The sequence below is a fragment of the Mus caroli genome, unplaced genomic scaffold, assembly GCF_978045245.1.
Source record: "Mus caroli unplaced genomic scaffold, Mus_caroli_1 scaffold_19, whole genome shotgun sequence".
Classification (NCBI taxonomy): Eukaryota; Metazoa; Chordata; class Mammalia; order Rodentia; family Muridae; genus Mus; species Mus caroli.
In genome coordinates this window covers 13,840,437-14,128,794 of record NW_028227274.1, presented here as the reverse complement: position 1 = coordinate 14,128,794, position 288,358 = coordinate 13,840,437, and the positions used below count along the sequence as shown (strand labels likewise).

Genomic DNA, 288,358 nt, shown 5'->3' with positions numbered 1-288,358 from the left:
CCCATAATCAGCCTCCAAACGCTAACACCATTGCATACATTAGCAAGATTTTGCTGAAAGGACCCAGATATAGCTGTCTCTTGTGAGGCTATGCCAGGGCTTAGCAAACACAGAAGTGGATGTTCACAGTCAGCTATTAGATGGATCACAGTGCCCCCAAAGGAGGAACTAGAGAAAGTAACAAATGAGCTAAAGGGGTCTGAAACCCTATAGGTGGAACAACAATATGAACTAACGAGTACCCTCCCAGAGCTTGTATCTCTAGCTGCATATGTATCAGAAGATGACCTAGTTGGCCATCATTGGAAAGAGAGGCCCATTGGACATGCAAACTTTATATGCCCCAGTACAGGTAAACGCCAGGGCCAAGAAGTGGGAGTGGGTGGATAGGGGAGTGGGGGGAAGGGTATCTGGGACTTTTGGGATAGTTTTGGGAATATAAATGAAGAAAATACCTAATTAAAAATTTTTTAAAAATAAAAAAATAAGATTTAGAATATAATAAGGAATTATGCTTGTCTAGCAAAGTAGCAGACATAGATTCTTTTCTAAGGTCCATAACCTCAGTAACCTAGATAAGCTGGCTATGTTTCCAGTACCAGGTGTGATTTCTTTCCTGTTGAATGGTCCTTAAATGCAATTAGTCAGTTGTTGATTAGCATGATATGTGAGTGCAACTGATAGCACCTTATGGATATCCTGCTGTGGTAGCCATTCTCATGGTTGATAAGTGTTGCAAATGCAGAGAACTCTTGCTTCTGAAGTCTGAATAATATTCTTATTTGCAGTGCACTGACTGCATTAGCCTCATTAACAGGAGAGCTTGCATGATGCCCAGATCTATAAGTAACCCAAGCAATAAGAGTCTCTTTTACACATTATCATTTACAGGTCAGGGTAGAAATTTGACAGTTATTCCCACCCTTAATTTTCATGATACCTATATTGACAACATTCATATTACAGTGATTTTTTTTGGAGGTAATATATGGAAACTCCTCATGAAAATTTAAGCAAAATATAGCAAGAGAGAGTAGATGTTGCAACAAGCATTTCAGGAAAATGGAAATGCCAAGGAAATGAAACCAAAAGGAAGAGCAGAAATCTTGAACCATCAGAATAACATATAGGAGAAGCTTTCATATCTTTTGGAAGTCCAAAACAATAATATGGCTTTATTAATAATGTAGCAGCAAATACTTTTGTTTGTTGGATTTTTTATTCATAACTGTTCCTATTATCTTAGGTCCTGTTAATTCTATTGCTATCTGGTTTATATGTCTACAAGATACTGCAGTGTTCTATTTGGTCAAATGGTTGATTTGGAGAATGGAGTGTTTCAATAAATAATCAATCACCACATACCATGAAATTTGATTATTTACTGAACATAAATTATCAAGGAAAACACAAGCATTTTGTGAATTCTGACTGGTGACATACAGATGGCTCATCTTTACTACAATGGAGATTAATGTAGCAACACAGAGGAAACCCTCAAATAAGAGGCTTTGTGTAAGTTCACAACAGAAACCATCTGTTAATAGCTTAAAAACACCTCCTGGAAGTCAAAGCCAGGGCATTCTGTAGAAAAATAAGACTAGTATGCTCACTGAAACTGCAATTTGACAGAGTAAATTTTATTTTCTCAGATGTTCCAATGACATGAAATTCTAGAAAAAAAAATAGATTGTGATATGAAATTGAGGACATCTGGAAACAGATGAATTGGAAAGCTAAATTTGAAATGAACCACTGAGCTAAATGCATAAAGGTATGCATATTACTGCCTTCCCTGGGCACCCCTTGTAAATTCTGTTTGTTTCCTCTAACTGCTCATACTGCCATGATGTTTTTAATACTAAAACTGGAGGTATGAAGAATGATAACTGTTAGTTTAATGGTTACAGTTGCTGAAGAACTGTGGTTTTTATTTAATTCAACGATGGAAAGATTTTTTGAAGTATTGATGAGTCTCTTGTTAGCTGAAACAATTCTTGTGAAATGGAGAAAAACTGATGACAAACGAACTGATAATCTAGGTGAATTTTCCTTCCCTGCCTTAATGTCTTTTAGAGAAAAGTGACTCTCAGACCTTTTCTGTAACTGTCACTTATAGCTTTATCATCAACAACAACCTTCAGTGCCATTGGGTCGTCAGTTCTTAGGTAACATGAAAGAAAACAAAATAGCACTGTGCCATGAATAGATTATGTAAAACCTATAATTTTTATAGTGCTATATTTTATATTATCCCCAAGAAGATATTTAGATAGAAACAAAATTATCAGGAAACTGAATCTCGGGATACTCTTACTTGAGATTAATCATAATGCTGTTTTTCTTCCCATCTGTATGGTTGACAGTTATAATATAGTCTATGTAAGCATTTCCATCAGAACCAATGATCCATAGTGTTTATATGGAAGCAAGAATGGTGATGTTAGTTCTACTGGAAAGTTTGCAAGATGAACACCTGGTTTAATCTCCATTTTTATGTCCTTTTCCTCAAAACTTTGAAAGAGGCAAAAATGTTTATTTAGAAAAAAAATTGAAAAATAACCTACTTTAGTTTGAATATTATCACAGCAAAAAATTAACAGAGCTTTTTAATATCTGTGCCACTTTCAATTATGACAAATGTGACAATTATATCTGCACAGAGTTTAACATTCATTCATATCATTTTTTCACATAAGCTCAGTGAAGCAGGAATCAATATAGTATTCTAATGCCCCAAAGGAAGAGAGCCCCCCTTTACAGAAGGACCCAGGTCCTTCTCAGATGATAAGGGAGAGCCAGTCTGAAGTTCTGAGTGGTCCATAATTTAATATCTCTTATCAGTATTTATATTTTTGAAGATTTTTTATGGTTGATTACTTGGTCACCTTCATGTCTGAGTGTGACTTTGTGCACTTGAGGCTTGGTGCCTGTTGAGCGCAGTGTTATTAGATGCCCCCAGAACTGCAGGTACAGTGGTTGGGAGTCACTCTCAGTGAGTTTATGAATTAGTGTTTCCTTATATAACACTGTGCCTCTTTGTCTTCTGCGAGTCCTATATTTTAGCATGTATAATGACAATAAGTGATCTGAAGCTCTGAATTACAATTATAGTACATTTACTTTCACACATAGAAAAATACAAAATGATGCTTTTAGGAACAATAATTCCAATACTCTGCATACAGAAAATAACCTATATGCACAGGTTTGTGAAAATGTCCAAAATATGAACTAATATATATCTTAACACATCTCAGAGGTTGAGAATATATAGCTCCTTTGTGTTAGCATTCATCTGTTTATATTGATATTAATGTTTTAATAATATCATATCTTGGGAATAGGAACTGGTTATACTGATATCATTCATCAATAATGAGTGCATACTGAGTATTCCACAATTTTCTTTTTCTTTTTTTCATTTTGGTTTTTCGAGACAAGGTTTCTCTGTGTAGCCCTGGCTGTCCTGGAACTCCCTTTGTAGACCAGGCTGGCCTCGAACTCAGAAATCCGCCTGCCTCTGCCTCCTGAGTGCTGGGATTAAAGGCGTGTGCCACCACGCCCGGCATCCACAATTTTCAATATGCTATGGGTGAATTAATCTCTAAAAACTATGGTGACAAATACATTTGAATACAATCATGTCTTCAGTAAAACTTAGTTTGGTAGAATCAACTTACTGAATTTTTTAAAATCCATTTGAGTGAAACATGTTCTCACTGCCAGAGTTATAGCAGGAAATAGAAACTCTGCTCTCAAGTCCCACTGAGGCATTTTCAAGGGAATTGTCTCTTGTAGTGCAACAGTGTTAAACGCTGACAACAAATGGTGATACTGGACTCAGATTTGCAATAGAAGAAAACTATTGCTCTTGAGACTTGAAGGTAAAACGGGTAAATTCCAGAATGTTGGGAAGAAAAAGAACATCTCAAGAGAAAATTTGGTCTGTGAAACAGGAATACAAGTTACTGGCGCAGGGAGAGAGGCAGAAAATAAATACTTACCTGATGGTACCCCACATTCCACATTCCAAGGTTTCTGTTATCTACTTCCCTTCCTTAAACTCTGCAAGAAGCCAGAAAGCTAGGGGACTATTGACTGCCCAAACAGGAAACAATTTCTGAAGGTTAGCCTCCTGAGCTCAGAGCAAGACTGGGGCCTGGAAAAATAACTCTACCTGAGCCAACAGTATATACGCAGCACTGCTGAAATAAAACTCACCTTCTACACAGGAGAGATGGCTAGGGACTCAAGGGCAAGTGTTAGATTCCAAGATCAGTCCCTGGAACCTACATAAAAATCTGGGTGTAACAGCAAGCATCTTTAATCCCAACAGTCCTTTTGGGAGATGGGAGTCAAAGACAAGAGAATCAGCCAGAATCTTGATGGCCAGCTAACATGTAATGCACTGCACTTCATAAGAGCAAGAGAGACCTTGCCTCAAATCAAATGTGCAAGGCAAGACCCAATGCCTCAAAGTTGTTATCTATATGACTTCTATAGGCTCACTGTGGCATCTGTGCCTGAACTCAACACACAAATTATTTTTTTGTTAAATCAATGAAGCCTTCTTTTAAAAAGTCTACCTCCCACTTCACATATATTTCTCAGATTTTTGTCAGCTAATTAACAGTTTTTGTAAAAATAAGGTGGACCAAGAATAATTACAAACACTTAAATCTGAGCCTGGGAATGCATATGCATTTTTCAGAATTTCGTCAACAGAAGCAAAAAGAAGGATTCAGAGTTCAAGGGAAGTCTCAGTCACACTGTACATAAGGCCATCTTAGGCTATATGAGACCCTGTCTCAAAATATGAAAGAAAGAAACAAATAAAAGAAGGAGGGCAGGAAGGACAAAAGTAAAAAGTAAGCCAAAGAGGAGAGAGAGAGAGAGACAGAGACAGAAAGACAGAGACAGAGAAAGACAGAGAGAGACAGAGACAGAGACTGAGAGAGACAGAGACAGAGACTGAGAGAGAGACACACACACAGAGAGACAGAGACAGAGAGAGACTGAGAGAGAGAGAGACACAGAGAGAGAGAGACAGACAGACAGACAGAGAAAGAGAGAGAGAAGTAATTGACTCATGATACACTTCTCTGTATCATGGATACAGAGAAGAAATAAATTGCTTTGAAAAGTCTACTCCGTAAAATAGTTAGCACAGACTTGAATCCCTTCCAAAATATCTGAACTTGTGATTTTAAAACATATATAAAAATATATGAAATAAATCAATAATATTCTATTTAAAACTGGTAGAATTTGCCAAAAGATACTTCAGTTTTAGTGACTTAGTAGAACCATAAGAAATACCAAAATTCTTTGACTTTTCCATCAGACGTCAGTGTGCTCCACACTGTTTGCCATTATTCACAAGCATGAACCCTTGGTTATATGAAGAACTCTGTCTTTTATTTTTCTCTCTGCCACCTCCATAGCACTACATACTCAGCAAGACACCTGACTAGAATAACATCTTTGGAATTTTCCTGATCTCCTCTAATTCTCCCACTTTCAAGCTCATCTGTCTGATCACTATGGCACCTTGCCCAAGTTCCTTTCTTCGTGTGCTCTGATCATGGCCCCTCTCCTTCTCCCTTGCTTATGTTCCCTTTGCTTTGTTTTCTAACTCATCTTTTTGTAACACGTTGTTAACTCTTCAGTCAGACCTCATGGTCCTTGAGTGAAGAGATCAGGTTCTACTTTTAACATTCTCTAACATCTCATCAGTGCTAAACCCAAATCTACCCCATTCCATTAAGGAGAAAGGCCATTTCCTTCACTCCTTTATAGTAATGTATATTTAGGCTGTGTTTTAATTGCCTAAAATGTGATCAAGGGGGTTAGAGAGGTATCTCAATCTGTAAAATGCTAACTACACAATCATAAGGACCTGAATTTGGATTCCCTGAACCAATGTAAAAGTCCAGGCATGGCATTACTCATGTATAGTTGGAACACTGTAGGGACAGAGACAGGAGGACCCATGGAGCTCCTGAGTTTCAGGTTTAGTGTGAGACCCTGTTTCAAAAAATAAAGGGAAAGAAAAGTTAAAGAAGACATCCAGCATGGACCTTTGGCCTCCAAAATCATGTATACATATGTTTATCTGTACAGAAGTGTGCATTCACATGAATATGTGCATACAATAGCCGGGCAGTGGTGGCACACACCTTTAATCCCAGAACTTGGGAGGCAGAGGCAGGCAGATTTCTGAGTTCTAGGCCGGCCTGGTCTACAAAGTGATTTCCAGGACAGCCAGGGTTATACAGAGAAACCCTGTCTCAAAACAACAACAAAAAACTGCATGCATGCGCACATGCACACACACACACACACACAAGTCATCTAAAAATGGATTACTAAAACATTTTGGATTCATTAAATTAGTAGTTTAAATAGAGACTCCCGAAAGAATTGTGAAGCAGTTTGTGCAGCTTACATGAATACTTTCATAATAGAATGCTGTATGGTTTTGTTTTGTTTGTCATTTGTTTGCTTGTTTTAATTTGCAGTTTACGTTGTTATTTATTAGTAACACTAGTAATTTTTTCCTGTTGTGGTGTTGGGAATTGAACGTAGGGACCTGTGCATGCTAGGCAAGCACTTTACTGCTGAAGTACAGCCTCAGCTCTTTAATTTACATTTCAGGAAAAGATAGTATTGCCAGGCAGTGGTGGCATACACCTTTAATCCCAGCATTTGAGAGGCAGAGGCAGATGGATCTCCAAATTCCAGGACAGCCAGGGCTATATAGAAAAGCCCTGTCTCCAAAAAAAAAAAAAAAAGAAAGAAAGAAACAATATATGTGTATATATTATTGATTTTATCTCAGTGTGTTTTAAGGCTTCTCAGGACAAATGATGTTAGGACTTTGAGTACTTTTCCTTTTTCATTTTCATTTTCTATCTTTCTTTCTTTCTTCCTTTCCTTCTCTTTCTTTCTTTTTGTTTTTGTTTTGGGGGAAATTTAGTTTTCTTTTGCTTTTTGTTTTTTGTTTTTCTGAGACAGGATTTCTTTGTGTAGACCTGGCTGGCCTTGACCTCAGAGATTCACCTGCCTCTGCCTCCAGAATTCTGGGATTAAAGGCCTGCACTATCACCTGGTTGGATCTTGATTTTTTTTTGTTTTATTTTTTATTAGATATTTTCTTTATATGCATTTCAAATGCTATCCCGAAAGTTCCCTATACCCTCCCTCCACCCTGCTCCTCTACCCACCCACTCCCACTTCTTGGCCCTGGTGTTCCCCTGTACTGGGGCATATAAAGTTTTCAATACCAAGGGGCCGCTCTTCCCAGTGATGGCTGACTAGGCCATCTTCTGCTACATATGCAGCTAGAGACATGAGCTCTGGGGTTACTGATTAGTTCATATTGTTGTTCCACCTATAGGGTTGCAGACCCCTTCAGCTCCTTGGGTACCTTCTCTAGCTTCTCTATTGGGGACCCTGTGTTCCATCTTATAGGTGACTGTGAGCATCCACTTCTGTATTTGCCAGGCACTGGCATAGCCTCATACGAGACAGCTATACTAGGGTTCCTTCAGCAAAATCTTGCTGGCATATGCAATAGTGTCTGGGTTTGGTGGCTGCTTATGTGATGTATCCCCAGGTGGGGTATTCTCTGGATAGTCCATCCTTTCGTCTTAGCTCCTAACTTTGTCTCTGTAACTCCTTTCATGGGTATGTTGTTCCCTCTTTTAAGGAGGAATGAAGTATCCACCCATTGGTCTTCCCTCTTCTTGATTTTCTTGTGTTTTGTATATTGTATCTTGAGTGTTCTATGTTTCTGGGCTAATATCTACTTATCATTGAGTGCATATCTAATGGATGTTGATTTTAATCTTAATAGATGACCATCTTTGTGCTTCCCCTCTGTCCCTCACACTGTTTCATAGATCACTAGAAGCATATAAACTTTTGATATTGAAGTAATGGATGCAACTTAGCTATAATAGAAATTTTATTATAGGTCTTATGTTTAAAGCATAAAAGTATTATGCCTTTTAAATTATTTTTAAATATCTATGGTGTTCATTATGAGAGTCATGGTCATGCTGAGATGGTCTTATCAAAGATCAAGTTCAGATGGACAGATTCCTGCCACTGTTGTCACTCCAGGCAAGACTCACATTCACTATGGACAAGGAAAACAGTGTCTGGAAGGAAAAATTCCACCACGTGCCTACCTCTACTTCAGACTATTAGTAGAAATTACACAGGCTTTCCTTTACACTATATTTTTAAGACAATTCTGTTTGGTTGCATGCAAATGCAAGATTAATTTTAAGGCTTCAAAATAAAAGGAAGAGAAAATCCACACCAACATAAGTTTAAAATATTTGGTATCCTCCCCCTCACTTCTCTCTCCCTCCCCTCTATCACATTAAAACAAACCAAAACAAACAAACAAAACTCTTAGAGTTTGTAGTGAAGAAATTCATTGTACTTAGAATAATTTAATGTTTTTCAAAACAAAATTGAAGTTTTTATTTATTTTTCTTTTCAAAACATCCATGACCTTGCTTAAGGGTTTCACATGAAATATTCAAGCAATATTTAAGGCACCAAAATATCTCAATAATTTTATTGTATTATAATTATGATACAGGTCCAGTGATGGTTATCATTTATTCCATCTTCAAATTAAATAAGTAACTTCTACGTTTACTGTCCTGGATTTTTAAAATAATGTTCATACTCAATTTGAAGGGTCTTTGTGTATGTGGATGCATATATGTGTGTGTGGATACCTGTGGAATCCAAAGAAAAACTTTAGATATTCCTCCTCACAATCTATTCACCTTTGTTTTAGTGGGAGGTAGGATGGGAGTCAGTCTGTCACCACTCTGGAGCTCATCAAGTAATCTTGGAGGGCTGACCACTGAGTCCCAGGAAACTTTCAAAGTTGATGGTTTTTTAGCCTTATGATCATTGGGATTAAAAGTGCATATCAGGCAAACCATTTTCTTACGGTTTCTAGGGATTGAACACAGGTCATCATCTTTGCAAGGTCAGGAATTTACCCACTGAGTCATCTTTCTAGCCAAGGAATTATTTTTCGTTTTTACTAAAAATAATTTGCAAAGGCAGAGTGATAGTTAATAAAAACATAATATAAACACAAGAAATCAAGATCTTATTTAACTCATTAATGAACAAAGGAGTCAGAGATAGCTTGCAACCAATTCAAGGGATTTGTAAGGTGGATATAGGGAAAATCAGAAATAATGACCTAATAACTCTTTTTTAGAATAATTCATTGCCATTTCAATAATCAAAAATCATTTATATCACTAATCTCTCTATACTTTACTCAACCAAAAGACTCTTAAAGATAGCAAAAAATAACAATAACCCAAAGAGTACATGGCACACTGTTTTTGCCATTCCAAAGTATTTCATAGTTTCCTCACATTTTCAATATATAAATTTAATTTTCCCATTTAAGTTTATGACAATGTATAAGTGATTTCTTTTGTATTCGTTGCCCTTCTTGAGACCTATACAATTAACAACTTAGATTGATGAGATCTTACATCATTAGAGGGGTGCTGTATATATAAGACTATTCCAGATGTTTGCATTGTATAATTTTATTTAAATTCCAGCTCAAAATGATTAAGTGTTCAAGGTCACATAAAAAAAAAAAGACATGAAATTAAGCAGCTGACTACACAGCTTATTTTTTTTCTGTTCTACAAACCTGGACATATGAGCTACTTTCTAAGGAGTAAACCATGCTCTCCAGAATTTCAGCATGGATATTGAGGTACCTCAGTAGGACCTTAATAACCTCCTTATTTCCAGATTCTTCCTCTCTCCTCCTCGAGGTAGACTCATTCAGCTTCTTTCTTAACATACTCATTGGGAAGTCCAATGACTATCCCATTACCCTCAGATCCTGTACAGGCTGGTTTTGGGTCAACTTGACACAGCTGGAGTTATCACAGAGAAATGAGTTTCAGTTGAGGAAATGCCTCCATGAGATCCAGTTGTAAGGCATTTTCTCAATTAGTGATCAAGGGGAGAGGGTTCATTGTGGGTGGAGCCATCCCTGGGCTGGTAGTCTTTGGTTCTATAAGAAAGCAAGATGAGCAAGGCAGAGGAAGCAAGCCAGTAGGTAACAACCCTCCATGGCCTCTGCATCACCTCCTGCTTCCTGACCTGCTTGAGTTCGAGTCCTGATTTCCTTTGGTGATGAACAACAGTGTGGAAATGTAAGCTGAATAAACCCTTTCCTCCCCAACTTGCTTCTTGGTCATAATGTTTGTGCAGAAATACAAACCTTGACTAAGACAGATCCATATCCAATTCATCATGAAATTTCAACTTCCAAAGTGCATGCCACCCTTCTGTAATGCTCTCTTTTCTTTACTGCCAGCCTGTCTACTCAAACATTATTTCACTTCAGCAGCCATCAAACTACATCTGGAAGTGGGAAAAGCATGGACCAAAATTTTACTCTTTCCAACCATCTTAGGCTGTCTGTTTACATTGCCAAAACAGCCAGTCAAGAGAGAAAGGACTAGTGAAGTAATTCTACCACTGTGTTTATACAAGTTTGGATAATGGATTTCCCCATTGATGAATATGATTGTTTTGGAAAACAGATCAAATCAACTAGTTATCTCAAGTGACAGCCCCTATACTTAGAAAGTGTCTTACCTTAAGTGCCTTGTTATTCCCACTGTCAAACTTCATGCAGAGTATGTAATGGGTATTCATTAAAGGACATTGATTAAATTAAATGTCATATTAGATGTAACTCCAATCAATGGCTTACACTACCACATGGTACATCCAATCACTCTAAAGTATAAATCAGACATGATAGCAATGGAAAAGAAAACCTAAAGGGTAATTTAGCTTTTATAGTCAGTCACAGATGTTAAAACCTAAATTGTGAGCAATTTTAGATCATTAAAAATAATAACTCACTCTATACAAGAATTGAAAGACCCAATTTCTAAACCTCTAGGTCGCCTATTTAACTATAGTGTTTTCTTAAATGATGGATGACCTTCAAGTGAATGAGAGTTAATATACGTAAGATGAGACTTTAAAAAAAGGACTCTGACCAACAAGTTCAATTTCTAGTTTTATAAAATAGTTTATTGTATTTTCAAAATTTAAGTGACTGTTTTGATTCTTTGACTAGTCTCACATGTTTTTTAAAACTCATCTTTTAGGGTATTTTGCTCTAATTTTAAATATCAAAAAACTGAGATGTTCTAAAAGTTTAGATATACTAATATTATAATTGATGAATAATAAATCAAAGACTGAGTGGAAATATTCTAGAAAATTATATCAAGATTCAAAGGGATTGAAGGGATTAATCTATTATCCAGAAACACGTTCATGATTTTAGAGCAAAGAAAACCAAGGAGCCAAGAATTATTAACACATTGATCTTATGTTTCAAACCAAAAATCAAAGCACACAAAACATCTAAGTGTCGTTTTTTGGATACAATGAGACAACACTTTTGGTTGTACTGGAACATTGAGATAAACACAAATAAAATTTAATCCACAAAATACTCAAATTCTCTGTATTAGAAGAGGTTTCCCCTAATACAAAGAGATTACTCTACTACAAGGCAGCCACAAATTCTAAATGATATCTTCCACAATTCAAGAAACCTAAAAAGGTCATTCATCCTTCATCTTACATTACTTAGTCTTAAAAGCTATAACTTGTGATTCAATCACTGAGAGTGTGTCATTGTTTCAAGTAACAAAAACAGCTAACTGTTGGAAAACAAGAGAAAAATGATCTAAGAGTAGTATATGACTTTGATGGCTAAGATTAAATTTGCATAAAAGATTTCATTATTATGTAAAATGCTGTTCATTATCCTAAATTATACCAACCTGACATAACAATACATGATACTTATAAGAACTATCCCTGCGTTTATTTGACCATTATTATGAACAATTGACAATGTTACATATATTGTTCTATTTCTTTCTCAAAGCAGCCCTTCACATATGAAGAAATTAGTAGTCAAAAAGTTAAGTAAACTATTTAGTGTTATGCAACTATTAAGTGATTACTTATAGACATAAATATTTTCAAACCATCAACAGTATTGTACTATATACTATATGATGAGCATTCTAGCACAAAAGCCTCTAAAAATCAAATTATAGCAATTGGACCTTTCGGTTTCTTACAAATGATAAAAATCTTAGGAAGACAACAAATAGCTAAAATGATCAGTATCTTAGGTTGTATATCGAGTCTCTCCATGGGTTCATGTATTTGAATGGTCAGTTTTAGTTTTATAGCATTCCTTTTAAAAGTTGTGGAAACTTCAAGGGTTGGAAGCTTACTAGAGTGAATGAGTAAGTTGGGGTGAGCCTGAATTTTTGTAAAAGAAATATGACCTCACCCTGCCTCAAGTTTTTCCCAGCTGTGATGAATGGAATCACCTAAAACTATAAGCTCATTAAGCCTTACTCCCCTTAAGTTGTTTCTTATCAGGACTTTGGTCTCAGGAAAGTGAAATAGAGCAAATAAATTTACTTTTTAAAGCAATAAAAATCATTCTGAGTAATCACTAAAATGAAACATTTACTCTGACTTGAAATTATAAACAACAGCTTTATGAAGAGATCATAAAACTTCCTATGGCTCTGATGCCATCTGAATTTAATTCTTTTCAAATAAACTTAGTACTTTCAAGTAAGCTATTTACCCTCCAGTATTCCCTAGTTTCCTGCATTATCTTTTCCCTGAGATACATATTTTTATGTTTTTTTAAATATCATAATACAAATATCAGAAAGAATGACATTCAAAACTCCTTATGCAATCATAACTAAGAATGATAAGGGACTAATCCTTAAAGACTCATAATAAAATGCAACAAAAATATGAAGAACAAAAAGAAAAAAGAGAAGGGAATGGGGGAAGAGAAGAGAAAGAAGGATACATGCATTATTAGCCCTAGTACTTGGGAATCTGAGGAAGAAAGATGCCAAAAGATTGAAGAAAACTTGGGCTACAAAACAAGAACCAGGGTAGCCAACACTATCAAGATGGTATCTCAAAAGGAAGGTAGAAAGGAAAGATATATATAAGGAAGGAAGAGAGGGAGAAATGGAGGGAAGACTACTTTCAGGAAAGTAAAACCAAACTTGGGAAATGAGAGGATAGAAGAATGAATACTTGTATCAAAATGTTTTGATGAAACCCATAACCTTATACAATGAATATATTTGAATCAAAATGAGTTTAGATAATGAATCTTTGTCTTTTAGCTAAATTGCATAAAAACCTGGAATAATAGACAATTTTTATAACAAAGATATAACAAATAACTTGTTAATTACAAAGAAATGAAATGTTTATAAATAAATATTCTCCTTAACTTACCTTCTTAGATTTCGGTGGACCAACATTTGTATGGATATATACTTCCATTATTCTGGACACTGACTTAAGAATGGAATCTTCTCTGGATCTGGAGCTGATCTTGTGCCACAACACCCGGAGATGATTCTGTGCTACAGCTCTCCATAAACAAATACCACCTGGAGAGACCTGGTCTCCCAGGTCTACCACCACTCCTGCTCAAATACCTGGCCCAAAAGGGACCCACCCAGAACCATCAGGAAACAGGAACTAAGGAACAGCCAGGGACAGGATCCTTCCAGTTTCTGTCTGTACCCTGAAGCTGACCTTTTGTCACAGCTCTCCATACCCAAATTCCTCATGGAAAGATCTGGTCTCCCAGGAGTACTGACACATAGGCTTGCAGGAGGGACAAGCCACAGTCAGAGGCAAGACTGGCTAATACCAGAGATAACCAGATGGCAAGAGGCAAGAGCAAGAATATAAGCAACAGAAAGCAAGGCTACTTGGCATCATCAGAACCCAGTTCTCTCACCACAAGACCTGGATACCTCAACACAAGAGAAAAACAAGAATCTGGTTTAAAAATCACATCTCAGGATGATGCTAGAGGTCTTTAAGAAAGACATAAATAACTTGCTTAAAGAAATACAGAAGAACACAGGTAAACAGGTAGAAGCACTTAAAGAGGAAACACAAAAATCCCTTAAAGAAGTAGGAAAACACGACCAAACAGGTGAAGGAATTAAACAAAACCATCCAGGATCTAAAAACGGAAGTATAGACAATAAAGAAATCACAAAGGGAGACAACCCTGGACATAGAAAAGCTAGGAAAGAGATCAGGAGTCAGAGACACAAGCATCACCAACACAATGCAAGGGATAGAAGAGAGAATCTCAGGTGCAGAAGATACCATAGAAAACATTGACAGGACAGTCAAAGAAAATGCAAAAGGTAAAAATCTCCTAACCTAAAACATCCAGAAAATGCAGGAAACAATAAGTTGACCAAACCTAAGGATAATAGGTATAAAAGAGAGCAAAGATTCCCAAATTAAAAGGCCAGTAATTATCTTCAAAAAATTATTGAAGAAAACTTCCCTAACCTAAAGAAAGAGATACATAATAAACATACAAGAAGCCTACAGAACTCCAAAAAGATTGCACCAGAAAAGGAATTCCTCCCTTCACATAATAGTCAAAACACCAAATCCACAAAACAAAGAATAGTAAAAACAGTAAGAGAAAAATGTCAAGTAACATATAAGGGCAGACCTATCAGAATTATACCAGACTTCTCACCAGAGACTATGAAAGCTAGAAGATACTGGGCAGATATCATGCAGACCCTAAGAGAACACAAATGCCAGCACAGGATACTATACCCAGCAAAACTCTCAATTAACATAAATGAAGAAATCAAGATATTCCATGACAAAACCAAATTTAAATGATATTTTTCTACAAAGGATAATAGATGGAAAACTCCAACACAGGGAGGGAAACTACACCCTAGAAAATCCAGATGCAGCATGTGGGGTGATTCTGATCTGACTATCACACTGTTTCATGAGCAAAGAAAATAACTTAGTATTGCAAAGATGCCAAACTTTTACAGTCTGTGGTTTAAGATCCACTTTATTAAAGATCACATTATAGCTATTCATTTCAAGCAACTCTAGATGGGCTGTGAAGGGCATTCCTAGAACTGGCTGTGTATTAAATAATTCAAAACCCAAGAGTTGTGATCAAACTGAACTTCAGGCATATGTAAGTACTACCGAGGTGAGAGTGACAACCAAGGCAATTAAGGGTGGAAATTAATGTCTGGAGATAATCAATAGCCAAGCAGGCTGTGGACTCTCACCTCTGCATCATCTCTATTTATTGCTGTAGTTGGGTACCACAAAATCAACTGATTTCTGAAAGGCATTTATAAATTAAACTAGAATCTATAGAATGTGATCCACTGCTCAGATTTTAAACTTAATTTTATTAATTTTGCTAGCCAGTAATGAAAATTAACAATAAGGAGTTCACTAAACTCTAGAAATCTGAGTACAAGTTTTGAAGTCAATAGTCTCTCTGCAAGGGTTTACAGGGAGTTGGGGGGTCACCTTTTCTACTTGTGATGTTTTTTGCCAGGACATTATCATCTCAGGCTTAGGAAAAGATACTTGACATTCTGCTCACTATCCAGTTGTGGCTTACAGGTACCCAATAAATGTTCTGTGGCAAGCCAACTTGAACATGTTCTTCTCTTTTTACAATGCATGTAATACTAGTGGATAAATTTTTAAATCTTAACAAGGTGTATGTTTGCACTTTTTGTGTACCATGAGGAAAAATCTGTTAACTTCTCATCGATAGAATACTGGTTATATGAAAAAAAATAGAAAAACTTAAGTTCAAACTAAGTAGAAAAACAAAACAAACAAACGAAACTTTGCAAAATGCATTAGTTCACTTTATAGCCCTGCCAAGCATAGTATGATAGAGCTGATTTAATATTATTTTATGATGGATGACTCTGCAGTGCCATGGGGTCACTATGGATTGTTGCTAAGGTAACAAGCCACAGTGTATTGAACTCTAAATCAGAACTGACCAGACACTGGTTTATCTCACTATGCTTTGCTCTCTTAGCTGTATCATCGTATGGGAAGATATCCCCTGGTGTTAGCATCCAGCCAAGCAGTTTCATGTACATGTATATCAATTTTCATAGACTTTTAGTAAAAGAAAAACATCAAAAGTTTCCAATAGCCATACTACATGATATTTCATGAATGCTTCCCCAACCCTGTTGCTGGTTATGGGAGACCGCTACCAGCCCCAGTCAATTAACAGGTACTTCGGTGATTTCACATCCTTGGAAATTGCCTTGATTCAAATCAGAAAAGAAATATGCACAAATGTAATTGGACTGTCAATGTTGCTAAGGACTTTGTGGTCAAATTGGCAAGCTTGAAAATTGCAGTCTGAATGCTGATCTTTTAATAAAGAGATAATAATAACAATTACTGTCAAATTGTGCCCTCAATAGAAAACCCCAGTTCCTGTAAGCAGCACTGTGCAAGTGCATCTTATTAGAGAGCTTCATAGAGGGAGCATCCAGGCCTTTACCCAGAGCTTCTCCTTCAGAAGGTCAGGGAGAGTGTCGGGATTCTGTCTCATGACCCCTTCACTTTGTACAAACAAAGCAATCACAGCTCAGAAAAATAGGGACCAAATATGGGAGTATACTAGGACAGGACTCTCCAAGGATAATATTTATAAGAGTCAAAAGGCCTGTTCTTAAAATTTGGAGACTGTAGATGCCCATGGGGACTTGGGGAATGGCACATGGTGACAGTGGTGGAAGATGAGTGAAGATTATTCACCACATTCCCATGACTTTCATAACCAAAGGTCTGTATGTCCTCAGGCCTTCATGTACTAAAAGTTTCCACAAGAGCACAGCACATGCAGGAAAATTTTAGAAAAGACCTCTGTTGAAAAAACAAGTGAGTTACTGGTGTGTGATATCAAGGAGTGAGATATATGGATGTGTGAGTGTGGTAGGAAATAAGATTCACATTTGCTGAGCATCTACATTGTGAAGACACTTGAATGGGAACTTTTGTAAATTGTATCACATTTTTTAAGTCTTTAATAAATAAAAATTACCTCCATTTATGGATGAAGAAATGGCTGTTAGTCATTTAACTAGTCTGTCCATTACATAACTATATTTAAGTAGCAATATTATAACAAGTGATAGTTTTTAAGCATGTGAAGTTATTATGCTTTGTGCTAGGTCCTTTACATACTTGATTTCATTTAATCTTTGCAAAATAGCATAGGGTAATCACTTTTGCTAAAACACGAATGACATTCACAGAGTTCTAAGTTCCCAACATCAAAACAAGTAGTACCTGGGAAAAAGAAAGGCTGAGTCTAAAACCTGAGTTTATTTCCACATGGCCAGCCTAAATCATGTCTCTGTGATGGCTTCTATGAACACTGTATATCTGTACGGATTCAATTGTCCTGGATGGTGAATGCAAATGTTGACCATCAATGTAAAAATGACATTCCCAGAATATATTAGGGGCAAATTCAGCATTCTAAGGAAAACCATGTATTTTAACAGGTAGCCTAGCAGTTAAGAACACATGTGCTTACTGCTCTTGCAGAGGACTCTAGTACAGGTCTCAGAACTCACATCAATTAGATTACAACCACCTGAAACTCCAGCTACAGGGAATCCAATGTCCTCTTCTGGCCTTGGTAGACATCCATATTCATGTGTCATACAGAGACACATGTATTAAAAATAAAAATAAAATTGTTCATAAAGATGAAAATCAAGATGTAAGCAATATAGACTTTCTTCTAGTAATTCATGAATTATAAAATTTTCCAGAAAAAAAGAAAGAGTAGATTGGGAGATTACAGTACCTATCAAGTGACTTTCAGTGATGGAAACTATTTGTATTAGAGCTTCATGTATATGAGCTACTCTGTCCTACAAGCAGGATCGAAAAATGATGTCCTTATTGCCTGTTTTGTGTAAGAAGAAAAATAATTCTTGATGATATAATCTGTAAAGATTTTCTAAGGATAAAAACACCTACTTGTAGACAAGTGGGAAAGTCTTTAAATGGTGTAAGAGAGAAGGCAGGGCTCTGGGGTGATTTGAAATATTATTGACAGAATAACACAGATTTGGTCAATTTGGGTATTTAATTAATTCATTTGGTATTCATAGAAAATTACATAATAAAGAATTTTCCTATCCTTTCATACAAATGAATAATAACAAGAAAGTGATGAACAGTTTATATTGAAACCACCTAAGTTATTTAATTATATAAATAAATATTTATGTAGGGATGCCAGTGAAAATGAATCAAAATCTAAACTACTATTTAGATTTGAAAGAGATTTTAAGTTTCATAGGGGGCTGGAGAGATGGCTCAGCTGTTAAAGGCTAGGCTCACAACCAAAAATATAAGAGTTTGGTTCCCAGCACCCACAGCTGTCTCTCCAGCCACCTTTTTTGCTGGGTGTGGTGGCACACGCCTTTAATCCTAGCACTTGGGAGGCAGAGGCAGGCGGATTTCTGAGTTCAAGGCCAGCCTGGTCTACAGAGTGAGTTCCAGGACAGCCAGGGCTACACAGAGAAACCCTGTCTCGAAACACCAAAAAAAAAAAAAAAAAGTTTCATAGGGAGAGAGCCTTTACAAACAGTCAACTCTTGATTAACATGACAGAAAAGGAGATAGGCAAGAAGAATATACACTGGGATTATATTATAGTTCATTTAGTTTTTAATTACCCAGAGACCCAAGTACCAGTTGGCAGTAGAGAAAAACCTCAGGCCATTGACTAGACTAGAATGACTTTATTCTCAAAGAAGTTTGGCACATCTCAGGAGTGAGGCTTAAAAAGATTGTAGATTAGTGTGTTTACCCCGATTTTATGAGTTTCACTGTAGACCGAAGTACCATATTTTGTTATTCTAAGAAGACAGAAACTGAAAATTCATCATTAGTTTAAAAGTCATCAAGAAAAATGTAAGCTACGATCAAACTATTGTGAATACTTGTGTATAATTTATTGTAAGACAGTCCTGATTCCATATGTATTAAAACATACACACAAAGGAGTCGATTGTGGTGTGGATGCTCCTGGTCCCCAGCACTGGGAATGACCCCTGCAAGTCTCAGCAGGTCTGCTGTGAATGCAAGATCACCCTAGACTATTCCAAGACCATGCCCAACTAATTAATTGTTTTAAAAAATACAAACCTGAACACATGAACAAATGAATATATAAGAGTTAATGGAAAATTGCACAATCCAATTCTTAACAAATCTTGTAGATTTGTGAGACTATGATTCTATGACTAGGAGTATTAAAGTAAGGCCAAAAAATTAAAGTCAATAATATTCTTTAAAAATAATATAATTAAGGGACTGGAAAATGGCTCAGTGGTAAGAGTACTGGCTGTGCTTTCATAGGACCAGGGTTTGATTCTCAGCAGCACACAGCAGCTCTCAAATATCTATAAATTTAGCCCCAGGGAATCTGATGTTCTCTTCTAGCCTTTATTGACAACAAGCATGTGTGTTTGTGTGTGTGTGTGTTCAATACACATACATACAGGCAAAACACTAATGTACATAAAATTAAATAATTAAAAAGTTAAATATATAACTAGAAAAATATTTCAAAGGGTCTTAGAAAGAGTATAGCTTTTATAAATAAAGACAATTGAATTTTAACTATAGCCTTAAGCTGTATAGTATGGACAAACAACACAATAATTTCATGTTCTATTTCTCACCTAAAATGAGGGTAGTACCTGCTGGCTTACCAGAGCTCTTAGGAGGGCTACACAATATTATGTATGAGTAACTCTGCATTGTGGCATAGGGGCCTACTCAGGACAGAGTCCTTCACTAGATCAAGCTGGATTTGTAGACTGTCCCGTGAGCTATCAATATTAATATAAAAGACATTGGGTTTTCTCTAGTCCCGTCAGAAAATAAAAGTATCTCCTCTTTCTTCATTGATAAGCATTATGTGTTTCTCAATGAAATTGAGCAAAGGTAAGACACACTTTTAAAAAAAATGAAGTTAATTTGTTTATCAACTTGTAAAACTGTGCTGGTTCTACCATAAATGAGAGCATAAGTGACAGGTGAAAGGAACCCACATTTCACAGACAATTCTTGATGTCACATTCAAGGGGAAGGAGGGCTACTGATGCTCACAAAATGCTACTATGTTGGCCTTCCTGAGGAACAGACTATTCTAAAACAGGTTGTTTGCTTGGTTTAATTTGTTCATCGTGTCTCTTTTAGTTATAATGATGTTTAGAGGTATATTTTGTTTCCCCTTAAGGATCCAACTTTTTATACAGTGGATGATTATATACTCTGCCTGCATTAACGTTTCCATGATTTCCCTTGTACTTGCTTGTAGCATTGAAATGCTTCAGTGGATTTAATCTTTTCCTTTTTCATTCAATAATATATGCTCTACTAAAACTATGATCAAAACAAATAGAAACGTCTAAGGGCTGGAGGGATGGCTCAGTTGATAATCTGCTTGCTGAGCAAGTATGAGAAAAAGGATTCACATTCTAAAGATCCATATCAAGATGGTGGAAGGCCAACATCGCAAACCGTCCACTGACTTCCACACACATGCTGTGGCATCAAGCATGGGTACTCACACATAAATATACATGCACACAAACACAAACATACACACACACACACACATGCAAAGAATTTTGAAGGAAATCTTATGACAGTGTTCTATCCCTGCTTTGCTGGGTAGTATTCATGATGCTTTTTGTATGTGTTAGTCCTCTTCACCAATAAGAATATCCGTATTACTTAAAACCATACAGATGTGTGGACATATGATATATTTTTTCTGTGTCTATGTACACTCCTTGATGCAAACAGTGCTGTATGCTATTTTCCCTGATGTCTACATCAGGAAAAAGCCAATCCATGGCAGAAAACAGATAAGAAACTCTAGTGTGTGTGTGTGTGTGTGTGTGTGTGTGTGTGTGTGTGTGTACCATCTACATATGTGTGTGTGCATACACACATATCTTTATGAAACTATCCTATTTCTCCCTCTATTGGTCTCACGCCTCTCCTTCTCTCTTCTAACTCCTTCATCCCCTTCTTTTGCCTTCAGTCTGATAACTCACTACTTAAATCACTGTATCTTATACCCAAAGTCACTCTATGTGAATGGAAGAGTACATTTGCCTACAGTTTCATCTCAGCCTGGCTTTAGTAAGAAGGCAAGTTTATTAGTTCTTCAGATAAGACATAAAAATTATGTCTCCCCACAAAGGAAACTACAGAGAAGAATTTTGATTTTTTTTCCGTAAAAGAAAGCTCTTTGAAGTGATAAATATGTTTAGCTCAATGTGAATATTATATAAGGAATGCATGTATGAACATTATACAAAGAATGCATGTATTATACAACTCTATAAATATGTTCAATTTTATGAATGAGTTAAAAATAAGAAGAAATAGTAACAGAGCATACTCTGTATATTCTGATGGTGATAGACCTTTTGGCTTGTCAGATCTGTAGAAAATCTTGGCAATAACTACTGAGCTGGGTTGCTCCAACCTCAGTCACTGAGGCCAAAAATCTGCTGTAATGACTGTTATAAAACCGCAAAATGTCTGTTCATATCTAAGAAGATATAGATGAACGTGTATAATTAAGATTACTGATTGGAAGATGGCCTTCCCAGCATTCCTCACAAAACCGCCTTTGACAAAATAATAGCTTTAGGTAAGGAAAGAGTCTTAAAACAACTAAGGCACAGCCCAACTCTATTTCAGAACAAATGGGATTTCAGTCACTCCTTCCCTATGATTCAGAGATAACTGGGCTTAACCCAGTTTCTGAATAAGAAAAAGATAAAGCAATAAATTTAAAAGTGGGGAATGGAGAGAAGAAATGATAAAAAAAAGGGAGAAAAGAGAAATTAGGAAGGAAGGAAGAAAGGAAGGGATGGGTGAAGGGCAAGAGATAAGGAGGGAGGGAGGGTCTGCTAGGTGGCTGATGAAGTCACTGGCACAGGCATTGGAAACCAATGAAAACAGAAGAGTAAGGGACACCTGAAGAAATTTCCAAGTAGAGTTACTGGTTCCAAAATGATAACCAACAACAAAAGAAACATGGCCTATTTACTTAGAGAGGCGTATATAAGGATGCATAAACCTGCTCTTTAAGCATCCAAAATTTACCTTAATCATTCATACATCATAAATGTGTAAAGGAGATGTTCTTTTTGTGCTGTAAGGAAACCTAACAGCATTTTAAGCTAAAGGTGCCTTGTGGTATCAAACTGAAAAACCTTCCAGAGGAAGAAAAACCTTTTCAAATTGAACTTGTTTCAAGCTGAGCCTCAACTGCAGTTACAGCATGAAACATGAGATGGGGCTCAGAACACAGACAGTGTTATGAGCCCCATTTATCTCCAAGGAGCAATCAGGAAGCCCACGCCTCTTGGATCCATCTTAGTTAAAAGAGGGCTTCAAAGGTCTTGATACAGGACCCTGACATTTGGAGGTAGGCTGTGCCTGTCCTTTTCCACAAGCTACTAGTCTAGAGCAACAAAGCAGCTGCTGCTGCACAGGGAAAGATGGATGGCTGCTCAAGTAAGTTGCACATAAGAGCTAGAGATAGGATTATACTAGGTTCTAAGAGCCAAAGACTAAAGGTGGTTAATCAACCCAACAGTACAGAGACATTGAATCAGAGTCCTGTCAACCTCAGAAGGAATGTGGCCAAAGAAAAGATGAAATTATTACCCAGCAATTCTTGATATAACCTCAGACTAGTAAAAATCCAAGTTTACTTCTCTCCTCTGGCACACCACAGATGGTCCTATTGTCATCGTGGGCCGCTGCCCAGCTCGGTGTTACTAGTATTGTAAGAGCAAGCCATACCCAAAGTCTCATTTCTGCCGTGGCATCTCTGATGCTAAGATCTGCATCTTTGACTTGGGACAGAAGAAAGCAAAAGTTGATGATTTCCCTCTTTGTGGTCACATGGTGTCAGATGAATATGAACATCTCTCTTCTGAAGCACTGGAGGCTGCCCATATTTGTGCCAACAAATACATGGTAAAGAGTTGTGGCAAGGATGGCTTTCAGATCCGAGTGAGGCTCTACCTTTTCCATGTCATCCGTATCAACAAGATGTTGTCCTGTGCTTGGGCTGACAGGCTCCATATAGTATGCCTGGTGCATTTGGGAAGCCCCAGGGCACAGTGGCCAGGGTTCACATTGGCCAGGTCATGGAGTCCATCTGCACCAAGTTGCAGAATAAAGAACGTGTGATTGAGGCTCTGCTCAGAGCCCAGTTCAAGTCCCCTGGCAGCCAGAAGATCCACATCTCTAAAAAGTGGGGCTTCACCAAGTTTAATGCAAATGAATTTGAAGACATGGTTGCTGAGAAGCAGCTCATTCCTGATGACTGTGGTGTCAGATATATCCCCAATCGTAGTCCTCTGGACAAGTGGAGAGCCCTGCATTCCTAAAAGCTTCCACCGTGCTTTCCTATAGCCTACTAAATCATGTTCAATAATAAATCTCACATGATGTCTGCTTAAAAAATAAATTCAAGTTTACAGCTTAAGAAGGGTCTTAGATATAACCAAACCTTTGACCATGCCTTCACCAACAATATTTTTCCAGTTGTATTTGACTCAGCTGGAGGACAGCAAAATAATCAGAACACTGGAGTTTTGCGTTTTCAGTAACATGACATTTTTGGATTTATAGCTAAAGAGGACTACAGGACCTTACTTTAACTCAGAGGAACTAGAACAGTTGTGGAAATAACTGATCTGGGATGGCTAAGACAATTAAGAACAAAAACCCACTGCACACAAGTGTTAAAATATGAGGAAAAAAGACTGTAAAGTTATGAAATGATTTTTGAAGAGTTTAAATTATATTTATGTGATAAGAGACTAGCCAAGAACCCCTGAAACTATTAATGATACTCTGCTGTGCTTGTAGACAGGAATCTAGCTTAACTGTCTCCTGAGAGGCTTCATCCAGCAGCAGATGGAGGCAGATGCAGAGACCCACACCCAAACATCAGGTTGAGTCTGGGGAGTCTTGTGGAAGAGTTGGGGATAGAAGTGTGCAAGTCAGAGAGATCAAGGACACTGCTGAAAGACACAGTCAACTAACCTAGGGACATGGGGGCACAGAGCCTGGACCACCAACCAGGGAACATGCAGGAGCTGGACCTAGAACCCATACATCTTTGTAGAAAATGTGCAGCTTGGTCTTCATATGGGACCCCTAAAAGTAGATCCAGGCTTGTCTCAGTCTCTGTTACCCGTCATTGTATCCATTTCCCCCAACCTGTACTGCCTGGTTGGATCTCAATAGGTTAGAATGTGCCTATACCTGCTGGGACTTGATGTCACAGGGTGGGACAGTATCCAAGAGGGGATCCCCTTCTTTAAGGAGAAGGGAAAGGTCAGTGAGAAGGGGGAGATATAAGGTTGGGATTGGGAATAGATCAGGGAGGGGCTGTACCAGAGATGTAAAGTGAATTAAAAAGAAAAAAGAAAAATTAAAAAGGAAAATAAAAAATAAAAGAAATTAAAAAAAAAAGAAATTCAGAGGAAAAACGGGAAGGAAACTTTGCAAGAAAGAAAGACGTGTATTGATGGCATCTTAGCATTACCAAAAGACTGAGAATGGGGAGAGGCAGCTAGGAGGAAAGGGTTGGCCTTTATCTATGGAGTGGACAACTATCTCAAAATGGGATGGACACAGAGACATCATGGAGGCCTCTATGAGTATGTGTACAGTCTTCCATATCTAATGCCCAAGGACTGGAAATCAGTTAGACTCTAAACTTACACTAACATAAATGAATGAATGTAGTTAAAAATGAAATATCACTAATACACCACCATGCTTGTTTGTTACTCTGCTATCTAGCACTGTTATCAAGAGATAACTATTCTGTCCTTCATGTTTTCTTCCTAGAGTTCTACCCAAAGACATTATCAAAGGTGTCTCTAAGATAGGTAAGAGAGTTTGCTATCATGAAAACAAAGGGAACAGATTTGATGAGTTCTCCTCAAATATCCACAATGAAATGTATGTGCAATTAAAATTAGCTACCTCTATTTTGATTTCTAGCCTGATGTTAATAACACAGGCTAGCCTGTGTGGCAACTTCTTACATATTTTAAATAAACAGTCCACATTATTACTCATTAGTTCAAGAAATATTTGGTACATACATTTCGAAGCACTATGTTAGAATGTGCCATATGAACTAAAAGATTTTATGAATGGTCAAATTAACTATACATATATTAGGAACACTAGTAATTATGTAGTCAGTCATTAAGAGATATAATTTTAGTATTAACACACACTTTTCAATGTTCCTTGTTCTTTCTTTGAGTGTTTCAATGATGCTTAAGAGGCAGGAAAGAAATATGAAGCCTGAAGACATTTGGTCCACTTTTTAAATTATTTCCAATGAACAATGACTTCTTTTCAGTAATTACAAATCTCAGAGGGTTGGTCTTCTTATTCTATTTACATGCCAACATTTCTTTCTTTATTCTGTGTTGTTGCTATGAAAGGTGACAGTTTCTGAGAGAGGAGAATCACTCCTTTTGAGGATGAGTCTATTGACAGGATACTCATACTCTAGTGTGTGACCAAACACCCATGCACATATGGGCAGCACTAACTAGTCCTGGTGGGATATGAAACTGATTTTGAAAACAAGGCATGAAGTTGCATGGCAACATGCTGTAAGGAGAGCTGAAGCAGTAATAGGGAGGGTTAGATACAATTATATTTCATTATATACATGTACAAGGTTGAAAGGCTTAAGATTAAAATACTTGTATAATAAAATAGGTATAATTTCTAAAACTCCTGCTTCATTGAATTTATCTTGGATGTTGTTATTATGCACAAAATTCTACTTTTTAAAATCACTCTTCTCAGTCAAGACATAGATTTTCATTCTGTGTTTCTATGGCAAAATTATAGAAGCAAAAAGCAACCTTGTCGTGAATGTTTTAAGCTATGGTGGTTCTTGTTCGGTGTTAATTTGAAACCGAACATTTTGTCAGCATCTACTGTGGCTCAAGAAAAGGTAAAATACATAAACACCTATAAAGATGTGAGCCTGGGTACCAGAGGGTTTCCACGGAAATCTGTGGCCAGGCCTGGTGGGCAGGTTCCAGCGAAGGGAAGCGAATGCAGGCAGGGAGGGGAAATTGCTTCCCCCACTTCTGTTGCGCTGGTTGGCTCCACCTCTGTCTCTGCCATGCAGTAATTTCATGAAGCCTTGCACTGAGTCAGGCTGGGCTGGGTCAAGGAGAAGCCGACTAGTCAGTGAGGTGAGCAGCAGGGCCTTTGGCGGAGCTTCAGGAGAGCAGATCTCCTCCCAAATGTTACAGCTCTTAGAACGAAAGTCTCAGACGATGGAGTAGTTCTCGCACACCTTTTATTCCCTGAGTAGGAGTTATATACAGTTTGGGGGATGTTTCAGGGTTTGGAAGCCGGTGCTTCTCATTGGCTTGGACTGAGAGTTTGGGGAAACCTTATTTGCATGTGGGAGGGCTTGGTGCAGCTACTACCTGCGTGATGCATACCTCTCTTCAGCAGGGCTGTGGGCACCTAGCTGTAGCTATGTGAGAGGAGCCAGGTACCCAGGAGGCAAGGCCGGAGGCTCTGGCCTTCCAGACCTTTGCTCGACCAGGCTGTCTGTGCACAGCCCACCACACCACATAACACCATTTTTTGTATCAAGTTATAATAATATCTCTGACTGTGCAAGAACGTCATTGGGCTGTCAGTGCCTAACAGCTTTCTGTCGTTCCTGCAACCCAGCACGACTTCCTCACGCTGAACTTCCCTAATCCAAGTGGATGAATCCTTTGCCAGCTGAACTTCAGGTTAAACTTTTCCAATGACAAGTAGTCATAAGGCATTTGAAAGCTAGAAAGGAGAAAGCAGAATTCATATCACTGCATTTATGTCCATGCACAGATGTTTTTCTTTTAAAATATTGGCTCTGTAGATAGTGAGGTTAGTAGTGATAGTTTTCTGAACCTATGAGGATTCTCTAGCTCTCTGTAAGCTGTTTCTGACTCTATATTCCCTGGCTTTAGCTTAGGTAGGACATATTAGCATCTAGGAAAATACCAAACATGTATTAAATTCCTTCATGTCTAAAATAAATTAAATTATGACTTTCTTCTATTAAGGTCTTCTGAAACAGTAGTTGACACTGAAAATGATCTCAAGAAACAGATTTTGAAATCAAGGATTTAGAATAAGTTATTTACCCTGTTAAATTTAGAGAGTAAAATTAATAATATTAATGTCGGTAAAGAATGAATCACTTGTGATCTGTACTGTTGAAAATATAAGCTTAAGTATTATATTTGCAATTTAGTGCTTAAATGAAGTGTCTTCTAAGAGACCAGGGTTTGGAAGACAACAAGGATGATATGATTAAATACTCAGCTGTAGATGATGCTCACAAAGATAGAGTGGTGGTTGTCTGCACGGAACCACTGCATACATAGATATCAAAGAGTTAACATCTTAGATTTTAAACTCAAGGCATGACCTAAAAACAGAACTATTGGAGTTTGTCATATTCTTGAAGCTAAATACAGGGACAAAGTATTTGAACATTCAACTCCATTTTAATGAGGTATATTGGAGAATTACAAAGCACATTGAAATCACAATTTTGTTTACTATCTTAGGTGAAAGTTAAGGTCCTATCTGTGGACAATGTGAACTTTTGAGTGGATCCCAATGGTTTTGAACCTCCAAATTTTACTGCACTTTAATGGAGACAGAGGAGTGGAAAAAAGTACACTTGAAGCATTTGCCTTACAAGGGGTTCCTAGCTTTCCACAGGATGTACCTGTGGGACCCCGACTTAGAGCATTTCTCCCTGGAAGGTAAAGCCCCTGGACATTCCCCAAGTTTGTTTTCCCTGATCTCTAAAAATACAGCCAGAAAGAAGCTCTTTGTTCTCTATAGCCAGCAAAAAGCCTTTTTGTTTTGTTTCTATGCCTGCCTTCCTGTGCCGAGGACACAGAGATAAAAATTCAGAAAGAACTCACTCCCCACTCCTGCCTTGTAAATTTCACCAAGGACACCCGGAAGAGAAGAACTCTCCTCCCAACTCCTCCCAACTCTTCCCAACTCCTCCCAATTCCTCAGCTAGCTGTTAAAAGCCCCCTACTCTCACCACTCAGGGTCAAACTCCCCTGCCTTGCACAGCGGAGGGACTTCATCCTCAGCTAACTGATAATAAAACTTCTTGCAGTTTGCATCAGGTGTGGTTTTCTCTCAGGACATTGGGGTGTTGGCCAGCTCATCCCAGGACTTGAGCTGAGGCCCAGCTTCGAGGGTCTTACATACCCATCATCTTATTCCTTCCAAATTCAGTACTAGAGTAAAATACAGAAGGATAAAGTCTGAATTGGGGAAGATAAATCACACAGAAAGAATTAGAAAGTTCTGCTAACTTGTGTTGTCAGAAACCTGGGGAAGAATTCTATAAATGGATTTTCAGAGTTCTAGATGAAGGAGAAGATACTAAATTAAGTAACTTTCATTCATATCATTATACTTCCTGTTGTGGATGGCTCTGTGCTGCTTGTATTTTATGATAATTCTGCTCTCTGGAGAGAGGTTGTCTGGAATGAGGAATGAGTCATGTGTTCAAGTGGCTTCTTGTGAACCAATCCTCTAATGAATAAAGGAGTCAATTACCAGGCGAATAGGCCATACTTCTGGGTTGAATGGAGGAAGAATTGAAGCAAGGGAAAGTTAGGTCCTTTTGTAACAGGGACAGCATAAGGGTAAGATGTAGCTGCTAGAGTTTCCTAGTATCATGGAGAATCCTCAAGGATTTGCCACTGGAGAAATCAGATTTTAATAAGGCTTAGAAGATTAGGTTTTAGTTGTTGGACCCAGTTACTATTGTTTCTGAACTAAGTTTGTGTTGCATTTTCCTTCACTCAGCAGCTCCTCTGGATTTAAGAGAGAAAGGTACAGCAAAGGGTGGGTTTGCCAGATGTACACCACAAAGACCGTAGGAGATTTGATGCACAGGGTTGTTGTGTTAATGACCAGCCAGGGGGAACCTAGAAAGCTTGGTGGAGAGATTGTGGAGTTGTGAGTCAGAATCTCTATGAGATAAAAACAGGTCAGCCATTGCCCACCAGTGCATGGCCAGCCAGGTCACTGGGGCAGAGGCACAAGCATTGGGATGTGCGGCTTCTTTTGTCTTTTTAATATTTCCTGCAACAACTTCCTATACATTCCATATTTAAGATATTTGATGTTCAAGAATATAATCAGAGACTGGGAATTGCAACCTCTCACCTTTAATCCCAGCACTCTATAGGCAGAGGCAGTTGGATCTCTGAGATGGAGACCAGCTTGGTCTACACAGAGGATTCAAGGACAGCCAGGCTACACAGAGAAATTCAGTCACAACCCCCACCCACAAAAGGATACAATAATGACTTACCAGGTTAGTGGGTCATTAAACTCAAATCTGAACTCAATAGTGGTCAAGGGTAAATCTAACAGAAATGCCAGACCATCTGTGGTACAATGTCAATGGAGATATTGAAAGAAAGATTTAATGTTGAAGTGCTAAGTGTACCTCATCCTTTATGCCACCACCATGATTACTGGAAAAGACTCAAAAGTCATCCTTTCACCAAAGTGCTAAAAAATGAGTTACTGAGGACCACAGTGATTGCAGGCAGTATCTCCACTGAAATGTGTTTCTCAAATACACTGGGGGTAATGTGATCATGGAGAATGACAGAAGCCACATGCCTGGGCTAAGCTTGAAGGTCTAAGGGAAAACATACATAATTCCAAGACCAGAAGCAACTGAGGCAAAGCTCAAAGTGACTAGGGTATAGAGACACTGGATGGGCTAACACATCACAATGTGCATTGGACTAGCTGCAAACCAACTACTTGATATTCATAACTTCATATATTAATGAAACAATTAAAAATGATAGCCTCTCATCCAATCCTCAGATTCAAAAAAAAAAAAAAAAAAAAAAGAGGATACCAGATCCCCTTTGTCTTTGACAAAGTAGTAAACTGTAAATATCTGCTAAAGGTTCTATAGCCAACAACACTACTGGAAATTTTATAAAGTAAGGCAATTTCCTCTATTTCTAAAGGCATAGAGGACAAAAGACCCTGGTGATGCCAGAAACACCAAGATTGATGTTTTGACCCTTGGCATATTAGGAAAGCCTGACTCTTTTTTAGCCTTTGGAACTAATTCCACTCGCCAAATAGTAAATTAAATTGGGTATGGCACAGATTCCTTTCACCAAGTAAAACTAAATAATAGATATATTCAGATAGAAGATTCCAATCATGTCCACATTTTACTATGTGACCATGGCCAAAAATAAATGGCCCTGGAGAAAGACAGGGAATTACTGCAACATGATCAGGAAATAATTCCAATTGCAGCTGCTGCTCCAGATGTGCTCGCTCCCTTTTCGAAGTAAATTAACATACCACTGAGAACTGTTACACAGCTATTGATCAAGAAATTATCTTTCCTGTATGTTATGAGACAAACAAACACAGCCAAGGGACTTGGTTTCCCCTAACATGGGCAGAAGCACATCTTTTCTTCACCCAAGGGCTAAGTCAACAACGTGCCTTTCTGCTGTCATTTGCACATGGTTGGTCACTCAAGCCTTCATGAGACACAGTTTTCAGGTCTCCTTCCTAAGTGATGAAATGGCTGCATTGTTCAAGATGTTAGATAATTTACATGGGTATGTCTTAGCCTTTGAGGGTTCATACCCAAAACATTTGACTCATTGGTTTCAAAAATAAATAAAGTACAGAAATGGGATTTTTGAAATATAAGGTTCTGGGCTAATAAGAAAAGACAAAGTAAGCTAAATTCCTCTGTTTTTTTTTTAAATTAATTTCCCATTTTTCTTTTGTAAAGTTGAATAGAGAAAAATTCCAAGGCGATCCCTGTACTTGGGGGAAAGTTATGTCCAACAGAAAAATTATCTGTAGAAACGGCAGGAATTAGCTATGGGGTGGAGGACAGGGCACTCGGGACAAATAATCCCTGTGAAGAGAACCACTCTGGGTTAAAAGTTGTGATATCTGATACAGACAGGAAGGGTGAGTTTTATATTACTTCCTGCTAACAACCTTTATCCATTGTCTTATTTTATTTGGAAAACTTACCATAATCATACAAATCATAATAATAAAGTTAATCCTTTTTTTAAAATTTGGTGTCCCTTACAAGAGCTAAAACATTGTGCAGAACATACCAAAAGCACTCAGTGGGTTGGGGGTGAAAAATCAAATGGATGACAGCTTTTTTGCAAATGTTTATGGAGTGTTTGGTCTGCACTTAAGATGCATTGAGAGCAGTAAGAAACACTGAGAATGTAGAGATAACAATTTGAGGTCAGGAAGCAAAAATTCATGCTTCTGAATTTAAAAGAAGAAGAAGAAGAAGAAGAAGAAGAAGAAGAAGAAGAAGAAGAAGAAGAAGAAGAAGAAGAAGAAGAAGAAGAAGAAGAAGAAGAAGAAGAAGAAGAAGAAGAAGAAGTGTAGACCACATCGAATCCTTAGAAATATGTGCCCAGAGAAAGCCATTGACTCTCCCTTGGCTACTTGCAGTGGGGACTTATTCCAGAGAATGGCTGGCTTTGAGAAACTGAAGAGTCCATGAAGAGTAGGGAAGACATATGACATTCATTTCAGCTAAATCTTATAAATGTGTGCTCAGCTTTGTGAGAGTTATACATTATTGACATAGGTCTTGTCAGAAGAGGGAAAGTGCAAAAAGCCAAGAGTCACAATCTAATTTAGGACCAAACCAGTACAGAATTTAAAGACAAACTCTGTAAGATGCCTAAATGCAAGTGTCACCATATTTAAGGTGAGGGTCTTAAATTTTATCCTGAGTCCTTGGAAGAGAGAATCCTACCTGTGAATGTTATTGTGAATGCTATGAACATGAAGCTCCCGGGAGAGCTGGTAATGGGAAGGAGTCTGCTCATACAAAGCCCATATGTAGAACTCGGAACCTGGGAGCAGAGTTCTGCTGCACACAGATGTTCTGCATTCTTGTGGCTCTCAGAAGGGCTGTCTACTCAGGCACACTCCTATTTTCTGTTATTTGGGGAAAGCCAGGGGGTAAGTCACAGACAGACTCCTAGGCTCCAGACACCTCTTTCTTTCACATATTTTAAAGGCAAAATGTTGCAGAGTGAAGCTTCACTATGAAAATAGAAACACACTTTCTGGCTGTTCCCTTGCCAAGAGTCCTAAACTTATATTTAAATTAAAGTATGGCATTTGAATTAAGTACTGAAGGCTGGGTACCAACTTTCACAGTAATGAAATTTGGTTCTGCAAATGGCAACCCCTTCTCATTTCTCACAAGCTTTGCTTTCTGATGATGATGAATTTTTCTTGGAAATCAAAGTTTTCCACACTCAGAAAATTAGGGATCCCTTGATACTTCATTGTGCAAAGTCAGGTCTGTCTTTTTCAGTAACTCCTCAGATTCACAGAGCATATCCCACATATACCTTTTGAGATAGTCCCTACTCCAGCTGTTCAGGACCCCATATCTGCTACATATGTTTGGGGAGGCCTAGGTCCAGACCATGTATGTTCTTTGGTTGGTAGTTCAGTCTCTGAGAGCCCCTAGGTTAGTTGACTCTATTGTTCTTCATGAGGAGTTCCTATCCCCTTTGGAGCCTGAAACTCTTCCTATTCTTCCATAAAAGTCCCCAAGCTCCATCTACTGTTTGGCTGTGGTTGCTCTACCTTCATTTATCTCCAGCATGGTTGCTCTGAGTAGATAGATAAAGTTGGGATAGAAAGTAAGTTCCAAACACCATCTTTCATGGTTCACCCTAGAATGAAGCTTTTAAAATGAAGTCCAAAAACAACAACAGTAGCATGTAGGAACCTTCCAAAGATTAACTTCCATGTCCCAGTCTAGATCTACTGACTTAAAAACTGTTACCAGGAATCTATTTTAATAAAGTCACTTTGCTGTTGTGATTGCATTGAAAAGGGCTGGTCTAAAGCCATCAGTATCTTCCCACTTTGGTCTGTGACAAGGACATGATCATTACTCAGTTTCCACACAGTTCACATGTAGAATTAAAATGTCTTCTGCTCACTGGCAACCTGGCCACCATGCTTCCTTTATCTGATCACTGTCTGAGTTTCTCTTCTCTCTGTCTGGTTCAGAACTGACAGTTTTGAATATGGTCCTCTGTCTTGAAACCAAAGGTTCCATCCTACACACAGACTTTGTCTATAGCATGAGAAGGGTGAGGAGTGTCTCCCTACCATAATCCACAACCAGAGAAATGCATCTGTTCTCCTAAGTTCATTTGAATGAGTGATGTTTCTATCATCTTCACTTATCAGGAATTGACACTAGATGAGGGCAGATGGATGGTCCAGCTCTCCCTTGAATATTGCTCATTCTTCTCTCCTCTCTGTTTTATTTCTCTTCTTCTAGGCCATAAAGATGATGTTTTAATTCTCCTGCAGAGATCAGAAGGAAACTCTCAGGAGTCTCTCCTTCCTTCTAGCTTGATGATGCAGCTTCACTGTTAATGCATCTTCTATGCTAGATACTCCAGTATAACTGGCCAACAAGCTTTGGAGCCATTCTCCTGTCTCTGCCTCCCATTTTCTTTATGACTTTTGGGATTATGAATGTGCATACCACTTTATCTCATATATCTGACTCAGACAGATGCAGACAACCACAGCCAAACAGTAGATGGAGCTTGGGGACTTTTATGGAAGAATAGGAAGAGTTTCAGGCTCCAAAGGGGATAGGAACTCCTCATGAAGAACAATAGAGTCAACTAACCTAGGGGCTCTCAGAGACTGAACTACCAACCAAAGAACATACATGGTCTGGACCTAGGCCTCCCCAAACATATGTAGCAGATATGCAGCTTAGTCTTCATGTGGGTCCTGAACAGCTGGAGTAGGGACTATCTCAAAAGGTGTATGTGGGATATGCTCTTGTAGATGGGCTGCCTTGGCTCACCACAATGAGAGAGGAAGCACCTAACCTCACAGAGATGAAGAGACTTGAAGTGCCAGGGTAGAGAGATTCCCAAGGGGGTGGGGCCTACCTACTCAGAGGAAATGGGGAGGGGAGGATGGGATAAGGAGTGTGGGAGGGGATGACAGGAGGGGAGAAGATTATGTACATATGTATGTATGTATGTATGTATTATGTATGTACTTAATGTGGGCATCATGTCATTGTGTACCCATAGAAGTCACAGAACATCTTTTGGGAGTCAATTATTTGTTCACTATGTGGGTACCAGGCATCTGTCTTCCAGCTTGACAGATGTGCGAGACCATCTTCCCCTGAACCAAAGGGCGACTCTTCTGTATCCCAATCATTGTCTTTTCTATCATCTGCTCTCATCTTGAAAGTCTTAACTTACATGAAAATTGGCTCTTACTAGGTTTCAATATCAGTTTTATATCTCAGAAGCCTGTCACTGGTAGATTCTTTGTATTTTTCCCTTAGCTTTCCTCGGGAATTCAGATGGACTAGAGTAGTCATTTTCTACTTGTGGGTTGTGATGCCTTTGGGGAACAAATGACCCTTTCTTAGGGGTCATATATCACATATACTGCTCACCAGATATTTACATTTCGATTTATATCTCTAAACAAGTTACAAATATGAATCAGCAACGAAATAATTTTATGGTTGGGGGTTATGCAGTTGTGAAACTGTATTCAAAGGTCCCAGCATTAGGAAGGCTGAGGACCACTGAGCTACAGGAAGAAGCATAAGGAACCTATTAGTTAAAACACTGAGATAGAGGAGAGATGCTAGAGAGATGACTCAGCTGGGAAGTGTACTGGTTGTTCCTCCAGAGGCAGGAGATCTGTTCCCAGCACATCCATGGCAGCTTACAACCTTCTGTAACTGCAGTTTCAGGGAACCCAATGCCTTCTTCTGCTGTTTATGGACACCCACAAACATGTTGCATACATACATACACATAAGGGCACACAGAGATAAAATAAAAATAAAAATAAACCTTAAAATATAAAAACTCTGGGCATTTTTCACCAGCCCACTGGAGCCTAGAAACACGGGCCCAGTTTCCTGGTAGTACACTTGCTCTCTGTCTCCTCCCACTCCTAAACGAGCTCTTGGAAGATACATTCTAGCTTGAACTATCTCTTCTTTCAATTTTATTATGATTCTTTTATATTGGTGGGTTTTTTGCCCAAAGGAGCACAGGCAGTGCCTGTTGAAGCCATAGATGTGCATTTAATCTCCTAGAACTGTAGTTTGCATATGGTTGTGAAATACCATGTCAGTATTGAGAGTTGAACCCTCATCCTCTGGGATAGCAAGAAGTGCTTTCAACCACCAAAGCATTTCTCCAGCCCTGATAATTATCTTTGTTTGGTTATTTGAATACTTTTTCTTTTTAACCTCATCTACAGACCATTCTTTACCATAAAATTTGCATATTGAAGCACATATAATATACTTGAAAATGAATAAAAACGTGTCCTGCTTTTGCAATATGGATGATTATCATCTTCTAGCTTATCACCTACTATCATTCTATGCAGACTAACATCCATTAAGAAGTTTGTTTAAAATGTAAAGATTCTACAATAGAATTCCAACTCTTAGGAATGTTTCTCAATATCTCTCTTTGTGGCTCAAGTTGCCTCTCTTCTTGCTGAAGTTCTGCATTGCACAAGGGATATAAACTTAAGCAACATGAAACCAAACATCTAGGCTGAGAAATAAGGGACCCTGTTGGCCATAGGATGCTGTTAAACAGGGTTCCGCATTTTCCCCAGAACTATTCCCTACTATGTTCATTTGTCCAGCTTTAATCCTTTTTTACTAAAAATCAATAATCACATTAAATGACACACTTTATTAATTGAGATTTTTATTCCCTTTGACTTGTCACAATGAAAACATTTTTCAATGATATTTATAGAATCAACATTTCCTCTTTTTTGCAGTGTAACTATTGTGATGTGACCAAGGGTGTCTTTCTAGTTGTCAGGGTTTCATGGGGCTAGAAGATTGAGCCCCTTTTAAGAATTTATTACAGGACCTTGGATTCAATTAAATAGTCATATCTAAATTCTGAGTAACTATTCATTTAGACACTCATATAATATAATGTTTGTCTAAAAGAATTTTCATTAAATGTGATCTATGGGGCTGTGATGACAGTTCCTATTTTCATTTCTAATCTTGTGGATTTCAGATTTCATCAGAACATGAAATTCTGTAATGGGGTGGAAAAGCAAAAATAATGTTTAAAAATCTCTTCCAGCAGACTTAGTCTGACTTCCACAGGGCCGGGTGCTCTTTCTGATGATAAAACTCATTTCCACCTGTTGCAAAAGGTGTTCCACTTTTCTGTAAGTATACCCTTGCTGCGCTGTATCATCATTTCTCAATGCATTTCTGTGAGAAGGGGGTACAGGATAGTGGTGCTTCATGCTTTCTTTGTAGTTCTCTGGACTCTGTCTGAAACTCTCTTTTTCTCACTCTTTCTCAATCCTGGCAGCCTTTCAGTTTGGAGAAAGATCCACTTGTTCAAAATTACCCATATAGCCATGCGTTGAATGAGTAATAGAGAAAGGATCTCTGTTAAATGCGAAGGACTCCATGATAGCCATGTACTGGCCTCTCAGAGGGCCTCATGGAAAGGCAAGACAAACATTAGCTAACACTCTCCTATAATATAAGTGATGAAATGAAATTCTACCATGCTCATGTTAATTCTGACAAGAGTGGTTTTAAAAGCCTGAATTAAAAACATTTGGTTGTCTAAACTTTATACTCATTTTACCACTCAAATTTAATGTCACAGTGTAACCATTTTAGAGTGTGCATGTAGTTTTTGTAGTCTATACTCAGTAAGTCTGAAAAAGAATCAAGTTATATTTAAGGTATGTAAAGACATTCCCTACGGAAAAGTTAATATGAGTCCGTGTTCAATCTACAGTGGTTTTTATATCCAAATAATAGGCTTTTGAGTAACAAGAACTTTTACAATTAATTCAGTTGTCAAAGATGGTAATTGTTCTTGGGCGTGTGTTCATATTTTGAAATATTTCTAAGTGTCCAAGATTTTTATCATTGTTGTAGCTCTATAGAAAAGAATAGCTGCCTATACCTGAATCCTCTATTTAATCCTCTATTTAGGAAACTATTGATAATAATTTCTTTGATATATATTAAGGCTATAACAGCATATAATTAATATTGTGACAAGAACTTTGGAAGAAATTTGTTCTTTTTGTTTGCAAAACCAAAAGCATAATTACAATTCTTTTATGTCACTAGAAACCATTTCATTAGCTAAAATTGCTGTCTGCAGTGAGCATGGCCTTCTGAACCCAGAGCTTTTGTATTTATTTAGTATTTCAGCTTCAAGGATAAGGAAAAGACACTAATGCAGAACTTTCTTCAATTGAAAAGTAGCAACCAACACAGTCAGTAGATTCATCCGTTCCAGAAAAATAATTTTTAATGATGTTAATTATAATTTCATTTTATATATAAGTTTATTTACTAGATCCTAGACTAATGGCTGACTTTTAAATGTTTTTCTCTATAATGTAAATGTATTCCATATCCCTTAAGTATAAAGTTATTACATTTAAGTTATTCATAGGTTTTTAAAATACAGGCAATATATTAATAGCAGTAAATGGAAATATAAAAACACAAAAGTAGACTTTTAAGAGACTATGGCATTTTATATTAAAACTACATAAACCTTTCAGATGTCAACAAAAGCAAACAAACAAAAGGCACAGCCTACGTGGAGCCTTCCTCATTTTCTGCCAGCTAGAACAAGCTGGGGTGTTGTTCCCCCCTGATTTGCTTGGGAATGGAGTTAGCATAAGATGGGTTGGGAATGGAAATTGAAGTAGGGGAGTGTGTAAAGGATATAGTAAGGGCTCTAACACAGACCTTGTATCACTGACATCAAACTCCCCTCTACACCACTGTTATAGCAATGGCCACTGGCCACAGCTTCTGGGAGAAAAAGATTGGCTGAGTCTTAACCCAGGCATGTCCTATGGAAGAAGAACATACCAGCAGCAAGAACAGGAAAACAGAAGTGCAGGAAAGCCAGCCTTCCAGAAAAGGAAGAGAAGGGGGTGTTAATGTGGTAATTCCACGAGCTTTTAATTGGGAAATTAGCATGCAATTCAGGCTACAAAAATAAATCTTTGCAGGCCCTCTAAAAGAGCAACTCTGTTAAGTGCATGCAAGAACATCTCGTTTCACTGGAATGTTTACCATCCTGTGAAAAGCTTTTGCTCAAAGGTCTAACATAATTTTTAAATAAGAAAAGAGCAAAACATCTGAGTTTAGTATGTTACTGAGAGAAAATGTGGTCAAAAATCCATAATACCCGCAGTTCCATCTTTCCACTTTCCAATGTTGAACACATATAGCAGACAAAACAATGGTGAAAATAATTAGCCTGGTGATCATTTCTCTATTTCTATACCCTTAAAAGGCATGCCAAATCTTTTTTTTTATTATATTAGAATCTACAATTATATTATTATTTTCCAGCTAAATTCAAGGGTCACACTTCTCTGTTAAATCTATTAAAGTCATGCTTATCACCACGAGGCCTCCTTTACTGCAAAGAGATATTATGAGCAAAGACTGCATGGGGAGACTAATATTATTCCCTAAGGACCACCAGCAGCTCTGCTATACCAATCTCTGCTTCTTTATGAAGCATTTGTCCTCTGGGCAACATAGCTACACAGCACAATGTCCCAGATGTCAGACTGAAGAGTAAAATCTTTTGTGGCAAATTTCTATTCATTTACAAACTGTTTATTTCTGGAAGGGACTTGGGCTGATATCAACTGATACAGATTTGTGGCTTTGACCACCAGGGACAAAAAGTCTGGTGGTCAAGGAGTTTTATGCAGAGATAGAGATGGCTCCTGGCTATCTCAAAATGTCCAGGTCCCTCATCCCACATGGCTTATTTGATTACTTTGCATTAAGTTCATCCAACATTATTCATAGGTTCATTTTGAGCTAGATACTGCCCAAGGCTGTAAACTAGGGTTTACAGTAGGGCTGGGGGTTGAAGCACTTACACTGATCAGAGGCTAGACAAACCCAAACAGAACAGATAGCAGAATGACACTGGTCAGATGAGTCCATGGGCAATAAATCTTATATGGGTCACTAATCTGATATGACTGGTAACTTTAATAAGAAGAGGGGGAGACAGAAGAAGTGGTGGGTGTTTGATTTTGTACAGTGGGACAAGGGACTGAGGTGCATACTTTACATATCAAAGCAGACCTTGCCTCCAGGTTCTCTCAGCATCCCATTATTCCTACCTTGCCTACCCTGCCAACAACCCTGAACTTTCCAGCCCAGGGGCTGGACTGCCCTTCCCCCAGAGGTTCTTCTCTATATAACTCAGACAATTATTTGTTCTCTCTATCTATCTATCTTCTCTTCTCTTCTCTTCTCTTCTCTTCTCTTCTCTTCTCTTCTCTTCTCTTCTCTTCTCTTCTCTTCTCTTCTCTTCTCTCCTCTCCTCTCCTCTCCTCTCCTCTCCTCTCCTCTCCTCTCCTCTCCTCTCCTCTCCTCTCCTCTCCTCTCCTCTCCTCTCCTCTCCTCTCCTCTCCTCTCCTCTCCTCTCCTCTCCTCTCCTCTCCTCTCCTCTCTCTCTCCCTCTCTCTCTCTCTCTTCCCCCTGGTGACTCCTTGGGCCTCAATCTTTGGGGCCAGTGAACTAGCCCCAGCTTCCCAATAAACCTGTAAACCTGTCTTTAATATAACCTTATCTGGCTTTGATTAGTTCATTTTACCCTTGAAGAAATAATTCATCAGTGGGAAGACAAAGCCCACTTGTGCCTATACAGGTAGAAAGGCTAGTAAACACACAGCACAGGTGGCATCCAGTCTTTCTGGATATGAGCCCTAGTTCATACCTGTGAGTGCTACCACCTGAATGCCAGAACTCAAGATTCAGAGCTGTGAAAAGAAGTAGTGTTGGAGCCTCATACAGTGGCACAGGCCTGTGATCACATCTGGGCAGAAGATTGAGAAAGGAGGCTTGAGAGCTAACTTGACTAGGCAATGCAACATGACATTCTCTCAAAAATAAAAGATAAAGAGGGGTTTGAAGTCTGGTCAGTGGCAGGGTGCTTATCTAGAATGTGCGAAGCCTTGGACTGGAAAGTTCCCAGCACTGAACCCAAATGTAGAAAAAATTAATCTAGAAATGAAAACAAAATCATGTTCTAGAAGCCACTAAGCTACCATGCTTTGTTCAGGCTATCATAGTAGACAGAGTGAGACTACTGCTTTTTATGTTTGGGTTATTTAAAAATTGCATGTACTGGATTACATAGGTTTTAGCCTAGAGTGAGAAACTGGTATCAGAGGTCTGAGCAAGGAATAAAGGGTACAGAAGAGAGTAGGGAATATAAACAGACCCCATTGCAGTAGGCACTTACAGTAGGGGTGAAGACAAACTTAACCCCAGTGCTTCTGGAATCATGTCATAAATGTCAGCATCAACAGAGGAGACCACCACCCTTCACCCATCTTCTGTCTCCCATCTTCCAGGAGCAGAAGGGTCAGTGGCATATTCCTGAGCTAAGTGCTTAGATCCCCACAAGTCTGGTTCACTTCCATTTTAATGTCAAGATATAAGCAAATGGGACAATTTGGGAGTGTTTTTCTACTCTTAGCATAATAATTGTGATAGAAACATTCCAATATCCTTTTAAAGATATGATTAAAAATTTGCTAAAAAATACTAAATATGGAGATAAACTGGTCTTAAATGTATATAAATTGTTAAATTGTGGGAAGGGGAAAGATAGCGGAAGAGAGGAAAAATTAATACACACGCCATTATTGCATTTTTATTAAAGAAATGATTGTGAATGCATTTTTAAATTTGCAAGCCCACTATTAACATATGTTAAACAAAATCACACTTTCCAGAGCCATAAAATACAAATGTAAACAAAACAACTCAAAGAAGTTGAACAAAGTTGAGTTGAACAACTCAAAGAAGAGGCCAAGGAAAAGGAAAAAAAAAAACCATAAAAATACACACACACAAACAACAACAACAATAACAAAAGATAAGGCTGAGGAAAATACTTAAATTGAAACTCCTCTGGATTGAATGAAATATAATCCCATGATCTATTTGTGTGTGGTGCATGTGCATGTGGTGTGTGCATGCTTATGAATATGTGTGTTTGTATGTATGTGGTGTATGTATGTGGATAGGTTCAGTGTGTGTGTGAGTGTGTGTGTGTGTGTGTGTGTGTGTGTAAGGATGTCTGTGGGCTGTACAAATGTCTTTGCATGCATGTTAAGCCCAGTGTCTTCTGGGCCACTCTTCACCTAATTTACCCACACAAGGACTGTACGTTGAAAACAGAGCTCACTATGTGTCTAGCCTGGCTTGCCCCCCTACTTGCTCTGAAGTTCCCTCCTCTCCAGTTCTCCAATGATGGAACTGAAAGCACAGTGCTCAGCCTCAGCCTCAGCCTCAGCCTCAGCCTCAGCCTCAGCCTCAGCCAACACTTCCATCAGATCTGGGGCACTGAGCTCAGGTCTTCCTCCTTGTGGAGCAAATGCTTAATCTGCTGAGCTGCATTGCTAGCTCATAATCTCGTACTTTTAAGAGAACTCTAAATAACGATAAGAACAGATGTGGCAACTTATACAAATGAACTGAAAAGAGTTATTACGTACTGACATAAATCACAAGTGGTGAGAGCAGTAATGATACCAAGTATCTAAAGCAAAATAATTTTTAAAAATGAACAAAGTTTTTAAATCATAAGGAATAACATTTAAAACACTTTTTAATTTACAAATCTACTCTGTTTATCATCTACTTATTTTTAATGTGCTAAAAATGTCTAATAAAATGTCAACTATGAAATGGAATTTCAAATGATAAACAAATATAATAATGCTTTTAACCATAAGCCAAGTAGAAATTTTTATCAAGGTGATCTGTTAAAGGAAAATTAGCCAATAATCTTCAACCTAATATGCATTTTTAACATACGGTAAATTTTTAGATATATAATTTAACACTACATAGAGAAGCACTTAATGGGTGTTATTTTAAGAATCCAAAATAGAGAGAACTATATAATTTATTAATACATAAAAATCACAAAGTCAATACAGAAAAATGTGATCATTGTAATTTTTAAAAATACATAGAAGAAAATTCACATCATAATTGCTGAATCATCAATGAACACTGACTATGCTATCACTGTGATTAAAGAGACTAAAGGAAAGGGAGAGGGGAAAAGGGAGAGATAGAAATAACAGAAAGAACAGAAGAGATGGGAGAGACAAAAAAAGAAATAAAGATAGGGAGGGGGACGCATATGTTTATGTAAAGTTGGTGGGGAGGGAGGAGAGGGAGGACCCAGGAAGAGATGGGGAAAGGAGATGATTAAGAAATGCATAACATTCTCAAAATTAACAATTTTAACAAAATTTTTAAATTGTCATAGTTATATATTTCAAGTGGTAAAGTCCAGTGGTAGCTTCCATTAAAACTGAAAAATGTAATAATTACATCAAACATGATTATGCCTTCCTTACTCAATGTTCTTACAACTAAGACAGAAAGACAAAGAGCTGAGGGACAGTGACAATCTAATTCAATACCAAATAGCATCTAAAATTGAAAAATGTTACTCTATGGAAATGTATGACAATTATTCTATTACAATTGAAAAACAGTGGTTTACCTATGTACAGGCAATTTCAAGTGTGGAAATACAATCATATAAAGAATTATTTTGTTTTTGTTGTATCAAAGTTGTAACATCCCAAGTAACAATTTCCATATAAACATACTCGATATACCTTGATTTATCATTGAAATTCCAAATATGTTGTGATATAGAAAGCACTTATAGATCAAATGATACTTTACACATCTCAATTTTTAGCAAATTAAATTATTTTAATAGTGATTCAAACAAAAGCCCAAAGTGATTTTAGGAGCCTTAACAAAGTAATACTTTGTTAAGTATTAACAAAGAGGGAAAAGAATATGGTGAGAATAACGGAGAACGGAGAATGATAATCATAGCAATAGATGTGCTTGCATCTAACAAGTCAATTGCAAAGCTATAACAAACAAAGAGTAAATGCAAAACTCCCTTACAGCAGACAGGAAAAGACATCATCCTGAAATGGGCTCTAAGATATGACAGCACTCCAAATCACTAGGTAGGTAAGCAGCCTTTTTACACTATGATACTAATTAATGATGGTGTCATATAATTGACTTAATTTTCACTGTCTCATCTGCAACCAGTAGAGGCCTGAAAGAGTAAAACCTCTGTTCATTTAAGCCACTGACAGGAATAGCTTTTAAAAAGATAACATACATAAGCTGTTCTGAATTGTGGGCATGCCCCAAACCAACTTTGTCAGTATGATTTAATGTTGACCTATTGACATGGATTTGAAATGCAAAGGGAGCCCCGGTGTCTTACGGATCTAGGATGTGATATCCTGGGTTAACAGTAGGTGTCACCATCTACACTACTCAGTACAGGCTTAATGCCTCATTTGCCCAAGCACATGACATCAGGTTTACTGTGAGTTGGGTGCAAAAGCATCAAAATGAGGTAGGTGAATGTTCCCATTTTCTAGGAATGTACAATAAGCAACCACAATTAAAAAAAAAAAGTTAGTCTCCTGTTTTATCAGTTGTACAATTTAAAAATGTTATACATATGTTTCTTTGAATATGGAATAAAAGGGTGTGGTTTTGTTTTGTTTTGTTTTAGTCTATGTCAGTCTTTGTCACTTTGAATTTGACAGTAGACACAATGTTTTTCAGAGGATTATTACATTAGTTAACTAATAAGCATACACGATTTCATAATTGTATAATCCATATGTAATCTGTAACCCCTAATTTCTCATATAAATAAGCAACCTGAAATCCTTTATTTACCCCAAAAGCTGCTTTAGGAGCCAAAGGAAAGGCAATGGAGCCTTGTCTTTCCTCCTTATGTGTCCACATCGAGCCAAACTGTCTAGATTGAGTCTCGCAGCAAACAAAATATGCTGGGAATAGAACAAATAATTACCAGTCTCAATGTGTCTACAACACATAGTTGTGAACCTGCCTGGTGAAAGATGACTGTGCCCTGTGGGCATAATCAAAACATAAATAGCCTTCCTATGTGACAAGCTTAGGTACAACCCTTGGGATACTCTCTAAAGACCCCTGCTCCATATCCATTAATATCAGTTCTCTCTATCTTGCTCTGGCAGAGAATAACCAAGAAACTTTTCTTTCCTAAATACATGTTTTTCTCTTAACCTGATATGTTTTCCAGAGAGCCTTTTGGTATTCTGTGATGATAGATGCCGCAGAAACATTTAGGTGTTTTTGGACTAATTGGATAGCTTCAGTTTCCAGAGCTGTCAGCTTCTCAATTTTTTTATAAGTGGAAAACTCAAGCGAAATGAAATTTCTAAAATTAAAAATAAACCCTTACAGGACATAAAAACTAGACCACAAGGAGCTGGGAGACCTTGGAGAGTTTGTCCTAAACTATGAGCACCTCCTTATGGCTGCTTCAAAGAGCAGCTCTCTACCCCTCCCCACTGGGGGGGGTGGGGGGGCTTAGAAGCAAAGCTTTCTCAGAAAAGCCACCAGTGCATAGAATTATCTCTGTGTTCCTTCCTCCCATGCACTCCCATAGTACATTTTCCTGGCTTGGTTTTAAGATACTGTACTATGACTCAGCATAAATACAAAATTTCATTATTGCGTCCATCACAGAGCATGAATATTCTCTCAGCTCTGGTTAAAAGAGACAGGGAAATATGTATCAGTGCAGAATGATGCCAAATCCTGGTACTTCAAAATGAAAATAAGAGATGAAAAATAGTAACTAGATATAACCTGTCATTTTCATGCTCAAAATTCTGAAAGCACAAATAAGAATTTGGCAGGGCCTGGTGGTATTTGTGTGCAGTCTCAGTGATGGAACCAGGAGGATTATAATTTCAAAATCAGCCTATTCTGTGGTGGGAGTTCTAGGCCAGCCTGGGCAACTCAGTGCAACCTGGTACCAGTACAAAAGGCTGAACTAGCTCTGGATGTGAGCCACTGGTAGAGCAGTTGTCAAGCATGTGCAGGACCTTAGGCTGGGTCTCTGGCACCATAGAGAGTTAGGAATTTAAAATATGAGAAACTAATAAAATGTTATTTAAACATTTAGGGTAACCTTGTTTCTCAATTTACAATGAAGATTATTAATGTCTGAATTTTTTATTAAATATTCACTTTGAAAAGTTATGAAGCAGGAAATATACTACTTTTTCTGTGTTGATAACCTGGTTCTGGTGTATTGATGTCAGCAGATGCTGTCCAGAGTCTAAGTCGCAAACCTCAGGGTGCTGAGGGAACGTCTGCAGGTTTGCAATGTGCAGATGACTGGACTGATTGTGAAAGAAACATAGCCTGTTCCCTGGGGGGCTACCTTTAAGATTTTAGCTGGAGCTTTAGGCTAGATTTCTTAGGTTCCTCTGACCAACCTAAAAGGTTGCTTCTTTGCTCAGTCTGAGGATGCTTTTTCTTCTAAGTAGAAACCATCAGAACCCACAGTTTCTTCAGTACTATCAGGCACATCACATGTATAACTCCTACTGAAGCCATCGGGTGTCTCTTCTCTTATTCTGTAGGAGGTACTGTGCTTCCTTCCCTATAATCCCAACAGCTGCTCCCAGGCATGCCTGTTCTCCAGCTAAGAGTAAAAGAAACAAAATGTGATATTGGTCTCACAGTTGGCTCTCAATCTCTGCTAAGGATTTTAGTTTGGGAACTCACTTTAAAAAACAAACTCCCAAACAAACAGACAGAACAGCCCAGAAGAATCTCTTCTTTAAAACATGTATCTTAGTCGGCTGTGGTGGCACATGCACTTGTGAGGCAGAGGCAGGCAGATCTATGTAAGTTTGAGATCAGCCTGGTCTCCAGAACAAGTTCCTGGACAGCCAGAACTACACAGAGAAACTTTGTTTAGAAAAACCAAACAAACAAAGAAAAAAAAAAAACAAAAGAAGAAAGAAAGCAGAAAACAATTTTTATAGAAGTTAAAATTGCCTTTTCTCTCCTGTAAACTACTTGTGGATAGCCAGATTATCACTGTAGATAAAATAAGATGTCCATGAAACATGCCTTAAAACTGCCTGGAATCTAATGTCTAGAAATGCTAACGAATTCATATATGTCTACAAATTTGATCTGAATAGCAGAGTCCCAACATCTTAACCTTATTAGGTCAAGAGATACCATGCATGAGGCTAGCAAGATGAAAAAACTCAACTTCACGAGGCTTTGAATGAGTAATAGAAGGTCTATAGTAAGTTAAAATGAAGAACAATTAATTATTTATAATTCTTAATAACAAGAGTGTTAGCAAGGATATGGGATATTTCAGATATTCAACAGTAAAAACACCTACTGATCCACATGTTTTCATATAAACTCCCACTGGGTTGTAGTTTCTTCTCAATTGAAACACTCCCTGGGGAGGAGAGATACAACTGGCCTTGGGTTCTCCTAAGTCTTATGAGACCCTTTCTTGCTCTCCTATGAACAGTCAAAAGACAACTCTTCAGGACCAGGTAAATTCTCAGGAGGAGAGCTCCCTGCAAGTTATACAAGCGATTCAGTGATGCTGCTTTGCGGGGCAAGGGGGCGGGGGGCGTCATCTCACAGGTAACCTGGGACTGGATGTTTTTTTTAATTTTTTAAAATTTATTTACATTTCAAGTGTTATCCCCTTACCCAGTTCCCCCCCCCTAGAAACCCCCATCCCCTTGCTTCTATGAGGATGTTCTTCCACTCACCCACCCACTCCTGCCTTCCTGCCCTCGATTCCCCTACACTGGGGCCTTCATAGGACCAAGGACCTCTCCTCCCATTGATGCCTGACAAGGCCATCCTCTGCTACATATGCAGCTGGAGCCATGTGTACTCCTTGGTTGGTGGCTTAGTCCCTGGGGGCGTCTGAGGGTATATGAGCTCTTCCTATGGGGCTGTTTTTCCTATGGGGTTGCAAACCCCTTCAGCTCCTTCAGTCCTTTCTCTAACTCCTCCATTAGGGACCCCGTGCTCAGTCCAATGGTTGGCTGTGAGCATCCAGCTCTGTATTTGTAAGGCTCTGACAGGGACTCTCAGAAGACAGGTATATCAGGCTCCTTTCAGCAAGCATTTCTTAGCATCCACAATCGTGTTGGAGTTTGGTGACTGTATCTGGGACAAATCCCCAGGTGGGACAGTCTCTAGATGGACTTTCCTTTAGTCTCCGCTCTACACTTTGTCTCCCTATTTGCTCCCTGTTCCCCTTTCTAAGAAGGACTGAAGCACCCACACTTTGGTCTTCCTTCTTCTTGAGCTTCATGTGCTCCAAGCACACATTGTCCTCGGGGTTGTTTTTGAGATGCAGTATCCCAAATCATCTGCTTCTTACAAACTAGCTCTTGCTCAAGTTCCTCCTGTCAGGAATCCCAATACACTCATTGGACAGATAGCTTCTCTTCTAGGTCTGCCATTGTCTTCTCTGGGGTAAACACAAATAGGATCCCCTGAATAAGACACCCAATAGCTCCCACCAAAAAATGACTTCTAAGGCATACAATCAAACACAGTATAAAGTAACAACAGAGATCTGAAAATCATCACAACCAATACTTTAGTTATTACATATTTCTTTCCCTTATACTATCAACTTCAGGTGTAGACTACTAATATTCTAAGCTTTCATTTCTTACTGTCTTCTGGAAACATAAATCTCTTCATGTTATAGAGACAAGTATTTTATTCAGGGCTGATTTAGTTAGAAGACACTCATGTGGAACACATTAAGGGGAATGTGCCTCTTTAGATTGCTTCAACATAGCTACTATTTAAAAAAAAATGGGTTTTATATCTATTATGTTATGTTTAAGAAAAGGCATTTAGAAATCCTTTTTAAAGGATAAAACTTGTAGAGACTGAAATAATGATTTGGGGGGAAAGAGAATCTGTGGCAGTGACACTGTTTTATTAGTGAAAACTAGGGTTGCCTTTCGTTAGCATTTTTGGTGAAGGGCTGCATTCCAATGAGACACCCGCACTATAAAACTATCATGATTCTGCTTCCAAGAAGGGCCTCTGGTAAGGCTGATGTGTGTCTCATCTGTGGATACCGGTATGTGACAATCCTCACACAGGAAAAATTGTCAGTGATCGTGCAGCCTGCAGCACAGGGAGCTTCTCTCTGTGGTTGTGGGAGAGTTCATCTTGACAGTGGTAACCAAAGCCAAGCCATTAACAGAGGTTAGTATGACTGGAGCTAAGCTGAGAACCTCTTCCTGTACTAGCAGAGCTAGCCCCAGGTACAGAGAGCCAGGGAGCATGAAGTACAGACTTATAGCTTCATCATGAGAATGTGAGATGCCGCGAAAAGGTTGGGAGCAGGTAACTTGAGAAAGCTTGAGTTGTAGGCTCTGGACTTGTGATCTCAATAAACCAAGGCAGATGGTAGCTTCAAAAAGTGGGGCACTGAATGGAATCCTGCCTACCCCTCACCAATAATGTCTTTAATTTTAAAGATTTATTTGCTTTTACTTTATGTGTATGAGTGCTTACCTGTATGTATGTCTGTTCATCATGTGCATGTTTGGTAGCCATGTAGGTCAGAAGAAGGCATCACATACCATGGAACTGAAGTTACTGATAGATATGAATTGCCTTATGGGTGTTAGGAATTGAGCATGGGTCCTCTGGAGAACATTCAGTGCTGTAAATTGCTGAGCCATCTCCCCAGCCCCAAGAAGGCCTTGAACATAAAATACTATAGACAGTGTGAGGGAAGAATCACAGATGACACTAAGGTAGAGCAGGAAGCAGAGAAACAAAATAAACCACACCTCTTTTCAGTGCGATAAAGACTCCGGAAGCTCCTACATTAATATTGCACAAGCAATGTCTATTAAGGAAAGCATGAGTAAGCCACCAAACATTTTTAGGAATAAAGAACCATTCACATATCTCCAATAAAAAAACCTGGAAGACTGAGTGGAAGTAATCTCCAGAAAAGTATTTTAAAAGAGAAGGCAAGAGGTGGGGTTGAGAGCTAATAAAACTGAGCATCAATAACTTAGAAATTTCTAAAGTGAATAAAAAAGAACCAAAGCAAAAAAAAAAAAAGAAATATTGAGAATCCAACTTTTACCTGCTTCCACCAATGCATATACCTGTGTCCACTCAAGTGACAAAACAACCTTAGGACAGATACAGTTGGGAGAGGTCAGGGGTGACTGCTGGGAGCCGGAGTGGGGATCTACAATGTGCTGAAGTCATAGTTCTGGATCAGAGAATAGTGTGCTACATGCGTAGGTGCAGGCATCTGGTGAGCAACTTCCTTTCTGTTCAGGCTTGCTCTTATCAAGCCATGTGCAAATTCTGGGAAAGGACAGACTGAAATACCCCAGATTGCATAGCAGTGGCCCTGTACTATAGCTCTTTTATCAGCTATAAGAGACAGCCCCATGCTGTCGTCCAAATCCCCTGTTCTATTTTCCTTTGTGACTCACTCTGAAAACGGGGCAAATATTTTCTGAGCACTCGCAAGATAAGAAGTTTGCCAGCATCCTGAGGTTTGGCCGTGGGTGTCATGAGCCGCTTCTGCTTTGGAGAGCACACTCAAAGACCTTTTTGTCCTTACTGGGCAGTTGTACCCCTGTGTCCTTGACTCTGCCCTTCCTTTCTGTTCATTGATGAATGACATGAATGACTCGACTCTCCAAAAGTCCCTTCTATAAGCTGATCCTTGCCCGTTCTCAAGCTTATCTAAGAAGATTTATATTTCATCTGCTTTTAATGAATTTACTTTTAATGCAAATGTTTATTATTGGCTGTCAAAACAAGTTTTAAAATGAGAATATTCCCATTTCTTGCAAACATCTATGGGGTAAAAAAAAAAAAAAGAAAGAAAGAAAGAAAGAACTCCCAGAAAGATGATCTTCTCTGTGATAATGACTCAACACTTGGAGCTTCTATATAAAGAACAGATCGCATGTAAACATTCTACAGTCTGTGATGTGGTGGGGTGGGTACTGTTGAGAGAGGTAGAGCCAGAGAGTGGCAAAGCCAGAGTGAGGCGGAGACCCGGCCAGGCCACGTAGATGGAGAACTGGGGTGTCTTCTTTAGCTACTTCTTCACCTTTCTTTTTAAAGCCAGCACACAACATGTTAAATATCATTATGACTTTTTACTAAGTGTATTTTCTGGTTTTCTTGTCCTCTTTATCTACCTTGACCCCTGTCACATCTGCACTCTTCCCCCACTTTGGTCTCTTTCCTGTCCCACATGTCCTTTCCCACTATCTCCAGTGACCTTATTTTTTGGGACAGGGCACCTTACTTAACCTGAATCTCCCTGACTGGGACTAGACTGGCTGGCCAGCTATTTACCCTTCTGCTAAGATCTGCCTCTTTCTTGTTCCTGGTGCTGGGGTTACAGGTGTGAGTCACCATGCCTGGCTTCTACCTGGAGGCTGGAGACTCAATCTCAGGTCCTCTTGCTTATATAGCAAGCACTTTACCTAGTGAACCATTTCACTAGCTCCATTTTTTCTACTACAGCTATAATAATAATAATAGTAATAATAATAATAATAAACAACAATAACAATTCACCATCCCTACCCAGGTTGAACTGCAATATAAGGAAGAAGAAACATAATATGTGGATTATTACAGTACAATTAAGGATGGATTTTCTCAACTATCACTGAACTCTGCTTTTATATTTGGAAAGGCAAATATATTATTTTAAACATTTGTGGATAAGAGAATGATTTAACAAGCACTCCTTGGTTCGATGATAACCTATCATTAATGTGTGACTTAAATTTAGATGTGAGAGAATTACTCCTCTTAGAGTTAAATCCTCAACCTCAAAAAATACCACAGCCTTATCTAGCTCTTCACTCTAAAGAACTAAATGGGGTTTCACTGACATTTTCTTAATGCGCTCAGTATTCCCTGAGGGAAGGTAGCATTGTTTCCATTGGGTAGATAAGAAAATGCATAGAAATTAAATGGAATGCTTAGTGATTCGATTCTTCCATCCACAGCTTTGAGAAGACAGTGTTGGTCTCTAGAGCCCACACCAATACTTTACCCAACCATGTCAATCTTCACAAGAAGAAAGGGTGAGTGCCCAGACACTAAATATGTTTTACTACCCTCCTCTACACAATAACAGTTGTATTTCAGAACTTTCCTGAAGGCAGACTTTTGCCTTTAAAAGGACACAAGGGCACAAGTTTGGCGCAACCAACCCTTACCAAGAGTTCAGAATGATTTCTTTTATTTCCTCCTGTTCTATCTATCATGAGAAATGGGCCTTCTGGCAGTTAAGTAATCCAAGTGCTTGAGTGAGCCCATAAATAAATACCCATGCTTGAGGTACAGAGCTGGAATCTTTTGGGTATCGCAGGAATCCAATTTTATTAAATAGAATCTATGGATTATGTTTGCAATTTGTCCTTGAGGGTACATAGGCAAGAACTGGTATTTTAATTAATTAATTAATTAATTAATTAATTAATGGTTCAGAGAAGAAATAGCCTAAGCAAATCAAGTGTTAGTTCTGACCCTGTTACCAATTCATGCAATAATTTTAAAATGAATTAATTTTTCAAACCACAAATCAACAAATACATAGAGAGTGAATATGTTGTTTCAAAAGAATATTTTGATATGGCCAAACTTGTGTTTCTGCATATTTACATAGTCACCAAAGTTTCAAATTTCTCTTGGTCTATATGTACTCAGCCTTGCTTCTTATATCACAGATTTTGTTGTTCAGTAAAGCTAGAACAAACTAAATAAAGTTACTGTGTATGGGTAGAATTATGTGGGGGTGTACATATGGTGGGTGAAGTATTGTAAGGCACCTCTAGAGGTCAGAGGTCAATCTTGCCTTTCTACTTTTTGTTTAAGAAAAGGTGTTGCTAAAATTCCTTCCTCGGTAGGAGACATCAACAATGCTTACCCTTCCTCCTAAGGTACCGAAGGCAGAGTTCTTTCTGGAGGACTGTGAGTGCATTAGGCCTACTGACAGTGGGCATGGGGCTATGGTCAAGAGCTTTAAAGCAGCCACACTGGAAAGTCAACACCTTTGTGTGGATGAGGAGTTCCCCATGGCTGCACAGATGGACACATAGATGGTCATGTAAATGGGGTCCTCTGCCCTGTCCTTCTCACCTTAGACACGTCTAGCCCTTCCCTGGGACCACATGCACATAGGAAAGTGCTGTTGAGGGATGTAACGAGATATCTGAGTGAGGATTCTCTGATTTCATCCTGCTCCTTCTTTGATGGAGGAAAGTTAATAGTAAGTCCAACTGTGGTGTTCTTTTGCAGGTGGGCACAGATGAACTGAAGAAGACAGGGCAGTTCTGACAAACAGACTAACACTTGGCCAGCACATTCCTGTTTCAGTCTCCTATCTCTCCACAGCTGACATGATATTCCTGTACGTGCAGGTTTCTAGCAGCTGATATGGGATCTAGGGATTTTACTTTAGTCCCTATGATTTTGAGGCCCATGCTTTCTTTACCAACTGAGCCATCTCTCCAGTCTTAGCTTTCCTTTTAAATCTTTAAAAGAAACACAAACTAGAAAAGCAGTGTAGACAGAACTGGGGAAAAGGGAAAAGTATCCCCCGAGATCTCCTAGTAACTGTCCTCAAGATCCTCTTTAGAAGTCATCATATTTAATATATGTATATTAAATGCTGAAGCCCAACTGTGATCTTCTGTTGTCATTTATTTCTGAAGCAATACTGGAATTCTTCTCATGTTAGAAACATGAAATAAAAGAGCCATTGGGCTCTTAGGAAACATACTCAGCTTTAGTGTACTTGAACTAAAATCCTGTCTATGTGTGCGCTATGCCTTTTACTTTCCAGAATGAGATTCCCTTTTGGTCAAGTTCACTATAATCCACGGGTTGCTTGTAAGTTACTGTGCTCTGTTCAACTGCTCATCAGATTTTCATAACTCACTTGAGCATGTGTACTTCATTATATTTTCCATGTGGATAACTGAGTTTCACTTTCAAATACTGAAAGGGGTAAGTAATATACTTTAACAAGAACGCTTGATATTTTTTAAAGTCATGGTTCTTCTCTGTTGTCGGGACAGATCACTACTCCTCTGAGCCACTGGTACGTGCTTGGCAGCCAGGCTGTATTGAGGAGAGGGATCTTCAAATTCAAGAACCACTTTAAAGAAGGCAAGATGATCATACCAGAGAGCTAAGATGGGAGCAACGGATGAGATGCAGAGTTCAATTTCAAAGTTCACACACATTTTGAAAAACAGAACTTTCTACAGGGGCTCCCCAGAAAAAGGCAGAACAGAGGTTAAAATTTGTAGTAAGAGAATATGACTGCCATTCTGAACTCCACACTTGCACTAGGCAGGCTCCTGCACTGTTGATGCACCCATCTACAAAATGGGGGCAGCACAAACCAGGTCTAAAGTTTCGGTGACTCCATGAATGGAATACCACCCAAGTAATGCTAGCTTCAATGCAGACTGAAGTTAACTGCAGAGAATGTATAATCTCCCTTACTTGGTAAGGGAGAAGGGTTAACCTAGTTTTCCATGGAAGAGAGGAAAGGATGCTATACAATATTTGGGAAGAACTCTGTTGGGCTGCAATGAGTTCTGCCCTAAAGGCATGTCTCAGAGGATGTAAGGAGGACAGGAAGCTACTGACTAGACTACTACTGTTTGACATTTGTTTTCAAAGTGAGAAGCTTTAACAAAAACATGATGCATCTGTACATTTAGTGTCTCCTGTCTGAGAAAACACAAAGCAAGATTTGTTGTGATTGTGCTTTGAATGTGTTTGAAATGAATCATGCAGATATCTACATCCTCTGAAGACTGGTTGTACGTGTTCAGTCTGTCAACAATGCTAGGCACACATACATTTTTGACATCCTCTTGTACTAAATAAGCTATAGGCCATTAGTTAGAAGTTAAGAGTTACATGGATTTGCTGTACAAACTCAGTCTTCATTCATACAGACTTTGTAAACTTCCTCCATTTCAACAAAACTAATGTTGCCTGGTTGTTTCTCTGGCTCACTGGCAAGGCCCTTGTATTCTTCGAGTTCAATAAGCCACGGGAGGGAAAGCCAGCTTTTAGACAAGTAATATCCTAAGCAGGGAATAGCTGTCTGAGAATGGGGCCATCACTGGCTCATAAGAAGAAATGCACCTGTCGGATGATTGTAAGTACAGTATTATGGAGAAAGGGGTGTGTGCATATAACAGTCAATACTAGAATGGCTTTGTTAGCATTATAAAGATGCATGCAATCCTCAACAACATGATATTAGACTAGGCTATTCCTTCTTGTAATCAGAGACCAACTAAAACGGTTTAGCTGATCAGGTGATCAAATTAAAGTCAGGCAAGAATCCAATCCAATTCGCAACTACTAAAAAGTGACAAGGATGCAAATTAGATTTTAAAGTGCTTACTTCAGTGATTAAAAAAAAAAGAAAGAAAGAAATAAAACAAAACTGTTAGGCCCAGAGAAAGAGACCTACATAGTAGCTACTGAAAAGCAGATCGGGAGTCTTATAAAAGCTTAATTTATGGGAGCTGTGATGTTTAAAGCTTTATTCAAATGGTACTAACAAGAACATATTATTCAAGTTAAAGTCTTTTATACCTTTAATAAGAATGATAATAAACATCAACCATTACTACTACTGAGGGGAGGGTGCAGGGAGACCCCATGGCCAGGATGAAGCTGAATCACTAGGTGTGGACATGGGAGTTACTTCCCTGACTGATGTCTTCTGCTATGAGATACTCCCTGAAAATAAAATTTATAAACATGCTACTGTGAAGATAACTTTACTGCTGTTAGCATTCCTATGGCAATAACATTTAGAAGAAGGGGAAAAGAACAAAGTGCCCTGATTACTATATTAGCCCAAGCCCTTCATCACATCTTTGAAATTTAATTAACATAACCTTTCTTAGTTTTTGAGAAGAAAAACCACGAAAAAATTTAGTGCCATAAAACTGATTTGCAATATTATGTTTTAATTAAAGTTGAATAAGCCTTCCAATTGATATTAAAAATTTAAAAGCCCAGCTAGCAAACGTACATTATTAAAAGCTGCATCACTTATGTCAAAGAAATTAGCATTTGATTTTTTTCAGGTTCATTGTCAAATTCTTAAATGATCAGTGTCTTGAAACTCGGATTCAAATGTTAATATTTCAGTTGCCCAAAGCTGACTGTGAAGTGACAAAATATGTTCATTTACTGCAACTAAGTTAATTAACCTCAAACGTGTTGAGATACTTATATAAAACAGATTGTTTTATTTACCACTAAAGCAAACAAAACAGCCCCCCAATACCTCTACAAAACCAACGTTGCAGGAAGAAAAATAAGCTGTATTATTTATTATCTTGAAAAAAAATCAAGAGCTCCCCAAATCTAACATTCTACAAAATGCTTGTCACCCAAACTTGTAAAGTTTTACACTTCCAAGTTCCTGTTTCAAAGGAAGCAAAAATCCTTAATCTGGTGTGAATTTGCAGCAGTCATTTTATCTTTCTGATCTAATTTTCACTATGCTTCTCTGTTTATTTTATTTTTAATTGCTGCGGAGTGCGGCAGGAGGGAGTATCAAAGTCCCTGCAAATGTTTGTCTAGAACTACCATCATGAACCGGTAAAAATACAAATGCAGAGATTTCAAATAAAATCGCACGCTCTCTCAAATTCCCATCGGAAGGGGTTGGGGGGGGGGGCGACAAAGAAAACAAAACAAGAACACAGAAACTTGAGTCATTCCAGTACATCCGCAATGACGGGGGCTGGAGAGGTGAGAACACCAAAGAGAAGCCTGGCCTGAGCTCCCCTGCCGGCAGGATGCTCAGACAACAATGGCTAGGATGGGCTCTGCTTGTGTCGCTACTTTGCTGTGTCTGGCAGTGCCAGGAAAAATAACCTATCTGTAAAGAATGACAAAACAGAAAAGCATGCTTTAGGCTAACAAGGAGATATCCTTCCCTTCCTCCCTCCGATTCTCAGTCGCCACCGACTCCCCGCGGCGGACCTAACATAAGGGCCGGGGCCGCCAACTAGCAAGTTCCTGCGCAAGTAGTTTTATTTCCCGCAGCCCTCCACCTGCTGGGCGGCGCTCGGAGGAGCCCAGCCGCCCCTCCGGCGACCCCCGTGGGCTGCAGCAGAAGGAAAACCGAGAGCTGGGCAGGGCGGGGGCGGGTGGCTGCCGCGGATCCGGCCCGCTACCTCCGCAGCTCGGTGGCCTCCCATTGGCCGCGACGCGGGCGGGAGGCTCGGGAGGAGGGAGGCGGGAGCGAGGGCGGCGGCGGCGGCGGGAGGGGACCGGGAGGCCCGGGCGGCGCGTGCGGCCAGGCGGGAGAGCGGCTGCAGCTCGCCCGGGTCGCGCCAGTGGAGAACCTTCGCGGTGCGCGTGAGCGGGAGCGGCGAGGAGCAGGCGGCCGGGGCCGACGCGCGCGGGCGGCGAGGGGCACGGCCACCGCAGCTCTTCCCCCTCCCCATCACATCGCTCCCCCCGCTTCGTGACACCCCTCACGCGGCCGCAGCCGGAGAACAGTCTCCAAGTGGCCAGAAAACGGGGAAGGGAAAGCCGCGGAGGCCTGGCCAGCGGGACCGTCGCCCTTTGTGGGCGCAACGCACACGGCCGCGAGCACCCTTCCCCCGAGGCGCTCTACGCCCGGAAGCTTTGTCGCACCGCTCGGCCCCGGCGAGGACGCCCAGGGAAGGGAAAAGCGGGGGCTCGAAAGCTCGCGTGTGGGGGTGGTGGTGGTGGTGCTGAGAGCGCCACCCGCCCAGCCGCCACCTCCGTATCCTCCATCCGCCGCATCTCTGGGGCTGCCTCCGCACTCCCGGCCGGAGCTCAGCCTCCTGTGCTGCGGCCCGCACACACGCACACGCGTGCACACACACACACACACACACACACACACACACACACACACACTTCTCGGCGCGCACGCACGCCCGCCTGCCCGCCCTTCTCCCCGCCCCCTCCCCAGCTCCTTGATCTCCCGTCTGTTTTATTACTCCTGGTGCGAGTCCGGCGGACTCCGAGGCCCGCTATTTGTTACCAGCTCGCTCTCATTGGCGGGGAGCGCAGAGCAGCGGAGAAGGGGGTGGGGAGGGGAGGGGAAGGGAAGGGGTGGCCACTGCCCGGAGCCGTCTCCGCGCTGCTGTTGGTGCCGCTGCCGCTTCTGCTGCCTCTGCTGCCGCCGCCGCCTCCGGCTCCTCGCTCGGCCCCTCTCCGCCTCCATGTGCCGGATAGCGGGAGCGCCGCGGACCCTGCTGCCGCTTCTGGCGGCCTTGCTTCAGGTAAACGGAGGTCCCGGGTGGGTCGGGCTGCGAGCGGGGTGGGGCGTGCGGCGCCGGGTCCCTTTGTTCCCCGCGCCGCTGCGGGGCCCGGCTGAGCACCCAGGAAGGGAGGTGCCATACCGCGCGGCCGAGAAACTGCACCGGCATGAAGCTCGGGCCGGACTCCCGGGCCAGCTGCTCTACCGCGCCTTCTTCGGCGAGCCTCGGTCACAGGGTCTCCTTGGTTTAGCCTTTGGGTCAAGGCGAGCTCGAGGGATGTCCCCAAGCAGCAGAAGGATGAGGCAGGAGAACTCCTAGGTTTTGTAGTTTTCTGTGCTTCTCGCTCCCTCATATTGTACTTTGATCCGATTTTTTTTGTTTGTTTGTTTTGTTTTTTTCTTCAGGGAGGGGTCGCGAGTTTGTACTAGGAATTCTCACTCTGGTGTCTTAGTTACAGGACTTGCCTCCACCCCACCCCGCTCCAGTACCCGCGCGCCTCCTGGTGCGCAGGGGCGCCGGTGTCCTATTGTCTTCATCCCAGCTCAGAGTTGCCTTCTGGCCTTTGGATTCTCTTGCCCTGGCAATATTCTATGTCGATCCCACTCGGAAAGCGAGTCTGGTCCCCTGCCACAAAAAGCGTCGGCCGGGAGGCGCTTCAGCACGCTTGTGGCCCCGGATCTTTGGTACCAAACCTGGCGATTAGTCCCCATTACTTGGTCATACACACATGTATATATATATATTCCTTTCTCTGTACGGTTGTCTCTGCCCTGCGTGGGTCCTGGGTAGACAGCTGCCGGGAGCCACCCTCACTTTTCCTACTCTCCGGAGAGCGCCAGCGAGCCTTTTCATTGACTGTACTTAGGGGCTTGGCTGTGACTTGGAAGCACCTGCTCCATGCAGGTCCCGAGTTCTTTTGCCACTCCGTGACGCGGGACCCCAGCCCAACTTTCTTGAGTCTTCCCGACCAGGAATGTTCCTACCCTAGTCCCAGTCTTCTGCAGGTCCCATTGGGCACACCACACAGCTTTGGATGCGACCCTTGTCTGGGCGGGGTCTAAGCGGGGGTCCCAAGTCTGTCCCCACGTGCAGTGGGGTCCGGTGGAGGCTGCGAGAGAGGGGTGTGTCCGTCCTTGCTGCGTGGCAAGGAAGCCCGCCTCGGAGTCCTGTGCACACCCCCCTCAGGAGGAGAGGGTGGCCAGCAGGGTGGCAGCCCCAAGTGCGGGCGAGGCTCGGAAGTGCCACCCCGAGGGCAGTGGGAGAGAGAAATGGGCACAGATGGTGCTGTTCATTCCCCTCTCAAGTCTGGGCCTGGGCACCCGGGCCGCTGGATTGGAGAGTGCTGCGGTCACCGAGGCGGGACGGGGCCGGCTTGAGTCTCCTCCCGCCGCTCTCTAGAGGGGTGTGGGCCGTGCCCGCGTCGAGCCCTGTCCATGGTGCGCGGTGCTGCATAGTGTGGTCCTGCCCTGCTTGCCTCTCTGCTCCTAGGGTCTTGCTCTCCCCAAAGCCCACTTCTGGGCCTCCCACTCCTAGGCCTCCCGGGTCCTCTGGTTCCCTTCCCCTTTCTTGGATTTCTCCTTTTGTTCTTCTGCTGGTCTTTCTCTCCCCCTTCCCCCACTCACCAGTTCTCCACCCTCCCCCAAGGCTTTCCTGACTCTGGGATTTCAGAACTATTAGACTAGACATTTTTGGCCTCTGCATTTTGGAGAGTGGATGGAATTCTTTCTAACTTGGAGGAGACCTGCCAGTCACTTGCTAACAAAAGTAGCTCCTGTTATAAAACCGCCCTTTATCCTTCCAGCACACACTCCTCATTCCTTCACCTCCTGTCACTTCATTTATTGTCTCTTCTTTTTAAAATGCGCTTTTTGAAAGAGGTTAGACCGCAGGGGAAGCAGGAATAATTCTGCTTCCAGTGTTTGAAGTTAAGGGGAAGAAAGGACAAACTTAAGACACCCTGTGTGTATTGTATTTTCTTTCTCCTTATTTTTAACAAAAGAGACGTCATAAATCAAAAGAGCTCACTTTTACAAAGCAGGGTTTTTAATACATCACTGAATGTTTTTGCTTCAATTTCAGCTTTAGATGATTATTTTGTTAATAACTCTTAATATAAATGTAATTTCTAATCGAATATTGATCAGTGAAGTTGGGGCATATGTTGGTCATTAATGCATGGAGACTCTTCTCTGTCTTGTCTGGTGTGAATTTTGGTTGCCCTTTGTTGTTAGGCATTAAAATACAGTATATAAACATTAGATATTAGCTTAATATTTCCAATACATGTTCTTTCACATTGCCTTTGTGCTGATGCCGACATTAATAAACCATTGTAAAAGGGGAGGTTACAACTTTACCGATGGAGTATGCAACAGCCTTACACTCCGCTAGTGCAGTCACACTGAGGGATTTTGAAAGGTCATTAGAGGCAGGCATTCCATTTTTGCCTCATGGGTTTTAGGGTTAAGTGTACCGTGCGGATTGTACAACTGAGATTAGCAGTGACTTTGAGCTAAAGGTCTGCTTTGCACTCCAGAACAACAAAGATCTATCTGCAAGGTGAACGTGGCTCCTCTGCAGTCGTCTGCTATTAAAAGTCTCTAGTTGCTTTTTTCTCCCTTTCCAGTGCAGACTAAGCAGCAAGGGTTTTAGAACAGAGAATGGACAGGCTATTAGTGTAAATACAGAGGACTCTTATCTTTTCAGACCAGTTACATAGCAATGACTGTTGAGAGGACTCTATACCTTTGGCTCCTTACAGAGCAGTCTACATCCAATGCTCCTCCTGCCTAGGGTTTATTTAGTTATGCTTCTATCTAGATTTATGTAATTCTGTTTAATTTTACATAACAAGATAGTCACCTTCCAAGATTTCCTTTTCTCCTTCAGTACAATTGAAGGTGTCAGCATTGTCTTTTTACATGAAATGAAAAAGAATTTGAACATGAAACTTCAGTGGCTGAGGGGCAAAGCATTATACCACAAAGTTATGATTAGCACCCTTTGTAAAGTATGGAAGTAGCTTTCAAACCATTACATGGACTTATTGTTTGGGGGGGGGAGGATAAAATTTACTGTTATTACCAACCCAGTAATTAATAGATTAGGAACCTGTTTTGTTTTTCTAGTTCACAATTTAATTGCACAGCCTGTTGTTCTAATTTAAATACACTTGATTAAGTTATGTAGAATCAAGGCCAGTACCTTATTGTTAAGGAACAGAAATCTAGAATCTTAGTTTAATCCGGTGTGGTTTCAACCCTGGATGAAGATTTTGGGAGACCTGCATGCAGGATGAATATTTCTCATCTACCTATTAGGTACTGATTTTGCAAAAGTTAATATTCAGCATTTCAAACACATAAAAGCTAAGCTTTGTTTCAGGAAGTGGGAGATCCAGGATTCAATGATGACTTTATGTATATAAAGGATTTCTTCTCAGTGTTTGGTTTTTATGTGTCCTGGTAGGCTATGTTCTTGTGAAAGTAAAACTCAGCCTAGTTTGTATTCAGGCTAGACTTTGCTCACTGAGCATAACTGTGCCTTTCTTTGCCTTTTCCTGGGGCACATCAGGTTCTAGCAAGAAATGGTCCATTCCAAATGTACTGGGTGTGATTTGAAGAAAGACTATTTCTCTCTCCTAAAATAATTTTTGGCCATGGTTTTAAAAAGACACATGACACACATTTAGGCCTTAGTTTCAAGCTCAGATTACGCATAGAGAGTATGGTGTTTGCCTTGAATACCTTTGTGAAAGTCTACTCTGACCTCCCACAAGTTCAAGAGGAAATGATTTTTCATAAGTTTTTATTTTTTTTCAAAATCTTCCTGGAACGCATTATATTGGTAACAGTATATTATACTAAACTGTCCTTGATATTTTTATTAAAAATTTGCAATCCATAAATCTGTTGTGCCTCATTAAGGTTTGGGGTTATTAATCTCGGAATGTGGAGACTTGAAGCAACATTGAATCTCATTTTAAAGTGGCTGCTGCTGCTTTTCCTAACCCTAAGGGACTCAGACCCCATCCTGTTTGCAGTAGGAAGCTCCTCAAGTTAGAAGAGTGAGCTTAAGGGAAAATCAGGGCTGTTATTTAAGAAGTGGAGTGTTTATGTATACACTTCACAATTTTACCCAAGTTAACATTATTCAAATTTGTTCTTTTGGCTCAAATACAAAAAGTAATCAAGTTTAAGAACTGCTCAGATTTGGCAGGGAATTTTATCAACCATTTAAAAATATGATAGATTTGGAATTTGGATTTGTTTGAATGAGTATTTTATATCTGCCCTCAGAACATCTAGAACCTAAGTATTTTCTAAGTAAAGAACTATGAGTTGAAAGGCTGTTTGCATCGAGTTATCACCTGTACTGTGTTTTCCTACTAGAGCTTCCCAGGCTTACTGGGGAAGAGGTGTGCATAGATTAATACTCTGATATGAGTTATATCCTGTAATACAAAATTGATGGCTTTAAGTAAGTGGAATAGGTGAATTCAGACTCTAAATGAGACCTTTGGAAGGGTATGGGGTTTTAAATGATAATTTCTATTTCAACAGTTTTTAAAAGGAAAATTGAAATTAGACATAAATCCTATTTGGTTTCTTTTTTTTTTTTCTTTTTAAAAGTTGAGGAGTTTCATTAATCTTTTAGGGATTTTTTAAACATACATTAATTTATCTTTTGTTTGTTTGTTTATTTTTCTATTTGCATTTGTGTTTTGCCTGCATGTGTGTCTGTGTGAGGGTGTGAAATCCCCTGAAACTGTAGCTACAGAAAGTTGTGAGCTTTTATATGAGTGCTGGGAATTGAACCCTGGTTCCCTGGAAGGACCATCAGTGCTCTTCACCACAGAGCCATCTCTTCTGTCCTCCCTGCTCAGTTTATTTCTTGTCAGTTATTCTTTACTATTCAGGATACTTTCTCATGTGGTCTTTCAAATTCATGTATAAAAAATTCTAAGTCCTAAGTCCTTGGGCTGCGTATGTGCATATACACACATACAGAGATACTAATATATAACATGTATGTATATATCCATACCATATATTATATACCACATGAGGAGGTCTAATATATAGACCTCTGTGTTCAGAGCAGTTGGACATCAAGTGACAGTGAGTAATTGATACTTTGTATAGATACTGATTTATTTAGCATCATGAGAATGATTGTGCTAGGTACACACGAGCTACTCTAGTGTAGTGCCAGAGGCAGGAGCTTGTGTGGAGATCAGGTAGCCTGGGGATCTAATCTGCTACATGCAACCTATTCACTGTTAGCCATTGTGATCCCATTTACCTCAATCCTACCATCCTGGTGCTTGTTGGGCTGATTGGTTGCTAAGGACTTTTTTTTTTTTTTTTTAACCTCAATACTACTGTCCTGGGCCTGGTTGGGTTAATTGGTTGCTAAGAACTTTTCCACTTCTGTGATTCTCGGAATTGCTTAAAAAAATACTTCAACCATGCTTCATTTTTAATTGTTTTGAAATAACTTTAATTTTGAACCTAAAATGTAAAAATGTGAGCTACTCAGAGGGGCAGAAGGGGTGTTTGAGGATTCACTACTAACAGTGGCTTATCCTACAGCATCACTGAGCAGGCGTTCCTGTTGCATACTCTTGCCTTTTAAACTTGAATACCTTATACTGACTATGCTACTTTAAAGATAGAAGTGAACTATTTATGAGAAGGAAATAGAGTTAAAAATAAGACTAATATTACTTTTATGTCCCCATTTGCTTTGCGAGAAGAGTTTGCATGAAAACCATTTAATTGAGTGGTAGCTTCGGCATTAGAAACGCCCTTTGATGAGAAAGCCCTCAAAGTTTTTTTTTTTTCAGTTATTTATGTATTCAAAACATACACACAATGTATATGATGCTTGAAGGTAGCTATTGAAGCACTGTTTATTAGAAATGACTAGATTACAACTTAGTCGCTCAATATTCCTCAGTAAGTAATAGTTTAATAATTTGTGGTATAATATGCAGACAGACTTGAGATTTCCTACTGGGTGGAACAAAACATTTTAGTTTTACATCTTTGGAATTGTTAAAGTAGTCCAAAGACCTAGAATAGCCACAGAAGATACTGTGAAAATAACCAGTGGGGTCACTCTCTTCTGAGGATCAAGTGGCTAATAAGACGTCATAGAAGAGAAAACTAAGTAGGGTATGAGTAAATTGAAGTTGGCCTAAACTAGTTGTAAAGAATTCAGGCAGCATGTAACAACACACAGTGGCTCCAAAGGATGCCTGTCAGGGTGATTGAGAACTTGTGCAGGCTAGTTTTTCTCAGTTTGTCACAAATGAGTCTCCTGGGAACACAGCACCCCAGTCATGCACCTGCCTGCATTTGACTGGCCTACGATCACCTGTGTGAGGGGGTTTCTTGATTAATGATTGATGAGGGAGAGATAACCCAGTTTACTGTGTACAGTGCTATCCCTGAGCCTGTGGTCCTGGATTGTTATTACAAAGAGAACTGAGCGAGCCAGGAGGAGCAAGCCAGTCAGCAGCATTCTCCATGGCCTCTGCTTCAGTTCCTGCTTCCAGGTTCCTGCCTTGAGATCCTGCCCTTACTTCCCTTATGAGATAGAAGTATAAGCCAATTAAGCCCTTTCCTTCCCAGACTGGCTTTGTTCAGTGCTTCATTGGAACAACAGGGAGAAACTGGTACAAGGCTAAATTGCCACAAAACATCCTTGTTGACCTCATGGTAGGACCATATTGTGCCGAGTTACTTGTGCCTGGGAGGTTACGCTAGCAGGAACCATTGGGATATTTCTTACATTCTCCTGACTGCTTGAATATTAAGCAATCATCTTTCTGTTGGAGAAGGTGGATGCTAAAGTGAGGTGGGAATAGGAAGGCATCGGATTCCCTACAAATGGAATTACTGATAGCTGTGAGCCACCCCGTGGGTGCTGGCTATCAAACCGAGGTCCTCTATCCAGCTCTCTGTCTCCCCTACCCCCTCAACAGAATATGCCTGTGTGTGCTTGAAAAGCAGAAAGGAAGAACAGAAGGTTGGAGGGATAGATAGAAAAGAAAGAGAGGCCACTTGTTAGTGTTCTTACCTGCTACTGCGTACTGAAACTCATTTTAACAATGTGCTGTGTGAAGCTTTAAGATGATTATTAGACTGTTGAAACCACACACCCCTCATGCTCCCCATGCCTCTCAGTCCCCTCTTCTCCTCACACGTTCTGTAGTGTTCTGAAGAATTAAGAAATCATTTCTAAGAGAAAGCAAGTTGAAAGATTTATATTTTGAAATATTTATAGTTACAGAAATTTGGAAACAAGCATTGTCGACCACTGACTTCATTATTAAGCTAAATTTTGATGTTTTTCCATCCTCCTTCTGTTGCCCGGAGTTTTATGCATGCTTCCTTTTCTGGTTGCAATGGGAGTTGTTGCAGTTGCCTTTACTTTTCTCCCACATTTCCAGCTTCCAGGTGTTTCATAGTGAACTTGAGACTTTACAATGGACAGTGAGTTGCTCTAACTTGCCAGAGGTGCTCACAGACCATAGGAAATCAGTGACACTTACATTTCTGTAGTCAATTTGAAAAGTCTCTTAAAAATAATTTACATAATACCAAATAATGTATTTAAAATTGTTAAAATTTAGAAATGTTTATTTCAGAGGTCTGGGACAACTTTGTGAAATATTTATGTAACCCTGCAGGATAGGTGATATTATTCTCCTTTTAGAGGTAAACTCAGGCAAGAATGAGTATTTTTTCAGAACCTGAATTAAAACTATGTCTATTGAAGAAGGCTGAACTTGATTCAGGCTGGACCTCTTTTTACTTAATACTGAGAATGAATATCATATTAGAGCATTTCAGTTCTAATCTATGGTACTGATTTTTTTTCTATATTTAATTCGTACAACTGTACATGAGTGCATGTACGAGTGCATTAGTGCGTGTATGTGGGGGACAGGCAGGGACTACATGAAAACAACTTGTGCACATGTGTACCAAAGCATACAGATATGCATGGAGGCTGGAGGACCATATCAGCTGTCTTCTTCAGGGATTCTCCACTGTATTATTAATTTTTTTTGAAATAGGGACTGCCATTAATTCTAGAGCTTGCTGATTTAGCTAGTCTGCCTGTCCTCCAAGCCCCAAGGCCACCGTGACTCCGTCTACAACAGTAGGATTGTATGGGAACAGCGCATGATCTTCTTGGGGTCCTGGGGAATCCAACACAGCTCTTCATACTTGAATGGCAAGCACTTTATTGACTGAGTCATCTTCCCATATTATACTCTCTATTTAATCTTAGCCTTAAATATTTTGATCTTCTTTGGCATTTGAAGCCAAAATGTGATGCTTAATTAAGATTTTCATTCTTTTTATATATCGTTTTCTGTAGTAAGAAGAAATCTTAGCCAAGTGTCTTTTCAGTTATAAAAAGTTTTTCAGATTGTTGCTATTCAACAAATAAGATGTTAACAAATACATAAAACATGTTTTTGAGCCAACCTTGGAATTTAACATAATTTTGCAAAGCCCAGAGATAGACTTTTTTTGGAACTGTCCTCACATATTTTTTCACTGTGACCTTAAATCCAAGATATACCATCACCTAAATTTTGAGAATGTTTTCATTCTAATGAATCACTTTCCATGTATGAATATTTTTAATTACTTTTGTCTCTCACAAATGAAGTTGTTTGGAAACTTTATATATATATATATATATATATATATATATATATATATATACACGCACACACACACATACACATACACACACTCACACAGCTTGACTTAGACAAGTTTTTGTGAGCATTTTATGGGGAACATACTGTGTTGAGAACTCCTATAAATATTTTACCTGTAACATGGCCCCTCGTGGGTAAATGGATACACCTGACTTGTCTGTGATCTTCATTTTTATTTGTTAGTGGGAAGCTATTAAAGGGTACCTGAGATAAATGACTGAAAAGCCATTAATTTATGTACAAAATTAATTTTAAGTACAAAAGGAAAGTTGTCCACTACTACTTAATATACATCTTTAATTGACTATGACCACTTTAATTTTTTTTTTTTGCTTCATTTTGGCTTAACTGATTGACATAAAAATCTTATGATCATTTTTGATTGTTTTCTGGGCCAGAAAATAAAGAAAAGTGTACTTTGTGCAGCAAAATCCTGTCCTGTGCTAGTCCCTGTGGCTCTGCTCTAGAAGGTACATGATGCCAAGGTTAACTGATTGCCTTTCGATAGCTTGCTTTCTTATATGGTATGGAACTTGGAATTCAGATTGCTTTCTTACACACACACACACACACACACACACAGAGAGAGAGAGAGAGAGAGAGAGAGAGAGAGAGAGAGAGAGAGAGAGAGAGAGAGAGAGAGAGAGACTTATATACATGCACACTCTGCTAAATCAGTGGTCCTCCCCCCTTCCTAATGCTGAGACTCTTTACTACAGTTCCTCATGTTGAGGCGACCCCCAACTATGAAATTGTTTGTTGCTACTTCATAACTGTAAGTTTGCTACTGTTATGAACCATAATATAGATAGCTGATAGGCAGGATATCGGTTATGTGACCCTGTGGGGGGTCTTGATCTGCGGTTGAGAAACACTGTGGGTATGACAGTACCCTAGTAGCAGCAGTTGTCCTAGTGGTACGACTGTAGCAGCCCCTCCAATTCTAACAGTCCCCCAGTGGCATCTGTCTGCTAGATGAGAAACAACATAGATACTTTTTACTTTTCCTTGTACCTTTTTAGAGCATGCGGTTCTGCTCCTTTTTATGTCTAGTATCTTGGACTCAGTCATGGCCCAAGCCATCCATGTATTTTTATTATTTACATTTATAGCAGCCACAGAAGTACAAAAGACTCACAGAAATAGCTATAGAAATAGGTTAAGGATGGTAAAAATGGATCACGGACAGCAGATTGCAGCGAAGGAGCATTTAACCGTTGTGACGTCCATCCGCTGGACACCTTTTGTAGATCTACCATTGGATCACTGTGTCTGTCGTCCTGGTAATCAGGCACGGGGTCGCTGTAGTGGAATACTGTGACTTAGCGCCTCTGCTTTCCTCTTCTTTAAAGGAATATAGAACCAAAGAGCCACCCTTCTGAGCACGACATTCCCTGCAAAAGCAGATCCTAATCTTTTTAGTGATGGTTCTTAATATCTTCTCCAAGCTTACCAGTGACCCACTTTCAACAAGGCCCTCTGCCCAGTTTTCATGTTCATTTTTAATGTGAAAAGAGCTTACACAGAGTGCTTTGTTGTGCCCTACACTGTTCCATTTCATCTGTCCAGAGTGTACTTGGGTGGACTTTACCCTCTGCTGTTTATGTAACTCTGTTTAAAGAGCTGAGTTGACTATGAAAACTGCACCACCCCCAACCCCCACCACTTCCCACCTGTCCTCCCCCCTAGCCTGGCTATTCCCTGAGACCTCACGTTCTATAGGTGACTACACAATTATGTCTTTTTTGTTTGGCTAGTTTTATTCAGGAGGGAAACTAATTTAATTTTCTTCTTACAGGTGCTGACTTGAATTTGAATGTGTAAGTGTGACAGTGTGCAGGCATGCCTGTGTATGGTGCCCAGAGGGCAACCTTGGCTGCCATTACTCAGGCATTGTGTATCTTGTTTTTTGAGATGGTCTCTCACTGGCCTTCAACTGAAGAAGTGTTCATAAGCGGGCCAGAGAATCCCAGGGACCTGTCTGACTTCTCATCCCCACCCCCACCCTCCCATCCCCTGCATTTCATGTACCTAGCTTCTGTAAATAAGCTCTGGATATCAGATGTAGGCCCCTATACTAACTCAGCAAACACCTTACTCACTGAACTATCTTCCCAGCCCTGTAATCTATTTTATTGCACTAAAAAGATTGTGCTCAGCTCGCCGTTAATGGTATATGCCTTTAATCCCAGGGCTTGGAAGGCAGAAGGCAGGCAGATCTCTGAGTTCCACGGGAGTCGGGGATACTCAGAGAAGTCTGTCTCAAAACACAAAAATAAACAACAACAAACCAGCCCCCCCGAAAAGTGCTCTTTTACCCATAAAAGTAATTATTCACATACAGTATTTGTATTTTCCTGTCTTCTCTGGTAGGGAAATAAGAACTTTGCAGAAAGATTGTTGTAACCATTGGTTTGATTTACAATTAATCTCCATGTAGATGAAGCTATGATTGGGTTTATAAAGTTTTTGTTTAGAGGCCTTCTTGATGGATCTGCATTTTTAATGGGGGGCAGTGGCATATTTAAATATAAGTACAATGGATCACTCAACAGATTGCTTATAAAATTTTAGGTGGAAAACAATGGCACTTTGGAAAATGGTGAGTTTGTCATTTGTGATTTATTTGCATCGATAATGAATATTTTCAAGAGTTTGAGTCCTTATCTTCCTAAACCTTGGCACTTCATAATTAAAATATATACACATATAAATATGTATATCTTTGGCTGGTGTGTCAAGATATGCAGGGACAACTCTGTCAATATCACAATATCATACTACACCAGAGCTTGCATTCAAGTGCAATGTAAAGTAATGTGGCTTGTGCTATTTTTCCAAGATTTACATATCCATTCACATATACATATATATCATTCATAGAGCATACATATGCATGATAATGTATTTCTCTTCATTTGTTGAACCCTCTGGATAGAAATGCTTCCTTTATTAAATATAACCTTACACTGAGTTAGTAGCTTGAGTGGTGTTGTGGTTTAGTGGTTAAGAATGATCACTCTACACAAGCAACTAGAGCAGGCACAGTTTATCTGTGGCTCCATCATTTTGGGGAGAGGCACCTTGTTTCACCCCCAGGACCTAGGGTGGGACCTGATGAGCCCTTCACACTTCCTTGAAGAAATGTTGAAAAGGCAAATGGTGTGTGGGTAACCATAGTGACAGACAGTAAGTGAGCACAGAGCACTCTCACATCCAGAAGACACTTTCTCAGCATTCTTCCTTAGTCTCTGGCTTTCATATTCTTCCCCCAGCCTTGCTCCTTTCGTACTGTCCCCTGTGCCTTGGTGAGGAGAGACATGTGGCACAGATGTCCCCTTTAAAGTCTAGCACTCCAAGTCACTTGTTTTTTGCAGTTTGACTAGTTTTGAGTCTGGCATTATCCATGGCAAAAGAAAATTTTCTGAGGAAGGCTGAAGACTTCTGTGGGTACAGATAAGTATTTAAGGAATTTTGACATCATGCCCATTTAGCAAAACAATAATAGTAGGTTCTATCAGAGGGAGGTCTTTCTAGCCCGGGGTTATTGGCCAGGTTTACAGAACTAGGCATGAGTTCTCTTTTACAAATCAAGCCTTAAATCCAGCCAGAAAGCTGTTGGTTTCTCCCACTGCTACAGTACAAGTGGTCATCACAGCGTGCCAAGATGGTCATCATTTTTAGCTGGAAGGTTTCACAGTTGGACAAAGCTACCGGTGACATTTCTTCTTCCCCCAGCAGCCTGCACAGTACCTTGTGGTACAATGTAAAGCTGGCCCGAAAAGAGAGCGCTTTGGGTCATTTCTAGCTCGATTTCTCCATCTGTAATCACAAGATACTCTGTGTCTTCAGCAATGGGATTAAACTTAACCATCAAATTCAAGTTAACAGCAAAGACCAGTTACAATGGACTGCATTGTTTGGGAATCTCTGAGATTTCCCTGACCAACAGCTCATAGAGATACATCCATGTCTGATATGGGGGTTGCTATTTAATAACCTTTATCTTCTAGGACAAAGCTCTTTTTTTGTTTTTTTTGTTTGTTTGTTTGTTTTTTTGAATTTTCATATAAGGGCATAGATCTTCATGCAGCTTTTCATATCCTTGGTGTCCCCTTCACTCCTTTTTCTGCTCTTTTTTCCATTCCTTTTCCTAGCTATACTCTCTCCTCTTCACTGTTATTCTCCCTTCTGCCTTCATGCCTGCAGTCTACTATCCTGCCTCCCATAAATCCCTTGTCCCTCCTCCTCCTTGGCCCCTGTATAGTTTTCTAGCATCTTTAGACATTTCAGATTAAACACACGAGTATAAAGACTTGAATCTATATCTTACATTTGAAAGAAAACAAATAACCTTAATTAAACTAACACACACACACACACACACACACTGGGAGGGGGAGAACATGGAAGTAAGAAGGAGACCTTTGAAAAGAAGAAAAGTTACAGTAGGAAAAGAAGGGTGATACAAAGTAATTATGTATATGGATAAAACTGACAAGAATAGCCAGCAATAAGGAAAGAGAATATTTGTCTGTGTGAAGTTGCTGGGCAGTCTGCGTTGGTGCCCTGGCTCTGGCACCTTGTCAAGAGTGGAAATGTGGTTTTTCACTATGTCCATGTGTAAAGTTGGGGTGATGAATCCTATTTATCATGAGGTTGCTATGAAGAGCAAATTGTGTATAAAGAATGTGCCCTCATGTAGTGAGCACAATTTTAGATCCTTGGCTGAAGATTCTGTGACCTAGTCGCAAAATTATAACATTTTATATAATTATGTTATATAATTAAAACAACATCATTATGTTATGCAAACAAAATTAGTTAAGAGGAAATGTAATGATTTGAGTAGGTTTGAACATTTACTCTGTACATGGCTTTGTTCAGTGCTCAGTACTGTAGCTGGTTTGTGACAGTGTGTGGGTAGCCCCCCATCAGCACTTCTAAGACCACACTTGGAAACCAAAATTGAAAGCTATATCTCTTAGTCATCTTTCCATTCTAACGTGTAGCCTGATAAGACTTCTGCCATCATTATAATTAGAGGAGGAATGAGCATAGAGTATGATTCTCTCAGGATCCACTTGGATACCACACGTGATCAGACGGGCCATTCTGTGGTCTTTGACGGTTTCTTCCTTCTCTCGCTTACTGTTTTAATGTCCTATAATGGACACATGCACATAGCTGAAGATGCAGGTTTGTACTGAGACCTACTCAGCTCCTGGATACTTTTAACATGAGAACCTAGCAGGGGAGACTGGTGAATGTCATATGATGGTGTAACTTGATGGTGGCACTGTTCCTGCAAAGAGAAGGATTTATTGACAAATAGCTATAGAGTACCTTGCTTTAAATTTAAGTGTTATCATGTCATAATTGTACCTTATTATTTTTCAGTAATCCCTATTTATCACCCAGGTACTACTCTAAGCAAATGTATTAAAATACTATATTAATTCATTGAATTCTCAAAGACATACACCTACTGAACATTACACCACCAGTACATGATGGTGCCAGTGCTTCTTTTACTATGTGAAGGGGTTTGAATCCTATGCAAGCAGCCCAATGTGTGGTTTGAATTCCTGAGCTTGATATATATGGAACTCAAGAAAAAAAATTAAAGGTCATAGACACCTAATTTTTAATTCATTTGAAGATCATCTTTTCTAAAAGTGTCTTTTTTTTTCTAGAAAGTATGGTGTGGTGAAGGAGACCTATATAAGTACTACATATATACTTTATATCTTATTTATTTGTGTGGGGGTGTGTGGGTGCCATCTTGCAGGACACTCATGTGAGAAGTCAGAGAACTGCTTGGGAGAGTAGGTTCTCTTTCATCAGGTGGCTTCAGGTGAGCCAACAGAAGAACTTAACCTTGGTAGCAAGTGTCTTTTTCTGCTGAGCTATTTTGCCAGCCTTACTTTTAAAAATAAAGTATATAAATATGTCAGTATAACTACTAGGCAAGCTTAGGAAGAATAGCTTCATTATTCCTCAGAATTCTGGACCCATCCCTTCCTTTCTCCCTAATATAAAACTTACCTTTATGTTTCTAATGTTTATTCCTTATTTCCATTATAACTACATCCTCTATAATTCATTCCTTAAATGTGGAGATGTAGCTTTTATATATTATATACATTGTTCATTATATATCTATATATACCCCCCACATATATATATGTGTGTGTGTGTGTGTACTATGCATATGTCTATGTGCTGTACTTTCATTTGTGATTTAGTTTTCTGCTTATTATGTTAGCTAGATTCATTCCGTTGAGTTTTGTGGCTATAATTTGTTCATTTGCACTAATGTAGATCATTGCATGCTATGAATATGGTACAATTTACTTATTTGGTTTGTGGTTGATGGACCGGAGTGTGATGCTTCTGATTTTTTTTTTTTTTTTTTTTTACCTCTGCTAACACTTTTCCATGGGACCTGGGTATGAATGCCAAAGATACCCCAGAACTGTGTTTTCAAATTTTAGCTTACGTAAGAATCACTGGAAAGCTTGCTAAAAACAAACCCCATTGCAAGCTTTTGATTCAGTAAGTCCTCAGCAGACCCTGAAAATTTGTGTGCCTAGGAATTTTACCAGTTAATGCAAGAGTTTCCAGCTGCGTCCACCAAGCAGTATACACACATTTCCACCATTTTTTTTTAAAGCCCAACTTTAACATTTGGAAAAATGATAGTTTAGGTATTAGTAACTCCTTTTGGTGTAAACTTGAGCTTGAGCTTGAGAGTGTTTACAATGAAGGATGAAGTTCAAAATCTCCCTGTCATTTGGCCTGGTTGCTCATCACCTAGGGCTCATAAGAAAATGTGCTTGGGTCTCTTTTAAAATAGAATCACTGGTTAAATATAATATTTGCAATTTGTGTCAGGTGAAGGCCTTTACCTGCATTGTTTCATGAAGTCCTTGCATCAATTCCCTGAAAACAGTATTATTATCCATATCTATCTTACAAGCCTCAAACAGAGCCTGGCTTAACTGATGCTCCTGAAGTCTCAGGAGCTTGAATGGAGTTGTGGCTCCTATGTAACCACTTAAGGAGTTCACAGGACAAAAGGCAACATGCCTGACTCAGGGGGATCAAGGTAAGTCTCTTGTGGACTTTGGAGATTTACCTCCTGGAGGGGGATTTGAACTTTTGAATGAGGACTTAAGGGATTTCATTTTCAAGGAGTAGATTTTGTTTTTCTGTTTCTGTTTGTTTGTTTGTTTTTCTTTTAAATGGAAAGACCTAAAAGGCTGAGAAAGACATGTGATAGGTGACTTTTAAGAAGATATTTGTCACTAGTCAAGTCAGTCGCTCTTGATGATTTTATTAAATGTTAGTTTTGGATGAGGGAGCTGGCTGCTATTTTCTATAATTTATTGGTTTGTTGTTGTTGTTTTATTTGTTTTTCTTGATATACTAGCTTGGGTTCAAACTGAATTCCCACAGTAGCCTAGGGAGAGGGGATGCTTTCTGTCTCTAGTAGTTGATCCCCCCAAGAAATTGTGTAGTCCTGACTGTCTGGTCTCAACTCTTCTGCCTCACACCATCATGTGACTGACCACGTGAATGACCTGGATGGTGGATTCAACCCACTCCTATCTGACAGTGCTGGGACTGAACTCTGCTCTCTCTACACTGCATTATATCCTTAGCTAAAACATTGGCCTGTAGCTGTTTACTCTTGATCTTTGAGCATTTGGCAAGATTGCAAGTGTATATGTAGCTGATTCTGTTGTCCTTGAGAGGATCAGTCTAGAGCCAAATAAGACAAGGGAATCATCAGTTGAAGAAACAAGTTACAATTTTTATTACTGATAAAAATTAGGTTGGGGAAAGTGGCTTAAATGTTTCAAATTAGTTATTTATCTGCTTCTATCTTTGACAAGATGACCTGCATACTAGGTGATTTAGCCCTATAAGTTCAGCAGGATAATGGTATTGGCTCTGACTTCTCCTCACAGCATAGAGCTGACTGGAAGCTGGAATCTGTGTGCCCAGTTAATCAGTCCAAACTTGCCAGAGAAGTACAGAGAGCCCACAATGGTATTGGTGGCCAAACTCCACTCCACAAAAGTAGAAAATACAGATTCTATGCCAATGGTCTCAGATTATGTATTAGCCATTGAGCACAGGTTCTTAACCATCTTGTCTGTGTTCAGCCAGAAATACCGTGAAGCCCTGGGGGAAATAGGCATCAGTCAGTAGGCTCTTCCCTCCAGCTCCATTATGTCTCCGCAGGTCTATAGTTTCACATCTTAGAGTCCCAAATGGGGTATGTGAGATGATTAATGCAATCATCTTAGCAGGCTACAGAAAGCAGACGAAGCCCTGATCTTGGAAGACTTATGCCAGGCAGAACTGTTCCCTAGAGTCAGTCTTTGTATTTCAAAGGCCACAACAGTAAATTCGTGATGTGTGGGGAGGCCTGTGAGTGGGCTGAGAAGAAGGTTCAGTTTTGGTTTTTCTTTATGGATGTGAGGCTCTCTGAACTTCTGATCTGTACTCCACATCCCTTGAACTAGAGAGTTCATAGGTTGAAATACAGACTCTATGCCATAGAACATACTATATAAGAAAGAAAGACCAGTGTAAAGTGGGCCACTGGATAATTCAGAACCTTAGGTGAAGGTACTTGAATATCAGATGTCAGTGTTCTGAAGAAAAACCCCAGTATGTGTGGGTGACCCCCTTCCCTTCCTCCTAGGGTGGCACAGTTGCTGAACTTAACCTTCCAATGTACACCTTTCCCAATGGAGTTTCACTTCGTAGCTAGTACAGCCAAGGAGTTTCATTTCATAGCCAGTACAGGCAAAAGTCCATTCACTTTGGGTTTCTGGATTGTGGCAGCTAGTGCTGGCACCAGTCTGGGCTCAGCCTGGTGGTGAACAGGCTGCCCAGGGATCAGGTATTCTCTGCTTCCTGCCACAAAAGTCCCCTCCCCTAACTATGGCATTAATGGTATTTCCTTGGCCAAAGCAGGCCACCTGCAAGGGTAGATTTCTCTTTTGTTTGTAAAGGTCATCCTGATCACATGGTTAGCGCTGACCCTTGGCTTTTGGCCAAGTCTTTAGAATCCAGGTTGTGCCCTCTATGCCCCTGAGTGTGGAGAGGAATTTGAGGCTAAGATGGCCAATTCTTTGCAGCTTTCATTGGGATGTCATGAATAATTTAAAGTGAGATCCTTGCTAGGACTCTTGAGGTCACTGTCGTTTAAAAATAGCAAATATTGTACTCCTTGCTAGTCTTTAGGCTGAAGATATTAAAATAATCTCCTCCCTCCCTCTCCCTCTCCCCTCTCCCCTCTCTCCCTCTCCCTCTCCCTCTCCCTCTCCCTCTCCCTCTCTTCCTCCCCCTCCCCCTCTCCCTCTCTTCCTCCCCCTTTCCCTCTTCCCCCCTTTCCACCTCCCCCTCCCCCTCTCCCATCCCCCCTCCCCCTTCCTCTCCCTCTCCCTCTCCCCCTCCTTCCTCTCTTGGTTCCTCTGTGATTCCTTGCTCAGACGAAGGCTCATGGAAACCTCTGGGAATCTCACACTATCTCAGATCATTGCCAAGACCAAACTGTAGCAGCACTTGCCCAAAGTGTGCATCATTGGCTAAGTTACTGCATCCTGGTCCCTTTGTGAGCCTCTTGGCCTGGGGCCATCTGCGAGGCCTGCTGTGTTTGCTGTAGGCCCTCCATCTCTTTCAACCACTTTGATGGACCAGGTAGTGGTCACATACCAAGATCAAAATGCCATGTGGTTTATGAATTAAATTTTCTTCATCTTGAAAGCCACCTCCCCGCCTACGAAAACCAGCCACTGCATAACCTAACCTGCATACCACCAAGTTTAAATGTTCAGGAGTTGAAAAATGAACTTTTTACTTAGCCAGAAGACCAAGTCTCTCATGAGTATTTTATTCCCTAATAGTTGACTTTTTTTCCTTCCTGCCTGCCTGCCTGCCTGCCTTCCTGTCTGTCTGTCTGTCTTTTTTTTTGGTAGTCAGTATCCCAGTGTCATTCACCAAATGTTCAACTCTTTGAAGTTGCCCAATAAATAGGACCTCTACTATCTCTTAGTCTCTGAACCAAGTGAAATATAAGCCTGAAGCCTGAGGAATCAATTGGCAAGACTGGGAAAACATCAGCCAGCAAGGGTTCCTCCATAAGTGCAGGGTCAGAGGGCATGACCCTGATCCCTGGATGTGTCTTTAGTGCTAGAACCAAGTCCTGAAATCCCACATGCTCCACCCCTGAATCCTGCAGGGCATCTGTGATCTCCCAGCATGGAAAATGAGCTCACCCTTCTTGTTTTCTGAGGGCCAGTGACTCCCAGTGGGAGCAGTGGGAGACAGGTTGGGCACCAGCTGCTCTGATGGTTCTTACATGTGCAGCCTTCAGGCAATGCCAGTTGGTCCCCCTTTTCCCTGGAGCATCAGTACTCATAGTGTTTAGTTCCAGCACTCTGTGATAGTTAAAGATCCCTGTGTACTCCAGTGAGCATTTATAATGTGGTTAATATATTCCAGTGTTTACTTTTGCAAAACTACCCTGAGAAAATTGTGTGGTATTTATTAATCCATTAAAATATTCAATTTATTGTCTATGAAACCCAAGTAATAGTTTGAATGAAAAAATGCCTTTATTCTCCAAATTAGAATTTAAAAAGAGGAAATAGTGGGAAGAGTAAAAGCGAGCTTCTCGGTGGTGTTCATCACTTTAATGTCTGGCTGAGACAGCTCTGGTGTTGTTCTGTTTGTGGGAGCTGTGCATTGGTGGTGTCAGGCTCAAACTCACCTGGCTCACCTGAAAACTCACCTGGCTCTGATGACAGGTTGAGAGTGAAAGTGGCAGGTGAGGTTGGGACAAGATGAAAGTGCTTTGGCTTGTGCAGATCCCTGGAAAGGATTTCAGGAAGTCCACCTGTCTCTTCCAGGACTCACTTTCATATTGTCACTCAGGGCCAACTGATTGGTGGTTCAGGCAAAGCCAAGAGATAGAGACTTTAGAGTTTCCTCCCACTCTGCAGTCCTCACACTGTAACTGCCCAAATGCCGGCTGAAGTCCTTTCTGACACCCTGGGGGAAGCTTGCTCTTTGGCTACTGAGTTGAAACTGGAACTGAGAATCTTAGCTGGGCAGGATTTCTGCATGCGAACCTGGTACCCACCCCTTTCTAGCTCGATAGCTTAGACTCTGGGCAGGACGTCACTTCTGGACCAAGCAAGAGAGGGCTGCGCGTTCTGCACTTACTGGAGGTTTTCTCCTAAAGCTGCTGCCTGCTTCTGGAAGTTGTGCCTTCCTTCGATGTTATTTTCACTCAGGAAGAATGTTACAGCTGAGTTGTGTTTGTTTATCTTTTCAAGAACTTAGAATTAGATAAATCACCCCCCCCCAAATTAAATTAAAGTTGCTGGTATTGTAAATATCTGCAACCTTTTTAAAAGTGCAATTGCTGTGCGGGTTTCTTGGATTTTACAGAAAGAGAAGGGGCTCTGGAAGGCCCAGAGTGCAGCGATGATTAAAGAATGTCATCTTGTCATTTTCTTCTCATCAGTATCATCACTGGGTCACAGATGTCATAGTAGGACTAGAGTAATTTCTATGTGTACTGCCTCCCCCCTAGAAATATTTGGAAGTAAGTAGGGTTTTGATTTTGAAAGATAATTTTTAAAACTTTAGGATAGTCTTTTTCTCTGTATTTTTCACAGTAAATAGAAAGATAGAAGCAATTTTACCATTGTATATCTTATATGTCCCATGTGCGCATTGCACCTTATTGCACATATCCTCTGTTAGCAACCTACCATATGGGAATGTCAGACTTTGTTAGCATGTGCCCTGTATTGTACCACACATCAGAGCTGAGCATCATATTTTAGGAAATGTTAATTATGGGAGTAGGCATGTTTCTCAGTTGATAAGGGTCTTAAGTGTTTTTTTCTTAAGATTTATTTATTTAATTTTATGAGTAGGAATGTTTTATTTTATGTGTATGAATGGTGCATGCCTATCCATGCACCACATGCCTGCTTTGGTACCGGCAGAGGTTATACGGTGGTGTAGGATCCCATGTAACTAGTTACACATGCTTGTGAGGTGCCATGTGTGCTCTAGAAATCAAATTCAGGTCTTTTGGGAGAGTAGAAATGCTCTTAACTGCTGAGCTGTTTCTAGCCCCAGCTTGTTAGGTTTTATCTTTCAGTATTTGTCACAGAGTAGCTACTGGATACTTTGGAGGGTGGGAAGTGGTGAAAAGTGATCCCCCAAAACCATTTGGTGTTGCTGTGATTAACATCCCTAAGCTAATGAGATCAACTTTAGAGGAAGCATCCTCTTAGCCTTGTTTGAAAAATACCCTACTAGCATCATCTACCCTACAGCATTGTTTTGTGGTAGTAGTTAAGGTCTCAGGCTTGTAAGACATATTAGCCCACTTCCTGGCCCATGGTAAGCACTGAGCTAGATATCAGCCTTCATTGATATTCAGTGTATTTAGTTGAATGAATTCCCAAGTTGATTATAAATTCAGTCTAATGCCAAGCACTATCCTGTTTGACATTTTAAATATTATATATAAGCATGTTGCTGTCTCTGGCGAGTGTAATGAGTTGATAGGGCAAAATCAATCTAAGCTGGGATTGACCATCTCTTCTGGAATTGCCTTAGGCACTTCTGAAACTTAATGGCAATGTAATTATATAGCAGCCTGTGCCATCATCTGCTGATTGCGTAAAACTTTTGGAGAAGCCAGCTAAGTCTATAGGTAAATTGTTACCCATTCTATTAACCCTGCAGTACACTTATTGTTAAACTCCAGACTAGCAATCTGTCGTGTTTTTTTTCCCACATGGACAGAGTCAGTCTGGGGTTGCACAGATCTACCTGAACAGTGCCTGGAGGTGAGGTCTATGTCTCCTGGGCTGGTGATACTCTAAAGCACATTCTGGCACAGGAGATAGGGACTTCTCTCTAAGCTAGTATATGGTTGCTAGTTCATTTTCTATAGGGTCTGTAGCTTCTTGTGACAATAAAGTTGCTATTTGATTCTATTTTGTCCTTTTGTGATCAAATGAAAGACATTAGAAGAGTAAAAGGAACAATACTAGAGCTTTTCAAAGACATGTCTTAATAAGACAATGATTGCAATGGAGGAGGTTATGAGATGGGCAAAGAGGGCCAATGACTCTGACCTGCTCAAGAACATGATAAAGGGAAGGAAAGAATAAAGAACCATATGGTGAGATATTTCAGGAAGATAATGCAGCCTGTAAGGTAACTGATGTGCAAGCATGAGGACCCAAGTTTCATCCCTGGACCTGCATAAGAGCCTTCGTGTAGTGGTACATACTTATGTTCCCAGTGCTGAGAGGTAGAGACAGGCGGATCCCTGAACCTGCTGAACAGCCAGCCTTGCCTTATATTTAAGTCTAGGTACAACAAAAGAGACAATTTCAAAAAGCAAGTTAGGCCCTGTGCTGTAGAGCAGTACTTGAGTTGACTTCTAGCCTACATGTGCATGTATACTCTTATACACACAAGTGCATCAACACATATGTTAACATGCACAGACACACACACACACAGAAGGAGCCTGTGTAAAATAGTGGCTGCTTCCTTAAGAACAGTTCAACGTCATTGCTGACACAGGAAATATAAAAAGTGGCAGTTGTCTTTCCTTGAGAATAAACCTAGCATAGCTCCCCATACTATGGATGAAAGCACATAAAATATAAGAAATTTGGCAAATGTATTTGTATTCTGATAAATTGGATTAACAAATGACAAAAATTCAGTCACCCAGAAATCATCTTTAAACAGTTCCATTATTCTATTATGCTCCTATCAAAGCCACCTTAATACTGACTTCATTAATTGCTTATATTTACTTACATAATTTGGAAGGTATGTAATGAAAATATTACCATGGTTGTATCCCTCTTTCTTATACTCCCTGTATTTTATAACCCACAAAGCACATACTGCAAAGAAATGTCACTCTTGTTTCCTTCTTCCTACTTTGTGAATTAATTCTTGGTTTTAGTACCCTTTATTTCTTTACAGTCTTTCTACTTTCTAAATTTTGTTTTTTGTTGCTGCCGGTGGTGGTGGTGGAGCACACTGCATCGTGTAGAGTAAAGCTATTTTGTACCTACTGAACCTACCCCAGAGCCTCTACTGTTTGCTTTTAAAGTATGTCTTAAAGTTTTGACTGACCATCTCTTGTAGTCAGGTAAGACTTTCAAGTGGCGGGATGGGGGGATTGCATTCAATTGAATTGTTGGTCAAGAGTGCCCCATCAAAATCCCCCCAAAAGCCTAGGCAGTTGCTAAGACAAGGGGCTGCTCTCTGCAAACTGACAATGGGCTCCATTGCTGATGGCAATACCCACACAACTTATTGAACATGGAGAAGTAAAGCTGGTGCCCACGTTGGGCCTTCAGCCCTACTCTTTTAGTGCAGGAAGCTACTCTGCAGGCTACCATAAGAAAACATAGACACCAACCCAGCCACAAAACCTTTGACTACAATCTGTCTTGTCTGCAAACTGTGCTAGGGTAATGGTAGCACAAAACTTGTGGCAGTAAAAAAAACCAATGCCCAGTTTGATTCAATTCCCACTCTATGAGAAGTAACCCCAACCCAGCTTGCATAACCAAGAGCCAGAAACTAGATAGCCCAGAGATGTAGGGTAAAATCAAATAATTCTGGTAAAAAGATCAATAAGATGATTCCTAATGATATTCTTCTGTATTTGTGAACTAGTGCCTTATCCAGTCATCATGAAAGAGGCTTCTTCTGGCAAAAGATGGGAACAGGTGCACAGAACCCATAGAACCCACAGTCAGGCATTATAGAGAGAGTCTAAATGGGAAGTCTCCATCATATCCATTGCCTCAGAGCTCAGGAAATCCAAGGAAGAGGAGGCAGAAATATTGTAAGAGCCAAAGGGGAGGGAGACTGCCAGGAGAACAAGGCCCCCTGAATCAGCTAAGCAAGGCACACATGAGCTCCCAGAGCCTGAAGCTGCAAACACAGGGCCTGCATGGGTCTATATCAGGTCCTGTGTGTGTGTGTGTGTGTGTGTGTGTGTGTGTATAAAATAGCTATTACTTTAGTATTTTATGGGACTCCTGACTGTGAGGATGAGTGAATCTCTGACTCTTGTACCTACTGTGGGGATTCTTTTCCTCCTATTGGATTGCCCATGTTCAAATTTGATATGATAGTTTTGCTTTATCTTAATATAATTCATTCTGTTCTTTTCTAATGAGACAGAAAGGGAGTGGTTCCAGAGGGTCAGGGAGATGGGGAGGAAATGAGAGAAGTACAAGGAGTGTAAACTGTAATCCAGATATATTGTATGAGAAAATAATCTATTTTTAATAAAAGAAAACCTATGTATCAAGTAAGAGAAATATTATACAGTGTGGAGCAAGTGGAGCCATGCCACTAGACAGAAAAGAAACCATGGCATTTCTCATAATTGAGAATGGTAGGCATTTGAATCTGCTCCCTACCAGATTCCTGTCCTGAAGCACGTGACCAAGACATCCCACTAAGAGGACCATGACAGTTGGTCACACAGCATAGAATTTTCCATGCTAGTGAGGTATCTAGATAGGGTGTCCTGGAGGATTTACTTGATAAGCTTTCGAGCCTGGATGTTCCTTCCTGTCAAAGGATCCTGATCCACCTTGAATATGGTGTATGCATCCATTTCACCATAAAGAAGCAGTTTGGATAAGCAGGGACTGTCTTTTTCCTCAAGGACCACCGTGGGTGGAAGCCTTCATACAGAGCAAAGCCTGAGTCTTCCCCAGAAGGTCCCTCCCTACTCTAGGTGCTCTCCCCAAGCTAAGACGGATCCCTTCTGGCCTGGGCTCATCGCAGGTCCACGACCTCCCATCTTATTCTCAAGTGCTGTGGTTCCCAGAGGCCCAGTCTGCACAGTTTCTCACCAGGAGAAAAATGTGTTGGGATCCCTATCTTAGGCTCCATTTCATTTCCCCTGAGTGGTGTGTCACTATGGTAGCCTAGCGCCTCTGTGTTTCACCTCCCTGAAATGATCCCAGCACCCTAGCGGCAAGGTGAAATGCAGACCCACAATATAGAACATATTTCATAGAACAAAGAGACCAAATCTTCACAATACAATAAAATAGTAACATAGTATTAGTGAACCTTGGCTTTGTAGTGAATATATGATTATCTTTAAGCTCTTTGTTACTTTTTATTACAATCTTATGAAGTCCAAAAGTTTTATCATCGTCATCATCACCATCACTCTTGCAAAGGAGGTAGCTGAATTGTACATGAGCCTGTATAATTGAACATTGGGATATCAGAGAGTAGGGGCTGTGTTGAGCCTTTGTAGGTTTGAAAAAGCCCTCATTCTTAGCACTCTACATATGACTGTTGTTCATTGTGTACAGAGTAGGGGAAGATGTGTTTTAAGGAAGAGTCAGTGCATCTGCATATGGTAATCTCCATCGTCTTCTGAGTGGATTATTATCACAGGAATCTGCAGGGTAAAAAGAAAAAATGGGGAGAAAGCTCTTGTTGTTTAAGGGCTTATGATAACACAGGCTAGTCTTCTAGTTAGAAAACACAATTAGTCTTCAAGGTACAGGCTTGCTTTCAGATGTGAAACTTTTAGGAATCATCATAAATAATCGAGAATAAGAAAGACAGATGAGGTGGCTGGGGAATCAGTTCACTGTGTCTCTGCTCAGAATATTTAAAAGTTTAGATTCAAGAGTGGAGAAAATTAGAAAGCAGGTCCACCCCCCAAGAGGAGAGTAAAACCTGATCCTAAGAAGACAAACTTAAAGAAATAGATTCAGGCTTTAAAGCACATGGGATAGAGACGGTGGAAAAATTTAACAAGGTCAGAAAAGCCTCGGTGCTATGAGTTCAGAATCAGAAGAGAGAGACAGTAACAGGCAAGCCGAACTCCTCAACTCCTCTTCCACTTCTGCTGCTAGAGACAAGGAGGCCGATCTCCAGCCAGGAAGAGGAGAGCAAAGACTTGTAAGAGGAAATTGAAACTCAAGATAGGTGATCTGATTGTGTGAGAGTGCAGAGCGGCAGTAAATGAGTTCAGATCATCTGACCAGCGTGAATTTTGTCCTAGTTGTCTGAGGACTGGCCAACGGCTTGTCATTTTTGAGCAGTGGTGCAGAAGAGAGTGATAGCAGGGCGGGGAATGAGGTGATGTCTCTATCAATAGCAAAACAACAGAACGAAGAAGGTGTCAATTTTATACCAAATAATAGAGATGCTGGTGTTTTTGCCCCCCTCAGAGAACACATGAGGAGAGTCAGGTGAGGCCGTCATATTCTGTAAAACTTATGGACACTGCTCTAGGAAGGATTATTCACTATTTGCTCCTGCAGATGATCAAGGCTGTTTTTACCCTAAGTGAGGAGTTCTTACTCTGTTCTGTTCTTGAAGAAGGTTTTCCAGGCCAGGCATGGTGGTCTGTCTCTTTAATACCAGCAATAAGGAGGCAGAGACAGGCAGATTTCTGACTTCGATATCAGCCTTTTCTACATAGTGAGTTTGAGGCCAGCTGTGGCTACGTAGTGAGACACTGTCACAAAAACAAAACAAAGAATGCTTTTCACATTTATGTTCTAAAGAATAGAGATAGGAGTTGTGATGGTTTAAATGATATTAAATGTAAAGTTTTTAATTATATTAGCCCTCATATGCTAATATATTTCAATATTTGGTCCCCAGAGAGTAGAACTATATGAAAGGATCACAAGGATGAGGAGGTGTGGCCTTGTTGGAGAAAGTCTGTCACAAAGGTTGGGCTTTTGTAGTTTCAAGAGCCCATGCCAAGCCTGTGTCTCTCTCTTTTTGTCCTGGCAACCTTTTAACAGCAGTAGGACAGTGCTGTGCGAAGACTAGGGTCTAGAGGGATAGTTCAGTGGATAAAATTATTTGCTTCAAAAACATGAGGACCTGAGTTCAGATTCCCATGTTTTCATAACACAGTATGCTTGTATGGAAACTTGGTATGCTTGTATTCCTGACTAGAACCCTGAAACTGTTGGGGCCAGAGAAGAAGGATGAATGAGGTTTGCTGATTGCCAGCCACATTCTTGAGAGACCATGTTTCAGAAATAAGGAGAATGACAGACCAAGCTACTTCTCATGTTTCTGTCATGTTCAGAAGCATTCATATACTGCAGGCATGTGAGAGTGCATGCACACATACACACAATTTCAAAAGCAATATAAATAAGAACATAAAAGCAATCATTTCTTTATTCCCTTTTCTTGTTGCTAACTTGTTAATCTTGAAGACCAGAACCAAAAGATAACTAAGTTAAGAGATGATTGTGAAAACAGCTGCTTGTTAAATACCTACTCACATTCTTTGAGATTCTGTGGCAGCGAGTCTTGGGTTACAAGAATCTGTATTTAAACAAAGGTGCCAGATGGTGTGCCTAGCTGAACCAGCTTGGGACCCGCTGGGCTGGAGGGCAGATAACCCATGAGTCAGAGGCATGATGTCTTAGCAGTGCTAATTCCACTCTAACGGCTCATCCTCACACCTGTCCTGAGAGTGGGTGCTATCTTTAGTATTCTCATTTTTTATATGAGGAGTTAGGATGTTTTGGGGGGGGGTCTCAGAGCAGTAGCAACTGGTGGGGACACATAGCCAGGCAGTCTGGTATATTGAATTTACATACGGTAAACATTCAGCATTCAAAATTCAGATGTGGGTACCATTCTCAGGAATGCTGCTCATAAGCCTGTGCCGCTCAGCTAGGAAGAGCTATACCTGGACATCTGGTCATGGTCTGTCTCTAGCATCTAAGTAGAAACTTTATAAAGACATGGGAAAGTCTCCTGATAATTTCTTGATGTATAAATCTGAGGTGTGCAAAAGCCAGCTGGAATAATAATTCCTTGAGATCAAATTTTGGAGGCCTAAATGTAAAAACAGACTGCTCCTGGAGGCCCGGATCAACCTCCCAGGAAAACTACTAGTAGGGCAGGAAGCTGTGATGCATCAGTGCTGCGGTGGTGAGCCACAAGCTGGGCACAAACCACTGAGGACTTTGTTCTTCTGGGATCTTTTGCCTGGACTGTTCTTTTTTTTTTTTTTTTTTTCTTCCTCCTGGAAAATTTGTAATCATCTTTACAGGCCAGACCTAAATGTCACTTTAGCTATGGAATCCTCATTGACTTCTATGGCTAGATTAATCACCCCATTCTTTCTGCTTCTTTAGCACTTTCTCCCTGGCATTATAATTTTAAGATGATCTTTCCAGTTTGTGGCACCCATGTTCAAAGTCACTTGCCTGGGACAGAAGAATGTCACTTCACCCTTCCGTCTGTGAGCCCCTGTTCTCACTAAGGGCTGTTGATTTTAATTGACTGCATGTTGATAACATTTATCCATTCTTCATTCCCAGACCTGATTTAAGTCTGCATGCTAACAGGGTCTCTCCAGCTGTCACTCCTCACCCAACCCCATTTCCCACGAAGCAGTCTGGAGAATGCCCTATCAAATACAGTTTGCTGGTGTGTTCCTGGTCACAAAACATCCCCCTTGCTCTAATTGGTAGGATAACCCCAGGCTCCCAGACATCTATGATTTGACCATGTGTTACTCCCCAGCTTCAACTTTTGATTTCCTGCTGCATCTTGGGTCACACGACAGGGAGCTCATTGTCCTTCGGCAGGCATGTGCTGTTTCTTGCTGTCTCATTTTAGCTCAGACAGTGAGCTCCTGCCACAGTTCCTCAACAGGCCCCTCTGCTTTGCTACTACAAGCCTCTTTTTGGGAGACCTCAGGACCCCTTCCTCGGAGTTTCATATCGATACCCTGGGGCCAAACACATCTACACTTAGGAGCTTTGAGCTCTTGAGCCTCATTCATTTTCCGGTGACAAATGAACACTCAGAACCAGCTTTTCCAACGGATGGTTAATTGGTTTTTTTGTAATTGGAAATGCAGTGGCATTAGAACTCTGGTGGAAGTGTGGTCTTGGGTATTTCCCTTCCTGTGAGAACCAATTTGCTCTTCTGTAAATTCCTGGTATTCTTCCCACCCGAGTCTTAAGGATAATCAACTGAGTAACCAATGTTGTCTAAAACTTAAGTTATCCCAAGGATCTGCAACAGATAGTTCTGTGCTTTTGTGTGGTCAGAAACAATTCCTACATCGTTCAGGGTGCTTATGTTGAAAATCAAGGTTCACTGGGATTAGTGTAGTGTTGTTTATTTGTTTGCCAAGGGTTTGGCTGCTTCTGAGTTTCAGCAGCGGAGTTGAGAACTTGCAAGAAAGAGATCAGCAGACCTCAAAAGCTTACTGGTTGACCTATATAGAAAAAAAGCTTGCTTACCCATGAAGCATGTACATACAGAATATGGGACGTTCACAGCTCCTTTCAGGTACATGGCGAACTTCCTTTCTCTGCATCTAATTTCCAGAGTTTCATCCAGGTATGGAATGAGGGAGGTGTCACAACAAAACTTTAAGGGGCTAATTGAGACCATGGGCTTCATCTTTGGGCGTATGAAGGGAAGGAGTACATTACCCCTCTGTTGTGGTTGTCATATAACATACAACTCTGGCTTTGGGAGCATTTGCGTTAAATACATCATGGTGAATCCCGTCTTGGGTGTGACACTGTTTGTTAGCATCTCTGATGCCTCTATCTCTAGAGGCTAGCATTGCCCCTCCAAACTGTGACAAGCGAAGTATGAGGCATCGTTGTGTGTTCAAGGGATAGAAACACTTGTGGTTGAGAAGCATTAATGTAGAACAGCCAACACCGAGTGTGGGCTGCACTAGAGAACCTTCCATATCCAAGAGCTGTTTTTGTTAGTGCAAGAGTCTTCAGAAGTACATTTACCTTGCCTGGGTAGGTCCCCTTGCCAACAAACTAGTCTCTGCAAATCTCAGACCTGATACCAGCCCAGCACGAGTCTGGGAGAATGTAGTTAAACAGGGAATTTACTACCCTAGGACTTGAAATAAAGTAAAGACAAAATCTCTCTAGAAGATTATATTTACTTGAGTGCTCAGTGTTTATTTAACATATTGACTTTGTTAGTTTGAAAAGGAAAAAAAGATGTCACAGATACATATATATATATATATATATATATATATACATTCATGTATACATACATACAAGTATTTATAAGTATATATTATATAGCCCAGGCTAGCCTCAAATTTGCTATGTAGTTGAGAGTGACCTTTAACTCCTGACCTTTCTATATCTACTTCCCAAGTCCAGAGATTATGGTCATACACTACCATGTCCAATTTGACATAGATACAGTGATAGAAATATTTACGTGGTTTAGTAGCAGCATGCCTTTTGCGGATCCTTTTTGTCTTAGGGAAGAATAATTAAGTAGTTGTTGGAAGTGGACATAAAATCCTTCCGTTAACACAGGGCTCCCCTGGTGTCTGTCATGAGCAGTAAGGGCTGTGAGGGATGCTCTTTATTACTGCTGTGCTGTCATTCTCATGGGCAGATGAGGCAAGCAGACATCCCGGCATAGCAGAAGACCAGGAAAATGGCAGCAGAGTGAAATGCTTTTCTTTGATGTAAAGGAGACTAAACAATTAGAAGATAACATCCCCCTTATTCCTGATGACCTTGAAGGAGCCTGTGAGATTGGACGAGAGTATTATTGGTGCCAGTTCTTCTCATAGGTAAACACGTGAATTTTAGAGTTGAAGCAAAGCACTCATTTGTCCACAGTCTTTAGACTTCACCAGTCATGAAGAGCTTCTCTCTTCAACTGCACACACACACACACACACACACACACACACACACACACACACACCAGTATAAAGGCTCAAATGGGAATGTTCTTGCCTTGTCTTTCACAGGTTGCTCTTGTCTGGTCACCCCTCCAGTTCTGCCATGTCCCTTGACAAGAACCTGCCACAGCTCCCACATGGTTTTAAGTTTGTGCTGGGGGAGAAGAGGCTAATTCCTAACATTGCAATGGGATACAGGCTTATGGCACATCTCTCCCCTTAATATTTCAGACTGGAGAGATCTGTTCACTTGTTTTGGTGAGCTAAGCTTTCCTTTTACCAAATATCTTCTCTGTCTCAGGATATATGTAACTGCTTTCTGCAGGAGTATAGTACTATAACACCTTCTTGCTTCACAAACTCAAGTGTGGGAGACCTCCCTTCTTACTTCTCACTTGGCACTGAGTTGTGTCTCTTGTCTTATGAAATTGATAGCATGGGGGCATATTGGAAACAATGCAGGCTGTACCCACCCACATGCCCATACGAGCCTTTCCATCTTACCTTGCTGCTTCTCCTGCTTTACAGAAGACATGAGTTACTATGGATAAATTTGAAGCCATCTGTATGCCTTTTTTCCTGTTGCATGTCCTAGCCTTCTCTTTCTGGGGATGGCTGCTATTATTTCCTTGTCTCTCTTAAAATTCTCCTTCCATTTGTATGGGTCCATAGTATTGACTATCTTTGTGATGAAATTTTGTATAAGTGGAATCACCATTCTCATTTTTATTAATTATTTATTTCTAAGAGAGACTCCTACTGCCATGTGCTTAGCCTTCAGGTTTAACCCTGAATGCCACACAAATGTGTTTTTTACTTACTCGAAATAATGCTAGTGCTGAGCTTGATGTCTAATTAAGTTTCTCTCCCCACATTGTGTATGACTTTAAGGTACTGATTCTTGTTGCATGTTATGTTGTTGTCCTTTCCACAAGTTTCCTATGTGGATACATGTTGTCCAGTTCTTCTCTTTTAACATTGTTGGATATTTCTCTTTTTGAGTGTGAGAAAAGGTCCATTTCCTGTTGATGGATGTTCTATAAGTGCAGAAACAGCCATGCCTTAGTGAACTTCTATATATATATCTACTAGGGCACCCAGGTGAGGGCTTCTCTGGGAACATAGTACAGTAGAGGGGGCAGCCATAGTCATCCTCTACAGACTTTGCCAAATTGTACCTCCAGTTTCTACACCCACTCTTAGATAAAGTGCTAGGGTTCTCTATCCCTGATTTTATACGTTCTCTTTTCACATATACTTCACTTGAACCTGCCATGAATGTGATGCATTTTGTACTGCTTCTCCTTTGTCTGTTTGACTAAAGTACCTGACAGAAGCGACTGGGTGGAGGAACCATTATGTAGGCTCCTGGTTTTCTAAGTGTCTCTCCATGGCAATTGATCACCTTATACTTGGACAGAGTGGCACACAGGTATTATCTGTGACTGAGGCTGGTCTTCACAGTAGAAAGGAAGCAAAGAGAAAGGAGGGGTATACTTAACTATCTGTTTCCTTTAGCTCATGGAGTGGGGCCACCAACATTCAGCCTGCTTCTTCCCCCTCAGTTGATCCTCTTTGTGAATGTCCTTACAGATTTATTCAAAAGTGTACCATAATGGTTCTCTAGTTGACTCTATATTTTGTCTGGATGACAATCAAAATCTACCGCCAAAAAGCTAAACTGCAATCTCTCTAGTTGCTTCGAATAATATTTGCAGATTAAATACTGTGCATTATTGAATATATGGTAAATTTGTTTACTTTTTTATTTCCTTAGACATGAAAAAAGCCGATTAGCTATTAGATGAGTGGCTTTTTGCAACATCACTATTTTCAAACTTCATATGTGTAATTCATGGATTCTTTTAATTAAGAAAATAGATTGTATTGCTTCATCCATCACCTGTTTGGAGTTATGTCTCTTTGGGTTTGGGACTGGGAAGCAATGATGGTTTCTTTTTGATTTGTTGTGTTATTACCCTTCAGGACTGTTCTTTTTTTTTTTTTTTTTTACATTTCAAATTTTTTTATTAGGTATTTATTTCATTTACATTTCCAATGCTATCCCAAAAGTCCCCCACACGCTCCCCCACCCACTCCCACTTCTTGGCCCTGGCATTTTAAGGACTATTCTTAACACTCTGTCTACTGGATAGTTGATGAGCTTTGAGTATTCTTCCTACTTCTGTGCTTGACCATTCATCCTGTAGTTAATAAGAATAGGAAAAGTCTAAACATCCTGAGATTGGACCGATGAAGCCAGGGGTAGTCGTGGGGATGGTGATGATAAGTTCAGCACCCCTTTGAGTAACTGAGTTTTAAGCACCCCATGAGTAACTGTACATTGATACAGACAAAGATGAAAAAATACTTATAACTACTTTCTTAAGTATAAAAAAAGAATCTTAACTGAATTGATTTTTATAGTTTTAATATAGCCCTATCCTTTGAAATAAGGATTATATATTTGACATTGTTTGGTTTGACTTAGCATGTATTATTTATCCTGCAATGAATTTACTATAAAGTTTTTCCATTAACAAAGAGTGTTGAAGCAGACATCATGAAGACTGGATGGAATGTATATGCTTGAATGTATGTTTTTCCCCCCCCATGAGCCTTCTAGTTACTATGGGTGATGTGTGGGCCCCATGGACTATTTGGCTGACTCCTAGCTCCACACCCTCTTGGCCCTCTTCATTCACAATGGCCATTTTAATGGAAATGGTCAGTCCTTAGAAAAACCTGGAATGTATATTATGTCGATTTTATAGGAATAGACAAGTGGGATTTGTCCCTTCAACTCCAATTATCAAAAAGATTAACCCTTTGCCCTCTACATTCTAATTGTAACCCTTCAGAAACAGAGGTTATTTGTACAAGATAGCTGAAAAAAATGGGGCTGGATGCCAAGAGGACTGTTTCTTAGTAGAAGGAGGCAGCAATCATTGCCCACATTTTTCTCTTGTGTTGCAGGCGTCTGTGGAGGCTTCTGGTGAAATTGCATTATGCAAGACTGGATTTCCTGAAGATGTTTACAGCGCAGTCTTACCGAAGGATGTGCACGAAGGACAGCCCCTTCTCAATGGTACTATCTTAAAAGAAATGCTTGCCTTTACAGTGTGTTTAGAGTTCTTCAGAATGTCTCTGAATCATCTCTGTGGCAGAGGGAGTGTGAGATTTTCACAGTCTCCCTAATGAGACCCCAGGGAGTTTATCACAGGGCTAAAGAGAAGCTTATATATTTCCTATGTATATTGTTGGAAGGCTCCTGACCTTGTGGAGATTTTCATGTTTCTTCCTTGTTCAGTTTATACTAAGAAACTTTAGACAGATGCTCTCTCTGCTTTTTCTGCAGACATTTCATGTAGTCTGAAGAACGATATTTATTAGAAATCTGATTCTAAGGGTCAAAAATGATTTCTTTGAATTTCAGAAAGGGTCTTACAAATACTAACTTGGATTAAAACATGCTCAATTCTAATATTTCAGCTACATTATAGTAAACAAATTCAACAAGTAGAGTCTCAGATGGAATCTGTGTTTTTATTACGGCATTGTTTATAGAAAGTACTAGAAAGCTCATCTATATAGAGCGTATGTGAATCTCAGATACAGACTCATTTTTCACGTAAATATGGTCAAGTTCATGATGGTTACTGTGTGAGAACTCTTGCCAACAAGACTAGATCAAAATCAGAAATAAAACCTACCAAAAACAAACTTTAAAGCCCCTTCCTTTAGTTTCAGTGGGAAAGAAATAAAAGTGGGGAGAGCATTGCAGTATTGCCATGAGCACATTTATCATTGCATAAGTGCTATTGAAATATGAAAGCAAGAATTGATCAGTGAGTCCCGTTTAAATTTTCCTTCCCTTCAAATCTTGCCCATATCTAAAGGTGTCTGATAGAACTGCATTTAGAAAATTTGTTAACCTCAGCTAATTAATTTGCACAGAGCTCTACCACATAGCCTTAATTGAAGTGTCTCCATGGCAGTGACAAACCTGGTGCTCTAATACCTAAGAATCCTGGAGGCAGAGGACTTTGAAATGTAAATGGCCCCTTAGCTAAGGAAGTTCTTTCATGCAACTTACATTTTATTTTAGTTTCTATTTAAATTATGATTTGCTCCCACCTATGTGGTCTTTCTGAAGTTGATTTTTAATTTTCTCAAAAGCATCCTCCTGTCCCTGCCTCATTACATGTTCTTTTAATGAGCGAGTGTAAAACTGTCACAACACTGGATCGCTCTTATCTAGTGGGCAATGAGTGACTTGACGGTGGCTTAATACAAATCATAGTGTGTCAACATTATCTCAACGAGAATCTTGAAGTCCTGCATACTTTCCATGTTCTTTGAATCTGCAAATTACTAAGTAGTATCCTAGAATCTGTTTAGTGAAAAGATAATCCATAAGTGCACAAACTATATTGACATGATTGAGAAATAGTTCTGCTAGGCAAAAAAGAAATTTTAGGGAATTAGGTTGCAATTTTTCATTGTATCCTTGTGATTTTTAGTGAGTAATGCCTTTTTCAATGAGCCTTTAATTTGTTTATTACAAATAGGCACATAGTCTGTCATGTGAAACCATAGACTTAAAATTAATTACTTGGGCATTTTGAATAGTTTTTAAAATGAGAGCTCATTTTCTGGTTATTCAATAATGCTAGTAACAGAAGAAATAGGACTTATCTTTTTGCTCATGTCTCTTTACTATAACCTTGACACTTGTGATTTCTGCTGACATTGCAATTATGAAAGATTCAAACTAGTTTTGGCTTTTAATGCCAGCCATCCGTCATGAGAAAAGAATATATGATAGTGTGTTGTTTTCCTCAGGCTATACCATTACTGGTTTCTTTATCCTTCTTAGAAGATGTTAAAGTACATACCACCATCCGAAAGCTCAAGGAATTCTGTTTTAAAACGCCCACTTGTGAAGAGAGTAACTCTGGGAAAGGAAGGGACTCACTCACACTTCTGAGGAGCAGTAGACTTGTCTTTCCAAGACTCGCCAGTTATTGTCCTGTCAGAGAGCTGACCATAGATGCTTGCAAGGCTTTATCTTCTATATATTTTTGCAGTCTTTAGTAGGCTGATAATCCAAAGCTGTGCCATTCACGGAAGCCAAATGCCATGCCATAATTAAATGCATTAGTTTGGATACTGCAGTAATTCAATTTACTTTATACACATGACATTGCTAAGCCAGTGAGGGTGATTGCTTCTGCTGTGTGCTAGTGATCTGTAAGGTTTAAAGAAACAACTGTCCGTGAAAGTCCTTGACCCTTTCCCAAGCCGTTGGCAGATTGGGGTGTTCCACCATATGAAAATTAATGAATTACCACCATTGAACTTCATCTTATTTTCATTGTGCTGTCTTGCCTTAGTTGCAGAACATTCCTTTCTAAATCCTGTAGCATATATGTGTCCTTTAAAGCTAGAATCAGTTTTGTTATTCTAGCCAGTCATTTTAATTCTGTATTTTCAACATTCGATAACATCATTCTTGGTATTTCCTTTGGTTTCTTACTGATGACATTTTTCAAGAGGACAGTGGTTCACCCATTGCATGCTGTGATGTCACAGGACACGAATGACATATAAAGGTTCAGGAAAGACTTAAGAGTCTTGGTGTTTAGTATAGGGCTGCTGATCATTTTTCCACAGTTGAGTAGTAATCTTCACAAAGGTGCTTGGAAAGGATTAAGCTCTCCTTACAGACTTGAGATGACGTTAGGGAAGCCACAGAGGATGTGGCATGGACAGTCACTAAAGGACAACTTGTCCCCATCATCCCGTTCATTCATCAGACAACACATTGCAAGAACCAGTTAGGCACTCCAGTGTCTCTTCCAGATTTCGTAAGTTTGTAGTTTTGTAAAACCATGAAGAGAATGATGTGACTTATGCTCATCCTTCGCCTTCCCTTTCATAGTATTTGAATACTTTAGCTCATTAAAGAGAGTCCACAATTCTTTTAAATAGCTATGTAGCCATTTTATTTAGGCTTCAGTTCAGTGTTGTTAGCAAAACCAGACTTTTCTTAAGCTGTGTGTCTATTTTTAAACATATAGGTTGTTTCCAATTTTCTTCTCTGATGCATAGTGCTGCTGTGAAGATCTCAGAGAAAGTTAATGTTTCTTTAGGGACATCGTCTTCTGGAACTTGATCAAAGTAGAATTTCCAGGTCAAAGGAAAAGTAGAATTTGGGCGATGGAGATTAATGTTCTTTCTAAGTGTGTGTGTGCATGTGTGCATGTGCCCGCCTTGCCGTGTTATAGCTTCATGTGTTGCTCCTTGCCTTCCATCTTGCTGGAGACTGTATTTCCTGCTCCTGCTGGTTGTCTCAGGGTAGCTGTACTGCGAGTGTCCAAGGCTTCTGCTTCTCCTTCGCCGTCTCCCTGTACTGGGATTCCAGGTGCTCACTACTTTGTTTCATTTCTGGGGATCCAAACTCCGGTCCTCAGTGAAAGTCTCTGCCCATTGACCTCTGCTCTCCAGCCCTGGGAAAATGTTCTTTGTAGGATAATTTTTTTTAAGATTAAAAGTATGTTATTTCATTTTAAGATCTTCATCACCATGTAATTTTGTAATGTTTTCTAGATTTATTTTATCTTTTCTGGTGCAAAGCAGTTTTCAATCCTATGAGGTATATGTTTGCCTTCATGAATTAGGATCAGATCTATCGTGTTTAGGGAGTCATTTTTACTTTACATTTTCCTATTCCAGTTTCAAAGCACTTATTACCAACGCTCTCATTTTCCAGACAAGCAAATTAGAGCTCTGAGAGATTATAGGCTTGCCCATGATTACATAGCTCCTTAGTCTGATAGCTGCAGACCTGGAATTAAAACTCAGGTTTTTTCCCCTAACCTAGTTCTGATGATGATGATAATTAAAAAAAAAAAAGGCCCACCACAGAGATGGGGGAGGTTCTAGGGAACTAGTCCACGTATCCAGGTGTCTTGTGCCAAGCTTATAGGAGATCTACTTCCTCTCCTGACATAATGATTTACATGTTGCTGGGTAGATTTGAAGACAATCACATAAACAATACCTGCCTCTTTCTCCTTCTGTCTCTCTCTTTATTGTCTGTCTGTCTGTCTAGATATATGTCTCTTAATAATTTTTCTCTGTCATTTATACATGCCTACTTATCAGGAAAATTATTGAGCTCTGGAAGATACTATTTAATTTAAACTCCACTAAACTAGAAAGAAAGCTTTGTGTGAGTGCATTGCTTGAAAAGAAAGGAATTACTATCTTCCTTATGTCCACAGTGTCTGACACAGCAACAACAACCAGCTTGACATTGCAGAGGATGATAGGGTTTTCAGTGTGCCAGGCAAGAGGGGTCTCCTTGTATGTCTTGCATGGGTTTCACCAAGTCAGCTCCTCCAGAGCTGGTTAACAGAGACAGCAACTGGAAGTTACCATGAATATGTTCAGTAATCTATACTGTTGCACAGCCTTTGGGAAGCTCGTGATGACTCTGTTCAACTCAATAGGATTTCATTCCGATTAGTTGGCTTGCTGATCAGGCCTGTTCTGCATTAACATGGGGCTGAAGGATGTTAGCTACAGACAACATGACAGAAATAGTTTTAGTTTGTGTAGTAGGAGGATAGGGCTAGAACACTGTGTGTGTGTGTATGTGTGTGTGTGTGTGTGTGTACACGCGCGCGCACATGTTATTGTGTAAAGGGGCTGTGTGTGTGGGGGGGGGAATGTATGTGTGTGTAAAGGACAAAGGTCATCCTTGGGTATTTGCCTCACTTGCTTTCCACCTTGCTCACCATGCCATGATGAACCAAGGCTCTCAGGTTAGCTAATGCGGAATAGGGATCTGCCTGTCTCTACCTGCCATCGGTACAATTGCTTGCTCTTTAGTCAAGCTTTTAACCATGCCTGAGGATTGAAGCTTGGGTCCTCTTAGGTGGTGAGTCCTATTACTGACTAAACCACCCTCCCCCAGCACTTGCTGTACTATATTTAAAAATAATATTAGTGCCTTGGAATGGCATGTCTCACCAGATTTTAACAGAAACTTGTTCATGACACACTGTTATGATTATTTTGGTAAATTCTGTTCTTATTTAATATGTAAAATATTTGAAAATATTTGAACTCTATAGCTTTATAAAGCTCTTGTTGATAAAGCCACGCAGGCCTTTACAGTCCTCTGGCGTGTGATGGATTGTGGGAAATGGCACAAAGCATGGGAATTGTTCTCTCTGTTCTTGATAAGCAACTGGGTGCATCCTTGGTGATCATTTCTCATGACAGTAGCATTTTTGTTTTTGAAACTCAGGGCCTTTTTTTTTTTTTTCTTTCGAGACAGGGTTTCTCTGTATAGTCCTGGCTGACCTGGAACTCACTTTGTAGACCAGGCTGGCCTCGAACTCAGAAATCTGCCTGTCTCTGCCTCCCTAGTGCTGGGATTAAAGGCGTATGCCACCCCCAGCTCAGGGCCTTTTTAACAACATAGTTTTAAAATGATTCATTTATTTTTTTATATGTTTACATCCTGCCCCCATTCTCCCCAGTACTCTGTGTGCGCGAGCGAGCGCGCGCGTGTGTGTGTGTGTGTATGTGTGTGTGTGTGTGTGTGTGTGTGTGTGTGTGTGTGAGAGAGAGAGGGAGAGAGAGAGAGAGACAGACAGACAGACAGACAGACAGACAGAGAGGGCATGGATTATGCTTGGAGCTCAGAGGATAACTTGCTGGAGTTGTCTCTGTCTACCTTGTTAAGGCAGGGCCTGTCTTGTCTCTGTCATACTGTATTCTCCAGGTTAGCTAGGCCTTGAGCCTCTGGCTGATTCTTCTGTCTCTGGGTCCTCAGCCTAGCATCCCTGGAGCTTTCACCTGCCATGCCAGCTTACAAGCCCTGGTAAGTTTCTTTTCTTAGAACAATATAATTAATTATATAACAAATAAAAGAAATTGGAGACCTTTGTCCTTTTTATGGCCATTTAGACATTATTTCCCGTTTGGAAATTTTTCTAATATTTTTAGTGTATTTTAGACCCCGTTTTATCAATAAAAATGGTAACAAGCCTGTCCAGGAGTATGCTTCCTATTTTAGCTACTTTTTCAGGTATTCCCAGCCTTGAGCAATTTGGAAGAGCTATTTAAATCAGGAGAGACTAACAAGCAGGCTCCTAAATATTTTACAGAGTTATCCTCATAATGTCAGAGAAAACCTTTCTGTCTGTTCCTCATAGCCAGCATCTCTCAGTATCTATGCTATCTGTCCTCATAGCCAGCATTTATCAGTATCTATGCTATCTGTCTGTCCTCGTAGCCAGCATCTCTCAGTATCTGTGTATGCTTGGCAGAAATCAGTGCCATGAGACAGATGTAGCAGGACCAGGACATGGAGAATGTGTGCTTTGGCAGTTTAAGTAGCAGGGTCAGGGTATAAGAAAACTAAGTTAGAATTTTGCTATTGTATTGTCCAACAGCTATAGATCCTGGTGAGGAAGACCGTTAAAAACAGCAAACAGTTCTTATTAGGGCCTGAAGGAGAGTTCCTGGCTGTCCAGATGAAGACAGGAAGGGGCTGAGGTGAAATGAGGTCGCTGTAGTAACAGCCCCTTTGTGTGAGGCTTTGTGGACCGTCGTCATAAGGATTTTGGCTTTGACTAAGAAGAGGTAAAGAGGTTTGGAGGGCTTTCAGCAGAGGGAGGACATGATCTGACTTCAGAACAGGATCAGACTGGCTATGACACTGAGAAAAGACAGGAGGAGGAGAGGCCTGAGGGTGGCTACTGTGAGGGTAACAGAGACAAGGAGGTGGGAACAGGGCTTGGATTTCGATTTTATAAGAATTATATGCGAAGTAAAAGTCACATAATATGAAATCCACCATTTTCAAGTGACTGGATGGTATGGATGGTACTGCCTAGTATATTCATGGAGTAGTATAAGCACTAGATCCTCGAACTTCCAGACCGATCTACTACAGCAAAACAAAAGAGATTTTCTCCAAAAAGCACTGTCCCTCTCCTTTTGTCTGACTTCCATCACGCAAACTTTCCTGGTTGCTTATTTCACACAACATAAAACTCAGGTAATTCTTGAAAGCTCTGGATATGCCATCTGAAGCTCACTCCTTCTTCTGGTGAATGGTATGCATGCTATGAACCAATTCACACATATGGTGGAATATGTGGTTATATATGCACACACACTGTAGTGTGTGTATTCATCCATTCTGTTATGATCTATCTGTTGATAGACACTTGAAGCATTCTCACTGATGGCTCACTGAAAATCCTGCTGGTGTGTATATTATACAGTCAAGTAGAGGAGAGACATTGCAAAAAGTTTAAATTTTCCATGGGGGGGAGGGAGCACTGAGTAGACGTTAGAGGGGAAAGTGGCTACACATGGGGGATCATTTTTAAATAGATACTAAATGTTTTTATGGTAAGGAAATGAGTCCAGTGGAAGGAAAATGCCACAGTCTAGTAGACAGGAGTCAGTGGCTTGAGAAATGAGATGAGGTGGAGCTCTGGAACCCGGACTGCTCGCCATGCTGCCTGTGCTTTACACACCTGCATTTGGACCCCCTCCAAGGCCGTTGGTTATGGCTCCTCAGGTGGCTACAGGTCCTCATTCCAGCCTTCTGGTTTATTTCAGCAGACTTCCTCTAAAGAAATGGCAAAGAGCATAAAAATGAAACCTTTGTGGTATTCCATGATGCAAACAGTAATTTCATAGGTAAGGTATCTTTAACAGATGGTTACCCAGTTTCTGGATATATTGCTACCGCTCTCTCCTCATTCCAGCATAGTATCCGTTCCATTTTTAGAGCATTTTGTTAAAAAACTGACTTCTCAAAAACTGTAACAGAATCATGTTTCTAAAATTTTTACCTTGTATACCATTGATAGCACAGTTTACTAGTATAGTCCCTTATCCTCTGTGGTCATTGCTTTTGATCATTTTTATTACTATTATTCTGAAAAGTGTCTTGAACATTTAACACACAGTAGGCCCTTTTCAATAAGCCAGGGGATGGTGATTAACAGAGATGAAAAATCCTCGTGAGAGTGACTTGAATTCCATTATTCTTAACACACATGGGCATGATTGCCTGGGCTCCTTCATTCCTCCAGGGCCCTTGGCTGAACATCAAACAGTTTTTTTTTTTTCCATGGTGCTTGAGCTCTTTAGGTCACTCTTGTCTTTAAAAGAGAGAAAACTGAGGTTTTTTTCCCAGTAGAACTTAATACTTTGTGCCCTGATGTGTGTGACCATGGCACTCCTCCTGGCTTTGATGCAGGTTCGGCTCTTCTAGGTAGGACTGGCATTATTTATGGCAACGTTATTTTAGCTCTGGATAGAGTTGAAATTAACTCAGGCCCCTCCCTGACTCTCAAACAAACTTATTTCCATCTTGACTGGTAAGATTTATTTTTTATGCAAATGCTAGACATATAACTTGAGTCTTCTCTAATAAAGAGCCTAGCTCCACAATATATAGAGACCCGGTGACATGACAGATACTCAGTAGCCCTAGGAAAATATTCCCGAATTTATTTTATAAGGAGCCAATTGAATAGAGGAGCAAACAAAAGAAATAAACAACTTTCAGATAACAATCAAATTGAAAAAGGAACCCTTGCCGTTCTCTCTTCACCTTCTCTCTCCCTCTCTAAATTATGAAGTGATTGAGAAGAAATGATGGATTTCAGCTTACAGCAACTTCACACATTTGCTAAGACTACACTCCAATCCTTGGCCCATGCTTTCCACGGAGTAGAATTTCTTAATGCCAGGCATTGGAGACAGTGTGTGCCTACAGCTGAAGCACAAAGGCAGAAACAAGAGTCAGAGCATCTCAGTTCCTGCCACTTCAGATCTCTTTCTGAAAAGTCTTTCTTTTAACACATAGAAAATAACCTGCTTTTAAGAATCACATGTGCTATCAAAAAATGTGGCTTTTACATTTTTATGGAGATACATAAATTGTATATGTACATATGGCATGGAATTAGAATCAAAGCCAAACTGTAGGGCCCAGGGGACCAACAGGGTCATGAGATGAGAAATGGGAAAGGAGGGAAGAGAATATGCTCAGCGCAGTATGAACTTTACCCAAGAATATTCACAGTGCAGCTCTTTGTCAAAAGCATATGCTTAGTGTGCATTCATACCAATGGGCGACTGTCCCTAGAATAGCAGGATATAAAACAAAGATTCATGCCTAACTGTATTTATTGATATAGACACATTGCTTTGTAACCACGAGGACCCTCCTATTTACAGAAGTCTGCACTTTCATTTGTCTTCTCCTCTCCTGCCCCCTGAACCCAGGGCCTTTTGGGCTTTGTCTTATAGAGACAGCCAGTGGTTTGGGTTTTTGAAGGTTTGTAGCATTTTTATTATTTATGTGTATTTGTATGAGGTTGTAGGAGCTTATGTGCCCTATATGCATGCAGGATCCTGTGTAGCAGAAGAGGGCATCAAATACCCTGTGTCTGGAATTCAGATATTATTGCTCCGTATGGGTTCTGGGAATTGAATCCTGGATTTATTGAAGAGTGCCCAGTGCATTTAATCCCATAGCTATCTCTCCAGCCTCTAACATTTTTATAATCTATGCCTTCCCCAACTCCTTCCAGGTTCTCCTCCAATTTAATGTATTTTATGTATCTCTGTCTTTTTTTGCCTAGGGTTTCCATGATAAGCCGTCTCTCCAGCCCTGAGGCTTTATTTTAAATTTCTGGTTGTTGAGCCTTTGCAGATAACTCTGGTCACACTTCCTCTTGTGGAAGGGAAGTCATTCATAGCATCCTCTGGAATGCTTCCTTCTTTGGGTCATACGATTCCTTTTGTGGATGTTTGTGGATGCTGAACTGCATTATTTTTGTGAGAAGGTGGTCTTTTTAGGTGCCCTACCAAATGGGATTAACATTAATGCGGTGTCCATTCTTTGTGATGAATTTAGAGTGAAGTTGAAAGTTGAATCACTTTTTAAAACTTGTGTTAATAGTCCTTGGATGGCCCCACCTCATGCCCTTTCTAGGAGGAGTTCCCTGTGCCAAGATGTATTCCACATGGGTGGAAGGTTTCCATTAAAGCAAGTAAGACCCCTTTAACTAATGCACTTGGTTGTGATATCTTTCCTTTGCTTGCTCTATAACTTCGCTTGACTCATGCTCATTTTCCCTAGTTCAATTTTTGTTTCTAAGTTTTGTATTAAAAAAAAAAAACAACAAAATAAAACACAGCAAGAAACTGTCCCAAAGTTCCGTTATTTTATCTTCTTAAACTCCAGGACCATTAATGTTCAAATTTTAGAATGTGTTAGTTACCTCAGGAACATATGATGGGCCAGCAGCCATGGTTTTATGATAGACTTTTGGGTACTCACATGATGTCTACTAGCATCATTCTAATGGTCAGGATGGTAAAGGTAGCAGCACCGACAGCAACGACACTAACACAGTTGGCTTTGGTATGCATTTCAGCAACAGGAATCGGGTGCTTCCACCCATCTGTGTTCCATGTTTAGAGGTCAAACCACACTAGTCCACGCGTGGAAATAGTGGACGTTGTAGATTTACCTCCTCCCTGCCTTTTAGGTAGAATCTACTCTCATCCTTAGATAAGTGGGTTCTCCTAACATCTGGTTCAAATGATATCTTGTATACACTCTTAATTAGTTTTATTTTAAGCATCTGAGCATCTATTTCTTTCAAATAAGAAGACTAGTGAAATGAAATGTTCTAATGAAAGTGTTAAGTTAATGAAGACTGGTTCTTTTCTTGCTCTATGACCATTAGGATAAAAGAAGGAAACTAATGAAAATAGCCCATAAGTTTTATTTCTCTGTCTCTTTAAAAAGAATATTTTCTTTTTATTTATGTGTCTGTGTCTGAATGGATGTATAGTACAAGGGTGTGAGTGCCCACAGAGGCCAGGGAGGGTGTATGGGGATCACCTGGAGCTAGAGTTACTCTCCTAATGTAGGTGCTGGGAACCAACTTAGGTCCTCTGAAAGGGCAAGTGCTCTTACCACTGAGCCATCTCTCTATCCCTGATCTCAGCCAATTCTTGGTGCTGAACCTCCCTCAAACCTGGCTGTTTTGCTTACCTGCAGAAGGTGTAGTCTAAGCAAAGGCACTGTTGGTGGGGTGGGGAAGCCGCACTTAGCTGACCTTTCTGCCTGTGATATGTAACTGGGAATCAGCTGGCCTTCCAGAAGTTCTCTTCTCCTCTATACTTGGCCTCAGTTAGCAAGCACTCTGTCATATTATATTCTCAGAACTTACACAACAGGGCCCACTAATTATCATGTAATTTTTGAATTTCAAAAGGAACCTCAAAACAAAGTCTTATCAAATTTAGCATGAACTGTATATTTAAGAAAGGTATGGAAATAGGGGGAATTCTTGGGACCTAGGAAATATTCGTGTTATGTAGATTCATTCAGCAAGTTTCTCTGCATGAAGAAAATTGCTTGGAAAATGTTATTGCCAATTGTGAGGGTATGGAAAACACTAATAATTTGTGATGTCCATTTACATTAAGTGCTTTCCTATGCAATTTTAAAGGGCAAAAAAAATAATGAGGTACCTTAATGAACTATCAGAGAAGAGTCTCCACAGAATTTAATATTTGTCATCTTAATTCTTTTGTAAAATCAAATCCTCCAGATTTTCAAATTATGCATGTATGTAATTATTCCATCAGTTCAGTCACTTGGGTCTGCCCTGGCATCCTTTGCCGACTTGTCATTCATTCAGTGTAACATAAAGTCATGGAAGCAGCTTCATGCATTTATACTGTATGGAAATGGTCCTTTGTGAGCTAAGTGCCACTTTACTGTAAAAGGCCCAGCGTGGGGTTCTGGGCAGTGACTAATTATAGACTCGGCCTATGCTTTCTCGGCCCATGATTTCTCGGCCCATTGTGCTCTCCTGTTCTCTCAGTCTTCGTAGTTTTACATTTAAACATCCTAAATACCTATCTCATCCTGAATGATTTTATAGCAGTGTTTTCCAAGCAATCATTTAAGGAAACAACGTAAAAGGGGGCACTTTTGTAAATAGTTGGTAATGCCTTCTGTGGTCTCCTGGCATGTCAGCAATCCTGTGTAAAAGTTTGTAAGGAACACCTTGCCTTTGACATTCAGAACTATTCATGTGTGTTTCACTCTCATAGCACCGCATACATCTTGAACAATTTCATTTATGCTATATTAGTTTCTGAGCTCTGCAAGTCAGGCTGTTCGGGATGCAGGTGTTTCCACACAGTGCTAAGTCCTCAGAGGGAAAACGACTCTGCAACAGTGAATAAGCGGCTGATTGGGATCAGGAATTGTGTTCCAACTTCTTCCTTCATACACAGTCCAGTGACATCAGGGCTTCTCCAGGAGCTGCTTTTGATAGAACATTTTGGGCACCTAGACCTTGCTTGTGACTTGCACCCAATACACACATGTTCAGGTTTTTAATCTTCATGCCAGGCAGGGTACAAAGTCACTTTTCCATGCCTTTGCCTGGTGACCACAGAAACTTTCTCGATTTCCTGGAGGAACTGCTGAGGGTCCTCAAGGTTATGTGGGGTTCTCATTGCTGTATGTCTGCCTTTTAGACCTGTGAGGGCTTTAGTTTTATTATATGTTTTAATGTTCTGCTTCTTAGGGAAAGGGTCATGGAAAGGGCCAAGTAGCTTGCATGGCAAGCCTTTTGGTTTTTATTTAAGAAGCATAAATTTGTTTCTGTGAAGCATAAGAGAAGACACACACAACCCCCGTGGACCAATGCCTTGCTGTGTGGTTCACTGGGGGCAGCAAGCAGCTGGTTACAGCTAGCTACAGAAAAAAAATTCATTTGTTTGCTATAAAATACTGAAGTTATAGTCTATGCAAGCAGTATAAAACAACAAAAAATGCATGCTTTTCAAGCAAGAGATTTTCTAGATTACTAATGATAATATCTTTTTCATCAGGGTTTTATATCTTCCAAATCAAGGTGTCAGGATTTGAACTCATGTCTCTGGTGTCTTTGTGCATGCACTGATTTACAGTGACGTAACCACAAGACATGCCTGAAGACTCCTTGCATAAGTGGGGATCCCATGAGATAAGATGAATGTTTCAGATAAGAGTTTAGAAGTACCTTCTGAAGAAGAGAAATTTCCAAATATCAGAAGTGTATCTATGAGTTCAGACTGTATATTTTGTATTATTACTTTTGAAATTTATGTTTATGCATGTGCATGCCATCTGTAAGAAGGTGTCCACAACTGTCAGAAAATCGTGACAGGCCCTATAGGGCTGCAGTTATAGTTGGTTATGAATTACCCTATGTCAGTGCTGGGAACTGAACTTGGGTTATTTTCTAGAACAGCAAGACAGACCCATCACTACCTGCTCTCCCCCACAAGTTTCATTTAGTTGTTCTTGTTAAAGAAGACTTATCAGAAATATAGACCAAGTTACCTGAACAACTAAGTGGGGAATGAGTTACCTTGGATGGGCACTAGAGTACTCTGTGAATTTGTGGAGAGGGAAGTTTGAGTGATGTTCTTATCTATAGCTGCAAACAAAATGGCTGCCATTCTGGAAATCACATGTGTTGTGGACATCATGATAGTCTCCGTGGAGAGCTGTTCCCTCAGCAGGTATTTGAGAAGCTATGTTCTGCTAGTTACTTGGTTCAGCTTCGGGAGAAAATGAGTCCATCTCTGCTTCCAGCACTTTGCCTTTCCTTCTCTTCTTTGGTTGAAAAAAAGGAAGCACTCTCACGAGTCCTTGTCAGCTGTACACTTCCTAGTAGAGTGGAGAGAAATCTGTCCCTAAGTGAAATTACTGAACTGCTTAAATAATATGATCCAGGAGCTCTTTCTACCCCTGGGTCTCTAGTCGTGTTAGCTGATAAGCTCCATCGATTGTGTAAGGCAGCGTGAGATGAGTTTTCTGTTACATGCAGTGAGTTGCATCCTAACCGATACTAGGTCCCACGGAAGATCTCAATGAGGTTGTGAGCACAGGCTTTGAGCCTTCTGGGGAATTAGAGGCCAGTTCATGGGATGTGGTTGGAAAGGGAAGAGAGGGAGAAGTATTAAGGTAGGAATACAGACTGTTGCTGTGCGTCAGGAGACTGGATTGTTATGCTGCTCTGCTCAGGGTCGGCTGTCTAAGGCAGGGACTATGGCAGGCTCTGTCCAGTACTGCCACTACATATTGTAAGAGCAAAACCCCTTGTCTTCTTGGTATTATTGCACACAAGAAATAAACAAGTATGAAAGTGTGTCGGGGAGATTCACTGTGAAGCAAAAAAATTATATTGAAGAGTATTAGTTTTTCCAGACACTAATATTGATTGCTTTTTAATGTGAAGAACTTAGAAATTTAGAAAGATGAAAGACAGAAACATGATGCTAGTTTGGAAGTGGTAGAAGGTTTTCGGGTCAAAGGAGATTTTAATGGAGCCCTAGAGACTCTTTCTCGGGTCATAAAAGGCCTTGGGAATGGCTTCTTTCCTGCCATGGCCTGTGTATCTTCATCCTCTCTAAATGGACTTTTCCCCCAAATGTCCTCCAAAATATTTTGGTTTTGTTGTAAAATATAACACTGAGTGTAAATGGTAAAGATCCAGAGTTTTTTTTTTAGGTCACATCTTAATATAAACTCTGCATGTCAGAGAGGGAAGTGCCATGTTGAAGATGCTATCAAGGGTCCTTATAGCCTTTGCTTAGGTGGACTGGAGGCACTGTCTTTCAGCAGTAGCTGTGTGCTGATAAGGGACTTCACTCCCAGGCCCAGGTTTTCACAAGTCACTGTGAAGTCTTCATGGTGCCAGAGACTGAAAACCTGACAGAAAACACACAGAAATGCAAGAAAAATATCTCTTTTCCTGGCAGAATATATCGTTCCAGTATTTTCTACTTGCTACTGTTATGGGCTTTAACGTAGGATACTCCTTTGAGCTTTTAGATATAGGTTATCTGGTCAACAAATTAGAAGGCATTTTTGGTCTTAAATAGCATCTGCTTTCTCAGAGCATTCTGTAGATGTCTGGCTAGCTGAGGAAATAGTGTGAACAGCAATTTCTAAAAATGAAGATTCAGGTGAGTGGAGGAGCTTGTGTGACCATCTCTGTGACTGATGTACATAGTTAATGAAATCTTTCTAAGGTAGTTAGCGCATCGGAACATGGGATTGCTGTGACTCATGGCTTAGGTGTTTCTCTTCCAGACCCTGTTACAAGAAGGATCCCCCAGTCCCTCTCTCCTTTTAAAGGCTTGACAGAGTTGTAGATTTTTGCATCCCTGAGCAGGTCGCATGATCTCCACCTGGATACTGGTATGCTTTGTGTGGATTGGCTCTTGTCTGCCTTATAATCACCTGAGAGGTGTACACACCGTGACTGTCTGGGAAGTGGTGGCACTCAGTATCCTGCTATTAGACAAACTCTGCCTTGTTGTTTAGCACACCATTTTGGGTAACTCTGGGTCCCCTGTAATGACTCATTTCTAATGACTAAGATGCATGGCACTTAGGTTTATAACATTAATTTCTATTTTTCAACTCGCGGAATAGAATATAACTTAAGCTAGACTCTCCTTAAGTAAAACACAAGCTTAATATGTTAGTTTTGTTCTGTATACTAACTGTACACAAGACTTACTTAAAATGTTTTTTTGACAGTTATCACAATTAAAATATATTTCTTTAAGCTGTAGGCAGACTTTTATATATAGTGGTTGTGTTTTATTTGCAGTCTTGAAAATCTTGCATCTGTGACTTAAGAATGTAAAACTGGTGGTGTTAAACTGCTATAGAGAAAAGTATTACTCAGCTTTAGCAGAACTTCAGCTTGGTTTTGATGTTATTTGAAATGCAAATAATAATTTTTCATCTAGGTGGCTATTAACCAGAATTGACACAGAGGCCATTCTAGGATCTGTTTGCATATTACAAGGACAGAGGTTGCCTAATGAAAGGTGATTGCTTCTTCGTGAGTAGACCAGGATACACACAAAACTGTATGTGAAGGTCTGTTGTAATTAGATATTGTGGTGGGGGAGCCTGCTATTGCATCTCAAATTATCTTCCAAATTGAATTTTGAATCTAAGCAAAACAGAAATTCAAATTGGCTTCTGGATTATGCCATGGTCAGAGTGGAATACATCACATGCTTGTTGAAGGTACAGCTAAGTTCATCAGATTGTGCTGTTTCCTGGCCTTCTGTGGGACTGATTTTGTGGCTGAGTCTTAATAGGGCCTTCGTTGAGCTTTGTAATTCTTTACATTAGAGTAAAACTTTGACTATTGTAGCCAAACAGCAAAACTTCTTTGGAGGGTAGGCATAAAATACACACTTAGAAATAAACACTGGGGGCTTTAGGTTATATTTGACACATTCTATAACCCACATAGTTCTTGATGCATATTGATACTTTATATAAGAGATAAGATTACAAGACTTGGTGATGAGTTTACAGACCCTAATGACATATCTTGGTGCAGTCTGTATTTGCTTCATTTTCTTCCACATTTAACTGTGGAAAGTCAAATGAATAACTGTAGATCTACAACATCAAACTAGTGGTTAAAAGTTTAAAGATTATCAGAATATGACAATTTAAAAATATATGGAACTGTCACAATAAGACTTTTATAGAATAGCATAAAATCCTTTAAAGAACTAAACAATATATCAAGTGAATTTAAAAATAAATCAGGTGAACTGCCATCAATGACATATAAAAGTATCTTTAAAGTGTCTTGGTGTGCTGACCTTGTATAGTGGTCACTTTGCTTATTCTTCTGGGCCTCTGGCCTAAGCAAATTGGTGATATCCCAGGATGGCAGCCAATCTGTCGAGTATTCTTTTATCCCTTTTTCTGTTACCTCAAACCTTTGTCCCTCAGTGTTCTTTGATGATTGTAAGTTGATATTTGATAGCTTAGTTTGACAAAGTCTTTGTGAAGCATTGTCCTTGGCTTCTAACAGCTAATCACTTGATCCCTGTGGAAATGGCCTCATGATGGGCTAATCATGCAATCTGTAGACTGTAGTTGTCGATGACCAATGGAAAGAGAAATGTCACACATTTCTGTTCTTTGATAAAGGAACTTTTAAATCCCAATATTCTGAAGTTCTCTTGAAGGACTTCTGTACATGTGAAGGTGTGTCTACTTTTTAGCACAGTGAATCTGTTTCCAGATCTAGCTCATATCATATTTAGTTGCTTTTCTGTGTGTGAGTTTTAGTGTTTTGGCATGGCTTAATTAGATGTCAGCTTTTTTTGTTTTGTTATTAGAGAATCATCTCTTTGTTATTTTAATACTGTTAAACAAACTCTTCTGGCTAGCTTTGAGTAGGTAAGTGGATTTGACCATTGTTTACTATGAAGAAAGTTTTTTCCCTTTGCCTCAGGGCATCAAAAACATCCTGTTAATATGGCTACCAGAGATGGAGCCCACTGTTATTAGTGGGAATCATCTTGATTTGGAGTTAGCTATTATTAAGGGAAGGGTTATAAAGGCTTATAAATTTCTAAGTCATTTCAAGTGAAGTTCCTTTGGCCAAACCCACACCACTCCTTTTGGAAGCTCAGGAGCCTCCTTAGATCTTATGGTTTGTTTCTTTTTTTTTTTTCTTTATTTACATCAAATTAGCCAGTATGTTATCACAATTGTTATTTTTCTTCTAAAAAGGATGATTTCATTACTGCTACAATGCTTATCTTTTTTGTTTTTTAAAGTTCTTTAAGCTACCCTACATTCTGATGCTTAAATTCTTCACACAAAGCTGATTCAATGTCTTCTCTCTTGCTTAAGGAACCCAGCCATGAGGCCACAGTGAAAGTGCAGCCACCAGGGCCAGACCACACACACTTGGGCATTGCTGTAGGAGCAGCCTGTGCTTACGCTCTGTCATCCATGGCTGGTGTAGACTCTGTAACTTGGGATCCTCACTGATGGGTCCTGTGTGACCACATTGCCTGGAAGGACTCATACACACATTAGGCTTGACATCCCACTAAATCTCTTATGCTGTCTCTCTAGAACCCATTTTCTAGCTCTTCCCCGTCAGGTCTCAGAAGTCACTTTCTCTTCATTCTAGAAGTCTTGCTAAGGTGGCCTGAGTTTCATGTCTGACTTCTGTGCCAAACATGGCTCTCTCAACACATATTTGTAATAAATCATGTGTAATACCCATTCCTTTTTCATGTTTACGACACTAGAAAATGGGATTGATATATCCAAGTTATGAAATTTAGAAAAGTTGTTAATAAGGGATTAGAGGTCTGTTGACTGTATAGGTGAGTCAAGTACCTAGACACATACCAGTTTAGGATCTTTACATGAGTCAGGTTACTTATAACAAACACCCATTATATATGAATACAATTAGTCTATAATAGCAGGTAAATGTTTGTGTATATTTTAAAGGAATTCACTTTGCAGAGCAGGAAAGCCCAAGTCATGTGCAGATGCCCAGCTAGTAAATGGGAGTGTTCATGCTCTCTATAGTTTTGGTGCCATCTTCTTTAATCTAAGGTATAATGTGCTATCGTTAAAACAAACCTTTTTTTCAGATATATTAACACTCCCTATTAATCTACTTAAATATCATTTCATATTCACATTTTTCTCAGGGGGCAGTAGTCTTCAAGGAAAATATATTTGAAAAGTTTTAAAGCACATATATGTAGCACATGCTATGGACTAAACAGTATGTGACCTTTTAAGAGGTGACATTTTTATTAAATATTTATCTATTTTTATTTAAATGTGAACCACTGTCCTGTCAAACTGAGTTCAAAATACTGGATAATGTCCTTTACCATTGACTTCCTTTCTTTCTTTCTTTCTTTCTTTCTTTCTTTCTTTCTTTCTTTCTTTCTTTCTTTCTTTCTTTCTTTCTTTCTCCTTTTTTTCTTTCTTTCTTTTTCCTGTAAATAGTATCCTTCAGGAAAGGTTTTTTTTTTAACTATCTTCAGTACAAAAATTTTTTAAAATGAAAATTTTTTCATATTTTCTAGTCCCCAAGTTATTCTTTAAAGGTAAAAGTTAACATAGCATACTTTTTTATTATTATTATTATTAAGTCAGGAGCTGTGATGTCATGAATACTAATTGAGAGCTAATCCTTTTCTCTGGTTTGAATACTTGTGATAGATCTTATGTGTCCGAGTTGGCACTTGAATTAACATGTATGAAGCACGAAGAAAAAATTTAGGACATACTAAATGCTAAATAAATGTCTTATGATGACTTCCATGTTAATCCTTCCATAATTGTTGGGCATGTGACAGTTTAAAATTTATATAGATTTCTTGCATATTTACATGGAAGACAAGGTAGATGAACCCATGCTTGTAAAATGAAATTTCAGATTTAGTTTGTCTCTGCTCCTCTTAATATATTTCATTTTAATCCTGATCCCTATTTTAAGAAGAAAGTCAAATTTTAAAGATCTCTTTTGGGGAGTTTCCTCACTTCCTTCTCTCATCTCCCTTGCCATCACAGTAGACAGACACTAGTTATTACAGTCAGTGCCCCATTGAGTAGCACTGTTTATCCTGGTCACACTGTAAATATCACCTAACTGAATCAATGATGATGCACTGACAACATAGGGGGCTTCCAACTCTGGGATCTGTAGGAAAGACACTCCACGAGTTCTCCCAGATCTCATAGGCTGCAAGAAAAACTGGGAACCGGGAAGGGTGGTCTTCTCTCTCCCAGATTAGCTGAAAAGTCCTTAGCATACGAATACGTTCATGTGATAAAACAGATGTAAAAATATTAAACCCGAGAAAATTTTATTAATGGTTCATTTGGGAGTGCGTGCGTGTGCGTGTGTGTGTGTGTGTGTGTGTGTGTACATGTGTGGGCAAACACTTGTATATGGTTGTTAGAGGTTGTTTGTTCCCGGATTACCCTTTCCTTTGTTAAAGGAGGCAGAGGCGGGGTCTTTTGATCTTCAGCCCTCCCTTCAGCCCTTCTTACTGGCCAGTTTGTTCTGGAGAACGCCCCTGTAGAGACTGGGATTAGAAGAGAACCTCCATGCCCCCTAACCCTTGGGTTTTCTTTGAGTATAGAAGATCCCAACTAGTTACCATCTCCTTATACCCCATATTTTTCCTCGATGCGCACTTTAAGTCACACTGGCATTGCTCAAATGGACTGACCCAGCCGGAGGATCGTACCCCTGTAGTTCTGTAGCTGAAACACACCACTGCTTGCTGAGGATGCTGGATAGTGGCCCAGGCAGTTTGTGGATTATATTCAAATTTGAGGACAATTCCCTAGGCTTTAGATTTTGTCCTCTGAATTGGAAACAAAGCCTTTATTTATTTATTTTTTAGATTGAAAGGAATTAAGAAATATTAGAAAGATTAAAGTGGTGATTTATTATGAAATAATTGCCTTCACCTTTAAATGCCCAAATATTGCAAAGGCAGAGCAGTAGTAGACCAAAGCACTTAACCCTTGAGTGTAGAGAGGACAAAGGTGGCTTTTGGAAAATGTCCCCTTGGCTGGTGTTTAAAGAGACATGGAGTCTTTCTAGTTTGTTTTAGATTAACAACTCGATAAGTTTTGGCAGCAGTGTGTGTGCACGTGTAAGTGTGTGTGTGCTAATCCATTCACAGCATCATCAGGTTTCTTTTGAATGAGAATTGAGTTTGACTGAAGTAAATCATGTCATTTCCAATGGAAATGAAAATGAGCAGATGTAGAAAATGAACCTTCAAGTTAATCTGTTCACCTTCCTGCCCGCATCAGGTGACTCGAGAGTGGGAAGAAGCTACTGAAGGGAGTGTTTTTAAATGTCTCTGCAGATATATTTTGGGGCTCAAAGGAGCAACTTCAAGGAGATAAATTATCATTTTGTTTTGAAATATGCACAGAAAATATTCTTCTTTTAAAAGTCACTTTACCTTGAACTTATTACTGTATCATTTTTTAAAGTGGGAGAGCTTTGAGTCTTGCACAGGCTTTGTCTCCCTCCCTGCACTCTGACTGAATGCTGTCTACTATTTTAATCATGGTAATGTACTGCTTGCTGTATCTGTGGCTGCCTGAGAACAAGAGCTTTCTGTTCTTCCTCAGGGATCTGAGCTGCACACCAAGCACGGGCTTGCAAACAGTTCGGGGTTTACTCTAAGCTGATCAATACATGCAAAACCTTTGATTTAGTGAGATCAATAAAGTATAATGAGGTCTGTGCTCCAGTCCCCCTTCAAGCGTCACTGTCAGGGTAGGAAGTTGTCTTTTTTTTCTGTTGTATGACCAAATCAAAATTATGCCTGTGGCTGGTTTGCTTTTTTCTTTCCCTCTGATTTCTTAAAACAGAGCAACACTTTTGAGCTCCCTCCAAACAAGCTCAACAAACGTCACTCCCAGGACATCCAAAGACAAGTCCTCTGTAATGAAGAGAAGCAAACAGATATATACCTCAAGAAAGGAAATGGAAATGTTAGCAAAAACTGTGGCCATGACATCCATGTATTTATTCTGTGAGATGGTTGGTGCTAAGTGGTTTTTAGTAAACACGCCCAGGTTCGCAGAACACTTAGGGAAAGACTTGCATGGCTGTGATGTCAGTGTGTTGATCTGTCAAATATAATTTTAATATAGATACAGTCATATGCAGAATGAATAAAACAAATTACAGTATGTTAGTTACCCTTTGCTTCTGGTTTCTATGTTCTGATCAGGATTTGCTCTCAAGTGACTTTTAAAAAGTTTTAATATACTTTAAAATATTTATGTATTTGAATGGTAAGAGAATATTTGGAATATAAATTTTCCAATTCTTACATCTAGGGAGGCTGAAAGGGGTCCAGAGATTGATCCTTTATATAAAAAGTATTAAAAATAGGATGTTATCTTACTAGTCTCTAATGTAATACATTCTTTTACAAATTTTCATTTTTCCCTAAAAGAAGTCTCAAATTTTTCCCTGGGAAAAACTTTATTTTGATAATGGTTCTGGTTATTAAAAATTGTTTTACATATGAAATTATTGAATAGTTCATTGGAAGGCCCCTTGAAGAATTTTAGTTTCCCTACATCTTGTTTCTGTTGAGGGAAGATGTTTATATTTCTATGAATTAAATGTTTAACTTTTTCTTTAACTAATGTGTTTGATGGCACTGAAAGCTAGTGGAATTCTATATTTAGAAGGAATTTTTTCAGATTACATATCTCTACTGCCATGGAATGCAGTAGTTAATAAAAAATTAATAAGTTAATGTTACATGACAGGACCTCTGCTCTTATGAACTCATGGGAGCTGTGGGTGTCTGCACAAGACACAAGCACACACATGCAAGATCAAGCAGCTCAGCATTCTAGAATGGAGTAGGGAGAGACACATAGCCCCCATCCCTAACTGGGGAGCTATGGACAACTGACGCCATCTGGGGAGAGCCAGTCTGTGTGATCAGTTAGATGGACTGTTCCAGTGGAGCTCAACTGGAGTGAATGGGTTATCTGGAAAAAGAAGGATAAGAAGTTGGTGGATAGAGAGACAAGGGATGTGGCAAAGTGGATATGGGAGCTACTGGAGGAGGAGCTGGATGAAGAGGCTCATCGTACAGTCTAAACTTAGCAACAAAAATTGGCTAACTTAGGTTGAGTTTGCTAATTATGTAAAAATGAGGTTGTTTAAACCTCATCCTTAATGATAGCCAGAGATAGAAGGTGAGAAAGAGTGAGATAAGGAGAGAGGTCTGTGCTGAGCCCTTAAGAACTTCAGATCCTTCCTTCTGGAGCTGGAGGGGAAGCTTGAGCACCCAAGCCTTGTTTGGCGCTTCCTGGTTACACCTGGCAGTGCAGTCCTTTTCTCACCAACTGTTCTTAAAACTCTGACGTTCTTAGGCTTCTGTCTTTTGCTGGTATCAGACCCAGGAAGCACCATGAAGAAAATTCCGGTGGGTTTTTATCTAATTTATAACTGGATTTGAGGACTTTGCTCAAAAACTACTGCCTCTGAACATCTTCTCCCCCCTACCACTCCACTTCAGTAGTCACAATGAGGACCTCCTAGTAAGTCAGACTTTCTGCATTTGTATCAGATAGCTCTGTTACTTGACAGCACTCTCAAGTTAAGAAAACTTATTTCTATTCATATTTGTGCTGTAGTGTTTATACACGGTAGCTATTGGCATATTCTGCCTCTTCACAATAGATACTTCTTTTGTTTAAAAGCATGTTTACTATGAGTTTGATTTTATTTTAGAAAACCAGTGTGGCTTGATCTTCTTGGTAACTCTCTCTCTTTCTCTCTGGTACTCAGTCAATACTCAGAGTTTTGTTGAATGAATGAGGATAGAGATTAGCATCTGTTGGAGAGCCAAATAGGGTAGGGGCATCCAATAACTGGAGTTTGCATGTAGAATTGGGGGAGGAACTTGGGAATTAAACACACTGAAGTCAGTTTTGTGCAGGCAGACTATCGGGAATAGAGAAGAATGCTGAGGACTAGAGTGTGGGACCAGAGCAGGGCAGAAGGAAGCAAATGGAAAAGTCAGTAATCATAAATTGGGTACAAAGAAATTTTCAAACATTAAGCAATTGCCAAGGACTTGGGAAACTGGGAGGAGGCCAAGAAAAATGAGGCATAATAACAAGCTTCCCAGTGGTGGGTGGGAGGATTTTGAGGCCCCACGAGGATAGTTTAAGGAGAGTGGTTACGATGAAGATCGGTGTTTCTTTATGAAAACATTCACATGTTTTCACATGTCATTTGTAATGATATGTTTGACATTGCGGTTTATTTAGGTGTTCTCCACTGACCCTTCACCCCCGGGTAACGGGAAGACTGAGGGTTTCTTGTGGTCACGTTAGTTGATTGAAAGCTAGTTAAGTAAAAACATATTCTAAGTGTTGGGTAATTATATGAAACTGCACAGAGTAAACATTAGTGTTTCCCTGTGGTTCCCATGAATTTTCCTGGCTGTCCTTGACCTGGGATAAGCCTGTGAGCCACAAACTATCAACAGTTCCTGTGAGTAAAATTAGGTTCCATATGGAAAGTATGACACCTGCAACCCAAGGGGCTGCAGCAGCAGGAGGAGTAAAACTGTCAGTAAGCTCAGTTTACAATTGAGAAACCAAGCTCTTGATAGTATACATATAGCTGTGTCAGAGAGAGAGACAGAGACAGAGACAGAGAGAGACAGAGAGACAGAGAGACAGAGACAGAGAGAGACAGAGAGAGAGACAGAGAGAGGCAGAGAGACAGAGACAGACAGAAAGAGAAATTACTTATATCTTTAATAGCATTCTTTCACTCTTAGATTGACAATTTATTATTGGATAAAGAGATCAATAGAGTTATATATTTCTTGTCTGTCAGGCATAAATTGTTTTGCTTTGTTTTTTTATTTATACCCAGATCTTCTATATTGTGGTTATGTTATTGCTTCTAATTACACAATGGTTTTCTACACATGTACTGTTGGGTAAAATATCTGTTTGTACTATAGATAGGCATTTATTTTTTAGGCATTATTATAATCTAGGAACAATAGTTAAGATTGATCAGTCTGTCTGTCTGTCTGTCTGAATTTGTTGTCTATCCATTCATTCATCTCTTCTTAGAATAGCATCATTCTCATTTGCACAGTCTAAGAAGGCCAACAGACAGACAGAAACTGTCCCTTCTTTTCAAAACCAGTATCTGGGAATTAGTAACTTACATTTGCATCCCATTGGCCAAAGGTTTATACAAGAATCGATAACCTAACCTTATAGAGTCAGGGAAATATACTTTCCACCTTTGACTGTGGAATAAGATGAGCATGGATATTGGATTATTGCTGGTCTAGTTACAAAAGATTTGGTGCCAACGAAGAGCAAGCGTCTCATTACCCACATGATTATTGGTCAGCTAGGCAATGGCCTTAATATGACTAAATATCAAGACACTGTTTACAAAGCATTCCCAAGATATCTTTATTTTGAAAATCTACTTTCAAGTTCTAGAACTTAATATCCAAGGGATCTCTGTAGTAGATGACACTTAATTACTGTCGTCGATTCATTTGTGCCCTAGCAGATTGGGATTGTTCTCAGCTGAGTAATAAGATGTTGTAGCCACTCATTGATTTCAACCCTCCTGAGCTCACCATAGGATGGAGCATAAAGGAGAAACAGAGTCTAGCATCAAGGCTCATAGGGCAGGCCTCCCAAGAAGCATAGCTCAGTCCCTCGCCCACCCTCCTTTGGACAGATCCTCCTAGGATCTGGTTCCCATTACCTGGATATAAGTGGTCCTCATGGCTATTTTGTAGAATGTTTTTGGAAATTCATGTTTTTTTTTATGTTCTCTGAATTGCTTTCTAGTTTTTAATTTTCTAATAGAAGAGAAAATAACTTCATTTAGGTGATTTTCTTGATTTCCAAGGACTTGTAGCATAATAAATAAAATAGTTGGTTATTATATATATTTCCTCCTTCCTTAAGCAGTTCAAAGTGGCTCTCCCATTGAATCAGACTACAACATCTGGTCTTCATAGAATGGGCAATCTTAAGAACTAAAAGACTTTTTTTTATATATATATATAAAACTTAATATAGTACATCTATAATCATTAAGGTATGCTGACTCAGCCTTCCTTGGTACGTTGCTGGGTTTTTATTCTTAACATCCCAAACACAATAAAACCTGGTATGACCAAGAGAGGGTTCCTCATGTAAGTGCATGCTTGTGGGGTCACTCAGTTCCCATGTGTTACCCCTCTCTCTGCTAAAAACAAACAAACAAAACACCACAAACTAATGAACCCTTAGGTATAAATGGGTACATTATACAAGAACACTAGCCAGGAACTCTTGGCTCCCTCAGCTTGACTTTCAAGTGTGTTCTCTTATGAATCTTGGAATTAAACAGGTTCCTGAACAGTTGATTATTTTTTTGATTTCCCTGTTTATTAGAACAATGAGGATCAATGTTGATGCCAATAAGTTTTATACACACCTTTCCTAGCTCTATATAGGGTAAATTTGCAGCAAAAACAACCTTTTTTCTTAATTCAGTATTTCCTATTGCCTGCCTCTTCATTTCTTCCTCTCAATCTTTGGCTTGAAAAGTGCTTTCTCTCCTTGATTGAATGTGGAAATTAATTACCATATACTACTTCTAAAGATGCTTTCTTACAGTGTAGATAAACTTAGGTCACTGGGGGAGACAGTGAGTAGGGGAGCTTGGAGTAGGGTGGACACTATTTAAATACAGTCAGCCATCTTATTACTCCTTGGAACTGTTTTCTTGTCAATAAATAAATTTTGATGAGATTCTGTGTGTTGATAAATAGAAATCTGTTTTGTTTCTCTCGTGATTGTGAATATTATATTTAGAGGATAGGTTACCTAATGTACTAATAAGTAATAGTCTATAGATCCGAAGCTTCTGTTTCTTTGTTTGTTGTTTCGTTTTATGCAGAGTCCAGGCCCTTAAGCTGTCACTAAGCATGACCTTGAACTTCTGAGCCTCCTATATCTGTCTTAGAGTTGTAGAATCCCAGGTGTGCACCGCCATTACTGGTTTATATGCACTAGGGAACAAATCAGGCTTTGAGCGTGTTCCACAGACACTCTAGAGACTGAGCTAAGGCTCCAACCCCTTCCTTGGGTTTTAGGTTGGGCTCAGCTTCTAACTTCAGTGTAACTTTAGCATGGTGTGTAGCATCTCTGGATGCCCTTTCCCCCACTGTAAAGTGCAGACTTTGCACTATATGGTTTCCAAGATTCATTTCAGGTCTGCTGTGGTCATTTTCTGGCCACTTTCATCTTAAAAGCAATGTAAGATCAAACAAAAAAGATCAGCGCTTCTTAAACCCATGTTCTCCACTTTCTCCACGGGAGGATTTGTATACACATCTGTGTAATCCATGTTACCTGAAGGCTACATACTTTCCTGGGTAGTTAAAACTCTGAGAATCAATTCTGTAACCTAGCTGTGTTTGGCTTGGGACCTTAATTACAGCCTGGAGCCTTTTTCTTTTGGATACCAGGGACACCTAAATAAAATCTCGGAAGCAGTGTGCACACAGAGCTGTGGATGAGCAGCTCTCCTGACTGAGGAGTGCCTCTGAGGGGTGCAGGGCCAGGTGGCCAACCTCACACAGCGGCTTGCTGCATGTACAGGAGCACTTGTCTCAGCCCTATGATTTGTTTTTCCCCTTGGATTCTAGGTCAATCCCTGTGGATCATTGTGTTCAGTTTGAGGCTGGTGACTCCAGTCTCAATGAATATTATTTAGAAGATTGTGATGTTTGCAAACAGGCAAAAGGATCTTGCCTCGCATGCCATTCAATGGTTTCTTGGTAGTTCCCATCATTTTTCCCTCGAAGGGCATAGTGAGTATCAGCACAAAAATTGAGTATGATAAACCAGCGACTTCTTAACCTTCAAAAGTTCAAAGAGCTCTTTCAAATGCATTTCAATTTGTGAGAGAGGGAGAGGACCATACCAGATTGCAGACACATTTGTGAGAAATGAGGCTCCCTAATGAACCCTAGCCTGCCTACGAGGTTTGAGTACTCTAGGCTTTGAAACGAAGAAATAGTATTTACTGTTCATTTCCAGACAAGAACTTATTACAGCAAACAAACAGCTTTGGCCTTAGAATAGTTAGTGGGTTAACTGTTTCAGGTGATTCATTACTGTTAGTAGACTTGGTCCTGTTGATTTATTTCTTATTTAGAGGTACTAGGGCACTCGGTGTCCAAACACTGACTCCATGTGTGCAGGATCAAAAGCAAGCCAGGAAATGGCAGGTATTGATTGGGTTCATGTAAAAACCTTGAATGCCAATGACCTTTGGTGTTGTCTGGTTTGGTCTTGCCATTTGGGATTTGTTTCAAAAATAGAAACATAGCTAGCTATTCTTTCTGCATTTAAAAATCTCACAGTGAAAAACAATGGACTCTCTATAGAGTTGTTTCATTGAGAAAGGTTGCTTTGCGCTAAGCTAAATTGCACATAGCTCAACCCAGCATGGCTTGTCAAAAGTCCTTCAAATTAACACAGACTGAGAAGATGAACTAAGTTGTTTTTTTTTGTTTGTTTGTTTTTTTAGAAAAGTTCAAAAAATGATTCAGATGTTACTTTTTTATGATTATAGATGCTTAGCATTGTTACCTCTTTCAAAACTTCTTAATAATTAAACTTAACACCTGTGATTGCTTTCCCCTATAAACTATCCTTTTAGCTTCACAATCAACTCTAAGCACAGCCCCTACCCCCTGCAAACAGGCACAGGCACACACACACACACACACACACACACACACACACACACAGCTAATTAAATCATTTGCCCCGAGTTTCTCAGCTTTGGCACTATTGACATTTTTAACCAGGCAATTAATTACTTACCTCATGGAGCTGTACCTTATATGGTAGGGTATTTAAACACTTCCCTGACCTAGGTCCTTCAGATGGTATAGTTGTCACAAGCACAGCTAACAGCAGAGCCTACCCACTGTTGCCTGGAGTTCAGAGTCATCCCTGATTGAGAACCCTGAAGTATATACAGAAACATTTTTGATCAGTATTTAAAACGAGTGTGATAGGTGGCATAATGATGCAAACTTAGACTGACCTAATAAAATGCATTATTAAAATTTTATGAGATTTATTGACTCTACTTGTTTCCTTGATTCCTGTTGACAGATCTATATCAGGTAATGAAGGTGAAGTTCAACTCGGTAGTCTCACTTGTTCTGTCCCTTTAAAGACTTATAAAATTTCTCATTTACATGACTATGTTTAAGTGGGGATAGTCATTTTAATAGCAGTTCATGGGCATAAGAATGTTCTGGACACATCTGAAAGCAGGACTATGATTAATTGTCTGTGTTGATTCTCCTGTGGGTCCCACACAGGCCGCAGGCATTCCTGGTTAGCCTCAGTTCTGGGCTGGTATCAGGAATTTCTCTGACTAAGATGCCAGGGATCAATGAAGATTCTGTCATCAGCCAGGAGAAAACAGCTGCCTTGCCTGTATCTGAAAACCATTCTGGGTTGACAAGATGGATTTATTTCTTCTTCTAAGGTACTGGTGGGTGTTGAAACAGTAAGCCCCTAAAGAGCTTGTTGCTCCGTGCTGGGAACATTCCTATTTCTCTATTTGGTGGGTCTCAAGAGCATGTCAGAGATTAAAAGGAAATGACTCAGGTCTCCACCCACATGGCCTTTCATTTTGCAAGTCCTTGCTAGGCCATCCTGTGGGCAAGAGTCTTTATGCGTAATCTGTTTCACAGCATTCCTTAGCCATCATAGGTCCACTCCAGGAGACGGGTTCTTAGTAAGGCTTGGTCTTCACAGAGTGGCACTTTGGTCCCTGGACTCAAATGAAGCACCTTCATTGCTGCTCAGTCTTTCTCTCTCGTTAGAAATGGAACTGAGTTTTATTTGTGCACTGTATAGATTCTCTTATCGAGCTATCCAGACCTTCTCCAAGGTTCCTTTCTCTATGAATTTCAGTACACCAAGCTATGCCCTTATCCCCCATAGAGGACACTGAAACTCATATTTACATCCTCATTATTCTTCCGAATTTGTTTTTCTTCCTTGGTAGATTTGCCAGGGAAAGGTTTGATTAACATTACTCAATGCCCACACATTTTTGAAAGATGGGAAATAATCTATACCACTGTTTCTGATAATTTTCTCATACAAGTTTTTCCATTCTGTGGGCAACCAACCATTAACATGAAGAGTGATACTTTTTGTTTTATTTTACTTTCGTCATTATGAGAAATAGTGACACATCGTTCTTCGTTTTAATTCTTTGTATATGGGTATTTTACCTGCATATATGTGTGTGCATCACCACACTGAATGCCTAGTCCCTGCAGAGTCCAGAACAAGGACATCAGATCCCTGAGGACTGGAGGTACAGACATTTGCTGGGAATTGAGTCCTCTTGAAGAGCAGCCTGTGTGCTCCTTATTGCTAAGCCATCCAACCAGCCCTTATTTTTGTTACTATTACTTTTGAGATGATGGGCAGGTTGAACCCAGGGTTTCAGTATGTATGTTTGCTGGGGCTGGCTCCAGCGGTTCTTCTTTCTTGGTTCTCTCTTGAGGTAAGCTGAGGGTGAAGTGTTGACAGAGGCAAGACTTGGCCTTGTGAGATACTTAGGGTTGCCTTTTCTATAATGAAACATTTACCTGTCTTAAGTCTAAGTTACTGTGCAGTGGTAGCTGACCTGCCTGAGTTCCTCTGAAGCCAGAAACTTCAAGTCTCCAGGAGGTTAGCACCTCAAAGAAAAACAGCAGGGGATTAAGTGAAAGGATTTATTGCTGGTGCTCCTTTCTCTGGTGAGTTGGGAGAAGCCTTTCTGGCTAGCTGGTTAACTCTTTGTGAACCAGAGATCCTCTGGTTCACAAAGACTCAGGTCTCTGGCAAGTATGCACAGACACATACACATTCAGACATTCACATACCCACACTCTGGCCGGGCCCAAATATCTGTTACATTCAATTCACAAGTACTCGTGCATGCTTACACAAATATACATATGGCTATACACAAACATACAGACAATCAGAATACACATTTGGATGGTTGGATGGATGGATGGATGGTTGGATGGATGGATGGATGGGGCAGCACTCCCCAAGACAAACAATTCAACCAATAACTATTTCTTTTCTTTAGTATTTTAATACCTTCTTAGACAAAAAGTTCTTTAGTAAACTACCTCAGAGATAAAATGTTACATAGAATAGGAGTTACGGAAGGATGTTGCTATTAAGTTCAGAGCAGAGTTTTATTATAATATAGTCATTATAAGTTCAGGGCAACAGTTTTCACATGGTCTTGCTTTTTCATACTGCTCATCTATGACTATATGCTTGGTCCTAAATGTTTTTCCTTGAACAAGAAATTATCCCAAGTCTATTTCTCTTTTTAGTGTGATTATGAAAGCTCATTGTATTTCTCATTGTGTAGACTTTACTTACTCTTTTGGTTTTTTGAGACAGGGTTTCTCTGTGTAACCCTGGCTGTCCTGGAACTCACTTTGTAGACCAGGCCAGCCTTGAAGTCAGAAATCCAAATCCGACTGCCTCTGCCTCCCAAGTGCTGGGATTAAAGCCAGCGCCACTGCTGACTTTCCTTACTCTTATGATGAGTGGGCACATACTATCTTGGTTCTAACCTTAGTATATCACTCTACCGACCAAGATCATCTCTATAAACTTTCTTCCTAAATGTATTTGAATCAAATAAGGAACTGTATAGAATCATTATCTATTTGTCTATATAGCATCAGTACAAGATAGTACCCCTCCAAAAGTCTCCAGAAATCTGCTCAAAAGGATGGGTCATTGTTAAATATTTAATAATAACAGAGAAAGCATATTAATAGCATGAACCTTTCCTCAGATATTCTCTCCTCGGCCTTGCCTAGAAAGGCAAATACTTGATAGATTTTAGCTCATGATGGAGCCATCTCAGGAAGATCACCTACTAGTTTGAGCTTGTCCTAGATGGCTCTTCAAGATCTGTAATCATGACAACTGAAATCTCTCAGAACGTAGTAACCTTAGTATTTTATGGACAGCAGATCTACAGGATACCAGCATGGTGCTATTTCTCGATAGGTGAGGCATTATTAAAACAAAACAAGATTAAAAAAAAATCTCTGTCTTTGGAAGCCATGTGGCATATACTTTAAGGGATAAGTCCATAATTTTATTATTGTTCATCAAATAAAAAGTCAATTTAGGGATAGATTCAAATCACAGCCAAAGTACCCATGCGTAGAATATATTTAATTACACATTTTTAAATATTGCATATTTGTTTCTTTCTCAGTGGTATAAAGACTGATTGACAACTAACTTGTACTGTGCATATGAGCCTGAAATAAAGCAGAACACATCAGAATGCTATTTTCCTGCCTCAATACATTTCACTTGTAAGATACTAGTGCTATGATACTGGTTTCTTTCCAAATTACTGTTTCTCTTGGATTATTTTTTCGTTTTCCTTTCATAATTCCCAACTGAATTTTAAGTGTAAAGTGTCTCTCTTCATTATGATTATGTAAAAAGTCCCTTAGTCTCCTTTGTAGGCTAGCATTGTGTACACTGGGGGTTGTCATTAAAATTTTATGAGAGCATCTAACAGTCATTTTGTATTTTCTTTGTCCTTTTTTTTTTTTTGATGTGTGATTCTGTGTAATTTTGTAAGATTGTGTGTATATAGTATTCCTGAGGATTCTGTATTTGTAGAAAAGTTTTGGTCTTATCTATTATAAGAGTCTCCCTAAATTTCTCCTTCCTTCCTCAAGGCTAATGGCTCTCACCTAACCTTTTCAAGCTGCAGAGAATACTCATATCAAATCTTTCTGGATGTTTGTTTGTTTGCTTACTTTCTTGAATATTTAAAGTTTAGCAAAAAAGATTTCTGTTTTTTTAATATTGTCATTATTATTATGTTCAGTTCACAAATTTGATCTCTTGGAGTCCCCACTTGTCTCTGGGTGATTTTTCTGCTGTGCGAGAATAGGCATAAGCTCTTGCCAAGGTCTGGAGCTTCCTGTGTTCCCCAGCCTATGGAGTAAGGGGCCTTTGAGCTTGTGCTTTGATTTATGGACATGTGTATGCCAGTCTTTGTGGGCCCATATCCTAGTGTTTGTTTTCATTTAAAATAAGATTTGCCAATTCTGAGTTATCTATAAAAGTCTCTGTACTTTACTTGAAGAGTAGAGATGATTAGTATAAAATAATCAGTAGGCGCATCAAGGTGATTTAAAGATCTTCCTTCCTTCCTCCCTCTCTCTCTCTCTCCTTCTTTCTTTCTTTCTTTCTTTCTTCCTTTATTTTTTGTTGTTGTTGTTTGAACTCTTAAGTGAAATTTCTCTTAGGTTTCACAGTCTTCTGCTGAACTCATCACCTCATTGCCTCCTTCAAAGGAATTTGAGTCTGGCCTCCTGACCAGCCATTTGGTGTGCTCTCTGCTGGAACTGCCTGGGATCCCTTCCTGCTTATTAAGATTACTGTGTGGAATTCCTCAGGCTGAGACATCAGCAAACTATTCCCGGGATAGTGAATGTGGAAAGTCAGGAGGTTTTATTTTGGTTCAGTTAAATTGTCTGTGACCATAGAGCTGAAACATGAAACAAGCCAGAGCTGGAGTCAGAGAGTCCTCACATTTATACTGGGAGTGATTAGATAAGTGCCCTGCTGGTGACGGCGCTGTGATTCATTCTCTATCTGCTGGTGCCTAAACTTTCCAAATACTTCAGTGTACTGATAGTGAAACCTATCTAGCCTTTCACAGCTAATTGTCTGTTAGGCTCATTGTCTGCTGCCCTTACAGGCTAAGGTCAAATTGCCCTTCTGGTGTTGAAGGTAGGAAAACAACAGATGGAAGCGAGGGAGAAGCCTATTGGAACCTAAGCATGTGCTTCTGGAGGCAGGGAAACACTAACCGCTCCTGTGCGCGTGTACAGTGTTCTTCTGCTCAGTCTGAAACAGAGTCTGACAAGCGAGAAGAGAAAGAATCGTTAGAAAGGATCACAAGTCCTGCATCCTCCAGGCTTTGTTCCTTAAAGATCCTGAGCTAGCTACCTGAAATCATGGGTTATCCCGGTGATTAACTCTCTAACTTAACTTAGTGCTATTTCTGTCAGCATTTAACATTCAAAATGTTTCAAGATTCCTGAAACGTCTGTTTGTAATTTTGGAAAAGCAAACATCACCTGCCTCACTGACCGTGTATTTCATTTATGAGACGAGTCTTCATTGAAATCTCATACTCTTTTTCTGCTCACACAAACTGCAACACACATAGCATACAACGTGTACCTTTGAATTTTAAATGTGAACAGTATTATTACTTAATATACACATGTTTTCAATTGTTTCTAAAAACCTATTTCTAGGTTAGGTTATGCTTAGAATCCAGATAAAATCCTGCCCTTGAGTTGGGGCATTGGGGTAGGCACACTCACCCCTGTGTGCTACTGCCCACAGGCTCTGCATTGTATCCATGGAGGCCAGCAGGAGGGCCCCAGGAGAGAGGTGAGGCTGGGTCCTAGTTGCCAAGGTTCTGGATTTGATAATGAAAGTCCTGCTCTGTCCTTGTCCTGTCTGTAAGTAGGCCAGGGAGCCTCTGCAGGCAGCCTTGGGAGTTGGTAAGAGCCCTTGTCCCCTCGTGGCACAGGCGGAGAGGGCCACATTCTGGGACTCTGCATGCTCCAGTTTCTGGATGGATCTGTGCTTGCTTTTTCATCTTCATTCATTTCTCTTGTTTATTAACCTCAATCGGTTTGACTTACCCTACCTTGTGCTGGGTCTGTGAAGTATACCGCAGAGGGAATCTGGCTTGAGACTGACCTATAATGTACAGACTCTGGGTGACCGTGAACTGCCCTGTGCTCTAGAGCCAGCTTTGCTGTGACCAGGCTGATACTGTTGGACAAGACTGGCCTCCTCGTCTGGCCTCAACTGTAGCACGTAGGCATGAGCCCTGCTGCTCTTGCAGTTATTTTTGTGGTGGATAATAAAGCCACTTCAGCATTTGCATTACACCTCTGTTTTGTGCTTACTAACCTGCCTTCTCTGGATGCCAGAAGTATGTCCACATTCACAATCCATGTCACAACTGTTTGAAGGTGAACAGCCCCTCTAACTTCCAGTACAAATTGGTTATTTCGGGCTCCGGGGACAAAGGGCAAGGTTTTTGGATTGTAAGCATACCCTGAGACCTTCTTGGCTGTGAGCCTTTGGCTGAGGTCAGCGGCCTCCTCTTCTTGCTTCTGTTCTCATTGCTCCTCCTTTCCCTACATTTGCTTCTGATTGGCTTCCCCCTGAGGTGGCTGCACAGGCCTCTAGCTCTTCTGGACCTGAGTCTACATTTCACACTGGGTCCAGGTTCATTGTCAAAAAGTAATTTGCAGTGAAAGAATGTGGATAACAGAAGATCTTACATAGGAAAACAGTGCTTTGTTGTGTTGTCTCTCTGGTTACAAATAAAACAGACCAGAATTAAGGACAGGACAATGCCTAGCATCAGAGATAACAACAAAGCCCCTCCTGTGTAATTAGGACACTAAAAGCATGTTTCCATTTCCTGTGTTAACATGGATAACACCAAGTTCTTAATTCAGAAAGGGAATAGATTTTTGAGTGTGTCAGGCTATTGACTGCTTTCTCACAAAAGAACACCATATGGTGCTGTGTTTGTATGCTCTTGCCATGACAATTCCTCCTGTCATGAGTGATTTTCCCAGAAGGAGGCTATGTAAATTTTTGGTCATTCATTCCAAAAATGAAGGGGCTAGCATTTATTGACCAATATTATTTTTAAAAACACAATGTGGTCATAGGAAACAGGAGGTAACGACCCCTGTGTGTGTTGATGTGCCTTTCATTTTAATAAGGAGACATAGTTGTAAAAGATTTCTTCTTGATCTTCAGATTATCTCAACATAAAAGCTATGTATTTTTAGCCTTTCATATTCTTAAGTATAAGGGAGAAACATCAAAGAGATTTTTGACATCCATTATTTGTGAAATCATCTTGAAGCTTTCTTGGTTGATACTGACACTTGCAATAAGAATAATTTCCCACTTCTTGATAATAACAGTCCCAACTGTCTTATGTAGATTGCTTTTCCATATCTGGTTCCTTATATTGTCGGCTTAGACTTATTATCACTGGTAAAAGGAAATGCAGGACCAGAAGATGACTCAGCAGGCACCAGGCCTGAGGACCCATGTGATAGAGAGAATTGACTTCCACAAATCGCGTTGTGATTACCATAAGTGCATGTATGCACATAGGTCTACCCCCCCCCACACACACACACATGCACACACACACCTACACGTATGTGAGACAGTGGAGGAAGGGTGAAATACAGAAACAAAGTGTGGCCAAATAATTCAGCTTTATGTTTTCAGTTTTCATTATGTTGGTTCAAGAGGAAACCAATATTTAGTGACCCATCAACCTACAATTGGATGGCATTCATTTTTGTTAAGGTTTTTTAAAATTTATAATCAGTAAAAAATTTCTGCCACCACAGTGCTAAGTTTATTACACAGAAAAAAAAAAAAAGGTATTTAGGAGCATCGGCTTGTTTACCGAAACCTGTGCTTTTTTGAAAGGGCAGCACTAAGGTATTGTGTTAGTGATTTGTATTAGACATCTAAGGAATGAGTTTTCTATTTTGTTCCTTATTGGCCCCTGGCAGAGGACTCTGTAGAAACAGTAGTTGTGTTATTAGAAGTCTGAATGGGCTCCCATGGCATAGTGGCCATGCCTCACATTCTGCCTTAATGAGAATAATCATACTTCATTTAGTGCTGCAGAAAGTACTGTTATCAAAGAGATATTAAATCTTCAACATAAACTGTGCTCATTGAGGTAAAACTAGAGATGGTTTCATTCTTCTGCCATTGTTGACTGGCCAGTTAAATAGAAGTCTAAAGCATAGAGAGAAAAGAAAACACTTTTGTTTGTTTAGACATTACTTCTGCTCTTTCTAGGTCAGGTTAAGAAGATTTAGAAAGTACAATTGTGTTCTAATATAAGAACCTCTCTTTTAAAAGAAGTTCTCTCTCTCTCTCTCTCTCTCTCTCTCTCTAAGGCAGGTTTCACATGAATAGAATTTGTCTAGTTAAAATGACAGTTGTTCATCTGTATTTTAGATGTGTCTATATGGGACATGCACACATATATGTTGAAGACTTGAATAATCTTTGCTTTCTGAAGTTTCTTGTTGAGCGGGTATGGTGATGCTGCACTGGTAGGGTGCTATTTGACCTGTCTATCAGTATGGGTGCTGTGTTTGATCCCTTACTGGATGGGTGCTTGTTTGACTATCAGAGAGACCATGTTGAGCCCTAGTCTGCTAGGGTGAGTTCCACTTGGCCTACTTGCTATTTTAAGAGATAGATCTGTTTCTCTGAGGGTTTGTATTCTGTCCTACAGCAATGATGACATCTGCCAATGACTGTTGAATCCATTGAACGATGCTTTTCTGTAGAATTTTATATCTCTTGTCATAGATTTTAAATTTATGGGTCAAATAAGCAACCCAGTGTTTTCTGCACTTTTTCAGATCTTTGGAAGTTGTCTCCAAAGCCCTATCCAAAGAAAATGAGGCCATTTATCTTTCCAGGGGTCTTTCTGACCTCTCAACATCTATCTGTTAATGGGATAAATACGAGTGGTTTTCACTTCTTGAAACCTGCAGGCTATCAAATGGGAGTGGGGACAGAAAGGTAACTGCTTCCTCTTGACACCAGGTTTTATTATGGAAGCTGTTTGGCCAGATAATTGGGTTTAATTTGTAACAGAGGGAAAGGTTTACACTGTAAATAAGAAAGTCCTTTGAAGATAAATCTTGTCAATAGCTGTTGGAAAGATGGTGGAGGAAGTCTTAAACTATTATTTATTTGTTTCTAATGTCCTGAAGTTGGTGGGTGTCTGTCTTTCTTCCTTACCTTTTTAATTATTTCATCATCTTTTGCTCTAATGCAAATTATTAGTGGGGGCTAGAAGGTGATAATTAGTCCTCTTCACTGGCTTCACCTGTTTCTTTTCCTCCCTGTTGGCTAATTAAGATGCCAAAAACCTTCTGCTTTTTTCCTACTTAAATGGAAATGGGCTTTTTTTGACATATGACTTATTAGAACCTTACATCCTTCCCAGATAGCTTTTTTTTAAAAATTATTAACAGCTTCTTTATATAGCTGAGTGAAACGTATTTGTGACTCTTCAAACATTACAGAAACAAGCTTTAGTTGCAAAGGCAAGACACACAGGAAGATTGAGCACTCTTGTAACATGCACATTTGACACCTAGCAAGTTCAGCTCTTGTGCCTTCATTATTGGTCTGCCTATTTTAGGCTTGTGTCATTGCTAGGTTACCTTCTTTAGGTAAGGGTGCCTCTTGAGTCTTGTATAATGTGTCTCACGTTGGGCAGTTTCCATCTTAATGCGCAGACCCTCTTTTGCCCCATATTGTATTATTGTGGAAGAATCCACTCTATGATATGCTGTCCCAGACACTGTTGGTAGGCATTGTGTAGGAATTACTGTTAATCCAAACCTGTGTCTTAATTCAAGACTTATGTAAAGGAAGGTACAGGAAATAATGGACTTTGATTTGTTGTTTTAAATGAGTGCTAGATCTTTTAAACATTACTCCACAGGATACTGTTGTTACACAATCAGCCGGTTGTGAACTGAGTTGTCTATCTCGTGGGGGTTTTAGGTTTATTCTTTTCAAGTTCTTTATTCTCTCATGAAGCATCCCTTATGGAGTTGGTGATAAGTACCTGGCTGTGCTCCTTGTGTTTAACCAATTCCAGATTCAGTTGAGATTCTTACATAATTTTCATTTCTGTTTGCATCCCAAGTAATTGTTTTGCCTATACATGTACACATATTATATATAGTACACCATATATATACCTGGTGCCTGAGGAGTCCAGAAGAAGACATTGGATTTCCTAGAATTGAAGTTATGAGGCAGTTATGAGCTGCTATATTAGTGCAGGAATCAAGCCCAGGTCCTCTGGAAAGCAGTGAGTGTTCATAACCACTGAGCCATTTCTCCAGTTCTACAGCCTGGGTAATGATAACTAAATATTTATATAGCCAAATCAACTGTAAATATATTGTCTGTGTGTGTGTGTATGTGTGTATATATATATATATATATATATATATATATATATAATTAAAGTTAATAAACCAAGCTTATAAGTTATCTTAAAGACAATTTTTAAGGTTTTAAAATGTTGGCGTGTTTCTGCCATTATGTGGTAAGAGATTTCAAGCATAGTTTTTAAGCAAGAAACAAAGGTCTATTAAAGGAGACAGATGATCTTACATTCAGAAGCAAAAAAGTCAACTTATCGTGTGGGTTCCCTCGTGTTGTGCAGTTACCTGCTGTGTGAGATATTTAAGTCACATCTAGGATTTCAGAACTGCCATTGGTAGTCTGGTAATTGTTTTTATTCTCTGATGAAGTAAACTCACACCATTCATCTGAGAGGAAGAGGAAAACACCTGGTAAGTTGATGCCCATGGATGTAACACTTTCCGGTCCTATACTTGCTAATGGGGACTGACTGCTGGCAGGAAATTAAAAATTTCCAAGAATCTCACATTCACAGTCGCAGAGCAGAGCAGAGGGACTGTGAATCATCTGCGTTGAGGGTGTTATGGAAAGGAAGGCACTCTGCTCATTTCCTATCAGTTACTTTACAGTGAATCCTCAACTAACCAGTCCTCAAGGTGGGGCGGTTTCTGTTGGGCTGCTTGAGTCACGTTAGGGTTAACCAGAAACAACGTTTTAGCTCCAGGCTTTTTTCAAAGTGTCTTATACCACATATTGGAACAGCATATCTATTATGGCACTCAGTGAATGGAACTGGCTTTTAATTAAGGACCATTCATGGACATTGGTGAATATTTTTCTGAATTTAAAGTTTTATTTTGCAGTTTTATGATACAGGACATGACCTAGAAGTTAGAAGATAGTGAACAGAGTTTATTGAGTGAGTGTAAAAATCTGTTCTGTCACCATGTTGAACTTGTCTTTGAAGACTGGAGCAAAAAAAAAAAGAATGACGAATGCATATACTAGTAGTAGATTCTATTTAATTGAAATTTTATTTCCCACTGTAATATTATTTTGAAATGACAGCAGGAATTTGGAAATGTTCCAGAACTTGCTAACATTCGTTTTTAGTAATTTGCTTCATTCAGACTTATTTTGATTGGCATGCCATCCCTATGTTGTGTTCTGAAATCCCTGAAATCACAACATCTTGATAGAGTCGGCTCTATTTTTGAATTGTTTTAAATAGTAACTTTAAAATTTGCATTAATTGAAAGGTACCTTGTCATAACATTTGCTTTGTGTCATGAAAGGTTATCTATATTTGGAAGTAACATTTTGGTAAAAGGGGGATTATGGAATATTTATGAACTTTTTCTCAGACTCATAGGTTATTAGAACAGGATGGAACTTTAGAGCTTTGCAACCACAGACTTCTCAATTTGCAGTTGAAGGAAATGAGTTCCAGAAAGATCAAATGACACATCCAAAGACACAAGCTCAATTCAGGGGGAACTGTCACCAGGCAGGTAAAACTGCCACAGGTGGCTTTTTCCTGGGCAGTGCGCTCCAATGGACACAGCACTTTTAGGAAGTCATACTGTGAAGGCTAGAAGGGAGTGCACACACATGTAGTTATTAATTGTGATATATGTGTATGCATGTGTGTGTGCACCTGCATGAACACATGTATGCATACACACCTTTTCATACCTGTGTCTCAATAATCAAACGCTTTTATATACTTGCCTGTTTTAGTGTGTTTGATCCTGTTTGTGAATTAATGAAGGGGCTGAAGACATTATAGTTTCCGTAGGAATGATTTTTCTTGTTTTTACGATCCAGCTTTAGAAATGTTGCTTTTTAGTAACACTTCTGCCGGATAATGAACAGGAATCAGAAACCTGTGTAAGATTATAAATTTACATTATTTATTTCATGTATTATAGAGAATTATTATTACTAGATTTATTGATTTGTTGTATGTATGTATGGTGTGTGTGTGTGTGTGTGTCTGTGTGGTGTGTATGTGTGTGTGTATGTGTGTGTGTGTGTGTGTGTATGTGTATGTGTGTGTATGTGTGTGTGTCTGTAAACATGATCATAAACCACATCACACATGTGGAAGTTGGAGCACAGCTTTCAAAAGGCTGTTCTTTCCTACCATGTGGGTTTGAGGGATTGCATGCAAGTTATTGAGATTGGAGCCAAGTGCCTTTTCTTAACAAGCTGACTTACCAGCCACTATTCCATAAAACGCTTTAACAAAGGTGAAAATTAAATACGGTATGTTTATAACCTTTAGTTTCAAGAATGCAGAATATATCTCAATTTGGGGGTGTTTATATTTTCCAATAGAGGGCAAACTCCTGTGCATTTTAACCCCAATTCTAACCCTAACTAGCCTATTTTGATTTAAGTTTTCAGCAAAAGCATCAGTAACCTTTTCATGAATAGAGATGGTCATTGTTCCCATGATTATCCTATTTTGTAGAAACAACAGTTTCTTTGGACATATGTTGTTTGTACTATTTTAGGAACCAAAACCAGTAATGATACCACCTGGAATTAATGCTGACTATTGTCTTAGAGAGGCAAACAGGAGACAGACAGGGCTAGTGGGTATGAAGCAGGGGTGTGTGGGTTGGTGCCACTGGCCACAGCCTTAGAGTTTTCCAGAAGTGCATCCAACTTCTCCTGTGTCACTAGTGATTGCAGTGTTAGCCTCTTTGCACATGATCTACCCTCAGATTTCTAAGCAGCATTTTAATACCCTATTGACTTTGTTTCGCACATAGAAATGCAAGATAAATAAGAATTGATTGTTTGGGCTTAAGAGTCTTAACTTCATTTTATTTCTCCCGTGGCTTTCATCTGGGTACCTGCCTACTATGAGTAACTTCTATTAAGTAACTAGTGTAAACACAGCGCTTTCATCAGGAAAGCCTATGCTTTGATGAGTATAATCAGCTCTGATGTATATGTGCATGTAAAATGTATTTTACCTTATTTTCAAGCATATATCCTAAATTTATAAAAATGTGAAAGCAGGTGGCAATTGCAATGTTAAGGATTCCCAGGAATGAAGCATTGCTCACTCTATAATATCACCTATTTGGAGTCTTAGAAACTATATTATTGTGTGCTCATGAAGGTGTGTATGGGTAGGCTGCATGCATGTGTAGAGGCTGGGGACGTTTGTGGAGTTCTTTTAATACCTTCTTACAGGGTTTGAGGTTCAAACTTAAGTTAAGTTACCTGGCTCAAGCTGCAAATACTTTTTGCTCATGGAGCCATCTCCCTGGCCCATAGCCTATCTTTTATATTTTAGAAGTTTTTAAATTACCATTTCATTTTGTTCTGCTGAGTAATTTTAATCTGCCTCCCAACACTCTTTGATCTTAGCTCACAAATAAGACAGATAAATAAGATCTATTGATGACACTAGCTCTCTAAAGTGGAAGAAAATCTTTTTTGGGTTCTCTATTTAATTCTCAATAAATGACAAATCACTTGACTTCAAAAGGCAAGGGAATCATTTGCATATTCATCACAAAATAAATAACCTGCATTGCAGTCATAGGTGTTGACTGCTGTCACTCAATTGGGACCTCATTGTAAAGTCTGGTTCTCAGCTCCCACAAGCCCCATTCACACAGCGCTGGCTGCAGGGCTGTGTCTATACAGCCAGTTCTTCAGTTAAAAAGGAAACATATCAAGAAATAATTCTGCCAAGATAGGTCAGTGTACCACAACTCCATTTAAATTTTCATTTTTTTTTTATTTTTTAAACATATGTCCATCAGACAGTTCTGAGCACTTGGCCTTTCATTTCTTCTTTTAAGAATAATTATGAAGATTTCTTTTTCCTATTGAAATTAACCTCTGACTTCATGGTTCACTGGAAACAGGAGATTGCACCAATGATATAGGAATAAAGTAGCCATGCTCTCCCAGTTGGAAGACACAGCCAGGACTCAAGCTTGCTTTACAGTGTACCCGTTTTCCCACTCCACAGTGAAGAATAGTAGCAGCAAAGAAGAATGTGGCCATTTCATTATAGGCAGACACTGGACCAGGAGGAGCACTCTTAGTTCTTTCATGAGCGATGCGAAATGGAAGACTGAGGAGGCGATGGAGGGGCAGAAGAAACTGGAGCAGGTGCATGGGAGCTGGCCAGTGATTTTCCTTCCTTACGTTTAAATCTGTAAGTAGTCTTCTAAGTGAGAACCCCTTCCTTAGCCAGGACGCACCTCTGTCAGCCACTGTTCTCCAAGCTTTAGTTACTGGACTATGTGGCAAAGTTTATTTTTGTATTTCAACCAAGTTGTCCCTTATAAAAAAAATCTCAGGATTCCTAAGAACTGTTATTTCAGGCAAACAGTATTTTGCTCAGAATAAATTGCAAATGGGTATTAAATAAGCTTGGTGAGATTAAATTCCCAAGTGTGTTAGGGTGTATTTGTTTATAAATCACAGGTGTGGTTAGAGTCAAGTCCCCAGGTGGTTTTTAAAGAAAATAGGGTGCTGTTAAAGAAATGCATACAGGTGCGGATGGCTTTGAAAGACAGGGAGATTTACCACTGACTTCATTATGGCTCATGAAAACTGAGCTGTGTTCAGTCAGGAGAGTCACATAAATAGCTACAGGGGTTGTTTGGTGCAAAAAAGAGAGATAGGCTTCTATGTGTAGTTCAAAATTGGGGAGTCTGGTGAGAGTGCTCAGACCTGCAATCTGGAGGATCAGAAGTTATTATATGAGCCTAAGACCTTACACATGCCTCCAAAAAAGTAACATGGAAGCATTTAAATATCCTTGAACAATAGATTGGAGATGTAAAACAGTAAGTGGAAGGAAATAGTATGCACATTTTAAATGCAAAGCATCCACACAGTCATTTATACCATTAACATTAATTTTGGCAATTCACAGTTAGCTGTGTTAGAGGTTGAATTTTATGCCCAAATTTTATGTCCCTACCCTTGATGGTTCATTCCCTACTGGAAGATTCTAGAATGTATGAGAGCAACTGTGAATTGTCCCAATGATGTGTTATTGCTGTTTGGTTTTCAAAACTTGATTATAAAGAAGGATGTTTGAGTGGATTATTGTTAATCTTGGTTCACAGCCTTTGTCACCCCTGCAGTCCAGTCAGGTCTTCCTACTCCGTGGGAATGAAAAGCTTTAGGGTTCAGTCACCAAGTTGGAAGTGTTTGTGTGTGGTTTGAGTGCATCCCCCAAGGACACATGTGCCAGAGACACGGTCCTTGGTGTGGCAATCTGATAGGCGACAGGCTATTTAAGAAGTGAATCCTGGTGTAATCCTGGTAAGGTAATTGCTGGCAATGACTCTGGAAGGGATTAATGCTGCTCTCACAGAATGACGTGGCTCTCTCAAGAGCAGATTTCTATGAAATGATACCACCCATGTGTTTGGCTTCTTCTGCATGCAGATGGCTCTCTTTGCTGCTGGTCTGTTATGTGACCCTGCAAAAGAAACTCTTACCAGAGACTGGTAAGATGCAACTGCCCAACCTTGAACTTCCAGCTCTTAAAGGTATAAGATAAATAACTCCTTTTAAAAAAAAAAACTTAGATCCTTGTGAGTTTGATTAGAGCAAGAGAAAATGACTACTGCACATGTAGACTCCATATTGCCATCCACAATGCTGTGTTCTAGATCTCCGTCCCTGTAGCAGGATCTGTGAGGGGTCTGAGAACTATCATTTAATTTGTATTCATTACTGGGAGTGTTTGATGTGTCAGTATGAGCGAGGGTGTAAGAGGACAAAGTTTGGAAGGCATTCTTTCCTTCCATGGTCATCAGTTTGAGTGCCATTACCCACTGAGCCATGTCACTAACCTCCTCCAGTAATAGTAATAATAATAATAATGTTTTATTTTAAGTTTCTCAAAACTTTTGGAGTGATGAACTAATGAGCCGACTCTTGTTTTAAGAACTCAGCAGGCTGGATTGAAGATGCAGGCGGGGTTGCATATATCAGCTGTGAGACATTCAGGGACCTCTGAGTTCTTCATGCTTGTGCTAATACATCTAGCATGGCAATAAGTCCAGTATCTACAGAAAAACAAAATTATCAGTTCATCTGTGTGTTAGTATGTCAGTCTGTCTGCCCACAATGAAGAGATATTTTGAGAGGAAATGGCTCATGGAATCTGACAGGTTTCAAGACTCACAAGATGGGTCAGCAAGCTAGACTTGATAAAGTTGATGTACTGTAAGTAATTCTGGGCTCAGGACTTGCAATCAAACCCTAAGAAGATAAGTCTGAAGGCATGAAAAAGCAGAGAGCATTCTCTCTTACTCTTGTTAAAGAATGCTTTAGCTAAATATAGGGCATTCACCCACATCAGAGAAGGCTTCAACACTCCCCAGTCTCCAAGACTGAATGTAAATGATGCCTTGTAGTCACACTTAGTGTTTGTACAATTCCGGTCTCTCCTCAGACCATAAAAATCTTTCACCTTTACTAATATATGGACAAGGAAGGCATGGTTCTGCTAAGTTGGCATATTATATACTACATGTGCTGTCTGACTGTTACCCAGAACAATGCTTTACACATATCAATGTAGAATAAATATTCAAATTGACAGGATGGCCGTGAACTTAAGGAAGGATGGGTGGATGAATATGCAGGGTGGGATGCAGGAAAGGAGAGAGGGATGAATAAATGAAGGAATTGATGGATGGATAGACAGATGAATAAATGAATATATGTTTACCACAGAAGTTAAGGAATCAGGAGTTTCCATGTTGTATATCCAGAAATAATTCTGACTTAGCTATTTAAACACTATCACTTTCACAGATGTCGGTTTACCATATGGTGTCATTTGATGCTTTTATACATGTGGACCACGCTAAAGGTTGCATCTAATTTTGAATGTACTCAAAGATATTAAGAGAGATGTAAACATTTTTTTCTGAAATTATACATTTTTTACATTCTATTTTTTTCAATTGGCATCACATGACTCATTGTCTTAAACGTCCATGCCATTTTTTCATATTGAGATATAATTATATATTAATTTTCATGTCTATTTTATTTCACATTTAGTATTTCTCTTTTCACTAATACTTATGCTTTCGTTGGTTTTACGTTTATTAAGCTTACTTTGCATTATTTTCTTGCTAATTATCCTTATTTTAAATGTGGAGAGAATAACTTTCTAGACTCTCATAGATATGAAAGTCTTTAATGATGTACTATAATGGGCAAAACTGTATTAAGGAAGCTGACTATATTTTAAAACTGAAGAATATCTTTTATGATTTGAAAATGAATTATGAATTATATAATGTGAGCCTATTTTCCTTTATCATCATCATAAATTCTTGACCTGTGTACATCTCTTCTTGTAAAAAATAGATACTATAAATATTTAGTAGACAAAGTTAATTCAAATAGCATAAAAACATTGCAAGATAATTCTAAAGACATGGGTATTCTATACTTTATGATTTACAATAAATTTACTATAAATCATAATATAGTGTTTTATTATTGCTGTTACTATTATTTTAGCCCTTTTTATAGATTTTCATCATGAAAAATGAGGTTGTCAGTTTTGCATAGCAAGCACTTTACCTGATAGCCATCTCATTGTCTCTATTTTTAAAGATTTTTTTATAGGTAACAGTTTTCTTTCTCAATTAAGAAGTTACCAGACACTTTCTGTAGACAATTACAATAATTGTATACTTTTTAAAAAACAGAAGATGAGTGAAGAGATGAGTAGATGATGTTTGTGACAGGCGTTTGTTATCCCTGGAGTTCCTAGGTGGACTATGTCCGTGCCGTTCTTCCATTGTGAACATTTCATATCTGTGTAGACTGGTTTTGTGAATGCATTTACTCTGTAGGATTTGTAACCCTAGAGTAACACTCATGACATTTGGGTGGTAGATGCTGGTTACTTATGGGCACAGTTGTGTTGTTTGACATGCTTTCCCAGCTGTGGCCAATATGTGCCAGTCTCCTATACGTGCCAGTCTCCTATCTTGCTTTATTTCTTGGGTTGTAAATAATTATCCTTGTTTAGAAAGATATCATATCACACTTAGCCTTTTTGTTGGAGGTTTTTTGTTTTTTGTTAGTTTTGTTTTAACTTTGCTGTTTAAAATCCCCCCAGATGTACTACTAAGTAGTATTTCTAAGTGCAGGAAGACAGCAATATACTTTATAGAGAAAAGATACATTGTAGGTAAATTTTGTGTCTCCAGGAATTGTGGAGCTGGTTTGGCATGTGTTCAACGTTATGAGTCAACAATAAACATTAAACTCTGTGTTTTAAATAGAAATACATGGGAAACACTTATTAAAAACTGACAACAGATACAGTGACTGGAGGGTCACAGCAACTTTACTCTCTAGTGTTTGTAAATCGAGTCCTTGAATCTTTAAATGATGGCAAGCCAGAATATCAAAAAACCACTTCAGTTTTGATTTCCTTCCAAAGCTAAGTTCCACTGTGTAGTTTTTACACTCTTTCCTTAATGGTATATTTTTAATATTTCCTGTGTTGTTAAATCTTTAATCTCATTTTAATGGCTAATGTAACAATACAGCCTACAGATGTGCTATCAGTTTATCTAATAAAAGTATAAAAGTCTTTTTATAGATCATTTACTAATCCTTCTTTCCAGCTCTTCTCTAGCATTGGCAGTTCTGGAATAAACATCCTGTGGCTTAATCTTTATCACATTCATGATTATTTATTTCTTTGGGACACAAATCTTGCCAGTGAAATTTCTTTGGCGCATAGTGTTTCCAAGATCAATCTTTGGCTGTTTCTAAATTTTTCTGACTTTTCTGTTAAGGACAAAGAAATTATCAAATGACTCCATTTTAGCAACTTTTTATAGGAATATGAAATACTATAAAAAGTTATTTTAACTCCTATTTCACTGGTCTCCATGATGAATTTGTTCTAATGTATTTAAGTCTTGTAAATGTGGAGAAAATTGGAGATGAGATATGGGACCTGGACACTGCTGGGATGTTTGTCCAGCTCCCTCGTTTTGAAAACTAAGGTTTTGGACTGCTTTGACTGTTTAGTTGCATGATCAGGTGACCAGTGTCACCTTGGTTACATAGAAAGTCCATGTCCTGTCTTAGCTACATCACACCCTGCCCCACTCCTCACAAAAGAAAAAAGCCTATGTAATCTAATCTGCTTGGAGCATGTCAGCCATCAATGTATAGAAGTCAGACTGCTCATGGTCACTCCATCCATTCACTGTGATCTTTTTTTTTTTAATTGGATATTTTCTTTATTTACACTTAAAATGTTATCCCCTTTCCCAGTCCCACTCCCCAGGAATCCCCTATCCCATCATCCCTCCCCCTGCTTCTATGAGAGTGTTCCTCCACCCTCCCACCCCCCCCACTCTCGATTACCCTACATTGGGGCATCTATTGAGCCTTCATAGGACCAAGGACCTTTCCTCCCATTGATGACAAGGCCATCCTCTGCTACATATGAGGCTGGAGCTATGTGTACTTCTTGGTTAATGGCTTAGTCCCTGGGAGCTCTGGGGAGGGGGGAGGGTCTGGTTGGTTGATACTGTTGTTCTTCCTATGGGGATGCAAATCCCTTTAATTCCTTCTGTCCTTTCAAGTTCTGCTTAAGATGACTAAACTCAAGAAATAAAAATAAGCATGAATCTTTATAGGCACAGCAGCAGAACTGAAGAACTTACTGTATCGTTCTTTCCATCCAATAGTCAGTCCAGGCAGACCTGGACCCATTGATGTGGAGTCTCCTGCAAATGTCCCAGGGGCACTCTAAGCAGAATGCCCTGGAAGTGCAGAGGATGGAGAAGATAGTAGTCACCACTGACATGAAGTGACTGAATAATGTGTTCAGCATCAGACATTGAAAGATGACTTGAAAATTATCACTGGGAAAGTTATCTAATGATTGCAGATTTGCATACTTCTACGTTGGCAGGTTTGTCATTTATCATGAGTTTTCTTTCTCAAGAAGGGAGCATTTCTAGCATGCCATTATTTTAAGACTGCTGGAAAAAGTAAATGTTGATCTTTGCTATGTCATTCTTATTTATGAAGTGTGTGTGATAGTTCATAGCTTTTACATATTCTCATAACAGTGTTTCAATTTGCTTTGCAGTTCCTTTGTGTTCATCAAACATGGAGTATATAATGTTTGATCATGCTGATACATCCTGATTAGTCATTTTTCTGTAATGTGATCATTTTTACATTTGCTCAAAATTTTTTGGCTGGGTGTGAGATGTATTTGTGTATCAGAGTGTCTGTGTGTAATGTTGGGTGTCTTCTTTTGCTCTCCATCTGCACTCGGAGCTTACTAATTGTCCTAGGTGACCAGCCAGTGAGTTCTGGGATTCTGCTGGGTCTGCTACTGTCCCCCAACCCCCACCCTGCCACTTTACTGGGCTACAGAAGGTACCCTCATACCCAGCTTTCACATTCATACTGGAGATTTGAACTCAGGGTTTGTGCTTGTGCAGTATACCAACCAAGCCATCTCCCCAGCTTCTATGTGTCTTAATTATTAACACCAAATGAATAATTTAGTGCTCATATCATTTTTATTTCCTGTGGCTCCTTTTTATTATTTCTGTTTCATTTGGGGAGAACATTCCTCAAGAGCAAAATCACATAAAACTTCTTCATAGCTTTTGTTCCATATTTGGATATTCCTTTTCAAATAAGTTTTGCTAATTAACAGTATTACAATATCATCTTATGTTATACATAGTATTAAAGCCCTACATTTGAGCAGACATAAAATTTCACCTTAATATTTTTAAACTTTTTGTTTGTTAACAAGAATCATTTTTCTGCTAATATTTATTACAAAAATTTTATAAAATTTTTTCTGTACATTTTTACCAAAATTCTTGCCCTTGGGCATCTTTTTTCCTGACTTTAGGACATTCCACTCTTTATGGAGTCACTCCAATTTAAATATTTTTGTGCAAGTACAAATTAAAGTCGGTGATATGCACCTTTATATGTCCAGTGCTGGGGAGGGAATTCAGTTCATGTTACTCGGGTCTCAATTGGCACTACACATTTCATGGAAGAAAAAAAATATAGGAACCACCCTCACAATAACCTAGAAAAGAAGTGGGGTAGCATAAAATATACAATTCCCACATAGTTCATTTTGTGATTCTGGAACACAGCCAGGGTCTCTCCCAGTAACGACCCTATGCCTATGTGGATTCCTTCTTCGGTCTTGGTGTTGGTATTACACACTCCCCCACATACTGTCCATTGTGAAACTCTGTCCCAGTACTTTGTCACTGATTCTCTTGTATGCATTATCCCTCTTCTAAACTCCTCCTGATGAGCAGACACTTAGAGTCAAAGCCTTTGTTTCTTCATTCATCATACTTAATGTACAGAGATATACTGTGGCCTTCCTTGTCTACACAGGTAATAAAGAGGACATTTAACAGATGTCTGACTTTCCTATAGCCTCCTTGGCAGGGAGTATTTTAAAGTTGAAAAGGTCCTGGTTTCTAAGGTCTGGCCAGGGAGGAAAAACTTGAGTCACTATATACTTGACAAAGTGTGAAATCTTATTTCAGAGTGTAGAATGGACTTTAAGCACCAGAGATTATGAGGTGAGACTCTGTACTAAGGCAGAAATGATAAGGAGTTACTGGAAAGTACAACATAACATGTTATAAAACTCTCTAAGGTTTATTTTCCCAAACTTTATACATTTGTAACTAAAACAACCTGGGCAGCTCTCATCCCCTCCCCTCAATTACTTCAAATGTTAAGTCATGGAAATTTATTATCTAGAGTGGGCAGAAACTTTAGTAAGCAGCTTGTTCAAACCTACTCTTAAAAGTATTTTTCTTTCTTTCTTTCTTTCTTTATTTTACATGTATATGTATCTACTAGTATTTATGAATGAGAACATGTGTGCTTGTGCCCGAAGATGCCTGAAGAGGGCATCAATTACCCATAGCAGGAGTTCCAGTTGGTTTTAAGATGCCTAAAGTGGGTGCTGGGAACTGAACCTTGGTCCTGTAGAAAAAAACTGAGGGCTTTCCCTTTTACAGTTAAGGAAATGAGCTCTAAAAGAGTTATAGCTTCCCTAACCCCATAGGAGATTGTTCAGTTTCAGAATCATGGAAGCTATACTGCCTTATAAGCATAGAGAATATTCTGTGTGCTACATCACCCTTTAGTCAATGAGTTTTTAATCAGATCCAGGAGCCATTCAGACTCCTGAATATGGGGGCCATCTCTAGTTGACTCTGCTGCTAACTGCATCTCACTTCTCCTTCTTTCTGTAAAACTTCTAAAATGCCCCCCACCCCAGGAACTCAGTGATGAGACTTTTTAGATGTCTATATTTTGCTTTTTTTTAGAATGTGAAATTAAAGCTGACTTTTGGGATTTGTTGTGCTTGCATTTGTGAAAGCAGCATCCACATATTTGTATTAAGCTCTGTGTTTTAGTCTGTGCTTTAGCATGGACATAGGAAGGAAGAGCATGAGGCCCAGGGAGCTGAGAGCCCGAGGGGAACCTGGCAGGCAGCAACACACATTTTCAGTTGCATCTGAATCTTATATCCAAGTTATTTTTATTATTGTTCTTGGAAACAATTCAAGTGTTTAGTTTCTTTTTACTTTGCTTATACTTGAAAAGATAAAGACATATTTGTCTCAGTCTCCTCAGACAGAGCTGGCCCTGTAGCCACGATATGGAATTAGAATGGTAGAAAGCATAGAAGGGACTTTTGAACTCTCTATCCCAAGATCACTGAATTTGAAAATCATGGGTCAGGACTATGGCCCAACTTTTTATTAGATGAGAACACTCTTTGTTAAGGAAGGCTGGGAAGCCAAAGACCACTTAGCATCTTCTGACTAACTTACAAGGAAAAAAATGAATCAGAAGTTTTAATTTTGCAGTACCTCGGAGGGCCTTTTCCCAACTTCCTGAAATGCCAACCTTCTGGATGTTTGTGTATATGAACAAACACTCACACATTCAAATACAGGGAAGATGTATGGTATCATTACTGGTATTTCCAAACATAGTTGGACAAAAACACTAAAAGAAACACTGCTTAGACTTGGTGAATAACTTTGGGAAGGTGCAATTATTTTTTTGTCTGCAAAAACGTAGGACTGTAATAATAATAATTATATATATATATATATATACATATACATAAAACAATGGTGTTAGAATACTAATATATTAGGCGTCAGTAACTTGAAGAAAGATAATTCTTTTGGGTCACAATCCCTTTTAACAGGTCTTTCAGAGTTACAGAAATAATAGTTCAGTGTTACCCTTTCCTGTGATTTCTCAAGGAGTGTGAAAACACATTCCAGTTCATTGGTTGTCTTTCGGGAATAATCTTTACCATCGATGGCTTAGGGTTGAACAGTGGCTCATTCTGTCTGATTTGGTAAGAACATAATTTCTTCTTAGTGAACCTTGCTCATCCATATTGCAAGTCAAGGTTGGAAAGCAGAGATTTCTGTTATTCCATTTTAACTTCATTTCTTCCCTGAACCATAACAAAAATATATCGCCCCTTAATTGCATATTTCCTTTCTTGCTATGATTTCTTTGAGATTTTTGTGTTTTATAGAATAATACTGTGGTTTTAGTTTTGTTTTGTTTTTACTATCTACACTTTTGTGAGTCTTTTAAATTTTGGATACTTCTCATGAATTTTTTAGTTTTTCTGTTTCTTTTCTGATCGATATTTCTACTTTCTGATTTGTGGAGAAAAGTTTGTTGAGGGAATTTTAAAGATTGAATACACTTTAATATTTTCTCTGGGGTGATGACTTAAGTTTATGGGATATTCTGTTTCTCTGACTTGTTTCATTTTGTAAGAAAGAAATTTAGAGGTTTTGGTGAAAGCAATCACTCTTTCAGTGACCATAGCTCAGGTTAGACTAGTACTGGCAGAGGCTTGTTAGTTTAGTGCCCAGGTCAGTGTTTTCTCTGACCTAATGTAGTCTTTCTTCCTTGGCCTCAAAGATGAAAAAACAGGCTAAAGTTTAATGTTAGTGCAGAAATTGAACCCACAGCTGTTCAGTGGTGAGGGGCTAAGGGTGCTGAGATACCAACCTGCACAAGCACAGAAGTAGACTGGATTTGGAGATAGGGTCTTCACTGGGCTTTAGGGGCATTATCAGTTTGGGCCCTAAGCCACTGACTGAAACTTCATAGAAAAACAGGAGGAAACAGAATCCCTTAAAGTAAAGCCATATAAAAACACAGGTAGAGGGTGAACATCTTCAAACTAAGGAAAGCAGTATCAAAAGAGACCACCAACCCTCCTGATTAATACACTCACCTCAGACTTCTGGCCTCTGTGGATGTCAGAGAATCCATTTCTGTTGCTAAGCTCCCCAGCCCATTGGAACTTTGTTATGGCAACATGGACAGGCTAGCATAGACAGGAGGTGAAACACAGGAGCTTGTTAGAGTCATTGAATGGATAAATTAAATAGAAACCTGTCAATTTATGTTTGGACACTGACATTTTATAAATATGAAGGTATCCTAAAGCCATTTGTATTTCCATGTTTTTTCTAGATCAGTGGGTTGTCTTTCCTTTCTTTACCCCATGAAGCATTCATGGAAATTGGTATGTTGAAATATGGCTTTAGCTAATCATTAAGCCAAACCGGGTCATCCTTTCAAAGTTGTCTTTATCATAAATGGCAAGTGAGAGGCATGCAGGCTGTTTCTTTTGCCATTGTATGTATATATATACATTGTATGTATATATATATATATATGTGTGTGTGTGTGTGTGTGTGTGTGTGTATGTGTATAATCATATGGAAAGAATTGAGAAGTGTGTGTATGTGTGTGTGTGTGTGTGTGTGTGTGTATAATCATATGGAAAGAATTGAGAAATGTTTTCCAGACAGAACAAAGGACCAAGTCTGATAGGAGCTGAACTAAAAGGAATCAAGCTGAACTTGTGAGAAGTACTTATGTTCCAGAGAGGAGGCGTGGAGGGGGAGTGGATTAGGGAAGGGGCTGTTCCCTTTTTTTCCTTTGAGGATGGGTTGGGGGCTAGGGATAACTTAGAGAGTTAGAGGAAACCACTGCTCTCAGGTTGCTTTCCTCTTTCTAGTGTTGATGTCTGCTAGAAAGACAAAACAAAACAGAAAATAAAAACAATTTGCAGCCATGTAGGTATGGAAACCAGAGCTCTGAAACATACTGCTGTTGGCTTTGTATCAGAGTATATCTAGACTTTTTTTTTCCCATCTTGGCAGGTTTTTCCTAGAAGCTATGTGATCTTTACCCTATGCAATTAAATGTAAACTCGACACAAACTATCCAGAAGGCTAGCATACTGGGTATTGGGTTGTAAATATATTTTCAGTCCTCTTGTGATACACTGAAAATTGGACAAAGTAATTAAAGGTTTCATCTCTATTACTAGACTGAGAGGGGAAAAAAAAACATTCCCAAACCAAAAAGATACATGTTATAGCTTTGCTATATTATGGAGGCTTATATTCAGTGCTGTACTGTACAATAACAAAGAGAAAATTTGTCTCTTGTTCTGAAGTTATGTCTTAGCTTCTACTGAATTCTTATTATGGAATTGGCAGGGAATGTGCATACACAGCCTGGAATGCAGCATAAGGCAACCTGGGAGAAGAACATGGATATTGTCTGTGATTTTGAAGCCGAGGAGTCATGCTCTGTGGGAACAAGGTTATGGGAGGCACCAGTGCAGGTGTATGTGGACACCACCCCAGGGAAACTCTGGTCCTTTATTGTCCCCCTAGACCAGTGGTTCTCAATCTGTGGGTCGTAACCCCTTTGGGGGATCAACCCACACTTTTACATGGGTCACCTCAGACCATCAGAAGACTCAGATATTTATATGACAGCAGCAGAAATATCGTTATGAAGTAGCAAGGGAAATAATTTTATGGTTGGAGGTCGCCAGAACATGAAGAACTGTATTAAAGGGTCACAGTATTAGGAGGGTTCAGAGCCACTGACTCAGAGAATACTACTTGGCTGTATTCAGCCTTTGTATATATGTCATGGATGGCATCCTGGAGATGGATGGAAGGTTGTTTTCCTTTAAGAGGTCTTAGGATCACCACTCAGTGCACAGATCTGCCTGCTTATCACTGCCCCCATGTGTTTTGCTGTTTTTATTTTTAATTAATGTAGTTGTTATTGAGGCTGATGTAATCTACATGCATCCAAAAGCATATTAAATTCTAAGCAGTTATTTCTATTTGTACTGTCCTAGTACATAGTACTAGTAAGTACATAATAAATATTAACAAATGTGGGGGACTTTTATACTTCTGTGAATTTTTGTTTTCTTTATACAAAATCAGTGCTTGAATTCAGTGGAAGGTCCAGCCTGACTCGTTGATCTACAAGAGCCTAACAAACTGGGTGCTCAACAGTGTGCTGAGCTGTCCTCACTATGCCATGACTTCTCACATTGTTACCTCAAAGTTTGGTTAAGAGGACAGAAACAAAGCTTTAATAAAAGTCCAGTGTGTGACAGATGCTGAAGGTTATCTGGCAGCTGTCTTGGATCTGAAATGTAGAGTTGCAGTTTCATCAGGAATCTGGTCGCATCTTACCCAGTCCTGACTGCCTCTGGACTGACTGTGATTGTTAAAGCTGCTGAATGCCTACTATACATACTCAGTATATGCCTTGGAAGAAGCAATGGCAAGGGCATTAACTACGAATTTAGGAAAAGTTAATTTTTTGGTTGTTGAGAAGCTCCAAGAAAACAGGTTAAATATGACCAACTAGGTAAGTAACAGTGTGATATTAACCAAAAGTTGTTTGGGGAGTGGTCACTGAGAGCACAGTGTCCTTAGAAGATTGTTTTTTGCTCTAGTCCCTTGTTTTCCTCTCTGAAAGATATACTGATTGGCCAGGCCTTGCCAGTCATGATGGACTGAAACCATGCATTTAAATTCTCTTGTGTTCAAGTCATGTGCCTACAGCTCTTCCAAGTTGTCTATGTGTCTCCTTCTGTGAGCTCTTGGTTCTTGGGAGTTCTCTATATTGACAGCGGTAGTAGGCACCTTCTTAGTTCAGGTTCTCAGTGGCTCTGCTTCTGTGACACACCCTTACCTGGGCTCCTGGAATGCGTACAACATCCCAGGAAATCTAGGTAGAGGGAGAAACTGAGTCTGCACAGCCCTTGAATTCTGCATATCTGTAGAAATAGCAGCATGGGCATATGGCCAGTGATGGGCAGCTTCTGCTTCTGAGTGGGTCAAGCTGCACTTGGATTGATGCCAGGACAGGGCTCTGAGGGACAGTGCCCAGAATTTGGAAGCAGAGAAGCAGAGCAGAGGCTCTCTGGAGTGACTCTTCACCATCCTCCAGCTGTTAACACTCCTTCTCTCTCCTGTGCTATGCTTCCTGAGCCTTGGAGGATGTAGATTACACAATTATACATGCATGCACCCACTTATCTTTTTTTTTTTAAGTGCTGACAATATTACCGTGTTCTCCATGGATATTATCTGGAAAGACCTTTGTGTCTCTGCCTCCTTTATTTAGGCATCTTAAAGTTTTAACAATGTCAACTGATGGTACCCTAACCTGCCTCGTCTCAGAGCAGATCAGGTGAGCTTTATGATCAAGCTCCCTTTTGAAACATGGGGAGTTTGAAGTGCCAGGAAAAGGGGCTGCTTCACTTCTACTGTGATCTCTGCCTTTCTCTTTTCTTATTTGTGAGGGTTGGGTTCAGTTGTGACAGGGTCTTCTTCTGTAGCCCTGACTGGCCTGGCACTCAATATTCAGCCCAGGATATTCTAGGACTTGTGATGGTCCTCTTGGCTTAGTTCATTGAGTATTGGGATAACCCAATCCCTATCTCTAACTCTAATCCTATCCCACGGTCTTTTCTATTCTTAATATTCAGTTATGAGGAGAAACAGAGGAGTGAAACTAGCTGTCCCCTCTTTACTGTGATTTATTTTCGTAGCTATTTTACAGGGATTATTTTGTAATTATCCTTGAGTATGAACCTAGATGTTAATCTTTTCTGACCTCTGACTGCATCTGAATGGCAGTGTAGTTTCCACTTGACAGGATCTGCTTCCCCTCACTTTACACTTGTGCTCTTTCCTCTCATGGCTATCTTCTGCTATGTGCAGACTGGCCCCAGTTAGAAACACTTGACATGCTCTGAATATAGCTGCCACAGAAAGTGTCCCAGGCCTGTAGGAGTCTTTTCACACCCCGTAGGAGCTGTGGAAGTTAAACAGCCGTGTTCCCTATCCACTTCTTGGTAAGCTATAGGTTTTCTTATCCCCAGGTCAGCTTCCCCCATTCTGCAGAGAATCTGCCTGGCTTCAGGTGCTTGAGGATGAAAGGCTGCACTGTGAGGACCAGGAGCTGTGCATCCTCTGTGCTCCAGATTTGAAAAGCTATTAGTATCCTGTACAAGTCCACAGGACTTCCAGGGCAGCTTGCATGTAAACAATTGCATTTGAATAAAATGAATTTGCCTGCTCAGGGATTTTTATGTCTATTTTCTTTCTTACATCTATTTTTCTTTCATAAAGATTTTCAGTCTCTAAGAGCGAAAACAGTAGTTTCAAATTGCTCATAATAGCTTTAGTTAATGTACTCACAATACTGTTGGTTGATTATGCATATTAATATATTCTTCCTCCCCTTCCTTCCAGCCAAAGAGGAAGCTACACTTCACTGTGATGTGAAACACGCAGTAATCACCTGTTACTTTAACCTGTTTTTGTCGATTAAATGTAATAAATGAGTTGCTTCTCATCCATTTAGTCTAATTAATCAAGATAATATTTAATTTTCCCTGGCCTACTGTCTGGGTTAATATGTCCATCAAGTAGCCTAGTTAGTAACGGGTCATCTTTCCATTTGAAAAATAAAGTGTATCTGTGGAGGAAGCTGTACTCTTCAGTTTTTAGAGGAAGCTATACTCTCCAGTTTTTATGCTCTTGAAAGAGGAAGTTCGAAACACAGACTACAAGACAAATTCAGTCCCTGAGTGTGTCTGCTCATATCTGTTCATACTTCAAAGCATAGCAATCATTTTCCTGTTCTGGGTCTAACCTGGTAAAAGTTTGGTCAGCGCTGGATTTTCTTTTTCTTTTTCTTTTTCTTTTTCTTTTTCTTTTTCTTTTTCTTTTTCCTTTTCTTTTTCTTTCCCTTTCTCTTTTTCCTTTTCTTTTTTCTTTTTTTTCTTTTTCTCCTCCTCCTCCTCTTCCTCCTCCTCCTCCTCTTCCTCTTCTTCTTCTTCTTCTTCTTCTTCTTCTTCTTCTTCTTCTTCTTCTTCTTCTTCTTTTGGTATTATGTTTTGTTTGTTTTTGTTTTGAGTAACCAAGCCTGTAGAAATTAGATTGTGGTGACTGTATCATTTTGTAAAACATGATAATAACTGCATGGTCATATCACACTTTTTTCTTTATGATTATTATTATTTTAAATAGAAGTGCCTTATCAAAAGAACACATTTGGTTTTCAGGGGCATTTGGCATGTAAAGATGATTTGTTTTTCTTCTTCTAACCTAATGTAATGAAAAGCTTGGATTAAAATCATCCCAAGAGGAAACCTGGTGTGGCTCGCCAGTGTTTGCAGGAGGGCACAATTCCAGGGAGCCCAGACACAGTGGACTGTTAGTGTTGGCATGTGGCATGTATAGAGGTCATTTTAAAAGACTGTGGCATGTGAGAGAGCCAGAAGATGCCTTTAGTCCCCCAGTAAATGTGAACATGTGCCTTAGCTTTTGTTCTATCAACATGCGGATGTGAAGTTCTTATAGCTCCATGGTCCCGAGATGGGGAAATCTGTGATCTCATCTTTACCTTTTTCTTCACAGACACACAGCCCTCTGTGTGATCAAACTCTTTTTTTCCTTTTCTGTCTTTTATAAGAAAATCGATCTCAGAAAAAATGTGATCCAATTCATCAACACTTCAAGTCTGTGGCAGTGGCATCGAAAAGATGCACTGGCCAGCGGGACTGTTCAGGACTTGTTCTGAGCTGAAAATATTAAACTGTCTGCTTGCTGTTAAATCGCTCCTCAGCATAACTGGCTAAAGAATTTCACAATGTGGATAACCTCCAGCCCTCTGACTGTATGCAAAGCAGGGGGCCTGAATGAGAGCATTGTGTTCTAAAACCTTAGGCTGGAGCAAGACTCAAAAGCCCAATCTCTCTGGTTATTTTGGACATTCAAATGCTGTCTAAGAGAAAAGAACTCATTATGACTCAGTTCCGTTAATTAGAAGTAAATTACCATCTTTTGTCCAATACAAAAGAAGGTGCAGGGAACTCTGTGAGACCAGAGGATCCAGAAATTCTAATGAGATGAGAACATAGGCTGGGAACGGGGTGAACACAAGAAGCCATTCAAGGAGGGAGGCCTCCCTGGTCTGGCCTGGCCATGAGCAAAAGGCAAAACCATACATTTGGAGTTGTCTAGCTTTGTCTGCTATTTAGAGCCATGGCCAGTATCTCCCAGATATCAGAGGGACCGGATTTTGACAGGGTGTGAGGCTATCTGAGGCAAACATCTCATTTGTTACTGATTATGTTGTTGTATATACAATCTTTCTCAGTGACATTGGCAAAGCCTCTGACATGACTGAAGGATGAGCAAGTGAACTTTTTTTTCCCACATGTTTACAATGAAAGGAATTCAGGCAAGTTTATAATGTAAGAACTAAACAGAGGGTTGCATAGAATTCCAATACTGGGGCCGGGAGAGTGTGCAGTGTCTTTGGAACTGAGACTGCCTCACAAGGACAAGAAAATGTTAACCCTGTTAATGTCTCCTCTGGAATTATATAAACACATTTTCCTAATGGTGTCAACTTCTCAGTCACAAACTAAGTTCTTTCATAAGTACACATGCAACGCCCTTTGTTCCTGCTAAAACTGGAGTTCTCCTTTATATAGGCAAATGTTAATGTGGTCTCACAGCTGCTATATTCTGGTCATAAAATGTCATTGGTTTTTAAAGCATGCTTACAATTCATTGGTTAGTATGAGTCCTAAGAGGTGATATTTTCATTCTTTTTTTTAAGAAGCTGGGTGTGTGTTAAATCTGAACATATTAAACATTATACCATGTCTCTATAGGATCTAAGAGCTTATTTCCTGAGATGTTACAGTTATTGCATAACAGGTAATAAATCAGCGCATTCATTCATCATGTGAGGTACTTATAAACTCTTAAACATAGGAATGCAAAGATCCTATGACTTCTGTGGTAGGAAAAGGATTGATGTTAGTTTTAGATACAAGGTCGCATGCATCCCAGGCTAGCCTCAAACACGCTAGGTAGCTGAGGATGACCTTGCACTTCTGATCGTCCTGCATCTACCACCCAAGAATAATGAGATTTCCAAAGAGTGCCACCATGTCCATGGTATATGGTGCTCGTAATTGCATCCAAGGATGCATGCATGCTAGTTGTGTTCTCTTCCAGTTTTGTGTAGATTAGATAGTATAAGAAGAGTGGACTGGATAGTATGGGACAAGACCGAGAAGAACTTTGAAGGTTTCCATCAGAAGTTTAACTGTGAGATGTCCACAAGTCAGAGAGCATCAGTCAGCAACCTGACTTGTTCATTTATCAGTAGATATATGAACATAATTTTCTAGGCCTAGAAGCCATCAAGAAACTATTTGAGCATACTGTGTAGTTCTGAATGAGATCATACAAAGTAAGTAGCAAGAATCCTGATGTAGGAATAATGTCCAAAATTTAAGAATTGAGGAACAACAGATAAGTTGTCCTCATCGTGATCGAGCAGACTTCCATTAGAAACAAAGAATCACAACCAAATGTAGTTTATCAAAACCAAAGTTCTGGAGCCCAGTCATAATGGATGGATACATTTACAAAACATTTCCCCACCTAAGGCTTAGTGAGCACTCCTGAAGAGGGAACAGAAAGATTGTAAGAGCCAGAGAATCAGGGAGTTTTGTGTGAGAATGTGTCTCTTAGTGATGTCAGAAGATACACCCATAAAATTTTACCATCATTCCTGCCTAAATATACGCTGGACAAGGATAACAGCAATAGACATGCTAAAGTGGACAGAGGAAAGCCCACAAGGTCTCAGCCCTACACAGTGAACTACAAGCAACTTAGGAATGCTAAATAATAATAATAATAATAATAATAATAAATAGTCTCCCCAGGAACAAGCACACGAGTTGGTTATCCAATCCAAATGGTTAGCCCTGAAACATATATACTAGTAACATTATACTAGTAACAACAATTGACTCAAAATAGAGTCCATGCACTTATGAAACAGAGAAACGGTGAGTATGTGGGAAGGTTTGGAAGGAGAAAAGGGAAACGGGAAAAAGTGTACTTGTAATCATTAAAAAACATAAAAAAGCAGGTAGACAGTTTGGAACGCCAGATTTCAAGAAGAGGAGAAAAGGGATGCCAGTAGAGATAAAGAGGAAAGTATAAACAGAAACCCAGATAAGAGAGGCCAACTACCAAATTGTCCAGAGGAGTTGACTGTAAGGGTATCCAGCCCAAGAAATGCCTCAAAACTCACAGCACAAGCAGACCTTAAAGGGGAGATTTACTGTATGGCAGGGTGTGTGAAAGACTGCCTGGGGCGGGGGCAGGCACAGGCTGTGGAGGTGCAGGCTTTGTAGGGGAGTATGGAGCTCGTACACAAGGGGAGGGGGAAACATGCCACACTGGCCTCTAGTGATGAAGATGATTGAAGAAAAGGTGGGAAGTGCCTGATTCTGGAATGTGGGGTTTCTTGGTTGATTAACCCTGAGTTCTATGGTGGGGAGCTATGAAGAATAAGAGGAGGAAGAAGCAGGGGGCAGACTTTGTTTCTAAATGCAGCTGGAGCGAAGGGCATCCTGGGGAGACTGTTTCCCATGACAGTAAGAAAAGCTTTCTCCAGCACAGTGCTAGAGTTGGAGGTTACAGGATATGGATAACCCTACAAGAGATGAGAAGGACTGAATTTTGACCTTGACTGCTAGCCTTTGTCCTACCAGGAGAATAAGAAATGAAGTCACTTGTGTATTAGGCCAGAGTCAGTAGTTCCATTGAGGAAAGTGGCGAAAGTGACAAGGACTAACAATTTCTTGGGTTCTGCTTGCTCAGCTAGAGCTGAAGGCTCTCAGGAGAAAGTGCAGAGCACCAAGGTTTCCCCAAAAGCATCAGCTTTCTGCATCTCAGTGACAAGTGGTTCCTAGCTATGCTGATCTTAGCTTGGGAGTTCATCTGAGTGAACAGGGTTAAAGCACAGGACAGAATGAAAACAGTGCTTTAGCTGGTCAGTGTACCAATAAAAGTGGACTGGTTAATAGATAAATAGCATGGGCTTTCTCCAGTGTGGTGTAAGTGTGTGTGTGTGTGTGTGTGTGTGTGTGTGTGTGTGTGTGTGTTTGTGCGTGTGCGCATGCACGTGCACACGCACGTGTGTATACGTGTGTAGCTTTCAGGGACTTCGTCCTGATAGGGCCTGAAGAATGTGTTAAGATGCATTCCATTTTTGCATCTCAGATGCTGACAAAGCATGCAGCTCTTGAAATGTTGACAGTGCTGCCTACTTCTATCATCTTCCAACCCAGTGTTCTCGTAGAAACCAAATAGCAAAAGAGCCAAACGCATTGCATCCCACCCTTCCTGTGTTGCCCCCTCATTGTGTTAGACCTCGACTTCTATAGGCTCAGCCATTCTCATTTTTATCTCCAGTGTTGCCTGCTCATCTTACACAACATAAATTTGGTAGGTACTACTTGGAGTGATGTTTGCACAAGTTCAGAAGCTAACAGGCACACAGAGAGTTAATTACATAGGATTTGTGGATTTTAGCTACTGATCCTGAGTCCTGTTTTATTGGTATTTGGTTATTCAGATTTGTCAGACAAAAGTCATCATGGCTGATTTAGTCCCTGGTGACCCAGGCAGGCGGCAGAGTGTGAGTGAAGCTGAGCGTGGCTTTCTGTCCTCAGCAAAACTGCTCTCTGCTGAGCTCAGCAAGGCAGAGGCAGAACTCATGCCAACAGTCCCTGGGAACCATGTCAGTGTAAGGGGCTGCTCCGAGTCTCAGGATTGAAAATGGTCTCCCAGTACTGAACTTAGTGCTGCTGCTAACCCTGACTGCAGGATACTACCAGTTTCCAAACTCTTCATCAAGCCTGCTTTAGTTCATTGGATTGCAGTGTGTGTCTTTATATTTTAGACAACTTTAATAGTTATCATTCTTTCTGGAGTGACACATCATATTCAAATCAGATCAGCAAAGGGTGTGGACTTGGTATTACCTTCCCATGGGGAATATCTGAGTGCTTGTCTTTGTTCAACATTTGTGACTTTGCGCAAATGTCTTTTAAGTTCTGAGTCTCCCCAAGCTGTAAAATGATCATGGCACCCCTTTCTAGCAATTACTAAGCTGTGCATTTTCAGCTTGTGTGTGGAGTAACCCTAGTCTTTCTTGCTGTTCTTGATCCAGCTGAGCAGCCTCCATCTCTTCCCATTAGCAGCTGTAGATCTCTGTGCTCCTTTATATCAAAGGGCTTCTTTGCTGCCTGGTCTTTTATTTACCCAGTGACTTTGTCTTTTCATTAGTACCTCCAGCATGGGGTAGGCTGGGACAATAAAACCTGAAGTTGAGGCATGACACTATGGCCACCTAGGCCCTGATGCTGGAAATGAGTTTCTTGGGGGGTGTTATCTTTAGTTACTTAATTATACTAGCCAAGTCTCCAGTAGCTAATTGAGGTACGGGCTCTGCAAACAGATCAACAGCAACAACACACGTGTTTCACTGGGTCTTCTCCCCTAGGAAGTACACAGGCAGAAAATTTAATATCAGCATTCTTTTTCTGCTATATCGGCACACATTCCGTTTTTGCTTCTAGACTGCACACTGCTATTTTTAGATGCTATTAGATTAGTTTACTGTGAGGCTCAACTAATCCTAACCCTGTGGTCATAAACTGGAGAGGGGGCGAAACCCTTTTAGTTGGTGCAGTGCAGACTTACAATATTTCTGAAGTACATCCCATAAGAGGTGAGATGAATTCGTAGAACTAGATATTAATCATAATTTACTGCCTTTCTATTTTGTAGCTTAAGTAATCCTTTGTTTAGTACTGGGGATTGGGCCCTGGGTTTTGCCTAAGCACTTACTCTACACTGAGCTATAGAAACTTCTGTTCCCTAAATAAAATATATTTTTGTAAAAAAAATAACATGCTGTTTTTCAGTATATTCAAGAGACTGAGGTTTTGAGTACACTTACAGCAACGACCATTTACAGAACAGCTGTGTGGTCATAAAGCAGCATGCAAGATGCACCATTTTACCAGCTGTTATAAAAGAGGATTAATGGAGCCGGGCGTGGTGGCGCACGCCTTTAATCCCAGCACTCGGGAGGCAGAGGCAGGCGGATTTCTGAGTTCGAGGCCAGCCTGGTCTACAAAGTGAGTGCCAGGACAGCCAGGGCTACACAGAGAAACCCTGTCTCGAAAAAACCAAAAAAAAAAAAAAGAGGATTAATGGGATGATGAGAAAGGCTCTGTGAATCTTTTGCACCAAAAAAAAAAAAAAAAAATAAGTTAATTTTTAGTGGAGGTGCTTATTTAAATCTCTTATACTTAACAACTTGACATACCCTCTCAGTCTATGCCATAATTGCTTAAGGTGTCTCAAACAAAAAAAAATAGCAGAGTCTCTAATATTATAGGGATTATCATTGCCATCTTAGGTCCTACAAACCCCTCTTTGGCTTTGATCCTCTCGCTAAGTAGAGAATGTTTGCATTGGCCTGGTATTAACTGCAGAAAGTGACTATGAACCACATGACTTGATGAGCTGACTCTGATAAATGATAGTGTTGAGGAGAAGACAGGGAGGGAAGGACAGACTAGTTTCCTTATCTGCGTGTGCTATGTGAGGCAGAGTGAGGGGTATGTGATGTGTGTGTGTGTGTGTGTGTGTGTGGTATGTAGGGTGGGGAGTATGTGGTGTGTGTCCGTGTGATATTACACATGGGGTGGGGTGTATGTGGTGTGTGTATGTTGTGGGTAGGCTATGTTTTGTTTGTGGGGGGGGGTGTGCACGCGCGCGGGCACACTTGTGTGCATGATGTATGGTGTATACAGACAGATAAGTGAGTGTGTACACCTATGCAATGTGGAGGCCAGGACAGTCCATCAGGTATCTCTCCTCTTTTGGTCTCTATTTTATTGCTTTACGCATGCTCACTTGCTCACTTGCTGAACAGTCAGCTTGCCTTGTCAGTTAGGTTCACTGACCAGCAAGCTCTTCTGATTCTCCCCCCCCCCCCCCGCCCCCTCCACACAGAGAGTCCATGTGCAATCAGCCATGCCCAGCTTTTGTCTTTATGTACTGTTCACATGAGTCTTGGTGATTTTAATTCATGTGATCATACTTTAAAACCAAGTGTTTTTTCTGCACTGAATCATCTCCCCAGCCCTTATGTGTTTTAATCCAAGTACCCTCTAGAAAATATTTCACTTTTGGGCAAGCATTATTTAGTCTTAGTTCATTACCTTTATTCCAAGTTATATATATAGTTTAGAAGCCACATGGCCCTTATCAACCAATGATAATCTTTGTAGCATAGCAAAAGATAAATGTTATGAATGTGCTGGAATCCTTGCTCAGCAGTCTTAAGAGCTCTGTAGGGCCAAGACATTTTTCTCCATGAAGCATTAGTATGCATCATAGGAAATATAATGCACTTAATATGGTGCTTTATTTATGAAATGGATGACAACTACTTCTGTAGGGTGATCTACAGACTCACAGCCTTAATACAGCTAAGCAAGAACTTGTCTGTGAAAACAGTCAAAATGACCTGTTGGTAGAGGAATCCTTATCATTATAAAACATCTTTTTGAAAGTTGTTCTTGATACTTAGATTATTTTTTTCCTTTTTTTTTAATTAGGTATTTTCTTCATTTACATTTCCAATGCTATCCCAAAAGTCCCCCATGCCATCCCCCTCACTCTCCTCCCCCCCACCCTACTCCTACTTCTTGGCCCTGGCATTCTCCTGTACTTAGGCATATAAAGTTTGCAAGACCAATGGGCCTCTCTTTCCACTGATGGCCGACTAGAACAACTTCTGATACATATGCAGCTAGAGACACGAGCTCTGGGGGTACTGGTTAGTTCATATTGTTGTTCCACCTATAGGGTTGCAGACCCCTTTAGCTCCTTGGGTACTTTCTCTAGTTCCTCCATTGGGGGCCCTGTGATCCATCCAATAGCTGACTGTGAGCATCCACGTCTATGTTTGCTAGGCCCAAGAATAGCCTCACACGAGACAGCTATATCAGGGTCCTTTCAGCAAAATCTTGCTAGTGTATACAATGGTGTCAGCATTTGGAGGCTGATTATGGGATGAATTCCCAGGTATGGCAGTCTCTAGATGGTCCATCCTTTCATCTCAGTTCCAAACTTTGTCTCTGTAACTCCTTCCATGGGTGTTTTGTTCCCAATTCTAAGAAGGGGCAAAGTGTCCACACTTAGCTCTTCGTTCTTCAGTTTCATGTGTTTTACAAATTGTATATTATATCTTGGGTATTCTAAGTTTCTGGGCTAGTATCCACGTATCAGTGAGTACTTATCATGTGAGTTCTTTTGTGATTGGGTTACCTCACTCAGGATGATGGCAAAAACTCTTCTCAAGGATAAAAGAACCTCTGGGGGAATCACCATGCCTGACCTAAAGCTGTAGTACAGAGCAATTGTGATTAAAAAAAAACTGCATGGTACTGGTATAGTGACAGACAAGTAGACCAATGGAATAGAATTGAGACCCAGAAATGAACCCACACACCTATGGTCACTTGATATTTGACAAGGGAGCTAAAACCATCCAGTGGAAAAAAGACAGCATTTTCACCAAATGGTGCTGGCACAACTGGCAAATATCATGTAGAAGAATGTGAATTGATCCATTCCTATCTCCTTGTACCAAGGTCAAATCTAAGTGCATCAAGGAACTCCACATAAAACCAGAGAGAGTGAAACTTATAGAGGAGAAAGTGGGGAAAGCCTTGAAGATATGGGCACAGGGGGAAATTTTCTGAATAGAATAGCAATGGCTTGTGCTGTAAGATCAAGAATCGACAAATGGGATCTAATAAAATTGCAAAGCTTCTGCAAGGCAAAAGACACCATCACTAAGACAAAAAGGCCACCAACAGATTGGGAGAGGATCTTTACCTATCCTAAATCAGATAGGGGACTAATATCCAATATATATAAAGAACTCAGGAAGGTGAACTCCAGAAAATCAAATAACCCCATTAAACAATGGGGCACAGAGCTAAACAAAGAATTCTCACCTGAGGAATACTGAATGGCTGAGAAGCACCTGAAAAAATGTTCAGCATCTTTAATCATCAGGGAAATGCAAATCAATACTTAGATTATTTAAAAGCTCCTGGGCTTGGTGGGAGGGCTCAGGGAATTAACTGCTTGCCCTACAAGTATGAGATTTGAAGTTAGGATCTCCATTCTTCAAATGAAACCAAGGCAAGTGTGGTCCCACCTGTAAGCCCAGCAACCAGAAGGCAGCCCTGAAGCTAGCTGCCTATGAGGACTGACAGAATTATCAAACTCCTGTTTCATCATGAGAACATTTTTAAAAGAATCAATTAAGTTCCTATGGCCTCGTGATACAGTTTTTTGTTTTGTTTTCTTTGTTTTTTAGTTAAAAAAAGAATTCAATATCATAAAAGTCTTCCCACTCTATATGTGTTAGTCTTAAAGAGAAAGTCCCCCCCACCCCCATAGCTCCATTTCGCTTGCTTAGTCTCCAGATGGTAGTAGTACTTTGGGTCTTGGTAGATCCTAGGGATTAGGCATCAGTTGGAGGAAGTAGCTCACTTGACATGTGCCTTTCAGTGTGCCTTTCCCCTGGTTCTCACCTTTCTCTTCTCTCTTCCTCTAAGTAGTACTGAGGTGAGTAGATATGCTTCACTGAGCCCTGTTCATCGTGATGTTCATCCTACTCTCAGGCATACAGTACTGAAGCAGCCAACTGTGGACTGAAACCCTAAACATGAGCCACACTGAAACATTTTTCACATTAAGTTGGACTCTCCAGTGTTTGCCATGGCAGCGAGAGGTTGGCTGACTAATATACTGTACTACAATAAAGTGCTTTTCTCCTTATGGGCCACTCTAAGACAGGGACAGTGCAGTTCTATGGTTTCAGAACAATTTTGCTTCCCATGCCTGCTCCTTCCCAAGGATGTGCCCCCTTCCTTTCAATTTGACAGTAGCTGTTGTATTTCAGAACCCAGAACAGTAACATGGGGGTTGGGTATCTTTACCATCTTTGACTCTTGACCACATAATGCCCTTTGTCCCCCCACCCTTTTTGTTTTATTTTAAAGGAAAAATTTAATGGAAAAATTATTCAATGGGATTTAGCTAAAATCTCTTTAAAGACTGAATAATTTTTATTCATCAAGAAAAAAAATAGACAACTGCAGAAAAATATAATTGGAGACACGTGTATTCTTATGTGCATTGTCACTGAAGACAGACATGATCCAAGATGAAGTATAAGATGTCCTCTCCAGGGTTTGTCATGAGCTTATTTTATTCATGACTCTTTGTCCAGAAGCTGCCATTCTTAAAGGTTTAGTGAAGAGATTAAAGTAAAGGAGTAGAAGAAATGACCAAGCAGTAGAGGTTTGGGTAACCTGGAGGAAGGTGAAAGTTCTGGTCATCCAGCCTATTGATGGAGACGTGTAGCTCCATTCTGAAAAGCTAAGGGAGGCATAAGAGGAATTTTAGACGATTTAGACAGTCAAGTATCATACTATGTTACTGGTTTATTTTGGAAATATCTGTTGAACAGTTACTAATTTGCTAGCTGCAGAGATAAATTTAAAAAAAAAATTCCTGAAGGCTTACTATGTAACGAGGTAATCTTGGAGCCACAGTTCATGGTAGGATATCCTGATTAGAATGATGTCATTAACACCCAGAGAAAAAGCCCTTTCTCATTGATCAGGAATGCAATGGTTAACTCTTTATGAAAGAAGTCGCTCACAGTGGAGGGTGACTGGCACGACTTGAATGCAGAATAGCCTGGGACTGAAATGCTTTGAGAGAAGGGTACAGAAAGTTTTCCATCTGTGCACATGTTTTTCTAGGGTCTTGACAGCTAAAGTAAGTCTTTTTCAACTCGAAAAGGGCTTTTCAGATACAAGAATTGAATGGGTCAGTGCCCAGATGCTTGAAAGAACCATGCATTTGTTGGAAAAATTTAGGGTGGACAGCCTATCCATCAAAGAGCCCAGGGAGGAGTCAGGCAGGCAGGTGGGAGGAGGAAGGGACTCCCTGCTGTTCTACTGAGCTGACTCTTTCCTGAAAACAGATAGAGTCTTTTATTCCTCACCTCAGACCCCTACCTAGTCAGTACAGCTCTACTTAAGCATCTCTACCTCTAACCCCATTTTAGGCTCTTCCCCAGCATGCTACCTCCTTCATGCTGAAGTTTAGTTCTCCTTTTCCGTTCACAGCATGGAGACTGAAAGGATTCCATTCCTGCACTTATGACTTTCCACACTGAATTTAATGTTTGTATAGTGCTTAAGATGGGCTGCTTAAACAGCTGATCTGGAAAGTTCTCTTGACTTTAAAGAATCTTTTCAGTTCTTCTAGAAAATTCTGGAGCATAGAATAGTCTTAAACAAGTACACTGTATTATTTTATCTTTGAACTCTTTTTGTGTTCTGGAAAAGCAAAAGGAATGTTGGGGGAGAGAATTTGCATGGAGTCAGAACTTACAGTAGTGGATGCTGGTCTCCTGCTACAACATTGGTTCCCAACCTGTGGGTCTTTACCCCTTTGGAGATCGAGTATCAGTTACATTATGATTCATAACTAGCAAAATTACAGATATGAGGTAGCAATGAAGTAATTTGTGGTTTAGGTCAGCATAGCATGAAGAACTGTATTCAAGGGTGGTGAAGGCTGAGAACCTCTTAAGTCCTGAATATGTTTGAACACCACCTTTCTTGCAGTAGCCACAGCTTTGTTTTGGTGTCTAGAATTTTGTGACATTCCCACATTTTAGGCAGAAAATAAATGTTATTGGTACACACTATTCTCTTTCATTCAAATGTGTATAAATTTTCCTGTTGAGTTTTGGAGTATGTCTAGAGTTTAAAAGTAATGATATTTCCAGATCTTTCATCCAGCCTTGGTACATCTGATGCAAGCAAGAATGCTGGGTTGTTCTGCTGGTGGTGGTTTCTACTATTAAAGGGCTTCTTTATGTATCGTTTTAGTTTCTGATATGGTAGTCTTCCCATGTTAATTTTCAGCATTTTCTTTACAGGAGTGTCTATAAATCTCTGATGTGATGCACTTGTTGGTTACTCCAAAGACTGTAACTAGTGTGCTCTGTCAGTCACTGCTTAATTCTCACCAGCATATTAGGCTTAAAGAACAGCTGGCATACAAAGCAAGCCAGAAAGATGAAGTAAACCTTTATTACTACTGTTGTATTTCCTGCAGTTTATGGCCCCTGTGCATCTTATTCTTTCCTAATGTCAATGGTGACTGCTGAGAGGAAGGCTAATAGTGAAGGGACATGACAGACAATACATGCTTTGTTTTTAAATTTTCTCCGAAGCCAGAGAGAGATTGAGGAAGTCATTTGGGTGTAGTTTCATGAAAGAGTTCTGATCAGTACATCAGCACATTTCCTAAAAGAAATGTTTCTTAAGGTTGAGGTGTGAAAGAACCTTTTTCAGTTAGGATGTAAATTATAGCATATTAACATGACAATATATCAATACAAGAAAAATAAAAAGCTAGTAAACCCTTGATTTTAATATTTTCCTTATATAATTGTAAAAGCAAAGTAATATTAATCACACATATAAAAACAAAGCAGACAGGATATCTGGAACTAGAGAGTTAATGCAAGGCAACGAGTGGTTTGCTGAGACTCCTGCTGAAAGGTAAGCCAGTGCTAGAACATTCCCACATGTGTCTACTTTGTCCCCGTGAATATTAGTGCCCATTAGAGACTCTTACTGAGTTGAAAAATCATCATGTGAATAAACTGCCAAAAGCAATTTTACAAATTCCAGTAGAGAATTTAAAGTCTCCCAGACCCTCCTGCACATCCCTTCCTGCCTCCTGTGCACAGCCTTACATGCTAATGAAGTTGACCCAGTGGAAACCAGCAGATAATGAGTGACTAGCCAAGGTGCCAAGCTCACTTTGCATTATCCTACTGAATCTAGCAGCAACTCTAGGAGCCGAGCAACCCTGTTTGTTAGCCTTCTAGTGCAGATAAGGGCACTGAGCCTTGGACATATTAAATAAATGGCTCTCCAGGACACCTGGCTGGTGGAAAGCCAAGCTGATTTTGATCCTCAGTTCTCTTGCTCCAGAACTGTGGTAGCCCCTGATTCCCCAAATAGTTCTCATTTCCTTGCATACTATGCCCTCCTATGAGCCACGTGTATCAGACACAGTGCTTCTTGCATCTAATGATTTTTACAAAAATCCCAGCAAGAGATGCTTTCACTGTCCCTTAGACAAGACACAAAGATCAAGGTCACCCTTACAGGAACATTCTCCTCCATATGTTAAGAAAGAAGTGTAAAAAATTCAATGTTAGGAACAGCTTTAAAAGTGGAAATTAAAATAGTATCTTCGTTTTCCTATAGCTTGATTTCCAATGTTCAAAGAAAAGCATACTACTAAGAGATCTTGTATTTACATTGATGCCTTTTATAAATAGAAACTTTAAAGCATGTCATGAGAAAAAAGGGCCTCTTTAAAGACCTCCATGTTCTGTGAACCTTGACAAAGACTCTGGAGTTAATGCCCGCAAAATGAGCATTTCTACATTAAAACATTTTTGGTCAGCAAATTCTGTGGCAATTTTATTGATGTAGTAAATATTTCATTTACTAATAGGGCTATTTGGGGGAAGACTTGTTTACACTAGAGAGCTGAAGGAAATGTAATCCAAATTAGAGGCATAATGAAGCTCGTTGATATTCTTACAGTGCCCTTGACTCATGTGCCTCTCTAAAATGATCGTTTTTTTTTTTTTTGAAAAAAAATTACTCTATGTCACCATCTAAATAATTTATGTGACAGTATTGACAGGTTATTCAGAGAACCAGAACATCAGCAAGGAAGAGCTACTTCCTGGGAAGAAACAACCAATGAGGAAGAGTTTATCTGCGTGTATTTGTGTGTGCTATAGGTTTATAGTTGAGCGTCCTATATGCAGATTGCATGGGAACAGAAGTAGTTCACAGTATGGAGTTTTTCTGGTGATTACATGTGCCTGGCTGGTTGAGCAGCAGCTCTAATTTGGAGATTATTGTCTAAAATATTCCAAAATAGAAGAAAATCCACTAAAGATCTATTATATCAGTGTTCAAAAGTTTTGTATTGTATCACACCAGAGTTTGGATTTTTGTATTAGGAGTATTCAACCTCTACATACATACAAGGCCACAACTGTCATTGCAATGCCAACTCGGGTTCTTGTACTTTTGGATAGACATTGATAGGTATTGTTTTGTATGCATGGTTGTACCACTTATCTTTAAATATTACATGACAGGAAGCAGAAATCATTTTCTTTTATATAGGCAACTATTTGAATTGTTTTATTAATTATTTTTCTTGGAACTATAGATTTTACTTGTAAATAGGTCATGGAACTTGGACAATCTTCCTGTTTGACCGTTGTGACAATTTCATGGGATATAGGTATTGCTTTGTTTTTAGTTTCTATAATTTAGGTGTAATGCTCTAGGCTGTTTTGTTATTTGGACTCATTATTGTTTGCTCGATAAGTTCTAGTGTAAAACAGGAATAAACAAAGAGGACAGAGTCTCTGACTTGATGGAACTCTGAGACAGTGAACCACTAACACAAATAAGTCAAGGAGAGGTTAGAGAGGAAGATGTCATTTGCAATTTCAAGATTAAGAAATTCCACCAGACTCCGGAACACAGGAAGGCCTGTGGTACCGTGCTTATATGGGGCTGATTCAGGACAGATGCATGGCTTCCCCGGATGGGAAACAGCTCCTTGCATTAAATGGACAAGACTCAGCCTTGGAACACACGTGTACCCCACAAAGAGTAGAGCTGCTGCGCTGAGGGGAATTGCAAAGACAGATGAGGAATGTGTCCTCTCTACCTCCATGTTCATAGTATCATCCCCTGGTGTGAAGGGAAGAGCAAAGGAGCACAACATGTTGCTCAAGAAATGTCAAGGAAGTGGGACAGTGGACATGAGGCAGTCCACAAAATCTAAGTGAAAAGGTTTGTCTTCAGTGGCTTGAAAAACAAAATCATCTGGGCTGCCAGTTAAGAATGCGCACCGGCTTGTCAGAATGCCAGTGGTTTGTTGATTATTCACAATAAAATTGGTGTCGATCTTTCCTTGCATTCTGGCTAATGGGAAAACAAGACATGGTCAAGGGAGACCAGAGTCATGCAGCCCCGGGAAGAAGGATGTCTGCTTCCTGTCCTTAGCTGTTAGGATGGTGACAGGGACAGACAGATTGTCCCTCCCACCTGCCTTCTCTGTTCTTCTCCTCCCACTCCCTCACAGGTTCCCTTCTTGAATTCCTGCTATGTCTCCTAGAAGCAGAGTGACCTTCTGATATGTGTGCACCTGCAGTTTTGCTTAGTAGCACTTTTTTTTTTCTGTCTCTTTAGGAACAAGTACATACATACTTTCATTTCTTCCACACTCTCAAAGGAAAGGTGGGGGGAGGGGAGCAAGTGGAGGAGAAACACAATTTGGCAGAAACCCTAGGAGAGAATGAGCTCCACAGATTTCTTCAGTTCCAGCTTCCTGTCCTCCAGTTTCCTAAATCGGTCAGACAAACCAAGGCCCTGCCCCCTCAGATGCATAGAGTCCCCAAGGCCACTGTGGGAAAATGGGGGGAGCTACGCATCATTTTCTCTGCAAATTGTCAGAGGAAGATTCATGCAGGCAGAACCGAAACACAAATCATTATCTCCAAATTATTGGCGGGAAATCAAATTAATGCTTGAGGCTTTAAAAATGAGTGGGCTAATGTGAAGGCAAAATAACATAATTGAAAAACAGAATGGCTCCTGAATAATGATAAATCAAGAAAGTATCATCGTAATTTGATCGGAATCCGCTCACTGCCAGCTCAAGGTGGAATGGGGAGGCAGTCAGTGTGCTTTCTTCTGTTCCTTGGTACATTTTGTCATGTATGTCCCTATACACTTGCTTCTCTTTGTGATTTGAGATCTCATACAGCCCAGGGTAACCTCTAACTTACTCTGTGTGGAGGGAGCTTGAACTTCTTGTCCTCTGGTCTCCAGCTCCCAAGTGCTGGATTACTGGTGTGTCTCACCAGATTCCTTTATGCAAGGGGATTCACAAATGCTAGGTGAGCATTCCAACCGAGCTACCCAGCTTTCTTGAGGTTTGCTGTTTCCAGCAAGGCTATTAACTCTGTGAGGGCTTGGACGAAGCCACTTGGCTTCACAGTGCCCAACTTTTCCAGGGGTTTCCACCTGCAGTTGGATGCTCAAGTAGATTGCCTGCACGGGTTGTGTGATCAGACAGGGAGACCAGTATGTAGGATGGTGTGCAGACTTGCAGTGCTGTTTCTCAGGTGGTCTAGCTGGGCTCGCTGTCTTCCCCCTAACTTCCATCTATGCTTGCTGATTTTTGGCCTATGTAACACAAGACAATATGTTATCATAGAGTGAACATCGAGCTTGCAATGATAGTGCACAAATCCTTCCTTGACTGCTTAGTAAATTCCATTGGCTTCTTCAAGCCCTAGCAGTTAAAATAGGGATTATTAAACAATCCTACTTCATATGAGTATGAAATGGCTCAGATGAGAGAACTGCAAAGAACCATTTTATAAATTGCAGTAGTTGGGCTGGGAAAGATGCAAACAATGGTGGAAGACACCTTCCCTGTAACTTCTATTCTTAGCATGGGTATTTGTGTCAAGAGGGTGAAATATCAGTTAGTTTAGTTTAAGTCATCTTGGCCTGCAGAGTTTTGACAGTCTCCAAGTCCAGTAACAAACCATATCTCAATTTCCACCCTACATGACTCTGCTAAGACAGCTTTTACCTTCTGCTTTAGTTTGTTACCTACTTTCTTATTTTTGTATATTTTTTCTGTCTGCTAGTCACCTGGTGGACACTGACAAATTAGATACCTTAAAGCAGACTTCTACACTTTTAGAGAGCATCTTGTGTCATATTGTATCTAGAGTTCTCAGAGGGATAGTGCCCTTGACAGTAGTTCAAGGGAACAGGGGAGTTAGGCAACCATTTTGTAAGATAAATGCAGACAAGCTGAAGTGCCTGCACCAGGAAATACAGCTCACAGTCATTTATAATGGTTACATCTGCCATATGTAATATATCTGAAGTCTTCCCGACATCCAGGTGCATCAGCTAATGATTATTGTGTATGCTAAACATTTAAGTATGTACTCTTGAGATAACTGGGGCCATGTCTAGGAAACCTATGAATGATGTATGAAATGCTGTCTTCAGTTTTTCAGGATTCCGGAGCAGAAGTGTCAGTGGTGAGATATCCCAGAAAACAGAGTAGAATTGAGTTGGTTTTCACAAAATCTGTTACTTCAGGATATGTGAAATAAAATGTTAAAAAAAAAAGCTGGTGCAGGGGGACCTGGAAAGGTGACTCAGCAATTAAGAGCACTGAATGCTCTTCCCCAGAAGTCCTAAGTTCAATTCCCAGCAACCACAATGTGGCTCTCAGCCATCTGTAATGAGACCCTGTGCCCATTTCTGGTGTGTCTGAAGAGAGCAACTCTATAGTCACATAAATAAATAAATAAATCTTTAACAAATATTTTAAAATGTAGCTAGTGTTTTAAAATTATCAAAGCTAAAAGAGTAGTCCCTTTGGAAAAAGTGAAATCTGGTTTCTTTGAGTAGTGATGATAGTGAACTTAAAAACAATTTTTCTCCTTAGAGAATAATACTGGGATTTTCAGAGGGGAGGCTCAGAGATAGTTTGAAGATGCATACCAGAGTCTATAAAGACAAGGCATAGAAAGAGGCACTCCAGTCCAGTAGATTTCCAAAAGTGAAGACACTGTTATTTGAAAGCATGTACAAATCTCTGTACAGAAGTTAGAAAACAATGAATCTCCCCATATAAAAATACTGGATCAGGATTACTATACTTAACTAGTTGACACGAGTTAATTCTAGCAATGGTTTTACTTTAAATGCTAAAGAGAAATATATTTAATCTAGTGTCAGGATGCTGAATTAAGGTGGAACTCTGGGATATGCCTTCCTATTCTCTACAAAAAATAAAAGAATACAGGTGTTTGATTATATGGTAGAAAATTGCTCATTCTTCAGTACTTAATATAAGGTTCTCATAGTCACTAAGTAGATCTGTAATGCCATACTTTAGTCTTTCCCAGCCAGATACCTATCAAATTGTGTCAAATTACTCATGAGTTAATGAAAATAACACTGACCCTTGTTCCTCTAGATAAGTTAGTCACTGGGTCTACAGCTCTTTCCTAGAGAGCATCCCTCATAAGCCTTCTGAAGAACAAGCTTCCTCCCAAATCTGCTGGTACTGATGGATAAAGCAGCTTTTATTACCTTTCTGAATGAACCACGGTGTCAAGATCATACCACAAGGATCAATGAAGCTGTTTTGGTCATCTGTTTATAAGTTTGCTCTTAAACTGGAATGGATGCATCCCTACTGTGTGAGGGGACTATATTTTATTTTAACCTGTTGTTAAGTTGTGGGCTGGTTCATAAGATGTAGCTGTGTTTTCATCTCAATATTCAAAGTTGGTTTGACAGTACATTGTGAATATGTATCTGTGTGGGTGTGTAAATACAGGTAGATATTTGCACACTTATCTGTGTGTCTGTGTTTGCTGATTAAGTCTTAACTGAGCTTCAGAAATGCATACTGCTTAATGTTCAGGCTTCCTGGAACATTCTTTGTATTTATAATTAACCATTAACATTGAGATGTGTAGCATGAAGCTCTGAGGGTTTCTGTGTTCTCTTTGACCCTTGGCTTTCTAAGTTTGGGACTTGAGGGTCCCCGATTTTTCCCAGAAGAATGATCTGTACAGAACCATCTCTTTCATCCTCTATCATCTATTTCAGGATGGAATTTTTTGGCAGAGTTCCAAGTTGGGGCAGAGGGATGAGGCCCTTCTGTAATGTTCCCCTGTTTTCTGGGATAACGTTAATGTCACCATGCTACATCTGGGTCTTTACTAAGCCTATTTAGATAATTCTTTCCTCTTAATTTTGAGCATTAATTTCTACATTTTTAAAACTATAAACTCAGGTCATCTTATATATCATCTTAAATAGGCAATCTGTCATTTTGTAAAGGAGAAAACTGAATGCCACGTAAGATGACAGGTATTATTTATAAATGTTGAAATTGAACTTCCAGGGATGTTCAGAACTATGCCCACAATCATGGAGCAGAAAATGAATTGTTTTGCCTTGGAGGTTGAGTCTTTTATAGAGGTTGATAGAGTTTTAAATGTTTTTGGATATCAAAGAATGTCAAAATACATAAGAAATCATGCTTCTTAAAAAATGATCAGTTGGCAATAATCCTAATGGCCATAAAATTATGAGTGGTTATGTGAAGTGTGGTATATCCATTCAACAGAATATTGTGTATCCATAAAATGCAGTTCATTACTTGACTGCCAATGACATAATAAAAATAAACAAACACTCCTTTAAGTCTCAAATCCTCCATCTAATTCCTAACATCTAAACTCTAAAAATCTGGATTCCTAAAGTTTTGAATTCACAGATGTTGCAAGTTCAGTGTTGAACGTGAGAAATCCTAAGGGGATGAGGGAGGTGGGAAAGGGCTGTATATAAAGGATAGACAAATAGCAAAAGAAAGAAAATCTGAAAGTCGATTTGTGTCACATGTCTACTTGGCATTCCTTCTATTCCCGGTGGAGTTCAGAAGCTTTAAGCAATGAGTCTCATTTGCCTGAAGAAGTCAGTGGGGTGTGTCCCAGGGGGGAAGGGGATACACAGCAGTGTGGTTAATCCGCACTGTTCCATCTATGTTTATGCTTTAGATGTAGGTGTGTGCAGAATGGGTTCCCCACACCCAATAGAAGTGGGAAAGAGAAGACTAGCACAGAAGGCAGGGAATCTAATAAGGAGTTTTCAGATAGATATACATCAAGACAGAAGGATTTCAAAAGCAAGATAAACAATAAATGTAAACAAAACCAACTATTCGTCTCAATATAAGACTTCAATACATAATCACTTATGTGTTGCCTACGATCTATCTAGTAACATGCTCATCATATGTGAAATTTTCCTTTTAGTCTTTTTTTCTTATTTTAAAATATTTAAAAATATCAACTTTTTTTTTTACACTCTGCTGCATCATTTATTGCATTTGGAACCATGTATAGAACTGGACATGTAAACTGTATAAAGACTCCCAGACTCCTCATTTGGTACCATGCATAGTACTGGACATGCAAACTGTATGAAGAAGACTCCTAGACTCCTCATTTATTTTATGCGATTTTTCAGACACAACTTTTAGATTCCAAATATGTACTTCCACAGCAGTGCGCAAACATCATACGTATGTGCAAAGTAATCTTCATCAATAAATCAGTGTCCCTTTTAGACTGCTGGACTTGTGTCAGAGAACAATTCCTGTGGTTTAGATGTGGAATGGTACCTATCTTGGGCTCTAATTATTTTCATTAAAAGGCTGAGCTGGTCAATCATGGCATTTGATATGATGACAGTTATAAATCTGAATGGAAATAATCACCACCCACAGTGGTGCACATACATACATTTAGCTTTATCATAATTCTTTATGAAGGTATTTCCTTTTTGATGTCTACTCCCATATGTCATTAACATGCTCAGTTTATGCTTGTCACAATGCCTGACATTCATTCACTTGGTCCCATTTTATGTTGTAAAGTGAACTAGGAAGTGTTGTGGTAGGCTTTTATGCTTCTCATGTAAGGTCGCCTTAAGATTTCCAAGGATTGTACTTGGGTAAATTCTTTGACCAACATGTTATGATTTTAGACTGTGATCATTTATGTGAAATGTGCAGAATATGTAATAGGTAAGCCTCTAGAAACTTTAACAATGCTGACCTAGGGCATAGGGTGGCATAGGGTGGCATAGGGTGGCATAGGGTGGGGGAGATTAGATGGATGGCCGTAGGGAGAGGACAAGGAGGGCAAACAGTTGTGAAGTTCTCTTTGGGTAAAGGAGAGATTCGCAAATTGTGTGTGGCAGTAGATGTGAACTTGCTAAAAATCACTAGGTTGTACCATATAAATGAATTTTATGATGTGTGGATTATGTATCAATAAAACTATTAGAAATTATGCAATGTTACTAGAAAGCTAACAAAACCCTGGAACCTCAAAACTACATATTCTCTACTGATCAAGGGTGTGCAGACACTTGCTTTGAGTCTATGACTTTCTGATTATCAGGACTGTCTGGGAGTAGATGAAGCCCAGCTGTCTGTTAGTACATTTCCACAGTTTGTTTCCCTCCGTTCTACAAAGTTTGATTTTCATAGACTCAGTGTTTATGAGAGGAATTATCCAAGAAGAAAACTAAATTTTACCATGGGCTTATTTTCGGGCTTTTGAGTTTTACTTAAAATTGAGCTGGGTTTGTATATTATATGAATTGTGCCTGCTTTCTCCATGTGCCTAGAGGAAGAGCTATCTACTTAAATGCCACAGGGGCAAGCTGAGTGTGCTCAGGTTGAGGATTTGAAATTCTGAAAACAAAACATTTTTCATAATTTTCGCCCAGTTCACTGGTGAAACTTACCCTTCTGTGATTTGGATTCAGCTTGACTAGAGTAGAAATCATTATTCCAATGGTGAAGTACTCCCGTGGCATCTAAACCCAGAAGAGAATTAGGAAAATGGCTCTAATTACATGCTTGTCTGTTTGACAGGCAGTAAGGAAAGGGGAGTTTTGCCTTTGTAAAGTGAAAGAGGGTCTGTTTGGAGGAGGGGACTGTCAATACAATTCCATGCATCCCTATTGAGAGTTATTTGCAAATTCCTGATGCACGAAACAGGAAATCCTTTGTTAGATACAACTATTGCATTGAAGGTTGTCAACTTAAACAACAACAACAACAACTACAACAACAACCTGAAGTGCTCCGAGTGATTTGTAGTACTTTAATAAGATTAAGTCAGTTTTCTCTTCATGAAATGCATGTATGTTGATGCATATGTTTAATTGATACCATTTTATACTGAGTACAGTACTGTGCTTAGTTTTTCTTTGTCCTTTGTGTACAGGGATTGCACACTTCAGCTCAGACCAGTTGAATAATAGTTTCAGAAAAATGTTAAAAATTTTAAGAGCAACTGTTTGTATGTTGAACTATACATAATTATATCATGCTAATTAAGTCAGTCTTATAATGAGAAACATAACTTTGTGATGCATATGCATGCCTACACACACACACACACACACACACACACACACTCACACATACACACACACACTCCTATAATCATGTAGGACCAGGTGACAGGGTAGTACAAGTAAGACTGTCTAGGAGAGGAAGGGGCTGATGCGAGTGGAGGAGAGAAGAGCAGTGCAGGTGAGAATGGGGTAAGTGTGTGAAAATCATTTTAAATCCCTACATAAAATAACCTTATGTGATTCTATATAATTTTTTAAAGGTGAACAGTTTTTTAAACTCAATGCTTTTCAAGTGATGGCTATGGAAGACCATGTCATGTAAATATACATGCAAGTCATAAAAACAAACATGCTCAAGATGCTGCCCAAACAGTAAGAAGGCTGTCATAATCAGAAAGCCCCAGGATGTTTTCTTCCCCAAACTGATGCTTATGGTTGGGGATAATGATGATCTCTGAACCCCAGTAATTAAGTCTGATTTGCTCTTAAATAATGAATGCTGCTGTCTTGTGCCTCCTCCATCCCCCACTGCTCGCCTGGCAACTGAAAGCTTCTGGGGTTTCTAAAGCTCCGAGCCAACCTTCATCATGGTCTTCTGTAGAATTCAGTGTTGGGTGTTGGGCAATGAGGAGATGGCACTGTGGAATTGCTGCTAGTATCTGTACAAGTGGACAGACAGGAAACCCATTCTAGAGCTGGTGACCCTGGGTGTCCTTAGAGGTTGGCAATGACTGGCACATCCGTGTGGCCTGAATTCTTGGTCTCTGAGATAGTGTCTAGAAAATTTAGAAAGTCAATTTCTATTCCATAGTAGGAGGTATGTTGGGATATACATTTATATATAGTTCAAAAGAGCGTTTCTGTTGGAAAGCTGTTTCATTTATAACATTGCCCTACAGTATTTTAACATGAGGTAGTTCAGGTCCTTTTCTTTTAATTAAAATTCCGTTTGAGCACACATTCTTCTACTCCGCCTACCCCTGACCCTTGATAGTTGGCTGCTATCAGTTGAGAAGCCTGATAGAATTGGGACCCTGCCTTAGATCTTGTCAGCTTGCAGAACAATGAAGTGTCAACAGGAATAAAGCGCCTTGCTGATTGACTCTCTGGCAGAGCTCCTAAGAGTTGGTCTTTATAACTAGGACACTAGAGTGCTACAGTGAACAGCAAGCTGGGTTGGAGGCACTTGGAATTTATAGTCTTCTGAGCATGACACCTGAATTCACTGTGAGAACATTTATCATGGCACGTGGATCCTGGAAGGTAGCGGAAATCTCTTAGTTCTTGCAGAGAACAGCACATGATAAGATAGGAGACAGTAGGTTTCTCATGAAGCTGAGGATTCAGGTTAAGGGTCCTTTACTTTCCAGCAAGAATAATGAATTTGCTAGAGTTGTTTTAGTGAGTTCTCGGGGGCAGAGGGACGAGAAACCAGGTGATACCTAAAACAAAGGGACTTAAATATCTCAAATCCCAAGTAGCTATGATGTCTGCTAATTTTAAGAGAATGTTTAGTTTATTTTATATTTTGCACTTTTTTGAAATGTACTTTATATTTCTGAATACTTTATTTCCCCCACAATCTTTTCTTAAGCCACCCCAAAACACACACTCCCTCTTCCTCCACCCTCCTTCCTCCTTCCCTCCCTCCCTCCCTCTCCCTCCTCCTTCTCTGACTATTTCCTTCTTTCTTCTCTTTCCCTTCCACCCTTCCTGCCTTCCTCCTTATTTTCCCATCCTTTTTTCTTTGCCATCACAGTTTGTATATCTCTACACACTCTCAGGCTGGTATAGAAAAATATAACTTTCAGGTCCTGGACAAGGAGAAGGGACAAGAGGATAGCTTAATTAGCAGAGATCGTTTCTATCCAAAAGCTGTATTCAGAGATGGGATTCCTTTTCGAGATCATAAAAAAAAAAGTGCAAGCCCCAACACAGTCTCCTTTAAAGAATTCATAGTTTCAAGAGATTTCCAGATGTTTCTCATCAGATGTGTCTGGAGAAATAAATGAGAGAGAGCATGTATTTTAATATGTTTTGGTTGTTAACGCCTTTCAGGCAAGTCATAAATACTGTATTACCTTTTCCTGTGTCTGAGTCCATCTCATTGGAAGAGTAAACTGGGCTGGTGATGTACAATGCTCTGCGCTGCTGGTGGCTTTGAAAGCTGTAGCACTGCAGATGGCTAAGGAATCCTTATGCCACAGTAATTTAGGGAGAAACTATAGACAAACTCCATTGATACTTACTGAAGCATGACCAAAGGTGCTTTTGTGTACACCTCAGGCTATGTAGCTTCTGCATGTTACTACACATGTGAAGTTTGGCACACTCAATTGTGCCTTCAAGATCTGTTCCTGTCCAGGGGCTTTCTCTCTGCAGACACCCTGTTGCTGCTGTTCATTCCTAGATCAGAATCTTATGAGTTCCTGAAGCTTCAGGACTCCTGCTGATACTTAATTTTGCATATAGGTTAGAAAGAAGTCCCAGTGAAAAGTTTTTGTTAGGACCTGTTAATACCGCCTTGGGTGTCCTATGTAATGGATGGGAGAGAGTTGATGAAGTGTGAGCTCATTGGAGCATAAATATCGCCATCACTAGAGTCTCCCATTCTTCTTCACTCCAGAGAGGAACACTGGCCACATTTACTTCTTGGAGAAGTCCTGAAGGATGCTTCTCCTCTGGCTGCTGTCCTCTTGCCTCTGGTCAGCACAGTCCCTAGGTTATTGGTTGTTGTGCTCCCTCCTCACTATTTCCTTTAAAGCAACAACTGTTGAATGAAAGTATTTTGGTCCTAAGGATATACTCCATACAGTGATTGATGCTCATCACGATGTCCCCAAAAGTACTACAAACTTTGCTGTACCTGTGTAATAACTTTAAGTATGTGAATTTGCCTTTCAAAAGTTTTAAATGGAATTTTGCCAGGCTATATGCATTTTTCAAAAAATAATTCAACATAGGAATGACATGAGCACTCTTTGAAAACTGTGATAAGTTTTTTTTTAAGATTTTTTATAAGTGTGTAATATGCTTAAAAAAAGAATTGGGGACCTGTTAAACGTTTATGAAGTGTGGTTTTCCCTTCTGTGGTCCTGGGTTTTTGTTTTGTTTTTGTTCTGTTTTTTCTCTTAATGTCATGACTTTAAGAACTGGCTACTTTTCACACCTGTAGCTCTTGCTTCAGGAGTGAGTGTGGTTAATGTGGTTAACGAAAGTGGTAAATATTCCTATCAGAAGCACAGTCACACAATATTGATTGTATGACTGATAGCATTATGGGCTGCTATTAAAAAAAAAATAAGGCCCAGGAGTAAGTTTTCTTCTGTAGTGTGCTATAAAAATAATGGAGATAAGCAAACATGATCTTCTGTTTGTTGACTCATTGTTGAATGTATTAGATTATTAATAATGATTGATTAGATAAATAAATCACATTTTCTGATGAAAAGCTTCTCATTTATTGGACAAATAGCTGAATATTATTGAATTGTATCTTTTCCTATGAAATAGTTTTAGCCACTTTTAATTTTTCATAAGATATGAATGGATGAAAATGTGTTAAATACGTAACAAAATTATTCCAAAAAACACAAGGCTATTCTTTGTGGTTGTTAGTAAATGTCATGACTGAGACAAACCACACTACTGCACCAGGGGCTGGGGTTGAATGAATTGTACTACAGTCATCTAAGGAGATACTATGCAGCTGTCAAAAAGGATGGGAGATAGCTATTTATTGCTATGCTAAGGTAAAACACTAAATGAAAACTAGTGCAACAGAGGAATATTCATTTAATTAACTGCTACAGCTTTATCAATGGGTGAGGTGTCAGTTAGTTTTCTGTTGCTATAATAGAAAGCCATGTTCAGAGAAGAGAACAAGGGAAAACTATAGTTTGACTTACAATTCCAGAGGGTTACATTCCGTAATGGCAGGGATAGTATGGCAGCCAGCACAGACAGCTGAATGATCACACCTTTAACTCTGAACAGGACGCAGAAAGAGCAAACTGGAAATGGTGCGAGGCTGTGCATTCGCTGTGCACTCTCAGCATTCAGGCACACGGGTACATTTTTTTGTGTAAATCCTATCCGTGGGTTAGAATGAAGAAAGAAGTGTCAGATCCAAGTGCTCAAGTAAAATTATTGAAGGTTTTAATTTGAATGCAAAAATGTCAAGATGAATTTATTTTCAATGTACTGATTACATAGGTTTACTTATCTTTAGGAAAATGGCTGAAAACAATGACCACATATATGGTAGAAGTACCCCCCACAGTCTGTTCTGAGCTTCCCAGAATGTGCCAGGTCTCCAAGAAATGGCCGACATTGTGAACAGGATCAGACTTTTATGAGGTCATCATGTCCTGACAGAAAAAGGGACCGTCAGCAATTGCCAGCCTACTCAGGCGTTGGGAAGCCAGGCCAGGGTGCCCAGGGTCAACGCCACATGGTTGGAAGCTGCAGTGAAGAATAAGAGGTCACTAGTTTGAGAATTATTTTAAAAGGAAAATAATTAAGTGCTTGATTTGTTTCTTTTCAATAATGACAATATTTCTGTAATGCATAGTTAAAAATAGGCAAGTTCTTTTCAAAAATTTATCGCAGATGAGTGGAGGAGTTTCAGAAACTACCATTTTATATCTCTTGTTGAGGTAGTGGATTGATGCTGTGAGACCATTGACTGAAAAAGGAAAATCAGTTTACTAAACCATTGTGATGAAATTAAACAGTGTCACTGTGACCTCGTCTGTCCCCAGATAGGAAAAGAACCTGGAGCTGGAGAGGTGACCAGCACTGTTAGGAGCACATACAGCTCTTTTGGAGGACCCCTGTTCAATTCCTAGCACTCACATCGGTGAGTTCCTAACCCCTGTAAGTTCAGCTCCAGGACATCCATCATCCTCCTTTGCCATCAATGGGCATAACCTACACACATGCACATGCACACTTTAAATAAGATAAAGCTTTCAGAAATGAAAGACTACGAACAAGCATTTAGGTTTCTCAGTGCATAAGAAATATGTAAATCATGCTGTGTGGCACTACAGAGTTACAATCAGCAAAACCCAGATGTGAGCAAACGCTGTAGCACAAGTGATCCAGTTTCTCCAACAACAGAAATAACGAGAAGGCCATGGAAATTTGACAGGCTAGAGAAAGTGCTCGGTGGTTCTGACCCATGTAACAGAGGCCTGCAATGATGATTTATAAAGAGGAACATCTTAGCTCACGGTCTGGGACCTTCACACTCTCTTATGGTCACTGGTCATTTCTGGGACTCGTGGACAGGTTGTCATAGTGAAAGCAGCCTGCAGAGGGGAACTGCTCATTTCATGGTCAGGAGGCAAACTAGAGGAAGAGGGAAGAGACTCTAGAATCCCTTCACAGGGTTACCCTTACCTGCCAAGATCCTCCCACTAGGCGTCACCACTAAAAGTTTCCATGCCTGTGACTGGGCCTGATGCCATTTACTCCGAGTCACTGCAGCCGAGAGGCAGTGGTTACAGGGTCTCAGTGATTCCAAGGCTAGCCTCTTTAGGTCAACCAGAGCTACAGAGTGAAACCCCTGTCTCTAATTAAAAAAAAAATTCTACACTGCCCCCCAAAATTTCCTATGGCACAAGGCATTTAACACCAATGCCTTTTGGGAACACTTTTAAGATCAAACTGGAAATCATGACAGAGACAGGTCAGACAACCTCTGTGCATTCTGATCAAGTATTTCCATAGAGTTTAAGAATTTGAGCATATATACAGAAAGAAAATCCTTATATGCAACATTAACATGTCCATGTTCACATGTATACACATACATATGTGCATACATGAGTGTGTGTATGTGAATGATACAGAAATTACCAGCTGATTTTTTAATGGATTATAAGTTACTTTTTCATGAGAATAGTCATCACTTTAAAAATATTTGATAATTAAAATTATTCCAGCTGTGCTAACTTGCCTGGTTATTATAAGTGAATTCACTAATGAATTTATTAGACTTGGAAAGGTTTCAGCATCCCATTTTTCCTGGTGGGCTTGGGTTGTCTTAACTATGACTCAGGCTGGGTGCTTGTATCACAGAAATTTATCACAGTTCTAAAGGTGAGAAGTCAGATCCAGGCTCAGCTTGCTTAGATTCTTGTTAGGACTCCTCCCGTGGTCTCCTTCCTGGTGTGGCATCAGGTGGCCTTCCTTCTGTGACCATGCATGCCTGTGTCCACATTTCCTTACCACATTAAAGACATCACTGCATCTTACTTCATTTCTCCCATGACCTTAATGATCTCCTTAAAGCCATTGGCTCTACCTAACAGCTGCAATCTGAAGTACTGGGAGTTAGAACTTCAATGTGTACATTTTAGGATGGTCACTCCATAATACCTGGACTATAATTTGTAAGTCAAAAAGAACAGATTTCTTTACCTTTCAGTCATTAGAGAAAAGTTAGTGACTGTCCAGAAAGTTCTTTCCTATTGCTGAGTGAGAGCCATTAGCACCCAGAGTCCATCTAGAGTCCATCGGGAACCACCCAGCATCCATCACGGACCACTTTACTGGGACCTGCGTTTCCCTTCCCTGTCCTTTGGCAGTTTCTGATTCTCTACCCCCACAGGATGCTTTTCATCACTTCCCCCAAGTATTGATAGTTTTGATGAGTGTGCTGTATGAAGCTAGTGTCTTCCTGTGACCTTGAAGCACTTCTATAGTCTTTAAAACCTTTCTACCTTTTCACCTAAGAGGAAGTCCCTGGAAAAAGGCAACCACACAGGTCAAACAGGATGGGATGGTCTTCTGTACTAGTCTGCAGACTTTAAAAGACTAAACAGAGGAAAACTTCAAATTTAGTTCTCATTTGCTCTTACTGGAGTTTCCAAACTAAAATTCAACTAATGATTTTTTTCTTCCTTCATCTGCTTAATTATAAATTTGATGTAGTACTGCTCCCAAGTCTTCATTCAGCAACACCCCCCTTAAAGAAATTACTTTTCATGTGCAATAAAATGAAAATGAAAATTATACTTTTCCAATTATTTTTCTTTTTTTTTTTTTTTTTTTTTTGTTTTTGGAGACAGGGTTTCTCTGTGTAGCCCTGGCTGTCCTGGCACTCACTTTGTAGACCAGGCTGGCCTCGAACTCAGAAATCCGACTGCCTCTGCCTCCCGAGTGCTGGGATTAAAGGCGTGCGCCACCACGCCCGGCCCAATTATTTTTCATTTCTTTATTTTTTCCTTTTGGAAAAGTATTGCAGAGCTGGAAATTATAAATAAATACTTTTCTTTGTTCAATCTATTATGATGAAAGAAACTTACTGCCCTTTCACAGACCAGTTATTCCGTGTTACCACGTCATCCTCAGCATGTGTGTTTGGTCTCTCAGAGCAGAGACTCTCAGAAAGTGTGCATATGGTCAGAGATGCATACCAATGAGAGAATACATTGGCCTTCAACAACTTAGGCATGATGGAGGGTCATGACTCAGCATGAAAGGCATTTGCCTCTTAGCCTAACTATCTGAACCCAGCTCTCAGATCTGACCTGGGGAAAGGAAGAGCAAGAGGACTTCGAAAATTGGTATTTGGCCTCTGCATACAATGGTGGCACATAAACAGATACACAGGTATGTACACATAATTAATAAATAGCATGTAATACTCAAAAATACTTAAGCAACTAAAGCAAAGGATATGAGTAAAAAATAAATGACACCATTTTCCTAATCGTCCAGTGGATGACTGGTATTAGGCACCTCTTAATCACTGTGAGCAGCATTAGTACATAGACAAAAGTGTTAGTTTTGCATAGGAATAATATTTATGACTTCAGGATACTGATTCCTGTAAAGTCTAGTTTTCCAATTGAGGCGTCTCTAACCATTGTCTAACCATCTTCTATAGGAGAGATGCTGGGGAAATCATAAGTAAGTCTTATATTCAGGGCAAGGCAAATGAATACTTGGCAAGAGACTGTTTATTTATTTATTTTAGTATGGTTTGGTTTGTGGAAATGATTCAGTTGTAGTTTGGTTTAAATTGATCTTATTTTCAAAAGTGAAATGATTTTGAGTGACATGTAGCCCACCATGTTTCACGCAAACTTCTTGTTCTGTATACTGTATACTCAGGGTGAATAGGCATTTTGTTGTTGGCGGTGCATGTCTCACAGTCCTGACTGCAATGATAATTTCATCTTATTAATTATGCAGCAGTTCTTCATGAGTGCCTTTGTTATTTTCCCAAGGTCATTGTTACTTCTAATCATTATGTCTAGTTTGTGATCCTGCCACATCTCAAGTCTTCATTTTTGCCTAGTGTAATTGAAGCTATATTTTATATTCAAGTTTTAAAAAAAAGAGAACTCTACTACCTTAGCTACGCTAGAATATTAAGAAATGCTTCTTCTGCCAGCTTGTGTGAGCTACAGAAGTATTAATGATTGTTTAGTGGAGTGTTCGTGGGGGATGTCTGCATCACTGCCTTCCATAAGCTCCTTGACTTCAGATACGAAGTAGTCAGAGTTCAGAGTTCCTTATTTTAATGTGTGTATGGATTAGAACTGGCATAGGAACTTATTTTAGAAAATCAAACCTGTCTGTTTTTAGTCTGGAGACGTTGGAAATACCGGGGAACTTTCCCCCTGTGTTTTCCTTATCGGGACTGAATCAGCGTGGTGATCATGCATGGAAAGCTATAAACTTTAAAACAACACCAAGAAAAGAATCTCTTGAGCTAAACTTATGGCTGTCCTAGGAATTGTCTAGATGGTACTCCTCCCCTGAAAAGAGAGAGCATTTAGGCTTCCCCAGAGGCCTCTCCTTGTCAAGTGGACCATCTGGGGCTGGGAATGGGAGAGCTATTTCAGTGTTGGATGAGTCCCTGAAGAACAACAAAAGTGAAGCAGACATGATATCGCCTCTGTGGAACCTGCTTGTTCCCTCTTTAAACATTTTTAAATAGAAAAAAAGAAGTCATGAAATATGAAAAGTATTAAGGAAGCCCCATCCTGAAAGTGGGGGCGGCTCCCTGAGCTCTGCAATCTTAGGTGAGATGCTGACTCTTCATTTTTCAACTGGAAATGGGACTGGCAGTTACAGTCTGAGAACTGTTTTAAGAGTCAAGGGAATAGAGACTGCTTTCATGCCTGAGACAGTATTTAATAAATAGCAGCAACAGACTATATGCTTGTACAAATATCCAACGGAATAAAATATAGAAGGTCCAGTTGTAGTGAAGGATATTTAAAAGGTATAAAATATATGCTGTCAATACTCAAGTCTATTTCAGTTTTACTCTGCACGATTTGTTTGAAACATAGGCATGGGATGTGAAGATAAAGGACTCCAATCATCATTTTTGTTAGTTATTGTCTCAGCTGTTACCATGGTGATGTTGCCTATCAGATCACCCCCAAACTGTAAGCAGTAGTCCCTGCTCTTGCTCCCGCAGTGCTGGTGGGGTGGTGCTCAGCTGACTCCAGCTGGACCCCTGTGCAGTCGGCAGGTTGTCTAGACCAACTTCTCTGGACAGAGTCCACGGTGGCAAACATGGCAACATTTCCTCAGCCATATACTCCAGCCGTCTGTGGGCTCCCACAAAAGCTACCACGTGCCTGAGGTGGTTCTCTGGAGTTATTAATGATCCAGTCAGCTCTTGCTGCTTTCCCTCTGTCTTATCAGTGCGCTTGCACAGATCTGTTTTTCCTCATTGCTCTCAGTATATATCTGTGCTGCTGATTCCATCTCTGTGTGAGAGCTTTACAGCTCACACAAGTTATAGGCACATGCTTGGCATCCCCAAAAGATGAGGTCAAAGAAGTTGGGTAGCACTCTGTGATGGCTGTCTGGGTGGGCACACTCTGCCAACACAGTCCATTTTTATACCAATATACCTTGCTGGCTGCATCTGTTAAAGGGTTTTATATTTTAATATTTTTTTCAAAAATTCCCTTACTTCCACACGAACCCAAACAAATCAGTCAGAAATCTTCAGATTGAAAAGTTTTCCAACATGATGTCACACTGCAGAATCATTTTTTTAAAGCTAACCGTGTATTTCCCTGAATGTACAGTTGCTAGGAGCATAAGGTAAGTTCCCAGAATGAAAGAGAACCCACACAGGCATGGGGGTGCTGTAGAGTTCATGCTGGAGGATAGCAGGCAGACCAGTAAGCTTCGTCCGTCCTCCTAGGTACTTGCATATGGCATTGTCTGCTTCATGTTACATTTTCCCCCCCACAATGAAGTGGGAGGCAAGAGCTGTTTCAGCTGCCATTGATGAAAATCAAACTCCCAATGTCTGATGGCAGGCTGCTATTTCACACTCTGCCGTTTTTGTTTCAACAGAAATTTAGTTGCTTGTTTTTGCTGGCAGAGTCTGCCTGCTGCACAGTGGAGAGGCGGCTGCCTGTAGTTAAGGGCTCAGCAGTCTCCCCTCCCATTCACGTTCATCTCGCAGTTAGGATGCTTCTAACTCTGTAAACGGAAACACCTTCACATAGCCTGAGAAGCAACACCATGAATAGCATTGAGGTTGTGAAAAAAAAAAAAAAATGCCAGCAAACTTGAACGCTGCTATCCACATGCCTGTGTTCCTTGCTTCGGTAGCATTTGATCCATGTTGCATACTAAATGCAGTGATTCTGTATAAAAATTACATTGTAACTACCACTTCTGTAAGGTACAGTTTCAGGCTATGTGTGTGTGCCGGAAGACAGCCCTCCTCAGGTGCCATGAGTAGTGCTTTGTGAGACAGTATCTCTTGTTGGCTTAGGACTTACGACTAGGCTGGTAGGCTGGCCAGGGAGCCCCAAGCACCCACGGTTTCCACTTCCCCAGGACCAGGATTGTTAGTGCACAAACCATGCATGCCTGGTTTTTCATGTGGGTTCTTCATGATCCAAATTCAGGTCCTTATTCTGGAGTATCATTTGATTAACTGAGCTAAATCCCAAGCTACTAGGAAAGCTCTTAATCCAATAAAATCTCTGCTATATTTTTCAGTGAAAAGCAGGTCGTTGCCAAAGAAAAATGTCCTGGAAAAGTTGCCTTGGTCCCTCTCCCAATTAGTTATTATTTTAGACTTTTCTACTATAAAACACCAAATACAAGTTTTTGTTTTGTTTTTAATGTGCCACAAACTTTGAAAGTCTAGATTCTCCATAGGAAAGCGATCCATGCACATCACTCTTAATTCTTATAAAATCCGAAGAAGGGCCAGAAAGATGTCTCAAAAGTAAGGTATTGGAGAATGCCAGCTCGTGTGGCACATGGAGACACAGAAAGCAGGAACTCAGGAAACCCTTCTCAACAGGGCAGAAGGCGAAGCCAACCAGCTGATATTACTCTGTGTCCTTTACATGTGTTTTGTGACATGCAAACCTGGGTACACATGTGAACACAAAACCATACATTCAGCAGTTAAAAACAAACTAACAAACAAACCTACAATGCTGGAGCGATAATGGCTCACAACTGTCAGTAACTCCAATTCCAGGTGAGCTGACACCCTCACACAGACATCCATGCAGGCAAAACACCAATGCACATGAAAATAAAACGGAATCATCAAAACTTTCCTAAATATTTTTTTTAAAAATAGTAATCATCTAAAATAGTGTGTTCTGCTATCTCATGAATTAAGTAAACTCCAGCATATCTTTAGGAGACAAATTGTTTCCATTATTTTAAGGCAGTAAAAATTTAAACACAGCCATATTTTAGCTCAGAAGATTTGAAATCTTTGTAGGCCAATATTACCCTCTGGTCCTAAAACATCTTAAGATAGAAAATGAAGAGGTTTTTGATAAGTTGTCTTGCTCAGATATGAAGGTAGAAGACCAGGGCTTTCTATGATAGATATCTGACTTTTATCACTATCTCATTTCTTCTTGGCTTCCAGCAAGCTGGAGGGTATTTAAATCTCTTTGCCCTCTTTGGTAATGCAGCAGCTTCTCCCACAGCTAAGAATTCACTTCCTGTGGAAGTGATGGTAATTTGTTTATGAACTGCCTGGAGCCTGGCGGAGCATGAGGCCACAGATGATGTGGGGTATAAAAGTAGCCCTCCGGGACCCTCGGAAAATGCAATCATTTGGCTTCCAGCACCTTCCGGAAATGCTTGATTCTTGAAATGCTTGATACTTGAAATTCATAGTGTACTCTCCACTAGATTCTACCAAGGTAATGTGTGCGTGTGTAATCATTCACGATTCCCATCACTTCTAACGATCCTCCAGTTCAACGGTGCGGAGATTTCAAATGCAAAGTTACAGGTTTTACAGAGTGAAGTTAGCAGGAATGTTTGCCAACTCTTTAGAGAGAGAACATAACTTAAAGGAAACATCGGTAAGTATCAGAATGTCCATTCCTGTCCTTCGTTCTCTCACCTACAGGAAAGACTGAGCCCCGGTAAGGCTGCATGCACCTGCTTTCCTCTGGCCAGTTACAGAATTTCATAGACTTATCACTTGACATGTGTCCTGTAAATGTGCAGGACACTTCATTAGCACAGTCTCCTTTTACACCATCTCTATGATTGCCATTGAAGATGCAATAGCTACTTTATAAAAAGGAAGGCTTGACTCAGTCCCCTTGGGAGCACTGTATCACTGCCATCAAAATTTTACTTACCAGAAATAAGACATTCCATAGATTCGTGGTATTCTTTTGATAGTTGGAAATCATAATGATGAACTAATTATATTTGGTATTATTGTAGGCTCTGTGATAAACAAGACACTGTAAAACACACTTTCATCTTTGCTTCCTACTATGGAATTCTCTTGATTACCTAGCTCCATGTAGTTCTTAGTGGTGAAGGGACCGAGGCACAGCCTCCACACAGTCGCACTCAGCAGCCTGAAGAGAGTCCCCTTAGTGTTTTAGGGACCTTGCGACAGGCAAACCTAGGATTAGTTGCTTTGATGCAGAGAAGCGATTCAACCCTACCCTTCATGAAACAGAGTCGGTGTTTTATTAACACTAGGAACGTACTCAAGGCAAGCAAAGCACCTCTCAGAGTGTCCATGCTTTCCAGAGATGTGTCCCAGTTTATTGAAAGACATTTTAATGTAGATTATAACCACAGGAAACAGTAAGGCATCTCTGGGTATGGATATGGGATTCCTCAGGGGAGAAGCAAAATTAACTATCTTAGCCTCATTTACGCAACATTTTGGTGGCCCCCAAGTTACCTCTCAAAAGGTTACTAAGAAAAAAAAATGTTTTCCTCTTTTCTCTCTTGATAAGTGAAACTGTAGGGTAGTGGCTGAGGTGCCTTGGGTAGAATCACAATTTGATAAGGTAAACACCTGGAGCCACTGGAGCTGCACAGGGTGAGGTTTCCTAGAGAACTGCTGGTCTTCAGCCAGGAAGGAGAAAGACCATGAACAGTTAATTAGGGTGGAATTCTGACCTGTCTTTGGGAAGGAAGAGACTTCCAGCAGACTCCAGTGTGAGGAGATCCTGTGCCTTGCCACATCCATACACTATCCCCGCCTTTGTGCCTGGCTTCAGACTCAGCATATAGTCAGGGCAATTTTGTGCCATCCTCGTGCAAAGTCGCAGAGCCTATAAAGCAATACAGCACAGCACTGTCCTTCGACTGGAGAAGGGTGATAAGCAAGCATGTAAAGCCCAGGTTTCAATGCTGTGATGGAGATCTTGATGGCATGCAGTGGGAGCAGAACTACAAGAGAGCTGATTTGTCCTGGCTCCATGAAGGAGGTGGTCTTTGAATGATGAGTTGCCACTCACAGGGGTGCTTAACTTCAGGCCTTCAACTCAGATTGTTCTGCACGCACAGGAGCCCAGACACCCGACACAGTCTGATGTTAAAGCAATAGCGTGTGATCAGGATGTAGTTTACTAACAAGGCATGATGAGAGGCCTCACCCAGACCAAGGCCATGGTGCTGAAGGGCATGTGTAACCATCAGCAGAACAGATTTCACTCTCTGATCAATAGAGTGCTATTCTTAGAATCAAACTTGATCAGCTTTGGAGCCATAGCAAAGGCTTATGCAGCAGTTATTGAGAGGGTGAAATCGGGGACTATCCCAGAGTTAAGCTGTGTCAGAGCCTGGAGAGAGCTCAAAGGATCCATGTTTGAGGGAGAAGTGGAGGGAATACAGTCAAGAGATGGTAACAAGGCCATCCAGGCCTGGAGAAGAGATGGACAAGGAAGGGCTCTCTCTAGCCCTATGCATAAAATCCATGTCATTAAGAGCAAAATAGTGTTATACCTCCTTTGTTTGCTTGAAGTCAGCATTTAGTATCTCTTCATTGGTGCATGCAGGTGATTGGGTATGTGTATGACTAGGGAAAGCTGGGGGTCAGAGTATAGCCTGCAGAAGTCAGTGCTCTCCCTCTACCATAGTGGTCCCGGGGATCAAAGTCAGGTCACCAAGCCTGGCAGCAGGCTTGCTTACCCACTAAGCAATCTTGCTGGCTCAAATAAGCTAACCTTTAAAACTAAGACACCTTGCTAGCTAGCGATTAAGATTCATAGAAACTCAAACACCTATGCAAGCGTCTATATCTAAGAGTGTTCATGTCTAACATTTGATCCATGGAATTGTTGAAGTAACAGTCACCATCTTTACTATTACTATTTTTAATATTTTCTCTTATTTTTCTTTTTTGAGGCAGGTTTCATTAAATAGGCCTGGTTATGAAATCACTATAATCACTATGTAGTCTCTGCTGGCCTTGAACTCATAAACATCCTCCTGCCTGAGTGTAATGTCTTTATATAGGTGCAGAATATAACTGTGTATACGTGTTACAATAAATAAGTAGCTAAGACTGGGTTTGAAACTTAGAGAAACAAAATCTGTGCTGGTATATTGATAAGTTTGGATTTATCTTATTGGCAGTGAATGTTTTAGAAATTTGAATGAGACATATACAATATGATTGGGGAAGAGATGCAATTTTAGTATGTTTTGGTTGCAAGGAACCCAAACCAACTAAATAAAACGGGATGTTTATTAGTGAATATTTGGAGAAGTGTATGAAATTTCACCTCCAGAGAAGAGCTGACTATAGTTTTCTGTCTGTCTGTTTCTATTCAGAAGTCCAAGAGGCTGAGAAGGAAAGCAGAGATTAGTGGTCTATCCCCACCCCTTACAGCTTTCCACTGTGTTATAGTCCTTTAGCAGAAACTACAGTGTCTGGGTTTCCCCTAGGCCTGTGGACTCCTCTCCAGTCTGTTGGCCACCCTAGCAGTACTAGACATGGATTCCATTTCATGGAGTGAACCTTAAATCCAAGCAGAGAATGGTTGGACACTCCTACAACACTTATGCCATTATTACACTGGTGCATTATGCAGATGGGTAGGTCACTGGTAGGTTTGTAGCTGGAGTGATGAGTACCTTTCTCCTGTGGTAGCACACAGCGTTCCTTCCAGTACCCTCCATTCAGTAAGGATGAAGCCTCTAGTTTGGCACCAATTGATTTCTCTGTGTGTGATAAGATGTATAAGTGTTGTTTGCAGCAATAGGGCCTTGTCGGTATGTGGATAGCAGCGGCTCACCTTTAAGCCAAGCTGCTTATCTCAAGCAGAGCATTTTAGGATTTCCTTAATGACACGGAAAAACACTTTCATGTCCTAGACTTCAAAGGGAAAAAAGCTGATACTGTGCCTTTAAATCCCTGAACCTCCATAACTTATTCTGTCACTGGCAAATAATGCCCTAAATTTTCTTTAGCATCGTACATGTTTGTTTGTATTTTGTTGTTGTTGTGCAGTGCTTTATCCTTGTCGTTCATAATGCCAGGAAAAACTCTACAGTGTGAAATTGTGGAGTGAATCAATGATTTTTGTATGATATGATAATGTAATATGTCTTGACCTTATTTTGAATGTGAAAAAAATGAAACAAGATTTATCAACATTTAAGATCTGCTCGTGTTCTTAGAGCAGAATTTCAGACCACCCATACAGATGGACTAGTTTCAATAGCATCCACCAAAAGTGGATGCGAGCATCAAAGATCATCTTAAATGTTATCTGAAGCAGATTAATCATAGAGTGACCAAGGAACTTCTAACCTAGAATGCTTTTGAAGTAAAATAACAGAACATTATGCCAGTAATTCCTGAATGGTGTTATCAGGCACCACAACATCAGAAAAGCTTATCTACGAATAAACAGAAACCAATAAACTGTTCTAAGCAGACTAAAATATGGCTTTGCTTTCTCCATTCATATTTTCAAAGAACTTTAAAAATGCAATGTAATACATACTTAATGAAAAGTGCTTATTAGCAGTTTGGTATTTCAAATATTCCAGTTACATCTGCACTATTTGCTGTTTTTACAGTGGTGACTTTCCTCCTAGATTTTGTCAGCTATTCAATTGTAACTACAGATGACATAATAGCAATTAGAATAGCTATTTAGAGAGAAAATTATTCCCTGGTGTTAATTTATTTCTTGTATAAGGAAATTATATTTAAGTGCTATCAAAGTAAAATTCTTCAGGTAATTGGAAACATGCCCCTGGACTGGCCCCTTCTGCATGTTCATTTTTGGAAAATAAATGTGTATCTATTCATGTACCCATGTACCTGTAACTATTATTGGGGACTTGAGAGCTACTTCTCACATTAAGGATGGTAGATTAAGGGTCGGATTGTTCCATCTGGTAGCACTTAGCGACAAGTCCTCCATCAGCTCAGGAGCAGGGCTGAAATACCTCATCAGGGCAGACTCATGGATCCTGGAATGGCTCTCCCTTCCGCCCATGGTGGCTGGTCTGGAAGAAGAAAAGAGAAGCAGTAGATTGATGGCTAGGCTAATTCTCTCCCTAATCTCTTTGAGTCTACTAAGAGTGTTGCTCACACTGCTGTGGCATTTTCTGCGGTTGTCATGGACACTCATCCATTGAACGCACACAGATGCTTCCTGACGATCCATCCTCGAAGGCTGCCTGCCTGGTGGGACTTGAGTCTGATCTCACTCTGATTAAACTACAAAGTAGTCCTGAGAAATCCATTTTCCTTATCTCATTTAGAACTTGGTGTGTGATTCCAGTAAGGAACCAAATGATGTGTATTTGTTTGTTTGTTTGTTTATTTATTTATTTATTTTAGAAAAACTGAATATGTTTAAGTAGCTCCGGTACCTATTGATTTTTTTTTTTAAAATCAGACAGGTTTTTACTGTGGAAATCACTTTTTATAAGCCTATTAATTACAAGAAATTGTTTAGAGATTATATCAATTATAATGTCATTGTAAATTAGTAATCAGTGATATTCTAAGGAAAATATTTGGTGTATAGACTGTATTCTTGTGTAGAATATATATATTTGTGTGGGTGCTTATGTGTGCCCACACTATGGATGCTAGAGCTGTAAGTTCAAAGTCTTTCTCAATCATTCTCAAACTTATCTTCTAAGATTAGGTCCTTTACTGATCTTAGAGTTCACCGTTGGCTGGACTGTCAGGCTAGAGAGCTCCAGAACCCGCCTGCCTCTGCTCCCCTTTCCACGGTATCTAGGTTTCCAGAGATGCATGACTTCGCCCTGCCTTTACATGGTGGGTCTGAACTCATTCCTCCTGCTTGGATGGCAGGCACTTTACCCACTTAGCCATCTCAAGCACCAGGAAACACGTCTGTTACTAGTTAACAGCTCTTGTCTCCTTTCTTTGCTCAACTATGAGTAACTAAAAGGCAACATAGGTTTTGGGGGTTCACTCAACAATATGTAAATATCAGATCTACTGTGGTGTGACCTTAGGCTAGACAGTCATCTCCCTGTGACTTAAGTATATTTAATCTCTGTTGAAACCTGCCTTTGTGGTACTAGGCTTATATGAAGGACTACAGATTATATCTCACATAATCACTGAGCCAGGGTCCAGTGATCTTTCTTGTGAGAATAATGAGCTCAAATCCTTGAAGGCACATTGAGACTCTCTAGAGGGCTAAGCCTGGAGCTCCCGTCTTGATCTTCTATATTTATTACATATTACAGGCACTAAACTGATACCTGCTAGGAGATAGTACTTTGCAGACTTCTACATCAAATTTTGTCTGGACTCTCTTGGTTTAACTTCTACTTTATGTTATTTTCTCTTCTCTTTGCATTTGGTACTTCTCAGGTACTTGCCACTTATACCAAAGAAGATGGTTTTCTCTGCCCTTTTGTTAGCAGGAGGTAGCACTAAGGGATTTTGTGTTGAATACATATCACGAGGACATGATTTTTGTCAGGACACTGACCTGAGAAAATTAATACTGTCTGTGATAGTGGAACATTCTCTGTTTGCAAGTGAGTTAATTATTTTTCTGGTATGGCCGGCCTGGCTCCAGTGACTTTCAGCTTTTGGCATATTGCCATGGCAAGAATCCAATCCTAATTCCCCCTCTCTTAGGTGAAGACACTTTTTAACTGTTAACGTGCTACGTAGCTGACGATCTGAATACTCTTACTCCCTTGACTAGAAAGGAAAGCTGGGATAGCTTCCTTTACTTCAGAGTAGAATGGAAAGGATTTGAGCCTGAGTCACAGTTGTTGGATCTTTAATCCACGGCCCCTTGAACAGTTATCCTGTCGGTTTTCACCGTACACATTAGGTTTAGATAAAACATGATTATGTGATTATGCCAGAACAACGATTCTGCCTCTGATCGTATTTGTGTTCTGTTAACCAGGAAAACATTTGCCTCCAGTTTGGCCATTGCTGGTCAGTTGTTGCCAGTATTATCAGCTTTCGCCTTCTGTCAGTCTGAGGTTTAGAATACACTAACCATGGACTGTCCAGTGTTCTTGTTAGAGCCTCATTTGGCATTTGTATTTATGTTGCCCCATGGAAAAACAAGAATTTGTCACACAGCCCCGGCCTTGTTGTCCTTGTGGAATTCCCTAGCCCTACCTATTGATTATTCTTTGCATCGCTGTCACAAAACTCCTGACAGAATCAACTTGAAGGAGGAAAGATTTAACTCAGTTGATAGATTCTGAGAGTTCAGTCTGAGGTCATTTGGCTCAGTGTTTCTGGGTCTGACGTGACACAGAACATCAGGACAGTTGGGGCATGTGGTAGAAACTGACTACATCACACAGTGAACAGAATGCAGGGATCACAATAGCAGGACTTCTCCCTGAGTGAAGTGCTCCATCCAAGTAGACCTCCCAAAATTACAGAGTCTCGCAAATAATGTCATTGACAACCAACCTTGTAATACAGGAGACTTTGAGATAGGGGCACAATTCATGCCCAAACCATAATACCCTACAACAGATGACACTGGAAAACAACTTTTCTTATAAGTGAGTGATGAGGTACAGTTGACAGTAAAACACGTGATGCAGACCTTGAGATCCTGATTTCGGGGAAGGTCAGCAAATGGGTAATTACAACAAGCCAATAACTAATTGCGAGAAAAACAAAAAACAATCATAAGTTCGTTTGGTTCTTCATGGTGATGATTTAGTCTGTTTGGCTGTTGTGGGACCTAGGGAAAATTACTCTATCTCCCCAAGCCATAATTAATTCCTTTATAAAGTGGTAATAAGAGTTGCTGCCTTTTCTGGCTGGAATTACAAGGATCAGAAATGGTCTTGTGAAACCATTGCTTTATCCACGCAGCTTCCCGCAGGCTGCCGCCAAGCTAAGCAAAGAATACATGTGCCACAGCACCCTGACCCCAGACATCCAACATCCCATGCATCATACACGCTAGCTGTATGTCATGTGGACTCCCACAAGATTCAAAGAAACATAAGATGTGGGCTTGTTGAGAAATGACTCTGAATGGCTGTGGGAAAGGAAAGAAAGAAAGAGCCTGTGCCGGTCTGTATGGTCTGTATGTGACAGCCTGTCTGTGAGAGCAAAGAGCAAGGGACCGGAATCTAAATCACTCACAACCCCAGAACTGGTGTGGATTTCACTGTTATTGTTAACTACTTCCATACTTAAATTCTTGCAAGAAATTGCCAGGCCTCCACAGGAGTTATGAAGGTTGAAACTTATTTTGCATTCAGCAGGGGCTCAATTGTTGGCTGCAGTAAGCTTTATCAACAGCAATCAAAGGACAAAGTAATATACTGTTGGAATAAACAGGAGAGAAACTCAGGAGGAAAAATAAATAAATTCAGTAAAGGTAGAGATAAATATGAAGGCTAACATCAGTACATTTTTAATATATTTTGAAGAGAAACCTGCATATGAGGTGGCTATAGGTTGTTTTCTGGTCATAAGATGAATAACCAGATAATCTCTGCAGAAAAATGTTCGATTAAACATGGCTTCCTCCCTGAGAGATTTTGCCCCATTTCTGGGACTTCTGGTCAACAAATAATTTCTGTCCATTCCTCCATTTGGGTTGCTAGGAGCTCCTGCAGTGCAAAGCCTCTTGGGTAATTTATGAGGGCTCTGTACCTAGCCTGATACCAAACTCAGGGAATACACATTTTATATATATATATATATATATATATATATATATATATATATATATATTAATTAATTAAATCAACTCTTCCAAAAAGCACTTCCTCGTGAAACTGCCCCATCCTTCAAACTCTACCTAATTGCAGTCTCTCCACCACTCACCTGGAATCCGTTTAGACCCCTCGCTTTCCTCCCATCTGCCCATCTCCTCACTTATCCCATTACTTACTAATTCCCACAGATTCTCCCTGTACCAGGCCTTTGTATAGGTTCCTTCTTTAGGGATTCTTGTTCCCATCATTCTGGCTCAGATCCTTCATTCATCTTCAAACAGTAACCTTTTTAGTGCTCTGCAAGTCTTGGGTTTTTCATTCATAAGTCCAGCCTGCATGTTTAATCTGTCATTGGTCCTCAAACACTGCTTCCATTTGCTGCAAGTGCACCTCCCACATTTTTGCAAACTTCCCATTTGTGTGTGTGTGTCGTTTGCTGTTTGGTGGTGTGAGTTCTGTACAATAGGCACTGGCTGGCTTTGCATTTCCTTGGATGCACCATGTACCATTGCTTATGCTCTGTGATTTCTGAGAATGAAAGGAACTGCCTTCAGAATCTCACCCCATAAGGTTCAGCACTTCCCCAGCATGCTGCTTTAAGCTGTCACTCTGCTGCCCACAGCATCCTTGCATTATATGAAACATTTTGGTGGATGGTATGAACTAGAAAGCAGACTGTTTGGAAGAAGGGAATGATTAAAAACAAGAAATCTAATAAAATGTTCTACCTTTAGGCAGGCAACTAAATAAAACCTCACAGAGTTTCACTTTGTTTAACATCTGTAATTGCTTAGAAGAAGAACAGACAAAAAAAAACCTTTTTTTTTATGAATGTTATGGCTATGAGCACATGTAGCTCTTCAGAGGGCTGGAATTTGGTTCTCAGCACCCAGAGGAGGGGCCTCACCATTGTCTGTTATTTTCATCTTCAAGGGACCCATCATCCTGCACAGTCACCTGCATGCATGTATGCATGCACACAGAGATGCGCATGCACATGTGCTCACACACACACATACAAACTACTAAATCTTTGTTTCAAAGAACTTTGCATCTATCCACTAGCACAGTCATTTCTTCAGCATAGCTTGCATCCTTTAAATGTTTGCTGCATATCATTATATATGAACTATTGCGTTTTAATATGCAAACGCAGGTTCATTCTTTTGATGTTACTCATGAATTCATATGTGATTTAGGGACTGAAACAAAAGGCTATACTAATTGAAATTATTTCATGAGTACTTCTAAGAGTGATGGATACACAAAGCACACAGTGTTTATTTCTTATCGACTTTCACTGCAGATACTTTTGCTGAGATTGCTAAATGAAATTTGACTGTTCCTTGTGAAAAAAAAAGTATAAAGAATGTGTACCTAAAACAAACAGAAAAGAAGAGATCTGTTCTGATGCAAATGTTATTTCTCCCCCTACTAGTTTATTCTTTAGTTGTGTTTTGTTTTGCAAATAGACAAAAGACAGGCTGGGCTCAGTAAGGTTTTGTATTGTGCCCAAGGTTGGGGGCAAGACTTTGAAAGGGATCAGTGAGTCAGATGTAATATGGGTTGTTTGAGCCACCAAATCTCTGATTTGCTGATGGTCAGTATTCCAATTAGAAAGAGCTGCACAGGCATTTCCGTCAGCTCCAAAGAACTTTATCCCTGTTTTCATTGTGGCATACCTATTGTGACTTTGTTCCCCAAGCAGGAGGAAGTATGAGACATGGAAATTGGATGGCATGTTTTTATTAAAGAGTAGAGCAGATCCTCACAGAGACATTAAAGAGCCAAGCAGAGCTGTGTTTTCCTTTCAAGTATCATTTTTTTTTATGTCTTGCTCACTGCCTTTAATGGAATGATTTGGGTATCTTAGAAAACAAAGTAGCATAAAATGAGAAGGCTTATGTAAAAAGTATGGTTTATATTTTAAACATGAAATCCAGTGGACCAAGCAATTTCTGCTACTTGAAAACCAAACTGAAGTATAACCACACACACACACACACACACACACACACACACACACACACACACACAGTAAAAACCCTCTGGAAATTTATTCTCTGAAGGCAGTGGCTGGGGGTAGGAGGGGATTAGGGAAGGAATGTTCACAGACTGTATTTCCCTTTAGCTTTCTGCAAAGCTGTAGGTTTAGACTAAGTCGCCCATTTGTATTTCAAATCAAGGTACAACCTCCTTTTCAACCTAGCTGGTAATACTTTCTGACAAGCTAATTATATTTGCTGCTTTCTCTATGAGAGATGTTTTCCTGCAAACTGCAGTCCCATTAACATTTCAGAAACTAACTATTTTTGTAGAAAATTTCATACTTTGGGAGCAATACTTTTATGCTGCAAAATGTCAATTTTAGCTTTTACATTTCTAGGACTAATTGTAGTGATGTGTATAGTAAAGCCTTTAAGCCTCTAATTGCCATGAAGTAGATCTTCTCTCTGATTTGTGCCATTTACTGAAGAAATGCACATGGAAAACCAAGATGGTTAAATGCGAGTCACATTTGTGTTACTGTGTCAGACATGAAAACAATAAGATTTCCTGGTGCATGGGTGTAGGAAAGAAAAAATCCATAAAAAGAAGAGGCAGCCAAGGATCTGCTATGTTCTATCTAGTTCAGAGGTCTTTAGTTTTATAATCTAATTTATTTTGAGTGGAATTAGCCTATAGTTACCTTCCCTGTCAATGTGGTTAAGAATAAAAAGTGTTAGATCCTTCTTTTTTCCTTTTAAAATATCTACTTTGAGCTTGGTGGTAGTTTTTAAGTCAAACATAAAAGCCCTTGAGTATGAGTGAATGATCATTAAATGAGGGGCCTGTGACAACAGGAAGGAACCTTGAAAGTCTGAAAATGAAGGGGAACCTCATTCCTCTTGTAAAAATTTACAAAATATTAAAGTGTTTGAAACTGCCTGGAAAAACAGTAAACTACTCAACCAAGTTGCTTGCTGTGATGTCTATACTGTAACTCAGGAAAGAATTGTCAAAGGTCAGTGTGCGTGTGTGTGTGTGTGTGTGTGTGTGTGTGTGCCGTGCACACGCATGTGTTTAAAAGAAATAGTTAAAGCAAATGACTTTGAACCTGAGAAAAAGAATACTATTTATTAAAATCATAATGTACATAGATATGTGAATATATAGTTGGTAGGTAAGTAGGTAATACATGATATGCAGATAGATGGATGCATCAATAGATAGATAGATAGATAGATAGATAGATAGATAGATAGATAGATAGATAGATAGATGATAGATGATAGATAGATGATAGATGATTGATAGATAGATAGATAGATAGATAGATAGATAGATAGATAGATGATAGATAGATAGATGATAGATAGATAGATAGGTGATAGATAAATAGATGATAGATAGATAGATGATAGATAGATACATAGATAGATAGATAGATAGATAGATAGATAGATAGATAGATAGATAGATAGTCATTAGGATAAGAAAACAAAAAGAACAGTTCCAATATAACAAATAATACGTTCATACACTGAATTCATATAGGCTTAGAATTTCATTTTTTAAAATTTTCTTCCTCCCTCCCTCCTTCCCTTCTTTCTTTCCTTCCTCCCTGCATCCCTCCCTCCCTCTCTTCTTTCCTTTCCCCCTTCCCCCCTACCATCTTCCCCCTCTATGTAACCCTGGCTATCTTCAAACTCAGAGCAATCCTGCTTCAGCCTCTAAGCATAAGTCAGGTCACAGAGCTAATTAGAACCTCCTGGAAGAAAATCCTGTGTACCAATGACACTGCAGCCTAGTCAGTTGTGGCTCAGACCTGACCTACTGATGTGTTTATAAAATGATAAAGCGAAGGGGGGTTATGTTCTAAGGGGTGTGGTGAGGCATGGGGAAAGGGGTATCTCAGCAGGTCCATGCCAAGGCATCCCTTCCCCCTGAGGGACCAGCCACATGAAGGTATAGTATAGAATAGAGTTTATTCAGGGTATGGGGAGGGGAGTCAAGAGGGTAGTAGAGTGAAAGAGAGAGTGAGAGAGAGAGAGAGAGAGAGAGAGAGAGAGAGAAAGAGGGAGAAAAAGAAGAAGAAGAAGAGAGAGAGAGAGAGAGAGAAAGAGAGAGAGAGAGAGAGAGAGAGAGAGAGAGAGAGAGAGAGAGAGAGACCAGCCATGAGCACAGGGAGAGAGGGAAAGAAGGGAATGGGGATGGTGGGGGGAAGGGGGAGGGGACAGAGCTGGAACAAGAATGGAAGAATGAGAGAGGAACAAAAGAGCGAGGAGGGGGGCAAGCAGCCTCTTTTATAGTGGGTCAGGCCTACCTAACTGTTGCCAGGTAAGTGAGGGGTATAGTTTAGACAGAATGCTAATATCTATTATCTGTCTAAATGGTGTTTTCTCTCATTCCCAACCCCCACGTCTTTGAAAACTTCCAGGGCATATAATTTATCATTCATGAACAGCATGTGTCCATCCTGTGAACTTCCCAGACACTATGAGTTGTGTCTGGAAGTGTCTCCAGGCATGGTTGCATTTCCCACTTGCTTTGTATTCCTTCCTAAGTAGATCTGAGGCATCCTTTTAGAGGAACATATTCTAAAAGGTTTAAAATTCCCCTTCTACCTTAACATCCCTTGCTTTTAAAAGATGTGAGACAGAATTTGGAATGTGAAGTAGGTGTGGCATCATTTAATCTTCAAGGAAATAAACTCATCGTGACACTCCCATGTTGAAATGACAGAAATATATTTACTCAAAAAAGGTGACCACCAATCTGATCTATTCCAGGAACATTTGAGTTTCAGGCACAACTCAAATTTCTATTGCTTATGTGATGATATATGAAATATAGCAAAAGAAAAGCACTCACATTGTAAATGACAACCCATTAGCATGTACATATTTTAAAAAGCAATTACATGTAAGACCAACAATTGAATAACTACCATCTTTATCTCTGCAGCTATTGTGGTCCTTTTGTTTATAATTTCTAGGAATTTTATATTTGAATTTAACTATGGGGATTTGTCTTTTCAAAATCAAGAAATATCTGAAATAATTTTACTCCTGTTTAAGTTTTTAAACTTAAGCATTTAAGTTTTCTTAAATGCTTGTCAGAGAATGTTTATGTGTGAGGTGGTATGTTTCGGGGGGGGGGGCGGGGGCAGGTATGCACATACTGTAGTATAGGCATTTGTGTGGAAGCAAGAGTTTAACGTGTTTCATGCTCCAGAAGCCATCTTCCTTGCTTTTGAGACAGCCTCTCTCATTGGGACACAGGCTCACCAAAAAGTCTAGGCTGGCTAGCTCAGGAGTTCCTGGAAATCCTCCTGTCTCTACATCCCACAAGCACTGACATTATGGTGGATAATAGACACACTCCCCAGTTTTTCACATGGGTGTAAGTGATGGAGGCATGTATAGAGAGCACTCTACTGACTGACATCTCTCTTCAGCCTTATTGCTTTTTGTCGCAGAGAAGCCACTGTGTTCTTTATAGGACCTTAACAACAAGCATAATTTGAGCTCAACTTTCAGTGGTACTCTTGGCTTAGGAACTTGTTAAAATATAGACGTCCAGACAGTGTGTGTGTGTGTGTGTGTGTGTGTGTGTGTGTGTGTGTGTGTGTGTGTGTGTGTGCAAAATCACGATTGCTGAGATCCCCTCTGATTACATATAAAGCAACGAATATCCAAAGGTATGACTTACTTTCTAATCTCTCTCTCTCTCTCTCTCTCTCTCTCTCTCTCTCTCTCTCTCTCTCTCTCTCTCTCTCTCTCTCTCTCTCTCTCCTCTCTTTCTTTTCCTATGTAGAGGTCAGAAAATATCCTAATTCTCTCCTTCCACTCTATGGGTTCTACAGATCAAGCTTAGGTTCTAGCTTGATGGCAAGCACCCTTTCTGCTAAAGATCTTGTAGCCTTTCTTAAAGCATACTACTTTTTAAAGTTTTTCCCCAACAGGTATAAAATGGCAAACTCTTATTACTGATGCATGTTTTTCCTTTGGTTTCTCCTGTGGTACCAGGGTTTGAATCCAGGGAGTCCTGGGTATATATAAGTATTGCCAAGTTGTGACCCCAGCTCTCTCTGTACCTTTTCACTAAGTTGTCCAGGCCAGCCATCAACTCTCTGTTTACCCCAGGGAGACCTTGAGCTTATAATGTGTGTGTCTCAGTCTTTCAAACAACTGAGTTTCAAGCCTGTGCCATCAGCCGTGTTACAACTTATAGCTTACAAAAAGTATCTTACTTGAGGGTGTGGTTTAATTGAGAATAAAATGATAATGGCTTATTGAAGATTACTTGTAAAATGCATGAGATTAGAGTTGGCCTTTATTCAAGCAGAGCTTTTTAAAAGTATCTTTTAGCATTGATTAATAATTCATCTCATTAGATAGTGAAGTTACTTTTGTACTGTAATCCAAATTAAAGTGCATATTTAGTGTCCCTGTTGGTTGGCCTATAATTTATACAAGGCATGATTGTTATATAATGAATATTATTTTTCTTTGTGACTTGTGAAATCAATCTCATGTCTTCATAATCACATCTTGCATATTGTATTGTGTATTTTTGAATAATTCCTGGGTTTAAAAAGTGCTGCTAATTTTGTTCCTTGTATTAATAGTTCAAACACCCAGGACATGGAACAATGCTAAGCTGTTAACTACAGTTGCATTGGAACTCTCTCTGTCCTGTCAGACAAGTGTGTCGTACACTGACATGCACAGGTACATGGAAACACACACACACACAACCAATCAGAGCTATGTAATTCTCACCTCTGTTGACATTTGTCCTTTTAGTCTAAGGAATTTCAGCCTACCTGAAGTTTGATTTTCTAAGAGACTTTAGTCCATAAAATCTTATCCCCATAAAGATAATGTGTCTTTAAAACACTTTTCTAAACAAATTTTCCCAAAGGGGAATACTTTCCCAGTTCCCATCCTTGCCAAAAGCACTGGGTGAAGAACAAGGGAGAGGGTCCAGTACTGCGCTTTTTATCAGGATGTCATGAATGGACTGACTGTGCCTCATTGTCATGCCCATCTTGCCAAAGTAGCCCCTTAACTTATCCCCTGCTGAGATCACATCTAAAGCCACCCAATATGTCTTTCCATCTTCAGTGATCTCTCTCCTTAAATACTTTCAAACACTTTTGTTAAACTTTACTTAATTAAAGATCTTCGAACCCTAAAATAAAACTCTTGATCACTGGAAACCTTAACAGATAAGTATTTATTTGGTTATTTTTCACTGAGTGGAAAGTTCATCAAGTTTACTTTGGTAGCTAGGCACAGCAGGTGTTTCTCAGAGCACATGCCACTTTCAATATGAATGTGTGACACATTTACCTATGTGAAAAGATAGGAAAATTGTGTGACTACACAAGTGCACATACATCTGAAAGAACGGGAACATATAGGTCATATCCTGATGAGAAGCCATATCACGAACATTCTAATTCCAGCTCCTGGCACCAGAAGGACTGATGGGAGTGGTCTTTGAGGACGTCATTTGTTAAATTCTTCACTTTGCACAAAGATAGATAAGTGAAGATGCATATACAAATCTGGGACAGAAAGGGTGGTATCTACTTTTGTCATCTGTTTCCTTATATTGTGTATTATATACATTCCGTGGAGGCAGGGTGACAAACGACCGATGAGTCACTGGACTTACCTGTGCATCTAAAGCAGCTTGATACTTGCATCAGTGAGCAGCAGCCCAGCAGCAGACCATTGTTACTGGCTTTGTAAGGTACCAGGAAGGGCTGCTGCCGTGCAGGGTGCTCAGAATCCAGTCAAAGCCTGAGTCAAGTGCAGCTTCATAGGTGAATGTTACTATCATCACCCCTTTCCGCTCAAACTAGCTAACAAGTCTTTGTCTTTATCCTCTGGCTGGACTAGAGACTCTCCTCTAATCATCTGTTACATAGCCATGTCACTAAAGGGAAGAAAGGAAGGAAATGGAGGCTGGGAAACAATGGTCTTTACTGTGCAGCCATGGAAGATGAGACCTAGCCAAGGACCCTCTTACACAGCTAATTTCACCCCCTGCTTGGTTTCCCCAGAGTCTTGCCCTCTGTCCTGTTCTTTTCTCTCCACTGGACAATTGGATGTGTAGTAGACCAGATCTTGCTGTAATGGCTAAAGTCTGGCCGTAAAATTTTAGGATTTATCCTATTACTTGAAAGGGTGGCTTTTCAAACCCGAGAGCTGGTTAAAATCGTCGAGGCTGAGGGTGTGTAGCAAGGAGGTCCTTAAATTCCAAGGGCCAGAAGGAGATAGACAGACTACCGAAGTCCTCAGGAGTCAGGCTTACCTGGAAAGTTTCAGACACCATGCTTATTTGGGGGCTGTCCTCTGGGCTCCAGTGCTCTGGGATGGGGAATTTCAGTTGCATAGTTTTGTCTGAGAGTTTTGCTCTCATCATTCACTCCGGCCTGTAGCAACCCACACTTACCCTCCGCTCCATTATGTGCTTTCTGATTTCATGATAGTTCTCTACCCTGTCTCCTGTCACCTCACATGCTTCTTCACCAAGCCTGTGGAGGCTAAACTTTCAGTTGTCCCTGCTGGCTTTCTATCTAGCTGACAATTCATACTGCTCCATTTTTTCTGGTTCACAAATAATCAGGGTTTTTTTTCCACTTTGAGTAGCCACTGCAGCTGCCTCCTCCTCATCATCGCTTATTTCATTTCTACTTACAAGAAAAAAAAATTCTCTGTGCTCTTCTGTTTCTTCATTGTGTTTTTGGACTCATTTATTCACAACCATCACTCCCTTTATTACATGCCTCTAGAAGTTAATAATTGGATGTTGGTTTGGGAAAAGATTTAGAGCCAACGAGGGGGCTTAGCAGGTAAAAGTTCTTTGTGTTCTTTGGATCAGACGATCTGAGTAAGACCTCCTCAGCCCCATCCCAGAGTGGCAAGAGAGAACTACCTTCTGAATATGATCTTTTGACCTGCGTAAGTGTGGTGGCACACATATTCATGCATGCACACAGAAATACACACACTATAATTTACTTTAAACTTTATAAAGATTTTAAAGTGTTGTTCTATAATGTTAGCATTGCAGAGGCTTTTAGGCAAAAGAGTACAATTCAAATGAGTCGGCTTACTGCATCCAGTCATAGGGACTGGATAAGGACATTATTGTAGCTAACTCGATTTACTGTAGCTAACACGTACCGAGTGGGCAATGTTACATCGGAAGCAGATTACTTGTGTGTGGCATGCTTGCCTTGACATCATCATAGTTAATGCAATACCTGCGTGTATGTTTAAGAATGATCTATTAAATATGGAATATCCTTATCACTGTAAAACTCTAAGATGCTTGAGCTGTTGATTCATATACCTGAAAGACACGCTTACTGCCAGGACAGCGTGCAGAGTAGTTTGGGACGACTCTAGCAGCAGAGAACCTCTAAACCACCCAGATTCATCACAAGGTGCCGAGTGCTAGGGTGTGGAGATGGCCAGAGTGCTACCGGGCAGTAGTTTTCAACCTGAATTTCACAACCTTTTGGGGGTTACATGTCAGATATTTACATTATGAAATAACAGTGAAATAATTTTATGGTTGGGGTCACCACCACATGAGGAACTGTACTAAAGCGTCACAGCATTAGGGAGATTGAAAACCTTTTCTATAGGTTATGACACTATAATCCCATTCACACTAATGTAACTAATGAGCATGGTACAGTCATATTTCCAAGAGAACGTGTCACCCCAGCAATGAGGGGAGGACTTACAGTCGCCAGTAGAAACACTAGACTTTAGAAGTATTAGCTTTTGGAATCGCAAATGAAGACATGCTGATTCTTCTGTGTTCTCTCTCTCTCTCTCTCTCTCTCTCTCTCTCTCTCTCTCTCTCTCTCTCTCTCTGTTCCCTCCTCCAAGCAATGACATAAATGCTGTTACAGGATTCTGTATTAAATTTAATAAACTTTTTATAGATTCGAAATATAATTAATATGACCTGCTTTGCAAAGAACATGACTCAACTTAAGCATTTATATATGTATATTAATTCATATCATTTGAAATAAGCTTTTATGACGATGATAGTAATATAGTAAACATTTGATTCCAGCTCTTACAGTGTACTGCAGATCACACGCCAATAGTTTCCTTGTGTCTGAGTTACACTGGAATAACTTGAACTGGCTATTATGTTGGAACAGTACATTCTGGTATCACAGACACTTCCAAGAACTTATGCAACAATTCTTTAGAGACCTAGAAGGAGGGAAACACAGATGATCACAAAAATATAATATGAGGCTGTACTTTTTTTCTAGGTTAGTTGATGTTTTTTAGGTAATAATTATCAATGCATTAATAAATTTATATTCAGATTTTGATGTTTAAGATTTCACTTTTTTTTACTAAAGTTCTGTTAACAGTTTAGGAGTTTTATATAATTGCTTTGAATAACCTCACTGCCTTGATGAAGTAATGAGTATTATATCTATTTTTGTTGTGGAATTTATTTATTAAAGACTATATATATGTATATATAATTTTGATAATATTCAGAAAGCAGAGGCAACTTTAAATGTAACAACCCTGAAGTTACTTTTGTTAAACATTAATAATTGGCTCTGAAAAATCCAACTTACCAAAGTCCTTCTAGTACCTAGTGATCATGTGTATTTTTTGGTAGAGTAATAGTAGATATTGGGAATTTGGCTTCTAAAATGAGTTTTATATCATGACAAATTTCAAGGACTTTATTGTAGAATTGGTAGTTCTTCATATATAATCATACTTTTTTCTCTTACAAGCAAGTAAAGAAATACACATTGTTTTCTAACTTCACTGTCTGGGATGCAATGATTTTTTTTTTTTACCCCCAGCGGCTTTTGTTTCTGGCTAATAAGATGTCCTTTTACAGTTTTCTAATAAGCAGTTTGTTCTTTGTGTCTCATTGTTTTATCCAGGGTCCATGAAATACATAATTTCTTGTTCCTTGTTGTACCTGTGAATGCAGTACTCCTGGCACATATTTACTCTTAACTGTGTCCTTGTCACGTGTTGAAGCCACACTGTTGAAATTGTTTGAGAGTTAGGCTTGGCTTGCTTTGGTTTGGTTTGGTTTCTTTTATTTTCTTCTTTCTTTTCTCTCTCTCTCTCTCTCTCTCTCTCTCTCTCTCTCTCTCTCTCTCTCTCTCTCTCTCTCTCTTTCTGTTGGTTTTGGTTTTGGCTTTGGTTTTGGTTTTTCGAGACAGAGCTTCTGTGTATAGCCCTGGCTGTCCTGGAACTCACTCTGTAGACCAGGCTGGCCTGGAACTCAGAAATCTGCCTGCCTCTGCCTCCCAAGTGCTGGGATTAAAGGCATGCGCCACCACTGCCCAGTGTGTATTTTCTTCATGCAGTGCATTTCAAGACAGTTACCATGCTGAGATAGAAAGATCTACATATGTGTGACTCGATTCTGTCCCCAAAAGAGCTTCACCTGATTTCAGGACATTAGGAAGCCTGGAGAAGAGCATCAGTGAAGCCAAGGGTTGTGCTGAGCATCTTTTGAGTCATTAAGAAGCATAGAAAGGAGAGAGCAGTAATTCTGATACATTTCTGGGTGTTTAAGACATAAAAGTTTATGCATAACATCATTAGACTATCAGAAATCTACATTTCATATTTCAACCTCATAATTATTTCTATAGTGTCTGTGCTTCTGTTTTGATTTTTTTCAGCTTCCTTCTTCAGAACACAATGTGTCTCCACTCCCTTCTTAAACACATTTTTACTTGTATATAGACATAATTTAATACTACAGCTTGCCTTAGCTGAGAAAAAGAAAAATTAAGCTTTTTTTCTAACAGATTTTATAATATTTTAGGACATCACAATAATTTTCTAATATTTTCTTCTGGTGGAGAACTATCAGAATGTTTAGAAATTGTTAGATATTTAAATTTTTGTGTTCTACCTACTATAGGCATGGTTCTGGTTTATTTTTTTCTTATGATGTGGTGGGCTAGCATGGATTACAACAATAGTCCTATATGTTTCCTGAGCTCTGTCACCTGTACAGATTTCTCATCCTTGCGCAGTTACACGTGTGTGCTGTGACTCTGGTCACTCGTCACAGAATGGATGCTGACTCTCTCGTTCCTGGTTTCACTCTGTCGCACCCCTATCTGATGTGTTCTTTCATAATTGTAAATTAAGAGGGGAATAGGGCAGCAACTTCTAAATAACCCTGCTGGAAAGAGATGTGTGTCATGCCAATTCAAGAGAGGCATGTGTTGTCGTTCTGAATGTCCACAGGGTGGGATGCCATGGAAATCACTGAGCATTGTTGCAGCAGTGTGGAGGAACATGTCACCCACCCTACCTGGAATGCCATCCGTGGGCACCAGAACCTGAATTGACTGTCTTGCTGTTAATTGTGTATATCAGTGTGGCTGTGTACAAAGGCTAGAGGAGGTATTTTGCCTCCTGGAGCTGGAGGTAAACAGCTATCCTGAGCCCCCAAGGTGAGTGCAACACTTGAGCTGTATCTCCAGGTCCTTGTATCTCCAGGTCCTTGTTGTATACCTATAGCAGGTCTATTGTTGGAGGCAGGCAACAGAAACGGCTTCTATTATATCTCTACTAAACAGCACTGCCTCTCCCCCACTGTGCTCAGCAAGGAGCACTTTATGCTGAGAGAGCAACTCTTAAGTTGCTCGTTTTTAAACTTTTAATTTAACTTTTTATGGTGATTATTGTGTGTATGTATGCGTGTACATGCACATGCATATGTTGTGTATGCGAGACATGTGTGTATTATACGTGTTCATGCACATGCATATGGTGTGTATGTGAGACAGGTGTGTGGAGGTCAGAGGTTGGTTTTCTCCTTCCCATATAGGCTTTGGAAATTAAACTCAGATGGCCAGGCCTGGTAGCAAGAACCTGTATCATGCATGTACAAGTCCCACATGATCTCTAGATGGTAGGGAAGGACAGTATCCCAGGCTGTGAATGTCCTAAGGAGAACAATGTATTCTTGCCCTATCAACTCTGCCACCTCTGTATGTCTCTTAGAAAGCTCTCTGCAATAGTAGCCACATATAATTTCCAAAGGTGGTACTACAATTTCTTAGTTGGTTCAGACCACAGTTGCCTTTTGATCAAATCACCTCTACCCTCTCATGGTCTAGAGGGAGGTAAATGAACAGTACCGGACAAAGATATACTTCACTAGTCTTGCTTTCTGAGCAAACTAGAGCCTTGGATTTCTTTCTTGGCTTCCCGTGGGAGGTTGACAAATTAGATCGTGGACTGACATTGTTGAATGTGCAGTGTGACTCAAACACAGCATGTGAGAACCCTAGGATGGGTTATCAGCATATCACCGACTCTCTACAATTTTAAGCTTCACTCAAGTCAGGTTCCTAGTTTTTTGATAAAGCTGTTTATTGTGCAGCAGTATTACTTGATAAGTGAAGTTTAATGGCTTTACTCATTAGAATCCTGTCCCCAGAGAATACGACACTGGCGAGGCAATAGAATAATGATCTCAAATTGGTTTTCAGATGCCCTTAGACAGTCTAGAAACATTAACCATTTTATTGTAAAAGAGCTGAATTTATATTTTAATGCTCCTTTATGGCCGTCTCCTAAACCTTCTTGCAATTGAGTTTTATTTTCTACCTTTTATGTCCACACACATGGATGCAGAGGTACATATTTGTAGGTTCATCATCTTCCTGTTTCTCTCGGCTCTGTTTTTAAAGCCAGGTTCTCTCACTGATCCTGCTGTTGACCACTGACTGGACACAGTGGCCCCTGAGCTCCAGGATTTCGCTGCTGTCTTCCTAGCACTGGGGTTATGGGCTCTTGCTGTGACAGCTGACCTTTACATGAGTTTTAAGCATTCAAATTCATGCCATGATGTTTGCAAAATAATCACTTTACAGACTAAGTCTGCTATCCAGCCCACTCGACTGTGTTTTAAGGAAGACCTATATGTGCCGATTGCAAGGCATATCCTTCATATAGCATCTCCCGCTACAGAACTTGCTGGTGAAGGTGGAACCAAGTGTTCTCATTCTCCCCACCAACTCCTTCAAAGAACTCTGATCACTTTTTAGCATCAATGTGTTCCTGTTAATATTTCAGCTTAAATTACATTGAGTTTAATTGCACTCCAATGTTTTATATGAGCACATATAACCCATTCGTTAGTTCTGAAGCAAGATGTGTATGAGTTTCATCATCTGATTGTTTTAGCTTTTGGAATAATTAATTTGGCTCATTTGGATTCCTTAGCCCTTGCATCTTCCCTCTCTTCATTTGGTTTTATTCCTTTCTTTCTATTGTATTTTATGATTAACAATTAGTCCCATTAAAATCTCTTGTGCATAAAAGTTTACTCGTTAATTTTAATTCCATATAGATTTATAAGAAAATAGGAAACTAACTGGTCTCACGTTGTACCAAGATAGGGACTTGAGATTCCTTGTTACTGATATACATTGGAGTACCCAAGTTACCCTGGAAGACTCCCCACCCTTAATAGTGTTTTTAGATGGTATTCACTGGAGATTTATGACGGAGAGTTTTTTCGCCTGAAAATGTAACTAGATGCCTGGCATTTGGAGCACCTGAATGAACTTAATTGAAAACTGCTAAGGCCTGTAAAAATAACATTACACACAGAGAGCATACAGTTTTAAATCACAAATCCAGCTTTCAGAAAAGGATCGAGTTGACTTGTGATACTTAGGTGGTGTTATGTTTTAAATCCCAGGGAGAAATTATTAAGCCCAGTAGAAGTATAGCGATGAGTGCTTGAAGTATGCTTTCCTCGATGCTCTGAAGCCCTCAGGGAAAGCCTTTGAAGACCATAAGGAACACTGGCATTAAGTTTGGTGAGGAAGAAGAAGGATTGTGAAATTGAATAAACTCATCTCTTGTGGCCTATGACAGGACAGGGCTTCCTGGTATTTGAAGAAAAAGATAGACACTGCACTGTCCTTTGCTGACACAACACTTTTGTTGATGACGTTTTCCTTGGTGTCAATGAATAACTTGACATCGCAGTCATAGAACTTGTTACAAAAAGCGTATCTCATGAACGCAGGCTCCAAGTACCATTTGAGGTTTGATATTTTTGTTGGCTTTTTTTTTTAATATTTCTTTTGGAAGATTGGCGTGTATTGAGTGTATAAATATTATTTAATGTATTGCATAAGCTTCATGTATTGTTTTCCTTTGCATAAATTAACATTTAAAGAAAATATACTGAGCTTTTTCAGCAAACATTCCATGGTCATTCCTAAGGGGTCTCCCAACTTACCCTATTGTGACTTCATCTATGTAGACAACTGATAGATTCTGCAAAGGCTACTGTACTGTAATAAAAAAAAATTCTCAAGTTAACCTTTTGGGGTGTTCTTGACAAGAACAAGATGGAATGGACTTCATACTTATGAGGAGACCCCTCTCTTGGAAAGCATTCTGCCTTGCTTTGCAAGGTATGTATTCAAACACTGCAAGATGGAGAGGTGACGGCCCCACCCACTTCCTTCCTCACATCTCTATTCACAGATACATAGTTCATTAATACTCAGTGCTCTCTGCCTGTGCAGGGAAGTGCAGCGCATTCCTGGTTTTGTCTGAGCACTTCTGTGAAGTTAACACTTTCAGATAATGTATGAAGGAGCTGTCAAAAAATGTTTTCAAGTCAAATAATTTGACTATTCCTAAAATAGTAGAATTTCAAGTTTATTTCATTTGTCTGATGAAAATATTATAGCCTTCACTGAGGATCAGTACCTTGCTTTCCTAATAGACCTCAAAAATGGCAATTAAAGTAGAAAAAAAATCTAACGAAAATTTAAAAAACATATTTAAGCATGAAAATATTTAGGAATATTTTCCTATAATTGCTTTAAATATAGTGTGATGTTTTTTCTTGAATGAGAACTGTAAGCCACATGTGAATAACAGCACATTTGTATTGCATTTATGTAAGATAGTTAAGTGCTAATACATTTAATAGGTATAATCTGTGTTTTCCTGTTAATGTTCTATATAGTTTTTACGGCTTTATGGGTAACATTAACATGAGATGCTGCTTGAAGGGTAAAAGTACTTTAAAATAATTATTTCCCTAGTGTTTACTTTTATATAAATCAGGTTAGCAGATTTCTGTGTAGTTTCTGTGTTATGTATGAAACTATACAGTAGTTGCATTTTCTGGCTTAGTGTTCTGATGTTTGTAGCAACACACCCTTAACTATGTGCAGACTAATAAGTTTGATTAATCCCAAATGCCAAACCTGTACTTTCATTTACTTACTTTCCTAAATAAATGCATTTATTTACTTTCCTCTCGTACTTCAACCACCGTTTCTAGTGTTGTCTTAGCATTTAAGTAAAATTAATATTTAATATATGGGTAGTAGACCTGTCAAAAGTTTTCAAATCAAATCCCTTGATTATAAAATAATAGAATTTTAATTTTGTCCGATTTGTCTAATAAAATGTTATGACTTTCATCAAAGAGCAACTTGGTATTATATAAATAGTCGATAGGTTATATTATCCAGCCCTTAGTGATGCCAAATTAACACTCTTCACTGGAATGCTAGGAAAGTTTTGGGGACTTTCACAACTATCCTTGCCTATGATGTTTCTTATAATGTGAAAAGTTAGACCATTGTCTATAAGAAAGCTTTTGTGAAAAATAAATTAAACCAGAGGCTGGCAAGATGGTTTAGCATTGAAGAGTGCGACCTGGTCTTGCCAAAGACTATTCAGTTCCCAGCATACACACACACTGGGAGGCTTACAAACACTTGGGAGTTGACCTCTGGAGACTCTGATGCCTCTGACCTCCTTGGGTGCATCTACTCCAGTGCACATATCTCCCCTCCCCAACAGAAATGTACATGTGGAGTTAAAATAATAAAAATAAAGCTCCTAAAAGTGAAACCAACTCTTTGTATCAGTTTCGTGCTCGTGAAAAACAGGAATTACAGATGTGCATACATATCCAGTCTTCTCCACAATGTCCCCTCCTAGTAACACCCTACATCCCTGTGACACTTTCTTTATCATCAGTAATGAATAATGGCATGATGGTATTAACTGAAGTGCATAAATTACAGTAAGATTCATTTTAAGTTCTGAACTTCCGTGGTTTTGACAAAAACATGATGTTTTTCATCCACCCCAAATATGTGAGAATGTTTCACTCCTAAAATTTAAGATAAATTTTGCATCACATTTTCTGAAAGTTGTATAGTGAAATGTGGTAAAAATCCTTCATGTTTTGAAGACAGAAGTAAAAATTCTCTTTCATTATTTTATCTACCTACAAATCATAAGAAAACTGTCTTATAACAAAAGCTAGATAGCTCCATGGGGATGGATAGATAGACAGTGGATAGATAAGCATTTATCATATATATATATATATATATATATATATATATATATATATATATATATATGAGAGAGAGAGAGAGATCCCTTCATCCTCAAAGGTAAACTTCAATACTAATTTTATTAATTAAATATATCTCTAGACTATTTGTTTCTTTGAAATGATTTTTGCTGGTTCAATTGAGAAGCATGACTATAAGTAAGCACAGTATTATTTATAATTACAAATATAAATATTATAGTGGGCAAAGTGTCTCTGTGTAGATCTGACTTTTTGAGAACTTATGACCAGGTTGGCCTGGTCACTCACAGAGACTAGAGATCTGCCTGACTCTGCATTCTGAGTGCTAAGATTAAAGGCATATACCACAAAGCCTGGCACTTTTCTACTATTAATGATAGAGTTTCTGTACAAATATAGCCATCTTGTGTAAATTTCCCGTCTTGGTCCTAGCACATTGTCAAGTGGGAGAAAATCTCCCTAGCTGCATCCAGCCCTTAGGCAAAGATGACAACAGGCAGTGAACATTGACTAGGTGGCAACAAATGAAATTCACACATTTCTCCTAGAATTGAGGCAGATTTTAATTTGTACTACTTAAAATAACACAAGGTGGCTAAAACTGATGAGCAGGGTGAGCCAGAGCCTGAACTGGTGTCTAATGGAGAGGACTTTTTCCTTTGAAATTTATGTTCACTATTTTTCAGTGAAGTATTAATTTTTGTACTGACTGAATACATAAAATTATATGACACAAGTGTGCATGAAACATTGTATATATGATATATAGACATGTCATTATGGGTGTATTCATGATTTTGTGTGTATGTACTCGGCAAACCCATGTGTGAAAGTATACCCGAATTCAGTGTCAAATCTCTCTCTCTCTCTCTCTCTCTCTCTCTCTCTCTCTCTCTCTCTCTCTCTCTCTCTCTCTCTCTCTCTCTCCTTCTTCTTCTTCTCTTTCCACTTTTCCTTTTTTGAGACAGGGTTTCTTCACTGATCTGAGTGTTGACAATGTGGCTAGACCAGCTGGCTAGCTAATGAGTCAGGGACCTATCTGTCTCCATCCTTTAACCACAAGGGCACTAGTTGGGCATCATGCTCAGGGTCTCATGCTTACATGACTCACACCAAATCATCTGCTCACCCCATTATATATACATGCACACACACACACATATATATGTGTGTGTATGTATATATATATATATATATATATATATATATATATATATACATAATTATTACTTCTGAATGGGTCTAGAGATGCTTAACAGTGCCTGAGACCCTGGGTTCAGTACTCAGCACAAATAAAGAGATCAACAAACATAAATGATAGTCAGAAGTTGTCTTTACGTAATATTTGACTAAATGAAAATTGGCCTGTTTCTAATAATAACATCTATTAAACTGATTCACAAGAGCTACACATTAGAGGCAGGGACTAGAACAACTGGCTTACCTTCAATTACTGACCTTTCTCACCCAATCCACGTAAAATCATTTGTTCCAGGATCAGTTCTCGGAGACCAGCCTCTTGTCACTCAGGGGATAGACACAACTTTCTTCCTTACAAATATATGCTATTTCAAAGGTGTTCTTTCCAATTGCAAACATGTTGGCATCAGAATCCAACTAAGGAATGGAATGCCAGATTACCCAAGTGGGCTCCCACAGTCAGGACTGTGAATTCCCCATGCCTATCTTCCCACACCCTTTCCCCTCCAGCTCCTGTCTCAGTAGGACCTTGGGGCACTATCCTGAGTTACTTACATCTTAATCTCTATGAGTCCCTATGAGCCCTGCTTACTTGTTCTGTGGGCAGAGTTCGCTTGGCATCCTTGACCACTTTGGTTCCTACAATCCTACCTCAGTGGATCTGCAGGAGACTGAGAGAAGTGGAAGAGGGAAGAGTAGGGTAATCTAATGTCTGAGAAAAGAATAAGGAAAAAGAGTTACTTTTTAAAATCCTGTTTGCCATGGGACTCTCAGAGCTCTAAATCTGCCATTATTTTCTTCACTAGTTTTACTGGGCTTCTTCATCATCTAATTGTATTATTTATTAAATTGTTTAGGTTTGGGTGGCTTAACTCATGAGATTCTGTTAGACCTCTTTTGAGAAATGACTGGAGTCATAAACACATGGCAAGGATGGAGCTGTCTTGTGCATCTGTAGAGCAGGAATAATGAGTCTCATGTCACAAGTTCACTGTTAAGGTCTAAATGTATGTAATGCATGTGGGTCCTCCTTCATGTGGATGCAGGTCCACCTTCATGTGGATGCAGGTCCACCTTCATGTGGATGCAGGTCCACCTTCATGTGGTTGGGTTTCATACTCACTCATGTGGACGCCACAGCTGGGTATCAGATTCTCCTTCAGTCACTTCTCACCTCATCCTTTTGAGGCAGGGTCTCTCTCCACTGAGTTTCAGTGAGTTCCAGAGGTTCTTCTCTCACTACCTCCATGGTCCTAGGATGGCAGACCTGAACCTCTGCATCCAGCATTTTATATTAGCACCCAAGATCCAAACCCAGACAATTGTGTTTGCATAATAAGTTCTCCAGCCCCCTTTAACCTAATTTTAACTCTACTTCACAATGCTTCACTGGCTACAAATAATTAGTTCTAACTACTACTGCCACCAACTTAAATATGAATACTTACTACAGGTTCTTTGAAGGCCTTGGATTTGTGCATTAGTTGTTGGCTTTTGTTGTTGGGTTTTGATATAGCAAGTTTTGTATAGAGATTCTCTATGATGCCAGTCCATTTTCTTTCTTTTCGTCTTCCTTTTTTAAAATTGTGGCAATGTTTTCATAGATATTCACAAACACTTACTTATATTATTCTCATCATAGTTAGTTGTCATAGAAAATAAAAAACTAAGAGCCCCTATCAATAAACTAAAAATTTCCTCTCTTTTTAAGGAGAGAAGGTATAGTCATAGGAGACTACTAAGAAATTCATTAAAATGATCATGATAATGGGCACAGTGTTAATGAATCTTTTATATAAAATTTGCATTACAGATTCAGGGTGAACACATACATAGACATATACATACAATTTAAAAGCAAAATACAAATATTTTAAAAAGTTAGGAGAGCATTATAAGCTGGCATGATGCATATATGGCTTGTGTCACAGGTGACATATAAAGGGATAAAATCATATAGGCTTAATGCTGGGTAACCTGCAACTGGAAAAGACTACCCAGGACACAGGTGCAGTGATCCAGATGTGTCCTGGGGAGAGGATGCATGATACTGTGACGAAATGTAGTAGGAAATGCAGAAGAGACTAGACATTCCTGAGCAAACTGAAATGTCATGAATTTCTTTTTTGTGATATTAAAAAAGTTACTTCTGTTAATAAAAATATGGCATAATTCTAACATCTTGACTTCTCAGCGACGTTCCAAAAACAATTTTAGTTTTCCCTTTGTTATCTTTAACTTACAAAAAGGAAATGAAGAAAATGTCATCATTCTCCAGAAAATACTTTAGTCAAACGTAAGATTGAGGTACTAAGTCTACTTAAGGATATTTACAGTTCAAAAATCAATGTTACATGTTAACATGATTTAGTTGCAGATACAACTTTTATTTTTACTTTTAATGACTGGAAATTGAAGGATGATATATATATATATATATATATATATATATACACATATATATATGACAGTATGTGAAAATTATATATTCAATAGTTAAAACATTTTATTACATCTAGGAAGGTAAATGAGTGAATGTGGACCTTGGCTATAGTCTGTACTTGTCACAGTGAATTGATGTGGGTGGAACTGGAAGGACCATTTTCACTTGGTGTGTGAGACAGAGGACTTCTTAAACTGGGTTGCAGTGCTTCAGATGTATGGCCAGAAAATCAAGAGTTCAGGGTCATTGTCTGCTGCATGATTCAGTTTCAAGTAGCCTGAGTTATAGGAGACTCTGTCTAAAACCCAAATATGAATAAGGGAGAGAAGTTTTTCCTCTCATCCTTGGGAAACAGGAAAATCACCTGTGAGTACACATTGTACTACAGGCATGTCTATCACTTGCCAGTTGTGTCCCATATCGTCATGACCAAACTGCAGCATTAGTTCTCTAGAAAATAAAAACCACCTTCTGTGTGATGACTTCCCCTGCCATTCCGATGCAACGTTTCTTCAGAAAGATGGAAGGTGGACTGCAAAGGAAATGATCTTCCCCAGAGGCTGTCCTGAGCATGCCCAGTTGTAAATGTGGAATCTAACTTTCAGTGTCTGAGACACAGGCTGATTGGCACTGCATTATGCAATGCTGACTCCCCCACCCCCATTTTCAAGTCAACCCAATTATTAGTGGTATGAATAACCCACTGGAATCGATAAGATCCTTTTCCTTAAGGGTTTATTTCTCATTTAAATCATTTAAGATGCATGTTTATTTCATTTGGTGAGAATTTACATTAAGAATCCAAAAGTTCATAAGCACCCTGAGGAACAGCAATGAACAATTTTGTTTTGTTTTTTGTTTTGTGTTGTTTTTGCTTTCCACTCTGAGTTTCTAGGATTCTAGGACATATTATGGGTGTTGATGAAGATGCCCAGAATTTCCTTCCTTCGAGTGTTTATCTAAGGTCCTATGGCAGAAAGGGTGCAGGGTTATTACAACTGAGAAACCCAGGCTTTAATGCCTCTCCAGTTGACTGTGAGGGTCAGCTGTGAAACTGCTGATAGAACTCCGGTTGGTGTGTGAGGAAGACCAGCAACAGCATGGACTGAGGGAAGATGGGAGCTTAGAGGGGGACAGGAAGCAATACCTGCACAAGGGTGCAACACTGAAATCAGGAGCACCTGATGGCCCTGTGTCTAAGAGATGGTGATGGAAAGAGAGGTTTAGACAAGAAGACGTAGGGCAACAACTTAACCATACCTTGGTTCAATCATGCCTTCTTCTCTGAGGGGAGTTTGGTCCAAGACCCTCAAGTCCAAGAATGCTTAAGTCTCTGCCATGTGGATGCTTCTCATATTAGGACCATGGAGGTAGAGGCAGGCAGATCCCTAGGGCTGGCTAGCTTCTGAAGAGGGTTAAGCAAGCCTGAGCTCGAGTCTTCATATCTGTGGGCACTTGAGCCAGTCACACACATGCTCAGGAACTTGTGCACACATGGTATGAAAACAGTTTCTGTGATTTCATGCTGCTGTGTTGTATAATTTAACATGTTATGGCGTGAACTATGCTCACCTTGGTGAGTAACCAGGCACTTGTACTCCTTTCCAGTGAAATTCAGCAACTGCAATAGAAAAAGGAAAGTTCAGTATGAAAGCAGCGAGCCAGCAGATTTCAAGGTGGATGAGGACGGCACGGTGTATGCTGTGAGAAGCTTCCCTCTCACTGCAGAGCAGGCAAAGTTCCTGATATATGCCCAAGACAAAGAAACCCAGGAAAAGTGGCAGGTAGCTGTAAACCTGAGCCGGGAGCCAACCCTGACTGAGGCACCTATGAAGGTATGGTAGCTAGATCCAGCTTTGGAGCTTATTGATTTATGATTCTAACTGAATATGGGTTTAATTATTACCATATAAACGGAGGGCCAGTGTTTCCATTGTTATCAACTCCAGTCTCTTTAGCAGTACTTGGTTGTACCGCTCACATAATAGGCTAAGATATTTCAAGCAACCAGAGTTGCCTTGGAGAGGTTTGTTTATATTTTGTGATTTATAATTTAATTTGAATTAGCATTAGTTTCTGTTACATTTCTGAGATGCTTTACAAGCTGTTAAGAGTAACCACAAAATAAACACATCTTGGGAAGATGTCATCAGTCAAATTTATTAGGTGGGAGGTGCAGATCTACAGTGGGGACAGGAAAGTGTTTCTGGCAACAAGGGTTGAGGTTTGTCCTATTTTTTCAAGAGCAAATTGGGTACCATGAAATATTCATCCTGCCACAGATTTTCAGGAGTGATATGCTCTCTCTCATGAAAGCTGTTGTGAGCCACAGTGAAATAAATAACGTGTGTTTCCAACAGAGACCTATTCATCTCAGCAAATGTTTATTGAGCACTTACTCTGTGAAAATACCTATATAGGAATTTCAAATGAAATAGAGCCATGGCTTCACATATCCTCTGTTGTTTATAAATACCAGGTTCTTTGTGGGTCACGCCCATATATACTTTGAAGGCCATGACTTTGAATTCTAACCACTATGTTTTGAATACTACAGTCACAGATCGCAACACGGGCCATCATGGTATTTAATTGTAAATGAGATGTGAATATGCATATTCAAATATAAATGAATATACTAAAAAATGCATTGCTTTTTTTTTTATACTAGTGTTGAGGTTTCAAATCATGTAAAATACAATATATTAAGCCATTAACTGTTGAAAGGCCTCAAGCCACTTGAGTGATATCCAGAGTGGGCGGCTGGTACCTAATGGGGTGAAAAGATGTGTCTGTTGTTGTTGGCTCTCCGTGTTCCAGCAAACTGTCCAGGATGTTTGCACAGAGACAGCATGGCCTAATGGCTAAAATGTCCACAGACGTCGAGAGAAATGGAAGAAAATGTTGACACATAGCAGAGATTAATGCCTAGTGTGCAAAGTGGGTCATTTACTGCATCCATCACTGCTGACATAGGTTTAGAATAATTACAGCATTAATTCTGTGGGATTTAATAGGGTCATAAATATTTGAGACATTCTTTAGCGGTATGTATTAAACTTCTCTTGGAATTCAAATTATATCTCAGCACATCAAGATCTGAATTTAATGTACAGTAGGCACATTACCTGAACTGTGGTCTAAACTAATGAGAAATATATAAAAGGGTGCTATTAAACTTGGTTTAATATTAACTACTCTCTAGGATGGTTTATAGAAACTGCAAGTAGTTTACTCAACTGGACTATATAATAAATTGTTTCTAATTCAATTTCCAGTGAATAGTGCAACCCAAATACTTCATGGCCCTTTTCTGCTATTGAATTAGGGGACAGGGAAAGGGCCTCCTGAGTTATTCTTTTTGTTCATAATACACTGTGGTTCCTACACACATAGGTATCCATTAATATTGATGTGATCTTAGAGAGTGCACTTCCTAGTCCTCAGGAATGTCTTCTTATATTTTAATGCAAAGGAACCACATGAAATTGAAGAAATAGTATTCCCTAGACAACTTGCCAAGCACAGTGGAGCTCTACAAAGGCAGAAGAGAGACTGGGTCATCCCGCCAATCAACTTGCCAGAAAACTCCAGAGGACCCTTTCCTCAAGAGCTTGTCAGAGTAAGAGACTGTCATTATAATTATTTTCATAGCAAGGCAACAGTAGAAATTATTTTGCCTAATTTTTTTTAAGTAGAGTTTATGACATGTGTACATACAGTTGAATTTGTGTGAGTGGAATTTCTCCTATGTAGTAAAAAGCCTTTCCTTTGTCGTCTCTTGGATGATTTATACACATAGCTGGGTCCAGGGCATTCAATGATAGGCCTTTTGTGAATTCATGAGCCATAAGACCGTCCCGTCCCTCCCCTTCCGCCTCTCACTATTCAAATGCTAGTCATAACCAGGACTTTCCATGGTGATCTCTGCCCTCTAAAGATAGTTTGGGACAGAAGGAAAAGAATAAAGGGCAATCATTGCTAAACCTGCCAGCACCGAGTGCACTTGAGAGTCTCTTTTTAAGAGGAAAAATGACCTCTGATACCATTAACAGAGTCCCTGGGGCAGTGCAAAACTGGAGCCTTTCAAATCTGAGAAGAGAGAATTTTGCAGTTACTTACACTGCATACCATCTGACCATCCGATATGGGGGAAAATAAGCAAAGTCTACAGAGAGGTAGTTATTTAAAAGTACAACATTATGGAACCATCATATTCTCATTTATTAAAATGCAAACGTTTCTATGATTATTTTAGTACTCCAAAATACTAAAGGCCTCTTAAATAAGTCACTTATTTGTGTTGTGTATTATATCCTAATGTGCATTATAACTCAATTTAACAATGCACATAACACCAGATAGAGGTGCTTTTTATCAACCCTCATGAAATACAACTAAAATATAGAATTTTGCCCTATGTTAAGAAATCTCTGTAGATCAAATGAATGGATTAATTTCATTTACCTAGTGCTTAAGGGTCTGTATTTATGCCTGCCCAACCTACCCTTTTTCTGTCGCTGCCTTTTTTCCATTTTCCATCTCTGTAACCTGCTCTGCTCTGACATGCTTGCCTTTTGTTTGAAGTATAAAATACACCCAAAGAACCTCTCTTTGATACTTTGTTAGGAAGGAGAACTGTAGCCTTCATTACCACCTGAAAACCATGTAGGAAGCTTTAGTTGCACTGTGTCAGTACAGTGGAAGCAAGGAAATCTAATGTGCGGGCCTGTCTCCAACCAGAGTCCCACGTAAGGTTATTTCAAGCTGTGGCTAGATGATTATTCCTTCTCACCATTCCTGATATGTGAAGGCACCATGTTTTGTATTCAATTAGACACTTGTTACTATATTATAAATATTTTACCTTGGCAATTTTGTCTATGTAGACAATGCTAAATTTTGACATATTGCATGATGCACAGCTAGTGTTCCTTTAGATGAAAAGGTTACCCCAAGTCTTTCTGGGGATAGGTAATGTCTCTTTTTTAAGTCCATCATCAAGAATCAAAGAATGGGCTTGGAAGATGGCTCAGTCATAGAGTGCTTTCCACACAGCATACAGACCTGAGTTCAGATTCCCATCAGAGACCTCAGTGCAGGGGACTCAGAAACAATAAACTCTGCAGCTTTCTGACTAGCCCAGCTACATGAATCAGGGAACTCCAGCTGCACAGAGAGACCCAGTCTCAAAAAACAAGCTAGAAAGCAACTGCACCCAACTTGCACCCACATGCATGTGTACACGCAGACGTGACATGCATACAACACACACATACAGAGAGAGAGAGAGAGAGAGATACACACCAGAGAAGAGGAGGAAGAGAGATAGGTGGAAGGAAAGAAGAGAGAAGAGGAAGGGATGCTCTGAAAGACATCCTTCATGTATGGGGAGGGATGAAGCAAGGTTTGGAAATGTGGTGTGTCCCCAAACAACTCTGCCCATGTTTTCTGCTTATATAATTTTTTCTTCATCCTCAGATCAGGTCTGATAGAGATAAAAACCTTTCCCTGAGATACAGCGTCACTGGGCCAGGAGCTGACCAGCCTCCAACGGGCATCTTCATTATCAACCCCATCTCAGGACAGCTGTCAGTCACAAAGCCTCTGGATCGAGAGCTGATAGCCCGGTTTCACGTAAGCTTCCATCTGTTGAGTCTGTGTTCATACTCCTTGTCATGTGCGTATGTGTAGTCTGCCACTGCCTCAAGTCACTCTGATGGCTCTAACTCTGAGGTATAGAACCAGCAATGTATCTGTAGGCCTCTTGATTTCTTTAATAAGCATGTGTTTATAGAATTGGTGCATACTATAAAACAAGCAATGCCAAAATAACAAGAAAGAAAGGGAAACGACCTTCAACATCATCACTCATCACTGTTGACATGCCATTACTTGCTGTCAGATGCATGGCTGAGAGAACCCATGGGACCTGGTCTGTATGGGCAGGATCAGAGCAGCAATGTGTACATATCCATATCACAGTTGTTCGAGGAGGGCGTAGTATTATAATCACAAGCTCGACAGATTGCCTCTTTTTTTTTTCTTTCTGTTATAAAGATTTGTTTCAGTTTAGGTGCCCCAGCCTAGTCTTTCCATATTTCCTCCCTTTTCTTGTTTTATTGTTTGTTCAGGGACATCAGGTACTTCATTTGTGCATTCTATGATTCCTTTTTAGAACATGTATGACATAAATTACAGCTTTGCAGGGATATTGATCAAGGCTTTCCCTAACCTAAGAACCCATGCTCTCGGGTTCTATCATGCTTGTGTTTCATATGTCAATGCTTAACCTCCATGGAGGGATGTCAGTCACAGGAGGAAGGGTCTAGACTCAGTCTGTGAGCCCAACACCATGGACCACTGGCTCCTCCTGCAGTGCAGCATCACTGCCATTAAACGTTCCCGAGGCATGATGTCTCCAGACTCTCACCTGGCTCAGCAACAACTTTTGTTTTATCTTTTTTTTATTAGATATTTTCTTCATTTACATTTTAAATGCTATCCCCAAAGCCCCCTATGCCCTCCCGCCACCCTGCTCCCCAACCCACCCACTCCTGCTTCCTGGCCCTGGCATTCCCCTGTACTGGGGCATATGATCTTCACAAGACGAAGGGCCTCTCCTCCCATTGATGGCCAACTAGGCCCTCCTCTGCTACATATTCAGCAACAACTTTTAAAGCCCTGTACCTGCAGAAACCTTTAGAAATCCTGGTGTCTTATAACTGTAGTAGATCCCCTAGAACTAAACAGACAAGTGTAGGAAAAGCTGAATATGTTTTCAGTTGTGTAACTCAGAACTCACTCGTTACCTTGATTAATTTACAAGCCCATCATTTTGAAATTCCTGAGAGAAACTGGAATGAGGTAGCACGTAACACTTTAGTTAGAGCAGTTTCTATTGATGATCAGAAACACACCAGTGTGTTTTTCTTTGACTTCTCTCCATCTAAGATTCTGTGGTTGAAATTCAGAAAATAAACATATTCATCTAAGACTGGAGTGAATTGTTCTATAAATGCTTGCTATGTATGCATTCAAAACAACACCAGGAAAATGGAATTAATTACAGAATTGCAAGTACTTAGAGTCATTAAGCTTCATTATTTTACATAACTATAATTAAATTTCAGTATTAAGAATTTGTTAATGGAATATATTTTGTTAAATGAATCAGGAGGAAAATATCTCTAAAAAGGATTGAAAAGCAGTAATAAAATTGCATTGTGTTATGTGTTTAGTAACCTAGAAATCAAAAGGATATGTTGATTCTACTCTAACTGGATAAGAACATACTTGCAAGTAACTAACAGCATCAGAGATTACAAGGAAACTTTAAAATACTGTGAAAGTATTCCAGTTAAAAAGAAACAGTACAATGGAAACTTGCATAGTCTTTGACAGGGATGCAGTAGATGTTTGCTGTGAGAAAACATTAGAAAGACGTTCAGGCCCAAGTAGATTAGTGACTTATATGTATGTGGAGAAAAACAACATACAATTTCTCAAAGGTGACTGCTGATAACATCTGCTAAGGATATAGTGAGGAATGTCTTACACAGGCATGCATGTCTTCATGTCTCTGAAAAGCCTTAAAATTTAAAAGTTTCTGTGTAAATTCCCTGTGTACCTGTAATTTTCCAGATCATTTCCTTCCTGTATTTAACAAAACAGTATTTTAGATCTGGACACAGCTGGCTCTGGACCAGGGCTCTGTCCACCAAGAGCAATGTGGGAATCACAAAGCTCAGGTTCTTGGTGCTCTGGAGCTCTGGTTGTGCTCTGGATGTGGGTCACAGCAGTTAAAAGCTGTGCAATGAGCCCTAGGCCTGGCCTAGAGAAAAAGTGGCTTTTCCTCTATGACATCTCCCCTCAGAGCTGGGCTACCTCCATCTAGGGAGGGGAAGGGTGGCAGCTTTTGCATGACTGTCCTCAGAATGCTCTTGCTACTGTGGAAGAGTGGTAACCACAGGTAACAGATCTTCAAGTGCCTCTGCCCTCTGGTTGCTTTTGCAGTTGAGGGCACATGCGGTGGACATCAATGGCAATCAAGTGGAGAACCCCATTGACATTGTCATCAATGTTATTGACATGAATGATAACAGACCTGAGTTTCTGCACCAAGTTTGGAATGGGTCTGTTCCAGAGGGATCAAAGCCTGGTAAGTTAGAATATTACTGTGATCATGACTTGAAGAAATGTTGTATGAAAGCCTTTGAAGTAACCTTTTTGGTAGAATGCTTGCCTAGCAAACACACAGTCCTGGGTTTGATCTGTAACGCTGCATAAGAAGTGGGACTGGACATGGTGATCCACACCTACAATCCCTGTGGTCTGGAGGTGGAAGCAGTAGGATCAGAAATTCTAGGTTATTCTCAGACACATATTGAGTTCAAGGCCAACCTGGGCTAGCAGATATACTTCCTCAAAAATAAAAAAAAATGTTTTTAATTGACACTGTCATAGCAGTAAGAAAAGGAGAAATCCTGTATGATATAGCAATAAGGAAAATTCCTGTGAGTGCCTTTTAATTTATCTGGCATTCATTATGCTTTTGGAACAAAAGGAAGCAACTTAGGAAAAAACGGAGACTGAAAACAACAAAATATCTCTACATCCACATGAGTTTTACATTGTTTGACAATCAAGAGACTATGGAATCTATAGTAGCCTTCCCTTGGTTTGTAGCTGACATAGTGAGAGTCGCTTGAGAGGCAGGCGGATTTATGAGTTCGAGGCCAGCCTGGTCTACAGAGTTCCAGGACAGCCAGGGCTATACAGAGAAACCCTGTCTTGAAAAAAACAAAAGAGAGAGAGAGAGAGAGAGAGAGAGAGAGAGAGAGAGACAGAGAGAGACAGAGAGAGAGAGAGAGAGAAAGAAGAAGAAGAAGAAGAAGAAGAAGAAGAAGAAGAAGAGGAGAAGAGAAGAGAAGAGAAGAGAAGAGAAGAGAAGAGAAGAGAAGAGAAGAGAAGAGAAGAGAAGAGAAGAGAAGAGAAGAGAAGAGAAGAGAAGAGAAGAGGCTTTCAATAAACAGAGTACAGAGTCCCTTATAGGAGACAGAGAAACAGCAGCAAAATCCAACACTAAGCCCTAAAGCTACTTGCTGTTCCTGTTACCAGGCAGTGAGGCCCCAAGCATGGCAGGGCTGGTGACAGCTGTGATTCACTGGGTATTTACTTCCAGAGTGCCCCCGCCACTTCCTCCACAACCCTCTTTCAGCTCGCATAAGGAAAGTGGACTGGCCTTGAGGCAGCACTTGCAGAAAGCCTCTTGCCTTTGTGAAGTGGTGTTTGACTGGCTGTTCAGATTCTTTTACTAAAAACATTCCAGTCACAGAATAGCCTGGCCAGGGAGGCCTATTTAATCTGAAAACCTAACAGACCAGGCACTCAGTCAGTAAGGGCATGAAAAAGGAAATGTTTGGCCAGCTGGTCAGATTTGATGTTTTGAGATATTATTTTGTTTCATAAAATATCCGTATTTAAAACTGCACTCTGTAGAACGCTGAGCCTCTTCACCAATACCTATAGCTCGCTAATGTATTGCTAATCTGTGGGCAGAAGCAATTCTGCCTTAAACTCTAGGCCCCCTTACATCTTCATGGAAAAAGAGGCGTGTGGGGGCTCTGTCCTCTATGGCTCCTCCAGACACATTGTCAGACAAGATGACCTCCAGTCTTACACATTTTTAAATACAGTAAAACAAAATAGGTCTTTATTAAAATGGACCTTGTGGGTTTGGAAGATGGCTCAGCACTTTTAGGCACTTGCCACCAAACCTAAAGGTCCCGAGTTGAAACCTCAGGAATCAATTGGTAGACAGAGAAAGCTGACTCCTACAAGTTGTCCTCTGATCTTCCCATGCATACTGTGATACATGCATACATACATAAATAAATAATAAGAGAATGCATATCATGCAAATATCCTACATATGAAGAAACTTTGGGCATTTGACTACAGAGTTCTGCTATTAAGTATCATTTCCCTATGTGTTCGGTTGTTTCAAACTTTACATACTGCACTGCTTCACAGACCTTGTTAGGAATAAGCTTTTCAGGCTGTGTATACTGTATATCTGACCATGAATTTCCAGTTAGGCATCTCATGAATGAAAGCCTCTGAGTGGCCACTGTGAGAAAAGCTGTCTCTGGGCTGTACTTTCTGTGCTTTGGAAGCAGTCTAGCGGGCAGGGCTTGAATATGACATGCCACTTGACTTAAACTATGCCATAAGCATTTTGACTCCAAGTTCTTAAATCAGAAATTGTGTATGAACAATCGGTTCATGCCGCAATGTCAGCTTAGCAGGAGCTGTATGCTGCACTCTGCCCTGGCACTGACCACAGTGGTAATAGGAGAGTTCCTGCCCTGCGGGAACATCGGATGCAATGCGGGAGAGAGAGACAGGAAAAGCCAATGAGCGATCATCTATGATATAAAGTTTCCAGAATGAGTAATGGTGGAGACGCTGCATGATCAGCTGAAATATCCTGCTGAAAGGGACAAGTTCTGAGAAGATATTTGAATGGTACAATAAGACATAGCCAATTCTGGGGTGCAGGGTTAAGTGGGGTCTTCCTCCATTTCTAAAGTAAACTCAGGCTCTCTGTTTCTTAGAAGACAGAGATAGAACATTTTCTGATTCAATTCTAAATAGATCTTACAAAACAAACTAGTCTAAATAGTGAATACCTCTTAGCATCTTCATGGGCTGACTGCTTTCCACATCTAGTTTCTAAAATACTCTGGGTTGGAATCTCCAGGTCAAGGACAGTATCCTTTTCACCTTTGCAGCAGTAATGATGCACACACAGTGTCAAGTCTCTGCCCAATGTAGCAGAGCAGTTCTGCCTAGCATGCTTCCTTCTGACCGGGGCAATGGAATGAATGGGCTTTGCCCTTTACACAGCTCACTGTCACAAACTGACTTGGGCACTGGGGAGAACCACTCATAGAAAGCCCATGAAATGCTACTATGGAACCAGAGGACTGGGTAGTCATAAAATATGTTTGCGGTGGCATCTGAGTTTCTTGTCTTTTGCATTCAAAGTTGGCCATTGAGCCCTTTGGGGATCATAGAGTAGATTTGTTTCCTAAGTATGGAAAGAGTGGAGTCTATAAATACATGTATTTTTTAAATTTCTTTTTACACTTTGATGATATTTATTATGATGACATGTCTGGACTTGGGGGTGTGCACATGTGTGTGAATGCCAGTGTGTATCCTTTTTTAAGAACAGCCAATATTATTATTTTGGTCAGGGTCTTTAATTGACACTGGTTAGGTTAGGCTGGCTTGGCTGGGCAGTAAGCCCCAGGAATCTGTCTGTGTTCATCTCCACAGCACTGGGATTACAAGCATGCACCTTCTATAACTGTTTTTGTTTTTTTTGTTGTTGGTGGTGGTTTTTTGTTTGTTTGTTTGTTTGTTTGTTTGTTTCCTTTCACCTGGTTCTGGGCATTAACTCTAGCCCTTAGGGCTTGCACAGCCTGACTGACCTCTACACTGCCATGATTGAGAATTTTAAAAGTTTTTTATATTGAAGGACTTAAAATGTTTGTGTTATGAAAAAAGTGAAAATGAGGCACACTAACATACTAAGGATATCTGAGTTTAGGGGCCCTGAAATGACAGATATTCATCGGACTTCTCTTCACTCCCTAGGGACATATGTGATGACGGTCACTGCCATTGATGCGGATGATCCAAATGCCCTGAATGGAATGCTGCGGTACAGGATCCTGTCCCAGGCTCCCAGCACACCTTCACCCAACATGTTTACAATCAACAATGAGACTGGGGACATCATCACTGTGGCAGCTGGTCTGGATCGAGAGGTGAGCAGACCCAAAACTCTGCTGAAGGAGCGTGTGGTCTTAGGGCAAGCATTGATGCTAATTTCCATTCTGGTCAGCAGTGGGAGTTTTCAGAGAAGTTAATGTTATAAATGATATGTGTGTTTGGTATTAATTTACATTAGCCTCGGTGATATTTGACTAAGTTAAGCCAATACTCTCCTGTTCCAACTTTTTAAAGTTTTTTAAGAGTTCTGTTTTTCTTCATAGTCAATGTTTTTTTGTGGGGAGCCAAGTTAGACATCATAGTCAAGTAATATGTATCCAAATTCATTTTAAAGAGACTACAAATAATACATATGTAATTGGGTCTATGGGATGCCTGTGAATTTCATGGTGGGTATTATACATGGAAATTTTCATCTTTATTAGAACTTGTTCCTGAACTCTAAGAGAAGTTACTTTCCAAGTTTGAAGGCTGGTACTTCTACTGTTGAACATTTAAAGCTGGTGATATTGAGACTCATACTTCTGGAATACTATTCTATTGAAACTGCAACATTGATGACATTAAACACCACCACATTGTCTAACAGTGTACAAGAATGTGCATGTTTTGGTAACGTGCTAGGGAGATATGTAGAGCTGAGTACCATCACAATGCTTGTGATGGCCTATCTGAAAGGGCTTTTGAGCCTGGTTCTCTAGACATTGAACCTTCCTATTCTCCAGCCATCTCGTGCCTTCTCCAGGCACTGGTCAGGAAACTTTGACATCCTTTTCCTATTCTGTGTCCTGGCAGTTGTCTTTCAGCTTCTTAGGGCCATTGGCCATCGATAATCATTGTTTGAGTGAATTCTTTTAAAGGGTCAACACCCAGAAATTGTGGGTTGCAATTTTCAGGCCGAGCCAGCTTTTGCTGTAACAGAACCTCAGATTGTGTCAAGTAGGAACATTATATGCACCATGACATAGATTATTGAAAGGTATTGAGAAGTTGATGTTTTTATGTTCTCTCTACTTCAACAATGTGCATGTGAATTGAATTAAAGACAGCATTGCCATTGTAATTAGTTACATACACAAAATTGTTCTGGAACCATCATAACCAAGTAACAGAACCAGTCAGGAAAAATGTTCAGACATCCAAAGAGAAATTTAATTTTTGCAGTGCGCTCAAAGTTCAAGGGGGTGGAGAAACAGCCCAGTGGATAAATGTGTTCACTGTGCTAGCACGAGAACCTGATTTGGAATCTCCAAATCTACATAAAAAGCTGGCCATTGCAAAGTGTTTATTAACTCCGCACTCTGTGGGGGCAGAGACCTGAGAGTCACTGGGGCTGGCTGGCGGTCAGCCTAGCTCCACGTTCTGTGAAAGAGACCCTGTTTCAATAGTTTAATATATAGGCATCCTCCTCTGATCTAGACAGGGATGCACATCTGCATAGTCACACAAGGATACACCACACTTACTGGACAAAGAAAAAAAAGAAAAGGACAGTTGGGCATAGTCTTCCCACCTTGTCTGATATAATATGAAACACGATTCTGGCACACGCATAAACTCAATATGAGTATCATACTTTGGATAAGATTACAGAGTATTTTTTCAGTAGTCTCTCCCTGGGGTAAGATTGATTATATCAAGAAGATTTAGTGCAGGTTGCAACTATAATATTTCTCCTTCCACACAAGAGTTCCTGTGAGATGTGGAATTCAGGGCTTCACAAAGTTTCTCCCTAAGATTCCTCTTGTGTTTAGCCTGACTGTTTCATGGCAAGAAAGAGGCATAAAGAATTAAAGACAGTTTTCCTTATGCAGACCAACCATGTTTAAAAATCAGAGAGGCTATATTTAGCCGGCAGGATAAAAGCTTGAAGTGGGGTATAATTGTAGTTAAGTATATCCTGCAGTTCACAGGGAAACCATCCGCCACCCTTGATAACACTAATGCAGAAATAGATGGGAAGCTATGGGAGCATGGGTTAGATACGATATGAGGAATCACTTCTTGACAGTGGAATTATTAAAAATCAACAATGAGTTACCAGAGGAAATTATGGAAAGCCTTCCATTTTCTGAAAGTCATTTCACCAAGAAAAAAATACATCTATCTTGGATGGTTTATGGTAATTCTGCCTGAGGCTGGGCTTAAATTACTTTGACTTTTTATACAGGCTTGAATTCCTTTATTTCTATTAAAATTCACAGTTTCCTTTTTGTGGAAAGTAATTTTCACTATCATTCTCTCAGGATGTATGACACCTTTCAGTGATGGAGTCTCTAACAGTTGAAACGCTTACCAGAGTCACCTTTTAATTTTTCTTTAATCTGCAGTTGTTGTTTTTTTTTTTTAAATCTGTTCTTTAAGGTTTTGAAATCTAAGGCCATCAACTCCTCCCAACCCTATCATTTTTTGGCTTTTTTAATAAATGTACTCCTGACTCTTTGTTACATTACCTGTTAGTGGCTGTTCCTGACTTTTAACTCCTCTGGTTTTTTCTCTTCATGCCTAATCTTTGCCTTCTCGGGTTTACCAGTAGCAGTTAGTTTTCTCACTTCTATGGCAAAATACCTGAAAGAAGCAGTTAATTAAGAGAGGGTTCCTTTTGGCTCGTAGTTCAAGGGATGCTACAACCCATCATGGTGAAGAAACGCATGCGACTATTCAACCACACATGAAAACAGCACTACCTCCCACAGCTTCTCTGCCAGGTTTGAATCTGGGGTTCTGCGTGGTGTGATCTGTTGGACCTTCTTTAACCTATAACCCTTGGTCTCCGCATCTATAACATGGATCTCATGAGCACGGTGCATTCAGCATTCAGTGAACAGGTTGCTCAATAAATCCTTGCAGCCATTTTTTTCACTGGCATAATTGACAGTCCCTGTTTCTGATTTAGTATTCTCCATTATTTTTGTTCTATAGTGTTTTTTCCTGGGAAAAAGCAGGAAAAGTCCACTGTTTTCTGCTTCCTAGGCCAAATACTTCTTATACTTGTGCCCTGGCCTCCTTGTTGGTCCTGACATGTGATCTCCTACTTCTACGGAGTTCAGTTCTCACTTCTCTGCAGCCCCCTTTGTAATCGGCAAACATACTGAGTCTCCCCAATGGTAAATGGCTCATCACACCTTCTGAAATGAAGGCAGAGGTCTTTACTTTGGCATCTCGGACCCTTTACAGCATCGACCTCAATGTCTCCTTCATCCCTTCATTTAAATCCTCCATAATTCCTTGCTTCCCAATTTGGAATAATGATGCCATCACTCATACAGCGACTTTCAGTTCCTTGAAAAAGTAGTTTTATGTGCTTTTCTGGTGTGTGTATATGTGTTGAGGGACAGGGCGCAAACACAAATTGAAGTCTAAATAGACATAAAAGTTAGACATGGTGAGAGAAATGTGTTGTAGGGCGTGTTCTCCAAGACCCAAAACAGTTTTACCTCAAGGAGTTTCAGAAGTCCTTGAACAGTTGACTTTCACCTGTTTGGTCCAGAACAAAAGAAAGGCAATTGCTCAAGGCCAAGCTTTCTCAACCAGACACTACAGAGACTTTGAACTGGTTCTTGATGCAGGGTCTGCCCTGTGCATGTCCCACAGAGTCCCTAGCCAGAGCCCGTTATATGCCAGTGATATTCCCAAGTCATTACATTGAAAACGGTTCTTTCACTGGGCACAGACACACTGGTGGAGAATTTCTGGTATAGACAGAGGGATTGACATGGAGGTGGAGCAAGCCATGATAACACTGACTATAAATACAGAAAGTGTGGGAAAAAGAAATGATCATAGGTAGCCTTGCTAAAATGCACTAGTCAGTGAGAGGTGGTGTTAGAAATGAGCAAAGTTAAAAAGAGCTTATATCATCTGGAGCAGGAAGTGAGGGACAGAAGACCTTGAAGCTACGTGGGATCCTGCATCCCATGTAGCACTGTGAGCACTTCCAGAGTTTGGAACTGTCACACATCAGTACCAGGCAATCATGCTTAAATAAGCAAGGCCTTCTGGGTGGTTCAGATGCTGAGATCATAAGCTAGCACATCTGCCTTACCAACAGCAAGAGCATTTTCCAGCATACTGTTTGGACGTGGCGACTATGTTATTTATCAAGTGGGTGGTTACTTTGATTTTCACAAACATCGTATTTAAGAAATAACAGTGTCCCAAATTTTGACTTTTTGTAGTTGAGACAGGGTCTCACTCTACAGCCCAGATTGGCCTCATTTTATAGCTCAGATTCGTCTGGAACTAATAACAGTCCTCCTGTCTCAAGCTTCCAAGGCCAGGGATGGCAGGGATATAACACTACAACCAACAAAATGTTCATGTGAAGCTTAAAGATTTTTAATACCAACTTGAAGCAATAGGAAATTTCAATGATTATCAATGGAACCCAACATCTCAACTCAATCCAAAATTGTCTCGACTGTGCTTGTATAACTAACTATAAGTATTTTTTTATAGACTAGACATTAGAAAACACTGCATATCCATATGTTTTATAACATTGTTAAAAATAAAACTTGGTGAAAGGATGGACCATCCAGAGACTACCCCACCCCAGGGATCCATCCCATAATCAGCCACCAAACGTAGACACTATTGCACATGCCAGCAAGATTTTGCTGAAAGGACCCTGATATAGCTGTCTCGTGTGAGGCTATGCCAGTGCCTGGCAAATATAGGAGTGGATGCTCACAGTCACCTATTGGATGGAACACAGGGCCCCCAATGGAGAAAGCTAGAGAAAGTACCCAAGGAGCTGAAGGGGTCTGCAATCCTATAGGTGGAACAACAATATGAACTAACCAGTATCCCCAGAGCTTGTGTCTCTAGCTGCATATGTAGCAGAAGATGGCCTAGTTGGCCATCAATGAGAAGAGAGGCCTCTTGGTCTTGCAAACTTTATATGCCTCAGTACAGGGGAACGCCAGGGCCAAGGAGTAGGAGTGGGTGGGTAGGGGAGCAGGGTTGGGGGAGGGTATAAGGGACTTTCGGGATAGCATTTGAAATGTAAATGAAGAAAATATCTAATAAAAAATTGGAAAAGTACTTGGGTTTTCATTGTTAATAGAACTGTAGTAGCTACACAAATGGCATTTCGTAAGTCATACATTTTTAAAATGTCACTTAATTTTCTGAGCATGAGTGTTTTCCTGCATGCATGTCTGCACACCACATACATTCCTGGTATCTTCAGAGACCAGAAGAGGGAGTCAGATACCTGGGGACTAGAGTTTCAGACAGTTTTGAGCCACCACGTGGGTGTGGGGATTTGAACCCAGGTCCTCTTGAAGAGCAGCCAGTACTGCTTGCCTGCTGAACTGTCTGTCAGACCCCATCACAGTACATTTTTATTTCTGTAGTTTTCAGTTGGGAAGCTGATCAAATGTCCCCCTGAGGTTTCCCAGTAACCATGAAAGGATGAAAGTGAATGAGCAACTATAAGATTTATCTTTTAATTAAAATGTATATCATTTCCCCTTCCCTTTCCTCCCTGTAAGCCCTTGCTTCCTACCTCACTACTCAAATAGATGGCCTCTTTCTTTCATTGTTATTGCTACACACACACACAGACACACACACACACACACACTGTTACTTGTGTGTATATGGTTTCAGGGTTGACCACTTTGAATTGGATAACCAATTAAAGGGCTCATCCCTCGGAGTGACTAATTCTTTCTCCCTAGCAGAGCTATCTGTTGCCTGTAGTTAAAGGGGTCAGACCATAGAGTTTCTCCAAACCAATAGGCTTGAGAAGGAAAGCCATTGAGTCCACTCTGGGCTGTAGTGAAATGTTGTGGGTTATAAAAATCTTAAAATGGTTCATCCTATACTACATATCTGTAGGTTTTTTCCAATTAAAAAGTATGATATATTTTCTTTTAAGAAGAAATGAGGAAACTAACGTAAATATCTGCCAGAGATTGGCATTCAATCCACCGGCAGTTTAAACTCTTGTGTGTGAGGTTGGCTTTCCATACCATTTCTTTCTGGTCCTTGCCCTTCCCTCTAATGACAACATCAAACACCACAATTTGTGCCCCTTTCCTCCAAGCTGCAGGTCTCCCGTAAGAGTGGCCATTTATAATGTCAGCTATATTTAGAACCAGAGCTGCACTTTGCAGGGACACTTGTTTTGCTTAGTGTAAAAAAGAGAGTTTTGTTGTTGAGAATGGTTTAGCATTTAAGAATATGATCCTTTTTATTCTATGCCAATTCTCATGGAGATTTCAAATGTCGTTAGGTAGTGCTTTTGGTTAGGTTTTCTGCAAATAAAATGCTGTTGGCTGACAGTATAGATTTTTAAGATAATCTCAACTTTCATTAAACATTCATTATAGCTTCATTTGCATTCTTGTTAAAATTGCCAATCTATATTTTTCAAGTAATGTGTGCTTGCTTGGTAAAAATCACCTTCATGTAAATATTTTCTGTCTATATCTGTGATAAGGTGGTGCTCAAAACAACAGAAACTGTATTATATCTCAGTGCTGATACATTCGTTATGTACCTATTCAATTAAACACCTGTTGTGTTCTAGGACTAATAATTTAAATGTATAACTTTCAGTTGAACTTGTATTTAAAATGTTTTATTTCTTTATTTTATGTGTATGGATGTTTTTTGGTCTATATGATATTCTGTTCTCTGCATACATGCCTGGAACCCACAAAAGGCAAAAGAGGACATCCAAACACCTGGAGTTAGAGACACTTGTGGAGCAGCCTGTGGGCTCTAAACCCCAGTTCTCTACAAGGGCAACAAGTATTCTTAACCTCTAAGCAACCTGCTCCAGCCTGAAAATGTGATGGTTTTAAAAACTGTAAATAGCTCTTATGTAATTTTTAAACAGTTGGTACTAATGAGGAATGGGAGAAATATTGTTATCAGCTAATTATAAAAGACAGAATATATGTAAAAACATATATGCATAGATATATAAAATATTAAGGGAAGGCAAACATACTTTGTCATTTTGTGAATCGCATATATTTCCTCCTTTCTTGGCTCCCTCATTACCTTTACTCTCCTAACCTGTCTGGAAATTAATATATGAGATGCCAAAAGACTTGAAAACTTATTGGCAATCTTGTAGCAAAAGGGAAAGGTTAAAACCAGATGGAGGCTTCAACTCAGGCATGAATTTCACACATCTGCAAAGTCTTCAGTGCATTCCTTCTCTAGAGTCAAAGTGAATACACACAGTTAAATCTCCCCAGACAAGGACCAGACCTGTGCTTCCTGAGTTAAAGTCAACTGCATGTGGGAAATTGCAAGTCATGTTAATCAGAACGAAGGATGCCGTGCTCTCTGTGGGTAATAAAGAGCCCTGTGCAGAACAACTGTTATGTCTTCTTGAGGAATTAGCATCATTTAACCTGTTATCTTTTTGTCGTTTTAGAAAGTGCAACAGTATACGTTAATAATTCAAGCCACCGACATGGAAGGCAATCCCACTTATGGCCTTTCAAACACAGCCACAGCCGTCATCACGGTGACAGATGTCAATGACAATCCTCCAGAGTTTACTGCCATGACTGTGAGTACAACCTGTCACTCAAAGAGCTTCAGCAGTGTGGTCTATTTGGAAGAAGTTTTGTTATGAATAATAAATACATTAAACAGAAATGGAACTTGCTTGCCCTGATAGAAGAATGGCCATTGACTCAGATGTTTCTATAGCATGGGCATTTGAAAACTGTAGATCCTCATCACCCCCAGTTATTGTTACAGAAATTAAAATACTCTGTGTGTAACAAATACCTTGGTGTGGTGGTAACAGAATTCTTCCAACATTTCAGATGCCTGAAATCCATGCCTGATTTGTTCTACTTTTCCAGCAAGTAATTACCTAGATCCCGAGTCAAGTTATTTCCTATGTATAAGTCTTTTCTCTGGACCTCACATTAATCACACTGATATTCACAAATGGATGCTAATTTTAATACTAATGAAACTGCAGCATAAATGGAAAAAAAATACTGGGCGGCATCTTTTCCTTTTAGCCAGACATAAACTGGGTGATTACCAGCATTACCTATCTCCTTGTTTAGTGCAGATCTTAAAATCAAGGCAGTGTCATCAGCAGCTTCTCCTTCAGAGGGCCACATCTCAGACTGACGTTTGTCTTTCTTGCAGTTCTACGGAGAAGTCCCTGAGAACAGGGTGGATGTCATTGTAGCCAACCTAACTGTCACGGACAAAGATCAGCCCCACACGCCGGCCTGGAATGCGGCATACAGAATCAGTGGTGGAGACCCTACAGGAAGGTTTGCCATCCTGACAGACCCCAACAGCAATGATGGGCTAGTCACAGTGGTAAAAGTAAGTGTCCTTTGGACCACAGACCTCAGACAGCTACCTAGCCGGCACCAGCCTGTGCCCTCTCCTATTGCTTTGCTGTAGAATCTTGGGACCTTTTTTTCTTTTAAATGCCACCAAGTCTGGAATTCCTGACTACTTAGTGCATTATGTGTTAATGTTTAATTTATGTTGACACTGAGGACAACATAAATTCTCTCCCATTATCACCACAATTAAAATCAATTTGTACAGATTTACCATTCTGAAGACATGGTGTCTTCAGGCAAGTTAAGTGAATATAGCTGATCCATTAGTGGCCTTTCACATCCCAAAGAGTTGGCCATCCGTTGATAACTGGAATGCTTGTCTAGCATACACCAGGTTCTCAGTTCAGTCCCCACCAGGGCAGTGGGAGGAAGAAAAGGGGAGAGGAGGAATACAGTGCTTGTTCTCATGGAGTTTGGGCAGAGAGCAAATGAATGAAAAGACAGAAGACAAATCGCAAAAGTAAAATGGAACAAGTAGGTCGGGGGGCCTACATTTTATAAAGATTTTGCATTTACATGACTATTTTTAAATGCTATTTTTGTGACTTTAAGAAACTAGTTTTCTAGTCTAGCCAGGCATGGTAGCATACATCTTTAATCCCAGAACTCAGGAGGCAGAAACAGGTGGATCTCTGGAAGTTCCAGGCCAGCCTGGTCTACAGAATGAGTTGCAGGACAGCCAGGGCTACACAGAGAAACCTCAACTCAAAAAAGCAGAAGCAAACAAAAAACAAGAGTAGCTTTCTGATATTTGATTGTAAAAACAAAGAAACAGAACTATATGGTGGCATGCCCAAAGAGAAAGCTCTTCAATAATAACAAATGCATCGTTGTAAAAAGCCTTTCAGGTTACCATCCATTCCACCTTAAAACACTTGATCACATGAACCCACCTGTCAGCCCTGGAGAGAAATCATCACAGAAACTTCTGCTTTCCAGGAGTTATGATCTGTGTCCACATGAGGGCTGGAAATCTCCTGGACACATGACAAATAAGAAACCATGCTGCCAGCCCAGAACTAAATTTTCTGTGTTTGCAACTCAGTTCTGTCCTGCAAAGCTGTGTGGCCATCCCCACTTACACAGCCTTGATGGAAGGAGCCTTGAGTACAGCCTCCAAGTGTTTGTGCATTTGTGAGGGACAAATGAGGTTGATACACACGATGTAGGTCTCAAACTACACAGGCATCACTAACATAAGTAAATGTACATAAGGGGCATTTCAGTCATTGAACATATTACAGCCTTACCAGCTTCTTTCCTGTCTTGCTTAAAGTATTTGCAGTGGGCATGCAGAATTCAAAGCTCTAGAGTAAGAGAAAACTGCAGAGGATTTGATGATTTGGAGATATCTGGGGTAGTAGGATGCTGCTGTATTTTGTGCTAATTACATAGCTTTCTCGTGAGCTTCAGCTCTTGGTCATTCTTAGATTACCAACAGCAGCAAGGGAAAATACCCTCTGACCTTCCCTGTTACTACCAAACACACTGGTAATCTCTTACTCACTGACTAAGAGAAACCCAGAGTGAAATTCCTACAGAGTTCTAGTGACAGAGGATTCAGTGAGACTCTAGCAGTTAGTATATGCATTGCATTAATCATTTGGAGTGTTCTCATGTGGGAGTTTTAAAATCCTGCAAAATATTCACAGTTATTATGGACGACAGCCAGATTTTTAGTTTGCTTAGCAAGGAGAACAAAAAAATCTACCTATAAAACATTTGTTCCAAGGGGAGTATGTGTAAACACATTTCATTCCACAATGTGTATTTTAATTTATGAAAGATACTTTTTATTTACATTGAATGATTGGTTGGTTGTTTTGGAGGTGGAGAGATGTGAATGCCAAGACACATGTGTGGGATGTCGGAGGACCACTTGTAAGAATCAGCTGTTTCTATCATGGTTCCGGGGTATGGAATTCAGGCCAGCCAGGCTTCGTGGCAAGCATGCGTGCCTGCAGAGCCATCTCACCAGCCCAGAGAGACGCTTAAACTAGACTAGGATTTAACCTCATTTAAAAAAAATTGTATAGCATTTTTAATTATATATTATTTTTAGCTATATAGTATTTTTTTTTCCAATTCATTGCTGACTAGTGAGAGTTTTCTTACATGATGAAAGGCAGTCTTTCCCCAATATTTGAGATTATAAATCCTTGTGTTCTCACTGACCTCGGATTATTTACTAGTTTTGGTTTTCAGTGTTGATTTAAAAAAAAAATCTAGTTTCTACAGACATCTAAATAAATGGCTCCCTGCAACAATCACATGCAGTGTTGGAGGGACATAAATCTCCCTGTCAGGGTGAGTTTCAATGAGACCATCCTGCATGCTTTCCAGAAATTACGGGAGAAATTTTTGCTAACTGAAGGGTAAAAGTTAATGTTTTGGAAATGAGACTCAGAGACAGATGAACAGCAGAACGAAATATTCTTACTTCTACAAAAAAAAAAAAAATGGTTTCTATTCTTCTTTTTCAGCCAATTGACTTTGAAACGAATAGGATGTTTGTCCTTACTGTTGCTGCAGAAAACCAAGTGCCATTAGCTAAAGGGATTCAGCACCCACCTCAGTCGACAGCAACTGTGTCCGTGACAGTTATTGATGTCAATGAAAATCCTTATTTTGCCCCAAATCCTAAAATCATTCGCCAAGAGGAAGGCCTCCACGCAGGTACCATGCTGACCACGCTCACTGCTCAGGACCCCGACCGATATATGCAACAGAATATCAGGTATGAAGCACTATTGAGGTGTCCTAATTAGATTCTGTTCTATGCCCTGTGTGGAAATTATTAAATGTACCCTATAAGAAACATACAGCCAAATGTAATTATTAGAAGATAAAATTATTTCAGTGCTTCTTACTTTTGAATATAATGTTAATTTACTCTAGGAATTTCATGCCTAGATTCAGATTCACCCCTAGTCCCTCCCCCTCACGCCTACCAGTTTCCCGTACTGAATTTCCTTCCCACCTTCCCACCTTCCCACCTTCATCTGCTCTGTCTCATAGCCACCGGGTCCAGTTTGCTCTGTCTGTCTGTGCATGGGTGTAGGGTCATCCACTGGAGCATGAGTCACCTACCTGGAGCTGCATTCCTAAAGGAAACTCATCTTTGAGTTCTAACATTCCCATGTCTTACAGCAAATATTTAATATTTTCTCAGGTTAAAAAAATATTGTTTTACAAAAATAGGCTTCTTCAGTCTTCAGCACCCATAGAAAGACCAAATGGAGACATACTTGTGTATTCTGAAATAATTTTAAATTCTCTGGTCTATTTCCTTCTTAGAACATCCATGACTTTATTAGGTTAAAAAATATAGGACTGCATTTTTCATATGTTGTTAGAAGGAAAAACTGTCTTTTTCACTAAAAATATCAATTATTTAGCCTGTACTTTTGTATCAAACACGTAAAAAAGCAACACAGTAAATTTGCAGGGAAGCTTCAGGAAATTACAAACTCTCTCTTCTCCACACGACCAGCAAAATGAAAACATATGCCAGGCCAAAATGGGTCAGCGAATGATGTTCACCCCATATCTTTGCAACAAACCTTTAAGATGTGCATGTATGGACTTCCAGCCTCAGAAAAACCTAATTTATCCTGAGGTGGGACTGAGTGGCTAGCAGGGCCTACTGCATCCAACTGTTCTCTGTAGTCACTGAAGATAAATTTAAAAATGAATTCATAATTTGGCTTAAGTGCTATCGGGATGCTGCTAACAGATGACTACAGAGTCCCCAGTTCTCCATACATGGGAATCAGGATAGTTAAATGGCTAATTAATAGGTGCATTCAAGTCCAGTAGACTTCACCTCTCAAAATATACCATAGCATGTCCAATCTATGTGTTATTTATCTGAGTTTTAAAACTTCAGCTCACATTTTTAAAAGGAATTAAAAGAAGTGAATCTGTTATTACAGATGAAAGCCTGTGGGACTCTTTGAAGGACACAAGTCTGAGGTTGGTCCCATTTGGGGGACCCTGGTAGGAATGGGATTTTATGGGATCTCTCTAGTGAGGCTTTGTGTCTCCTATAAGGTGATGAAGCATTAGGAGTGGTTTGTGCTGTGCACTTTAGCTTCTGATTCTTCCAGGTTCTGTATGACAGGGCTCCGATATAGAGACTGTCTTTGAGCCCTATTGTCAGTACCTATGTTATGAATTGAAGTAGGCAGGAGTCTGAACTGAGATGGGCTAACTCTCCCTCAACTCACCACAGTGAGACTGTATATTGTGTCTGACCCCGAAAGCTTTGCAGACCTTCCTGTGCCTTTGATGCTCCATGGCCTTTGCATACCTCCCGAAATCACTGCCACAGACATACCTTTCTACCTTAAAATTCTATATCTGCCCATCACCCACAGCCATGCAACTCAATGAGGGCTTTGCCGCTTTGTAATTAAACCTGTAAAATTTACATTTGTTAAGTTTCTTATCAAAAAATATTTGAGTCTCTGCCCTTTCATTTTGCAGATACACAAAACTGTCTGATCCTGCCAACTGGCTGAAAATAGATCCCGTGAATGGGCAGATCACTACGATTGCTGTTTTGGACAGAGAATCGCCAAATGTAAAAAACAACATCTATAATGCTACCTTCCTTGCTTCTGACAATGGTATGTAATCAAATAGATTTGCTGGATTGTCCTGTGTATTAAAAGAGAGCAGTGCCTTTTGTACTCATGTAGGAATTAAGACTTTGTGCAGTGCTAAATTATACAGAAAGCAGACCTTTACACTTTTAAGGCTCTAAAGTTTTGTTTTCTCTTTAAGTTCCAAAATTTTCTTCCCATTTCCCACTGGCTTTCTATAAAGTATTTCTCTGCCATCTCCAAGAAATGTTCTGTGTGTACATATGACTTCTATAGTGGGCTGCCATTGAGATGATGGGCGTCCTTGCTCTCCTGCCCTGACATACAGATACAGATGCTGTGTGAGTTATAGGTGAAGTCTATCGTCGGTGTTCCCAGAATGTGATTTTTTTTTTTATGTTTCCTTCTCTGTGCTTTTTCTCTGACGAATTTCTGTAATGTGCTAGAAAACTTAATTTTGTGCATATACAGAAAGTGAATATAAGAGCTTTGTCAAACAGTTGCTTTTGAAACATATATTTTGATACTTTTTCTTTTCCAATGTGAGTTGGTTAAAATACGTGTGTTTTCTTAAATATCTAAAATAAGGAGAACATACATAAATGCAAATGAGAGCTTTGCTACTTCTCACATATGTCTACCCTCCGGCTCTTCTGTGGAACAGGCTGGCCTCAAACTCAAGAGACCCATCCACCTGCCTGTGCCTCCCAAATGCCAGGATTGAAGGCATGCACCACCACCAGGCAGTCCAGTTCTTTCTGTGGGGTTCATAATACAGTTTCAACTCTATTTTCTTTGTGTTATTTTTGTGAAACAAATATATAATGGTATTAATAGCTAATTTCCACTGCCTTGAGTTAGATAGCATTGTCCAAATAGAGCTTTTTAAAGCATTACTTGGCACAAGCTAATATTCACAGAAATATTTCTGTCATTGTGAATAGTTTCAAAATTAAAACCACATTTTTAAGTGTTTTTGGTGTTAGACTATGAATGTATTTGCTTGTTGAAAAAATACAAGCTTCAAATTGGTGGTCAAGATGTGCAGTTGTGGTGATGAGATCCACTTGCATGAGCAACTATGAAAAAAAAAACATGTGTTTGGCCCCAGACGAGTGCAGTATTTTGTGTCCTTTCTAGTTTAAGATTCTGCTCAGCCTCTTAGTATTGGGCATCTGCAGGATCAGCCACTGCTGCAGGTGTAGTAAAGCATCTTGCCTTGCCTGCTGGAGAGTCCTTGGCTTTATGCAAACTCCCCTTTCCTCCCTCTGCTGGAACTTAAAAGTTCCCCTAGAGACTCAAAGAGTCATAAAGTGACGTGGCTCCATGTTGACTTTGAGGTACCATCCGGCTTTTCACTTACCAAGATGGATTGCTTCTAATTGAAGGAGTATTTGAGATGCAAGAAGTGAGCCCTTTGGAGCAGAAACCTCCATGGATGGACTTGACTAATTTCAGTGTTGAAGAGGGAGCTTCCTAGGATGGGCAAGCTCTTGGTCTTTGTGCCCTAGTTTTCTTGTTGACAAATAGCTTCACTGATGCCTGCTTTGTAAAGTTATTCTGAGCTAGGCAAGTAATCTTAAAGTGATAGTAGATGTAAAGGTTCCCCCACCATCACAGTGTTGATTTGGAGGGAAACAGGAAGAGTGGATCTCAAGGAGAGGAGAATGAGAACTCTTCCTACCAGTGCTCCTGCCCTCTGGTCCATTGCCTTCCCCATATTTTTTCCTACCTTCTTCTCAGTACTGTGGACATGTACACCTGCCTAATTTCATCACCTCCAGCTATGTCACTTAACTATCTGGGATTCAGCACATATAACTGCTTATAAAATTCATATAAATAAATGATATGCATATAAGTGCATATACATAAAACTTTTTAGGTGTGTGTGGATATGATAATACAGACAAACTAAAGGGTTACATGAGCTGGGAGAGATAAGATTTTCAGGGCTGATGAGAGCAGGTTTAAGGTCAGACAGAACACTTGTAGTACAGTTTTGGATATTCTACAATATGCAAAAAAGCCCACAGCCATGAACAGCTCGCAGAGACTGGGCCGCTCATCTATTTAAACCTTCTTCAGAGGAATTGTGGGAATTAGTGTACAAAGAACCTTCCCATCCTTTCTTATGTGTGTAGTTGGCTGATCAATGAAACATGTTTTTCCCTCCAGGGCATGTGTGCCCAACACACCTATGGTCTTCTATTTCTTGCTTGTAAATAGTTGCAATATTGTAAATATTGTAAATAGTTGCAATATACTGCTCGATTTGAACTTTCTGAACTCTCCTCCATACATTGGTATGCCCTGTTACTCCATCCAGAGGCTAGGTTCATATTCTCACGAGCTCCTGTGCTTCTGTGATATTCTCCACAGTTGCTAGAGGAGGAGGGCTATTCATGACCCTGGAGTGATGGGCAGCCAGAGCAGAAGAGGCATGAGATCCATGCTAGCCCCCACAGGATGGGGCCAACAGCTCAAAGCCATCCCAGGAGAGAAGGAAGCTGTGAGCTTGCTCTGAAAACCATCCACTCAGCTACTGTGACAGTGAGCATTTTCCCATGAGATACAGTGATAGGGACAAGAGGCTTCCAAAAAAAATCACCACATTTGAGGATCAGCTAAGAAACTGTTGCCCTCAACTATGACTTTTGTCTCCTTTTAGGAATCCCTCCTATGAGTGGGACAGGAACACTGCAAATCTATTTACTTGATATCAATGACAACGCCCCTCAGGTGTTACCTCAAGAGGCCGAGACCTGTGAAACTCCAGAACCCAACTCAATTAACATCACAGCACTTGATTATGACATAGACCCAAATGCCGGGCCGTTCGCGTTTGATCTTCCCTTATCTCCAGTGACTATTAAAAGAAACTGGACCATCAACCGGCTTAATGGTAAGAGCAGGTTAATTATTTGAATGCATGTGAGGTGCAATAGTTTTGAACCATGGTATGGAAAATTAATTTTATATGCTTTACAATCTTCTCATTTAAAATATGTTATTTTAAATACTACATAAGATGTAAGTGAGATATTAAAAGCACTTGAAACCTTAAACAGATTTTCACTGTACAGCACAATTGTGATTTGTTTAACGGGTTACAGCTAGAAAATACATTCTGGAAAATAGTAGAGTTGTTTTTGGTTTTGGTTTTGGTTTTTTTTTTTTTTCTTTTCCTAAATCCTATTAGGGTGTTGACTGTCAGACTTTTTCTCTTTTTCTCTCTTCTCTGTGTAGGTGATTTTGCTCAGCTCAATTTAAAGATAAAATTTTTGGAAGCTGGTATCTATGAAGTTCCCATCATTATCACAGATTCAGGGAATCCCCCCAAGTCCAACATTTCCATCCTGCGTGTGAAAGTTTGCCAGTGTGACTCCAATGGAGACTGCACGGACGTCGACAGGATCGTGGGTGCAGGGCTTGGCACGGGCGCCATCATCGCCATCCTTCTGTGTATCATCATCCTGCTGAGTGAGTGTTTGTCTCCCAGGGTGTGGTTCTTTCTACTTCTAGGATGCTCAGCAAGGAACACTCTCAAAATAACTGAGCAAGTCCTTTGGATGGCTGAGCACCATCTTGTCAACCATACAGGGGCAGCCAGGGTCCCCTTAGCATAAGAGCCACAATGAACGTCAGAGAATGCACTGACACATTTGCAGCAAACCCCCAGTTGTGTTCCGTGCCTTCTCAACCATTTTCTCTGCTGATTGCTGGGGGTCACACAAAGCACATTCCACAAAAAAGTGTTAAGCAGTCCTAAGTCTGAGCACTCACCTTATGACTTGAGTATGAATTTATGGCACATAGCTGATGATTTAGGAAAATAAGTATATTGCTTTCCTTCGCTTCCCTGCATATAAAGTGCAGTTAGCAGCCTGCTCCACTCATGCAAGGATCAAGGTATTTGTTTCTGAGGGACTGCACAAAATAGTGAGAGGTTATACTCCACATAGAGCACATTTGATAATAGAAATGATTGTACAGCTCAATAAATTGTCTGTCTTTAGCATAAGTGCAGATTAAGGAATTTCTTCTTTTTAAGATACTTTGCAATCTTTGGTTCAGTGGAATGCAAAGAATTAACCACCAGAAAGTACTTTAGGAACCACTTCTAAGCATGCAGGTTAAAAGAATGAATTGCCTGGGCCAAGTCTTTTATTGTGGAATAGCAGCAGGACCAGTTTATTGTGTGATCATGCTATGCACCAATCACTTTCTTGAAAATGTTGGCCATTTCTTTTATGTTTTCTCCATTTACAAGTGTTCTGGTAATTTAGAATTCTGTCCCTTTATTCCAAGCAATTACTATAGAAGCCTGAGCATTTTTTACTTCCTGTGTGGAGACTGCTTTGACTATAATTTGAAACCTGCATGCTATACTAATAATCCACTTGCTGGATTTAGCCCTGAACAATGGCAAATGAGATCATGTACCTGGCTTTTCAAGGAAGATATTTACTTTTATGGCCAATAATAAAAATGTGCTCAAATAGGAGTCATTAAATCTTTTTGTTTCAGGATGTAAACTGATACCCTCAGATTTTAGACAGAATTTATTCCTAGATGTGTGCTCAGGCATGCAGTTCACTTTCAACCAGAATGTGCCATAGACGCCAGCCTTATCAAGACAGACTTAGGGATGATAGATTCAGCCATGACAAAGTGACACAGGCATTGTGAAGGAAAATGAATTGGCACTGATTTTTAACATCAACTTGGGAGAATTTATGGTTGCAGACCTGGCACTGAGTATGAAGGATGAAAGCCTAATATTATTTCAGTGCGCAAACTAATCCCCATGCCTTCATGGCTGCAGCGAGGTAGGGAAGCAAATGCAGAATAGCATGACAGAGAAACGCCAGCCCCTGGGAGTCAAAAAGCAACCAGGAATCCAATTACACACCAAGCATTCACTTCCTGCCCTAACCCTCTAAGCAAACACTTGCTCCCCAGGGGAGGTGCCTTTCTCTGAGAATTTGTGAGTATAATGATGACTGACCAGTGCCACAGTTCAACTCAGTGCTGGTTTTGTGTCTTTGGAGTTTATGAAGCATTCTGTCAGGGTATCAATCCTCTAACAAGTCAAGATGAAGATAGAAGCCATATAGTCACTCCTGTAGATCAGGCCTCACGGGGCAAAGCGTGTCCATGGGACTCTGGAGACTAGAGCCCTTCCCTCTGTGCTCTGGCAGGGGATTGCTGAGGCCCACACTCAGTACCAGCGTGAGTCGTGCATCATGGTCCTTCCATGGGCTTACATAGAGAATGCAGGAGTTTGAGGTTCTCGAAGTCTGGCTTTCAGAATGAACAGCAGTGTGCATTTCTCCTCCTGCCCTATCCAGTCCTTGTTCTCATGTTTGTGGTATGGATGAAACGTCGGGATAAAGAGCGCCAAGCCAAGCAGCTTTTAATTGACCCAGAAGATGATGTAAGAGATAATATATTGAAATATGATGAAGAAGGTGGAGGAGAAGAAGACCAGGTGAGTAGTGTTTTAAATCTTTAAGATTATGTGTTATGAAACCTATTGAATTTTCTGCCATTTATCATATCATATTATCAACCAGTTGGTATATTCTTCCCATAAAGTCACACATTTTTTTATTGTTCCCAAAATACCAGTAATATTTGTATTTGTTTTATATTAACATCATTGATTCAGGAAACATACAACTTAAACCTATTTCACTTAAACTTGTATTGTTTACTTACTTCCCCTACTGGATAATAAAAATATAAGTACAATTAATTTTTATATTGGGCTCTAGATATACAAGGTTGGTATAAAAAGCACTAAGTCTGCTTATTTTGCAGATACTTCCCAGGAAAATTTAATATTTAATATTCCAGGCATGACTTAAATCTCTGGTGACATAAAATGGGGTAGAGCCAGCAAATATTTCCTCTAAGAGTCTTAACGTCATCGAGAAAAACTGGCATTTAGAGGTCACATCTAGTCCATTTATTTCTCTGTGGTGTCTACGTTGGTGCCTGGCTTACAGTAGTTGCTCAATAGGTGGCAGAATTCTCTTCTTGTCTTTAAATAATACTTTCCTCTGTGTGCCATGTACATAGAAGGCTGTGTGTGTGGAGAGTGAGGATAAGCAATACATGAAAAACATAGGTGGTTTTCCTCAGAATCAGCCTCCTAGATGTCCTCAGAAGAAGTTAAGAATTCCATATTGCATGCCAGGCATTGGCCACATACATCAAATATCTCTCTAAAATCTTTGAAACCTTCCATTCCTATGAGAACACTCCACTTTTGTTAACTGCAAAATTAGCTCCACTTAGATTCCAGGTCATCGTCGACCTAGGTCACAGGATTTGAATCTGGGTCTTTCTGGTGTCTCAGCCTACATTCAGCCATTCATACATATATTTCACCTTGAGATGACGAGGAATGAGGAAGTATTCTCAAGTCACGGCAAGTATACCATCAGTACATGTGATGCTATAGTTACACCACTTCTGCTTCTGAAACAGATGTCAGAAAGAGTAATCTGAAGAGAAAGATCCTGGCATTCTTGGGGTTTGTGTCATCAGTACGTTATTTTATGCCTTGAGTGCATTTGTTAGTTCGCTAATCGGTATAATCATACACACACACACACACACACACACACACACACTTCCCAGCACCTCTTATGGTTATTTTTTATGGTTTTTGTTGTTGTTGTTGTTATTGTTAAGCACAGCACATTAATACCTGGTCTCCATATTTGACATTTCTCATTCACATTTGTAAAGTCGTGCAAATTGCTGTCAGCCCATAACTGCAGGTTGTGTTCTTGATGTACACAGTCTGAACTCTCATTTAGGAGAGAGGCATTTTTAAATGTCTTAAAAACTTGACTCAAGTGTGTAAAGCTGTTTTGAATACTGACTAATTAAAGAGGCTCTGTAAATATACCCCAGGGTTTCTCACTTGTGTAAATGTATTTAAGTTTTAAAATTCACATGTGTCTTAGTTCTTAATTAATCTACCTTTTCACTTACTGATCACAGCCGGCTTTCATTGTTGCGCTTTTCATCTCATGGCTTATCATTGTGTGTGTGTGTGTGTGTGTTCTGGGGTTTTTGTGTGTAGATGATGCATGTGTGTGAGTGCAGTTGTGCATACCCTTATGCACACACGAAATACGCCAGTGAGGAGGGTTTCAAAGAAGTATGTTCCTCTATTCTTCTCTACCATATTGCTTTGAGACAGGGTCTCACATTGGACCAAAACCCTGTTTTAGAAGGGCCACCTAGCCGGTGAGCTTCCTAGAGTTACTTCTCCCTGGCCCCCAGTGCTGAAGTTCTATGCCTGGCTTTTTATGTTGAGTGCCAGAGATTTGAACTTGGGTGCTCATACTTACATAGCAAGTGCTCTTAACAACTGAGCCGTGTCTCCAGCCTCTGCTTATCACTTTGGAAGTGTCAACCTAAAACCCCCTCACAAAGCTTCAGTAGGAAAATCATAATAGTAACTGACAGTTGTTTCATAAAACTGGAGGCTCAGGGGCAGGGTCCACTATTCCCAGCATTGTAGCACATAAACCCGGAGCGCAGAGTCAGCTGTCTGAATCCCTTCCCCCATTTATATAAATTCCTTCAGGAAGTTGCCTCGGTCTCTCTAGCAGTTCATTTAGGAAAGATCTCTTCTTTTGTTGGCTTCGTCTGTTTAGCTTGAGATTCAGATCCAATAGGGAAACCTGCCTGCTGGTGAAGAGGAGTGACGAAGACACAGCAGAATGCCCTAGCCTCTGTGAAGCCAAAAATGCTAAGATCCAAGTCCCTACGGAGCAAGGTCCAACTTACTGCCAGAGTCATTTAGGCAAGCAGTCGTCCACAAGGAGAAGTGTCATTCTCCGTGGACTTGGGAATAGAGTGATGTCTGACAAATCTAAATAAAACCTAAATAAGACATTTAACTTGATGTTCATATGTGCCTTTGGGGCTCATAAGGCATTCTATAAAACCTTGAACATATTCCCGTAAATCTTTAGTTTCCTCCTTTTGTGAACTCTGGAGTTCCCTGGCTCACACTAACTTATGGCTGTGGATGTCTTCTTTTTCTATCCACTACCCCACTATCCTGAGAACTTTTCTGGATCTCCAGGGATGCTATGTTTGCCCTGCGAGAGCTTTCTAATAGGCATCTTGTCTCTGCTTTAACACCTTCACCCATGTTTCAGCAGTTGTTACAGCTGTATTCCTTCTTTGCTCCCAGGTCAGCAGGACTGCATGCTTTGTTTGATGAACCCTTTTGCATTCTAAGTAGAGGCCTATAGGAAGGCCTTGGTGATAGGACCAAGCCCTCTAAGCCTGCAGATCCTCTCAGGGCCACTGATGTCCCCCTCCAAGGTCAGGTGATTTGTGCTGATTTCATGTTGGTTTCATTTTCTCATCCTCTTCCTTGGGGAGTGGGAGATAAAAGTGGCTATGGGTGGCCTGTCATAGGCTTCACTTTGTTCTCAGCATATGGCTTCTAAGGCTGTGACCTGTTCATGTAACTGACTTATTCTTGATGTTAGAATGTGAGTACTAGTCTCAAACTTTTGAGTATCCTATGGAGAAGAGGAGGCTCCCTACAGACTTAAGAATGTACCTGCCCCCCCCCCACTGATCCCTCCAGCATCCTAGAAACCCCCTTTCTGCCTCCACCAAGATGATCACAAAAAAGCAGATTTTTACAAATTACTGTTATGATAAATTAACAATACTTATTTGTACCTTTAATGTAAACAAAGCATCAATACATACTGTGGATGTCATCTGCTATTCACTGATAGACCTGCAAGACCCACCCATGAAGTGTAAGTGTGGTACATTTTACCATTGATAAATAGTGTTCAGTGCTAAGAAACACCTGAGTGTTATTTATCCATTGGGCTTCACTGGAAAGTATAAATGTTTCCAGGTTTGTTCATTTATTTGACAAGAGGTCTCATATGTAGCATGGGCTGATGTGAAATTCTCTATGTCTGGCCTCAAATTCACAGTTTTGAGTGCTGGGATTAAAGTTATATACCACCATACCTAGCCAACATTTGAGTATTCTGAGCAAACTGTCAGTGAACATTCTTAGGTATGTGTTAGGCGTGTGTCTTTTGTGTACATGTGTGGCTTGAACACAGTCATTCATTTTCCTGATGTGGCTGGGCATGGCTGTGCTGTTTATGCCTCACATCCCACAGTATGGATGCTAGTTGCCTAACATCCTCCATCTCTTTAGTCCCCTGATTTGTATAGTTTTAAATCTCAGCCCGGCTGGTACGATGGGTCTTGTTATGATTTAGTTGGGATATCCCTGCTGGCTTACCAACCAGTTGTATCTTCATTTATAAAGCTTTGATTCAACTTGCCTTTCTTCTTCTATAATGCTGTATTCTCCTTATTGAGCTGACAGTGATAGACAGGAGCTTTTTGTCAGATTAGTACATTGAAGATCTCATCTCATAGCCTGCTCTCCAGACTCTCCAAATGAAGTCTTATGATGAGCAGACTGTTTTTACTTTAACAGTAGCCAGTCTGTCATTGCTCCTCTTCTAGTTAAGCTTTTATATCCATTTAGAAGACCATATCTGTTATGATAATGAACCCTACATCCACAAACAGCTTGTATGATGTTATAGATCTTTCTCATTTGACCTGTCATACTCATGAGCAATACAAAAGATTTTGACAATCACACTTATGACCCATCTGTTGTGGATAGCCCTGGGGCTAATTATATTTGATGTCAATTCTGTTCTCCCATGAGGGATTGTCAACAAGGAGTGAGTCAGCACTCAGGTGATTTCTTCCCACCTTAATTTGTAAAATGAAGGAGAGCTGATGACTGGGCAGAGAGAGGGAAGGTGGAGCAAAAAGACAAGAAAAGAGGGAGGTTTGAGAGAGGGGGAGGAGGAGGAAGAAAAGCAGAGCAGAAGCAGAAGCACATGGCCTGGAGAAACCACAACTCCTAAGGGGTCTCAGAGATGTGAGAAGGTAGAGTAGTGGGAGACCTGCCCAATCTAGGCGCACAGCATGGATTCATATTAACTCTGTTATATTTTCATTGCTGGGGCATAATCGGGTTGGAGAGATTTACCACAACACCCATCTATGCTTGATTTTCTATGGGGTATAAGGTGTGGATTAGGACCTTCTATCTTCATCCTCTGTTAACCTAAATGGAAGAGAATCATGGTTCGTAGTAAATGATTGTGTCTGTGTAGTTCTGTGGTTTGGTGCCCACTACTTATTCTGCTTTTTCTACTGTTTATTCTGTTTGTCATCATTACATTACCATGTGGCTTAAATTACTGTTGCTGTCTAATGTCTTGCTGTATGATAAAATCCAACATGTGTTTATTAGGGGGAAGGAACTCCTGCGCATGCCACAGCCTACATGTCACATGAAAGTCTAGGACAACAAGCAGGAGTCAGTTCTCTCTTCCATGTGGGACTCTGGGATCAAATCCATGCCATCAGGTTCACTGGCCAGCACCTTCACCTACTAAACCATCTTGCTCGCCCTCTTTGAAAATCTTTTTGATGGATTCTTGTAATCATTGTCTCTGTCCTTAAGGAAAAGAGGAATATTTTATGACCGTGTGTGTATTTTTATTCACCTTGTATTTAATTCATATTCTTCCTTTTCTAACCACCTTTTCTTTAAATCCGAAAGCCATTCTCATCAGTTCTTGAGAAGCCTGGCATTTTCTTTTTTCTACAACTCTACCATGGACCTTGTTAAGAATTCTTTTCTATAGAGCTTAGAATGTCAGTGGAGTAGGAGTCAGGAGCTGGGGCCTTGATACATCTGGACAACTGTTTTAACACAATAAGTAGCATTTTTAAGGAGCATATTGCCAGCGGTGTGAATGGGGACTGTTCCTCTGTAAGTGGACACAGCTTGTGATACTTACATATAGGTCTGTCATGCTTGATGTCACAGACAGGTAGTCTCAAAGACTCCTATTGCTGTTCTGTTGCCTCAGCAAGAAATGACCACGGTTTATACCTGCTCACCTTTAGTGAACTGAGAGACCCATGAACCTGATAAGTGGAAGCAAGACAGCTTTCTTCTATGGAGTAGGTGTGTCTTAAATTTAGCCTGTAGCTGGATTACCCAGGATTTAGCCCCTCCAGCCAAAACAAAGCAGCTTCTTCCTGGCAGCTAGCTGATTAGGAAGAAATCAAAGCAAGGTAGCCCTTCACAAAGGCAGGTCTTATCTCCCCAGATTAGCATCTCTATCAGCTGAATTTCTCTGCCTGGGTTCCTGATTTCTTTAACAAATAATAGGAGCCAAGGAAGGGGGTGGGGTGGTAGAATCCTGCGCCTTTTATCCTTATCTGTAAAAGAGTAGACATTGATGGGAGCTTATGGACACTCTGCCCCTTCGTGGACTGCCATGGTCAAGGCCAGAGTGACCTTATTTTTGAAACTATTTTCAAGAGACCTTCCCAGTGTTTTGACAGACCTCTTATCTCTTTCTGCCTAGGACTATTGGCTGGTAGATAGACCCTTTTAGCATACTGTCTGGTCCTTTTTCCTATTGTGAGTCTCCTTCTTTATCTGGCTCACTGCTATAACTAGCCAGGTTTTGCTGGTTATCAAGGCATGTTTAATTACCCTCATTAGTAAATGTCCTTCAATACCCTTTTGGCCATCAAAACTGGTTGCAAATCCTGTATCAGTTTCAATGATCTCTGTGTCTAGTCCTTCTGTATCAACATCTCTAATAAAATCAGGGAGAATGTACAATACAGGGCATTTCTCACTTTCCTTGGAACCTTCCCCTTTGAACCCCTGTGTAGGAAACAGCAGCTTGCAGCTCTTTAATGCTTAGACTCTTTTATGATAATTCTTCCATTAAAGCCAGCATTTATTGAGCATAGCTTATGTTTATAGCATCCTTGATGCTTTCTTAAACATACTCTTACCCAATCACTGTTACTAGGCCATGTGTGTATCAATGGAGTGTATAAGCTGCTGTTATGATGGGTGTTAGACAAGAACTGGATGCTTTGCTACTGTGATCTCATTAGACTCTCGGAACAGTCAGGCAGAGTAGACATTCACTGTTAGAAAGGAGCAAAGCAGGATTAAATGTCCATTTGAGGACATGAAGACGAAATGTTTAGATATCTTATACCATCCTCCACAAAGCTCTTACTCATTCAGGCCACTGATACATTGCCCTGCCCTGCGCCATGCAGTGGCATTCATCTCTGGGCTGTCCCACCCCTGTCTTGGAATACAGAAATCTACAACCCCCTCTGCTCTCAATTTTAAAAAGTTGACATTCTCACTCATAGCCACAGCTCTGGCAGGTGTTCTTAGTCTTCAAGAAGACATGATGGTGATAGTGGAGATCACTAAATGATTACTGATCATCAGAACCAACAGAAGACTCTGAGGAGTAACCTCAGTGAGCAAGGCAGAGTTAACTACACAGGGCAGGGCAGGGGGCCTGGTAAGAACTGAGGATTCCACAATGCTCTCATAATGACTGAGTTCCTGGGTCGCCCTACCCAGTGGTCTCTCATAAATGGGTTCCTGGCATTCCCTGCTCTTTGTGTTCCAGGTCTACTGTATACTCCCACCTATTGCTCTGTTCTTCTGTGTCTTACATGATAAGCATCAGTAGTGCTTGAGATTAGCAAACATTTGAATCTTCACTTTCCATGATTGAGAACTCTATGTGAGTTCTTAGATTTTAGAGACAACTTGGGAGCTAGCTTGGTTTTGTTTGCTTTGTTGGCATCAGTTAGATGGGCCTTTTTTGTTTGTTTGTTTTAATGTGATAATCTTATTAACCTCTGAAAATTTCTTTTCATATATTTTGATCATATTTGCTCCCATTCTTCTCCCAACTCCTATCAGATCTACCCCTCTTTCTCCTTATACTCTCCCAACTTTAAGCCCTCCATAGATTTGTTTGTTTGCTTTAAATGCCCCAAGAAGTTCCAATTTTTCCTGCCTACATACATTTGAACATAAGACCACCCACTGGAGATGGTCACCCTATCAGGGTCCACATCCTTGAAAACAAAATGATTCATCCCTCCCCAATGACCCACAAGTGTTCATAGCTCATTACTGATGGGTGGAGGGTTCCCTTCCAGTTCTATACTTGCACATTGACTGGGTTGATCTTGACCAAAGCTTCTGTGTGTCCATGAGTGCCATTGTCCTTTCATGTCCACAAGACTCAGTGCTGCTCCCTTTCTTTCTCACCTCTGGTTCCTAACAATCAATCGTTCCACCTCCTCTTCAGTGTTTCCTAGGTGTGTGTGTGTGTGTGTGTGTGTGTGTGTGTGTGTGTATGTGTGTGTGTGTGGGTGGGTGTGCATGTTGGTGTGCATGTGTATACATATGTGTCTATGATCGTGTGTGTGTGTGGGGAATATATTAGTACATATCTGTTTCTGTATGTGCATGTGTGTGTGCATGTGTGAGTACATATCTGATTGTGTGTGTGTGTGTGTGTGTGTGTGTGTGTAAAGTTATAGATGTCCCATTTGCATTTGTGACTGAGCATAGTGAGATTGTTCTTAGATAACATCTAATACAAACCAACTCCCATGGTTTGAGGGACACATCTGCAAACTGGATTCTTTACCAAGCAAAGAATCTATTTATTCCCTGAGCTTGTGGCTGTGTTTTACTGACTTTGAAGAATTCAGAAACATGGGAGGAGAGAAGCCCATAAATTTCTTGTTTCCTGACCTTTTGTGAAAATGGGACAATTTAGAAATGGTCATTTTCTACCAGTAACAATCACAGGAAACTAGATACTTTTTCTAAGCAAGATGATCATGTTCTAGTAAGTTTTCCTTGTTATCTTTTGTACCAAACTAGCTTTATTAGCTCATATTATCAGCCTGTACTTTGTGGATAATTGTTTCTGAGGACCCTGATTACATTATATGCTAATTACTGAGCTTTGGGTGAACAAAAACCAGATTTCTATGAGAAGGCTCTATTATGTTCTGAGTGCAAAGGACAGCTTTCAATAGTGCCAATTTTAGAAGACAGAAAGTCCATCAATGTATTTAACAAGATTTATTACTGAAAATAAGTTAGCTTCTTTTATAGACATGATGACTTCACTGAACCCTCATAGAAATCTTCCTTAACAGTACCTTCGTGTCAGGCTGTGAGCATATATGAAGAGGATTAGGGAGTTTGTTTCACTCCTCATGAGCCCAGTGTGCTCAGAGTGATCATTTTCTACATGTGCCTTCCAAGGCCAGCCTAACCGGTGCACATACTTGCAGTCACTGATGCCATTAACATTGAAACATGCTTTATATGTGACTTAAGCCCTACAAATGGAAACTCATCACATATGTTCCCAAGTCCCTGGGAAGATTCTTTGGGTGGAAAATCGTTGTGATATTCTTTATCAACAGTTTTGACACCACAGTCTGCACAGGTCTGACCGACCTATTATTATACATGGTGTGGGGATTTGCATCCCTGGACATATATGAGACAAAGAAGATACAGTGCTCATACAGCATTATATACAAGGAGCACCATGAACCTAGAAGCCAGTTTTCCTTATGGGGGAAAATGTTGGTCCTCTTTGTCAGGCCAGAATTTTCTGAACATGACCCAGAGTTGTGGTGAGCTTCATGTCTCAAGAACCAAGATGACTCAGAACCTAGTTTGAAGTTGTACCAATAGAACATGTTAAACACAGCTAGTAGCTTTTCTTTCATCACAGGAACTTCTTATCTTTAGTTTTATACATGATGGTCACTACTGCATACCTGACCTCAGTCATCCCCTGTGCACTGCTTGCCTACCTATGAAGTGGACAGGACAGTTTCAGTTTCAGACCTGAGTCTTGCACGGTCCTGTTCTTCTTCACTGTGCTGGAGATCAGACATAGTAATGTTTTCTTTAGTGTGCCTGTCTATGATCAGCAAGGCTAGCGACTTAGCTATAATATACTCCAGAAATACTGGTAGTTACTCTCTAGAGCAGGCCAAGAGTAAGATCCAATTAAATGGTTAAGTACGATTTGCAAAATTGAGCACATATACAAAGGTAAAAACCAGGGACTCAATCCATCCAGCCAAATTACTAAAAAACACAAAGTCTAAATATACAATTTGGACAAGAATTAAAATCTGGCATCTAGGCATGTTGCCTAGACAGAAGAATGGGGCACAGATACAAGAAAACCCTTGAAGCTCATCCAGGCCCTCTATCTGCTTGTGCCAGGGGGTCTCTGTGGGCAACCAGGCCCAACCATCTGACTGAACTAGAGTGTTATTTAACCATTCTGTATTTGATCCCTTGAAACCATTCTTTTACAAACCCTTTCTGCTTCATAAGCAAACTACCAGATGGCAGGATCTGGACACGACTGTGGAGACCACTTTCCGCATCTTTAGTGCTGGCAAAGTTCACTCTCTTAATGAGCCTCCAAGTCATCCCTCCATGCACACCCACCTGCAAATGCTAGCACATGTTAGTTATTTTAAGAGCAAAACTGGATTCACAGGAGGAGAGTTTTGTCAGAGATGGGATCAACACATTGTTAGTCCCTTTTATCATGCTGTTCTCAGCACACTGGTGGCCAGGTACACATTGCTGAGCTAGGGGAAGTGTGAGATACAGGATGGTCCCCATACATCCACTCCTGCTTGTTGACTGTCTTTAATGTATGCGCAATTTACATGTGTTTCCATTCGTTCTGATCTTGTCATTTCATGTGGATGAACACAAAATTTTATGTAATGAGTTTTAGTATTCTTTTTTTCCTGGATAATCATAAGTGTGCATATTTAGATTTTTGTTTGTTTGTTTTTTGTTTTTCAAGACAGGGTTCCTCTGTATAGCCCTGGCTGTCTTGGAACTCACTTTGTAGACCAGGCTGGCCTCGAACTCAGAAATCCGCCTGCCTCTGCCTCCCGAGTGCTGGGATTAAAGGCATGCGCCACCACGCCCGGCTGCATATTTAGATTTAATTGAAAGGAAATATATTGCTATCTCAGTAATAGAAAATAATAAGATTTTGAATGTAAGATAAGTGTCAGCCCTGTTCTGAAAAGAAAGAAGTGGAAGAAGGAAAGAGAAAAAGTACGGATGATGCTATATGATGCTAAAATGTTAAAATGGCCAGCTCCACCCTGTTCCCTTTGGGAGCCCAACGGAGAGCCAAGTCCTCTCCACCTCACCCCTGTTTACAACTTGTACTACAACAACATCAAAGGGGAGGTGTTGTAGGCGATTGTTTGCCCAGCCATCCTGAAATTCTTATGACCTGGCCGTTTAAGGCTTGATTTGTGGTCTATTTTTTTCTGCCTGTCTGCCCCTGTCTTTCTCTCTCTCTCTCTCTCTCTCTCTCTCTCTCTCTCTCTCTCTCTCTCTCTCTCTCTCTCTCTTTCTCTCTCTCTCTCCTTCCTTCCTTCTTTCTTCCTTCCTTCCTTTCTTCCTTCCTCTCTTTCTTTCCTCTTTCTTTCTTTCTTTCTTTCTTTCTTTCTTCCTTCCTTTCTTCCTTCCTCTCTTTCTTTCCTCTTTCTTTCTTTCTTTCTTTCTTTCTTTCTTTCTTTCTTCCTTCCTTCCTTTCTTCCTTCCTCTCTTTCTTTCCTCTTTCTTTCTTTCTTTCTTTCTTTCTTTCTTTCTTTCTTTCTTTCTTTCTCTCTTCCTCTCTTCCTCTCTTCCTTTCTTTTTTTCTTTTCTTCTTTTTAGAAAGTTCGAATTCTGAATATTAAGGTCTATCCAGAAATATATGTGTATCATCAATTTAAGTCACATATTTATACTATAATGGTGACAACATCTAAACTAAAGCACTTGATGTTAGAATCCGGTGTTGTAAAGTCAAATACTAAGTTGCTTTGTTGAAAAGTCTGCACGTGTAAATTCATTTTGAAACTAGAATAGTCTTCCTTGAGATAGTCCAAGATGACATGAAGGAGGGAAGGTTTCCATTCTTTCTGTCTCAGCATAGCCTCAGCAGATGCCACTCTTTCTTCAACTGTTTATCTTTCTCCACAGTCTAACAGTAGGTTACTTTGATCTTAATCTGAGTGGTGACACTTTTTATTTATTTTTTTTTTTGTAAGAAGTTTCAGGATGGGGTGAAAATATGGAAGAGAAGACAGTTTTAGTGGCAACACTTACCTCTCAAGACAAGACTTACAGGGGAAGAAGTGATTTATGTCTGTATGCTTATGACCAAATTACAGAGGAAGAATGAGAAATTCCATATATCTTAGTTTAGGTTTCCATTTCTATGGGGAGACACCATGACAACTCTTATAAAGGGAAACATTTGAGATTGCTTACAATTTTAGAGGTTTAGTCCATTATCATCATGGCAGGAAGCATGGAAACATCCTGGCAGACGTGGTGGTGGAGAAGGAGCTGAGAGTTCTACATCTTGATTTACATGAAGCCAGAAGGAGACTGATTCTTCTACAATGGGTGGAGCTTAAACATTGGACCTTAAAGTCCACTTCCCTCAGTGAGAGACTTCCTCTACCAAGGCCACACCCAGTCCAATAAGGCTCCACCTCCTAATAGTTTCACTTCCCAGGGATCAAGCATACTCAAACCACCACACCATGCAACTGTGAAAAATTCATTTTTCAAAGTTCAGAAATATCTTTATAAAAGGAGTTAGACTAGAAGACAGATAAGGGACAGATAACCAGCCTTTCATGCTAGAACTTTAGAGGTAGAGTGAGAAAGATCATGATTTCAAGGCCAGTGTCAGAAACAAATTAAGACCAGTGTGGGGCTAGATGAGACCCTATTGCATGCATGCATGCATACATACATACATGCATACATACATACATGCATACATGCATACATACATGCATACATGCATACATACATACATACATACATACATGCATACATGCATACATACATACATGATGCTCTAGGAAGTCATTAACTATGACTGTGATCCAAGAGAAAGTATTGATTGAGTTCAGTTGAAATAAGTTGTACATTTGCTTTACTTTCCCCAAAAAATATACAAAATTTTACTCAAGGGGACAATTTGTGATAAAATGTCACTGAATTTCATGCTCTGTAACAAAACCATGATCAGGACTTTAAACACGGAAGTGTCAGCTCGTTAGATGTTGGCACTGGTTTTCCTCTGTAGATGGCAGCCATCTTGTTTTGCTAGGGAAGAGCAGCTGTGGTGTAATACACATGAAGATTGCCTGGGTATTTGACTGACAGGTCAGCAGTTGCTCGGCGATGTGGTAACACCTTGTCAAGGTAGTTTTGATTGTTTTAATGCTGGGAGCTGAGAGGATGGAGGAATGCATATTGATTTATTCATTCTCCCTTTCCTTCCCACATTGGTCTGAAGATTTCTTTACCCATGCTATGGTCAACTTCTTTTCAATTTGGTAATCTCTGTTTTTCACTTTGACATTTACTTTATGTCTCATGACCACTTAGTCCTAAAACAAACTGTTCAATTTGTCTGTCCATCTGGCCAACATGAAGTTACTTTGCCCATCCTAAAGCTACTTTGTTTGTCTGGCCATCCTGAAGTCATTTTGTCTCTCCGGCCATTTTGAAGTCACTTTGTCTATCTGTCCAGCCATCCTGAAGACACCTTTCCACTGGTAACAGGCCTGGCCTGTGGTAGTACAAAATTCCTCACTGATCAAGTGGTCTGATCATTTCATGGACTTAGAGCAGTGGTTCTCAACCTTCCTAATGGTACAACCCTTTAATACAGTTCCTCATATTTTGGTGACCCCAATAATAAAATAATTTTTGTTGTTACTTCATAATTGTTATTTTGCTACTTTTATGAATCATAATGTAAACATTGTACATGTAAATATGCATGTGGAGGCCAGAGATAAACATCCTGTGGTCTTCTAGATCATTCTCTATGGGTTTTGAGGTGAGGACTCTCAGTGAATTAAGAGTTCACTAATTCAGCTAGACTGATTGCCCAGCATGTCTTACACGTCTTACACATCTTCCTACCTCCACCTCGCAGCACTGGGACTACAGGCAACATTGCTATGCCCAATGTTTTATGCAAGTGCTGGGGATAAGAACTGGGGTCCTCTCGCTCACACAGTAACACATTACCTACTGGGAGTTTCCCTTGCCTCAGAGCATTGTTCTTACCATTAGTCACATTGGCCTGCGACCATAGTGAAGCACGGCTCTTGCTGAGCTTCAGACATCAGTGAAATGCAAGCATTATCACCACTTGGAAGTTCCTGTTTGTTTATATGAGCTGCCGTATGGGGATATACCTGATGTGGTTTTTCACAGGCCATGGGATGAAGGGTGACTTCCTTCTTTGATCTCCTTAGATCCAAAAATGGTATTTGGCAACCAGTAGGTGCTCACTGAGTCTTTGGAATATGCCAGATGAATTTTCCCCTTACTCCGGCATGGGATTTACTTCCGTAAAATATTTGCCTGGAGCCTAGAATTTTATGTACTCTGATGTTTTGCTTCATTTTATTTTATTTTATTATTTTATTAACACAACTAAATGCCTTAAGGTAGATTTGTGCTATTATCATATGAATCAACTATAAATCATCGCAAGTTGGTGGAATTTTAACAACAAAAGCCAGAACAAGAGCTTCAGCTGCTATTAACCTCCCACTGGCTCGCCCAAATTAAATCATCCATACAGCATTCAAATCTAAGAAAGAAAGAAAGAAAGAAAGAAAGAAAGAAAGAAAGAAAGAAAGAAAGAAAGGAAGAAAGGAAGGAAGGAAGAAAGGTTTAGATCTTTAATGCAAGTACTAATATTGCACAAATAGTATAAAAGCCCTGACCCACACCTACTTTTAATGATTTTTGCCAATTAACATGAATCTCAAAAATGAGCTGATATATGATTTTGCTTGACTTTAATCTAGAAATAAAATTTCTTTGAGAAGTTTACATTGTAAAAGTTGACAGTCATAAGACAAGTGTCAGAGACATTCAGCCCCTGGAGGTCTAAATAAAGATCCCTTGTTGTTTACAGTCTTCATGTTTAAGGCCACGAACCCAAAAGACCTGCAGAGGATTTCGGGCCTCTGTAATTCTCATTTTATTTCTTAACCTACATGTTGTAATTTTTGTGTTTAAGTAAAGCATGATGGAATTGTAAAGATATAATTTAGGGTATTCATATAGCGTGAGGTTTTATCAAAATGTCTAAAATTGAACCCTCAGGGCAGGACTTTTGCCATATAACACACAATGACATCAAAAGCAAACCCTGTGCCTTGACCCTAAGACCCTGCCACATGTTCCCTGCCACCAGCTGCTTATAGTGTGCATTTGCCATAGCAGAGGAAGCCATCACAAAGAAACTCTTAAATCATCCCTTTAACCTAGCTTCTAACTTGCTGCAAATCAATGGCTTTCTGGTTCTTTTTTATCCCATTATAACTGAGGAACTTTCCAGGATCCTGTCATCATGGGGAGATAAATCACACTGTCGGTGTTCTCAGTGATGGGACTAGGGTCCTTTCCCTACTTCCCCATTGTGAATGACTGCCAAGGACAGAAACATGATCCAAGTCACGTCTCTTGAATCAGCTGTTCTTTTGATAGCTGGCATGAACATTATCCCTGCAATTATATTTGACACTTATTTCCAACAAACACTTTCTATAGGCCTGGAGAAAGGGTGTGTGTGTGTGTGTGTGTGTGTGTCTGTGTCTGTCTGTCTGTCTGTGTCTTTGTGTCTAGGTGTCTGTTGTATGCATGAGCATCATGTGGTGTGTGCACGTGTGTGTACATGTTCATATGTTGCTGAGGTAAATGGCTGACATTGGGTGTCCTGCTCTGTCACTCTGTTCCCTTTGAGACATTTTCTCACTGAACTTGAAGCTATACAGCAAGTCTCAGCAATCCTCTTGTCTCTGTCTGCACCCACACCAGCGCTTAGGTGACAGCTTCATACCGCCACCTTTGAATGTTTATATGGGTGCTGGGTATCTGACGACATTCTTGAACACTAATGTTCTCACCCACTGTGCCATCTCCTCAAGCCTACTCTATGGTTCTTAAGGAAGTAAGTCAGAGCTTTGAAAAGAAAACACCTGCAGATTAATAAGCTGCTGTATGACTGTTATCTATGATTTGGTTCATGATGCTGGCCAGGAAGTGGTGCTGTTGGTAGAGTAGCTTTTGTCACCTGCGATATGTCACCTTGTAAGGATGGAAGTGTTCCCCCTCTTTTATAAAGTGTTGGCAAGTTATCTGCACACACACACACACACACACACACATATATATATATATATATATATATAGAGAGAGAGAGATAGCGATATATAGATATATAAAATTTATTATATAATTATATATTGAGCTTTGAGACAGGGTTTCTCTTTGTAACCCTGGCTGTTCTGGAACTTGCTCAGTAGACCAAGCTGGCCTCAAACTTACAAGGTGTGTGCCACCACTGCCCAGCTAACAGTATTTTTAAATTGGTGCTAGCTAGTTGAAATTTGCTTTTATTTGCAACCTGAAGATTCAGTGTACATGGCCAAGAGGTTGGGGTAGAGGTCTCTGTCCAAGGGTTGAATATTATGATCCAGTCCTTCAGGCTTATTTCATTTGATATAGAAAGCAAGCCCTTCTCTCCTTCCTAGTCAGTGTCCTGTTGCTGTGAAGAGACACTGTGAAGATGGCAACTCTTATAAAAGAAAGCATTTAATTGGGGCTGGCTTACAGATTTAGAGGTATAGTCCATTATCAGCATGGTGGGACACATGGTAATGCAGGCAGACATGATGCTGGAGAAAGAGGCAATATCTACACACAGCAGAAAAAGCAAGAAATCGTGGGCCTAGCTTGAGCATTTGAAATCCCAAAACCCATCCCAGTGACACACTTCCTCCATGAAGGCCACACCTGCTCATTTGTGTCAGGTAGCCTCCCTCACTAATAGTGATCTAACATTCACAATCTTGGAGCCTACGATGGACATTCTCATTCAAACCAGCATACCCTATATATTCTCTTTACCATCACAATAAAATATCACAAAATACATTCAAGAGTATCATGGACTATGTCATCTGATAAGAGACAGTCTTTAAACATTAGATTAACCTGTTTTTCTGTACACAAGACTTCCTAAGAAAGCAATTTCACACGGAAGGTGAAAGCATTTAACTCTTAATATAATTAGCCCTCATTTTCCCTTTTCTTGGACAAGCTTTGTTAAGAGATAAACTTACCCTAGCTTCACTTATCGCTCCTGTATTCACTAGTTGTATAATTAAACATGGCCTAGAAAACCTCATTTCTTCCTGTGGAAGCACAAAGTTTTCTAAATAAAACTCTCTTTATATTGTTTGTAGGGTTTGTCAACTTACAGCACTGTAGGCTTCTAAGACAACATATAGCTCATACATTCCCTAAGTTTGCAACTGGAACACATTAGTACTAGATAAATCTACTCTCCCTGTCTTGTTATGATTGAGTTGAAACAGGCCTTCCCATGCCTCTGTTCATGTTGTTGATTCTCTCTCCACATATAGAGGGTGTCTCTCTAGCCTACATGAGGGTCAAGGCTCAAACTTAAAGCCAGTTGTCCAACAAAGTCTTTTACAAATTGGTGGTATGCAAAATTTGTGTCCCTCTCTGGCTTGCCCTTCATCATACACCACAGGGCACATTCCAGGTCGAGGTAACTTTTCCATCCACCTACCACAGGGCCTTTACTTACCCGGCTGTATCAAACTGTAGGCACATCATTGCTCAGAGGGAGTAATGTTGGGATAAGAACTTCTCCACCAGCCTAGTGTTAACAGTTAAAATCAGACACATCGAAGACAGGTGCCCGTAGTTTTAATTCCATTCTTTACTCCTACTGTGAATTGAGCAAGCCCCTCGGGCTCTGTCAGCTGTGATCCAGAAAGACAACAGTGAAGCTGGTTAGGAATTAGTGACAGGAGAAATTCCTCATGAAGAAACCGGCAGAGTGACTGGCACATTGTGGATTCTTGAGTTGTTCTCGGCTTTCTTATCTTTGTTCAGACCATCTCTGCAGCCCTTCTCTCTTTAAACCCATTCTTGTAACTCTGAGTTGACTCACTGTCAACTCTGACAGTGTAGGCTGTGAAAGGAGCCAGGCTGTGGAGTCTAACACATACAAAGTCCAAGTCTGTGTTGTGTCTTAATGGCTCCAGGACCATGGGTGGGTGACTTGGGTTAATTGTAACTCTACATCTTCATATTTTAAATGGGGATGATAAAATGTGTTAAAAAGATTAAATGAGCAGACATATGTACAACACCTAGCACACTGCCAGACGTAGTAACTGAGTTCTGAATAAATCAGACTCACTGTGAAAATGCTTAGAATGGATTTAAGCTGAGTTTAGACAGAGCAATGCATGAACAAGATGAATGCTAGAAAGTTGGTATTTTCTGTGACTGTCAGTGTTGAATGGTTAAGCATTTTGGTTAAACTCAGCACCAGAATTGTGACAGTAAATGGGTTACAGCCCACAAGTTGAGAACCATTGATGTAGAGGTTTGAAAACTACAGTGTTTGCCCAGATTAGAATCAGATTCCCTCTCACTAGAGTTGGTTTCCTTGTGCACTCCTGTCCAGTGGCTGGTACACTAACTGAGAACAGCTGCGAGAGCCCAACCTATGCCTAGAGTACCATTTTCACAGCTTCCCCCTGCCTTTCTGCAAACGCACAGGCTGTTTTACCAGATCATTCTACAGGACTACATGGAGAGGAATCCAGCCCATCCTGTCCCAGCATGCCCAGATCAAACTGTTTTACCACAGGGAAGATGGGAAAGTGTTTTGGTTCTGTGGGCCACAGAGTCCCTGCGGCTTATTCTTGTTTGATATTTTAAGTAACCCTTTGAAAATATGAAGGCCATTCTTAAGAAAAACTAGGGCACAAGTCAGACTATCCCACAGACCATAATTTGTGGATAAGAAACTCAAGACCCTGGAAGGAAGGGAGGGACAGAAGGTTGGGTTTCAACCTTGACGCCTTCCTTAGAGAGCAGGAAAAAACACCCCATTACTTCTTTTTGATGTTGGAGACATTAATTTGGTTGTTTTGCTTTGGTGGTACAGGGCATGCTGTAGTTGGATTCTTAAGTCATCTTGTAGCGAGACCTCGTCACACTGCCGTTTCCCATTGGGAGCTGATGAGGAGTGCTTTAAAACAGATGGAGCACAGACTGTAGAAATGGAAAACACAGAAGAAAGAGCTGTGTGAAAGAAATATTTAATCATAACATGAAAAACTCCTAGTGGCAACTTTTCCATTATGTTAAATCGCACTCATTTCCATGCATTTCGAGCGTGTGTTTAAAAACAAAGGTTGTAATCTCCCTTCCTCGTGCTCATCCCCATGGATTCCTGATTCCCTCCTTGCAGGACTACGACTTGAGCCAGCTCCAGCAACCAGATACTGTGGAGCCTGATGCCATCAAGCCCGTGGGAATCAGACGGCTAGACGAGAGGCCTATCCATGCTGAGCCACAGTACCCAGTCCGATCCGCAGCCCCACACCCTGGGGATATCGGGGACTTCATTAATGAGGTACAGAAAGACTCACTTTCTTTGTCAGTTTTGTATTTTATTAGTACATGTTGACTATACACAATGAATTTTACTGTTATTTGATGTATAATGTGTTTTCTTTATTCACTCCCATTGCATTTCTTGTCCACCCCACTCCTGCTGATTCCCTTTCTCTTCCTCCATCGTCCCCCTTCTGCTTATATGAATTCCTTTGTGTTTAGTTAGGGTTACTTGCATGAGTGTGGGTGAAGGGCTAGTTATAAGAGCAGTGGCAAGTAACCAGTGGCTACACCGTTGAAGAAAATGACTTGCTTTCTTGTAGAGCATTTTATCATATGCTTATAGTTAGTTAAGTTTCTGTGAGCTACACATTTAAGCACAGCTATTGAATACAATTCATTAAAATATCATTATTTTTTACTTTATAATTATATGAGAACAGATACGACTTCAGTGACAGAACAAAATGTTACCTTTAAAAAATGTATGTGTAGGTATACATGTATGTGCATGTGTGAACCTACACTCGTGTGTTTGGAGGCCAGAGGACAACCTGGAGTGATGTTCCTTATGCAATATTAACTTGATTTTTTTTGAGACAGGATTTCTCACTGAACCTGGAACTCACCATGTAGACTAGCCTGGCTGGCCATGAGGCTTCTAGGACCATCCATGTGTCTCCACCTCCCCAGGGAAGGATGACTAACGTACGCCATCCTGACTAGGTTTATTCACGTGGATACTGAGGTCCTCAAGCATGCAGAGGGGGCATGTTATGGCAGAGGCCCTTCAGTTGTTCTGATTAACATGAAGCCAGCTATCTGCCCATATCCTGCAAGAATTCAGCAGACATTAGCAGTGCCCACCATCTCTCTGAAAAGGATTTATTTTTTTCTGGACTGCAAGTAACAAATAGACTACTACTGCCATGCATTCTAACTTCGCTTGTTAGTCTTAATAAGCCAATGCAAGCTCTTTCTACCTCTTTTCCACACCTGGTGAGAATCTACTCCATACCTATCAGCTCTATCAAAGGTGGTTAGCTGGAAGAGTTGCTAGTGACTTGAACACTGGCCTTGTTGAGAAGGTTGAAAAGCCTTTGTGTGAGAGTTAATTCTCTATTGGATGCAGCCAGCATAATCTCACTGTCAGAATTCTCTGTAATTCTTTTATTTCATTGATGCCAAGAGTCTAGCTGCAACCAATGCTAAAGTTTTGACAGAGGATTATTTGTGCTTCTTCTGTGTAAATCCAGGCCAGACTTTTACTCAAATTCTCTTTCAGGATTTTTATTGTTCATATAAGACAGTAGTAGGTATTGATACTGGCTGAATATATAGCAGGAATTGTGTTCTTTGCCCAAATGCTGTGCATTCCAAGATCAACACACTGGTCTCTATGAATCCTAATGTTCAAGGTGGCCATTGCATGTGGCCTTGATCATGTGCTGGGTGGCCTCTTGTTTTGAAAGCCTTTTGTTTTGATACAATATTGTTTTATATATTAAACAATATATAAATGTCACCAATCTACTATAGAGTTTCATATGTACATAGTAAGCTTTGCAATAAGGGCTGCAAGATGGCTTAGTGGGTAAAGGCATTTGCCACCAAGTCTGATGATCTGAGTTTGATTCCTGCAATCCACATGGTAGAAGGCGAGAACTGGCCTTCACAAGGTGCCCTCTCTCTTCCACATGCACACAGTAGCATGTGCATACACACACACACACACACACACACACACATCCACATACAATAAAGAAAGTGTAACAATAATAACTTACTTAACTAAGTTGTCAAACAGGATTGATTTCTCAGCATCTGTAAATTCTCATTACTGTCTGTTCCTAAATGAAAAAGGCTGCTTTCCAGACATGTTTACTTCTGTTAAGTAGGTAGCAGGTTAATTTGTAGCAGATGTAGATTAAGATATTATGGGGAGTTAAAGAAACTGTTAGTATCTCTCCCTTTCTATAACCTATGGGCTGCCTTGCTTTGTTGTTGTTGTTGTTGTTTTACACAGACGTGCTTAGAGACAGTTCCAGGAACTTAGGACAGCATCGATCTTTTCCTTTATGAAAGAAGACCTAGCTTGTATCTGATTTGTTGTGTATTGTTCTAATAAAATGTTGTTGAGTTATCACCCATATTATTGGGTTTTAAGATATAATGAATTTTAGAACTGCAGGTGTAAGAACTGGATTTTCTTGCAATCAAGAGTTTTGATGAGTAGAATTCAAAAAATTAGGTGTTTCTGCATGGTCCTGTGGTGTCAGTTCACTGTGGGAGTCAAGCCCAGCTCTGATATTCTTCTCTTGGGAAACAAAATCAAGCACCATTATAAGGCTAATCATAACCTGACTTTTGCCACTTCTTCCCTTCCCCATGTCCTTTTCTTAAACTGCAGACCTCAGGAAATGATTGAAATCGCCCCAAAATATGATCTTTTTGAGCAGGGAAATTTCATACATTCTTGCCCATCTGCAAGGCTTCCTTAGCCATAAGGATCAAATACAAACATCCTGTCTACAAAACTGTCCTGGATATGTCTGGAAAGACCCAATGATGCTTCTTCTGACCCAGTGTTCCCAGCTGCCTGGATGTGACTGGAAATAGTCTATGTGCCATTGGAGAGTGTGACTGTCGATATGCTCTCTTCCATTTAAGGGTTCAGCTGTCAATATCCTTGTCTCTCTCTTGAGAGTATGGGTTCTCTAGAGCAAGGGCTATTTCTTATTCTGTGTGGCTGAGCCATGATGTTCAGTGCTTTGTATGCAGTAAGTGTGTTTTACCTTAAAATCTTGTCAGTGTGTTGGTGGGGACATCAGTCCATCCATCCTCACTCAAGAATGTTCACTACTGAAGTTATGCTTGACATACAGTGAAAGCCTCTCACGCCAGGTTGGTACTTGGTGTTGCAGGTTTTCCTGCAGTCCCTTGCCAGCCTGAATATTGCAGAGGTTTGCAAGTGGCTTTTACTGTACTTTTTACCCTTGCCTTGATTGCATTCTCTTCTTCTAGTCTCAAACTCACTTTTCCTTTCTGAAGCCTTGCCAAGCCAGAAAGGGTCAGGGCCACAGCACAGAATAGGTGCTGTCTAGTGTCACCCAATCCTACCTGGGGCTTACCTCCCTTCATAAAACAGACCATAATTCCATTCAGCCTCCCTCTGAGTTCTTCTGTGGCAGGGAAATGGGTCATTATTCCTGGAGAGAGCTGTGCTTAGATACCTTAGTTAATGAATGAATAAGTGAATGAAAGGGTCCCGCTGCTAGTCATTTTCAAAATAGCATCAAATGCATGAAACTGGGTATCATGTCAAGATACAGAAATAAGATGAAAGGGAACCACAAATGTGCCTAGAAATGTACCTTTGAGGACCAGGGAAGCAACCGTAGCTTGTGCAAAGCCCTTGGTTAGAACCCTGTTAGAACCCCAACATCACATAATCTGTCTGTGGTGGCACACACCTATAGTCTCAGCACTCAGCAGTGGCAGGAGACAAATCAGCTTGAGGTCATTCTTGGCTACATAGTGATTTTCAGGTCAGCCTTGGATACTGGTCACCTTGTCTCAAAAAGCCAAAATAATAACAGCAAAATGTTCCTACAATTTGAGGCAGGAGGCAACTCAAAGCAGGTTAAAGTGGCTTAAAACAACAACAAGAATGGAGTACCAGGGATATGATGGTTGGTTATGTGGGCAAAGGAAGGAAGATTAGGACTCCCTGGAAGTTACAAAATTCTCAGAAGCACCATGCAGATTTTTCCATCCCAGGTAACCATTAAGACTTGTTCAATATCTTTCATTAACTTGGCAAACAAAAATAAATGTATTTTGAAACATTTGAAGGCACCTGGAAAGAACTCCAGCACCCTTTGCAAAAACATTGCAAATACAAACAAATTTATTTATCTCCAGGTCTGATTTGATTTAGCAGAGGACCAAATGTTCCGAAGGAAGAATAATGCAGCGGTGATTATAATTGGAGCACTTTTATAGATCTAAGGAATAGGGAAGCTCATGAGAACATTTTCTAGCTTGTTTATTTAAGAAATGAGTGAACGTTGCCTTGACTCTCATAAGCAAACTTATTTCTAGTCAGGCAGGTAGAGTAGAGCAAGACACCTGTTTTGGATCTTATTAAGAATTTAATTCTGTTTGCATTTTCAAATGTGACCTTTAGAGGGTGAGAAAATTGAAATAAATTCATTTCATCTCAGCTCCTTAGTAGATATTAGCATACCTCCAGTAACTGCAATAATCTCACATGCCCCTATCTTCGAGGAATCAAAACCACATGTGCCCTTCTGTTAAGAATCTGACTTCTGATTTATACTGCTTAAAGCATCTGGAAGGGTCTTGTAGAATGATTTCTTGTAACTACTGAAGCTTAAACTGCCCCTTTCTCTTGTTAATTGTCCTTTGACTGTCTACTTTGAGATGTCTCCTTTTGTCCCTAGAGGACTGAGGGGCTTGAGTTAAAGTTCAAGTCACCTCACGGCACTGAAACTTTGTACAAAGTCACGACCCTGAACGCAGTCGCTTGGCTTCCAGTTATCTTATTTGTAAGAAGAGATTAAACAGAACCTTCTCGTAAGATGGTAATGAGAACTTAATAAAATGGCTTGTATAGAGTGATGATGGTTGTGCATGCCTCACATCCTACCACTCAGGAGGCAGAGGCAGGTGCATTTCTGAGTTTGAGACCAGCCAGGTCTACAGAGTGAGTTCCAGGACAGCCAGAGCTACACAGAGAAACCCTGACTCACGAACCAAAAAACAGCAACAAATAGATGGTGTGTATAAAATTCTTGGCCCAGGATATTAGTCTCTGAATTGTTACAAATGCAGTCATGATTATTGAAGACAAATTATCTTTTTAGGAATAAAAGATTTTCAATGGTCCTTTAAAAAATAACGAAATTCTCTATTTATAAAAATAATTACATCTTAAACAACATAAATTTCTCATAGAGAATTAGTAAGGTTAGTTTAAATATGTAATGTGAGTTGTATAATAGAAGAGAGAAGCAGAGATAGAAGAATTAGATGTTCCAATTATGCCCATTTATGGTTTTCATTTTATTTATTTATTTATTTATTTATTTATTTATTTATTTGTTGTTGTTTGGTTGGTTTTTGAGGCAGGGTCTCTTTATGTACTGGAACTGTGTAGCCCAGGCTATCCTCAAACTCACAGAGATCCACCTGCCTCTCCCTCCTGAGTACTGGGATTAAAGGCAGGCACTACTACATCTGGTCCCAACTATATTTTAACCTTAGATCCTAAATTTAGAGCCTCTAAATAGAGTATTTAGCCTGACAGATGGAGCAAAAACAAACAAAACAACAACAAACCCAAGTCCCAAGCATTAGGGGAAAGTTACGTTGTAGAAGAGAAGGCAGAACTCAGATACTGTCCTAAAAAGTAGAGTTCAGAAGAGCCTCAGCAGGAAGGGGCCTCATAGCCTGAGGTGTTCCAGACAAGGTGATCAGGAGCAATGACAGCTATGACTCCCACAACTGGAGAAGAAAAACCCAAGCACAGCATTTTCAGTGAGCAATGTATGAATAAGTGGATGGATGGATGCTGAATGGGTAGATCAGTGGATGAATCAAGGAATGATTGAGTAGTCAAATGATTGGCCAAATGGGTAGATATGTTATATTAATCATATAAAATATGCAGAGGAGCATTACAATCACATTCAGGTTAGAAGGAATGAATATGCAAATAGAAGCCGTGTCCAGGGCACAACTTTTGAGTTTGGAGAACTGGTACTTCAGTAGCTCCTCAGGTTGAGGACAGTGCAAACAGGCAGGGTGTGTGGTCTAGGGTCACTGGGGCTTTCTCTAAAGAATTTTGATTTTTGTCTTATAGACTACCTAGACATCAGACAGACCTTGAAAAACCACTACCTCGTTCTTCTATCTCTGCTTCTCTCTTCTACTGTTTACTTAAACTTTTAATCAATTTTAGCTTTCTTAAATAAAGACAATTGATTTTATTTTCAGTAGGTGTCTGTACACCTACTGAAAGCCATCTTTCACACCCCTAGTGAACCTCCCTTATGTGTGTAGGCCTTAAAAAGCATGGTGAAGCTTTTGCCTACAGGGACTGCTAATGTCATCAGTGAGAGACCAACAGTCACCCAAGGGAAGGAGCTGGAGTTCTGAGATGAGAGGAACAGTGAGGCGTCCCTTTTGCTCTGCTGCAGGCAGGACATGAGTAGCTGAGGCAAAGCTATGGCACAAAGGCTACAGAAGACAGACAGGAAATCAGTGGCTCTCTTTCTCCTTCTATCCCTCTTCTGTTCCTCTCTGCAGAGTGTCTTTATAGTTCCCATCAAAGCAAGTCTCCACCCCAAAAGCATAGGGTACAAGGTCTATAAATACAAGCGCAGCAAGAGCTTTCACTCTGCAGAGGACCTGAGACTGCAGAAAACTGATAAAAGCACCCAGATAAATTTATCTAGGGTTCAAGATCTTCTCTGTGAAAGGTGAACCAAGAAACCATTTCTAAATTGAGTCAAACCTAAAGAAACCCAGGGTTAGTTTGTAGGTTTAGTAACAGTACTGTATACATCAAGAGACCTAGTATCCGTAGGCAGGAAAAGAGCAAAGGGATCCAGAAGATCTGCAGTCCTGGGTTTATTCTGCAGTCTCTGACCATGTGGCTAGAACTGACAGTTTTCCAGAGCTTGACTGTGACCTTTTTAGTAAGCACTTCATTCAGAAGACTCGCTCTCTGTTCTGAAGGGTCCCATTTTATTCTGCAGTGCAAACCAATACCATACATGGGGAAGGGGCTTAAAGATCTCCATCTCTGCCTGGAAACATGGCTCACCCAGAGTTCTTTTAGGACAGTGGTTTCACCTCTTTATAATTACAAACGCAGAGACAGCACACCATGCCCTGCATTGCACCGTTATCTCTCACTAATCATCGTATGGCTTTAAATCCTTTTGAAAAGCAATGGATACAGATTTAAAACTACCATGGGGCTCAGAAACTAACTCAGCAGCTGAAAGGAATATTTTTCAAAAAGAAAAGACTGTTTTTTTAAGATTCTCAATACTGGGTGCGGGGATAGATTACCTCCAGCATTGTAACGATCTTAAGGAGTTGCTGGATTAAATCGTTTAGACATTTGCTGAAGAGTCTTGGAGTCTTCTGACATGCCAGTGAGGATTTGCAGAATGCATCACTTGAGCACAGAAACATATGTCATCACTTTTCAGTCCCAGAATCCAGATGTACTTGAAGCCCTGCCATCCTGCTGCTGACTCTTTTAAGATAGGGTTTTATATATCACAGATTGGCCTAGAGCCCCTTGGGCTGGCTAGGCAACCATTCCAAGGAAAACCTTCAGCATCCCCTCCTACCACTTCTGCCTGTTGGGTGCTATGGTTACAGGTAGTCACAAGCAAACTAGTTAAAGCAGTGCTGGGGAATCAAACACAGGGCTTCTTACATGCTGGGCAAACTCTTTACCAACTGTGTAACATCTGCATAACATCTGCAACCCAAACTTAATACTTGTTTTCAAGAACTCCTTCAAACTAGGAATGTATATGAAGCTTTTTTATTCTTCTTCTGGGGTCTGTTTCATAGATAGATCAAAGATAGATGGTGCTGAATCATTTAGTAACTATATTTGTAGTTGCTAAATTTTATAGGAAAAGGGGGGAGGAGGGAGGTGATGCTACTAAGTGACTAAAAACCCCAAAAGGGCAGTCAGCGAATCTAGTTTGTTCATACCCAGGTCTCCAATGCATTTGAGTCCCAGAGCCTCAAGCAATGTGCCTTGCTTGCATTGAATAAGTGAAAAGGATGAGGGAGAATTCTTTGGCTTCTCAACCACTGGGGCTGCAGTAACTAATACCTATTGCTGGCTTACACCAGCAATGGCTAAACTTCTTCCTCAAGTTCCAAATCCATCGGTGGCTCTTTTTCCTTACCCGCATGTGGTTTTTATTGTAAGGTCTACGTAAAAGTAAAACCCACATATGCCACAGACCATCCTCCTAGCTGATCAGAAAAAGGATTGTCTGCATCCCTGCAGAACCCTCACAGTGTCCAAGCTTCCTGTTCCTCACACTACATTGGCCACAACCAGGTCCCACAGCAGGGTGGAGCAAGTAGAATGGGTCCCTAGAGAGGCTCTTGTGGCATCATGGGTGTGTGCTCCCCTGGGAATTACTAAGGACAGCAACTGAATCTGCCACATAAAGGAGACAGGGATCCTGAGAACATGTAGGTTGTGGTTCTCAGTCTTTGCAGAACAGCACTGCAGCTTATTCTAAAAATAAGGTAAGGAAAGTCTCGTCCAGAATTATTTTTGTTTTACATATTGAAGTGGTTTACTGAAGTCTTTTTAAATTTTTACTTAACAGCCCTTTCTGGGGTGGAAATAGTATAACATGATATGAGGGAGAGTTATGCTTAATTATACATGGTTAGGATTGTTGGTAAGAAATTCTTGGCAGGGGGAGGGTTGGTAGGCTTTGGCTCTGTTTTTTGATGGGAGTCTAGCAGCTGCTATTTTATTTCTTAAAATAACATGGCTTAACTTTTATTTCAAATGTCATTGAAGGAAATTTTTTTCTTTAAAACTAACTATTAAAATATTAACTGGTGCTCATTGAGTTTTTCTGTGGCTAACACGGTTGAACACTTGTACCCAGTATCTTTTTGGGCTTGTTCCAGTCTCACATAAGTAAATACTAGGGACTCAAGGTGAATTCTGTGAATGCTGAGATGTTGATGCAGATCCAGTCTGAGAAGCATTACAGCGTACTGACACGGATCTTAACTTACACGAGTCTTCTTTATTCCTCATCTATAAACTAGAGAGCATGTTCATTAAAAATCAAATTTCATCTGAGATCTCTTCTGGTTGCTGTGGCAAAATACCCTGAGAGAAGCAGTTCAAGGAAGAGTGGGCCTATTCAGGCTCAAAGTTTGCAGGTATAGCTTATAGCTGTATGGAAGACAAGGGACCACGGGCTTCAAGTAGTTGGTCTACCACATTCAACCAGCTGAGAGAGGAACATGTGCATGCTACTCTATACAATCCCAGGTCTCTGTTAGGGAATGATGCCACCCATGGTAGACGTGCCTTCCTACCTCAGTTAATGCAACCAACGTAATTTCCACACAGACGTGCCTAGCGTATCATCTTCCAGCTGATTCTAGGTTCTGTCAAGTTGACAATGAACTCTAGCCATCACACATATACAAGTTAATATGTACTCAAAAAATAAACATATGGATTGAATAGATTGATCTCTCAAGGAAGACAGTCTATGACACATTTCCACATCTTAGATAAAAGGAGACAGCAATATGCCCATCAGCCTCTACTGATCCAAAGGTGTAAGAAGACAGTGATTGTCTGAGAAGTGTTATTGCTTATGTTGTGGAGTGCAGCTCTAGAATGGAATTGAGAAAATTCCCAAAGGGCCTAAGGCTGCTTTTGGGATACTTTGTGCTACATAATTAATCATTAGCTGTAGATACTTCAATTACATATTTAAAAGCACCTGTTTCCAGAAATTAAGAATGTAGATGCTAATTGCCTACTTATTTTTGTGTTCTTTATTCTTAAGGCTCATATACATATAATTTCATTTTAGAGTGACAAAATTCATCCCCCTCCAAAGTATTTATATCACACACACAAGTACGGGGTCATGACTTTTCTTTGGCCTTTGAAAGTTAGAAGTCACTTTTTATTGACAAAAATATCTTAAATTTTTCATTATAATGGTCAGTACACAAGGTAGTGTTTTATATACTATATACAAGTATATATTATGCATTGGGAATATTCGTTCCATGCCCCCTTACCCGCAACTTTTTCCATCTCTCCTTTCCCATCATACCTTAAATGCGTTTACAACACACATACATTTTTGTATAAAAGCATGAAATGTAAGAACTCCAACTAACAAAGCACACATTTGTCTTTCTGAGGCTTAATTTGGATCTACTGTGCTATAAACAGCATAGTTTATCCTATCTTTTCAAATAGGAACTTCTCACACCATATAAATTAACTCCATATTCTAGGTTCCATTAAAAAGGTAGGTAATTTGATGTGACTGTCTATGTAGTATCACGCCTGCCCTATCATCACTTATCCTTTGATAGTCTCCCAAAATTAGGTCACTGTCACTTCCTGCGTGGATTCAGAGTCTTCCGGCCCATAGAAGATTTTGTTTTTCAATTCCCTGACGCTCACCTAGTTTTCGTAGTTCTGGTACTTCTCATTGCCTTCCGGGTAAACTATATTCTTTTGTTTTTTGGTTTTGGTTTTTTCGAGACAGGGTTTCTCTGTGTAGCGCTGGCTGTTCTGGAACTCACTCTGTAGACCAGGCTGGCCTTGAACTCAGAAATCAGCCTGCCTCTGCCTCCCAAGTGCTGGGATTAAAGGCGTGGGCCACCACTGCCTGGCTGGTAAACTACATTCTTAATGGGCAGATGACCAAGAACCACTTGGTTCTGATATATATATATATACATATATGTATATGTATATATATATATATATATATATATATATATATATATATATATATATATATTAGCCTGTCCTGGCACTACTTTGTTGACCAGGCTGGCCTCTGCTTCCCCAGTACTGGAATGAAGGCATGTACCACCACGCCCAGCTCTGTATTTAAGTTCTTAATTGCTAGAATTCCTATCAGGGTCCATGCCTCACATAGACCTTTGTGTTTGTTTCATATGTTCTGATCTACTGGTAAATTAAATTCATTAAATCACCCTTTCAAAACTGCTCTTATCCCACGGACCTTTAGTCATGTTTATTCTGTGTTCTACCAAGGAAAGTATTGTTCATCTTCACGGATTGAATGATTTTGCTGTTTTCATCGTAATTGCCATGATAAAATTTAACTTGCATTTCCATGACTACATTCTCTTATCCTAGCCATCGGGCTCCACATAGCATGTCATCTAAGATGCTCTTTTATCAGCTACAAACAAATGACCCTTTCTTGCGTTTGTCATACATGTTCCCCAACTATTCGCCAACCTCATCCTATGCCATGGCCATCCTTAGGATTGTTTCCTTGGAAAAGATAATTGTATGACTTCAAAGCCCCACTCACCACCACACCTTTTTTTTTTCCTCTGTGCGGACATTTGCTGTGATCTTGCCAGTGGTAATCTACGAGCAACTTGTGGCCTCAGTCTCTGGAACCCTCTTGTAACTCATTCATGTCTCTCCTAACCCAGGGCCTTAAAGCTGCTGACAACGACCCCACGGCCCCACCGTATGACTCCCTCTTAGTCTTTGACTACGAGGGCAGCGGCTCCACGGCTGGCTCCTTGAGCTCCCTCAACTCCTCCAGTAGCGGTGGGGACCAGGACTATGACTACCTGAATGACTGGGGACCCCGCTTCAAGAAACTGGCGGACATGTACGGCGGTGGTGACGACTGAACGGCAGGACGGACTTGGCTTTTGGACAAGTATGAACAGTTTCACCTGATATTCCCAAAAAAGCATACAGAAGCTAGGCTTTAACTCTGTAGTCCACTAGCACCGTGCTTGCTGGAGGCTTTGGCGTAGGCTGCGAACCAGTTTGGGCTCCCAGGGAATATCAGTGATCCAATACTGTCTGGAAAACACCGAGCTCAGCTACACTTGAATTTTACAGTACAGAAGCACTGGGATTTTATGTGCCTTTTTGTACCTTTTTCAGATTGGAATTAGTTTTCTGTTTAAGGCTTTAATGGTACTGATTTCTGAAATGATAAGGAAAAGACAAAATATTTTGTGGCGGGAGCAGAAAGTTAAATGTGATATGCTTCAACCCACTTTTGTTACAATGCATTTGCTTTTGTTAAGATACAGAATGAAACAACCAGATTAAAAAAATTAACTCATGGAGTGATTTTGTTACCTTTGGGGTGGGGGGGGATGAGACCACAAGATAGGAAAATGTACATTACTTCTAGTTTTAGACTTTAGATTTTTTTTTTTCACTAAAATCTTAAAACTTACGCAGCTGGTTGCAGATAAAGGGAGTTTTCATATCACCAATTTGTAGCAAAATTGAATTTTTTCATAAACTAGAATGTTAGACACATTTTGGTCTTAATCCATGTACACTTTTTTATTTTCTGTATTTTTTCCACCTCGCTGTAAAAATGGTGTGTGTACATAATGTTTTATCAGCATAGACTATGGAGGAGTGCAGAGAACTCGGAACATGTGTATGTATTATTTGGACTTTGGAGTCAGGTTTTTTGCATGTTAATATCTTTCGTTATGGGTAAAGTATTTACAAAACAAAGTGACATTTGATTCAACTGTTGAGCTGTAGTTAGAATACTCAATTTTTAATTTTTTAATTTTTTTTAAATTTTTTTATTTTCTTTTTGTTTGTTTTGTTTTGGGGAGGGATAAAAGTTCTTAGCACAAGTGTTTTACATAATTTGTACCAAAAAAAATTACACACAAAAAAAAAAATGAAAAGAAAAGTGAAAGGGGTGGCCTGGTACTGGCAGCACTAGCAAGTGTGTGTTTTTTAAAAACAAAACAAACAAACAAAAAAAAATAAATAAAAAGAGGAAAAAGAAAAAAAAAAAGCTTTTAAACTGGAGAGAGTTCTGAAACAGCTTTGCGTCTGTGTTGTGTACCAGAATACAAACAATACACCTCTGACCCCAGCGTTCTGAATAAAAAGCTAATTTTGGATCTGGTGACTGGTTTGAACTTTTTCATTTCTTTTCTGGAGCTGCACTGCGTGTTGCAGAAACCCCAAAGGCTAGTCAGTCCTTGGGAGCAGCAGCCTCAGTGTGTGCGTTTGTCCTCAGCTTGCCCTCAGCCCCTTCCTATGGAAACGCCTAGTATGGCAACCACATATTCCAAACCACTGCCACGCAACAGATCACCATTGGCACAGAAGAAAGACACCAGTTGTCTTGAAAAGGAACTTAGTAGCAACAGTATAAAAAGGATGTCATAAACTTCACTGAACACCATGAAATTGCTAGCTCTACTTTTGTTTCCACCCAAACTTGTGGCTTTGCTGAGGTGGGGGGGGTGGGTGGGGAGGGTGTGGCTTTGAGAGCAGCAATGGACACCTGCTCATTCTCCTGTACTTCAGGGGAGACTTTCTATGTCCTTAGTAAAGCATGCTCAGGCTTAGCTCCTGACTCTAGTTCAATTTTTGTTTTAGTAATGTGTGTAGTATGTGCTACAACGAAGAACAGAGAGAGAAAAACAGGCTACATTTTATAAAACTGTTTATGTCTCTTACTGTGATTCATAATTGAATTTTTATGAGAATTGAGAGAATACTCACTATTTTTCTATTTGCATTCATAGGCATCACACCATATATTCATACACTTTAGACTTTAGAAAACATACAACATACCTCTCAATAATTCCATTATTTTCTTCCCAACATAAAGGTTATTGTAAAATTAGTTTTTCTGTTGACTAACTCAGTGGGCAGTTCTTTCTTGTTACTGCTCTGACCTATAGATGCTAGGACTCTGGATTTCCATAACAAAAACCTACTAAATTGAAACAGATTTGCTTAAAATGGATTCATAGATTATGCCCTCACGCTGTTTGTACATTTAAAATGAAAACTGAACTGATTTTCAAGGTCAAACAGGAAATTTCTATCAAGTAGATATTTTTAAGTGATCTGAGTATAGTGGTACACATCTACAATTCCAGCATTTGGAGGCAAAGGCAAGAGGGTCGTCACGCTTTAGAGACTACCTTGCTCTGAAAAGCAAGTTCCAAGCCAGGCAGGGCTATATAGCAAGAGCATGCCTCACACACACACACACACACACACACATTTTCAAAACTTTAATTTTTACAGATACTATCCACTGCTATTGTTCCTTTATAAAAACATTTCTAAAACAGATTTCAGAAAACCAGTAAAGAGTAGATGGTCTCATTTGGCCACAAATGGATTTTCTATTCAACTGGTCATAATTCATGGTTCTTTTTATCCAAATAATTTTATACACATTTGCATATAGACTTTATATCAATTTATATTCATAAAAATAAGGTTACATATTATATATTTTTCTGTGACTTTCCTGTTTCACAAGACTATATCTTGGACGCTTTTCCATATTTCTATATATGTACTTCTACTTCATCCTTTTTAACTGCTACATAGAATTCCATAATATGGACTTAATAGGGTTTTTTATTGAATCATTTCTTAATTTGTTTCCTTTTTCATGATTAAAAATGATTCCACAGCAAACACTCTCGTGCAAGCCTCTGCATGTGGGAGTATTTTTCCAAATTAGAAGCTTGGAGATGGAATTACATGATTCAAGAAACCAGAGTGAAGTTAATTAAACATGGCTAAAATTATAAATGTTTGGTATTGCTTCAACGAGCCTTTTAGCTAAAAGAAGCAGTTTTGTAAAACCAGCTACAGAATGCAAGCTGGTCTAAGCAAGACCTTATTCTCGTTTCTGTGCAAACTACCCATAAAGTCAAGCCCTGGAGTAGCGTCAGGTGTTGTGCAAAATGGCTTACATATGTAACTAATAAAGCTGTGAAAATTTTGTTTATGAATATTGTATTCAGACCCTATCCAGAAACACAGTTACCCTGAGTGCCTTGGGAACTTGGGTCTACCTGCAGTATGAGCAGGAAGCACATGCCTGGAGAGGGAGTCCCCCTAGTAAAGGTCACATACTGAGATAAAAGTATGAATGCTATATATTTCAGCAAGGCCTGCACATTGCCTAGTTAAAGACAACACAGTTCAAACCATCACAGTTGGTCGCAAGAATCTACTCCCCCTTACTCGCAGCAGTTTGGATGATATGCACATTAAAGGTTTGCCTTGAGGGGACTTGTAAGTTGGTTCAGCAAGAAATGGCCTTTGCTTCCAAAGCACCTTGAACCCTTATGTGGAAGAATACTCGCTCAACAAGCATTCTCTCACTTCAACACATACAGTACGTGTGCACATAGTACTACTACAACTACCACTAATGATAAGAAATAATAATAATAATAATAAAATTTTGCCATTCAGATGGGCACCATGAAGTTCCTCCTGAAGATCTTTCTCTGTCTGTGTAAGGTGTCTGTGTTCCCTCAAATCTTTTTTCTTTCCCCTATGGACTTTCTTATCATTTTGCCCCAACTAATAAGAGTTTGTCACAAGCTTTTTTTTTTTTTTCCTGCTGGTAGTTTGCTAGTCTTCTGAATTCACTGCAGTGTTTTTGTAGCACAGAAATTTTTCATATTTTTTTAGGATTTGCTATATTTTGAAAGTAGATTTCTGTGATTTTTTTTCTCCCAATTTAGCACTTTCCTTCATCTTGATCCATAATGTTGAAAGTCAGCTTCTGAACAGAATGTCGAATGTAAGATCTGATTTCCAGTCATTATTTGTTAAACATTTCAACCTTGACCCAGTCATGTGACACGGAATCTTTACCTATACATTTCTCGTGTATATAATGACTTCTTGGTCTTTTATTCTGTTTAATTGGGTCATTGACTTTTCTGTGTGGTGCTATCCTGTCATTTAGATAAGCCATTTCCCATGATGGTCTCATCAATAAAGCTTTTCTATTATTTATTTTTCTGCATTTTCCTTGTTCATGAGTTTCAGAAATATTTTGTCAAATTCTACAGCAATTTGTATTTCAACTTTTACTGAGTTGTAGAAAATTAATAATGTCACTTCCCATCCAGTTCTCCAGATTTTCATACCATAGGGACTTACTAAACATCTAAATTTTATGCTTTATTTTGTACTTTTTATTATTAGGAGAGGACTTTCCTTCACACTGCAATCTCTACTCCACTGCTTCCCTTACAGGTCTCTCTCAGGTTGACTGACTTTGAGCTCGCTGATTTCTGCCTTATGTTACCTTTCTACAAGGTTTTTAATATACTCTGAAAACTCTCTTCTTTATTCCTAACAGAGAATAATGACAAGACTTATTCCATTTTCAAGACTAATAGTTGGACCTTCCCCTATACTGCTGTGGTAATAATCATACTGATTGTTCGTTTCCATAGTTGGAACACGATATTTCACATTATACATAACATTTATTATAGATAGTACCTGAGCTTCTGAATGTGCATATTGAATTTTATAAACTGTTTCTTTGTTTCATAGATGACTATTAATGCATTAATTTGCTGAATTATGTTATTACTCTTACATGCCATAGTCTTGACTCTAACTTTTCCTGGCATGAGCTCAGCCTGTCATGTCTTTCTTTGAATGCACTACTGTGTTTGCCATTATTTTACTTAAGAGCCTCAATACACACTGTTCTATGCCTCTCTGATTCTCATGATTCTTGCTAAGTTTTAGTCACAGATTTATACTAGTCTAAAATAAATAGTTTGGAAAAAAAATTTCCCTATGCCCCAGAATGTTTTATATATATAATTTTTATCTTTTCATTAAAAAATTGCTAATCTCTAATTTTACCGTTATTGGGTCAGGTTTTCTCAGTGATGATATTTCTCAGTAGTTCAGGTGTTAGGCTTCTTTTTGACCAATGTCAACAATTTACATTCTTTTACTGCCATACCTGTTTTGCTTAAGAAAGGAAAAAAAATGACAGAAAATGGCCTGTATTATCTTTTACCTGTCTGACCCATTCCTTAAGGTCTGTTGTTTTGTTTTGTTTTGTTTTGTTTTGTTTTGTTTTGTTTTATTCTCATTTCTCTTCTCACACTCCTTTGCTTTTCTATTCACTTTAATAGCCCAAGGTTGATTTTACTGAGCTGGTGGTTGCTCCTGCCTGTAATCCTAGCACTTGGGAGGCTACATCAGCGGGGTTGTCATAAATATGTCGACATAAATGTGTGGAATATGGAAAGAGACCCTGTCTCAAAAACAACTGCCTCCATTAACAACTTATTGTGGTGGGCCGGTTTGTGTGTGTGTGTGTTGTTGTTGTTGTTGTTATTGTTGTTGTTGTTTTAATTGAACAGTATGGAGGTTTGTTCATTTGAGTATTTGTGTATGACCTGTCTCAGTCTATTAATTTGTTTTATGACTAGTATTTTAATTGATTTTGTTTATTCCTATAGTTTTATACATGTTCCCACACTGCTTTAGATTGGAGTATTTCCAGGGCAGAGGGAAATATACCTAAAGCCATAGCATTATCATTTTACCAATGGAAGGTGCCTTTCTGAGTGACATTCAGGGTTTTTATGAATTTCACTTCAGTATCAACATATCAGTGTAAACATGCCTGTCTTCTTTCTCTGAGTGTTCTGTTTATTGTTGGTTTGTTTTTAACAGAGGCATAACTCAGCTCATCTCTTCTGTGGTGAGGACTGCTGGTGGGAGGTGGTAAAGCAGTTAAAGTCACTGCTATCTACAGAATGATAGTGAGACTCTGGATCAGCAACAACAAAAATCCACAGTAAAAATAAAGCTCTGATAACTTTGGTTTTTTCCAGTTTAGTAAACAAAGCAAAACTATTTAAATGCCATTTTCCAATAGGCAATATCATAGCTGATTGGCAACATCAGCCATGGCAGTCTTGGAAATCAGGGGCCTCCAATCCTGTGTTTAGAATGTGACCTCACCTTGCCTGAGGAGTCTCCAGGGCATCAGCATGTGAGCTGACCTCAGAACTGCAAAGCTCAGAGGCATGTACAGGTACCAGGTACCCATCCTCTCTGGGTCTCTGAAGCCTCATGTGGAATTTGCTGCTGTCTCTCTGCATTGAGACCAAAATGTCATTTTCACATTTAAAGGAAACATTGTAAGGAAAACTGGAAGCCCTAAGAGATGCTGTGTCCTGAGCTATCCCTTTTTGACTGACAGGAGATGGGTTTGATAAAATGAAAATGCAGAATACTAGAGAGTAGGTTTCTAATACAATCTTAGCAACACATGGGTCAACAAATCCTCTTTCTTAGAAATAGCAACTCTTTACAACCTTTAATCCAGCACTTGGGAAGCAAAGGCCTGGGGATCTCTGATGTGAGTTCAAGGCTAGTGTGATCTTCACAGTGAGTTCCAGGACAGTCAGAGCTACACACTGAGACTAACTTTCAAGAGTCCAAGGCAGTAGTACCAGTAGTTTGAAGCCAACCTGTTACACTGTGAGAAAGACTCTATCAAAAACTAAAATGGAAGGGAGAGAGGGAAGGAGGGAGGAAGGAGAAGGAAGAAGGGAAGACTAGAATTGGAATCAGAGGTGAAGTGGTAAGACTATTTCTATTTTTTTTCCTTTATGTTTGTTTTTAGATTGGTTGGTTGGTTGGTTTTTCAAGACAGGGTTTCTCTGTGTAGCCTTAGCTATCCTAGAACTCTCTCCTTTTCCTCCTCCCCCTCCCCCTCCTCCTCCTCTTCCCCCCCCTCCTCCTCCTCCTCCTCCTCCTCCTCCTCCTCCTCCTCCTCCTCCTCCTCCTCCTCCTCCTCCTCTTCTTCTTCTTCTTCTTCTTCTTCTTCTTCTTCTTCTTCTTCTTCTTCTTCTTCTTCTTCTTCTTCTTCTTCTTCTTCTTCTTCTTTTCTACTACTATAGTGATAGGCCATGTGCATGCCAGCAAGATACCACTGGGATACATTCCCCCATCTGCTCACACACCTTCTCTTATTTCACTTTTTATTTTGAAAGTCTCATTAAATTGTCTCTGCTGACTCTAAATTAAGTCCATATCTCTGTCCCCTTCACCCCAAAAGGTCTTAAACTTGGGATTCTCCTATCTCAGACTTCTCAGTAGCTGGGAATACAGGCCTGCACCATCAGGCCTGCCTTTCAGTGAAACAACAAATTCAGTGTCCTCCCAAATTGCCTTCCATTGGCCACCAGCATTCTACAAGATTACCAGTAAAAGCGAATGCACCATCCTCCACTTCTCTTCTGCCAACAAACTGCATTAAGAAATTACAAAATACAGAGGAAGTCTACTCTAGTAAAGACAAACTTATGTTTTTGCACATTCACAGATGGTGTCTTCTGTGATTGGATACCAAGTTGTGAGTGTACAGTGTTGTGTCAGACAGGGTACCACAAGCATGGAATACACAAAGTGCTGAAAAGCCAAAAGTCATGTGTAACTTGAAAATGAAAAGGAGACTACAGGATATGGGAAGGCACATGGGAAACAGGGAAGATGGGAAAAAAAGGAGAGAGTAGAAAATGCCATATGTTTGAAATAAGAAGTAACAATCCTTGTAAGACAATGAAAAAAAAATGAAGTTTTAAAAATAAAATTAAAGGAAGAATCCAGGGACTAGAGAGATAGCTCAGAAGTCAAGAATGCATACTGCTCAGAGGGGACCTGAGTTTGGTTCATAACTTCTTGTAGCTACATCTCCCGACGATATGATGCCGTCTTCTGGCCTCCAGGGATAATTGCACTCTTGTGCACATATACACATGTGTGAACCCACATGTGCACAGGCACACATACATGCACAGACAAACACACACACAAAGAGAGAAAATTTAAAATATTAATTAATTAATTAATATTTTTTTAAAAATCCAGTGAGTAGAGAAAAACATGACCCAATAGACATCTAAAATGTTTTTTGACAAACATGCATAGATTAAAAATAATTCTAGTTATTTTAATTTCTGTTGCAACAAATGCGTGTGATGAGTTTGTGTACCGTATGTTAAACTGAATTACTAAAGGATGTCAACACCAACAATCAGTGTTTTGCTTTTGCTTTTCACACCTAATGTTTTGCACATAAAATTTTAAGTCTAAAAGTGACAGACTTTATCTTCTGAGTTGCAGAAGTCATCAGTGAGCCATCATTCTTTCAGAATCAACATTGGGGGGACAGTTTGTATAAAGCAAACTAAAGTTTATACACTTCCTCATGGAGTTTTGATTCTGTATGGTCAAGGAATTTATAATGATAACTGATATCTATGGTCAGAGAGGAAACTATCTCCAAGTGTTTAGCAGTAGTTGAAACTGATAATATTTTCTTGTTGGATACAAGTAAGTCTTTTTATTTATTTACTTACTTACTTAATTTGTTTTCTTTAGACAAGGTTTGTCTGTGTAGCCCTGACTGTCCTGCAACTCAACCTGTAGACCAGTCTGGCCTCAAACTCAGAGATCCACTTGCTTCTGCCTCCTGAGTGTTGGAATGTGGGCTACCACATACATCCTCTCTCTCTCTCTCCCTCCCTCCCTCCCCTCTCACTCTCGCTCTCTTTTCTTTAAATTTACTTTTGAGACAGTGCATCATTATATAGCTCAGGTTTCCTGGACTCAAAAGACCTTCTTTCTTCAGCTTCTCATGGAATTCAGAGCCTCTTAAGTATTGAAAGCGGAGGCACAGTTACACAGCTGACTACTTCTTATTCCTTTTCTTAAAATTATTTTTTAAGTCAGCAAAGTAGTGCTTTTGTTGTTCAGATGGGCAGCCACTGAATTCTGTAACAAATTCCCTAAGCTAGGTATGGTGGCACATCCTTAATGACCCCAACATTAAGAAGCAGACCAAAGAGAATCAGGAATAAAGCACCCTAAGCTATAGAGCAAGTTTCAGGCCAGCCCAGGCTACAATGGCACATGTCTCAACATGAACAAACAGATAGAGAAATGACCCAATGGGTAAGAGTGCTTTGTTGCACAGTCATTTGGACTGCTATTGAGACCCTAAAAAAAACATATAACAAGCTAGGAGTCCCAGGCATACCTGTAAATCTCTGAGGGAGATCACTGAGTCTTGCTAGCTTGCAGCCTAGTGGAGAAAATGTGTACCCAGGTTCAGAATGAGACCATGCCTCAAAGGAAAAGGCATACTGTTATAGAGGAGGACTCTGGGCAGAAAGAGAGAGTGGGAGTGGGAGGAGGAGTGGGGAGAGAGAGGGGGAGAGGGGGAGAGAGGGAGAGACAGAGACACAGATGTGCACACTAATGTGATATACACCCACCCACATACATACAAAGAAATGGCTTTAACACAAAAATTGCAAGAAAAAAATGTTGCCTACATTGTGTTTCAAACATATGCCATTATCAAAAACAACATTACTATGTCCTAAAGAATTTAGCCCTCATAGTGATGTTAATTAGAGTACAGCTATGCATGATTCCAGGCACCAGTGGTCAGAAAGCTTCCATACTTATCATCTTCACTTCCTTAATTGCCAGTTCTGGAAGAAAATCCAAGTATATCCAGGAAACCTACAAGCATAAAAATGCTAAAAATTGATTAAATTGCCTGGAAATGATAGATCCTAAGAAATTGATTTTTATTACTTTGAAGATTTTCCATATGGGCTTTGCATGTTCAAAATGCAGATTTAATAACTCTGCTATGTTCAAAGCATCATCCATTTTAGGCAGGATTACCTGATTCTATATCCATTCTCTAATATTTCCATTTTTAATAGCTCCATTCCTCTTAAACCCCTTGACTGTGTATACAGTCATCTTTTAAAAATTAGGTCATCATGCAGCATTAAACTTTAATAACTTGATATACTGACCATAGAACAAATATATCATATTGTGCCTTTGTTAATCATGATCCTATTTTTAATAAGAAATTAATACTAGTACCTCCTCACAAGTAAAGACAATGAGATGAAATAACTGATATAAAGATATTTTATATACTCATAAGTGCTATATAAATACTAGAATTTAAACATTAATAACTCCAAAAATGTGGTATGTATTTCATGAAAACGGTGCCCTATAGATTGAAAGCTCAACTACATTTGTTTCATGTTCTGAAAGCTCCTATGTAGCTATCTCAGAGTATAGAGTTGCCACAACCCAGAGGCAGGACAGGGATGAAGGTGTCTTTCTGCCCAGTTGTCTTTACATGCTCACTTTATTTCCTCAAATAATGTAACTGTGTCAAGTTGGTCCAGTGAGTAAAGTACCCAGTATCCAGTTCTACTGCCCTGAGCGCCAATAGTGGAAAGAGAGAGTCCACTGCCAAGGTTGTGTTCTGACTGAGAGATGTGCCCTGGAATGTGTAGGCTACCCACACCCTCCATACATACAATATTAAAAATAAATAAGATAAAAAAATAAATGAACGATATGTTGTAATGGTGATTTAACAATCAAGGGATAGAATGATTCAACAGTTTGGCTACTGATTTCTTACCCTTAGCGGCATACCATATTCGCTCTTTCTGCTTTTTAATTTGATAATTCCAGTCCTTCAAGAAACATTCTATTTGTAGAAAATCAAAATTACAGCCGCCTCAATGACAGGTGAATGGTGCCACACTCAGGAAATATGAAGACAGTTAATAAGAGTTAACATGGAAAAACACGGTTCTGAAGATGAGCACTGTAAGAGCCAAGTATAAGAAAGAATCCAAAGAAGTAGCAAAGATACTTTTTGTAGATAATGACACCTAAGAAGGTTGGAGGACATAGTAAAGAATGGTCAAGTTAGTTGACCACTTTTTTCTCAAAGTTATGGTACATTAGAGCTTCCACAGATATATTGAAAATATTGATACCTGACTTCCATCCTAAGGCCACCGTCTGAGCAACTGATCCTGCAGTGCAGTTTCTCAAGAGAAGAGTAATTGGAATTTGCCTAAAAGTGTTGAGAGGGTCTTGTCTGATTCATCTGGTCACGGATGAATACTGATTAAGAACCTACCCAGGGTGATTTCCAAAGAAAACAGGTAGAGAAGTAGACAGCCTGCAAAAAGTTCATCAAAGAAGAAAGGAACTGGATTGGCCAGGATTAGATGAAATCTTGCCATCAAATATTATCAAGTCCTACCCAATTGACATATCAGATAGCTATAAAGCTACAGTTATGCCAAATGGAGGTCAAGAGGGACATGTCCGACAGCTTGGTGCTCACCAACCATTGAACAGATAGAGTTTCTTGGATTGTTTTGACTTTTGAAGGCGAGCCTGGAAGAGAGTTGACAACTGAGTGCTATCTTTCAGCAATAGTCTCAAAAATAGAGAAATGACTCTTTTATTCGTTCACTAGAAGGTTTTGAGAGACTTTGCATAATGAGGTTGTTTTTAATTTTAGTAACTTAGCCATTTTAACATGAGGATCGGTAACATAATTTTAAACCACGACTAAACATCTTGCTTTTGGAGAGGAAGTGATTCTTTTAGGAACCTTGTAGACAGAGCTGGCATCCTTGGGCAACATGTGAGATGTTAAAGAAAAGAATGAGGTATAAGTGAGAGAAGATCTATGCTTAAATAGCATGGGAAATACGTCACACGCAACTCTCCCATTCTGTAGTGCTGCAAATAAACTGCCTGCCCATTTCCATCAGAAAGACAACGTGAAGGAGCCTGGGCAAGAAGCAGATATTCACTTTCTTTTTTGTCATTCATGTATTGTTGGTACTTTGTAGAAATCAAGCATGGAATTATCATAAACATTGTGATGAGACTGCAGACAGACATAGGAGGAAGACCTTTCTGAAGAGTATCTATAAGGTGTTCACAGCAGTAATTATTGCTATGTCCACACAAACAGCAGTGACTTCACAGGAGGACTTTGTGCTTGCTCTACTGGTTGTTAGAAAGCTAACAGGAAAACTCACTAGGCTTTCACATACAGAACCATAGGGAAGTGAATGAATCTAAGAAATAAAAGAAGTGAAAAATACAAAATTTAAGAAGGAAAACTCATCTGATTTGTGCATAAATTTCACATCTTGGTGTTTAAAGAAGATTAAATATTTATTGATGTCTTCAAAATTAAATGCAAGCTTCTGCTCACCATTTACAGCCTCTGATTTCCTGATTAGGTATACATAAAATCTTCCTGGAGCGAATAATTTTTTTCTTCATTTACTGAAGTAATGATCTCTAGTTCAATTCATGTCAAGAAACTTAAAATTTGTATTTCTGCCTCTTGAGCTGCCTTCCAATCCTACCACTGGATTGTGTATCTAATAAGTCAGGGCAATAAGGAGAAAAGAAAATCTGGAGAGCAACTTAGCTAAGATGGTTTGGCACATATATATCTTCTTCGTGTTATTGAAGATGCAAGTCAGTGATGATTAAGATGCTTAGGCGATATATTAAAAAATAACATTAAGTATGGTAGTCCAGGTCTGTAGTCCTAGCATTTGTGAGGATGAAGCAGGAGGCTCATATGTTTGAAGCCATCTTCAATTTCTTAGAGAGATCCTATTAATGAAAGGGAAACAGCATGAGAAACGACAGAGAGAAACCAGATAAATCAACTGAATGTCATAATACTGAAAACTAACTTTTATTTTGTACATATTATTTTAGAATGTCAGTGATTGCTAATGGATGAAGAGAGACACATCCACAGATCTTCATCCATGAAGAGATGTCATCCACAGTGGATGACCCTGGATTATATAAAAATATAAAACTAGCTCTTCCGGTCTGACCAGCAATGGGGTAGCTAGGGCACAGGGTAGGCTGACACCTGCCAGCTGCCCACGACACCTGCCACAGGATCTTGGGACTTCTGGTGGGTGGAACACAGCTTCTGCTCCAGTCCAATTGCACGGGACCTGAGACTGCTTTGGTTGGGGAGGCAGAAAACCGGCCTGAGTAGGGCCACAAGCCTCTTCCGGTCTAACCAGCACTGAGGTAGCTAGGGCGCAGGGTCGGCTGACACTCGCCAGCTACCCACAACACCCGACACAGGATCTTAAGACTTCTGGTGAGTGGAACACAACTTCTGCTCCAATCTTTAAACAGTGACAACGATAACAACTAACCCCAGAGATTACCAGATGGCAAAAGGTAAACATAATAATCTTACTAACAGAAACCAAGACCACTCACCATCATCAGAACCCAGCACTCCCACTTCGCCCAGTCCAGGGCACCCCAACACACTGGAGAAGCTAGACCCGGATCTAAAAGCATATCTCATGATGATGGTAGAGGACAGCAAGAAGGACTTTAATAACACACTTAAAGAAATACAGGAGAACACTGCTAAACAGGTAGAAGACATTAAAGAGGAAGCACAAAAAATCCCTTAAAGAATTGCAGGAAAACCAAACCAAACAGGTGATGGAATTGAATAAAACCATCCAGGACCTAAAAAGGGAAGTAGAGACAATCAAGAAAACCCAAATTGAGGCAACGCTGGAGATAGAAACACTAGGAAAGAAATCTGGAACCATAGATTCGAGCATCAGCAACAGAATACAAGAGATGGAAGAGAGAATCTCAGGTGCAGAAGACTCCATAGAGAACATCGGCACGACAATCAAAGAAAATACAAAATACAAAAAGATCCTAACTCAAAACATCCAGGAAATCCAGGACAAAATGAGAAGACCAAACCTACGGATAATAGGAGTAGATGAGAATGAAGATTTTCAACTCAAAGGACCAGCAAATATCTTCAACAAAATTATAGAAGAAAACTTCCCAAACCTAAAGAAAGAGATGCCTATGAACATACAAGAAGCTTACAGAACTCCAAATAGACTGAACCAGAAAAGAAATTACTTCCGACACATAATAATCAGAACAACAAATGCACTAAATAAAGATAGAATACTAAAAGCAGTAAGGGAAAAAGGTCAAGTAACATATAAAGGCAAGCCTATCAGAATTACACCGGATTTTTCACCAGAGACTATGAAAGCCAGAAGGGCCTGGACAGATGTTATACAGAAACAAAGAGAACACAATTTCCAGCCCAGGCTACTATACCCAGCCAAACTCTCAATTACCATAGATGGAGAAACCAAAGTATTCCACGACAAAACCAAATTCACACATTATCTTTCCACGAATCCAGCCCTTCAAAGGATAATAACAGAAAAAAACCAATACAAGGATGGAAACCACGTCCTAGAAAAAGCAAGAAGGTAATTCCTCAACAAACCTAAAAGAAGACAGCCACAAGAACAGAACACCAACTCTAACAACAAAAATAAAAGGAAGCAACAATTACTTCTCCCTAATATCTCTTAATATCAATGGACTCAACTCCCCAATAAAAAGACATAGACTAACAGACTGGCTACAGAAACAGGATCCAACATTTTGCTGCTTACAGGAAACTCATCTCAGAGAAAAAGATAGACACTACCTCAGAATGAAAGGCTGGAAAACCTTTTTCCAAGCAAATGGTAGGAAGAAACAAGCTGGAGTAGCCATTATAATATCTGATAAGATTGACTTCCAACCCAAAGTCATCAAAAAAGTCAAGGAAGGGCACTTCATTCTCATCAAAGGTAAAATCCTCCAAGAGGAACTATCAATTCTGAATATCTATGCTCCAAATACAAGGGCAGCCACATTCATTAAAGATACTTTAGGAAAGCTCAAAGCACACATTGCACCTCACACAATAATAG

The 288,358-nt window shown here is 39.8% G+C and overlaps 2 protein-coding genes and 1 pseudogene across 3 annotated transcripts; 2 read left to right on the top strand and 1 right to left on the bottom strand.

Annotated features, from left to right (window-relative positions):
• The first annotated feature begins 22,821 nt into the window (after positions 1 to 22,821).
• On the top strand, positions 22,822 to 23,459 carry LOC110285113 (large ribosomal subunit protein uL16-like). Its single transcript, XM_085833479.1, has 2 exons — positions 22,822 to 22,892; positions 23,001 to 23,459. The coding sequence occupies exon 2, from the start codon at positions 23,157 to 23,159 to the stop codon at positions 23,457 to 23,459; it is 303 nt and encodes a 100-aa protein (XP_085689605.1). The 5' UTR covers positions 22,822 to 22,892; positions 23,001 to 23,156.
• Positions 23,460 to 54,243: 30,784 nt separating this feature from the next.
• LOC147000226 (uncharacterized) lies at positions 54,244 to 57,485 on the bottom strand (annotated as a pseudogene).
• On the top strand, positions 57,353 to 274,782 carry Cdh2 (cadherin 2). Of its 2 annotated transcripts, XM_021151003.3 has the most exons (16): positions 57,353 to 57,543; positions 91,053 to 91,164; positions 214,371 to 214,597; positions 216,238 to 216,384; positions 218,244 to 218,399; positions 220,779 to 220,923; positions 224,430 to 224,602; positions 231,970 to 232,107; positions 232,707 to 232,892; positions 235,402 to 235,655; positions 237,407 to 237,549; positions 240,197 to 240,430; positions 240,775 to 241,008; positions 242,880 to 243,019; positions 261,897 to 262,061; positions 273,311 to 274,782. In XM_021151003.3, exons 1-16 carry the CDS (start codon positions 57,484 to 57,486, stop codon positions 273,515 to 273,517), a joined length of 2,721 nt encoding a protein of 906 aa, XP_021006662.1. In that variant the 5' UTR covers positions 57,353 to 57,483; the 3' UTR covers positions 273,518 to 274,782. The 2 variants fall into 2 exon arrangements, with proteins under 2 accessions (XP_021006662.1, XP_021006663.1); XM_021151004.3 differs by lacking the exons at positions 57,353 to 57,543; positions 91,053 to 91,164 and adding an exon at positions 97,090 to 97,739.
• Positions 274,783 to 288,358: the final 13,576 nt, after the last annotated feature.

Bases quoted from the DNA above. Each gene is read 5' to 3' on its own strand.
- Cdh2 (XM_021151003.3), top strand. From the start codon at position 57,484: ATGTGCCGGATAGCGGGAGCGCCGCGGACCCTGCTGCCGCTTCTGGCG. The intron at 232,893-235,401 runs GTAAGTGTCCTT...CTTCTTTTTCAG, and splicing joins GGCTAGTCACAGTGGTAAAA to CCAATTGACTTTGAAACGAA. The intron at 243,020-261,896 runs GTGAGTAGTGTT...CCCTCCTTGCAG, and splicing joins GTGGAGGAGAAGAAGACCAG to GACTACGACTTGAGCCAGCT.
- LOC110285113 (XM_085833479.1), top strand. From the start codon at position 23,157: ATGCCTGGTGCATTTGGGAAGCCCCAGGGCACAGTGGCCAGGGTTCAC.